This window comes from Phalangium opilio, unplaced genomic scaffold (assembly GCF_054372755.1).
Source record: "Phalangium opilio isolate 3A_F unplaced genomic scaffold, DU_Popi_V2 ptg000025l_1, whole genome shotgun sequence".
NCBI lineage: Eukaryota > Metazoa > Arthropoda > Arachnida > Opiliones > Phalangiidae > Phalangium > Phalangium opilio.
The window spans coordinates 4,608,753-4,891,247 of record NW_028324156.1 but is presented as its reverse complement, the minus strand read 5'-3'; the positions used below and the strand labels follow the sequence as shown (position 1 = coordinate 4,891,247).

The 282,495-nt window shown below is 37.9% G+C and overlaps 18 protein-coding genes, 11 long non-coding RNA genes and 1 pseudogene across 52 annotated transcripts in view; 17 read left to right on the top strand and 13 right to left on the bottom strand.

Annotated features, from left to right (window-relative positions):
• LOC149691935 (nephrin-like) overlaps window positions 1-92,420 on the top strand; it is a 127,643-nt gene extending 35,223 nt beyond the window's left edge. For 2 of the 3 annotated variants that reach the window (XM_089869413.1, XM_089869411.1), the window contains 21 exons: window positions 17,282-17,626; window positions 42,332-42,453; window positions 54,241-54,298; window positions 55,870-56,022; window positions 60,682-60,855; window positions 61,472-61,762; window positions 63,536-63,747; window positions 67,165-67,252; window positions 69,952-70,088; window positions 70,839-70,992; window positions 71,871-71,929; window positions 72,300-72,543; window positions 73,065-73,376; window positions 75,032-75,457; window positions 80,331-80,516; window positions 81,004-81,246; window positions 81,988-82,212; window positions 82,550-82,698; window positions 91,680-91,803; window positions 91,870-91,956; window positions 92,024-92,420. In XM_089869413.1, coding sequence (XP_089725539.1) covers window positions 17,422-17,626; window positions 42,332-42,453; window positions 54,241-54,298; window positions 55,870-56,022; window positions 60,682-60,855; window positions 61,472-61,762; window positions 63,536-63,747; window positions 67,165-67,252; window positions 69,952-70,088; window positions 70,839-70,992; window positions 71,871-71,929; window positions 72,300-72,543; window positions 73,065-73,376; window positions 75,032-75,457; window positions 80,331-80,516; window positions 81,004-81,246; window positions 81,988-82,212; window positions 82,550-82,698; window positions 91,680-91,803; window positions 91,870-91,956; window positions 92,024-92,064 — 3,690 coding nt within the window. In that variant the 5' untranslated portion in view covers window positions 17,282-17,421 and the 3' untranslated portion in view covers window positions 92,065-92,420. The remainder of the gene's footprint in view (window positions 1-17,281; window positions 17,627-42,331; window positions 42,454-54,240; window positions 54,299-55,869; window positions 56,023-60,681; window positions 60,856-61,471; window positions 61,763-63,535; window positions 63,748-67,164; window positions 67,253-69,951; window positions 70,089-70,838; window positions 70,993-71,870; window positions 71,930-72,299; window positions 72,544-73,064; window positions 73,377-75,031; window positions 75,458-80,330; window positions 80,517-81,003; window positions 81,247-81,987; window positions 82,213-82,549; window positions 82,699-91,679; window positions 91,804-91,869; window positions 91,957-92,023) is intronic. The other variant, XM_089869412.1, reaches the window with a different exon arrangement.
• On the bottom strand, window positions 73,370-74,483 carry LOC149691936 (uncharacterized). Its single transcript, XR_016383545.1, has 3 exons — window positions 74,279-74,483; window positions 73,951-74,157; window positions 73,370-73,847 (listed from the first exon to the last, which is right to left on the bottom strand). It is a non-coding gene; the product is annotated as an uncharacterized LOC149691936 (long non-coding RNA).
• A 7-nt stretch (window positions 92,421-92,427) lies between the features above and the next one.
• LOC149691934 (A disintegrin and metalloproteinase with thrombospondin motifs adt-2-like) lies at window positions 92,428-96,395 on the bottom strand. Its single transcript, XM_089869414.1, has 15 exons — window positions 95,820-96,395; window positions 95,667-95,742; window positions 95,243-95,583; window positions 94,988-95,153; window positions 94,683-94,894; window positions 94,534-94,617; window positions 94,279-94,456; window positions 94,077-94,218; window positions 93,882-94,013; window positions 93,665-93,821; window positions 93,503-93,598; window positions 93,288-93,442; window positions 93,163-93,229; window positions 92,977-93,088; window positions 92,428-92,914 (listed from the first exon to the last, which is right to left on the bottom strand). The coding sequence occupies exons 1-15, from the start codon at window positions 95,886-95,888 to the stop codon at window positions 92,526-92,528; spliced, it is 2,376 nt and encodes a 791-aa protein (XP_089725540.1). The 5' UTR covers window positions 95,889-96,395; the 3' UTR covers window positions 92,428-92,525.
• A 1,528-nt stretch (window positions 96,396-97,923) lies between these two features.
• On the bottom strand, window positions 97,924-99,425 carry Alg14 (ALG14, UDP-N-acetylglucosaminyltransferase subunit). Its single transcript, XM_089869415.1, has 5 exons — window positions 98,926-99,425; window positions 98,707-98,849; window positions 98,488-98,634; window positions 98,359-98,418; window positions 97,924-98,286 (listed from the first exon to the last, which is right to left on the bottom strand). The coding sequence occupies exons 1-5, from the start codon at window positions 99,086-99,088 to the stop codon at window positions 98,116-98,118; spliced, it is 684 nt and encodes a 227-aa protein (XP_089725541.1). The 5' UTR covers window positions 99,089-99,425; the 3' UTR covers window positions 97,924-98,115.
• A 102-nt stretch (window positions 99,426-99,527) lies between these two features.
• LOC149691932 (uncharacterized) lies at window positions 99,528-104,772 on the top strand. The gene is made up of 3 exons (XR_016383544.1): window positions 99,528-99,613; window positions 101,253-101,334; window positions 104,642-104,772. It is a non-coding gene; the product is annotated as an uncharacterized LOC149691932 (long non-coding RNA).
• A 1,677-nt stretch (window positions 104,773-106,449) lies between these two features.
• Window positions 106,450-114,950, bottom strand: LOC149691931 (uncharacterized). 4 transcript variants are annotated; one of them, XM_089869407.1, is made up of 5 exons: window positions 114,839-114,950; window positions 113,014-114,610; window positions 112,731-112,930; window positions 109,037-109,910; window positions 106,450-108,969 (listed from the first exon to the last, which is right to left on the bottom strand). In XM_089869407.1, the coding sequence occupies exons 4-5, from the start codon at window positions 109,118-109,120 to the stop codon at window positions 108,670-108,672; spliced, it is 384 nt and encodes a 127-aa protein (XP_089725533.1). In that variant the 5' UTR covers window positions 109,121-109,910; window positions 112,731-112,930; window positions 113,014-114,610; window positions 114,839-114,950; the 3' UTR covers window positions 106,450-108,669. The 4 variants fall into 3 exon arrangements, with proteins under 4 accessions (XP_089725533.1, XP_089725534.1, XP_089725535.1 ...); XM_089869408.1 differs by having other exon boundaries at window positions 113,014-114,855; XM_089869410.1 differs by lacking the exon at window positions 109,037-109,910 and having other exon boundaries at window positions 106,450-108,096; window positions 113,014-114,855.
• A 62-nt stretch (window positions 114,951-115,012) lies between these two features.
• LOC149691930 (protein Hook homolog 3-like) lies at window positions 115,013-120,593 on the top strand. Of its 3 annotated transcripts, none has more exons than XM_089869403.1 (11): window positions 115,013-115,280; window positions 115,461-115,546; window positions 115,622-115,694; window positions 115,929-116,180; window positions 116,255-116,496; window positions 116,570-116,927; window positions 117,009-117,173; window positions 117,758-118,459; window positions 119,051-119,122; window positions 119,186-119,313; window positions 120,119-120,593. In XM_089869403.1, the coding sequence occupies exons 1-11, from the start codon at window positions 115,239-115,241 to the stop codon at window positions 120,132-120,134; spliced, it is 2,136 nt and encodes a 711-aa protein (XP_089725529.1). In that variant the 5' UTR covers window positions 115,013-115,238; the 3' UTR covers window positions 120,135-120,593. The 3 variants fall into 3 exon arrangements, with proteins under 3 accessions (XP_089725529.1, XP_089725528.1, XP_089725530.1); XM_089869402.1 differs by having other exon boundaries at window positions 119,519-120,593; XM_089869404.1 differs by lacking the exon at window positions 120,119-120,593 and having other exon boundaries at window positions 119,186-119,317.
• On the bottom strand, window positions 120,388-122,095 carry LOC149691929 (uncharacterized). Its single transcript, XM_089869406.1, has 3 exons — window positions 121,372-122,095; window positions 120,854-120,925; window positions 120,388-120,780 (listed from the first exon to the last, which is right to left on the bottom strand). Exons 1-3 carry the CDS (start codon window positions 121,901-121,903, stop codon window positions 120,722-120,724), a joined length of 663 nt encoding a protein of 220 aa, XP_089725532.1. The 5' UTR covers window positions 121,904-122,095; the 3' UTR covers window positions 120,388-120,721.
• A 147-nt stretch (window positions 122,096-122,242) lies between these two features.
• On the top strand, window positions 122,243-133,218 carry LOC149691928 (E3 ubiquitin-protein ligase RNF19A-like). The gene is made up of 10 exons (XM_089869405.1): window positions 122,243-122,401; window positions 126,210-126,540; window positions 126,686-127,098; window positions 127,293-127,454; window positions 127,778-128,125; window positions 128,196-128,358; window positions 128,433-128,547; window positions 128,626-128,781; window positions 129,449-129,734; window positions 130,396-133,218. Exons 2-10 carry the CDS (start codon window positions 126,211-126,213, stop codon window positions 130,523-130,525), a joined length of 2,103 nt encoding a protein of 700 aa, XP_089725531.1. The 5' UTR covers window positions 122,243-122,401; window position 126,210; the 3' UTR covers window positions 130,526-133,218.
• Window positions 133,219-134,792: 1,574 nt separating this feature from the next.
• On the bottom strand, window positions 134,793-139,424 carry LOC149691927 (ATP-dependent RNA helicase DDX54). Its single transcript, XM_089869401.1, has 13 exons — window positions 139,269-139,424; window positions 139,070-139,214; window positions 138,867-138,937; window positions 138,604-138,792; window positions 138,170-138,541; window positions 137,971-138,102; window positions 137,027-137,464; window positions 136,253-136,462; window positions 135,989-136,180; window positions 135,804-135,925; window positions 135,525-135,629; window positions 135,250-135,461; window positions 134,793-135,028 (listed from the first exon to the last, which is right to left on the bottom strand). The coding sequence occupies exons 1-13, from the start codon at window positions 139,302-139,304 to the stop codon at window positions 134,829-134,831; spliced, it is 2,424 nt and encodes an 807-aa protein (XP_089725527.1). The 5' UTR covers window positions 139,305-139,424; the 3' UTR covers window positions 134,793-134,828.
• A 1,461-nt stretch (window positions 139,425-140,885) lies between these two features.
• On the top strand, window positions 140,886-151,357 carry phtf (putative homeodomain transcription factor). Of its 2 annotated transcripts, XM_089869395.1 has the most exons (18): window positions 140,886-141,006; window positions 141,093-141,481; window positions 141,662-141,728; window positions 141,865-141,921; window positions 141,997-142,066; window positions 142,648-142,744; window positions 142,820-142,925; window positions 142,998-143,122; window positions 143,917-144,877; window positions 144,942-145,082; window positions 145,164-145,206; window positions 145,983-146,000; window positions 147,183-147,586; window positions 148,002-148,133; window positions 148,221-148,307; window positions 148,392-148,547; window positions 149,100-149,195; window positions 149,282-151,357. In XM_089869395.1, the coding sequence occupies exons 3-18, from the start codon at window positions 141,687-141,689 to the stop codon at window positions 149,429-149,431; spliced, it is 2,685 nt and encodes an 894-aa protein (XP_089725521.1). In that variant the 5' UTR covers window positions 140,886-141,006; window positions 141,093-141,481; window positions 141,662-141,686; the 3' UTR covers window positions 149,432-151,357. The 2 variants fall into 2 exon arrangements, with proteins under 2 accessions (XP_089725521.1, XP_089725522.1); XM_089869396.1 differs by lacking the exon at window positions 145,983-146,000.
• On the bottom strand, window positions 151,246-153,221 carry LOC149691925 (U5 small nuclear ribonucleoprotein 40 kDa protein-like). The gene is made up of 7 exons (XM_089869398.1): window positions 153,031-153,221; window positions 152,819-152,948; window positions 152,663-152,756; window positions 152,185-152,594; window positions 151,636-151,718; window positions 151,393-151,558; window positions 151,246-151,320 (listed from the first exon to the last, which is right to left on the bottom strand). Exons 1-7 carry the CDS (start codon window positions 153,121-153,123, stop codon window positions 151,271-151,273), a joined length of 1,026 nt encoding a protein of 341 aa, XP_089725524.1. The 5' UTR covers window positions 153,124-153,221; the 3' UTR covers window positions 151,246-151,270.
• Window positions 153,222-153,545: 324 nt separating this feature from the next.
• On the top strand, window positions 153,546-155,376 carry Lipt1 (Lipoyltransferase 1). Its single transcript, XM_089869397.1, has 4 exons — window positions 153,546-154,264; window positions 154,604-154,717; window positions 154,783-154,908; window positions 154,974-155,376. The coding sequence occupies exons 1-4, from the start codon at window positions 153,728-153,730 to the stop codon at window positions 155,355-155,357; spliced, it is 1,161 nt and encodes a 386-aa protein (XP_089725523.1). The 5' UTR covers window positions 153,546-153,727; the 3' UTR covers window positions 155,358-155,376.
• Window positions 155,377-155,518: 142 nt separating this feature from the next.
• Window positions 155,519-156,784, top strand: Adi1 (acireductone dioxygenase 1). Its single transcript, XM_089869400.1, has 4 exons — window positions 155,519-155,910; window positions 156,025-156,141; window positions 156,220-156,399; window positions 156,479-156,784. Exons 1-4 carry the CDS (start codon window positions 155,788-155,790, stop codon window positions 156,593-156,595), a joined length of 537 nt encoding a protein of 178 aa, XP_089725526.1. The 5' UTR covers window positions 155,519-155,787; the 3' UTR covers window positions 156,596-156,784.
• Window positions 156,785-156,921: 137 nt separating this feature from the next.
• LOC149691922 (17-beta-hydroxysteroid dehydrogenase 13-like) lies at window positions 156,922-159,864 on the top strand. Its single transcript, XM_089869399.1, has 6 exons — window positions 156,922-158,312; window positions 158,649-158,888; window positions 158,951-159,057; window positions 159,122-159,253; window positions 159,318-159,443; window positions 159,507-159,864. The coding sequence occupies exons 1-6, from the start codon at window positions 158,064-158,066 to the stop codon at window positions 159,580-159,582; spliced, it is 930 nt and encodes a 309-aa protein (XP_089725525.1). The 5' UTR covers window positions 156,922-158,063; the 3' UTR covers window positions 159,583-159,864.
• A 76-nt stretch (window positions 159,865-159,940) lies between these two features.
• LOC149691921 (uncharacterized) lies at window positions 159,941-163,026 on the top strand. The gene is made up of 7 exons (XM_089869391.1): window positions 159,941-160,016; window positions 160,243-160,467; window positions 160,532-160,652; window positions 160,914-161,348; window positions 161,425-161,518; window positions 161,583-161,678; window positions 161,732-163,026. The coding sequence occupies exons 2-7, from the start codon at window positions 160,245-160,247 to the stop codon at window positions 162,845-162,847; spliced, it is 2,085 nt and encodes a 694-aa protein (XP_089725517.1). The 5' UTR covers window positions 159,941-160,016; window positions 160,243-160,244; the 3' UTR covers window positions 162,848-163,026.
• Window positions 163,027-164,052: 1,026 nt separating this feature from the next.
• Window positions 164,053-186,336, top strand: LOC149691920 (proton myo-inositol cotransporter-like). Of its 4 annotated transcripts, none has more exons than XR_016383540.1 (10): window positions 164,053-164,895; window positions 182,418-182,786; window positions 182,855-182,969; window positions 183,038-183,201; window positions 183,283-183,397; window positions 183,460-183,851; window positions 183,921-184,080; window positions 184,350-184,458; window positions 184,799-184,927; window positions 186,098-186,336. XR_016383540.1 is itself a non-coding variant. In XM_089869392.1 (9 exons), the coding sequence occupies exons 1-9, from the start codon at window positions 164,481-164,483 to the stop codon at window positions 184,871-184,873; spliced, it is 1,914 nt and encodes a 637-aa protein (XP_089725518.1). In that variant the 5' UTR covers window positions 164,055-164,480; the 3' UTR covers window positions 184,874-186,336. The 4 variants fall into 4 exon arrangements, 2 of the variants coding, with proteins under 2 accessions (XP_089725518.1, XP_089725519.1); XR_016383539.1 differs by having other exon boundaries at window positions 164,055-164,895; window positions 184,799-185,889; XM_089869392.1 differs by having other exon boundaries at window positions 164,055-164,895; window positions 184,799-186,336.
• A 167-nt stretch (window positions 186,337-186,503) lies between these two features.
• LOC149691919 (SHC-transforming protein 1 pseudogene) lies at window positions 186,504-190,020 on the bottom strand (annotated as a pseudogene). The gene is made up of 2 exons (XR_016383541.1): window positions 189,861-190,020; window positions 186,504-188,477 (listed from the first exon to the last, which is right to left on the bottom strand). The product of XR_016383541.1 is annotated as an SHC-transforming protein 1 pseudogene (transcript).
• Window positions 190,021-190,458: 438 nt separating this feature from the next.
• LOC149691918 (uncharacterized) lies at window positions 190,459-191,888 on the bottom strand. The gene is made up of 3 exons (XR_016383543.1): window positions 191,374-191,888; window positions 191,124-191,301; window positions 190,459-191,038 (listed from the first exon to the last, which is right to left on the bottom strand). It is a non-coding gene; the product is annotated as an uncharacterized LOC149691918 (long non-coding RNA).
• A 113-nt stretch (window positions 191,889-192,001) lies between these two features.
• Window positions 192,002-196,556, top strand: LOC149691917 (transmembrane protein adipocyte-associated 1-like). The gene is made up of 10 exons (XM_089869394.1): window positions 192,002-192,162; window positions 192,491-192,688; window positions 192,768-192,900; window positions 192,975-193,137; window positions 193,221-193,417; window positions 193,485-193,545; window positions 193,619-193,721; window positions 193,803-193,883; window positions 193,972-194,101; window positions 194,629-196,556. Exons 2-10 carry the CDS (start codon window positions 192,549-192,551, stop codon window positions 194,884-194,886), a joined length of 1,266 nt encoding a protein of 421 aa, XP_089725520.1. The 5' UTR covers window positions 192,002-192,162; window positions 192,491-192,548; the 3' UTR covers window positions 194,887-196,556.
• Window positions 196,557-198,821: 2,265 nt separating this feature from the next.
• Wnk (Wnk kinase) lies at window positions 198,822-252,456 on the top strand. 11 transcript variants are annotated; one of them, XM_089869383.1, is made up of 21 exons: window positions 204,016-204,299; window positions 205,045-205,086; window positions 206,536-206,892; window positions 207,404-208,661; window positions 234,996-235,544; window positions 235,641-235,958; window positions 237,057-237,639; window positions 238,872-238,966; window positions 239,099-239,854; window positions 241,098-241,222; window positions 241,316-241,805; window positions 241,945-242,148; window positions 243,144-243,461; window positions 244,082-244,242; window positions 244,335-244,437; window positions 244,538-245,969; window positions 246,128-246,285; window positions 246,405-246,731; window positions 247,235-248,392; window positions 249,123-249,196; window positions 249,295-252,456. In XM_089869383.1, exons 3-21 carry the CDS (start codon window positions 206,627-206,629, stop codon window positions 250,634-250,636), a joined length of 9,717 nt encoding a protein of 3,238 aa, XP_089725509.1. In that variant the 5' UTR covers window positions 204,016-204,299; window positions 205,045-205,086; window positions 206,536-206,626; the 3' UTR covers window positions 250,637-252,456. The 11 variants fall into 11 exon arrangements, with proteins under 11 accessions (XP_089725515.1, XP_089725510.1, XP_089725512.1 ...); XM_089869389.1 differs by lacking the exons at window positions 204,016-204,299; window positions 205,045-205,086 and adding an exon at window positions 198,822-198,980 and having other exon boundaries at window positions 244,538-245,015; XM_089869384.1 differs by lacking the exons at window positions 204,016-204,299; window positions 205,045-205,086 and adding an exon at window positions 198,823-198,980 and having other exon boundaries at window positions 207,407-208,661.
• Window positions 252,457-252,568: 112 nt separating this feature from the next.
• Window positions 252,569-254,745, top strand: LOC149691915 (uncharacterized). Its single transcript, XR_016383542.1, has 3 exons — window positions 252,569-252,859; window positions 254,433-254,525; window positions 254,653-254,745. It is a non-coding gene; the product is annotated as an uncharacterized LOC149691915 (long non-coding RNA).
• Window positions 254,746-257,062: 2,317 nt separating this feature from the next.
• LOC149691914 (uncharacterized) lies at window positions 257,063-260,180 on the top strand. Its single transcript, XR_016383537.1, has 3 exons — window positions 257,063-258,000; window positions 258,342-258,535; window positions 259,103-260,180. It is a non-coding gene; the product is annotated as an uncharacterized LOC149691914 (long non-coding RNA).
• LOC149691913 (uncharacterized) lies at window positions 258,938-260,546 on the bottom strand. The gene is made up of 2 exons (XR_016383538.1): window positions 260,221-260,546; window positions 258,938-259,290 (listed from the first exon to the last, which is right to left on the bottom strand). It is a non-coding gene; the product is annotated as an uncharacterized LOC149691913 (long non-coding RNA).
• Window positions 260,547-261,579: 1,033 nt separating this feature from the next.
• On the top strand, window positions 261,580-263,304 carry LOC149691912 (uncharacterized). Its single transcript, XR_016383536.1, has 2 exons — window positions 261,580-261,883; window positions 262,953-263,304. It is a non-coding gene; the product is annotated as an uncharacterized LOC149691912 (long non-coding RNA).
• LOC149691911 (uncharacterized) lies at window positions 261,979-264,526 on the bottom strand. Its single transcript, XR_016383535.1, has 3 exons — window positions 264,255-264,526; window positions 263,718-263,911; window positions 261,979-263,140 (listed from the first exon to the last, which is right to left on the bottom strand). It is a non-coding gene; the product is annotated as an uncharacterized LOC149691911 (long non-coding RNA).
• A 468-nt stretch (window positions 264,527-264,994) lies between these two features.
• Window positions 264,995-267,646, top strand: LOC149691910 (uncharacterized). The gene is made up of 3 exons (XR_016383533.1): window positions 264,995-265,250; window positions 265,594-265,787; window positions 266,485-267,646. It is a non-coding gene; the product is annotated as an uncharacterized LOC149691910 (long non-coding RNA).
• On the bottom strand, window positions 266,321-268,045 carry LOC149691909 (uncharacterized). Its single transcript, XR_016383534.1, has 2 exons — window positions 267,742-268,045; window positions 266,321-266,672 (listed from the first exon to the last, which is right to left on the bottom strand). It is a non-coding gene; the product is annotated as an uncharacterized LOC149691909 (long non-coding RNA).
• Window positions 268,046-269,115: 1,070 nt separating this feature from the next.
• Window positions 269,116-273,245, bottom strand: LOC149691908 (uncharacterized). 2 transcript variants are annotated; one of them, XM_089869379.1, is made up of 11 exons: window positions 272,310-273,242; window positions 272,185-272,250; window positions 271,444-271,588; window positions 271,062-271,378; window positions 270,847-270,986; window positions 270,706-270,781; window positions 270,548-270,636; window positions 269,869-269,947; window positions 269,640-269,791; window positions 269,465-269,567; window positions 269,116-269,400 (listed from the first exon to the last, which is right to left on the bottom strand). In XM_089869379.1, the coding sequence occupies exons 1-11, from the start codon at window positions 272,883-272,885 to the stop codon at window positions 269,257-269,259; spliced, it is 1,887 nt and encodes a 628-aa protein (XP_089725505.1). In that variant the 5' UTR covers window positions 272,886-273,242; the 3' UTR covers window positions 269,116-269,256. The 2 variants fall into 2 exon arrangements, 1 of the variants encoding a protein (XP_089725505.1); XR_016383532.1 differs by having other exon boundaries at window positions 269,259-269,400; window positions 269,465-269,572; window positions 272,310-273,245.
• Window positions 273,246-276,125: 2,880 nt separating this feature from the next.
• On the top strand, window positions 276,126-279,612 carry LOC149691907 (uncharacterized). Its single transcript, XR_016383531.1, has 2 exons — window positions 276,126-276,691; window positions 277,695-279,612. It is a non-coding gene; the product is annotated as an uncharacterized LOC149691907 (long non-coding RNA).
• Window positions 279,613-282,495: the final 2,883 nt, after the last annotated feature.

The following is a 282,495-nucleotide window of genomic DNA, read 5'->3' as shown; positions in this document are numbered from 1 at the left end:
CTCTAGGCCTTAGTTTCAAATACGTGTGAAATTACCTACAGCCTACTACACGTATTTGAAACTAAGGCCTAGAGGTCCGTGCACTCGAGCTAAAAAACTAGCGGATATTTTAAATCCTGAGGATCCTGAAGTTTTTTGTCTCTTGACAGCACGTACAAAGCTACGTTTCATAGAGAAATATATTTGTGCGTGCTGACAACCGATGTTGTAACAGAGTATATACAGAATAAGCTGTCGCCCGAGATAGGGAGTTGCCTATCCTGTAGAGTGAAAACAAATTTCCTCACGCGCATTCTTTATCCATGGTAACAACGTGAGGTTGGGCGCGTGCTAGGTTCAACGCGTAGAGAGATAATGATTTGTCTAGCTTTTCCCACAAAATCCGCCTATAGATACACTGAGAAAATGGTTGCGCAATAATTCTTATTAGGTGTATGAATTCCCGATTTTATTGATTGAGATAGAAACCACATCGTTGCCAAGATAACGATTATCCACAAAGGAAATAAAAAAATAATAAATAAGATTAATTAAAATGTAAAGCGTTTTGAGTTTAACAATTAACTCTTAGCTTTAATAATTAATGGAATTTAGCTTATCTTTTGGTTTGGGTTGGTAAAATTTTCAATTAAATTTTGAGGCGACCCACAAAGTATGAGCGGCTGCTGGGAAATCAAAACGGAGCTATTAAAGTAGCCACCCCCCCCCCTCTCCCGCCCATGACGTCACATATAATAATTACGAAGTCCCTAGACGCCCTTCTAGCTTCTTTGTTCATTCCCAACGCGTCTTTTCCAAGTTTCGGGTTTATTAAACAATACAAAGTGAACGTTGGAAAGGCGTGTTTCCTCAATAGGAAACATGGATAATTCTAGCCAAGGCTTAGTGTATACGTAACTCTCATTCGTTCCGTCCAGTGATCTTATAATTCGGGGAAATCCCCATAGACTAATTTGATCCGAGTCACGCGCTATCTAGCTCGTCTCGCGACCTTTCACCCTTATTAATGTTGGCCGAATAATGGCACGTGCCTCGAAGCGAAATGGTCCATTTTAATTCCAGATTAACGGATATATCTTTATCTAGATGGCTACGACTACAAAGCTAATTATTATGTTAAAGCTACTAAGCCTAATTTGCATAATTTTGGGGTTGGGTCCAAGCTCTTCTTGGCCAAAGGGATGCGGGGGAAAAGGCGAAATTAATAACAAAGATGAACTTTTATCTAAACAGCTGCAGATTTTCCACGGAAAATTCTCCGTAATTCAATTCGCGAGATGCGTTATCTTTCCTGAAAATATTTTAACGATAATATTTAAATCGCATTTTAATGTTTATGAATTTTTTAAATCAGCATTTACAATATTTCCTAAGAACTAATATTACCGGAATATTTACCCCTGGAAGTTGTCTAAAAGCCCACGTGTTTCAACATAATTATGAAAACAACTTACAGGGGTTACTGTATATACATGATATTTCCGGTAAGTGGGCCATAAATTAAAGGGTGCATGTGTTCTTTGGGTCACACTGAGTGGAAAGTGCATGTCAAAGACCATGGGGTCTACAATATTTAGTTATAAGGAGATATGGGCTCCCAAACATTGATTGGCCCCATATAACACATGGAAATTGTCACACAAATGTGGAGTAAGACATCAGTCTTCAATATTCTACATTTTAAGAACGATTTTGACCCGTTATCTAGCAGAAGTGTACAATTAAATGAGTATAAGTGTGCGAAAGCTGATAACTCCACATGTGTAATTTATATCCTTGTTGTTTTAGGGGCCTATCAATGTTTGGGAGCCCATATCTCCTTATAACTAAATATTGTAGACCCCAGCATGTTCTTTGCCATGCATTTTACACTTAGTTTAACCCGTTGAACACACACTCTTTAATTTATGGCAGACTTATTAGAAACAATCTGTAAATAAAATCATTTAAAACAATTTCTTAATTATTACTTTCGAATATTCTCTGTTATGATATGTACTGTTGTAATAGGCCTAGGCTTAAAGTCTATTAAAACATTCTCCATGAATATCGTTAAATATCTTTGAAATATTAATTTTTTCTCTTTAGTTTATCTTAATTCATTTATTGCTTAGTAATACATTATGAATATAGTATTATACTTAATTAGGCGAGTAGCAATGCGTGGTTGGTTAAGATAATTTGCATATTAACTGGGCCAAAATTTAGTTGATAGAATCACGTCTGATATCCGCTGCGCTGAACCATTATCTTTTCTCTCTCTCTCTTTCTCTCTCTCGCTCTCTCTCTTACGTAACTCGATTATTTTCCTATATCCTTCTCATCCGCTTTCAAGTTGAAGTTGGCGAGCTTGCATTGATTCTCGAGGTTGGGGTTGGGGTCGAGGGAGACTAATTGCTTTCCCGAAATGAACGCTACCAATTAGCCAGAGGAGATTCTATACTTCTTCTTTTTTTCTCCCAGCTCAAGTTCCTTTTATAATAATCTAGCGCGGCAATTTGCTGTCAAATAATCCATAGTTCAGTTCAATTCTAACCCTAACTTTTGACCCTGTCAATTATTACCATTGAATGGTAATTAAGCTACTATTGATAGCTAATGCATAATTTGATTTCTAGAATGTTCATTTGCTGTAAAATATAATCCATAGCCTAGTTCAGTTCAATTCTAATTTGTGAATTCTTACCATTGAATGGGAATTAAGCTACGACGCAAAGCTGATAGGTAATTTTGAGCAGGGTTCGTATAAACCTGGAAAGCCTGGAGAACCTAGAAATGTAAGGGAAATAAATTGTTAACTAAATTCAGGGATATTTATAATTTTTAGTAAAGTTCCCAGAAATTAGGGAAATTTGTTAGGCTCTTGTAATTTCTCCCTGAAGGGGTTCCCACCACTCCTGCAGTTACTAGGAGGCCTCTCATCTGGGAAATATATGGGAGAACACCGTGAAATGTGAGGGAAGTAGATTTTCCAAAACTTGTATGAGCCCTGTTAAAGATACCTAACGCCTGTATTCTAGCCTGAAAATTTGCTAGAAAATAATCCATTACCTAGTTCAGTTCAATCCAATTCTAATTTGTAAATTTTTCCCATTGAATTGGAATTAAGCTGTTAGTTAATTTGAAGATGCCTAATTTGGTTCTTAGCCAGGCTAGCCTTGAGAATAAAACACACCGTTAACTCCGTCTTACCCCTGGGGGGATACAAACGGGGGAATAAGAAATTGGGAGGTGGGAGTGGATCTCCAGTTTCTTTTAAGCCTACTTTTTCTCACTTGAAATAGTCGCTTTAGGTTTTTAGTGCGGGACAAATTATCGCTGTGATTTACACCCTCTCAGAGAAAGAGAAGAGCCAAATGAAACCGAAACCCCCGCCTCACCCCACACCCCTTTCACTCTCTCTTAGGTCGTTTTAAGTTGTGGGGCTCTGGCCCCTGATAGGTCGTCTTTTCCTCGCATTAACGAACATTTTCGCCCTCAGTCCCCCACACCCCAGGGTTCCCAATAATTAACGCGGCTTTTGATCCACTCTTAGCAAGCGGCTCTTACTTCTAGCTTGAGGCGAATAAAAGAAAAATATGAAGAGGTGATTAAAGATAGTCTTCGAGGTTTTTTTTACGTTTTTCCCCTTCAACGTCGTGATTTGAGACCAGAGGAGGTGAGGGTTAGTGCAAGGGGGGGTTTCTGGAATATATTTGAACAGAGGCCAGCCCGCAGCAAATTAACCATCCGTAGTTTGCAATTACGGGTTAGTGTTAAAATGGTAAAATTGTCATACCAACGTTTCTGGCTATACTATAGAACAGACCTTGCTTTGAGTACAATCATGTCGCTGTAATACTCGTGAAATCAGACCTTGAGTACAAAGTCGCTGTAATACTAGAGAAATTGGACTGAGAGTCTAAGACCTTGGTTTGAGTACAATGAATGTCGCTCTAACACTCGTGAAAGCAAACTAAAGACCTTACTTTGAGTACAGTGTCTCTGTAATAAATGTGAAATCATACCTAAGACCTTACTTTAAGTACAATGTCTCTGTGCTACTCGTGAAATCAGACTTAAGACTACTTTGAGTACAGTTTCTCTGTGATACTCGTGAAATCAGACTTAAGACTTTACTTTGAGTACAGTGTCTCTGTGATACTCGTGAAATCAGACTTAAGACTTTACTTTGAGTACAGTGTCGCTGTAATACTCGTGAAATCAGACCTAAGGCCTATACTTTGAGCACAATGTCGTTGTAATACTCGTGAAATCAGTCTTTTAAGACTTTACTTTGAGTACAGTGTCTCTTTAATACTCGTGAAATCAGACAAAGACCTTTTACTTTGAGTACAATGTCGCTGTAATACTCGTGAAATCAGACAAAGACCTTTTACTTTGAGTACAATGTCGCTGTAATACTCGTGAAATCAGACTAAGGTCTTACTTTGAGTACAATGTCGCTGTAATACTCGTGAAATCAGACTAAGGTCTTACTTTAAGTACAATGTCTCTGTAATACCTTAACTATCGCCCAATAAACATTAGGGATCAGGTTTCCGTCATTTTTCTACGCTTTTGGTCTGACAGCAGCATTTTACTAAAAATTAAGTGTTCCACCCTGTATATTTCAATTTGAAATATCACTTCCTCCCTATTGGCTTTATTAAATTCTATACTAACGTATGGTGCTACTAATCTTTCTGAAACTCTGCTGTTTTCTTTTAAAACTAATTTCCTAACACAAAAAGAAAGAAAAATAAATGCGAAAACGACGCCAGAAACCTGAAATTTATTAAAAATCTCCAAAAAGAAAAAAAATAATAATAATTAGAATTATTTGAAGCGGATAACAATTAGGCGTTTCTCAGTTAATTAAGGCACCTTCCATTCCCGTCTCTGAATAAAATTAAGTTTAATCATTAAGAGGTAGTACATACAACACAATAGCCTGTGTGTGGGAGGGATGAAAAGGTTTGCATTTGCCGTGTCCCGCTTCCGCTAAACTTAATCCCGGCTGAGGAAACTACTTTTTAATTCGGATTTTCTTCGGTGTTTTTCTCGCAGCACTTTAATTACGAATGTAAAAGATTTCCAACAGACTCTTCACGTCTCTTCAATGCAAATTAAGTCGAATCTCTCTTTCCAAGAGCTTGTGTGCGGTGCATTTTTTTTTAATCAAGCTTTCTCCTTCTTTCTCTTTGGGCTGTCTGTTTCCTTACTGCAATGAACCCTTCCTTTATCTTTTCTTTGGCGCAACATCGAAGAAATTAACTCGAATATATACACCTAAAGTAGCTCTTTCATCCTTATTTCTTCGCTTATTTCCAAGGGCAAGGATACTCTCGTGCTAAATTATTTACGAGATTTGGCCAAACGTCACGTGGTTTACATCAACTTAGTCAGGTTATAGAGTAGTGTCGGTAGAGAGGGGAGTAGACTGTGTATCCCTCCCTCTAGGCGCGCTTTTGTAAGAGTGGATACTGTACGCGCCTGGTAGGGGGGATGACACTGAGCTAAGAGATAGAAGGGTATGACGTTTGCATACATAGAACTGACATTACTCTATACTATTTTTTTAAAATTCATGTGATTTGAACACTGTCACGTGGTTTTACATTAACCTTGTCAAATACAAACGCTTCGAGCCATGTGACATTTTAAAATTCGCGAGATTTGACCAAGTGTCACGTGGTTTACTTCAACCTTGTCAGATAGAACAGTGTCACGTGGTTTACACCAACTTTGTCATTTACAAACGCCTCGAGCCATGTGACATTTTTAAATTCGCGAGACTAGACCAATCGTCACGTGGTTTACATCAACCTTGTCTGACAGAAACGCGATAGACTATACGACATTTTTTTAATTCATGAGATTAGATCAAATGTCACGTGTTTTACAGCAACCTCGTCGGGTTATACGTTTTTTAAATTCAAGATGTTTGAACATATGTCACGTGGTTTCCTTTAATTTAGTTACCTTACCAGATACTTACGTACGCGTCGTTCAATCACGAGATTTGATAGAATGTCACGTGTTTTAGCAACATTCAAAAAATGACACGCGCACGTTTAATTAACTTTTCATCTCTCTCTGTGTGTGTCCGACCCCTCTTAAGGAAAGGCCTACTCGAATAGCCTACTTACTGACTTTTTCGCGGCAACGTGTCTAAATCTCTAAGCCTCGTAAAAAGGCCTAATTGCGGGACACCCCTCTCCCAATTGCCGCCGAAAGTTCTGGCGCCAAGTAATATATAGAAGGCAAAAAGGGGAATTCCTTTTTCAAAGCAAAAAGTTCTATCGGCTCGGAATTTTCTCCGAACAACTTTTCTACTTAATTAGAATAATAAAGAGAGAGAGAGAAATTATAGGGAAAAGGTAGAGAAAGGGGGAGGCCTAAGTTAGCTACTACCTTTAATTTATTCTGGAAGGTTCGGCCGACGAAAGAAACTAGTAATATATTCCAACGCAGCGGTTTAGTTCGGGCTAATGTACAGTTCGTATAACGTAGTAGGAAGTACAGAAGGAATTCCCCCAAGTAATCCCCGACGTTCCAGAATTTGCTACATACATTTTTAGAGTCGAATAAATTCAGCAATGAATTTAGTTTAGGTAATTTAATGATTCATAAATTATTCAAGGATATATTTTCCCTCCTTTTCGAGCACATCACGCGCCAAAATTCCCTTAACGCATCAATCGCCAATCATCATACACCCTCTACCACCACTACACTACTCGTCCTCCATCGATATTGGAAATAAATATGTACATTGAGTGCTACCAGGGATAGATTTAATCTTAGAAGTAGGAATGGAGAACGGTTAGTATTTACTTCCGTCCGACTCATAGAATAGTATAGAGCCCCTCCCTCCAACACGTAACGAAACGTTTAAATTACTTTATTGGCTCACTTAAACTACGTTTTGATGACGTTGCTGACAGGGACGGCGAAAAATACGTAATTCCTTTTTACCTCTGTCGCTATGACCCGCCTCTTCTTTCATACCCCTCCGTACCGTGGAAGGGGTCCGGGACTTTGACGCGCGCCCAGATTACTCTGTTCTCCATTCCTACTTCTAAAATTAAATCTATCCCTGGTGCTACTAAAAGTAAAATACCCATGTATATTATGGTATTTTGTCCTATAGTTATTTCCGATATCTATTGGATTGGTTTCGACGGAATCTGCCAGCATATCCGGGGGATTTATCCCGGCAAAGAGGTTTCGCCTCCATCACATCAGTTCCTTGTATAATCCTTTGGGGGACCATCTCTCCCCCCTCCCTTCTCCACCTTCCGTCCTTTTGGCGCCAACTTTATACCAAAATTCGCGTGTGCCTGGCGTGGGAATTGAGCACGTGCTTTCAGAGTTTTCGCGGCTTAAATAAGCGCGGGAAATCGAATGCCGCCCACACCATCACCTAGGATCGCGCGTGATATAGGAATTGCTACATATATATACGTCAATGGCTGGAAAAATCCATCCCAATATCTAATCTAGGCAGATCATGCAGATGGGGGCCCACCCGAAAAAAAGGGATGAAGTTTAATCTGGCGCTATTTCATTTCACGCGGGAAAAAGGCGGGAATAAATAAAAAACCGCATTTTGCATTTTTCCCGCCATTTTCCAAATGTTTAGTTTATTTTTCCATTTCGAGTTAAACTTAAATCAAAAATGTATAAAGGCGAGGCGCTCATGATGTATAGTAGTTTAGAACCTTATACAAAGTGTTCCGAAATGGGTGGTTAGTGGGATGGTTCTATGGAAAATCAATTTTGAGTCTAAAATGTGTAACTTCTATCGCCATTTTTGGCTTTTGTCCAAAGGGCCAGGTTAAGATAAGGAGTGTTTTATGTATGACCCCTTAAATTTTTAATATTAGTAAGAAACTGAAGGGGTCATCCCTAAAACACTCTAATCATAACTTGTAAATGGTGTCCGTTAAAGCAAACTGTCATAAAGTTACATTTTCGACTCAAAATTGATGTCCCACTGTACTTCGATCCTAAAATTACCCTTTTTGGAACACCCTGTGTAATAGTCTATCCTAATTTCCTCGCTGTTATTTACCGGATGCTCAAGATAGCTACTATAGCCTCTGCTGCACCCCTGCAGCATGCAGATCTCAGGCCACACTATTAACTCTAGGAAGGTATATCTGGGGCCCCGCATCCCTCGCTATATGGGCTAATTATCGCACTCCTTTACGACTAATAACTCTGTGACGGATATTGTTGACAGGGCAGAGTAACCGAGGCTTCAAGCCTGGGCTCTTAAAAGGCCACGGACTGTCGGGCTCCCCAAAGTTTGCCCATTTACGACTCGAGTGTGATGAGTTTCGCTATATCTTTCGGAGCTTTTTTTTTCAACTCCCGCTATATAAGCAATAATCGAGGGCATTATAGCGCGAATAGTAAACATTGAGAAACAGTTTACGAGTTTTAAAAGGAGCCTGAAAGCAACGCGAGACTTGTTTATATTAAACTTTAAAATGAATGTTTAAGTGATGCGTGAATTTTGAGTTTATTTTGTTTCGGTTTTTTTCTGCGAGATTAAAACGAGTAGATTGTGAAAAATAGTCTACGCTCTTTTTTGTGAGTAGTGGGCATCCAAGATGGCGGCCAACCAACCTACCCACTAAGTTTCAACACTTGTGCCCCAAGGCAGAATACACGCAGCTAGTGTAGCCCTTATGTCAACGTATCTAAGCGGATTTTGTGAGACGAGGTAGTCTAATCTTCATGACGAATTATGGTGGAATTCATATACGTCAGACGCAACGCAATTTAGTACAGGCGAAGGCAGGGCGTCGTGCGCAAACTTCCCGACTTTTGTGCACAACAACCTGCCTTCGCCTTTACTAAATTGCTTTATGAATTCCACCTTTAAACTTCAATAATAATTTATCTCGCTGTGCTTTGAACCTTGCACGCGCAACCGAACTGGCATTGCTATACCAACCAATGAAATCACAGTTAAAAGGGACGTAAGAATTATGACGCGTTCTCAAGCCCGTCCTACAAAACCCGAGTAGAGAAATTAAAACTGAAGATATGGAACCGCCGCAATGATTCCCAGTAGATGTATGTATTCCCGGCAATATAGCGTAAGAACAACTATAATAGCAGTTTTACACCAGAAATTGTGCAAATATAGTCTGAACACACCCAGGATAATTCTTGTTTTTGTAAACAACATCCGAGTGTTTTTGCTTTGGGTTTTTTTAGGAAGCACTTTACGTATTTTTCTTCTTAATACCATTTTGATTCTCTTGAGTAAAAACTGAGGTATAGTCGAGCCCTACCTTGAAAACGAGTGAACTTCGTTTGAAAGATAACCCTATCTTTTCTCTATAGTTCTGCGCTAAGATTGAATACAAATATAATCCATAGGTCGTCTCGTGCCGATTGAATTCCCCCCTTTCCTCCGACCAGCACACCCAACGCAATCCAACCCAAATCCGAAATATACACGCTAAGCCTAACCTGGGTCTCTCTTTTCTCTTTGGAGATCTCCTATGTCCGCCGTATCATCTCGAATCCGGGGATGATAGGCAAAAGCGTACACGTTTTTCAACCGTAAGGCAAACATTGCTTTCTTCTTGAATCGTGGAAGCCCCATCCCGTCCCAGTGTTGTATAGTACTTCGCATTGCAAACTTAGTACCAAATCCGAAAAGAGAGCTCTAGGCGCCACGACTATACGTGTATGTATATGCCAAGCTCTTGTTTTTCCAGGAGTTTTAATGTTTTTCCACTTTTATCCTCTTATACTGCGTGGGCGCCTTCTGTTAGCGTAGCTTTGGCTACGTTGGTTCAGTTTCTCCTAAATGAAACAGTTCTAGTTTAATCCAAAGATGGAGAGAGAGACCAGACCAAGGCTTAGGAATAAAATAAAAAAAAATACCAACGCGAGAACTACATCAGTATATAGGGGGTCTTGTTTTCATTCTCTCTCTGGTTCGTCCATAACATAAAGTACCCGGATTATGGACTAATCTCCTGGGATTTTGGGCAGACGTTCCCAAAATGGTAGGAACACTGCCCCCGCTAAAAAATAGCGCCTTTAATATACACCCTCGCTGTAGCGTAGCTCATACAACGTCTGTTGACATTAGGGTCGAAGGTTAAAACGGCTTGGGCCACCGTTTAAGCGAACGATAAGCGACCCGAAATATTTCACCATATCAAGCCATAGATATCTAGAAATATAACAGTCGAATTCGTACCTCACTTGAGTAAATTTCGTTTCATAAGATAATAGAGTATTACATTAACTGCTCTGGAGCGCTTGGAATGGTTTTGCATGCTCCATTTTAATTTTTAGATGTAGATCAGCTTGGGCTCGGATTTACGTTTCTAATTAATCCCAAGTACTAACAGCGAATTCCATATGCATTGCTGGGATCGAGTGCTCTGAAACGATATACGTATTCCATTTGTAAATCGAGATCACCTCTCACTCGGATTCACGTCTTCCATTGGTCGCCTGCTCGTCCCGAAATCCGTTGCGGTAATCGGAGTAAAAAGACAGATCAGATCAGTGCGAATGATTTAGCCCTAAATCTGAAGAGACGTTTTGGCGGAAAAAAAACTTAACGTTAATAACAGCAGCTCCGTAAATGACGCAATCAGTATAATTAAACAATCCTGGCCCTCTCAGCATAACTGTTTTTATGACGTAATGGCTCATTAAAACAAATTCCGAGCGCTCTCATAGCAATGAATGAAATACGCATCGAGTGTTTATTTGAGTATTTATTTCTTATATCTATGGGTGGTATCAACTGGGGTTTGTAGTACTTTGTAGGCAACACATGATTGTATTCTTAAGGTGACCCCAGGGAATTCATTGCTGGGGGGGGGAGAGGTGAAGCCCCTTTTCTCTTCTTGTTTTCTAAAAATTTGGAGAGGGATTATGTGGGGGCCCGGGTTTTGGATCTCTTTCACTAACGGACCATAAACGCGTTTTGCTGTTCCGAGCACACAGTGCTTACTGTTCGAGCCTCCAGGCCTTTTAAGTAATCGTAGAAAAACTCATTAGTTTCCTTTGCCAGTTTTCCTTTCGGTGAAAACAATTGGAAAAGCTATTCTAGAAGGGGAGGCAGAAAGGAAGTCTGGGGAAAAATATACCATTGGAAACGGGAGAGTGAAACCCCATTTAAAAGCACCCCCTTCACAGCCCTATCTTGTTTCTCTAAATATTTTCCTTACAAAGACCTCAAATAAAAACCGGTTTTTCTGTAGGTCCTTTCTTAGTTTGTAAATGTTAAAACACCTTCGCTCCTATTTAGGTAAAGGTGAATTTGTTTTTCATAATATTTCGCCTTTCAAGTCTCTACAAATAAAACCGGTTTTTTTATAGGTTCCTTACGGAGTTTATAAATGTAAATACAACTTCGCTAGAGCTTATTTGGGTAAAGGGCCTTTACTTCTGGCGATATTTTACTGAGACCAGAAGAAAACCGGTTTTTTCTACAGATCCTTCCTAGATTGTCCAAAAACTCCTTCACTCTTATTTAGGTAAAGGTCCCTATTTTGTTTCTCAATAGAGTAGTGGCACTCTTTGTTAATTTCTCATAGAGCGTAACGTAGCCAAACGCAGGGAGGTGCCGTTACTCCATAACTTTGCCTTACAAAAACCGGTTTTTCTTCCTCTCTATCTTGTTGCTTCACTTTTCCAAATAATTTACTTCAAACGATAATCTTCAGTTGGAACTTAATATATTAACTTAGATAATAAAGACGGACATTATATGAAAGAATATCGTGGTTTTATTTTTCTTTTTAAGTATAATTTCCGTCTCCACCGACAATCGTAAATTTTTTGGCGGAAGGATACATATATCGTATACCATCAAACCGCATCACCGTTTCAATCAAAGCGTGTTACGCGCAGACAGACATAAAGATCGCTTCTTAGAACTGGGTGTAATCCCTGCTATAAACGCGTCTAGCTTTTTTATGAAAAATCTTACAGCGCTCTCTGTCGCTATTAAAGTCTCGTGCGGCTTAAGCCTTGGTTCAAGAATAATAGAAGAAAAAATTATAATAAAATATACTACGCCGGACTCTAGTTTTCGTTTCATTTATTTTTTATTCAATGATCGTAAAATGTCTACTAAACAAAAAGAAAACATCCTCTTAAAGATATTGAGTGCATGCAGGAATAACAACGCAACCAAACCATAGATTTGCGGCTAAGGAAGCTTAAGATAAAAAATTATTCAATGTAGATCACAAACGACCAAATCGCCTGTACCGGCGACATTCTTGAATCTCCTGGACTGGGTTTCCCTCACTCTCTGAATTTCCCTTATGACATAAAAATTTTCATAGAGAAATCTCCTCGGACGTCATTCAAAGGGAAGAGATGGTCAGAGAGAGAGGGCAGGGATTGTAAGAGGCTGAGCCACACAATAGAATAGATGGAGTGTTATAGTATGGGGAGAGATTTCTCCAAATTTTCCTGTATATACCCACCCGCTTCTATAAAATGATGGAATGAAATCAAAAGCATCATCATCTTTTCTTAAATAGAAGTTCATGTCTTGATGGAGAATACTACCATCCCTTGCCCGTCATATACAGTGTGCTCCAAGAGGGATTACGTGGCGATTTTGAGTCGAAAATGTAACTTCTATGACATTTTGCCCTATACCCCTAATTAAGTTATGATTGGAGTGTTTTACGGATGATCCCTTAAAATTAATGTGAGAAACTTAAAGACAATGGTTTCTAATTAAATTAAGGGATCACCCATAAAATTATAACTTGAAAAACGTTGTCCCGGAAGGCAAAAATGTGTTTTGTCTTTTAGTTACTTCCTTAAATTTAATGGGGTCATCCGTAAAGTACCGCAATCATAACTTGTTTAGGGTGATCCTTAGGGTAAAATGGAGATAGAAGTTTAATTTTGGACTCCCATAGAACCATCCCACTGTACTTCGGAAGTCCTAGTGATCACCCTGTATTTTCCACTTATGTTTAGGTCTTTCTCTTCTAAGTGTGGTCTTCTTATCTGCTATTCTATTTTCACTGGCGATGCGGTTACTTTAGCTAGATGCTGGGGTGTGGAGGGGTAATATGGGTCCCCTATCCTCTTTGGGCTCCATTACTCAAAGCAAACAAGGCGTAACGACGGCTGACTAACTTGGACAAACTCTACCAGCTCTCCCCTTCTTTTACCCTTATAGGGTACGCTTGCTTTTACAACCATTCGAGTTTTTTTTTTTAAAAAAAGGAGAGATTTTTACTTGGAAGACTTTTATAGTGTATTTTTTTTCTTTGAGTTGGATATAAATTGCAAGTAGTACCAGAGCTATCCGATTTTAACCCTTGGTTCTCATTGGTCCCTTGCTTTACGGAAATGATGATTCTCTCTTTCTCACTCTCTCTCTCTCTCTCTCTCTCTCTCTCTCTCTCTCTCTCTCTCTCTCTCTCTCCGCGGAGGGTTTCATCCTTCGAGAAATAAAGTAGTACACTATTTTCCTCTTTCTGCTTGTGGTATATAGTCGATGAGTGGAACCAGCAACCAACCAACCGCTTTTGAAATAAATTTTAAAAAGTGAACTCCTCTCTCTCTCTTTCCTTCCCCACCCAGTTTTCTAGCTCGATAATGGTTTAGTTCCATTTGGCAGCCATGCACGAGGCAATTTCTCCCCCCTTGCCGCTTTTGTTGCTGCTATTGTTAGGTTCTGCGCCATTCGCATCAACCACTATGGATCCTTGCGCTTGTTTAAAAATGGCGCGAAAAAAAGGCGGGAAGTTATGGCGCGTGTATTTACTATTTTCGCGGGAGCGATTTTTTTTTCTTTTTTCTGTTGTTGTTGTAAGAGTGATTGTCTGTTCATGATCTGAGAGAAGAAATCCTCGCTTATTCTTTTTGACATCTTTCTTGGATGCTTTTATAAAATTTAAAGGGACAATGAACTGATATCAGAAATAATTAATATTTTAAATTAAAGAGTAACTGCATTCTTAGGGTCAAACTAAGTGGCGATGCGGGGATAGTCATAACACATGTGGATGAATTAACTTTACTTTACCAGCGTACTCACACCTCTACCCAATTAATAGTACACTTCTGGTAAAGATAAAGGTTCAATAACGTTCTTAGATTGAAGACAATTGAAGTCTGATGTGTCTTACTCCACGTGTGACTATTTCCGTGTTTTTAAGGGCCCAATCAATATATAGGAGCCCATATATCCTTAACATAATGTTGCAGACCCCATGCATGTTTTTTGACACTTTCCACTCAGTTTGACCCTAAAAACACACCCTTTAATTTATCAAAAACAACATGAACATTCCCCTGAAAGTTGTTTTCTCATTGATATCGAAACACTTGGACTTTTAGAGAAGACGACTTTCAGGGGTAAATAATCCGATGATATTGATTCTTATAAAATATTATAATTGTTTATAAAAATTAAATAAAAATCATGTTGCAGACCCAATGTTCTTTGAGATGCACATTCCACTCAGTTTGACCCAAAGAACATGTCACCCTTTACATCAGACTTACCTGAAACACCCTGTATTGTATTTAAAACGACGAGTTGTTTTTTTTTCTTTCAGTTTCCCTTAGCTCGGTATAGGTTAGGCGTTAAAATATTTCTTTTATTTCTTCTCGTATCCAATCTTTCGTTGCATCTTTACAACTTTTTTCCGGTAAGAGCTTAGGATAACCGAGGAAGTAAAAGAAAATATAAAAAGTATGGAAAGAGTGCTCAATCACTTCGGACGTGTGTTCTTCTTCTACACTCTCTTTCTTTTCCCACTTAGCCACCCCCTCCCCCCCTTCCCTCCACTGTCTCTCTATAAAAAAATAAAAACTAGAAGATTCAAACCCCCATCCCCAAAACCCCTTTACACAATACCCCCAGGAAAAATATCAAAACAGAGCATAGGGGAATATAAAAAAAAATTATATATAAAAATAAACCAACATTTCAAGTCCCTATAAAACTTAAAAATCCATAGCGTCCATGTCAAGATGAAATTGTACTTGATCGTAACCCTCAAAGTATATACTTCGTATCCCATTTTATTATTATCTTGGCCTGCCTTTGCGCTTGGTATGACCTCATCCTTGAAAATATGTTGTATTCCATGCCACGAATGACGCTTATTTCGTGTTTTTTAAAGGTTTACCACGTAATCCTCGCTTTTGAAAAGAAAATCATTATTTTTAATGGAACTTGTTATGGACCCTTTTTTATTTTCTTGTAAATCCATTTATACTATAAAAAATGTAGGTCTATACTTTTTACCACAAGCGCGGATTTATCTTGTAGGGTTTTGGCGCCCCTATAGTTATTAGTGTTTAAGCCTTGGCAATCATCAATTTTTCGAAACCTCCTTTATAAAATTACTAGTTAAGCTGTACCCGGTGTTGCAACATGTGTGTGTTTTAAGGGTCTGGAAAATTGGATGAGTTTCCTGTCACTTTATGCTCAAAATACGTCGTAACGTTCGTCTGCTAAGGATAGGAATGAGGCATACGTGACTAATAGCAAAATACTACAATCTGGATGTTTTTGTAACGTAATTTGTAACTTTCAATTTCCGGAAGATGAATACTAATTAGGGGTTATTCATAAAGCTTCAATGTTGCGGGTATATAAACAGGACAATCTTTACTGGAGAAACTCAACCAAAGCACTTTTAATGACACCATTCCCATATAGTGTTATCATAAGTCTATTATGCGGACCTTACATAATAGACTTATGGTGTTATTGATATGAACCACGCAGTTTGCTGAATCAAATTCGGACATTTTGCGAATTGTGACTGTAGATCGTAAACAACAAACAAACCATACACTTTCTGAATAAATAAAATGTAAAGAAAATAAATGTCAACCCCTGTAAGTTGTCGAAACACTTGGACTTTTAGAGAAGGCGACTTTCAGGGGTAAATAATCCGATGATACTGATTCTTAAAAAACATTGTTAGTGTTTATTTCAAAATATTCATTGAAATTATTATCAATCATGATGTTTAGTAAAATTCAGAAATTAACGAATTGTTCCTGTGCATAAATAACAAACAAACAAATATATTTACAAACAACCTACTTTCTAAAAAACATGGCAACCCGTATAAGTTGTTTTCTCGTTGATGTCGAAACACGTGGACTTTTAGAGAAGACTACTTTCAGGGGTAAATAATCATAATATTGATTCTTACGAAATATTAATTCAAATATAAATTAATATTAATCGTGATGTTTGGTCAAATTCTTAAATTATTCAATTGTGAGTGTACATAAAGAACAAAAATCCAAACAAACCGGTTTCCCAAATATATAATATAATTTAATATAATAAAAAAATATAATCGACAATCGGTTTATCTTCTCTTCTTACTTAATACAATCAAACCCACGTTATAGTTCCCACGCGCTGCAATATTTAACCTTTAACCTTTCCATGAATTAGATAAAATTGTAGCCGTAAGGTAAGCGGCAAGGCTTAAACTTATTTTCAAAGTTAACTTTTTTGCGTTCGATACAAAGGCATTATTATTATATAGCTTTGTCACTAATGTATAGAAAAGTGTATTACGTATTCAATGGTTTCGATTAGCCAGAGATAATGTTTATACTCCCTTATTTATATTTTTCTTTGCCAAGGCTTAGCTTCGGGGAATGACGCTACCTGATAATGATAGTTTCGCGTACGTAATTGGGCAACGGTTTTAGTTTCACGCGTGTTAAGATTGATGGTCTGCACGCGCCTGTACCATGAGAAACGTGCCACCTTGAATCTATTTGACCATAACTATGGCTGAAGTTCATAAGATATGTTCCATAAGTTTATCACTGGTTACAAACTGGAGCTTGTCATGAAGTGAGTGAGGTAGGTTATATATTCGAGGTAAAGCGACGCCTGGTGAGGCGCTGTCAAAGGCTTAGTACAGACTAAATAGGACCTAGATGGAAGTCCTGCAAAAGCGAGTGTAGTCAATTCTCGCTTGTCATTCTCGAACTAGCTCTCAGGAAGTCTCTAGCATTACGATGTATAGGAAATGTCATACTTATGGATGGAACATATCTTATAAACTTATGCTGAAATAAATTATCTAGAAGTGTATTGATTTTCACAGAAAAGTCCTAATAGGTGACTGTCGACGCACACGCTTTACTTTTTAAAAATTAACCTTTCCCCTTGTCCACGTGACTGAATAGCAACTAAGGTTAAGATGGTTGTGACCCCAAATGTTAGGAAGATGTATTTTTCTTAATAAGGCAATGTCCTTTGGTTTTCTTTTCCCTGTTTCAGGATTATCGACCACCGTCCATCCAGTCCAAGAAAGTCGAAACGAGGTCGGTGGTAAGGCTCATGGGGGTGCTCCGGAAAGGTCCGATGTCAATTCGGGACCATCGGCCGACGAACAGAGATCGGCGGACAATGTTAACGAAATGGCTAGTTCCTCTTCGCAAGACGAAGTGCAAACCGGGACCGGTACCGCCGTCGAAGGAGAGACAGTCTCCCTTCCTCCTCAACAGTACTTCGTGGTGCGACCGACGGACATTGAGGTCGTCGAAGGTCAGACGGTCATCCTTCAATGTCAGATCGGAAACTTGGCCGGCGCGGTTCAATGGAGTAAACACGGATTTCTATTAGGTAAGCCACATTCTTTATTTACCCTCCCATGATTGATTCTCTCTCTTCTTCTCCTCTTTCGAAATGTTTGACAGACAATGCTATTTAGCTATAGTTCCGTCAACTATTGTTCATTGTGTGTTTTTTCAAACCCAGCTTTCACTAAGGTCAGGCTGAAATCCATCTTTTAGTAAAAAGATACGGAGTAATCTCTTATTGCCAGTTTCACTGTGGGGTCCTTTCCGTGAACGCGGTTTTGTTGCGGGTTAAACATAGAATTAACATGGCCGCCATTTCAGCCTGGATAGTGTCTTACCCTTCTAAATTGACAATCTCATTTTTTGAAAATTTGTCAGAACTCTGGTTTTATCTTAAGAGATACAGGGGAAACCTTTTGTGTGTGTCATAGCCCCACTTCTCTTTCCAAAGATACTAAATACTTGGAGTTACATCAATCAGAGCTCGAATAATTAAGGAAACTAGCGAAAATGACCTCTAAACCCTAGTCATTGACACATCACTTTGAAACATGGGAGATCAGATCTCTGGTTTTATTACAGATACAATGAAATCCATTGAGTATGTCTAGGGTTCTAAATCGGTAAATTACCATCGTAATTTACACGGTAATTTACCAGGGTAACTGTAATTTACGATTTTCCCTAGTAAATTACGAAAACGGTAATTACCCTGGTAATTACCGTGGTAATTTACCGTCGTAAATTACCACGATGGTAATTTACCACCGAATTCTCATGTCTTTCTCTTGGAAAATGGTCTAAAAGCTCCATATTTTGCTCTAGCCGCGCATGCACACTTATTTTTTTTCATGAGACATAGAAATCGAACAGTAAGCGTGGAAAAAATTTGATTAAGGAAATGAAATTTTATTTTCTGGTCTATTCTTGTTGTCGAGTTCCTTTGCGTCAGCTGGAAACCCTGTAGTTGTTAGAATTTTGTAGAGATGGGCCGATACCAATATCTGTATCGGTACCGATATGGGTTTAAATTGGTATCGGCCCATATCTAGAATTTTGTTCTAAAAACGTGAAATAGCAATAATTCACAAAATGGGTAAGAAGAAGAAAGTGGATGTAGCTGTTCAAAAGTATTATGTGAACTGCAAACATAAAAACTCGGTATTTAAATAATGTACGACACTATGCTTTGAAAGGTATAGCTATATTCAAGTGGTATTTTTCAATATTTAGCTTAGAAAGGATCAATATAATTTATTTTAGAATTTTCGTAAATTACCATGAACGGTAATTTACGCGGTAAATTACCGCGTAATTTACCATTTTCCAAAATTACCGTAATTTTCGAACCCTAAGTATGTCATAGCCCTATTTCTTACCTTTCCAATGATAGTAAATACTTGGGGTTACAACAGTCTGAGCTCTAGTAAATCAGCAAATTAGGGAAAATGACCTATAGCCCCTTCCTCATTCTCTTAATATTGACCCACTACTTTGACACATGGGTCGTTATAGGCCTAATTCTGGTTTTATAAGATGTGCAGGGAAATCCCTTGAGTATGTTATAGCCCCTTTTCTTCCCGTTCTACCGATATTAAATATTTGGCATTACAACAATCAGGACTGTAGTAATTATAACAAAAGATTGCAGCAGTTCTCTGCAATCCCAATTTGAATTTGTAGGCTTAAAGGAATTTTTCTGGATTGTGATGTCCTGGTATTTTTAATATAAAAGGCGCTGTTTGAAGATCGAATGAATCACTAAAGGGTTTGAAAGGAACGCGTGTAATTAAAGAGAGGGAACGAATTTCCGGGACAAGAGGCGATTTTTCGATGACAAGAGCTGACAGTGACATTTTAAAATCGTCCCCCTTGTCCCTTCCTTTACCAATCTTGTTTTTTTTTCACCCGGGACCAACCAACTCCTGATCCATCTCTTGTCCCGGGAAGAGAGGTCATTTGGCCTTTGACGCTACAGCTGACGTGCGGGGAAACCAGTTTTAGTTTTAATAACAGATATCCCGGCTACAAATTACTAACTTCCGTTGGCTGGTAGCGTTCAAAGTAATGAATGATTATTTAAGAGAATATTAAGTTCACCAATGGAATTCTGAGGGTTCAAAGCTCTCTTCGATTGGCAACTTTATACGTTTAAAGCCGCATAGGCTTTAATTTAGTCTTTGACTGTATCGATCCAGTCGCGTCTCCTGATTCGTCTTCTCTCTCTTATTATGCTGGCAGTATTATATAAGCTTGTTAATCCTTTTGGTAATCGCCTTCAGATACAAGAACGGCTACAATTATAAGGTTTTCCAATTATTCTATATCGAAATCAGTATCTTCGATTTAATCAAGTAAATCAGAATCTTAGATTTTTGGGAGCTTCCACGCTTCACATTTTTATGAGGAGGCATGAAATTTGTGAGATAGAAATGGACCACTTCGATGTAACTAAAAGGGAAAGACACGGGGGGGGGGGGGTGAAACTTTGCCTTCCATCCCGCTTTTTCGCGCCTGCGCTGTAGGCTTGAGGTATCGCGATAGTGCGCTGAGACGGGATGGGCTCAACCCTCTTGTACGTCCCTTTTCTCATGACTGTTAATTGCTTACCCCTTTTTTGTGTCGAAATGGTCAATGATTAAGAAACTGAAAGGCAATGCCAATTAAATTTAAGGGGTCATTCGTAAAACACGCTAATCATCACTTGTTTAGGGTGGCCCTTAGACAAAAAATGTCTTGATTAGAATCAAGGCCTAAAAAGTATCGATAAGATGAGGTTATCACTTGACTGAAGGATCAGATATTAACTCATATTTTTAATTGAAACTTAAGAAAAAACAATGTTCCGCTCTCTCAGAATAGAAGTTAGTCATTTTCTACTCAAAATTGATTTCCCATACTGTACTTCAGTCCCATAATTACCCTTTTTGTAACACCCTGTATATAGGTTAGTCTTTAGTACCATCTTTATTGGAATAATATCTTAGATAGAGGGACAACCATTTAATTGGTAAAGCGAAGCGTCTCTTAATGATATAAATCATTTAAATAACCTTGACCTGTCTCTCTCTCTCTCCCTCTTCAAATGGGAATATCTCCTAGAACACACACTCTTAGTTTCCGCAAGTATACGCAGCAAGCTCTCAAGGAGCGTGTCCCGAACCGGGAATTTCGAGATAAGAAAATGCAGACGACGCTAGGCTAGGCTAGGCTAGGCTTAGTCTTTGGAATAAGAATGAATGTCATCATCATCATTTGTCCTCAGGACAGAGAGTGTGTCTGTATATATACCATGATGGTAGTTGGGTCTGGTCTGGCCTGGCCTGGTGTGTGTGTATATCTTCTATGAATATTTGAATACGGGTGGCTGACTCCGTATATAGGCAAGTTACAGCGTCTGCATTTTGTAAAAAAAGGCATGCAAAGACAGTAAATGCAGGGCTTTTGCTTTAAGAACAAAAACCTTTGAAGCCATCGTTTCTTCATATGAGTTACTTTTTAATGGAGATTAACATTCTTTGTTAATATTAAGTATAACTGGGTTAACACAGGTCAGGGAAAAAGTTGGAAAGTTAGGGAATTTCAAAATCGGCCAAAAAGTTCAAGGAAAAGTCATGTAATTTCAAAATCGGCCAAAAAGTTCAAGGAAAAGTCATGTAATTTCAAAATCGGCCAAAAAGTTCAAGGAAAAGTCATGTAATTTCAAAATCGGCCAAAAAGTTCAAGGAAAAGTCATGTAATTTCAAAATCGGCCAAAAAGTTCAAGGAAAAGTCCTGGAATTTCAAAATCGGCCAAAAAGTTCAAGGAAAAGTCCTGGAATTTCAAAATCGGCCAAAAAGTTCAAGGAAATGTCAGGGAATTTCAAAATCGGCCAAAAAGTTCAAGGAAATGTCAGGGAATTTCAAAATCGGCCAAAAAGTTCAAGGAAATGTCAGGGAATTTCAAAATGGGCCCAAAGGTTCAGGGAAAAGTCAGGGAATTTGAAGGATTTCAACAAATTTAGGGAATTTGGTTAAAGTGGCTAAAATATCCCCGGTTCAACGATCCACCTGGGTGTCGCTTTAAACGCTGCAGTTTTAGCGAGATCACGTTTTACCACATGCACCAAAATAAGGGAGCTGAGCTGGATCTGCAATGTTTTGCAAGTGTTTACTTATATTTAGAATAATGAAAATTGGGCCTAAAAGCTTTAGGGAAAATCCCTTAAATAGGTCAAGGAATTTGAATTGAAAATTTCGTTACAACAACTAGTGTGTACAATGCGCAATTTATGTCTTATTCATTTGATGCCACTATTACCATTCGAGACGGACAGACAAACACTGCCTAAACCATAGGCATCTACCTCCCTTAGGCATTTATCCTTCGTATTTTTCTTACACAAAAAGATATAGTATAAACAAATACCGCGTAGAGAAAAATTCCTCGTGATTTTTTTCTAAAAAAAGGAAAATAAAAAACTGCTGTGAAAACAATACCGATCCGGGATCTATACCAGGGCATATAGAATACCAGACCAAAAAGAATTTCCGTAATATTCCGTGCAAATATTATATATTAAATTTCAACCTCGTTTTTCCTAAGAGCTCCCTGAATGTGTGCATTGCGGTAATATGGCTAATAGTCATACTTAAATTATGTCGGTTTGATCATTGAAATAACTTTTTGTTTCGGAATTATTACTTAGTAAAGAAAGGAATATCTTTCCTGGCCCTTTATTTTCGATGAAGAGAAAGGTAAAATGGAGTAGAAATATTGCCGGGTATCTTATATGAAAAACACCCAGCGTACCTCGCGAACGAACGTTTCTACCATTGGTAGGGGATCGTTAAGTGCTGCCGCCTAGTGCCATTTAAAAATAGATGTTAGTTCTCACGAAATAGATTCTGTTTGTAAGGCACAGAGGGCATTGTCAACGTTTTCGTACCGTACGACCTAACAAAAACGCCCACCGGGAAGTCTGGGAAATAGTCCGTACTAAGCCTTTGACAGCGCCTTACCAGGCGTCGCTTTACCTCGAATCTATGACCTACCTCATTCACTTCATGACAAGCTCCAGTTTGTAACCAGTGACAAACTTATGGAACACATCTTATGAACCTATGGAGATTTGTTAATCCTAAGGGAAACGAAACGATATTCGAAAGAGGGCGTTAGTGATTTAAGTTTTGGCGCCTTTAATACCAACCCCGTTTTCCCGCCTTTTTTACTGCTGCAGGGTTTAGGGTTATAAACGGTAAAGAGAGCATGCATGCACACGAGAATTAAAAAAGAAAATGAAAATATTTTATAGCTACACCTGTTACTTTTAATTTCGCATCGTTCATTTCATTTTTCGGAAAATTCAGAGAAGGGTTTTAGAGAGAGAAAGGAGGGAAGGTAGTTTGTGGATAATAAAAGTTAAAAGCCTTAACCCTTACCTTTTTTTATTTCAAAGCCTTGATGGCCTGACTGTAAAGATCCTTAAACCTTATATACATTAATGACGTACAGCCTCATTAATGAAATTGCTTGCCAAAACTGCAGAGATGTCTGCCAAGATACATATAGTTTGCCTAAGTAAATAATATAATAATAAGTTACAAGTAGGCCAGTGCAACGCTACCAACGTTTTAAGCGAGGGAAAAAAGGAATTAGGGGCTGTTCACAAATTGAGTTAACGTTACTAAAATTTACTAGGATAGGGGTAATGAAAACGTTATATGTAATAAATCATATTTTAGTACGTGAACCTCATTATAGTGTATAACTTTCCTGCATTGTACTAGGAGGATTTATACCATTTACACAAGGAGGTCAGGCTACTTGAAGGACAAAGTAGTCTATATTTTTGTCCTCAAGTAGCCTGGAATCCTTGCGTTTATGGCATGAATCCTTCTAGTCTGCATAGTTTCACCTATTTTTCAAAGTTATAAAGAAAAATAGTCAGGGTGTTTCTGATAAGTCTGCCATAAATTAAAAGGATGTTCTTTGGACGAACGATTTTGAGTCGAAAATGTAACTTCTATCTCCATTTTGCCGTCCGGGCCATTGTTTTCGAGTTATGATTTTAGTGTTTTATGGATGACCCCTTAATTAAATTAGAAATCATTGTCTTTAATTTTTTTATTAAAATTTAAGGGGTCATCCGTAAAATACTCTTCCAATCTTAACTAAATGTTTTTGAGAATTTAAACTAAGTTGATGTTTTTCCAACTCATTAAGGTGTAAGTTTTTACTACTTAATTAAGGGAGGGTCTTCGATATTATTTTTTGAGTTACGCAATTGGTCCAAAGCCTTTCAATTTAATTTAGCTACTTGGGTAATAATGATAAGAAACTTATGATAGCCTTGCTTGTCAAATAATTCATTTAAAAATTTTGTTTACGATAAACGACCATTATTATCATGTTATATTTTGATGACTAAATTATTATGCCTTCTGGAGAAACATTTTAAGATGTCAAAATTACGCGTTTTGACACCTATAGCAGCGTTAAAGACCTCCTATTCCCGGTTTGGACAGACAGATATTTTAGGCAACCCGGGAATAGATAGCTATAATTATAACGTGTCAAGTTCGCCCTTCCCTTCCAATCCTATCCTAATATTTTAAGGTATCAAAGTGGATACCTTATAGTTGGGAATGTCGTCTGCTATAAGCGTTAACCCTTTTGATTGGCTAAAATATTCATCTAACAAGAGAGTGTTCGGTAATTAAATTTTATAAGTATAACTTTGGGACTCTATTTACAATCCTGTTTATAGCTGTAAATCCGCGTCGTAACGAATTATTAGAGAGCTAGCCAGCTTAGCGGAAGTACTTTTAGCATTGATTGAAGGAGCGAGAGTGGAGAGAGAGTCTTAGTTAGAATTGCAGATTTTTAGTCTAGCTGAATATTCATTCGAAATGATTCAGAAAAGCTATGGAACGACGCAGGCGCAGTTGTGTTACGAATATGAACCTAAATTAGGTCAGAAGTTAACCCTAGCTTCCTTATACTCCGCTGGCGGAACTCCATTAAATTTAATTTTAATTCAAATCTGAGGTAAATTAACATCGAAAACTAACAGTGCACACATAAAATAGATCTGAATTTTTTTTTAGAAATTGCACGCGTATTGGTGTGCAGTACAGTTAAAGGCGGGAAATACCTTGTATTTTTATCAAACAATAGTCAAATTACGTCTGAGAATTTATTTTATTATTTATTAAGGTTTTTAACGCCGTCGTTATGTTTTTGAATGAGCGTAAATCATAGATGATGGTGTTAATGCATTTTGGTGAATTTTGACTTGATTTATTTCTAAAAATAGAAAATTATTAGCTGCTTTACATAATTTATAATTAAGGATTCCTTAATTAAATATTCAGGCGCCACCGCTGACTTCAAAGTATCTTAGAGTGTTTTTAATTCAATATAAAATTTTATGAAAGGAGACTCGACACCAAAGACCTTTCTCTATACAGGGTGTTTCTGATAAATTAAAGGGTATATTCTTAAGGTCAAATTGAGTGGAAAGTGTCAGAGAACATGAATGGCGTCTACCAAACATTTATTGGCCCCTAAAACAAAGAAATTGTCACGTATGTGGAGACATTAGCTTTACATTACCAGGGTACGCACACTTCTGTCTATTTAATAGTAGACACTTTTGCTAGATAAAGGCTCAATAACGTTCTTAAATTGAAGAATATTGAAGGCTGATATGTCCTACTCCACATCTGTGTGGCTATTTCCCTTGTTTTTGGGGTCCAATCAATATTTGGGAGCCCATATCTCCATTACTAAATATTTCAGACCCCAGCATGTTCTTTGACATGCACTTTCCACTCAGTTTGACCCTAAGAACACAACATATTTACAAATTAAATTCTAAATTTCAACTGTATCAATTTTAAAAATGTGGTTTAAACTTTGCTAACTACGTTTTGTGTTAAAGTGTAAGATTAGACGCTATAAGTCTTAGCGTAACTTAGTTTATTTCGAAAGTGAAACTTTAGTACATAGTTTAAATCATAGCTTCCCTGTTCCTCTTTGTACACTACTCCATAGCAATTTTCTTCCGTGCGTATATAGGCATAGGAGATGCATCTTCTCGTTTTGCCCTTAACGGAGGGTTCCAAGTAAGTGACCAACCCTGTAAGAGTATTCCCGCTCTTTTGAACGTCAGCCAAAAACCTGTATTGATCAGTTCTCCCAAATTCTCCATGCACGTAACACGTCAGTAACACTGCGCGCGTGCTCTCTCTGTGCTTTTCTATTATATACCTTCATTGTAGCTAAAACCAAGGCTTATTTATATCTTTTACAACAATTTTTCCCGCCCAAAAGTTTTAATTTACGCTAAATCGTTTTTAAACTTTAATATTTCTACAAAACAAAGCTGACTATAGACCATAAAAAAAAGGTTAAACACTTGAGGTCAAGTTCAGATGTGATCGAAACGAGGAAGCATACCCTGTATGTTCATAATGGGTTGTATAATAAAGAAGCTAACAACTGGCTAGGGGGAAGAGATAGTCTGACGTCATGCAGCCCCTCTCTGGTTGACATTTTTGCGCTTAGAATACTGTTTCCAACCGTTAAGGGGGATGAAACTCCAGTAAGAGATAGAAGGGTGTGACGTTTCAGGGTCAGAACTGTTAGCTCCCTATTAGATGCGTCGCATCACGAGAAGAATTACCGAATCCCCAAATAAATTTTCAAAAACCTTTTGCCCTTCTGTTCGGTTAGGGTTAGCTACTTGAAAAATTTCAAGGTATATGGAGTTGAGTTGGTACAAGAAGTTATATCAGTATCTCAGAGAGAAGGTATAAGATGCCTTTGTATTCGCGCGCCATAGTCCCAGTCCCCCATTCAAAATACAAGGGGGGACGTAAAAGGAGGCGCCGGGCTATTTCGCCTCTCCTCAGTCGAAAATTATGACTGTAATTTTCGTCACTCGCGTCGTCGCGCTGACGTGAGTTTCCAAGAACCAATGAGATGCTGGTTGTAATTTAGAGACGGGGATTGACTCCGGACCTACGTTTGGACTGGAGATAAAGCTGGAAATCTGGCGAATTTATACCTTCTCTCTGAGATACTAGATATAACTTCTTGGTTGGTATAAGAGTATACGCTGTCTGGTGCATGCCGTTGAAGGTGCAAGATCAACGCCACTATTGCTAAGTCTAATAGTATGTCAAGGCAGAAGTTACTCACGCCACGCCAAGAGGAAGAAATTGCATAAACCGAGACCAGCGAGTGGTAGAGAGAGGGAGCTAGGTCTCGCTTGGGTAGATAAGGAAATGCAATAGTGGTTCCGCACCCGTTCTTGCTTTAAACAGGAAGGATGAAAAGGATAGTCTATAGTCAGTCTAGAAGGGAATTCGAGGGAAAAAAGTAGTTCAACTTGGAAGGAATGAAGGCCGACTGTAACGGGCTGCATAATGGATGCGACGGCGTTAAGGCAACTTGATGGGACGTCCGAAATATCCTTCCTCTACCGAAGCCCTTAACCCTAGCTAGCTAGCATAAGATAATATTCCGTAAGTCAACATCAGTCAAGACTCTGAAGTGTAGTCATCAAATTGGACATAGAAGACCGCAACTTGAACCCTTATCGAACAAAACTTAACTTAACCTAACCTAACTTAAAACACCGTAAATGCAATGGGGGGTCTTACCCTATCACATCACCTATTGCAAGGTTGGTGAAGGATGTATTGATAGTGTTGCCAGCCATTTGTGAGTGTGATTCGACCGAAATCTGACCCCTTATTGAACCAAGCTTAACTTAACTCACCATGAATACTGTGGAGGTCTTACCCTATCATATCACCGATTGCAAGGTATGGTATGTATTGATAGTGTTGCCTTGCGGTCATTTGTGAGTGTAATAAAACCGCTATCTAAAACAGTCTGAAGAGCTTGTATTTCTGTTCGATTCAGTTCCAACCTGAGGAGATGCTCTCACAAATTTCTAACTGCCAACCCTGAAACTCAGTTAAAGTTAAGAAATGAAGGAGGAGCATTTCTCTAGCTCCATTAGTGATCACTATTTATAAATGAATAAGATTTGATGTAATTATCAATTTTTCGGAAGAATGGCTAGATCCCCTGTTTCTATTCCTACGTTCTGACTTCTTTGTATATGAAATATTGAGCTTATGGTCATATAGTTATTGTATAGTGTAGTCAAAAGGAAAGGCAGTGTGAGAGAGTTACCCCTAGGGTAAAACGAGGGGAAAAAAGAGTGAATCCAAAGTTGGCCGAGCGTGATCGCTTCAATTGGTTTTTCGTGTTCGTCTCTTCGCCTCCTCTATTCCGAGTTCACTCTTTACTTTTTCTCTTTCTCTCTATTCTCTCTCTCTCTCTCGCTCCCACTTCACTCGGTGGCATCGCTCCGCTCTTTTTTTCTTCTCGGGTTAGTTTAAATGTCGACGCCTTTTCAAGAGAAAAAATGTTTATTTGCAATTTTATAAGTTCCTATCTCGTGGGACAAAAGGAGATTTTTAACAGTTTGATTTTTAGGGACTGAGCTTTCAGATATCGAACGACCAAAAAAATTACGAATTAAACCTAACAGTGCGTTAAATTATAAATAAACCCTTTTTTTTCTCTCAAATTGCTAATGTTCTAAGAGATTGAGTGTCACCACAGCGCCGGCAAAATAACAAGTAAGATGTCCCGACGACATACACACCCATACAGATGAGAACGAGAGAGGGAGAGAGAGTCAGAAAAGGAAATAAATTGGAAGCGGAATTTCGTCGATTTCCGTCACTCAAACTTGTCGGGGAACGCTAAGCCTAACCTTGGTTGTATCATTTTTTCGCCAGACTTTAGGATGGAAGCGTAGCCGGACCAACGTATATGGAATGCGTCATTTCGCGCCTTTTTTTTCTTCTGACTTGATATAAACCTAAATTAAGCGGCAATTCGATAAAGAATCCTTTGATTCTGGTGGCCGCCTTCCGTTAGCTTATTAATTTTTGCGTTGGAAAAGGCGGGAATTTTTTAGCGCGTAATTCTACCTGAAAAGGAGCGTATCGTCCCGGAGGCAGTAAGGCTACGGACGATCAATAGATGTGTCAGAATGTCGGAAAGAATTTAGTGTACTAGCACCTCGACGTAAAAAAGAATTTGGGGGTCCTTCCTTGGCCCTGGCCGAAAGATGTGACTACAACTACACAAATTGGTTGCCATGGAAACCGGGAATGGAAGAAAAAAATTCATCAATTGGCATTCGTAAAAGGAGCAAGCACAAACCCGAAAAGAGAAAAAAAATTGCGCGAGAAAATATAGGCAAATCAAATCAGTCCTGGCGCTAGCCGACTGCAGCCATGATGGCCTCTTCTTCTTCTCCTCTCTTAAACCTAACGTCCCACCGCCATAAACTGGTTCCATCTCTTGAATCAGAAGTGAATTAGCTTCCTCTGTACTCGTAACCTTTCCTTTTATTGGATGGATTGGCCCGTTATTCTTACATGAACCTTACGCGACAACTTATTGACGAAGATGTGTTGGAGAGTTTTTGGCGCCATTTCCGGAGACCGCTATAGGGTTGGTTTTTAGCTATAGAATCTTATGTTTTTCCTATACATACACTATATCGTGAAAGAGGCGAGCTATATACTTGTTGGTTACACACAGCACACTCAGGCCAGGATAAAATGAGAAAGCAAAATGTTCTTTTTACGAGCCTCCATATTAATAATGCAGTAGTTGATGGTTTGGCCTCCGACAAACGTTCAAGGTTTTACGATCGTCATAACACTGCTATAGCATCTGTATTCTGTAAACGGTAAATGTCCCCGTCCTAGGTGAACTTAATGTACTTGTACGAAATGAAAAAGAGAATAGTTGCCCCCTGTTAAATTCATCCATCCGTACATGCATTCTCTGTACTTTTGAAAAGACACTCAACAAACCCGAATTGGTTTTTAATTCCTTATAACTATTTCCACTGTTTTCAATTTAAACTTGGGGGTGTCTTATGAGGACCGTAGCTACTATTCATTTCTTGGAACTTCAATACAGGGTGTTTCTTACAAGTCTGCCATAAATTGAAGGGTGACATGTTCTTTTTGTTGAACTGAGTGGAAAGTGTCACAAAGAGCATGGATGGGGTACTCTACAACATTTACTTACGGAGATATGGGCACCCCTAAACATTGATTGGCCCTTGAAACAAGGAAATAGTCATTCATGTGTAGTAATTAGCATTACTTTACCAGCGTAGGCACACTCCTACGCATTTAATAGTACACTTCTGCTAAAGATGAAGGCCCAATAACATTCTTAGATCGAAGGCTGATATGTCTTGCTTCACATGTGTGACAACTTTCTTGTTTTAGGGGCCAACCAATGTTTGGGTGGCCATATCTTCGTAACTTAATGTCGTATAGACCCTATCTTCTTGGAACAAGACTTGCCACTCATTTTGACAAAAAGAACACATGCACCCTTTAATTATTTCGGCAGACTTATCAGAAACACCCTGTATAACGATGCGACAATAAACAAGATACCTTTTATAGAGAAAGTAATAGAGTCTTCTCAGAGACGCTATTGTCTTCGTAGAGTAAGAAAGGGACATACGCAGTATGTCTCTCTGAAGGATAGGATGAGAAAGAAACGAGCGAGATGTTTAATTAAAATAGTTTCTTAGTAGGCGCCTTGATCCACTCTTGTCATATTGGCTAGCTCCCATAAGATGGACGACCGTCTACATCCTAGTAGCAAAGTCTTTTTCTTTGTCCTTTAGCGTTCTACCATGGGAAAGAAACGATATTAATGATCCATCCCCTGCCAGTACCCTTCATCTTCCATGGTCTTCAAGTCACAATTTGCCCCATATACTGCTAGAGTCTTTCTTTCCATTCCTTTGAAAATATACCTCAATGCATGGCCCCCCCCCTCCCTCCCTTCTTATCCCATTGTTTTGTTACGTGGACCCCCCTGGGGGTGTTCTGCTGCTGCTGGACTCTTCTTTCGTCGCCTTGGTAATTATTATAAAGGAAGGATTTTACTGTTTTACATCACACAACGTTTAATTAAAAAAGAAACCGTATACCATATTGTTCTGTCAAAGTGTTAAGTTTTAAAAAAGAAGCTTAAACAGATATTTGAGTAATTGAACAAAACAGTATCGCCCCCCCCCCCATCCTTTTTGGTTTTATGTTTTAAATTTCTTGGGGGCATCGGAATAATTAAGCCTTATAATTCTCTAGTGTTTGCTGGTCTTGTACTAACAATTTTTAAGAATTTTTATGCCAAAGTTTTATTAAGTTAACCAACTGAATGTAACGCCCAATTTTTGACAATTAAGGATTGAAACAAACTCCTGGGAAAATAATTTGTTTCGGACAATTTTCAAAAATATTTACTTTTGTTTAAAATTTGATATAAATTTTGTTCTAATTAAGTTACGGTAAGACTAGCTGTTTACACCACGTGAAATTTGATGTTCCGTGAAGGATTGGCTTCAAACAGAGTTCTTACGGAACCTGGATAACCTGTGTAAGTCAGGGATTTGCAAAACAGGGATTTATAGTTCCTTCCTAAAACGTCATGGGTTGGTCAGGGATTTCGTTTGGTATATCAAACCATGCATGCTTCGATCAATGCTAAATATGGGCATATGTGGTGAAGTGGACTCTGGTAAACACCTTGAAATGGTCAGGGATATTGGCTAAATTTGTTCAGGGATAAGTTGCAGGAAAAGTCGGGGATTTTCAATATAAAAAGTTTGTTGGAACCCTGTCAAATTAATTAAGTTCCGCTTGAAAATGGATAAAACAACGTAGGCCTACTTGCAATCAAATGAAATAATTCTGACCTAAAGACAAATCCCAATTGGATACCGAAGAAAGTTGCTTCGGGCAGCCTTTTGTGGGATGTAATTCGTCTCTGGTTAAACTTTATGGGAGTTTTTGGAGCATTCTTCAATTACTTAGAAGATAGAAAAATCCATTTTACTTGTCCGGCCCTTAAGTTTATTTTCGACGGAACCGGGCAGGGTGGAAACCCCTGGTAACATTTTTTGATTAAATTCCGAACTGCTGTACAATAATTCTTGTCTCCCAAAGGAAACAAAATTATAGGAAGAAAAAGCTTCGAGCTGTTACCCTCAACCAACCGACCGACCAAGAAATAAAAAAGAGAACTTTCTTGGTCCCTGTATATAGGATAAAGGTTCGTCGTATCTTAACCGATTGCTTGTCGCGTTCGTGGCCTAGCTGCCTGCCAGCTATAGGACAACCCCTCCGTTAAGTTTACCAGCCTCAATGTGTCCATATTGAGGGCCCACTGTCCACCCCGCGTGTTTCTGTCCGTGACGGGGTACTATACCTCCCCTGGCTCGCTATATTGTTCACCCTTTGTACTTGCAATTGATGGTAAGGTAGCTTGTGGTTAAGATAGACCTGTGGTATCGGCAGTATATAATACTTCTCTTCGAGAGAAGTGTACCATAAAGCGGGGAAATTGCAACACGATTCATCCCAACATCAAAACATTTATTATAGCAAGGTTACGTCTAAACCGAATCACATACGCGATAAATAGTTCCCTCAGGCGCTTAACTATATTTTCTAAGGCGCTCTTGTTAATTTTAGTTCCACGTCAAGACAATCAAAGTTTGTGGGTTGATTGCTGAGGATTTAGTACCACCAAACAGTTATAGAATTCACCCCATCTGAAGTTTGCTGAGTAGGAGAGCAAACAAAAAGGTGTATGAGCCTGGGAAGAATCATGTTACATAACAAAAGTACTATTAAGAGGATACAGAGTGTCATCCTTCTTCCATTATCCCCTTCTGGTGGTATGTAGTAGTTTTTTTGTCGTATTCCACCTTAGAGAGTGGTCAATCTTTTTGGTAAAGGGGGTGGAGAAGATATGTGTTTGCTAGCTTGTATTGGCGCGGGTTGAATTGGACTGGACGTCACTTTTTTCGGCGAAGCCGAATTCAGTCATCAAGCCGTCGTTGAAACGTGTCAAGGTTGAAGACATCGTTAGGAAACACCTTCCGCTTGTCGCCCATATAGCTCGGACCAAAAAGAAAGTAAAAGATTTAGGCTTAGCAATTTAAACTTACCCCGGAGCAAATCAACGATCCCCAATTTCTTCCAGTTGATATAATATAAGCATTTTTGCTGAGCTGGGCTAAAATTGTTTAAGATTGGCTAGCCGCGCGTATGCAGCTTTAATTAGAGAATTTTTCTAGTCAAACTCAATTAATGATTATGAAGGCAAAAAAAAATTGCCTTTGTTATATTGTAAAGTAGCCAAGAGCTTTTCTTCTCTTTTGTCGAACGGTAAAAAAGGCTCCTTAAGGCTTAAACTCAATCAATACGGACAAGAGCGTTTGAACGACCGATAAAAAAAAATTTTGAAAGAACAAAAGGATATATTTAAGAAAGAGAAAGTTCGTCTCGATTATGTAGTCCCCAATTAGTAGAGCAAGCTCGTCTTTGTTTCGGTAGAAAAAAAAAGCCAGAGGGCTTAGGTCAAATTCAAATTCGGTTACATTTTTAATTTTGACCTTTTAAAGGTAAAGTTCAGGTAACATAACATTATACCTTAAAAGAACGGCCTTTTTCTAAATATTAAAAAATTATCTCTTATTACAAAATAATTGGTATTATATTAGTCTTTAAAACGAGGACTACTGCGACATCCGCCATTGCCTTAGTTGCGTCTGCTAAACTGAACCTCTTACCCCGACCTCTCTCAGTCCGCAAGAATTCAACCAATCCCGTAGGGGTAAAAGGTTCGATTTAGTAGACGCCACTAAACCAATGACGGATGGCGCAGTAGCCCTCGTTTTAAGACTAATTAAATGCTAATTATTTTGAAATAAACCATTTTTTAATATTTATCTTTTGTATTTAGAAAAAGGCCATTTTTTTAAGGTATAATGTTATGTCACTTGAACTGTTCCTTTAAACTTTTAAAGCTCTATTGAAGGGTTAAATTAAATTCGGCTACGTTTTTAATTTAATCCTGTACTCTATTCAATCTCATGATCATAGAGCTTAGGTACAGCACTTAACGATTTTAATTATAAATACTTGAAAAGATACAACGTGGTGGTTGTTATAGTTTGTATCTGTTGGGTCGATGCTTGCCTTTTCCTATCGTTAGCAATTAGTTTCTAGTAATTAATCGATGGGACGATATCCTTAGAATTAGTCGACTCCTATATCTCTCCTCCTTGTATAATACCGGTGGCGAGTCGACCCGAATTACTCCCTCAGCTATAACTCCCTACTTCGGCCAACCAGATTAATTATAATTTGTCGCGTTTCACGCCATAGATAATTAATAGATTTTCTCCGAAAACCTAGCTGAATTGGACCAGCAGCCATGGCCACCCCCTTCCCTAACACACGCTATCGAGTATCGGAATTGCTGTTATAGGTTTAGCTCAGTCCTAACTATGGCGCGAGCCCCAACATCTCCAACAAGTTTAAAGCGCTCTTCACTTTTGTTTCCACTTGACCCTTACCTTCTAAGACGTCGCGTTTCTGTCTCCCTATTTAAATTATTGAGCATCAATCTATGTATATATACAGGCGACAGGAACAGTTCTCTAGACACCTGCTGTAATTGGCAACGTCAATTCGCTTAGGAATTACGCTTAACCAGACGTACGACGTCTCTTAAGGTACGAACTTCAATCAATCGAGGAAACTCTTCAACCAAGGCTTAACGGTTTAGACCAAGGCTTTGGTATTTAACCCGAAGTGGGATTGTAACGGCGTTTATCGCGAGCGTATACTGTACACCGCCGCGACATTATTGTCAGCTAGTGTTCTTGTAAGTACTTGGATGCCCTTAGTGTATGTCCTTTCCCCATCAGGAGTTAACTTAACCCTCTTGAGATTGCAGCTTCGGAGTAAAAAAAATGAAAGGAGGGGAGAATAATATGAAGAGGTTTCGATGTATAAAAAGAGGTCGAATCGAGGCTTAAGCGCCGTCGTTTTAGCCTCGCCGCCAGATATTGGCAGGCTCCGATCAAATGGATTTGATTTTGCTCCTGGGATTTCTTCATAGGTGGCAGGGGGTTTTGAGGGCCTTTGGGCGTGCGTGTGGGGCTAGAGCCCCAGCTTCTGAGGAAGAGGCTAATAATAGGCGGCTTGACTCTCTTTATAACCAAGCCCCCCCCCCTTTTTTTAATCCCCCGTGGAACCACGGGAAGCTATCGGTTCTTGACTCTGTGTCTATATGGGTGAACATTCAGGGTCTGCAACGGGACCTCGTCCTCGAATAAAGAATGACCCTTCAAAGACTATCCCGCTTCAGCGCATTAACGCCTTCCACCGCTGTTAGGGTAGGGACTCTTTATTAATAACAGGGACAGGACTGTTAAGTAATTACGAATATCACTCCACAATAGAAGACAAGTGAATTTTTGTAGTGAGGGTCTCGAAATGTACGCCCTCTTTCAAACAATAATAGCGTTGTCTCGTGTCTTGATAAGTTTGATTTTTGGTAAGATTCTTGTCCTTGTTGGAATTAGGGTCCCTGACTGATGTAGGTAGAGTAGAGCTTTAGGGAGGGATGTTAAAAGATCTGAGATCCAAACTTCTTCCTCGCTTCATCTCTGTATGTCCCTGACCAGCTCCGTATAATTTATAACCGCCACGCAGTACCGGTACCACCTTGGCGGTGGTGATGTTAAGCCTCTTTTCCCGCCTATATACCTTTCGATAAGATCTTTCTCTCTCACCAGGCCATTGATAGAGGCGAGGAGAGGCATTGTGTGGCTTCTCCTAATGAGGTTTAATGCCGTGCCGGTGGACAACGGACAAACAAAACCTTTTATAGAGTTGCAGGATCCCTGAGCTAAAGTACTTATATAAATAAGGAGAAAATATCTATTTCCATCGGAATTAACCTTTTGCCCTTTCGACACTCGAGCATCAAAAGAAGAAGCTAGGGACGACGGCTGGAAATATTTACTCGTCTTCACGATCCTCTACATAGTCAACTAAAGGCAAACTTAGACTATAGACGTTTTGGGGAAGTTCGTACCACGCCAACTGAAGAATATCTTCAATTCTGAAAATGCAAAACAACTGCTTGGTATATTGTCACGTGATTTCCAATAAAGGATAAGTTTCGCCTGCTTCAGAGTCAAAAATTTTGAAACGTTGCGATTCCAAATCAGACGATGCAAGTTTATTAAACTAATTAGGCTAGGTCTCTATGGGATATTCTCGCGTATGTATACCTCCAATCGATCTTTGCGCAACTTTTAGCGTATTATTCCATATAATTAGCAACTGCATAGCGAGCAAACTCCGGATGAGTTTGTTTGGATTATATTCTTGTTATTTAACAAGTGATTAGGTCACCAAGTAAACACGACAATCCTTTTCCTTTTTTCTTCCTCTCTCTCTCTATTTCTGTCCTTCCTGACAGTATTTTTCCTTTGTCTAAAGATTACAGAGTTCGGAAGTAAAGAGCGAGTTTGGTTTCTGTTCCGGTAGGATTTAGATGTATATAGTTAATTTTATTTAGCGAAAGAGCTAGGCGACTAGCGGTGGTGCATGATGGGTAACTGATGCGGAATTACGGGCCAACAACAACAGGGCCGCGCGTTGAATTTTAAATTCAGTTTACAACTATATAGCCGACGACGTTGAATTTTCGGAAGTTGGTGAATATGAAATAGTCCCTTTTAAATTATTCTATAGTAAACAAGGGAGACGAAAATTTTCCAACTATCCATTGTTTCCTTAAATTAAAGCCTCCCTTATTTGGTTAGATTCCCTATATACGCAATTACCGAGTTGTCATCGCGCCAAAACCAAATTAAATATAAATACTCAAAATACAAAATTTATTATTTATGGAGCAAAACTTTCTTGAAGCAGAATTGAAGAATTTTCGTATTTTCATTTAAATATCATTAAAATTATTTATACAGGGTGTTTCTTATACACACAGTCTGTTCTTAGGATGTCAAAGAACATGGGGGTCTGCAACATTTCGGAGATATGAGCTCCCAAACATTGAATGACCCTTATAACAACGAAGTAGTGTAAGAAGTAACAACATTTTCTAGTCCATACGTTGTCGAACCTTTATCTATAGCAGAAGTGTATCATTAAATGTGTGTTTACGCTAAAGTAAAGCTAATTACTGGACATGCATGGATATATCCTGGTTTTAAGGAGCCATAACCCCGTATACTTTGTTATAATCTCCACTCAGTTTGACCATAAGTTCAGAAATATGTTCCATAGGTTTGTCACTGGTTACTGAGAGCTTGTCATAAAGAGACGTAGGTCATAGAATCTCGTAAAGCGACGCCTGGTGAGGCGCTATCAAAGGCTTAGTATACAGACTAAATAAGAAGATGGACTGCAAAACTATCCGAGTGTAGTTACTCAATTCTTGCTTGTCGTTCTCGAACTAGCTCGAGCTGTGAGTCTCTAGCTCTAGCATTACGAAGTATAGGAAGCGTCATACTTATGGAACATATCTTATAAACTTATGCTTTATCCCATCCCTTTTATATATGGCAGACTTATCAGAAACACCCTAGAGGGTGACCCTTTCCCTTAATTCTTTGACCTTTTTTATAAAATAAATAAGTATAGTCGTTTGTCGTAAATCCATAGGATCATTAGCCCGAAGTTGGGCCGATATATATGGCACGTAAAAAAGCACTCGACCATTTGATTTGCATAATGTTGGTTGTAAGACGAACTAGCCATAGCCTGGCATTCTATGTTAATGTTCTTAACACTATTAATTCTAGAGGCGCCGCCAGACCATAACTATCGATTATACCCTGGCCACCTCGAGGTTTATATATACCTTTTTTTTTATTTGAGAATCCATTTTGAGCTTATAGGGACAATTCTGTGTCCGAGGCGCGTTGACCGCCTTTTTTTTCCTTCTGACCATACACGTTGCCTGTACGGACTAAACACCTCATAAATCTTTATTGACTGGTGACCGTATAGAGGGTACTTGTACTGGGGTTGGTACGTACATTCGCTTCCAGATGCCGCTCGTATGTATATGTGTGTGTGTTTGTGAAAGATGTTGCGGACACTGACTTGTATACGTGGTCATGTTCAGATATAAACGGAAGGCGTTGGTTTATATTTATATTTTTTAATACTGGACGTTGACTGTCGCGCTGGTCTCGTATACAGGGTGTTTCTGATATGTCTGTCATTAAAGGTCAAACTGCCATTAGGGTCAAACAGAGTTGAAAGTGGCGAAGATCATGGGGTTTATAACATTTAGTTAAGGAGAAATGGGGTCAATTACTTTTAGTTAAGGAGAAATGGGGTCAATTACTTTTAGTTAAGGAGAAATGGGGTTTATAACATTTAGTTAAGGAGAAATGGGGTCAATTACTTTTAGTTAAGGAGAAATGGGGTCAATTACTATTAGTTAAGGAGAAATGGGGTCAATTATTATTAGTTAAGGAGAAATGGGGTCAATTATTATTAGTTAAGGAGAAACGGGGTCAATTACTATTAGTTAAGGAGAAATGGGGTCAATTATTATTAGTTAAGGAGAAATGGGGTCAATTACTATTAGTTAAGGAGAAATGGGGTCAATTATTATTAGTTACTGAGGTATGGGGTCTAAAACACCCCTTTTACATAATGGCGGACTTACCCTTCATATCGTACATCGACTTATGACCTTCGTTACTGATTGTAATGTAGTTGTAATAAATGTTTAATCAGATTTAACTATAATTAAACTTAATCTACGCTAATATATCTTTGAGACTGTTGTGTTTGAGTTGGGTATAGTAAACTAATATAGTTCTCCAAGTTCCACGTCCTTTGTTTTGTTTAGCGTCGGTGTCAATAGATTGGACTTTTGTTGTGCTCGGCGGGTATTAATAAATAATTTAACGGCATTTCCTATCGAGCTAATTTAAGAATAGACAAACAGTTGACAAATTAAGAAAGAGCCCGAATTAAGAATGGATGGCACTTTTCAATGCCTTAATGCGTTTTATTTAAAATCGCCGGGGATTCGATAATACTATCTACCTAAGTCTTCTTCGATTAAAATAGATGCCCATGGTTTCCAATCGAAAATTAGACCAGACAACGTATAGAGGGGTAGGATACTTTAATCACTGATCCCGTTGATTAACAATTCGACGCTGCGTGTTTAAATTTATTTTCGGTCCAGTCCTTTCATGGACCAGGAGCCATTTTCAATTGCAAACCGAAATTCTTTAACAATTCTCCTTTCTAAAAGTCGATAAAGAGAACCATGCAAGTCTATCTGATAATATACGTTTCTGTAGTATATATGCAGTATGTGGACGATTGGACAGACGACGTGAAATCGATATTGGATAGAGACACACAGAGAGAATGTGCCTGCGCTGTTTTAATTCCCAACAAGGGTAAAAGGAAAATTAGTAATTAGCAAGGCTATCAATTCCTATTCCGGAATTTATTTTCCAAGTAAAGATATTTTGTTTTATTGACAAGTACAGAGCTATATCTTTAGTGAATTGTCAATTAATCAAAGTGATTCCCTGGTCGCACCCTTAATAATGTTACAATTATTATAGTTGGAGCCGTTACTCTATGGAATCTCAAGTTTGTAATGGTACTTTTAATTTGACTCTATTTGGTCTAGATCAAAAGTTAAAATCATTTAAAGATGAGTGGAATAATAATTTTTATAATTCATTTGATTGCCAAGTGTCTATTTTCATTAGTATAATTATGATACTTGGATAAATTACTCTATCAAATCTCTAGTTTATAATGGTTCTTTTAATTTAACTCTATCGTGTCTACATCAAAAGTTATAACTAATTAAAGTTATTTATTATGATTTTGGAGTAGTTGTGGAAAGCAAACATTCAGGGTGAAACAACCCCATGTTAAACCTATGGCCCCTGTAGAAATGTTTATCACGCCGAACACCAATTTTATGACGGCAACCGCAGCCATTACTGGCGAGATGGCTTGGTCTTCCTTTGTCTCCAGAGAGGCTAAGAGTAAACTACGTTACCTTGGACGCCTAATCTTCATGGAGGAATCCCGGGTCACCAAACAGATTTATAAATACCTGCGGGCAATGGGTCATCGTACTCGATGGGTAAACCGCCTGTCGTTCCTTGACAGAGAATATGGCAGCGGAGCCAGCAGATCGGGAGCTTCATCTCATGGAGAATGGTGCATCATTGTTGATACTTCTGTTAAAGCCCTATCAGAGAAGAAGTGGAGAAGTGAAGTAGCTCGCCACCACAGTCTATCAATCTATGCGGCGAAACTGACTCCATCGGTGGAACCCTTCTATGCCAACGGGATGGCGAGCGATTTGCTTTTCCTAGCACGATCTGGGGCACTCCCCACTGCGGCTAGATTGTCAGAAATTTTCACGGAAGACCCAACTTGTCCGCGATGTGGTGCCGCATGGGAAGATGTGGCGCATATTGTAATGGAGTGTCCCGCGTTCGACCACTTCCGTGTAAATGTTCCCCCAACTATGAGCCCCACCCTGAGGATGAAACTGGGGTTTGAGACAGCAACCCGAAAGGACGCTGTGGCGTCGACCAAACTATTACTCAAAGAGTGGAACACTATGCGCCTGACTTCTCAAGCTAACGCGTGAAGAAAGCCCTGTTATTTATACATTTATTTATACATTTCTTTCTATTTTATTTGAACTTATATAATTTTGTTAAAAAGCTGTACATTATACTACTTGTGAGCAATTACTTGCTCCTCCCTGATTTAAAAGGGATTCACCTATGTGAAAAGTTAATAAATATTCATTCATTCATTCAGGGTGAAGCCACCCACCAGGCGCATGAGAAAATATATTAGAAACTTTATTTAAATTTTTTTCTTGTATGAAATATGGTTTACTTAGGTAAAAAAAAAACGATGGAAGTGGGGTGGGTCAAGTGTCTGTGTCGCTATTAGTTCCGTGATGATATTTTTGGAAATGCCATAAAGGGGAATCGCGGCGCGAATTCTTGTTTTTTTTCCCTGTCTCTCCCTCTCTCTCGATCTCTTGGCGTCGGAACTTTGAATCAATCGATTACCAGGGTGTAAGTGACGTTTTTATCGCCAGATTTTCCGCGATGCCTTTCCTAACGTCACGGATGGAAAACTAAGACTGACATACGACCCAGCCGAGAACTTGGACACTTTCCACTGCCCAATACCAAAATTCCCCCGATAAGGTTCTTATATCTGTACAGGGTGATTTTAAAACAGTGATTAGACCAAAGTGCAGTGAGTTCTTAGTACAAAAGTAACGGATCTGTACAGGGTGTTTCGAAAACCGTTGTATACGATCAAAGTAAAGTGAGTTCTACTTATGAATTTGAGTCGAAAAAGTTCTATGGCATTCTACCTTATGGTCACTGTTTACAAGTTGTTTTGGGGATGATCCCTTAAATTTACGTAATAAAACTTAAATACAATTCTAATTAAGGGGTCATCGTTTAAAAATTATAGCTCTTAAACTGTTACCCTTAAGGCAAAATGCCTTGGAGGAACCAGCTTGACATTGAAGCGAAAAGCCTATACCCCTTACAGAGAGGGCTTGCACCTATGGTTGGCAGTTTAAAACACCCAGCATCCGGACCTACTCCTCAGGTGGCATCTAGTGAACAAAATAGCCAGGTTTTTTTGTTTTTTTTTTTAAATGTTCACACATACGATGTGGCTAAAAAATGTGGTATGCGGTAGATGGCTAAGCAATCTTCGACCCAAGTACACTAGAGAATAGTGGATTGGACCCACTGTACTTCGATTCTACCGTACTCTTTTTGGAACACCCTGGATAGCCCTAAATGTCAACGCAAACCGAATCAATAACTAGTTATAATGTTAGATCCCTCGGTTCAAGACCGTAGATGGGATTTCGAAGCGGGGTTTTTCTTTTGATGATGGCATATAGTATCTTTTTGAAGAGATAGGTAGAGACGAGAGCTTCTGAGAAAAAAGGGTTCTAAGCAACCTCGATAAGTATGGCTCTATAGATTTAAATATCTCGTGGCGCATTGCATGCTGGGAGCTCTGAAGAGTGTACGTAATAATCTAAGTTATTTATGAGGTAGGATTTGCTACCCGCGCTCTTAAACCCGACAATTTCTCACGTCATTATTTATTTAGCTCCTTTGAAAGACTTTATATATCTCTTGTTTTTCGTTTAAATCCCATAGTTCCTGTCTGCAACAAACAAACCAACTAAAATCCTCGGATTTGTTCCATTTTTGAACATTTTTAAAACTTTTTTTTGAAACTTCAGTCCGCCATTTTTAAAGATGGTGGCAAATCGACCCTCAAAACTATTAAGTCCGTCTATGGGACGTAGCGAAACAAACAAAACCATTTAAATCCTTGGATTTGTTCAAATTTTTTTTGTTACTTTTCGGCCCGCCATTTTTAAAGATGGCGGCAAATCGATCCTCAAAAGCCATTAAGCTTTCCCTATATCTTATAGGATATAGGAAACCAGTGTACTAAATATTAGTGAAATCTGTTGAAAGGTGCAATCAACGTTATTCCAGAAAGGTTATTTTTACGTTTTTGGCGGCCATTTTTTAAGATAGCGGCTGATTTTAAAAACCTTTCTTACTGCGTACCTACTACTTAAGAGTAACGTCCCTGCAAATTTTCAGCCTTCTATGTAAAGAGGTTGGACTTAGACTTATACAGATAATAGATTTCTTTGAACTTTGACCTCTGCATTGCTTGGTTATAAGCAAATTGTAAAATAAATTAATGTTTTTTTTCTTTTTTCCACTTACAGGATATGACGTAACGATACCGGGATATCCACGATACAAAATGATGATTGAAGCTGAACAAGGCATTTTTAATTTGGAAATTTCCGATGTCAAAATTGACGATGAATCCGAATTTCAGTGTCAGGTCAGTTTCTCCTATTCCATAATAGATTTAGCCGCTGTTCGGTAGGGGGGATAGGGTTTGAGCCCCTTAATGTTACTGGTGCTGGCAGGAATTTTGAGGAACCGGGGGTTGCAAGGGAGGGGGGCATTATTAATCATTAGTCAACTATTTGATGAATTGCCTTGTATTATCGATTTGAATGGAATCTACTAAACACGTCCCTAAAAGGGTCCGTTGTTTCCCCGCTATTCCAAATTGAATTTTAACACCTTCTAGTTTAAATTCCCTTTACCTTATTGGATCTCTATGGTATAACCCTATTTCTCCATATATTACCTATATATTGATATTACCAATAATTATATATTGAAACATATACGTGGCGCGCGCTTGATGCTAAAATAAATAGCACGAGATGCGTGCACGATCTCTCTCGCACGCGCTGCATTTTGAAATAGTTTTAATTTGAAAACATGGGGCTCGGACACTTGGGTAATTTTGTTTTACTGGATACTAGCTATAATACTAGGTAATGAGAAATTGGTTGACCCCTCTATTCGTTGTAGGTGGTTTCGGGAAATTAATACGAGGAATTAAATATGCTTGCCGTGTAGTTGATTTTATTAAAATATTGGTTTTAAACTATTTGTAGCTGTAAATCCACTTGTGTAATATTGAACCATCAAGTTAAAATTTCAGGGTGTTTCTGGTACGTTTGCTATAGATTAAAGGGTGAGTGGAAAGTGACACAAAGAACATGCACGGGGTCTGCAACATTTAGTTATGAAGATATTTATCTCCCAAACATTGATTGGTCCCTAAAATTGAATCCCCCCCTCCATGAAGAAGTGTATTATTAAATGGTAGAAGTGTGCCTACTGGGGCATGCATTCCATACGATTTCAACCAGTGATCATTTAACCATGGGTCAATATATTTTTTTCGAAATTTGGTACACTATTAGGTCCGATTAAGAACCTAAAGTTTCCAAGTTTTTAGCTTTAAACTTTGAGAACTTTTCGAATAATGCCAATTTTTATTAAATCCACTATTCAAAAAAATATTTCTATCATTTTTGGACCCTTTTACTAAAGGTGCCATAACTTTTGTTCTATTTATTATTTCTTAACACAATTTACCAGCCTTACGAAGGTGAAATCTGCAAGGTTCTATCGCAAAACATTTTCAAATTATTAAAATTAAAAGATAAGATGGTCCCATGTTCTTTGACACTTTAAACTCAGTTTGACCTAAATTTATCAGACTTATCAGAAACAGCTCAGTTTATTTGGCGAAATTTAAAACAGTTTTCATACCTTTTCTCGACCCTTGCCTAATTGATAGAAACTGATGCATTTTATCTATGACCCCCTGCCCATGTTTTCTTAGAGTTAATTGTGACAACCCAAAGTTGGTTTGCTCAATATTATAACAGGGGGGCGTCTATTAAGGTTAATTGAGTAAAAGAGGAGTATCTAAAGCAGCATAATATAATAATTAAAGTACCTTCCGAGCCATCTTCGTATAATTAAGCTCGTACATCTCTCGCTCTTCGTCATTATAGGGTTTGAAGATCTCTCTCTCTCTCTTCCCTCGCGAAATATTAAAGAACTTTTGGAGTGTATGGAAACTTTCCTAAATTCCTTTCTAATTAAACGTGGAGTGCTATGGGAAGGAAAAGGAATTAAGGAAAGGTAGACTGCTTAAACTAAGCCTCGGCGTTGTTTGTGATATTATAACTCGAGTCTTTTCATAATATTTTTCGCTACCAAACTTTTAAGAGTTTCACAATTATTTGAGTGAATATTTCGTTGCTCTCATGTTATGATCTCTCTCTTTCTCAGTCCCTCTCTCTCTCACTCCCTCTCTCTCTCTTTCTCTCTCTCTCTCTCTCTCTCTCTCTCTCTCTCTCTCTTTAACGAGCGCGTTAACTCTTTGAAATTAAATTTGCCGTAAGTAAATTATACCCCAGAATACACCCGGATCTTCAAAAGCCTCGTTTATACTGTGAACTGAAACAGTTTTCAACCGAGGGGCCAGTCACTTTGAGTAATCGGTGTACTCGATTGTACTAAAGGGATTACGCGTAATCCGTAATTGGTGTACTGAGACTCTGAGAGTGATTAGCCCCTCGTTTTCAACCGTTTTATGGAAGGTTGAAAGGTAACATTTTAATGTTAATAATATTAAAGATTTTTTTATGAGGAAATGAAATCTATTATTATTGTTTTCAAAAGTGATGTTGGAAGTTCCTTTACCATAGTGTAAACGCGGCTTAGTAATCTGTTTAAGGTCCGTTCGGACTTGTGTGCAAATTTCGTGTTTTCGGAGACAATAATACACAGGGTGTTCCGAGTATGGTTGGTGATAGAACCGATAGTACAGTATGGGAAAATGACCTTTTTCTCCAAAGCCACCGCTTACAAGTTATGATTAGAATGTTTTAGGGATGACCCTTTACCCTTAATTAAAATTGTGTTTCAGTTTCTTACTTATATTTAAGGGGTCATGCGTAAAACAATCCAATCATAACTTATAAACTGTGACCCTTAGGGCAAAATTGGTCATAGAAGTTACATTTTTGACTCCATCGAGAAGCGATATCTATTTTATTAGGGAGAAGGTATAAGAAACCTAAGTATTCACGCGCCATAGTCCCAGCCCCTCTTTCAAAATACAAGGGGGGACGTAAAAGGAGGCCGGGCTATTTCGCCTCTCCTCTGTCGGAAAATACGTAATTTTCGTTGGTCGCGTCGCTCTGAGTTTTCGAGAACCAATGAGATGCTGATTGTAATCTAGAGGCGGCGGGGATTAACTCCGGACCTACGTTTGGACCGAGGGGGAAGACACCTGAGAACTCAAGTGTACAATATGTCTTGAACTCAATGTACTGTCAAAGGTGAATTGTGAGTTCCGAAGACTTTGAACTCAATGCACTGTCAAAGCTCTTTTGAACTCAGGTGTACACAGAGATCCAGAGCGTCTACCCCCTCGGTTTGGACGGGAGATCAAGCTTGAAATGTGGCGAATTTAAACCTTCTCCCTAGTAAACTTCTTGACTCCATATTGACTTCCCATTGATTGATTATCTACAACCCTTTTTGGAACACTCTGTATATTAAACTACAATTATTACAATATCAATATCAGTATCTATTTTTATATTACTATTATTACAATTACTATTATTACAATTATCATTTCCAATATTTGTGCTCCTTCCCCCCCCCCCCCAATACCCCTAGCAATGGAGAAAGTCGATCATATAGTATTGGGGGCTGGGGTCTTTTTTTACTTAATTCTTAAAATCAAGAGAAAAATGGCTCCATTATCATCCGATCTTCTTAAAATGATAGGAAAAGAAGAAATGGGAAACCTTGGGGGCTGGCTAAAACATTTCTCTTCATCTAATCAATTTAATACTTAGGAAAGAAAAAAATATTTAGTATTCCCCAATAGTTATACAGGGTGTTTCTGAAAGGTCTGTCAAAAATCAAGGGTCGATGCTCTTTTTGGCGATCTTGAGTCGAAAATATAATTTCTGTGACATTTTCAAGTGTCAGTTATGACTGTAGTGTTCTATGGATGACCACCTTAAATTTAATTAATAAACTAAAAGGCAATGATTTCTAATTTAATTATTAAACTGAAAGCTAGGATAGATTTAAGTTTAGAAGTAGGAATGGAGAACAGAGTAATCTGAGCGCGCGTACGTCAAAGTCCCGGACCCCCTTCCGCCGGACCGGGGGGGAGGTATGAAAGAAGAGGCTGGTCATAGCGACAGAGGTAAAAGGGAACTACGTATTATTCACCTTACCAGTCAGCAACGTCATCAAAACGTAATTTAAGTGAGCCAATAAGATAATTTAAACTTTTCGTTACGTGTTGGAGGGAGGGGCTCTAAACTGGGTTATGAGTCGGACTCAAGTAAATACTAACCGTTCTCCATTCCTACTTCTAAAATTAAATCTATACCTGCTGAAAGATTTCTAATTTAATTAAGGGGTCATTCCCAAAATATTCAAATCATAATTCGAAAACAGTGGCACCTTAGTACGAATTGCTATTGAAGTTACATTATTTTTGACTCGAAATCGGTCCCATAATTTCTAACAAACCTTTCAGGAACACCCTGTATATGAAGGATAATCGAATCAAAGGAAAAGTAGGACAAATCTCCTTTTCCCTTGTCCCCCCCCCCTACCCATGGTAGAGGTCAATGCTCCCCTAAGGGATATATATATATAGATATTATGATAAATCGATACTCAATCAATAAGTATTTTGAAAACCACTGCCTCTTAAGTAAATTTGCTATACAAATTGATAATAATATACCCCGTTCCTCGGGGGGCGAATAACATATTTTGTTAATTAAAATTATTTATCCGAATTATTGGATTTTGTGCCGCAAATATGAAATTGTAATTAAAATCAACAAAATTACAATTTTTATCAAAATGTTTATTCCTTATTATACAATATTAACGAGTCCCTTTGAACAATTTTTCATGGAAGCTTGTAAATAATATTTAATTCTTCTTTCTTCGCGGAGAGGCAAGAGCTAAGCTCTATTTGGAGTTCAAACTGAATGCATAATTAATATATTTAAATATAAAAATAAGTTTTTAAGCTTTAGTGTATAATATAAAAATTATTTATTTAATTTTTATGAAACTATACGGTATGGTATTGTACATTACTTAAAAACATATATATATTATATAATACACTTTTCTTGTGTACAGGGTGGAACAGGTCAGATTATTTAAGTTTACTTTTCGGTATTGCTGTATATGGTTACATAATTATGACACGAGCATAGTACAGTGACACAACATAATTGTTATGTTGCGTGATCCGTTCCAACCTGAGGAGGAGTACAAGTGTTTTTCTTTTCATTAAATTTTAAATAATGTTATGAAAAATACTGGTTTTATTTTTCTAAATATATAATTTAAATATTAAATAATTTCTGGAAACTGTATGGTACACTTTTCTTATGTAAAGGATGGAACGGATGAGACTAACACAAGTTTACTTTTAAGTATACAGGGTGTTCCAAAAAGGAGGGGTAACTATAGGACCGAAGTACAGGGGATGGTTCGATGGGAAATCAATTTTAAGTCGTTATGCCCTAATTAGAAAAACAGTTTACTAGATATGAACATTAAAGTGTTTTATGGATGACCCCTTAAATATAAGTAAGAAACTAAAATACGATAATTTCTTATTTTATTAAGGGGGCCGTCAATAAATTACACTTTTCATAACTCTTAAATGGTGGCCTTTGGAAGTGGGCAAAACGTCATAGAAATTACACATTTTCGACTCAAAATTGATTTTCTATAAAACCCATGCACTGTTTCCATAGAACCCATGCACTGCACATCGTTCCTATAATAACCCTTCCTTTTGGAATCACCCTGTAGAAGTAATCGGTATGATAAATGTCAAACCTATAACCGAGGGGTTGGTCACTCAGTGTAATCTGTGTATACGGCTGTACTTTTGACTGTACTAAATTCAATACGCGTAATCTTTAAAACCCCCTGCCCTTGACAGTACTTGAATCTGTCAGTGATTGCCCTTAACAGTGCTAAAATGATTACACGTAATCCGAAATCAGTGTACACGGAATCTGATAGTGATTAGCCCCTCGCCTATAACGCAAGGAGTACAGCGAGATTCGTACGTGATCTGTTCCACCCTGTATTTATAAATGTTTTTGTTTCTGGAAATTTAAACAATGGTAAATTCTTTGTAAGCGTACTGTGTTTTTCTAGAATTTCCATTTGAAAAGGAGTGTCTCTTCCTCTATGGATGCGTATCCATCCATCGTATTCTCCGTTTTAACATGTCCTCACCTATTATAATATGGAAAAGAACTACTGGAAGGATTTCATTATATATATATATTTCTTTTTTCCTCTCCTGTGCCTTAGAAGAATTTTAAATACAATATCAACAAGTAAAGGAAAGAATAGAATTTAATCCCCTTAGGATCGGACCCTTCACATTATTTCCCGCGAGATAGAGAGCGAGAGAGAAGACTGAATCTCATTTCTGGCAAAAGAAATATTACGTCAACACGCCTTAACACGTACACGGGAATATCTTGAGATATTCTCGACTCATTTTAAATTCTGAACATATTGTTGTGCGGTACATCCGCAATTTCTTATTCTTTCCTTCTTTCTTTCTTCTCTTTGCGACGAGGGACTTTTTTTAAGGAATGTGCGATGGGACATGGGACAACAAAAGTAAAACAACAGGATTGTATAATAGAATAGTTAAAAACAGGGATTGTTTCTTTTAAAGGACTAGTTAAAATAGTTTAATGAAAAGAAATACCATATCATACAAAAGTTAAATAACAGGATTTTGTATAGTAGAATAGTTAAAAACAGGTCTAGATAAAAATGAATACCATATCCCTATTCTGTTGTTAACAGGAATACATCGATTACTACTCTTTGGAATCATTAAGACCGCATACTAATATCTGATTTAAGATAAGGGGAAGGGCTTAAAACTTTGTTAAACCGCCTACTTATATTTCCTCACTTTTCATTGGTTATTCACGTATCTTGGACAATCATCGACCCTAGGACTGTACTCGTTCAGACGACGCAAATAGAACTGGTTTACATTAGGGTTCGACGCTCGTGGGTTTGCTAAAGTCTAGGCACAGATCGCTAGCTATGTCAATAACACGTAATTTCCATGTTCAAATACATTATGCGTAACATCAGGTCAGGGGTGGCGGTTTCTAAACTTCCTCCCTTTTAAATTAAAACAGAAAGGCCCAGAAAATTAGAGCCTGTTAAAGATTCCAAGTGGAAGAAATCTATGTATTCATGTGTTTAATTATAGTATATAGTAATAAAACGTTGAGTCTGTAGCCATTAAAGGACATTTGATTCGTCCCCTTTACCTTTTTGTGGCTTATCTCGTTATTCTGTTGGGGGTCTTCCAATTATGGAATCCGTGCCCTAAGGGAGAGAGTGAGAGAGCGCCTTATTTATGGCACGGTGCGGTCCTTCATTCTCTTTCTAACCGTTTTTATTTAGCGACTTGTATAGAATCGAGGAAGGCCAGGGCGTTTGACCATTTATCCCTCTCTCTTTCTCTCTCTCCTCTCACGGGATCTCTTTGATTGTCTCTAATGAGCCACTTCCTTTTTCATTCTTTTATCAAAAGGACTTTAATACACAATCCCTTAGCGCCTCCTTCTCCTCTCCTTAAACGGGAATTTACGATTTACGACTTGACCTTTAAAATTTAAATTCACGTGTGGCGTGGGTGCGTGCGTGAGGGGCTCACGTGTGGCGTGGGTGCGTGCGTGAGGTGTTCACGCGCTGCGTGAGGTGTTTACGCGCTGCGTAAGTGCCTGCATGAGGCGTTTCGTGAATTTTTATTCATCGACTTTGATACAATGCACTTAAAGCTACGGTGCGCAGTCTCCTAATCATACCGAAGTTATTTGTATCCTTTAAGATTTCTCTATTCTTTCAAATAACTTGAACGTAAATTGCGGATAACCACCAGGGGGCGGCGTGTGCGCCGTCCTTCTAATTACGTACATGTACCCTGGTAGGGGATCAGCAGCGGTACTGCATGCTGCACTGTCTTCAGCTGTTTACCCTCTGAACGTCGGCTTTCTTTTGTTTTAAGTATGCAAGGCGCTTCTTGTCAGATGGTTAGACAATGAAGAGGGAGTGGTACGCATCAAGATATGCTGGCTTGGGTTCCCTAACTGTCCGCCTCGGCCTGGTAAGCTTCCTTGGTCGCTGACCCGGCTCCCTGCATGGTGATGTTTTTTCAAACCATTTTGATAATCATATTTTTGGGTGGGAGAAATGGACGTTTCTGAAGAGCGGAAGTGTTTTAAATATTACCTAATCTAGTCTTCTAGGGTGTACTTTACCTCCGGATTCCAGTAAAAAGGAAAAAAAAGTCGACATCTCATAATTCACTATCATTATTATCTTTATTATTATAATCCAGGTTTTACGGGCGTTTTTATAACTCCCTATTAAGTTTTATATATTATGAATTTTGTTAGATTAATTCGTGAATATCTGTGTAGGTTATAATTTCTTTCAGGCGCTTGTGTATATGTTTATACGGTTTTCTTAGCAATATTCTTGGGTGATATGAATCTATTACGGGGTGCTGGAATTACCCCGGTGTATTGTTTTACGTAAATTGAGAAGAGCGTGATTGAAACGCTTTATGGACAAGACACACCCCCGGTTTTTGATATCGGGGGAAAAACTCATAACTTCGAAGTAAATAATTAAGTAAACTCATTAAGTTAAAGGGGAAACGAACTTGGTGCAAATTAAGTCCTTCGCCTTTTCTAATGATGAGTTTCATCAAAGAAAATAGGTTTCATTTACCTGATCTTAGATCGCTCCCGACACAGAGGCCCAAACAGGGTTTCTCTGAAATAAAATACACGTTATTCGTCATACATTATGACTAGTCTAGCTCTCTCTTCCCTCAAGATACGCCTAGAAAATGTCTACGTAATGATTTCTATTAGATGTATATATTACTCTTCGTACTGATATGGCTTTTTGTACGAGCGGATCATGGGTAAATGTAACGTAACGGAAATCCGAGCGCGAGCTAAACTAGATCTGTAAATGAAACTCGAAAACGTAACTAATTAAATAGTCAATTTCGACTCCATGCGCTGTCATAAATTATACTCCTAGGTATAGTAGGCCTATATAAGTATAGATGAAGAAAATGTAACACTCTATTTTATGAACTTCTAGGAAATACATTTTGGGGGGGGGGGTAGGAAAAATGGAGTCGATCCAGCGATTTTTGGACGTGTTAAAAAAGATATCCGCGCTGCTTGCAGGGTGTTCTCTTCCTTTCCTAAACCTAATTAAGCTAAAATTTCCATTTCTGATCCGCCTTGCCCTTAGCACGTTATCTGTATGCGAAAGGAGCCGACCCGCTAAAAAAAAACTAACCATGCAAGCCTTCTAAAGCAGTCAGTCAGTCGTGGGAGCTATAGTGGATCTTCTAGAATACAGAATTCATTAAACCTATTTCCATATAATCTTTCTGACCCGCCTGGTGACCCTAAACGCGACCCCAAAAATAGACCAAACCGTCGAGTCTCCCAATGATTAATCTTAAGGAACGACGTAGCGTCATTTTAAAACTGTCAAAACCTTTGGAGCTGCAACATTTTTTAGGCCTAATTTTGGCGCGTGTCAAGGTGCAAAGTTCGATGTTTGAAACGAGGCTTGGCAACCGTTACTCTTTTGCCTTTCGACAGTGTCAGAATAAGCGTTCGCAATGAGTTCTTCTTTGATGTTTTCGCCAGCTCTATTAATTCGAGTTATAGGCTTAGTTCTACACAGTCATCACTTATCTTAATCTCATCTGGCTCTCATCATTTCGTCTCAAACATAATTTGGTATTAAAGTGCGCTATAACTGTGTTTATGTAGTCCGACTAAAAGGTATTTGAAGGACTGTATCTATAACCTTGTTAAGTACATTTATGTTCAATTAAAAGCTTGGTCAGTCTTAATTGTTGACTTACGAAGGTAAATATAACGTTAAGAGACCATCCTGCACCATTCTTTCGTAAGCCTTGGAAGTTTTCTCCTCCTCAAGTACAGTTAGCGCGTTTTGTAAGCAAATAGGTATTACTACGCAAGTAGTGCACGGCAGGTGTATAGACTTGCCTTCGGTAAACATTTGCAGCGAGAGTACCTGTTATTTTTCAATTAGATGATGCAGTCTGTAATGGGGAATTGTCAGCTGGTTATTAAAGGTAAAAATAGGAGGGGACCAACTTAAGGACGTAGCTATTTCTTCCACCATCTTGGCTTCGTCCCAATACCTACCATGCACTTCACCGAAAGGCTCTTAAGAGAAACGCCTGTTCCCCCACGTCACCCCACCTCCGGCCAAGGCTTATTTCCCTAATGAAAGAATGATGACAAAGGCTTAGGTTTAGTATCGTATTCCCATTTCCCATTGGAGTCAATAATATAGCCATGCTATAGCCACTCTTCCGGAGATTATTTTTTTACACAGAAGGAGAATATCATTGGTATCTTTTTTCTTGTGAAGAAGAGCTCCTAGCTAATATCGGCATGTTAGGCCTAACGGTAAATCCTCTACCTCGCACTATATATAGTGTTTTAGTATCTTGGAATACACCAAAATGGTGGTAAAGAATCTGGTTCTTCAATATTGTTATCCAAGCTTCTTAAAGACTAGGATTCGAATACACGTGAAAGAAAGAACGGCTTTCGATAGTAATATTACAGTAGCTTTCTGTAGTCACTTAAAACCTTGCCTGTATACCTTTCCAGATATACAGGGTGTTTTTGAAAGACCCGACAGAAATTATTAGGGGCATGTTCTTTGGACGAACGATTTCGAGTCGAAAATGTAACTTCTATCACATTTTGACCTAAGGTGGCACCGTTTTCAAGTTATGTTGAGTGTGTTTTACGGATGACCCCTTAATTCAATTAGGATTGTCTTTCAGTTTCTTAATTAAATTTAAGGGGTCATCCGTAAAATACTCCAAACATAACTTGAAAACGGTGACCCGGACGGCAAAATTTCATAGAAGTTACATTTTCACCGTCCAAAGAACATCCCCCTTAATTTCTGACAAAACATTCAGAAAAACCTTCTATACTTCATGGTATGATGTTCAATCTTTTAGACAACAGCACAAGATGCCAAGAGGATATGTAATTGCAAAGGTTGATAGTAGACGGGACTGTCCGGTCCGTCTAGCTATCAATGGTTAAGCCGATTACACTCCCTTTGTGTTGTATCTTTCTGCAGTAATTCCCCAAAGGAGAATGGCTTTTATTAGACATTGGCTAGAATTGGAATCGCATTTTTTTTTCTTGTAAATTTGTTCATTTGTTTTTAGGTAACGTTCTTACCTTCCGCTTTCATCTTTATAAAAATCAAAAAGTTATAGGCTTAAGTAGCAAATAAATAAAGTCGTCTAAAAGTGAGCTAGTTAATACAATTTCCTCGTCATGCATCCTGATGCCGTCCGCTTTTAAAAATAAATTATATCGACTTGCTTTAAAAGGTTTTTTATGATAGCACAAGTTCATAAGATATATGTTCCTTATAAGTTTGTCACTGGTTACAAACTGGAGCTTGTCATGAGGTGATTGAGGTAGGTCATAGATTCGAGGTAAAGCGACGCCTGGTTTTGGCGCTGTCAAAGACTTAGCACGGACTAAATAGGAAGATGAAAGTCCTGAAAACTAACCGATTGTAGTTTCTCAATTCTCTCTTGTCGTTCTCGAACTAGCTCGAGCTGTAAGTCCTCTAGCATTACGAACTTGTATAGGTAGTGTCATACTTATGGAACATATCTTATAAACCTTTGATGATAGTGGTACATGCCAGCTAGGGGTGCTTATATTCCCCCTATTTATTACTTGAAGAAAAAGGACCCGAAATTTTTGGGCCCCATAAAACTAATGGCTTAACCCCCCGAATATTTCTTTTTAAATAAAAATATAATCAAATTTCTTAAAGCGAGGTTTAATGTTTTGAAGTTTTAAGAACTACTTACTAAGCCTACTTCTCATAATAAAAAAAACCCGAGGTACCTTTTATGTTTTGACGTATTAAATTATTTTTATATGACCTTAATTAGTTTTAGATTCGCTTTTCCAGACAAGAGAAAGCTTGAATAATAAAATTTTAGCCCCTCCCCCACATTACCTCTTTAATTTCAATGTTTTCTTAATGCCCAATAAAATAACTGCGTTTTATTTATTTGCAGGTTGGTCCAGCCGAGAATCAATCTCCGATTCGATCTTCCTGTAATTTGACAGTAACTGGTAAGTTAATCCTAATTAATAATTAACTTACTTAATTGGGAAATGCGTAGACATCTCGTTGGTATTATATAGTTTCCAAGGGTGTTTAGCTGAAGAGAAAAACTCGATCTAAAATTTTCTTGATCTTAAATCACTCATTACTGTTATTAAAAATGTTGGAGTTGATTATAATTCTCAACTTTGCGTATTTAATTAACTATTAGCTTTTAATTGACAAAGCCTGGGCGAATACATTAACCCTGGAAGATTACATCCCTGTTAAAGAGATCGATGAATGTTTTAATTGGAACTATGTTTCTATCTACAATATTAAAGAAGATACATGCAATGGTTTCCGAAATGGCTCGTAATGGACACTACGCGTTAGGCTTTCCCGGGAAGCAGTCACTGGGAAGTACCCCTATTGGACGCCTAGTACCACCTGACAGATTCGTCCAATAGGGTACTCCCAGTGAGTGCTTCGCGGAGAAACCAAACTCGTGGTGCCCAGCATTAGGGAAACTTCATTGCTTGAAACTTCGTTAATATTGTAGATAAAAATATGGTTCCAATTGAAATATTCATTATTTTACACGCTCTTTTGATTAAAAAACAATAAAAATTCTAGCCCGGAAGTATCCCTTCAAGCGAGCAAGTCGAATATTTCCTTTCAATTGACATTTCAGTCTCCCTTTTAATATAAATTCCGGGTAAGAGCGGCGCATGCGTGAATGAAGAATATACTCGGAGCTTTTAGAAACAGTGTAATTGTGCATGCTTGCTATATCGTTCAATTATAATTATATAAGGTGAGTGGCTAATTACCGTCATATTCTAACGTTAAATCCCTTAAGGGAATAACGTATGTACATAATGCGCCCCCATAATTTCCGACCCATTATCACTACGATTACCACCAATAGCAATAGGCATGATGCACCCATACATCCTCAAATTAACAGATTTCACACAAAGAGATGGATATAATAACAGATTAGCTTATGTCCGTTCTACGTATGTATTGTTATATACCTTTTAATCTAAATACGATCTCATTTGGGTGTGTTTTTTTTTTAAACGTAAGCCTTGGCTATTAAACTCTATGATTTAAATCTTATTGAAATAGAGGTAGAGGTTGATAATTGTATCGTGTCTCGATCTGATAAAGTTTACCACGAGATGTCCCCCCATTCATTGATAGAAGGTGTCGGGGTCAAAATCTTAAGCCTTTGCTCCGGCCTTTGTTAAACCAAGCGTTTCCAATTCAATGCGTCACCGTTTAGCCAAGTCCTAAATGATATTAATTGGTTTCGGTGTGTTTAGTATTTACCAAACTGAGCTAATAATTGTCTATATATATATATATATTTGTTTTCCCAAAGATTTGACCCCAATTCCGTCTATTTAATTCAAAGTTCAAACACGATATTAGCTCCTTAGTATTGATTGTCCATCAAATAATTCGAATTAGGCTTAAGATTATATAATACGCCAGAATGTATTTACTAATTTAACGGGTACGTGGGTTGTTAATTATTATTGTGTCATATCTAGGTTAATGTATTTCATTAATTTTGCGATGATTATTCTAGTGCCTCCAACCGTCGTCAAAATTAACGGTCAAACTGGACACAATTTAATCGAGATTAAAGAGAGTCAAAAGTTGGAGTTGACTTGCGAAGCTGGGGAGAGTAAACCGCCGACGGCCCTGAAATGGTACAGAAAAACCACGGAACTGATATCGGGTATTTCATTATATTTTTCTTCTATTTGACAAACACTCAAAGGCTTAACGAAAATATCTTCCAACTAAAATAATATATTTATTACTCGCTTCTTCATTCCGTTATTTTCCCGGAAAGTTATATCTGTTTAAATTTTAAATTTCCAATCTGTTGAAGCCTATTTTGTAAGCCTTTGCACCGAATATACCTAAACTTTTTATGAAATGCCTATTTCCATCGATAAATTTTGTAAGGAAGGGGGCGACTTATACGCTCATAGATATACTTTAATATCACACCCAATTTATATTTTATAGGAAAAGATCCTAATCTTATATAGACTATGGTGAAAGTGGCTTTCCCCCTATTCCTTCCCCCCGGCTAAGATGCAAGGAGAGTATAGATTGGTCCCCATCCTCCTCCTTTGAAATTGAGATGACATTCAGGTGCCCAAAACCTATTTTAGACTTTTTGGATAGGGGGGGGGGGAATAAAAATATACATTCAGGAATGTATACGGCTAATAGGAATCATTGTGTAGGTAGCCATTTTTGTCGACGTATCTAGGCGGGCTTAGTGGGAGGAGCTAGACTAATAGTATGTATGACGTATTTTACCTGGCCAATAACCTATCTCGTTGAACGTTAAACCTTGCGTTGCTACCAACCAATGAAATCGCAGTTAGAAAGACGTCATAATTATGGGGCGTTGAAAGTTCTCAAGCCCGGCCCACACAACCCACATTGAAATTAACATGGGGCGCAATGATTCCTATTAGTTTTATGCATTCCTCCTTCACTTTTCCTAACTCAAAATCGTTCTAGATCTTTTCGATAGGTTTTCGAATTTGATCGTGGGAAGGGGGTGGGATAGTTTTTCTCTTTTCGAGTACACGCACGTATGGTACTTGTATATCTATCCCCTCTCTATTAGAAGTTAGTTAATTCGATGTAAGATATTTTATATATTTTATACTAGCATCAAAGGCACCCGACATTACAAATCAGATTTTTTTTTTTTACTTTTTACTTTTCAAGTCGCCATTTTAAAAGATGGCGGCAAATCGAACCCCAAAAGCCATGAAGCCCCGTAATAGGATATTGAGAACCAGTCTGCGAATTATTAGTTAAATCGGTTTTAAAGCGCGAACGTTATTTCGTTAAGTAAATATTTTTTACGTTTCTGGCTACCAAGTTTCAAGATGGCCGCTGATTCAAAATATCTTTCTTAGGGAGTACCTATAATTTAAGAATAACGTCCCTGCAAAATTTCAGCATCCTAGATAAAGAAGTTTGGCCGGTAAAACGTTTTACAGGGGCCATAAGATTAACGTGGGATCGTTTCATCCTGGTGGGTTGCTTCACCCTGAGCACGGATGTGGAGCGTGTGAAACATTTCTACAGGGGCCATAGAATAGATTAATTATTGTAACTCAGTCTCGTGTGGTATTGTAAATAGTTTTGTTATTAGTTTTTTTATTAGTTTTTGCCATTGTAAAGTGCATATTGCACCGTTTCGTTTTTTTTTTCATTTTTTTCCGGACCTGTGAACCCTCCTTTGAGGGTTCCTCCCTGTTTCAAAAGGGATTTTTTTAAAAATTGGGTCAATAATCCATTCATTCATTCATTCATAGGTTTAACATGGGACTGTTTCAGCCTAAATGGTGGCTTACCCAAATGACCCTAACGTTAAACTGAACGAAATATAAATACATTTTATTTTATTAAAATTCAGGCTTCTAGATGTTGGGAATTGGCTTACTTAGCAGAAGTGTACTATTAAATGGGTTGAAGTTTGTGTGCGCTGATACAGTAACGCTAATCAGGCCTCTTTAAACGCACACAACATGTATATTTCACTGTCAATATTCCGTGGCATTTCTTGTTTCCCAACCTATGACCTTTTACTTCGATTTAATGGACTTCTCTTATGAAAAAGGAATTTCTTTTAAGATTTAAGATGGGTTATGGGAGAGAGAGAGGGGAAAGGGTATGTAGTTTTTCTCAATTTCCTGAGCGAGGTGCGTTTTTAAACTTTATAAAAAAAAGTAAATTCAAAATCCAGCTTGTATAACTTCAACTTTTCCGAGATGGGGAGATCGGGGACTTTTTTTCCTTGCCAACGTTTGATAAAAATATATGTGATGATTGACGTTCGTCAGCTTTCTTTCGAAAATTCTTCAAAGACTCCCAATTTCTCAAACAGAATGTATTTTATTGTAATTTAAGCTTGAATAGCTGAATTTGTGTCTTTTTGAGAAATCACGCTGATAGGATCAGAAATATTTTAACAATTTTTTAATAAATCTCGAACTTCGGGAAATAGACCGTTTTCAAAAGCGGAGGGGGGTGAAATATGGTTCCCCTTGCCTACTCTTTCAGGACTTCCCACCCCTTCAAAATGGTCTATAATGGTCTATTTATTCATTAACAACTCATTCAAGATTCCCATATCATTTAAATCGCGTATCACACTAGGTGTCAGTTAGTCTAAACCAATTGGTGTTTAATTTTATCATATATTATTTTTAATTTAGTTTATTTTGAAAGAAATAGTTCCTTAGAGGCGTGATGGGATATTTATGAATCGTGCTATGGTTCTTTTTTTCTGGTATGAGAGATTGAAGAGATGCCAAACTATTTTTTATATATATGAAAAGAGTTTGAAAACAACGTTTCGCTGTTTTTGTTTGTCGATATGAAGGAATTCAGGAGGATTTTTAGAGAACTTTGAAATAGACGAAAAACTTGGGTGATGACGTCCAAACGTGATTTATTGTTCCATTTAGAAAAAGGAAAGAATAGCGGCCATATTTTTCACCCTTTTTGTGAATAAATGCGTTTTGGTTTGTTTGATATTTTTTTCTTTCTACTCAAAAGGGAGCTAGTTGTATAAATTGGGAGAATAACCAAGTTAAGGCCTATTTTTCATTTATGTATGTAATATATTCTTCCATAAGTAAACGAAGTTTCGGAAGAAAAAAGGCAATGAACGAGAGAGATAGAGCAATAGAGAGATTTCGTTTGGGGGAGGAGCTAAGATTCTTGAGGTAATTTACGCGGCCATTTTGGTGGTTTTAATGCAGAAGGAAAGCTGAAACCCATCAATATGGTGCCAAAATATTGTGTGGTAAGGCTTAGGAGGTGTGACGTACTACTCAGCCAACTGAAATCTCTCTATCGGCCATTGTACAGTCTTCTTTCGGCTTGGTTAAGACCGAACATGGATTAGTATGTGGACCCAAAGGCGTTAGATGGCTAACAGTCCACCAAATTTGGTCCGTACATATATAGTCTGCTACTGCGAAATCTCTCGTGACGTCACACACTCATATCTCTTACCTCGGTTTTTGCGACTATATTGGAAGTCATTGACTCAATTAGATTGCCAATATTGACGTCACATCCCTGTAGCTCCTCATCTCTCAGTACCTCTCTATTGTTTCAATCCATGTCTAGCGTCTTTGTTGTTCACATACCGGATGTTAATTTGTCTAATGGTGGAATTCATAAACGTCGAACGCAACGCAATTTAGTACAGGTGAAGGTAAGGCGTCGTGCGCAAAGTCTGCCTTTTGCGTACGACGCGCTGCCTTCACCTGTACTAAATTGCGTTGCGTCCGACGTTTATGAATTCCACTTTTTTTAGTCGTCAAAAACCAGACTCAATTGAAATGGTTATTATATACTCTGTAAAAACTATAGTTCTTAATTTGCATAAAAGTATTATAATAGAATAAAATATAGTATAGGTTAGGGAATTATTTCCTCTCTCTCTCTCTCTCTCTACTCAATCTCGATCTCGTATTATTGAAAAGTTTGAAAATGGAAAGAACATCTAACGTGTGGCTCGAATGCGTGCTGTGGTACTTGCGGGACTTAAGTTGACTTAATTCCATCAATCTATCCATGGGTCTCCAAAGACACGGTCGAAAAGAAATTGCCGTTTTCTTCTCTTTTCTCTTTACACGCGAGGCCAAACTATAGTAGACCCAACCAAGGAAGAGTCAGATAGATAGGGAGGATAAGGATGGAATGGAATGGAGTGGGCATCGCGCGGGGATTACTCCGCGAATCAGTAACCTTTGTCAAATAAAGAGGGGAATACCAATCGATCGATCATTGGCTAACCGGAGATGGATCGTAACCCCGATGAATTTCCTTCCTATTTCAAATGAATATTGTTGACCTTCTGTAAACTTCGTAATTTACCATCCACGTTAATTTAAAGTAATCTTAGAAAGTCTGAAAGAATATTTTCGTGGATTAATTTGAATACATTCGCGAGGTATTTCGTGAGAAGGGGGTTAACTAAGAACAATACACCTTGCACGCGCTACCAACGATTCTTAAGGAAACTTTTTTATTTTTTTCCTTTTTTGTTTGGCGAAGAGATAGGCATAGGGTTATAGTTGTCTCATGGAATTCTGGGTATAGTCAGTCTCTATTTGTGTAAAGAGTGGATTGATTCGGGGATCGAGGGAGATCCGAGGAGCTCTTATAATGATAATAGATCGATGTACTGATAATCAGATTGCGGGCAAAGTTCAGAAATACACCTTATTTGTCTTTAAACTTTTTAGGGGAAAGGAGATTCACGGCACCACTGACCCTTCATGTCGCGTTGAAAACCTTAAGTACATCGAGTTGTAATAGAGTGATGTTTTTCGTTCTCTAACAGAAGCGACGAGGTTAACGGTTTCCCGAGCGACGAAATGCGGACGTTGTAGAATCACCAGTAATACGGTTGTATTGTATCCTAAAGCTACGGACAATGGTACCCTGTATAGTTGCGAAGCCACTCACAAAGCTTGGAAACATCCAATGAAGGCATCCGTTGTTCTGAGCGTTTGGCGTAAGTACATGCCAGTAATCTGACCCCTAACACAGTATTTATGTTGTGTTAGGTTAGGTTTGGTAAGCGTTTTGGTAGGGTTCAATGGGGGTTAGGTTAGGTTTGGTAAGCATTTTGGTAGGGTTCAATGGGGGTTTGGTTAGGTTTGGTAAGCGTTTTGGTTGGGTTCAATGGGGGTTAGGTTTGGTAAGCGTTTTGGTAGGGCTCAATGGGGGTTAGGTTTGGTAAGCGTTTTGGTAGGGTTCAATTGGGGGTTAGGTTTGGTAAGCGTTTTGGTAGGGTTCAATTGGGGGTTAGGTTTGGTAAGCGTTTTGGTAGGGTTCAATGGAGGTTAGGTTCCCGTCTACTAGGGAAATAAGCACCGCTGTTTATTTAATTTCACAAAGAATCTATAATGAAGAATTATATTATTATATAACTTAATACTTTTCGAAATAACTAAAAGGGAAATACAGGGGGGGGCATCTCGCTTTTTGGCGCCTGCGCTGTAGTGATTTTGTATTGTGAAAGTGCGCAGAGACGGATGGCAATGTCCAGATATTGAGGGTTGCCTACCCCGTTTATTTTTACGTCAAAAGGTCTATTGATGGGTCTGGGTTTTTTTTTATGTTTTTAGACAAGCCGTCGTTTCCCGAGATATCTGGCTACAGAGAAGGTGACGTTCTTTACGCGGGTGACTCCTTGACGCTGAGTTGCGTCTGTCGTGGTGGAAATCCACTTCCCGGGGTTGTTTGGTACAAGGACGACGTTCTGGAGGACGACACCTACGTCGTCAGCGGACGGGACGTCGTCAATGTCCTGGCCTTTACCATTACACCCGCCCACAATAACGCCGTCTACACTTGCGAAGCCAAAAGCCATTTTCTACGAGAACCTTATCGGATTAGACTCAAATTGACCGTATTCTGTAAGTCCAAGTTTTTTCGAGATATATACCCCTTTACTCGCTCCAAATATCGAAAAAAGTCGATATCGGAAAAAAAGAAAATAGGTATAAGTATAAAGCGATCGTAATAAGGTCAAGAAATTCTTAGCTTTAGTATATTCTTGAATAAAAACCAGTAATCTTATTGACCTTTTAATACCCATAACCCAATAAAATAAAAGTTCAGTCAAAATTTAGAAAATAAGAACTGAAATTATATTACTTGGAAAATAGTTTCGATATTTAATGGATCTCGAAAGAAAATATTCGCTATCCTTTAATCTTTTATTTTTACTGAAAAGTTTTTTGCCAGTAAATCAGGATAAAATATTTGTAAAATTTTATTTAGAGCAACTCAACCGTTTCTGAATTTTTAAATTCAATTTACTTAATCCTTTGAGCCCGTTGACGGCATTGCGTATTTTCTATGATTGCTCGTGAACTCGCCTAACTTCCACATGCGCGCTACGTTCAAAAGGGTTGCCACATGTCAAGAAAGACCTTGAAAAAACCCAGGGAATTTCTAAATGAGACGGAAAAGTCAGGGAAATTTAAGAATTTTATCAAAGTTAGGGAATTTGGTTAAAAGGTTTCACATTAAATATTAAAGAATGCGAATTAAAAGCAACTGTTTAGTTAAATTTGAACAATGACAATTGAACCTAAAAAGTCCGGGAAAATCGTGAAACTAGGTCAGGGAAAACCTGGAAAAGTCAGGGAATTTTAATCTGAAAATGTCGTGGCAACCCTGTTCAAAATGTCTTTACAACTCGGACATGCAATTTAGTGTTTAATGTATTCATAGGAAATACATGGTCAAGCCGAGTATAGCTTAGCTAACATTAGTATGTTTGTTGACCTCTGTCCTCTCGATGCCCATTTTCTGTTAAGAGAAAAACTGAAATGACTGGATTTTTATTGGAATCTTGGACCCCCTTTTAATCTACTAATAGAAGCGGGGAATAAGGGAACTATAGGATCGCTGATGGCCCTTGCAATATACGTCTGTGTTTCCTTAAGTCGATTTTCCTCAGAAGGAAACTTCTCCTTCCTCCTCTTTCTGTGACTTTATTCGTGATTAAAAGAAAAAGCGGAGGGAGGAAACATTCATTTGTTTGTCTAGCGGGACTGATGGCTCCGGGGATTTTTCTTCAATAGGAATGACATCCATTCCCGAGTAAACTTTAGGGTAAACGCATCTAGAAATTAGTTTCAAAACTTCAACCGTTAACTCCCTTCATCCCAAAGTTTGTTGATTAAATAACGACGAGCTATACTGTATTTTATTGAAGTTAAAGTTTTAAACAGAGTAGACATTAAATATTCAACTCTTTATCTTAAATACATTACAACTTCGAGAGACTGCACTTAAAAATTCGCATACGTTTATAAGATGTTCCTTCCATAAGTTTGACACTACCTACGCTTCGTAATGTTACTGAGAGACTTACAGCTCGAGCCAGTTCTAGCAGAACGACTAGCGAGAATTGAAGTGATACACTCGGTTAGTTAGTTTTGCAGGACTTCCATCTTCCTATTTAGTCTGTATACTAAGCCTTTGACAGCGTCAAAACCAGTCGTCGCTTTACCTCGAATCTATGACCTACATCAATCACTTCATGACAAGCTCCAGTTTGTACCCAGTGACAAACTTATATGGAACATATCTTATGAACTTATGGTATAAGTGAAGATTTTACGGAATTTAAGTTAAGTTCTTGCAATATACAATCTTTCTTTGTTTCTCAACTCAAGATCCGTCGGACACTGTGGCTATCAGCGGTCCAAAATGGGGTTTACTTGGCGAGACGGTCAGCTTGTCGTGTCAGACGAGTCCCAGCAATCCGACATCCCAATTAACTTGGATGGTCAACGGCGTTAAAGTCTACGATCCCGAGACGATGGTTTCGACCACAGGTCAAGGATGGGTCACTAAGTCTAATTTGTCGGTACCTCTCACCAGGCAGGTAATTTTTTATGTTCGTTGAGCATGACACAAAAACAAAGTTCTCCAAAAAAAACTTTCTAAGTCAGTCACTACACAAGGGTTTTATTTTTTTTAGCAAGAAACCTCAAGGCCCCGTGTGAAAGATTAGGCTATTTTTAACTGGAGCTTTTTTTTTATTTTTGGTTTTAATGTATCCACTTTGGCGCGTATTTTTCCCGCCTATGGTACAGGGAGCCCGTATACTAAAGACTTATCTTTACCACCATTTGAAATGCCCTTTACCAAACAAACATATAATTTATCTCTTATATATATATATATGTTTCCTTCCTTTTTCGAACCAACTTTGAACTCTCTCTTCAAAGTTCAAATGTATTTCTTATTTTTTTGCTTCAAACTCAACAAGACGTCGCGCGATGTTCAAAACTAAAATTCGATAATTTCCTTAAGTTCTTCATTCTTACACTTTTTCTTAGTCTATTTTAGACCTACGATATATATAAATTGCAATTCTGCGGTCAATTTGACGATTATCTAAATTTCTTTTTAGTAAACGTATTGATTTTAACTGACCCTTTTATAAAGGTTTTAATATAAAAGAAAAATTCCAGACATGAAATGAGATTTTGTCGCTGAAACATTTTTTCCTATTTTTTTCCTCTCCACGATGCTTTCATTCATCCACTTTGTATTTAGGAGAGTAAAGGGGGGATGTAGCTGAGTACCGGGATTGAGGAGGGGATAGAGCCCCACTCTCTAAATATCCTTTCCCCGGCCTGCAGGCTGCGCTGGCCTGTGTAAAGCCGCACGGCCTTAAATAGAATGTTCTTTCGTTTGTTTTCTGTCCACGAGGGTATGCTACTACGTTCTTGTCGGGGGTTATTCCTCCCGCCGTCACTTTTCTCCCTGGGGTTCTATCGTCCGGGGGGGTTTGATACCCTCTACATGTATGTATGTAGACGTTGAACACCCCCCCCCATCCCTTCTGACGACTCTTGATACATTTCTTCGGTGATGTTGTCCGTTTTTCCATCAGAAGGAGCGGCTATTTGTTCGCTGGTAAAAGTCGAATGAGTACGAACTTGTAGCGTAAGGATTCGTTGTAACGGTTTATACTTGACGTATTAAATGTTTAAGGTTGAACCCGAGTTTGTAAGGGTGGAATGCCTCCTGCGGGGAATCTACTAATACGCTCCACCGGTTCCGGAATTTCTCCCAAAGATTTTTATACCTCTTCTTCTCTCTTATTTTTTTTTTCATCTCTCCATCTTCTAGTCTCTTTTTCCTTCTTTTTTTCTCTTTGCTCCCGCGCTTCTTCAAAGGATTGCGCTAGCTCTTCCTAGTACGCTTCCCGCGTCCTTCCCCTGACTCGTCGGTTTTCCGCTTGGTTTCGTTCGCATTTTACTCTTTATTATTCTTTCGTCAAAAGTACTTTGACTATGGAAACTCTCTCTCTCCCTCTTTTTCTGTGTCCATTTCGAAAGAGGGACTCGGTACTTTAACCTGACAACCGGCCAACCTTGTCCGCCTGCAACGAGATTTGAGAAATGGTAGGATATCTCTCGGTATTGGCGCATGCGTGCGCAGAGTTCTAACGTGGACGACACGAATTAGATGTAAATAAACAGCAATTAATATTTGAATCGGACAAGTTAGACAAGATTTCTCGCGAGCGCCCATTAGCAACAATAACGAGCCATTTCCCCCTTCACCTGACTAACGACTAACTAAGGGTACTCCTAATTTTAAGCCCTTCTCTCCACAGTAACATCATAGATATTAGAAATACATCTTATTCGCGAACATCTATAGCGGGGTTTTAAAGGGTTATCGCTAAAGAAATATTTATTGCGGGTATCTATGAGAGTCAGCAATAATAATGATTAATAATCGTGCTGGAACGGCCCTTCTAATTCTCTCTTGGGATTGTCAAGAGACTAAACTACCAAGTTCTCGTTTTGATTTCTAGAAATTAGGCTTAACGCTTTTGGAAAATGCCGTCCGAGTTCAGGATGTAATAATTTCATTTAATATTGGGAGAAACTGCCTTACTTTGTAGCTATAAATAGAGAGAGAGTGAGTACGTATAGAATTTGCCAGTACTCTTTATATTTAAAGAATTGATTTTCTATATTATTCAAGGTACCTTAGTACCTTTGTTATTCCCACCTACCACTGTCCCCTATGGGGAAATTATGTCAAAGTTATTTACAATTTAGGTAAGCCTTTACTAACTCTGGAAACTTTCGTAACCAATTTTGTGTAAACTTTGCTTCGGAATAATTCTGGAAGGTATAATTTGAATTACGTAGAATCATGAAACACAACGTCTCGTACGTACTGTCTCTTTTAATTAGTTTGATTTAAGTTTGAAGATTTTAATGAGTTTTAAAATAATACATTTCAAATTAAACGTTTGCTTTAAATTTCGAAAAGGATGTTAGGCCTAAACAGTCTTTGTTGAGAAACATGTACACCTGTGTTTGAAAGAGATAAGGATTCCGTAGGTAGATTTTAAAGCAGTTTTCCGTGCTCTTTGTACATTAATTCCGTAGATATTTATTTCAAAAGTAATGGTTTCAGCTCACGTAATGTTAAGATTATGTTTTTTAGGGGAAAATAATCTGATGCGCATTTTATATTCTTTCTTTTAAATATTTTCGTCTATTTAAATATAAGGGTTAAAGAACGAGTGTTTTACCTGCATCGTCTTGTTAAGCCTATTGATTAATTTGTCGTCATCCTTGCGGCTTCTTCCCATTTATCCTTTATTGGTTTGGATTATTTATTTTCAATATTGGTCTAGTCACTTAGCCCTCGATCTTCATCCCTTTTCCCGCAATTTTACCTATTTGGCGTGAGAGACATTATTGGCGCGAGTTATAGGAAAAAGGCGGGAAAAAGATGCGGCTGCGGCTTATAATTACGCAATCTATTTTGGCGCGCAATCACCCCCGCCTTGCAGTCAATTGGCGCCATTATTAACTATAGCGGGCTAAGCTAAGCTATCATTATAAGCTCGGGAAGGGGGATATAAGAATAAGACGAACGCTCTTATTAATTACAGCCTGGTGAATTAGGAACTCACCAAAATAAAGAGTTAGCTAGACGCCTGATAAATATACTTTGTAACAAAAAGGGGTAACTCTTTCCTGTCTATTTTATGTCAGCACCCTTTTCTAAAGCCTAAATAGGCTTAAGATAAATTTTTTGGAATTCTATAAGGTGCCTAATATATCTTAACCTTTAATGAATTAGCATATTTATTTATTCCTAGCTATATAGGCCTATATCTGAATCATTAAAAATTAATGACTTATTTACATAAAGAAAACCAAAAAAAAATCCTACGTATTTTTTTAGCTTCATACAACCTTTACAATTGATTATATTTTTTCAAAGTTGTTTTATCCGTTTTTATTTGTGACGTAAACAGGATTCCGGTACCAGTATTTTCACGTGTCGATCCGAAACTTTACCGATGCACTTGACGGTTATGAGTACTCACGAAATTAGAGTGTATTGTAAGTAATTTTAATTCTTAATTAACTTTAATTGATTTGTCCTTGGTACTGATGGAGTAATGTTTATAGCCTTGGCGCCTCCTCAATCTTTTAGGTTGAATCAAGAAGTGATATCTAGTTTATTAGTGAGAAGGTATAAATTCGCCACACTTCTAGCTTTATTTCCAGTCCAAACGTAGGTCCGGAGTTAATCCCCGCCTCTAAATTACAAGCAGCATCTCATTGGTTCTTGAAAACTCACGTCAGCGCGGCGACGCGAATGACGAAAATTACAGTCATATTTTCCAACTGAGGAGAGGCGAAATAGCCCGGCCTCCTTTTACGTCCCCCCTTGTATTTTGAAAGGGGACTGGGACTATGGCGCGCGAATACTTAGACATCTTATACCTTCTACCTAATAAATTACATATCACTTCTTGGTTGAATAGATTCTTTTAGATGTATTTTAATATTTCTATTTCTGCCATTGAAAGGGTTGGTTATTTCTTTAGTCCATTTATGAAGACATACCTATAGCTAGAGTATACTATAGTATAGCTAGGCTATCATCATCAATTGCCTCTCTGGCCCTGGGTTAAGCCTTGGCTAAAATATATCGAAATACTCAACCCCCCGAATACCCTTCAACGTTTAAAGAAATGGCGTATTATGCGAATTTATTCAATTCCCCGTAGAATATTCTCTTGTATTCTGACGTATTTTTGACAGTGTGGCCGACGGACGTTCTGCCCTATATAGTTATTTACGTTTATTCTTGTTATGGTTTGAATAAATTCACGTAATATCCATACGTAAGTCCTTTGCATGTGAATCCCATCCCAATCCAGTCCTGTCCTGTCTTGGTGTGCGAGTGTGTCTATGTTCAGTATATAGCGTACCACATGATACAGAATATATAAGATTAGGTACTTTTTCAACCGCGAACTAAAGCTACTCTAAAGAAAAAATATATTCTATAAAAGAATTCAGTTTTCATATTTTTCGTCATTTTTCAAACAGTTTTCTACTTTGAATGAAGTTTAGGCGGAAGGGTGGGTGGGAAGTGTAGTAGAAAGGGTGAAAGGTCATCTATAAACGTAACCAAAACGTTCTATTCAGTTTATGCCGCATATTCCTTATCGAAACAGCGCCCTTTTGAGCCTTGTTACTCTGGTTTTCTTACAGATACAATGAATTCCTCTGAGTATGTCATAGCCCTATTACTCCCCTTTCCAACGATATTAAATACTAGGGGTTACAACAATCGGGGCTCGAGTAGTTAATCAAATTAGTAAAATTGACCTCTGACCCTTTTCTTATTATCGTATTTGTGCATGTTACAGTGTTATTTCTCCCCTTTCCAACGATACTAAATACTTGGGGTTACACCAATAAGATCTCGAGTAATTGATCCAATTAGCTAAAATGACCTCTAACCCCTCCTTCGTTCTCTTATTGACGCAACAACTGTGAGACGTAGGACATCAGAACAAGGGTTTTATGAGCGATATACGGGTAAATCCTTTGAGTATGTCCAAGAAGCGATATCTAGTTTACAAGGGAGAATTTATAAATTCGCCACATTTCTAGCTTTATCTCCAGCAGTCCAAACGTAGGTCCGGAGTTAACCCCCGCCTCTAAATTACAACCAGCATCTGATTGGTTCTTGAAAACTCACGTCAGCGCGACGCGAATGACGAAAATTACGTATTTTCCGACTGAGGAGAGGCGAAATAGCCCGGCCTCCTTTTAAGTCCCCCCTTGTATTTTGAAAGGGGGACTGGGACTATGGCGCGCGAATACTTAGGCACCTTATACCTTCTCTCTAGTAAACTAGATATCGCTTCTTGGTATGTCATAGTCCTATTTCTTAGTTTTAAAAATGATACTCAATACTTCGAGTAATCGAGTTACAACAATCTGAAGTTGAGTAATTAAGAAAATTAGCGAAAATGACCCCTAACCCCTCCATATTGACGTGCCACTTTGAATCATGGGACATCGGGCCTCGGGTTTTATTAAAGATACATTAAAATCCTTCGAGTAAGTCATTGCCCTTTTCAACGCTACCTTTAATATATTGGGATACAAAAATAAATTATGAACGTTGAAAAAATTCAATTAACTTAGAAATCTTCGTTGAAGCAAGTACGCACTTGAGATAGAAACCTTTCAGTTGACCTCTGTTACAGCCTGCAGATCCTGGTGAGACTAGAAAAATGAAGTGTCGGCGACGGAATATTTGAAATTGAAGAAAAGGGGTTTTATGGAAAAGCGAGAGAAAAAGAGAACTCTAGATAGTCTTTGAGCGCTTTGGATTTCGACCGAATATTCAAATTGAAATACTGGGTCGTTTAAGGCGAACTTTGGGGGCAAATCAAGCCACTGAAACGCTATAAGATCTCTTCAATCTTTCTTCTCCGAGAGCCGAAAGAGACGAAGAAAAAGAAATAGAGAAATGACACCTCCACGCCTTTGACTACGTTACACTATATGGCTAGTTAACACGGAGTGTCAGTACTCTATAGTAGAAATTCTTTTGAATAAAACTCTCATCATACTTTATTTAATTTTTTTTTTCTTTCTTATTTTTCAAAATGCGTCTTCCTATCATTTCAAGGTTTCTTTTTTCCTTAACGGAAGTTCCGTGCTGATTCCTTTTTTTTGTGTAGCATTTTTCTTAATAATGGACTGGTTTTTTATCATTTTTTATTTTATAGACGCTCCCGGTGTCCCGATCATTACCGGTCGCGGTGTCCGAACGCCCCTAAATGAAGGCGAAACCAGTAATCTTTTATGCACGGTACAACGTGGAAATCCAGCCGCTACCTTAAAGTGGTATAAAGACGATATAGAGGTCAGTATAGATATGTATATATATACAGGGTGTTACAAAAAGGGTGCGGTAGTGTGTGGGCGATTTTGGGTCGAAAATGTAACTTCTAGCAACCAGAAGTATATAATAGTTCTGTTCGAGAGAAGTGTACCACAAATCGGCCGGGGTAATTCTAACATGATTCTTCCCAACATTATTTTACATTTGGAGCTAGGTAATACTAAACCGAATCACATACGCGATAAATAGTTCCCTCATAATTACTCTATTAGTGCTTAACTATTTGCCAAGGCGTCAGCACTTGTGCATGGATTTTTGTCCCACGTCAAGACAATCAAGGTTTGTGGGTTGATTGCTAAGGATTTAGTACCACCAAACAGTTGTAGAATTCACCCTAGCACGGTGCGATGCCCATCTGAACCGAGTTTGATGAGCAGGAGAGCAAACATAAAGGTGTATGAGCCTGGTAAGAATCATGTTACGTAACTAAAGTAATAGAGGATACAGAGTGGTATCCTTCTTCTATTACCCCCTTCTGCTTCTACGAAAGACAATGCTAAATTTATAGAGGGGTTATCCGTAAAACACTCCAATCATAACTCGTAAACGGTGCACGGGCCATTTTGAACTCAAAATTGATTTCCCTTAGAACCAAAACCCACTGTACTTCGGTCTTACCGCTCTTCATTTTTGGAACACCCTAATTATACTCATTAATTTTTAATTGCAAAATCCTAATTAATTACGAGAATGATCCGGATCTTTTTTCAGGTATCCGGTGTCTATTCGGAGAACCGTAACGAAGCGTACAGCGAACTGACCATTTTCGCTGACCGCAAAGAGAACGGGTTGGAATTTCGTTGCGAAGCTTCTAACGTGGCTGCCAAAGAGCCCTTAAAAGCCACAGTGAAATTAAGAGTTAAATGTAAGTAATTAATTACTTTAGGAAGCAACTTATCTTTTGCAATTGAAACGAAATAGCGCGGCGCGCCCTCTTTTCTTTAATTTAATTAAGCGTCTTAAATTAAAGCTTATCTTCCAAGAAGCTTTTCGGATAAAAAACAACAAACTATCTTTATCAGCTTACAAATTAGGCTTAGGTCTTTTCTGATGATCAGTTTCCTTCGATCCTCATTCCCAGTTCGGAATGGGGGAGGATGACTTGAACCTGTCCCCCCCCAATTGCAATGGAGTTGTTGTTAGGGACCCGGCTGTGATAGTTCCATAAGTCTTAAGTTGTAGCATAAGTTTATAAGATATGTTCCGTAAGTCTGAACTACCTATGCTTCGTAATGCTAGCAGAACGACAAGCCATAATTGAGTAACTACGCTCGGTTAGTTTTGCAGTCCATCTTTTTATTTAGTCTGTGCAAAGCCAAAACCAGGCGTCGCTTTATCTCGTATCTATGACCTACTTCAATCACTTCATGACAAGCTCCGGTTTGTAACCAGTGACAAACTTATGGAACACATCTTATGAACCTATGGTTGTAGCTAGACTGCTGCTTGGCGTGATGGGTTGGCTATACCATTTCTGTCCTGCTTGGTGACAGGAAGAGAGATGAAGTGACGCGAATTTAAATAGGATTGTTTAATATATCATTGAACTAGTTGAAAGGTCTAACATGCAGGCGTTTAATTAAGAGATTGAAATTAATACACGAGTTTGTATGGCAGTGTTTCCCCAAACTCTTTATCGTGTTACACAAACACTTTTTAGACTAAGTTCTTCAACGTCAACATTTTACCCCGACATTTTTAAAAATTTTCTAAAGAGTGTCATAATATTTTGCACTTTTGCAGTCGCACCAAGGAATGTTAGCATCGCATCCAGTCCGAAAACTCCACGAGCTGGAGAACAGGTAATTAACGTTTTATTCATTTTATTTAAATTTCTGTCTGGTTACGGAAAGTATATATAATTATGTAAAAAATGTTAAAACATTTTAAGCGAAAATGAACTGCAGTGCCAAATGATCCGCGTTCAAATATTGTCAGAGTTAATGATTCGAATAACTTCTGGGCCTTTTTTTATTCTTGTCGCTGATGACGTTAGACCCAATTATGTAGATAGTCGGAACCAACTAGTATACTACTGATAGTTTTAGAAGTTTGAAATTTTGGCTTGGAAAAGTTAAACTTGCTTTTTTGCCTCATTTAACTGATTGTTAATGACTGTAAGGGGAGGACGGGGTTCTTTGTTAATCGAAGCGTATATTTCCCTTTCTACAGATTTTGATATCGTGTCTGAGTGACAGCGGAAACCCTGGACCGATTTTAAGTTGGCGAAGGAATCAGGAGGAATTGTCCGGAGTGGAAGTATCGGTTTCCGAGAGCTCTTACGGGGGTGTCCGAGCGCAAAGTATCTTGAATCTGACCGTGACAGCCTCGGATGACCGTTCCGTTTTCGAGTGTTTGGCCACTAGTCAAGAACTGGACAAACGAGTCCGCGACACTTACAATCTACGCGTACGACGTAAGTATTTATTTTTCTAATTCCTATACTTTAATCGATTTAAGTCGTTTGGGAAGGGATAAGAGGCACGCGTGACTCCCATAGACCATTTCGGAAATTACATACAGAGGGGTATTCTCCCTCACGCCAAGAAGCAACGCCAGACGGAGCCCGAGTTCAATACACGCGGGAGGCTAGCCAACTCGCTCTGCCTCTAGCGGTGCTTTTTTCGAGAGGGAGAATATCCCAATGGCGAACTAGTCCTTGTATGTTGGTTCCTCTGTAGGTAATTTCCGAAATGGTATATTGTGTTTATGGCGTGATAGTATAGGTAACTTATACTTAGCGTGGCCAAGGTTGCGGTCTTGTATAGCCAACGGTTTCGCTAAGCCTAACGCAAAATATAAATGATATGTCTCCGATGTTTTCATACACTGTCCCCTCGTGTCGCCCACAATTCCTCGAGCGTGACATTGTATGTACATAGAGCCTCTAATTTGATCGCCATCATCATGCCTATTTGTTTTTTGTCTCGTTTCTAGACGCTCCCGTATTTGGCGAAACTTACGTTAGCGTTGAGATGGTGGAAGGGGAATCTCGTCTGATCAATTTGACGGCTAAAGCCAACCCTTCGGACGTCCGTTACAGCTGGACGCGGGCCAACCGCACCCTACCAGGGAGTATAGGCGGCAGTTCCACCTCCGGTTCAGCGCGCCAGTTTCTCAAAGGAGTCTATTACGAAGGGCCGCTATTGAGAATCGGAAAAGTTACCCGGCAGGACGCCGGCGATTATGTTTGTTTGGCTCAAAACAGCGAGGGTTCCGCTCATTGTCTTCTCAAAATTAACGTCCTCGGTAAGAAATCGCCCAATTTCTATCGACCTTATCGGTACAAACTCTTCAGTTAACTCCTACCTACCTTTCGTAATGCTTTAACTCGTTTAGAGTCAAAGCGCGCGCTTGATCCAATATCGCGTTACAATGAAGGGGCCCATACAGACCATTTCGATATTAATTTCGCACGCCTCTTGCACGCGCTAAGGGTTACTACGCATAAAGCCAAGAATGAGGTGGCATTGTAGTTGGGTTAAAAAAGCCTATTTAGTCAGTATGGCGTATGAATCTCTTTGAGTGTATATTTTTTGAAGTGCCTTTTTCCCTTTTTGGACAGTCATTTCTCCTCTTTGATATCTATTTCCCTTTGTATAGAAGATAAAAGCATTTTATAGCTTTTATTCTATTGTTTCCAATGGCATTTAACTTTCGCGCAAACTTTATCCTTTAACAAAAGTTCATCAGTCAGGGAGGCCATCTTATCACCTCCCCCTTGCGGTAAATGAAGCGGGGGAAAAAGAATATTAAGAAAAATAATTAAGAATATGGTTTCAAAGATATTTCAGCTGTGGACTCCCTCGTTCTTTAGACCTACCTAGTATAATTCTTGGCCAATTCCTTCCCGCCAACTTTTTGGAGAAATTTCTAGAATTCCACGTGAGATTCAGCAGAGGCAATATATTTTAGGTCCAGCGGCAGCCAGAAATACTTTTTCTTTTGGCTTCTGTCCGGCCATCCGATTTAAAAGAAAGTTTGGCCTTGGGTGGGTCCCCTTCGATTCCATGATCCGACAGACACTGCTCTACAAAACACGCGACTTAATCAGCAGAAAATGTTGGGGACTGACTCTATTGGAGGGAAAAGTGGGACCAAGGGGGGGGGTGGGGACGTACCGGAGAGGGTATTGTTGCACACCACCCTACCTATATATAATAGAAGAAGAAGAATCGTAAATTCTGGAATTCCGCAAGAAAGCCAACTTGCCAGAAAGAATTTCACGCCATTCTTGACTTCGTCTTTTCTCTTTCCCGATGTCTATCCATTCTCTCCTTTTCTCTCTCTCTCTGTTCGATCACGCTATGCTGCTTTTGTCCAGAAATCACCGACCGGCTGCCCCCCCCCCCGCATTCCTAGAAACCTCCCGCCAATTGACCCTTCTTCCGCCCGCACCTTTACTTGAACATTTTGTTTGTCCGGCGAAAAGTCGCCGCCATCGCCATGCAACGGGAATAAGCGAACGCAAATTCGATTGAATCTGGGGTCTGCACAGTCAAAAATTATTCGTACGCCGCTTAATTCTTTTATGGGGTTCTTGGTACACAGAGACTTGGTATATTATGTGAGAATGTTGACAAAAGCTATATGTAGTCGTTAATAGCTTAATTCTACTCCGCATATTATAATTCTCCCTGGTTAGACTATAGAGTAATGGCAGTACTACGTATGCAAACGTCATGCCCTTATGTCTTTTAGCTCAGTGTCATCCCCCTACTTGGTGCTTACAGTATCCTGTCTTACAAGAGCGCGCCCAGAGGTAGGGGTACACAGTCTACACGCCTCTCTACCGCCACTATAGTCTGTAACACCAAACTGGACAACGCTCCACACACTCTCGCTCTTTGCGATCTGTTACGTTATTTTTGACTGATGATCTGTTTTGTTTTATTACTTTATAGCGGCTCCCCCGAAGCGTGACCCGGTCCTAGTTGACCGCGAGTCCGAACTTCACGCTTCGGTGCGGGAAGGAGGCGGTAGTACCAATCAGGTGCAACAGGATTGTCCCACCGACTCCAATATGGTTTCCAAACTGACCGTTCGATGGAAGAAGAAAGACGTCGAGGGCGAAAATGAAAGTCATACGTCGTTCCAAGAAACAAGAGATTCTCCCATGGTCAATGACGTTCCAGCGGTGGACAGGGTCCTCTCGGATTCCACCTCGGGAGGATCTTCCACCGGAAGCTCGTCTGCCGGCATCAAGTATCCCCGGAAATGCGTCATTATCTTCGGAAACGTCACGGATTACGACTTTGAGTCGTGCGAGTGCGTCGCCGTTCATGATTTTCAACACGAAATGATTAGTTCGGCTTACTTCACTGTTTTATGTAAGTATAACGAGCACTTTTACCGTTTCATTAAGCAGAAATTTCTTAATTGGATGACCTTAATTAGAATATATCGTGACTCTTACCGTTTACAGGGTGTGTTTGCTATAAATTAAAGGGTGTGTTCTTGGGGTCTACAACATACATATGGCCCCCAAACATTGATTGACCCCTAAATCAAGGAAATAGATTACACATATGGAGTAAGACATATCAGCCTTTAATATTCTTCAATCTAAGAACTGTTTTGAACCATTATCAATAGCAGAAGTGTCTACTATTAAATGACTAGAAGTGTGCATACGCTTGTAAACTAAAGCTTATTACTCCGGTGCACATGTGTGACAATAAATTTTTGGGAGCCCATACTCCTTATAACTAAATATTGTAGACGCCATGTTCTTTATGACACTTTCCACTCAGTTTCACCCAAGAACACACACCCTTTAATTTATGGCAGACTTATCAAAACCACCCTGCGTAGCTGCTGTTCCGAATAGAAAATAGGCTTAGTTATATGGAAAATAGTCCTCCATGGCCATGTAGCGACACTGTTTCGAATAGAAAATACACGTTTAAGCAGAAATAGGCCCGTAGGAAATTATTCCACGTTTAGGAGTTTATCTTGGAAACTTGAAACTTGTTCTTTAGAAAGATTTCTCCGATATACAATGTATATGTTCTTCTCTCCCTCCCACAATTTGGGAACACCGAACACTCATCACTTACCCATCCTAGAAGGGCTCTTTTCTTCGTTCCAGTGGCTTTGGTTTTGCTGTACACGCAACCAAGCTTCCCCCCCCCTTACTCTATAGCATCTCGACTAACCTATGATGACCTTCGGGCGATAAAAATCAACGGGATCTATAAAAATTTGGACGCTATTCGAGATTCGCCTCATTAGTTGTTCTTCTCTATTCGATCCCAATGGGAAAATTCCACAGTACCCTACGCCAGTCGCGCTCGAATACCTATAGTCAATCGAATATAAACTAAAATCACTTCTAAGGTTAGTTTATAGAGAAGACTAGAAAATGGGACGACATTTCTTTAGCCGCATCTTGTTTCGAGGCACGTGCATCCAACCCCGCTCGCGCTTTAAGCCAATCGCACACAGATGCGCGCGATTGAAGGGACTTTAGTTCAATTTTCTGTATATATACAGGGTGCTCCGAAGAACGGTTTTGAGTCGAAAATGTAACTTCTATGATATTTTGAAGTAAGTGTAGCCGTTTTAAAGTTATGGTACTAGTGTTTTACGGATGACCACTTAAAATTAAGTATAACATTCAGAGACAACTATTTCTAATTTAATTAAGGGGTCATCCATAAAACAGTCCAATCGTATCTTGTTTACGGTGACCCTGGCCTAGGGCAAAATGTCATAGAAGTTATACTTTCGACTCAAAATTGGTTTCCCATAGAACAACAGTATTTCGGTCCTTTTTAGGAACACCCTGTATAGGATATGTTTAGGCCTAATGATATGGGTATCTATATATATATTGCTTGAAAATATTGGGGCCTTTTAAATTTAATTTCACTTAAATGTGTTCTTTGTTAGATCTTTGGAATTTTAAGTATGTTTATTTCTTTGCGAGCTTTAGTTTGGGACCAAGTTTCAAATGACGAATTGTATTTGGCTTTAGTATTTTTAGTTCTCAATCAAAGTTCTTGAATATTTTATTGGTCCCCGCAGGCTAACTAGTCGTCTAGACCGCTTTTGAGTTTGTTCTTTTTACTTCGAAGTGAGCCGAAGACCTAACCTAGCTACTTATCTGTTTCTAGAATTTGTAGAAAAGATCAAAAATATGATGCAAAACCAAATTTTTAAATTTGATAGAAAACGAAAACCAAAATATCTCTGAACAAGATAAAAATGTTCAATAGGCTTTATATGACATATTTATTCAAATTTATTCATCCCGAGATTCGTTCTAATTATTCTAATTACCTTTTGATGTTCTCGAGGTAATTAGGGAATTTTAATGAGAAGCGAGTTGAAGCGCTCAGCCGACTTCGATTTAGTTTAATCTTAATCGTGTTTATCTGTCGTTTGAACTTATTTTTTTACTGTCAACGTCATTATATTGATTTTAGTTCTACCATAAGTTTATGAGATATGTTCCTACCATAAGTATGACGCTACCCATACTTTGTAATGCTCGAGCTAGTTCTAGCAGAACGACAAGCGAGAATTGAGTAACTACACTCAGTTAGTTTTGCAATCATCTTCTCCTATTTAATCATAAGCCTTTGACAGTTCCTCTTCGGGCGTCGCTTTACCTCGAATCTATGACCTACGTCACTTCATGACAAGCTCCAGTTTGTAACCAGTAACAAACTTATGGAACATAACTTATAAACTTATGATTTAAGTTATACTTTAGCTATTTTAAAATATAATGGCGACACTCTGTGACAATAAAAAGTTAAATAATTTCTTTGCCCAAGTCTTAACTATAGCCTGGGTCTTTTATATTGGCCACTAAGTCACGTTCCTTCTGACAATTTGACATTTTTACACGCTTGGAATACTCCTCGTGTTTCTGCCAAGTGACGAGCACCCTTAGAAAGGCTCTTTTTATCAAAGAGGTGTCATTTAATGTCAATCCTTTCTCGGATTGATTTTTTTAGGGCTCAAGAAACTATAGAAGGCCCACTTCGTTACGCGTCCGAAATTCTATCGTTTTTCCATTTCATTTTTATCTTGTTTTAGGAACGTCCGGTTCTCCAGTTTCCTCTATAATAGCTTGGATACTTCTCGTATTTTCAACTTATACAGGGTGTTTCTGATAAGTCTGCCATAAATTAAAGGGTGATACGTTCTTATGGTCAAGCTTAGTTGAAAGTCTATAAGTACATGGCGGTCTAGTTATAAGGAGATATGGGCTTCCCAAACATTGATTGGCCCCAAAAACATGAAGGAAATAGTCACACTTATGGAGTACGACCCATCAGCTTTAAGTAGTTTGAATCAATCTAAGTATTGAACCTTTATATAGCAGAAGTGCCTACTATTAAATATTATTACGCTATTAATATTACAACGCTGGTAAAGTAAAGGTAATTACTTCACTTGTGTAATCTATTTTCTTAGTTGTTGTTTTAGGGACCAATCAATGTTTGGGAGCCCGTATCTCCTTATAACTAAACGTTGTAGACCCCACTTCTTCTTTGACATGCACTTTCCATTCAGTTTGACCCTCAAAGAACACACGCACCCTTTTGTTTATGGCAGACTTATACTCATAGTTACTTAGGCCGAGTGTCCGACCTCCTTTTCAGTTATTTTCTTTCTCTTTTTTTTATTTTTTGTCTTTGTTGTTCGGATTGCGCTTGAAAGTGGAAAAGTTCAAGTCCCGCAAGCCGATTTATTGATTGATTTCCTACCGTGCATTGCCGTGGATCAATATCAGTTTACTCGGACTATTTCTAGGCCAATATGGTTAAAGCGTGGCGTATTAATCCGCCCTTAACTTTAGCTATAGTCTATAGTTCGTTTGTTTTATAATTGCTCTACCGCAAAAGAATATATATATATAGTTTCGTGTGTGTCCTTTAAAGTCTTGAAGATGCAACCGATTTCTTTGAAGAAGTTGGTTGGGCCAATTTTTGCTTTTAATTCAATTACTTTTTGTGTCGCCTCAAGTTTTTATAACAACAAACTTTTCTTTATCTTTCTTTTTTAATAGGATATCGACTCTGTGTTTAAAAGTTCAATTTCCCGCCAAAAAATGGTAGAGTTATAAAAAGAAAATGGGAAAGGTTTTAAGTTGGTTTTAAGTTACTTAAAACTACACCAAGTTTTTGGAAATTAGGCTTAAGTCGCTCTGCAGATTTTTCTTTTAAATCCATTCCTCGAAATGAGTTATTTTTTAACTTGACTAGGGGATGGGGATTTTGGCCTCCAAGGATTAACTCCGTAATTAGTTTCTCCGGATAATTATATACATTTCTCTAAAATCGTATTAATGTTAATTTGAAATTCTAGACGACTCTCTTGTCCTAACTTGAGAATCTAGCCACACGCGCGCGCTATACTTTTCCATTGAAAGCTTTTACTTCAGCCTCTCTCGATTCTCCTAAGAGGATTAAAGTATAATCCCATTTTCGCGCCCTTTTCCTGAACTCGTGCCAGTCCCTGGAGGACGTGAAAATGAACTGTGTGTGTGTGTGTGTGTGTGTGTGTGTTGTCTGCTATATAGCATACTTAGATACGAAAGCCGCCAAGGCTTAACGAATATTAATAAAAATAAAATTTCCTAAAGTTGTACACGGTAAAACATTAATTTCCAAGTTGGGGAAAATTATTTACTAATTCTTTTGCTGATTTTGTGGAATTGAATTTGGAAATGTTTGTTCCGCAAATGTTAAGTGTAATAGACCTTTTTAGAAGTAATTTTTTAGAAGTAAATTTTTCTTATTTCCGGCCCTGGTAGGGGGTGGACGCGGTATCGTCTGCTTGATATGTGGATCCAAAGACGTTAGAAAGGGCTTCAAATTTACCAGTCCACCAAATTTGGTCCGCATTATTTGAAGTCGTATCTAACGTCTTTGTTGTCCTCATACCCAAGAATATCTCGTCTTAAGAAAACAAAGGTGGTCATCACCACACCACACTCTCTGTCTTTTGAAAAGGATCTATCCCGCTTTAATGATAGTGTCCAACCCCTCGACGTCAACGGTCACCAAGAAGAATCGCTAAAGAATAACTTAAAGTGTCGATTTAAAATTCTAGGAACGGATTTAATGAATCTTTATAATTTCGGAGTTGTTTAGGTCATGAGAATCTTCCCCGCGGCTTAGTTAAATTACAAGCAAATTGAATTAATTCTATAGACCTTTGCGTATACTGTTTTCTTTGTTTTAGATGCCATCGTTCTGCACACGGTTTCGTACGCTCAAGTTTTGAAGGAAAAAGACGAGAGAGCCGTTTTGTGCTGCGTTCTCCTGGACGGAGAACAAGCCAATGTTACTTCCGCTTGGTTGCGTAAAGATCACGATCCTTTACAAACGCCATGGAGGACTTTGGGCCGCGATTTCAACTTCGGCCCAGGTAAACCCTTCCTATTATCTGCGTGTGCTAATGAAATAACAGCTTGCCTACGTCACTCGACCGTCGTCGAGTTAAGTTTGCCTTAACCTTAACCGTAGCCTTAGCCTAAACCTTAGCCTTAGCATAAGCCTTAGCCTTAGCCTTAGCCTAAACCTTAGCCTAAACCTTAGCCTAAACCTTAGCCTTAGCCTAAACCGTAGCTTTAGCCTAAACATTAACCGTAACCTTAGCCCTAACCTTAATCGTAGCCTAAACCTTAACCGTAGCCGTAGTATTAGCCGTAACCTTAGCCTTAGCCAAAATCTAAACCCAATCCTAGCATAATCTAAACCTAATGATTTTCGTTACTTTTCATTTCACCTTATCATAGGCAAAGCGGAACTTTAGGCTGAAACTTGGCAATGCATTTTCAATACAACCCCTGTAGAAATGTTTCACCCGCCATACATCAACTTTTTAAATTTCTTTTTCCTCTATTTCTTCGCAGGTACGATGGGTGTCGATTCGGGGGGTTACGGTAGCGGCTCCCCTTTCGGAGGTGCCGGTGGGGGGACGTACCCCTACGAGAGGTCATGGGCCTCGGATAATGTCACCATCGAAATCGCCGAATCGACCAACTGCGTCTTTATGCTCAAGAACCGATCAGCCACGCCTCGCCAAAATGAAAACGAAGCCAAAAAACCGGCGTGCGCCGTCAATAGCAACTTTCATATGATGCTTTTTAAAAGAGGTATGTTTTTTCTAATATTTTATTTTTATTTTTAATGTTTTCGTATGAAGCTTTTTCGGGGATCCATTAATGGGTTAACAATGCGAATATAAAAAAAATATATATTTTGCATTTAGGTAAAAGTTTTATGCAAAAAACATCAAAAATTAAGCTACTTTTTTGGTGGGGGGGGGGCGAATTTTTTTTTTTTTTTTTTTCTAAACTGAAAGGTGTAGATAATTGAAGGAAGATGATGATTTGTATGTTATGTATCAGAGTCGAAACGCTCGTGTAAATATCCAACCCCTTGGAGTATAATCCGAGCCGAGCGTGGAAGACTTGTAAAAAAGCATGTTAAAAGTATAGTTTCTTGAAAAAATCCCTCTGTATATATCATACCGGCCGAGGCTTAGCTCTACTTCAACCAATGAGACAAAAAAAAATAAAACTTATATAAGGTTATGCTAAGCCTAACTGGCCTTCACCATTTCTCTCTCTCTCCCTCTCCGGTTATTTCGCGACGATATGAAAAGACATTTATCATTTTTTCCTTTTATATATATATATATTGTTTCTGTTCCGGTGGACCCGTTTTATATTTTATATATTCTAAAAATTCAAGTTTGAATTGAGCGAGTTCCCGCCTTTTTTTTTTTTTTTTTTTTGAGTAAAGTTTTAAAAGGTTATATTTTCTTATTTCTTCGCTTTCTACAGAGTTTTCTGTAGTATAATCGTAGTTTAAATAAGCTCGACTTGTTTTAGTTCCCCAAGCGTTCAAATCTCGTCCGACATCGGCGGGGCCCCAGGATGTAGGGACTTCGGGTCCCTCGGCATCGGGAACCCAAAAGGAGAACTGGTTCTCTTCGAGTGGACGTTGGTGGTGGTGGGTGGTGGCGTCGGTAGGCGGCGCCATTCTTATCGTCGCGCTCAATATTATGTGCATAGTTTCAACTGTCAAAAGAAAATCCAGAAATTCCGCTCAATTTAGTAAGTATTTACAGGAATGCATACAGCTAATTGGAATTATTGTGTCCCCGTGTTAATTCTATGCGGGTTTTGTGGGCGGGACTTGAGACTACTTTCCGTCACGCGTCATAATTCGGACGTCTTTCATTGGTTGGTAGCGAGGCGCATCGAGATAGATTATTCGCGAGGTAAAATTCCTCGTACATAATGATTATTCTATAGCTCCTCCCACAAAATCCGCCTAGATACGTTGAGTGAAAATGGATGGAACACAATGATTCCTATTAGCTTATATGTATTCCCTGTATTATTTAATTGGTTTGGCCTTATTAAAGAATTAATTGATTGTCGATTAAAGGGCGTGAAAACGCGGGGACGGAGGAAGCCGATAAAGATGTGGTTTCAAACTCCGTCGGTGCTCAAAGTATCGCGTTAGTCAAAATCAGTAAACCATTCTATTTCTACGTAGAGGAGCATTTAACCGCTTCCAACTTTCCAGACGATGAAGTAAGACGTCTTTCTTTCATTTTTATATTCTTCATAGCGTAACGTACTGTATTTAGGCCAAGGCTTACGGGTTAAGGTTTCTTATGCGGGTCATACCATTGTCTGTCTTATCGTAAAGTACAAACATTTCCTTTCTAACCTAAACAAAAGTAAAACATGTTTATTTATGAAATTTATTAATAATTTATGGGAAGGTTCTTTTGACGATAGTTTTACGGGGTTTGTAGGGATAATATAGTACTCTATGGGCATATCTTTAGTTTCCTATGGGACTTTAAATTTTACTGTAACTGAGAAGGTTTCTTTAGGCGATTTGCGCATTTGTTGTTTGTTTATTGGACGCGTGGGAAGGGCTATGCTATGTGTTGTTTATCGAGTCCCTTATTCGATGATTTTCTCTTTCTCTCTCTCACTGTGCTGATGCTGTAATCACGTTTACACTAAACAGAAAAGAGGGGAAAATATAGAGTTTTCGTTAGGGGCATCATTCACAGCAAACTTTCCCTCTCTTTGTCTGTCTGTCTGTCTGTAAACTGTTATTTTTTTATTTATTTGGTTATAATCAAAAATAGGCTAAGAAGAAAGTTATTAACACTCGCGACGGGACAGACCTATTACTGCTATAGTATAGAGGATATTTTTTGTTACTTTTCGGGAAGCCATTTTAAAATATGACGGGGGACATGACATGTTCAAACAGAAAAGCATGCCATAAAGCCCACCTACAGGATATGGTGTAACTAAATTATATTGTAATCAGTTGAAACGCGCTGTAGTTATAAAGCTTTATAGCGTTGATTATCAGACAGACAAGTCAGTCAGGAATTGTAGATAGATAACTTCGTATTCGGTGGTGTTGGCTATAGTGTGCGGGATTCTTCGTGAAGTAATAAACTGGTGGTGTACGGGTGGTCTTTCCGCTGGCAACCATGCATCGAAGCGCGGTTCCCTTCCTTCTCAAGGAGTCTTTCAACTAATGGCTGTTGACAGGCTAGCCTAGCCACTTCTATCTCCTCTCTATCTCTCCTATTCTTCGAGTTAGAGAGAGAGAGAGTTGAAGGGCAACAGAGATTCGTATATAGTTCCATAAGTTCATAAGATATGTTCCTTCTATAAGTTTGTCACTGGTTACAAACTGGAGCTTGTCATGGAGTGATTGAGGTAGGTCATAGATTCGAGGTAAAGCGAAGACGCCTGTTGAGGAGCTATCAAAGACTTAGAAGCGATAGCTAGTTTATTAGGAAGAAGGTGTAAGTATTCGCGCGCCATAGTCCCAGTCCCCCTTTCAAAATACAAGGGGGGATGTAAAAGGAGGCCGGGTTATTTCGCCTCTCCTCAGTCAGAAAATACGTAATTTTCATCATTGGCGTCGCGCAGACGTGAGTTTTCAAGAACCAATGAGATGCCGGTTGTAATTTAGAGGCGGCGGGGGTTAACTCCGGACCTACGTTTGGACTGGAGATAAAGCTGGAAATGTGGCGAATTTATACCTTCCCCCCTTATAAACTAAATATCACTTCTTGGTACAGACTAAATAGGAAGATGGACTGCAAAACTAACCGAGTGTAGTCAATTCTCGCTTGTCGTTCTCCCTCGAACTAGCTCTCATTAAGTTTCTAGCATTACGAAGTATAGGTAGCGTCATACTTATGGAACATCTCTTATAAACTTATGTAGTTCCTATATATATGAACTAGAGTTTAGCAATAGCCTGACCCGGATGGCCCTATAGCTTACCACCAGCACGCGCCCTATAGCTTTTCCAAGGAAAACGCATCTCTTTTCTTTATATACCAAGAATCCAAGATATTCTTTCCTTCTAGAGAACCGTTCGCTAGATCTCTTTATTCAGTAGAATAAGTAGGGTATAGAATCGGGTTGGTTCCTGGATGCGAGAGTGTGTATGTGTGTGTGCGCGCGCTGTGTAACAATACTCATCCAAAACTCGTTCGTGCAAACTAATATAATTTGTAAAATAGACCTAAACTCCATACTCTCCCTTTTCACTAATATGCAAATGTCACTCCCAGGGATGAATTCAAGAATTAGGTCATATCTTCAACGTACTCTTTTCTATAATTCCCTGTCTCTCCGCCGTTTCTAGACCAATTTAAAAATATATATGAACTATACAGGGTGTTTCTGATAAGTCTGCCATAAATTAAGGGGGATGTTCTTTAGACGAACGATTTTGAATTGAAAATGTTGTAACTTCTATCTCCATTTTGACCTAAGGGCCACTGTTTTCAAGTTAAGATTGGAGTGTTGTACGGATGACCCCTTAAATTTAATGAAAAAACTGAAATAGAATACTAATTCTAGGAGAGCGGTCGCTCTCTTAGATAAGACTTGATACTCCCTCTAATGCTAAAGGAGGGTTCTTTGATTGGCTGTAACTTTTTTCGTATTGTGTTTGCCGCTTTGAAATTTTGCCAGTGAACTAAAATTTGGGCCCTACTTTTGTGGTTAAAATTTCAAAGAGATCCAACTAATAGTTAATTCTATAATGAAAAAAGTTGTTAAGGGTGGTTTTAGAATCCATAAAATTATTAAGACATTTGGTGAAAGATACTATATTGTTCCATAGAGATAACATGGGATTTTTTTGAAAAATGACCTTAATTGCGATCGTGTATAAAGAAAACTATTCATTCGTTACGTTTGGGAACCATCTTAAATGAAAGATAACAGTCCATAGATGTGCCTTTTCTTAGTTTCATTAAGATAAATTAAGTTTAAGTATTGATTTTTATCATTATTAACACATACTTTGACTTACGTTGTTTTGGGTATTGGAATTACGGCGTTTTACCACTGTAAGAGACACGCATTTTAGCCCTAATTTTTTATGTTGGACTTACGGCGTTTTTGTTGTGATGCACTTCGTCAGAGGGATATTATCAAGAAAAACATGGCGTTTGAGCTCTTGTAGGTGCTTTGCCCGGGTTCTTGTGGGTTCTTGTGGGTACTTGTGGGTACTTGTGGGTTCTTGTGGGTACTTGTGGGTTCTTGTGGGTACTTGTGGGTGCTTGTAGGTACTTGTGGGTGCTTGTAGGTACTTGTGGGTACTTGTGGGTGCTTGTAGGTACTTGTGGGTACTTGTGGGTGCTTGTAGGTACTTGTGGGTGCTTGTAGGTACTTGTGGAACATGTGGGTTCTTGTGGGTACATGTGGGTTCTTGTGGGTACATGTGGGTACTTGTAGGTACTTGTGGGTTCTTGAGGGTGCTTGTAGGTACTTGTGGGTTCTTGAGGGTGCTTGTAGGTACTTGTGGGTTCTTGTGGGTGCTTGTAGGTACTTGTGGGTTCTTGTGGGTACTTGTGGGTTCTTGTGGGTGCTTGTAGGTACTTGTGTGTTCTTGTGGGTACTTGTGGGTGCTTGTAGGTACTTGTGGGTGGTTGTAGGTGCTTGTGGATACTTGTAGGTACTTGTGGGTGATTGTAGGTGCTTGTGGATACTTGTAGGTACTTGTGGGTGATTGTAGGTACTTGTGGATACTTGTAGGTACTTGTGGGTGATTGTAGGTACTTGTGGATACTTGTAGGTACTTGTGGGTGATTGTAGGTACTTGTGGATACTTGTAGGTACTTGTGGGTGATTGTAGGTACTTGTGGATACTTGTAGGTACTTGTGGGTGATTGTAGGTACTTGTGGGTACTTGTGGGTACTTGTGGGTACTTGTGGGTGCTTGTAGGTACTTGTGGGTGCTTGTAGGTACTTGTGGGTGCTTGTAGGTACTTGTGGGTTCTTGTAGGTACTTGTGGGTACTTGTATGTACTTGTGGGTGCTTGTGGGTACTTGTTGGTACTTGTGATACTTGTGGGTACTTGTGGGTGCTTGTAGGTACTTGTGGGTACTTGTGGGTACTTGTGAGTTCTTGTAGGCACTTGTAGGTACTTGTGGGTACTTGAAGGTACTTGTAGGTACTTGTGGGTACTTGTGGATACTTGTAGGTACTTGTGGATACTTGTAGGTACTTGTGGGTACTTGTAGGTACTTGTGGGTACTTGTAGGTACTTGTAGGTACTTGTAGGTACTTGTGGGTACTTGTAGGTACTTGTGGGTACTTGTAGGTACTTGTAGGTACTTGTGGGTACTTGTAGATACTTGTGGGTACTTGTGGGTACTTGTAGGTACTTGTGGGTACTTGTAGGTACTTGTGGGTACTTGTGGGTACTTGTAGGTACTTGTGGGTACTTGTGGGTGCTTGTATGTACTTGTGGGTACTTGTAGGTACTTGTGGGTGCTTGTGGGTACTTGTAGGTACTTGTGGGTGCTTGTGGGTGCTTGTAGGTGCTTGTGGGTGCTTGTGGGTACTTGTGGGTGCTTGTGGGTGCTTGTGGGTGCTTGTGGGTACTTGTGGGTGCTTGTGGGTACTTGTGGGTACTTGTAGGTACTTGTGGGTACTTGTGGGTACTTGTAGGTACTTGTAGGTTTTTGTGGGTACTTGTAGGTACTTGTGGGTACTTGTGGGTACTTGTGGGTACTTGTGGGTACTTGTGGATACTTGTGGATACTTGTGGGTACTTGTGGATACTTGTGGATACTTGTGGGTACTTGTGGATACTTGTGGGTACTTGTGGGTACTTGTAGGTACTTGTGGGTACTTGCGGGTACTTGCGGGTACTTGTAGGTACGTGTGGGTACTTGTAGGTACTTGTGGGTACTTGTAGGTACTTGTGGGTACTTGTATGTATTTGTGGGTGCTTGTGGGTACTTGTTGGTACTTGTGGGTACTTGTGATACTTGTGGGTACTTGTGGGTACTTGTGAGTTCTTGTAGGCACTTGTAGGTACTTGTGAGTTCTTGTAGGCACTTGTAGGTACTTGTGGGTACTTGTGGATACTTGTAGGTACTTGTGGGTACTTGTGGATACTTGTAGGTACTTGTGGGTACTTGTAGGTACTTGTAGGTACTTGTGGGTACTTGTGGATACTTGTAGGTACTTGTGGGTACTTGTGGGTACTTGTAGGTACTTGTAGGTACTTGTGGGTACTTGTAGGTACTTGTGGGTACTTGTAGGTACTTGTGGGTACTTGTGGGTACTTGTGGGTACTTGCAGGTACTTGTGGGTACTTGTGGGTGCTTGTAGGTGCTTGTAGGTACTTGTGGGTACTTGTATGTACTTGTGGGTGCTTGTGGGTACTTGTTGGTACTTGTGGGTACTTGTTGGTACTTGTGGGTACTTGTTGGTACTTGTTGGTACTTGTGGGTACTTGTGGGTACTTGTTGGTACTTGTAGGTACTTGTGGGTACTTGTGGGTGCTTGTAGGTACTTGTGGGTGCTTGTGGGTGCTTGTGGGTGCTTGTGGGTACTTGTGGGTACTTGTAGGTACTTGTGGGTACTTGTGGGTACTTTTAGGTACTTGTGGGTACTTTTAGGTACTTGTGGGTACTTGTAGGTACTTGTGGGTACTTGTAGGTACTTGTGGGTACTTGCGGGTACTTGTAGGTACTTGCGGGTACTTGTAGGTACTTGTGGGTACTTGTAGGTACTTGTAGGTACTTGTAGGTACTTGTAGGTACTTGTAGGTACTTGTGGGTACTTGTGGGTACTTGTGGGTACTTGTGGGTACTTGTGGATACTTGTAGGTACTTGTGGGTACTTGTAGGTACTTGTGGGTACTTGTGGGTACTTTTAGGTACTTGTGGGTACTTGTAGGTACTTGTGGGTACTTGTGGGTGCTTGTAGGTGCTTGTAGGTGCTTGTGGATACTTGTAGGTGCTTGTGGGTGCTTGTAGGTACTTGTGGGTACTTGTATGTACTTGTGGGTACTTGTAGGTACTTGTGGGTACTTGTGAGTTCTTGTAGGCACTTGTAGGTACTTGTGAGTTCTTGTAGGCACTTGTAGGTACTTGTGGGTACTTGTGGATACTTGTAGGTACTTGTGGGTACTTGTGGATACTTGTAGGTACTTGTGGGTACTTGTAGGTACTTGTAGGTACTTGTGGGTACTTGTGGATACTTGTAGGTACTTGTGGGTACTTGTGGGTACTTGTAGGTACTTGTAGGTACTTGTGGGTACTTGTAGGTACTTGTGGGTACTTGTAGGTACTTGTGGGTACTTGTGGGTACTTGTGGGTACTTGTGGGTACTTGTAGGTACTTGTGGGTACTTGTGGGTACTTGTGGGTACTTGTGGGTACTTGCGGGTACTTGTGGGTACTTGTGGGTGCTTGTAGGTGCTTGTAGGTACTTGTGGGTACTTGTATGTACTTGTGGGTGCTTGTGGGTACTTGTTGGTACTTGTGGGTACTTGTTGGTACTTGTGGGTACTTGTTGGTACTTGTGGGTACTTGTGGGTACTTGTTGGTACTTGTAGGTACTTGTGGGTACTTGTGGGTGCTTGTAGGTACTTGTGGGTGCTTGTGGGTGCTTGTGGGTGCTTGTGGGTACTTGTGGGTACTTGTAGGTACTTGTGGGTACTTGTGGGTACTTTTAGGTACTTGTGGGTACTTTTAGGTACTTGTGGGTACTTGTAGGTACTTGTGGGTACTTGTAGGTACTTGTGGGTACTTGCGGGTACTTGTAGGTACTTGCGGGTACTTGTAGGTACTTGTGGGTACTTGTAGGTACTTGTAGGTACTTGTAGGTACTTGTGGGTACTTGTGGGTACTTGTGGGTACTTGTGGGTACTTGTGGGTACTTGTGGATACTTGTAGGTACTTGTGGGTACTTGTAGGTACTTGTGGGTACTTGTGGGTACTTTTAGATACTTGTGGGTACTTGTAGGTACTTGTGGGTACTTGTGGGTGCTTGTAGGTGCTTGTAGGTGCTTGTGGATACTTGTAGGTGCTTGTGGGTGCTTGTAGGTACTTGTGGGTACTTGTATGTACTTGTGGGTACTTGTAGGTACTTGTGGGTGCTTGTGGGTGCTTGTAGGTACTTGTGGGTGCATGTGGGTACTTGTGGGTTCTTGTAGGTACATGTGGGTACTTGTGGGTACTTGTAGGTACTTGTGGGTACTTGAGGGTACTTGTAGGTACTTGTGGGTACTTGTAGGTACTTGTGGGTACTTGAGGGTACTTGTAGGTACTTGTGGGTACTTGTAGGTACTTGTGAGGTACTTGTGGGTACTTTTAGGTACTTGTGGGTACTTGTGGGCGCTTGAACTTTTAGGGTAGCCCTGACTATATATTGTTTAAGGTTTTAAGCTTAATATTAAACAGACGTTAGTTTATGCTGCAAAAAGGTTTGAAATTGACAATCTCGGATCGTCTTTATGAAGTTTTAAGGATATCCGAATTTCATATTGGGCTTATGACAATTTTGAGCTAAATGTTAAACGGACATAAATCAGCATTTTTAAAAATTTTGTAAAATTGTCAATTTGGTCCTATTTCTGGAATTTTTAGGGGGGCGCATCGCGTTTCAATAAATGATTGGTAAAAATTGTATTATGTTAATTACAATAAGAATACAAACTTTTATTGATTTACTTTTTTTTTGAAGTATCATTATAACTAAATGTCTGATTGAGCTAAAGTTATGGTCCCCTTTATATATGTTTCTGCTTAGTGCAGATTTTGAAAATGTAATACAGTTTCTTAACATTCTTAATTAAAATGAAGACTGAAGGAACAGATATTAATCAAAAATGTCTTGATTAGAATCAAGACCTAAAAAGTATCGATAAGACTGAGGGTATCACTTGTCTGAAGGATCAGATATTAATTTTTCTTTTTAATTGAAACTTAAATGCATGCTTAAGAAAAAACAACGTTCCATTACCGTTTTCCGTTGAAATAAATTATTTTACTGGTAATCAATTTCAAAAATTTACTTATCTCGGCTTTTCGACCACAATTCCATTCCCCGAAAACATTTTATCATTACATTAATTACTTTTGGGAGATAACGTGTCAAAAAAACCTTGAAAACAATAAAAAGCTGTAATAGCGGTCTGTTTAGCCATGACAACAACCTTTTAAAAGTTACCAGGGAAAATTGATGTAAACTGAAGTTGAAATTTCATCATGTGCGACCTGCGGCCCAGAAACTCTCCCATAGTCCCAGTGTGTGTAGAACATAATTTTTTCGCTGTTATCTGCCAAAATAGATCTTTCTAGGTAGTGCCGCCTCCTCACTTGAATTTTACATGATATATTAAGGTTTGAACGAACAAAATTCTAGATTACTATTTTCACTACCATGTCCCTCTGCTACCTTGAAGCAAACTTTCCTCTCTTTTTGCTGCTCATTACCGGTGCCATTCTCTTGACTTTCTGTTCGTTATAACTACTATGATGTTACTGTCCCTATTGAATTTGGCGCCATTGGTTTTAGAATAATTATAATGTTCCACTGCGAAGAGTGCCGGTCACGAATGGGGATGTAACGTCTTTAGGAACCTTTTAAAACGCAAAACCATACACGTACTCTCCCAAAAGTAATTAATGTAATGATAAAATGTTTTCGGGGAATGGAATTGTGGTCGAAAAGCCGAGATAAGTAAATTTTTGAAATTGATTACCAGTAAAATAATTTATTTCAACGGAAAACGGTAATGGAACGTTGTTTTTTCTTAAGCATGCATTTAAGTTTCAATTAAAAAGAAAAATTAATATCTGATCCTTCAGACAAGTGATACCCTCAGTCTTATCGATACTTTTTAGGTCTTGATTCTAATCAAGACATTTTTGATTAATTTAATAAGGGGTCATCCCTAAAACGCTCTAATCATAACTCGAAAACAGTGGCCTGGGCGTCAAAATGGCGATAGAAGTTACATTTTCGTCTCACAATCACCCAAAGAACACTAACCTTAATTTATGACATCCTGTATAGAAGGGGTGGACCATTTTCGTCTTAAGTAAGCCTAAATTGAAACAGTGAAACGGGTATTAAGTTCTAGGCCTAAAACGAAACAGTCAAGCAAGTATTAGGTGCTAAGCTTTTAGCAATTGGATTATATTTTTAACGTATTTTGCAATTAATTTTAATTGTAATTTTGTGAGACTTATTTGGTTGTCGTAATTTAGTTCTCTTTTTACAAGAAAACGAGTTCTTTGAATTCGCCCGGATCGCCAGTGCCTTGCATCGAGAATATCTCGCATTCCATTTCCACGCAAAATAATCGGCGTCGACTCGACGATCGATTCTCAGGTTTTTAATTACGATAAATAAATTAATTAATTCCTTAATTATTTAATTGGCCATTAATTCTTTTAGGTATAATGAGCGTAGAAAAGGACACGGTCGATTCTGTTAGTCTCGAATCTTTACTAGAATGTCCGCCTCAATTTCGTGGAAGGAATGGTAAGTCTACTTCCACGAACTGTAACGTTCCAAGTTTGTCAAATGACCCTCCATGGTCAATTTTTAGGCGTTTCTTCGAGTTCTAGTTCTTCCAGGAAAGCATCCTGAGGCGCGTGTTTTACTACCAAAACATTGTCTTCTAATTAACAATAACAAACTAACAAAGACTAATAAAAGACTTCCAAAAACAAATAAACAATTGACGCGAAAAAAAACAAACAAACCAAAATAAGAATTTAGAATACCGTTGTTATATTGATAAAAACAAATAATCGTAAATAGATACGAAACTAACAAAAATTAAGAGAATTTTAATTAACTGTAAATAAGTGATTGTATTTCATGAAGGAACGGAACTGAATTGAACTTTGACACCGATATATTTGGAATCACTTCAAACCCGGGAATGAAGATGAAGGCCTTTTGTTATAGCTATAAATAAAAACTGTTTTTAAAATAACAAATTACTAATTTGAAACTAACCTCGAATAGACTTCGGTTTATTTTTTATTAACGTTCTTTTTAAAGTATTACAAAAGTGATTTTTAGGTATTGGAAGACGACTTTAATTAGCGAATTGTGGCGACTGTATCGTCATCTTTGACACTGTCATCATCGTGTTTGGCCAAATCCTCGGGAACTTTGGCGTTCTTAGGAGATTGATCGCGGTCGTATTGGAAGTATTCCCTCAATCCAGACAAGAATTTATCAAGGTCCGGTCGGGCGTTGTTGGAAATGTCCACTTTGGAGGTGGAACCGGATGTAGGTAAGGATCGTCCTTTGGCGGAAATGACGCAATCGTGTTGCTGACAAAAGTAATCCCGTTTGCCGTCAGTGTGACATCGTGTACCGTCAGGGAAGTAAGGATCCATGCCGCGGTCACCAAGTTCTTGTACGGGAGTGTACCAAGTACCACCTTTCGTTTTGCAATAGATTGCGCATGCTTGGAACGGTCGCTCTGAAATAAGAGAGAGACGTGTTCTCAGTATTATGGAAAACAGGTTTTCTAAAATTACTCACTGTCATTATGAGGCACTTGCGTCCCTTCGCCGGTGACGTCATCAATGACGCTTGAGAACTCCTTGCATTTTCTGCTAGCGTATTTATCCGGCGTTTCTCGCGATTTGCATAGCTGCGATCATTGGTCAATTGATAGTATAAGTACTTTGGGAAATACAAGTTTGATAGAGTTTTGAATTGACTTACGGCTTTATCGTCGCAAAGTTTGACGCGAACCGGCTCTCCGTCGCAGTATTTCTTAGTATTTTGGGGCCTAAAATTGTTGAAAACGTTAATATTCCCTCAGTAAAGTAATTGGGAGATTTAATTACTTGGGGCTGTCGCATTTCCTTTTGTCTGCCTGGGCTCCCATGGCGTTTTCCAGACACCCAGAAGTACAGGATCCCGTATCCCAATTACTCCAACCACCCGAAATGACCTTGACCTTTTCGGAACCCCAAGAGACGCATTTTCCTTCTTTGCACCACTGTAAAGTTCCAGTCAGTTTAAGATTTAACAAAGTAACAAACAAATTAAATAGGTTCACCTTTCCATCGTCGCAAAATGTTCCGTCTAAAGCGGGACCCGCAGAATAATGACCCATCCTACCAGGTGCACGACATAGAATCTGTTCGCAAACCAACTGGAAAGAATTGGTTGGATTTACAAGACAATCTTCGAGGGAATTGAACAGTGGCGATGTACTTACGCTGTTGACGGTTTCGTTATACAAAACGGCCTCGTTGTTTCTCAAGAAGATTTTACACTGGTCATAGGCGTCCCACACTTGTCCCGGTTGTTCGTGGAACTTCTTTTGATCGCGTTCTTTGGGTTCCGAACTCGGTTTATCGTACAAGCACGATTTACTGTTGACCAACTCTTAATTAGGACAATTTTCCGGATTGAGCAATAGTTTCAAAACATACTCTAATGATTTCATTAAATCGGCGCTACAAGTTGACCAGCTTGTTTCTCCTTTCGTTCCTCTACTTGGGGACATGACGAATCCATTACTTGGACAAGCGTTAGCTGGGGCTCCATCGTGTAACATACCTAAACTAAAACAAAAATACAGTTTAAAGTTCACGAATGGTCAAGCTGAAGTATTTAGCTATAGTTACTTGTGTCCCATTTCGTGGGCAGCGACGTAAGTTGCCATCATACCCGCGGAGGGATACGGTTTTCCTTGTTCATTAGTGACGCCGAATTCAGCGATGACGCAGGCGTAGTCTTTGTTACAGACACCACCTACAGGCGCCAAACCTTCGGAGGAAGTAAAAGTTAGAGAGCGGTTCCTGAATGAATTTCTTAGTTCATTGTTACCCATGGTGATCTCGTTTTTCTTTCCGTTTTCCATGGCGTAGAAGTTCAAACCGGATACGTAAAGAGCCATATCCCAATGATTAGGGTCATCGTCGGAGGAGGGGTTTTTCATGGACTGGTACTTGCAGAATGAGGTCAATAACTTGTCCCTTTCGCCGTCGTAGTGAGGTAGATCACTCTAAGGATTTGTTGGATAGATTGATTGTTAGTTAAGACCAACCAATCAACTTTGAGCGTGTCTTTGAACAGACGTACCGGTTGTTTCTTGAAGAACTCCAATCTGACCAGGCTTAGTGTTAACTTTTCTTTCAAAGAAGGTTGATAATACAGCGCTTGAATCTACAGCGTAGTTACATTTATTATTAATGCTATTTCAGCTTAAAAGGATTTCGCTTGCTTCTCACTTGATTAATGAATCCCAAAATCATTTCTCTCAACTCATCCTCGCTTCCGGTGAAGGGAACGAAAGATTCGTAAGCTGCTTGATCGACGAAAACGGCCAATTCCAAGTACTTATCTTTCGCGCCTCTCTTAATCAATCTTGAATTTCCTTCAGCCCGTTCCTCGTAGTCTACTGGCACAATGTATTCGTCATCCCAAGCTTGATCCTCTAAATCTGATTCGTTCCCAGAAATAGCAACAAGTTTCATGGAAGAAAGAAAGAGTTGTTAAAAGAATGTTGATTGAAGTGAAACAAGTTTAAACTTACCCTGAAATTCTTGATCAAAACCTTCGAGTACATGCGGTACTCCATCATCTAAATCAAACTGTTGTTCCTCGTTGTCCGATTCTCCGGAACGTTTCAAAATGTTAGCGATACGGTCGGGCAATGGTTTGACACTAACGGCTTTCTTGTCCAACAACAGAATTCCTTTCTGAAACAATTATGCCACCAATAAAAAAGACTCAGACGTAGCAAGGTGCTTAGTGCGAGACTTTCTCACAACCCGGTCCCAAGCATTACCATTCCTCCTCCTCCATTAGAAGTCTGATGATGGCAAGTACTTAGAGCGGCAATAGAGTTTTCTCCTTGTCCCAAATAATGACAATTCCCAAACACGGATCGCTTGGGTTTAACCGGTTCGATTTTATCTCCCTCAGTTCTCCGAAAGATTTTCAAGTTAGGCGAGATTAGGTTCTCATTCTGCTTCAATGAGAAGCTGTACGTTTGACCACGGTACGTCACGTTGTAATCCAAATGGTGCTCCGCTTTATCCGGCTCGTCGGTCTTAGGGGTCGTTTCGTTCTTGGAAGGGTTATCCCGGCGCATTCGCAGATACACAATGTCGTAATCGGGAACTGCCGCTAAATCGTACGCGTGTTACTTTATATAATGGGCGATACCACCAACATGACCATGCACGGATATAAAAAAATAATTTACGTACCATTCTGTCCCGTTTTAGTATCAAAGGTATTTTGAAGCTCTTTTTGAGTCATCAATCTGTGCAGTTTTTTCAGGGGCTGAAATCAAATACAGGTAGATCAATCAGAAATTAACCTTCAAAAATTTAATAAACCCTAAATCTATCGATTGTTACCGAAATTCCAATTTGAAATGAGCCTTGAATAAGGCAGACTCCTACCCATAAGGATACTAAGGTTTTCATAATTAAATTTTGGATATGTTTGTCGTTTCAAGCGTAGCTCTAAACTAAATGAATTCGAGTGGAATCTCTCCTATTTTTAACTCCCAAAGTCAGGGTTGCAAACTTTTGACGGTGACAAGCTATAATTTTCAATCTGCGGGTTAATATTACCACCCGCATATTTCACCACCACTTTCCAAATAGCGGTTAAGGCTATTCACCCGCGAACCTGACCATCGCCTTCGCCTTTTTTTAAGAAGTAATTAAAATAGGACTAATTAAAATCATTCATCTTAAATGAGGGTATGAAATACGCAACGCGTCTGCAATATTAATATTCCCAGAATAAAGGTGTCAAAATTCAAAGAAACTATTTATTGCAAAAAAAATAATTATGTATCAAAGGACATCGGAAGTTTAGTTTCCGAAAAATGAAATTACACATATTTGTTGTTTGTCGTTCTACTTTCGGGTGTTGTTTGTAAACGAACAGTGTCACGCCATAAATATTATCTTCTCTTTGCTTACTGTTATCAAGAAGTGATATCTAGTTTATTAGGGAGAAGGTATAAATTCGCCACATTTCCAGCTTTATCTCCAGTCCAAACGTGGGTCCGGAGTTAATCCCCGCCTCTAAACTACAACCAGAATCTCATTGGATCTTAAAAACTCACGTCAGCGCGACGCGAGTGACGAAAATTACGTATTTTCCGACAGAGGAGAGGCGAAATAGCCCGGTCTCCTTTTACGTCCCCCCTTGTATTTTGAAAGGGGGACTGGGACTATCGCGCGCGTATACTTAGGCATCTTTATACCTTCTCCCTAATAAACTAGATATTACTTCTTGCTGTTATCTAGTATAACTCGAGTTATTTTTGCGTGATACTGTTTCTTTACCAGTGAATGAAAATTATGAAGGGATATGCTCTCATTTTATTCAGATTGCCACTTTGTTTTATCAAAAATTAACTAGTTATTGTTTGCATTCTAACATTCCCCTAAAAATGTTGTCCTTCCTGCCTCACCTCCCCGCTCCTTCGGGGACCCAGGTGGTCCATTAGCTTTGAAACCCGCACCGCAGATGAAACCCGCATTTTGCTGACGCGTCCTTGTCAAAGTCTCGCGTGTGGACTTTACTGGAATAACAGCGAATAGGCGCCCTTCGCATTGAAGTAGACCATAGACAAATGAACAAATTCAGCTTGTCTATGGACTCTCTGGTTAGATATAGACTATTCCATTAATTCCAGAAGAGAAGTAAACACCACAGGGGCGGGGCCACAGTCTTGGGTTATTTCCCTCACGCCAAGAAGCACCGCTAGAGGCAGTGCGAGTCGGCTACCCTCCCGCATTGCCTCATAGATGGCGGCCTCCTACCTGTGTGCAAGGAAGATGGAGATAGGGAAGTTTCGTGTAACGCTATAACTCCGGTCGCCCAAAAATCCCGTTTTCGGCGTGGATCTGCGCACGCGCCGCACATTTCTTGCGCATCGTGCTGAGGATAGGCGGCACTACCGGTTTCCTGCGTAGTTCAAACCATGGATTAACTAACGCTAGGGATTGTTCACTAACCGTGTTTCCCATGTATTTCTATCGCCAACTTCATGTTCCGAATTATTCCTTGATTCCCTTCTTCATTCCCCCAATTTATTGGACCAAAACGGATGTAGATATAGCGCCATCTCTCGGCAAAATAAATCGTTTTTGCTGATTTTAAAGATGGCGGCGCCCAATTTTAGGTGGGAATTTAATTTTGACGTCATATGACACGTGATATTTGGTCCAATTTTCTTGTAACTTCCGGTTAGGGATAGTAGCTCCTGCTAGGGGGTGTTTGGAACATGCATACTTAATCTTTTAGGGGGAACGAACAATCCCTAGCGTTAGTTAATCCATGTTCAAACTAACGCCGAATATAAGTCACGTGACCTGCTACATTTCGTGAAGAGAGATTCCTATACTGACCAAACTTCCCTATCTCCATCTTCCTTGCTGTGTGTTTGTTTCTCTGCATGCAATTAATGAAATGGTTTATTGAGAAAAAACCAGTGGGTAATTAAATAGGAAATCGTTTTTATTTTGACATTATTATTTATAATTTACATTACAGTATGTAATAAAAAATAAATTGTTTATTAACCGAATAATGATAGAAAAAGTCCCGAGATCTATTTTCTTCTAGTAAAGTCATTAAAGCGTTTTTTTTTTTTTTTTGATAATTAATTTAAAAGAGAACTTGTTTGAACAATTAAATTAACAATCCCAGATATTTGGCGTTTGGATATTTTTCTTGTAGAATTGGCCACTGGACTAAAAAATGGTCCGCAAAGTAGTAAAGTATTTTCCCAGAGAGTGACATACTTTCAACTCGACAAAAACTTTCCACATAAACAATAGTAACTTTTTTGATGGCTAGGATCTATAATTAAATCCAAACTAATTATAACGGAAATTTTTAGTTAGTTAATTAAAAATTAGATAGTTTATTAACTGATAGTAAGAGTCCAACAAGGCATAATGGTACACAAGTACCTGGTCCATTGCAAAGCAGCTTTTTTTTTAAAAAAGATTAAATTATTTTTAATTTCATTTAAAATTAATTTGTATTTTTAATCCTTACAAGATCTGGTCTATGTTTGAACATGATAGGAATGGCAGAAAATATTGCCTTTAACGTGCTGAAAATGCTGGAGAAATAAGATTGCTTCACCTCTCGGCTACGGGGAATTTTTTCTATCGTGTATTCTCTACTCGAATCTGTGCAAAACTGTTAATTTAAGGTGTTAATTAATTAACTAAAGATTAATTATTTACGATAATTGAAGGCAGTAGTGTTTACCTCCTCTCTTTCAAACTTTCTTTCTTCCATTCTATGAGCCTTCTCTTCACTTAATACATCGGTTTCAGAAACAACGTAGATTCTAGGTTGATAAGAAGGTGGCAGTGGTTCCGAAAATAGCAGCATTTCGTGGGTATGTCCGCCTGTTATAGTTGTCATTGTCAATTTACGTTTAACAATGGCATTTAAACGTAAAATTAGATTAATTTAATTACTAACCTGATCCCAGGACAAACATAACTTTAACAGTATAACGTCTCTTGTTAGGAATTGGAAGTACTGATTTTCTCGTTTTGTTTATCCGAAGAAACACTACTATAGTTCTAATTACGAGTAGGCTAATTACGCCAAAGAATATTTTGTTAAAATCGTACGAATACATGGTTATAAATTTAATTACTAAATGCTTTATTTGTTTACATCAAAAATCGCGATGTTTAAATCCCACCATCTCCATTTTGGTTTGCGGAGGTTGCGGTAAACTCCAAAGCCATGTGTTTCCGGTGTAAACCGGAAGTGACTCTTTGCTGGAGTCGAGTCCAGGGCTGGAAATAAGACAAGTCCAAAACTAGTTTATTAATTGCTCGGACCAGTTTATTTATTCCAAAACTTAGGGTCACTGGTCCCAAGGACCACTTAACTAATTATCGTTTTTGGAAAAAATAGACGGTGGGACCAGTTTATTAATTCGGGGTTCCTTATAAGAAATCTTCTAGCTCACACATTTTCCACCAATTCTACTACTAAAGCATAGCCCACTCGATCACGCGCAACACGACGCAAGCTGCTCGCGCTATAGAAACCCGTTCAAAACTTCAAAGATTCGATTTACATGTAGCCATATAAGCACAACTTTTGAAGATTATTCAAAGGAACCCAAAATTAACATTAAGTTCTATGGGAGGAGGTAGGTTTTCTGGCCAGATCCTTTGTCCTATACATCCGAATAACCTGAAATTTTAATGAGACGTGTGTTTTGGCTTGTTTTATTATATTTAAAAGGGTCCAAGCTTCTAGAGTGGGTAGCTTTTCTTATAAAAATTATTTTCCAAAGTCAAAATGATGGCTTATGAATATATCTTCGGATCTACTGGTCCCAATGTCCGAAAATTTTAATGAGAGGTGTTTTACAATCTATTCTGTTATACTCAAAAGGATTCAAGGTTTTAGAATGAATAGATTTTTAATAAAAATTAATTTCTAACGTCAAAATTGTAAATTCAGTATTTAATCCACAATATCGTTGGATAAAATGGTCTAAATCTCCTGAAATTTGTTTGAGAGGTGTGCCACAATATATTCTATTCTATTAAAAAGATTCAAGCTTTTAGAGTCGATAGATTTTTTTTAATAAAAGTTAATTTCCAATGTCAAAATTGTAAATTCAGTATTCAATCCACGACATCTTTGGATCTAATTGTCCAAATGTAATGAAACTAATGAGAGGTGTGTTACAATATATTGTATCAGAAGTATATAATACTTCTCTTCGAGAATTTTAAATTATACTTAGTTGTCAAGGAGGGCCAAGAAGAAAAAAGCTTCCTCGCAGCGGTACTCTACTTGTTCGATGACATTCTGAAGCTTCTTGTGTATTTTTTAATGCAATAATTTTTATCAGTATCCAAGAAAGAGAAGGATAGGATATAAAAGCGGTACGAGCATAATAGTAGCTAGGAGTCTTCGACTGCCCGATCTTAGAGCTCAGGTTTCGGCGTCTCCGATGAGAGATTCGTGCACCCGTACCTAGTTACCTTGGTTATGCGCATCACGTCACCACGCAAATCCAATTAAAAAAATAGCGGGTTTTTCATGCTAGCTTAGGACTTTGAAGCAACGCCGCCTATATTACGTGTTGACTGCACTTGTAGTGATATTTTTTTATTTTCATCGGGCGTTAATCTTTAATCCATCTTAAACACTTATCTAGTAGAGTTTTGGTGTATGGAAAGAGTAAAAAACCGTTACCTTTATCTAAGAACCATAATTTACTATTAATAAAAAATAAAATAACGATAAAAAACGGACCCCCTTCCACGGGACGGTGGGGTATGAAAGAAGAGGCGGGTCAGAGTGACAGAGGTAAAAAGGAATTACGTATTATTCGCCTTCCCGGTCAGTAACGTCATCAAAACGTACTTTAAGTGAGCCTATAAGATAATTTAAACTTTTAATTACGTGTTGGAGGGAGGGGCTCTATACTAGGCTATGAGTCGGACAGACTCGGACTGAAGTAAATACTAACCGTTCTCCATTCCTGCTTCTAAAATTAAATCTATCCCTGGTATAGTAATTAAATTAGTAACTTGAAAAATATGCTAAACACAAAGGAAAATATTACATTCGCAATAGAGAATTACTAGATTTGAGAGTTGTATTCACGTCTAATCTAGGTGTAGATTATTAATATCTGAGTATTGAGGAAGGTAAGCTCTTTCAGTTCGTAAAAGGGTCCCAAAAATTAATTTAAAAAATGTATTTCTTTATTTAGTTTGTGAAAAGACGGGCGTAAGTGTTTAATTTTGATCCTTTACACGTTCTTTCAGAAACAATCTAAAGAGATGGGGACCGCGATTTGGACGCTTCTCTTCATCTCCCCCCCCCATCCTCCTGCCGCCATCATAAAAGGTAAGACCATGGACTCGATTTACATATTCTCAACCCTGCATAAGCTTTCAGTAGTAATACTTCTCAAGTAAGAAAAAGTACGTTAAAAGTATTTTTAGTCACATCGTATGACGTACATCTACGGTGAGGCTCTTAGTTTGACCTGCCCTGTTGTTGTCCCCGTCGTGCCAGTATACCCACCTTTGGCTGTATAGAAGTTTTCGTTAGTCGTTGAAGGGAAAGTGAAAGGTAGAGAATTGTGGTGAGGTGATATTTTTCGTTCGTGTACTAATGAGAAAGGGAATTATGATAGTAAGGTTAAGCTATATACTCTCCCTTTAAAATTCTTCTCACCCGTCGTCGCCGTCGACAATACGATTTCACGCTTTCAATACCGCTCCCCTATTTCAACATTCAAAGAAATCGAGGGGAATTTCTAATCTAGGCAAAGAAAATACTGATGGTATTTTTAGAATGGTCTTAAGGCACCGGGATATTACAATTATCAGAAGTGAGATGAGACCAGAAGTACTGAGCTAACCAAATTCTTCACTCGGCGAAAGTGAATATTCTTGATAACACTAGAACGGTTGGCCCTCTAGTAGCGGTTTCTGAATTTTCCCTCCAAAACGTGAGACGCTCGCGGTGGTAGACGGCCAAACTAGATTCAAGGAGCCGCGTCCGTGTTCGGCAGCTTTAGGTTGAGGGGAAGGGGGTAGGAAATGTTTTTGGAACTCGACCAATTTTTTTCTCAGTAGTGTAGGCGCGTGTGAAGCGGCATAAAATCCTCAAATTTGTTCACTAGTGCCAGGATCTACTATCAATGCTAGAGCCCTTCACTTCTAGTCTCATCTCACTTCTGCAATTATTGGGTGTTTTACCGAATTCTCTCTCTTTCAAACGCTTCTGGCCATAAGTTCATGTTAGAAATTTTTAAGATGCGATAAGTATGCTTAGGCATAAGTTGTAAATTAAAAGTTTATGTACGTGTATTAATTGAACGTTAAGTACGTAATCATTTTAGCACTGTTATCGAGGGGATAATCACTAAAACTTTCTGTTATTCTATTAAGGGTTACTTGTGTGTAATCAGTTTAGCATTGTTAAAGCTAAAACATCGTTTTTATAATGGCCCTACGGGTAATCATTTTAACAATGTTAAGGGTAGCGCATCGAGGGGCTACTCACTCAAGTATTCTCTTGGCGTCGCACTATTATAATTGTAACATAAATAAATTTATTGAAGTAAGGATTACTGGTAATCATTTTAGCACAGTTAAAAGTAGCGCATCGAGGGGCTATTCACGTAAATTTTATATACGCCTGTTAAGTACGGTACGATGTGGCTACTATTATGAGCCCAGCCCTTGGCCCATCTTGTTTAACTTTTATTTATTAGAAATTTTGTTTAATCAAATCTTTCGTGTTCAAGCATTATTATTTGCCGGTTCAAGCAAATTAATGAATATTTCTGTTTAGTTCTATCATGGAAGAACTAATTTATTTATCTATATATATAAATAAGTTCTGACTGGCAAACTGACTGATAATCAACGTCCAAACTGCTTGCCCTAGAAGGCTGAAAATTTGCAGGAACGTTACTCATAAGTAGTAGGCGCGTACTAAGAAAGATTTTTCCAATCCGCCGCCATCTTAATAAATGGCGCCCCGAAATGTGAAAAATCTTCTCTATGCAACAAAGTCCGCGCGTTTCAACCGATTTCGCAAATATTTAGTACACTGGTTTCCTTTAACCTACAGACGGGCTGAATGGTCTTTTGGGTTCGATTTGTTGCCATCTTTTTAAATGGCGGCCAGAAATTTAAAAACCCTTCTTTATGGAATAATGTCCGCATGAAAAGGAATAAAAATGTCCCGACGGGCTGACGGGCAACGCCGAGTGCTTTCGCTGACCTAGGGTGCTACAAAAATATTAGTCATCAATAAAATCTACCCATTCTTTATATCATTTTGATGGAACTTCTTATTACACGCGAGCGACGCCGCGGGTAAAAGCTAGTTTATTATAATTACAGATGTTCGGTATTGATTCAAACGTTCCTGGCAATTCCGGCGTTACTCTATTCCTTGCCGCCATATTGGTATTTCTTTCTAAGCTATAAATGTTTATGTTTTGAGGCATACCAAGTACAATATACGAGGGGTCCGACTATACAAAAATAAAGCGTACGGAATTTCGGGATTTCTTCTTGATTTCGCCTAAGATTTCGGAATTTCCTCTTTGATTTCGTAATTTATTGATTACTTCAAAGATTTCGTGAGAAGCGTACGGGATTTCGTGTAAATGTCGGACCCCTCGACAATGTATAATTTAATGGTGAGATTGAAGTAGTTTATAATGTCACCGAGGGGCTAAACACTCGCGCATTCTGGCCTCAGTGTAGAAAAGCGCTACTTGGGAGAGCTAATATTTTTAAATCCCTCCACCGGACTGAAACAATGGTTGGGTAGTTATTTTTGCTTATTAATTGGTCTTAGTTCCGAGGTAGTTATTTAGCACCTCTGGGTTATCTAAACAAATAATTTAATACGAAGTTATAACAAGACGACCCAAGGGCTGGGCTCGTAAGAGTAGCCACATCGTACCGTACTTCGACGCGCGTCTTTTAACAGTGGTAAAACATGGTACCCGTAAAGTAAATCAGAGTGAATAGCCCATCGATACTCTAACAAAACCCTTAATCCTTATTTCAATAAATTTACTTACGTTATAAGTGAATATCCGGGGCCACAAGCTAGTACTTTCTTTTAAAACTCTTTTCGATTTGTGGAGAAATAGACGTGTTTTGGGAACGTTCCCCCTTTCGCTAGCTCGAGATAGAAGCTCTCCTGGATTACAGATTAACAAAGCTTATTTTACAAATACGAAGGTGCATTTTCGTTACTATTAAGGGTTGGTCGCTTTAGAAATTGAAAGCTCAAGGTTTTTACTTCCCTTATTTTTGTATTCAAGGTTGGGTGGGTTTTTATCTTTTTACTATTGTTCACTCGCACTTACATATTTCTTTTATACGCTTAATCTGCGCTTAATCTATACATGGTTAATAATATTTATGCAATTTTAATTTTAACAATTAACTTATTCCATAAAAACGCGCAAATTACTGTCCTAATTTTTCAACACTCAGTGTCTTTACGCGCTTCCTATCTGGACGCAAAAGCGTAATGCTACGTTTTGCCACCAAATACCCTGGTTTTCCATCCTAACAACCTCGTTTTCCACCGTAGGATATTAGCGTGGGAAAACAGTGGAAATTCTAAGCCGATTAAAATTTGTTAATAATAGAAATTTTCTTATTATTTTCAGTACCTGGACTCAACACTCGGAAGTTGCGCGTTTATAAAAATATTCTTATTATTTTCATTATTAATCTTTTTAATAAAATCTAATGTATCAATGAAATATGCTTCAAAATAAAAACTCGCATTAATATTTATAAAATATTATTTGATAAAATTATTTCTATTTATAAGCTTATTAATTATATTATAGTTATGGCGTCAAATAATAAAAATAATAAAAGACTTTAACCAAAGTTATAAAAATGATTACCACATTTTTGAAAAGTATTTTAATTATGTCCGAATGTATCAAATGGAATAGATTTCGAAATAAAATATTGAATTCATATTTATAAGTCTGCCTGATAAATTTATTTTTACTTGTAAGCTTACTAATTATATTTACTATTTTTAGTGACTAAGGAATAGAAACTCGCTTCATACCTCTGAATTAGAGTATGATTAAAGTGCTTGCTCAACATAGTAGAGCCGTCAGTCGAGTATGAATATTTTGAATACAGATTTTATTCGAAGTGCATTGCACTGAAGCGTGTCGTAGTGCTGGTTACATAACTGTGTGTTTGCTTATGTGTGGGGTAGAGAACGGGTTAAAGGTTGCGTCTGGATTACGAGTAATTATCGAGGGGCTACTCACTAAAAACTCGTTAGTGATTTTAAACGGGATAGGGATTTGGGGTTACTTAGGGGCTATGGGTTATTATTATTATTAATATTAACGGATAATTAAGCATTAACACATTTGCCACTAGGGGCGCTGTATACGTAGTTACGTATTTACTGACATCTAAAACATGATAAAATTCTGATAGACATTCGTGTAAGCAATAGATAGTTCATAAATTGCCGCTAGGGGCGCTGTGTACGTAGTTACGTATTTACTGACATCTAAAACATGATAAAATTCTGCTAGACATTCGTGTAAGCAATAGATAGTTCATAAATTGCCGCTAGGGGCGCTGTGTACGTAGTTACGTATTTACTGACATCTAAAACATGATAAAATTCTGATAGACATTCGTGTAAGCAATAGATAGTTCATAAATTGCCGCTAGGGGCGCTGTGTACGTAGTTACGTATTTACTGACATCTAAAGCATGGTAAATTTTTGCTATGACGTCATATCCGGTGACGTGGCCAACGACGTAATATCCGGTGACGTGACCAATGACGTCAAATCAGATGACGTGATCAATGACGTCATATCCGGTGACGTGTCATGACGTCATATCCGGTGACGTGTCATGACGTCATATCCGGTGACGTCAGCTATGACGTCAACGAGGTAATTGACTTGTGACGTCACGACAGATGTTAATGGTAATAGGTAATGATTGTCCATTCAGTTAGCCCTAGCGTTCATTCATTTATACCTAGCGTTCATTCATTTAGGCCTAGCGTTCATTCAAATAGGCCTAGCAGTGTTCAGCTATTTGGATTTCGTGCCCGGGGTATGGCGCACCCGAGTCCGCGCATAGGAGCTTTTAGCGCCCCCCGACGTTGGAAATGTATTTGGTTGCAGGCAAAGGTCAGACGGCTATTTCGTTGCCTGGAAGCCGTCGAGGTCAGACGACTCATTCTTTGCCTGGAACCCGTCGTGGAGGTCGCTTGGAAAAACCTTTGCAGCCCAGCTGATTGTGATCCCGGCTTTTAAGGTCGATTCTTGATAGCTCTGCCATTTCGATGATCGTTTTTGCCGAGGACGCAAGCTGAATTCGACGCTCTTCAACTTACTTGGCCGCCATTGCTTCGCCTCGTGGTGCTTTAACAGTCCGTAAGCGTAAACTTTACAATAATCCAAACTCATCTAGCTCCCCTTAAATTATTTATTTTATTTCAAGTATTTAAATTAATTAGGTTGTGTTAAATGTTAGTGAATTTCATTTATTTATTAAAAATCAAGTACCATAAATAAAATTTTACAACAAGATCTTGGACAAGAGAGAATTCCTTAATAATTAGTTTAAGGGCTATTATTATAATCTATTAAACGGGGTACGTAATTAATTTAGAGATAACGCGACAGATTTTCGGAAATCGGGTCCCGCCGAGAGAATTTTAAAACACGAGGAACCTAAGCCTAAATTAAGCCGTGTCTTATCAAACTCAAGTTATTTTACGGATTCTGTATGTGGGATAATTTTAAAATAAATGGAAGGTTTTCCTAAAATTACTTAAGGGGCTATTATTATAATCTATTAAACGGGGTATGTAATTAATTTAGAGATAACGCGACGGATTTTCGGAAATCCGGTCCCGCCGAGAGAATTTTAAAACACGAGGACCCTAAGCCTAAATTAAGCCGTGTCTTATTAAACTCTAGTTATTTTACGGAAACTGTCTGTGGGAATAGTTTTAAAATAAATGGAAGGTTTTCTTAAAATTAGTTTAGGGGCTATTATTAATTAATTTAGAGCTAAAGCGACAGATTTTCGAAAATCAAGTCCCGTAGAGATAGTTTTAAGACACGTGGACGTTTGCCCTAAGCCCAAGTTCAGCCTTGTCCAATTTCAACTCAGGTTTTTGTTTATGGGTTCTATCTGTGGGAATAGTTTTAAATAAGGGTTTTCCTAAAATTGGCGAAGATATTTTAAATTATTATTCTATTAAAAGGGGCAAGCAATTTAGTTAAAATAAATTTCAGGTTTTCCTAAAATTAATTTAGGGGATATTTTAAATTAATTTCATTATTAAGCTGCGTAATTTAAAATAAATGAATGGCAAGTTTTTCCGAAATTAGTTTAGGGGATGTTTTAAATTATTTTCATTAAGTTACATAATTTAATTTTAAATAAAGGGCCGCTTTTCTTAAAGCTATTTTCTATACAATTTTGGGAATTAGCTAGCGAGAGTATTTATTTAATTCGGGGTGGAATTCATGGTAGACAACTTTCTTTAATTTAGAGTGGCAATTAGTTGGTGTAGTTCTTAGGGGATGTTTTAAATTATTTTCATTAAGTTACACAATTTAATTTTAAATAAAGGGCCGCTTTTCTTAAAGCTATTTTCTATACAATTTTGGGAATTAGCTAGCGAGAGTATTTATTTAATTCGGGGTGGAATTCATGGTAGACAACTTTCTTTAATTTAGGGTGGCAATTAGTTGGTGTAGTTCGTCTCGGTTTATAAATTTGGTAGCCAGTTTTTTAATTAATGACACGCTTTTCTTAAATTATTTAAATCTACGAGATTACTTTGTTAGTAGGCAATAGTTTAATATGTGTTATTAATATGTTTTAATTTATAGATGTGGATGATTTTCTTGGATTTTTCTGTCGCTGGTCATTCCGAGACTTATCCTTCCAGATGACATCCTTTGTTCCGATTGACGCAAGATGCTGTTCTGGACTCGCTATCTATCATTCCTGATGACATGCTTCGTTGGTTTCACGTTACATGATGTCTTCTGGACTTGCTCTTTCTCTTAGCGCTGACTTAAAGATATGGAGGAAATCATCGAAGCTAGAAGACACAAAATACATCTTTTTTACTTGCAATATTTTCATGTAACCACTTAACTTAATTTTTTTGCTTGCAAATTTTATTTGTAACTACTTATTATTTTTTTTCGCGTTCAAACTTTAACTTACACAACTCTTTAATATTTTTTTGGTTCGAAATTTTTGTAAACACTTTGGTTTTTTTGTTTATTACTGAATAAATTTTGCCTTAAACCTCGTTCTTTCTTTTCTTGAATTTTTTACATACTAGACTTGGTTTCAGTTTTTTTTTCTCTGGACTTAGGGGGATATTTTTGACCCTTTTTTTAAGCTTTTTACTTAAAAACAAGTGACAAAATACATTAAAAAAACAATATTTTTACAAAAAAAAATTTTTTTTTGAAAAATTTATTAAAAAAATAAAAAATTTATAAAAAAACAATAAAATAAGCATAAAAAAGGTCAAAAAAACTACCCCAAGTGTTTTTCGACTATTTTTGTTCCTTCCCCAATATCGAAACTTTAGATTTAAACTTAAGCTACCACCCCCAAGGTAAGCCTTGCGAGCCCAATTTAAATTTAACAAGTCCCTGGTTTACTCGGGAATTATTAAATTTAAACTAAAGCCCGCTGTGGAGCCCCCAAAACAAGGAAACTTCGTCCTTAGCATGGGATTTCCAATGAAAGTCCACTCGATGATTGAATTCCTCCACTCGATGATTGAATTCCTCCACTCGATGATTGAATTCCTCCACTCGATGATTGAATTCCTCCACTCGATGATTGAATTCCTCCACTCGATGATTGAATTCCTCCACTCGATGATTGAATTCCTCCACTCGATGATTGAATTCCTCCACTCGATGATTGAATTCCTCCACTCGAGAGAATGTTTCTGCGCAAGAGAAATTCTTATTAATATTTAGAGAAAATGGAACATGCATAATTTCAAATTAAATTACCTTAATATGAAAATCCTCTTGAATATTCTTGCATGATGTAACGTAAAATGTTCGGGCAGAAGACAAATTATTATTATTTGACATAAATAGCACACTCCTAACATTAAACTCAATATCTTAGTATGGGGAAGTAAAATAATACCATAAAAACCTAAGCCTTGATTTAAACCCGCTCAAAATCGTGTTCATTTTTAAAGGACAAAGCGTATAAGCAACCTTCTACCTTAAACATAAATCATAAATTTATTTAGATCCTACAAAACTCCCTCAACGAGTTGCCAAACGCTTTTCCCCTAAAAATATTTATAATTAAAATCATAAAGTAGATGCCTTAATACCGCAAAGGGAATCTCACCCTTAAAATCCTGATTACGCGTTCATTATTCTTAAAAGGGAGGGCTAGGACCAGTTTTCACCTATTCCATATTTCAGCATTTTATTCATGTCCTGGCGAAAAAAAATCCCTAAAAAGAGAAGGACACAAGCTCTTTCCTTCTAAGAATAAATATAATAATAAATAATAAACTAAATACCCCAATAATTGCCTACAATGTAACAGGCTGTCGAAATGGTCTTTTTTGCTAATGAGATTCCCATTAAACGGATAAAATCAAAGTGTAGACCTGAATTGAGAATGGAATTGTCCTGTTAATATTGCTAAAATTACTATTAATAAGATTTAATTACTTCACTGAGAGCCTAAAATATCTAAATTGTTTTCCTAGTGAGATTCAGTTTCAACGGATAAAATCAAAGTGTAGACCCGGAATTGTAATGGGTTCATTGACCTGATTAATATAGGGTGTATTTTGTCAAATAATAATAATTCATTCTAGAATCCAACATAAATTTCTCCTTTGGAAACAGATGATAGCTAAAAAATAAAACCTGTTCAATTCAAACAATCTAATACAAAATTATTATCAAAATAAACTTCTAAATTCTTTCCAAGAAGCCATTTGGATACGGCTAACTTGTAACAAATGTTACGGTGAAAACAAATGGGCTTGACACCCACAGGGCCGGAAACGAGGAAACTTTCATATAGAACATCTGTCCCCTCCTTAGACTAGAAAATTTATAGGACCTTGTCCACTAGTGTGTGCAAAAACTCCGCGTATCTCTAGTAGAACCACAGTTATGAGCCTTCAAAGTTGGGTGTAATTATGGTGGGATGGGGGGGGGCAAATAGGACTATAACATAGTCAAAGGACACCCCCATATATCTAGAAGAACCCGAGTTATGAGCCTTCAAAGTTGGGTGTAATTAAGGTGGAATGGGGGGGGCAAATAGGACTATAACATAGTCAAAGGACACTCCCATATCTCTAGTAGAACCACGGTTATGAGCCTTCAAGTTGAGTGTAATTATGGTTGGATGGGGGGGGCAAATAGGACTATAACATAGCCAAAGGACACTCCCATATCTCTAGTAGAACCACGGTTATGAGCCTTCAAAGTTGAGTGTAATTATGGTTGGATGGGGGCGGGACAAATAGGACTATAACATACTCAAAGGACATCCCCATATCTCTAGTAGAACCACAGTTATGCGACTACAAAGTTGAGTGTAATTAAGCTGGGATGGGGGGGGCAAATAGGACCATAACAAAGTCAAAGGACACTCCCATATCTCTAGTAGAACCACGGTTATGAGCCTTCAAAGTTGAGTGTAATTATGGTTGGATGGGGGCGGGACAAATAGGACTATAACATACTCAAAGGACATCCCCATATCTCTAGTAGAACCACAGTTATGCGACTACAAAGTTGAGTGTAATTAAGCTGGGATGGGGGGGGGGGGCAAATAGGACCATAACATAGTCAAAGGACACTCCCATATCTCTAGTAGAACCACGGTTATGAGCCTTCAAAGTTGAGTGTAATTATGGTTGGATGGGGGCGAGGCAAATAGGACTATAACATACTCAAAGGACATCCCCATATCTCTAGTAGAACCACAGTTATGCGACTACAAAGTTGAGTGTAATTAAGCTGGGATGGGGGGGGGCAAATAGGACCATAACATAGTCAAAGGACACTCCCATATCTCTAGTAGAACCATGGTTATGAGCCTTCAAAGTTGAGTGTAATTATGGTTGGATGGGGGGGGGGGCAAATAGGACTATAACATACTCAAAGGACATCCCCATATCTCTAGTAGAACCACAGTTATGAGCTTTCAAAGTTGGGTGTAATGCTTTTCCTACGGAGGTGGTATGTTTGTGAACCTTTTGCTTAATCACTCGGGCTTCTAATATGGTTGGATGGGGGGGGGGGCAAATAGGACTATAACATAGTCAAAGGACACTCCCATATCTCTAGTAGAACCACGGTTATGAGCCTTCAAGTTGAGTGTAATTATGGTTGGATGGGGGGGGGGGGCAAATAGGACTATAACATAGCCAAAGGACATCCCCATATACCTAGTAGAACCACAGTTATGAGCTTTCAAAGTTGGGTGTAATGCTTTTCCTACGGAGGTGGTATGTTTGTGAACCTTTTGCTTAATTACTCGGGCTTCTAATATGGTTGGATGGGGGGGGCAAATAGGACTATAACATACTCAAAGGGCATCCCCATATCTCTAGTAGAACCACAGTTATGAGCTTTCAAAGTTGGGTGTAATGCTTTTCCTACGGAGGTGGTATGTTTGTGAACCTTTTTCTTAATCACTCGGGCTTCTAATATGGTTGGATGGGGGGGGGCAAATAGGACTATAACATAGTCAGAGGACATCCCCATATCTCTAGTAGAACCACAGTTATGAGCTTTCAAAGTTGGGTGTAATGCTTTTCCTACGGAGGTGGTATGTTTGTGAACCTTTTGCTTAATCACCCGGGCTTCTAATATGGTTGGATGGGGGGGGGCAAATAGGACTATAACATAGTCAGAGGACATCCCCATATCTCTAGTAGAACCACAGTTATGAGCTTTCAAAGTTGGGTGTAATGCTTTTCCTATGGAGGTGGTATGTTTGTGAACCTTTTGCTTAATTACTCGGGCTTCTAATATGGTTGGATGGGGGGGGGGCAAATAGGACTATAACATACTCAAAGGACAAAAACGACTTAACTCCTTTGACTAGAAAATTTATAGGACATTGTCCACTAGAGTGTGCAAAACTAGTATCGCGTGTTCTTGATTAAGCTATCAAAACTTTCGGAAAAATAATTGGTAAAATTGGCCAGTGACCCCCTTGGTTTTTAAAAATAGTATGGGACATTTTAAAATGTTATTGGACATTGTGTCCTGTGCTTATTTCCGGCCCTAGACACCCATATTTACACCAATAGATTTGTTAATTGAAAACATTTTAGAGAACTACAGTTACTTTGAAACCTAACTTCGGCGTTAATACATCTGCCGTTAAAGGTTTTCTACTCGCTTCAGTTAAGGGCAATATACAGCCAATAACCAAAGCAACAAAAGTGCATTAGTTATTTAGAACTATGGAGTTCCAAATAACTACCATTATGTTTGGTAACCAATATATAAAATCAACTAAGGCTATGTTTTCTTCAAACAGACAATGGTCGTAATTAACAATCCTATTTGGCACGGTTAAGATACATTTTCCATTTGTAACGTTTAATTTCCATTTTCCATTTGTAACGTTTAATTTCCATTTGGTTGCGATAAAACTTTGGTATTTAATCTAAATTAGCCCTTAAAATATAAATAAAATATTTACCTGGAAAGATCTCTTATACCACTACTGAAAGAGGCAACAGCTTCCTTGAATCCGTGGTGCCAACGTGGTCTCTCGTAAGCCTTGGTAATAGTAGCACCAGCCAGAGCCCAGTGGTGCCAACAAAAGTGGTCCCTTAAGCCTTGGTCGTAATTAACAAACGTATTTTGGCAGGGTTGACCATAAATTTTCCACTTCCAACGCTTAATTTCCGATCGGTTGCGATAAAACTTTGTTATTTAATCAAAATTAACCCTTAAAATATAAATAAAATCAAAATATTTACCAGCAAAAATCGCACAGAAAATCGCAGCATCTCGTTCCCACGGAAATCGCTCCAAAAGAACCCAGAATGAATAGGCTTATTTTGGTGCAAATATAGACCACTAGATGGCGCTGCTGAAGTTAGGCAGACTTCAAAATATGGCGGGAGCGTGCGTTTCAATTTTATTGTTTCTATTTTCTAATATAATTAATAATTTAGTTAATTATAATTTACTAATGTCTTCAAAACACTTTTCTCCACTTTTAGAAAGTGGTACTGGAGTTTATGGATTCCTGCAGCTGGAAAAACCACCCTGTACACATGTTTGTCTAATAGGTCGAAACCTGAAATCATAGTAATTAAACTAATTCCTATGAAAGTTAATTAATTTTACAGGGGACCCTGTTTTACGTTGATCAAAAGTTCTGAAATGAAATGTGTAATATATTCCAAAATCTTTGTTTGTTTTTGGCCTAATTATTCCTGTTCTTAATTAGAAAATTAGTAAAATAAAAATAGTATGAAGAAAGAAGATGCTATAGGTTTAGCCGCCCCTTAAGGTGTCCTGTAAGAATAATCTGGTTGGAATACACGTCAAAACGCTATCAGAAATTCCACCTAAAATGGTGCAATCGAAGAGATGCGAGTCTTCCCTCCAGTAATGACAATGGTCAATAATACCAGAAGTATATAATACTTCTCTTCGAGAGAAGTGTACCACAAAGCGGGGTAAGTGTAACGTCACTCTTCCCAACATCGGAACATTTAGAGCAAGGTTATTAAGACGAATCACATACGCGATAAATGGTTCCCTCATATTACTCTATTAGCGTTTAAATATTTGGCAAGACGCGCTTGTGCATTTTTGTCCCATGTCAAGACGAGGTTTGTGGGATGATTGCTGGGGATTTGGTGCCAAACAACTATAGAATTCACCTTACGGTGCGATGCCTATTTGTAGTTTGATGAGCGGGAAAGCAAACTAAAAGGGTGAGCCTCTGAAGAATGACGTTACATAACTAAAGCATTAAGAGGTTACAGAGTGTCATCCTTCTCCTATTATCCCCTTCTGATAATACTAAGGTTAGTTTCCCCAAGATGTGCGCTAGCTTCAAACGTTACATCAAAAGCGTTCCTTGGTTTCTTGAAGTAAAACTAATTAATTATGGGCTAGACAATCTGGCTGTATAATCTAATACTTTTTAAAAGGCATGTTTTGGACAAGGAGTATGGGGTTGGGTTTTTTATCTTGGAAAACGGTTATAAGTACCTTATTCGCTTATGTATGTACTGAATTTACAATTTTGATATTGGAAATTAATTTTTATTAAAAAAACTCTATCGACTATAAAAGCTTGAATCCTTTTTAGAATAATAAGACACGTCTAAACACAAGTCTCATTAAAATTTCAGGTCATTTGGATGAATAGGACAAAGGATCTGTCCAAAAACCTACCTCCTCCCATAGAACTTAATGTTAATTTTGGGTTCCTTTGAACTCCCCGCCGATAGTCCAAAAGTCGCATGTTTTGTCCGATTGAATGGGCTTCTATAGCGCGAGCAGCTTGTAAAGTTTTGTAGTTCTTGACTAGGGTCGATACTCATGAACGCTGGATCTCTAAAGAATTTCAGGGAAAAAACTATTGGTTTTAGAGCTTTCAAACTTCGCTCGGTAATTAATATTCCTTCAGTACACCTCGCATTAAAATTTCAAGAAATTTGAGTCCGTATTTTCAATATTAGGGGCAAAATACCTGGTTCCCCCATAGACGGCTAAGTTTTAATTTTTTTTTACAAAAAAACTACTAAATATAATCTTTTGAAACTTTGCACAAAAATCACAAACCTTATTTTACACCTCTCATTAAAATTTCAAGAGATTTGAGCCAGTATTTGCCAAATTAGGGCCAAAAAACTTAGTTCCCCCCATAGCCGACCATGTTAAAAGCTGACGGCTTTGATTTTTGGCTTAAAATGCTTGATACGCGTTTTCGGGCCCATTGGGCGGGCTTCTATAGCGCGAGCAGCCTGCGTCCGCGAGCCGCGTGATCCAGGGGGCTATGCTAGTCTTGATCTCCGACCATCCGACGACAAGCAAATAAAGGGCTTCTACTGCAACTGCAACTTGCGCTCGTTGTCGTTAATTAGTTACTTTTTTTAATTCATGAAATTTTGTATCTAATGGAACGCTGATTAGCTAACTACTAATTAATTAAAGTTGCCGAAGAGGATTTACATTCTTTAAAATGAGCAATATGGAGGGAATCGCTGACAGTCTGATAACTTGGGTAAGCCTTGGCCTGTTTTTTTTTTTTTTTTTTGCAAGGAAGGAAGATTAGAAATTTAATGGTCATTTAATAATAATAATACGTGTATAAGATAATCTACCAGTTCTTTGTGTGAAAAATATGATCTATATAAACTAATTACATATATTGATTAGAAATTTAAATTAAATCCCATATTAGATTAAAACGTTCAAAGTTGAGGCCCCTCACAGCACTGCTAGTGAACTTTCCGATGGTGTAGCGTTGGCGCAGGTGCTCGCTCAAATGTAAAAACACGTTAGATTTAGTACTTGCTTAAATAAATATTCAACTTTTAAAATAATCCTTTTAATAAACGATAGTGCGCCAGATTATTTCAATCCAATATGGCTATCAAAGCTAAAAACAGCGTCACCTGATAATTGGAGGCTCAGGGTTTGTTTAAATTTTTAAATACTTTTTATAGACTAATGGCACCCCATGTTATTTCCCCATAGAGCTTAATACAGTAAAAGCCAGAGGGCTGCCATTACTCTATATACCCTAATAGACTAATGGCACCCCATGTTATTTCCCCATAGAGCTTAATACAGTCGAAGGCATAGGGCTGCCATTACCCTATAGTGACTTTAAAAATGAGAAATAATAATTTTAAACTGTATTATATAGCAAAGCAATCTAAAAAAGGTGCTTAAAGGCATTCTAGATTATAATATGGAGATATTAGGTCAACAAATAATGGATTATCAGATCCCAAATATCAATGAAATTGCTGAGAAGCAAGACTCCAGCCAATTGGCTCGTCTATTGCAACTTATTTTAGGATGTGCTGTAAATTGCGCTAAAAAACAAGTATACATTGAAGCAATTTTGGGTTTAGAAGAAAATGTGCAACAAGTTGTTATGAATGCTATTCAAGAGGTATCGGATGTTTATTTTCTTCCTAAAGTAAAAACTAACTGTACTTAAATATTAAAGTAATTTAAATCTTTTAGCTAATTATGACAGAAGTTCCTACGGCCGTAGCTCCCGATTCTTACTTAGAACTGAACGAACAAGTTAAAAAAACAACCCATGATCTTCAAATAGCTAATGACGCTAGAGAACAAATAACTGCGCGCTGTCACGAACTTGACATGCAAGTTGCGATTCTACAGGAAGAAAAAAACGCTCTAATCCTCGAAAATGAGAAACTTAGTGATAAACTTAATCACATTGAAAGTCTGGAAGATCCGAGGTTTGTTAGAAACTTTAGAAACAAATTTTAATTTCTTAAGATTCTTAATTCACGAGTAAACAAACAAATTTAGCACTGTGGCTGGGAGACGATTCCAACAAATGCAGCATAAACTTAACATTCTTCAAGACGAGGTCTTTAATCTCGAAACTGCTAGAGATGAATATAAAGCGAAGGTTGAGTTGTTGGAAAAAGAGCTAACTGATTTGCAAGGCAAAAATGACGAATTCAGTAAATCAGCGGAGATTGCTAGAGCCCTGAGGGATGAATTAGACGTGTTAAAGCATAAAGCCGATAAAGTTGAACTTTACGAAAACACAATCGAATCGTATAAAAAGAAATTAAGTGACCAAAGTGATCTGAAACGACAAATAAAGAAATTGGAGGAGAAAAATGCGTTTTACGTGGAAAAAAATTTGGAATTAGAAGAAGTAACGTCCTTTAGTATTGTGGCCTATTTTTCGCCTACTAATAAAATTTTATTGACCCTGACTACCTGACTATTATTTTAGGAAATGAAAAAAACTGCCCAATTAAAAACCCAGATGGAATCGTTTAAGAAACAAACTCAAGAATTGAACACAAAATTATTCGAGGAAACTCGAAAAGCAGACAAATGTCAGTTTGAAGCGAAACGATTCTCGGAAAAATTGGATGCACTTCAGAAAGAGAAAGATGTAAATATTAAATAATATTTTTAAAGGGAGGGTGAAGTAGAAAATCAAGTGATTTTTTATTGATTCTTCTACTAATTATAAGACCAGTCTGCATAGTGAAACATTCAGGAAATACCAATTCCGAATGATTTTAAAATTCAAATTAGGTTCAGATTTTAAGGATAATTTTAAACAAGGACTTCCGACCAATCGCGTAACGCCCTGCCTTTTTATTAACAAAATTCTCGTGGCACGTTCCAGGTTGAATGAAATTTATCACGAGATTTGATAAAATTCGCGCGCGACGTGACAATCGTGGCGCAAGACATGGAACGTGCCACGAGAATTTTGTTAATAAAAAGGCAGGGCGTTACGCGATTGGTCGGAGGACCTTCTTTAAAATTATATTTCAAATCTGAACCTAATTTGAAATAATTTTAAAATCATTCGGAGCTGGTATTTCCTGAATGTTTCACTATGCAGACTGGTCTTATAATTGGTAGAAGAATCGATAAAAAATCACTTGATTTTCTACTTCACCCTCCCTTTAAAACACTCCAAATTTAATTTAATTATATTCCCCAACTAATTTTAATTAATCACAGAGATTAATTAGCGAAAGAAACACCATGAGAGAAACAATAGAAGAATTGAAGTGTTTTCAAGTTCAAATAGAAAACGAAGAGATGAGAGAAGGAAATGGAAATAAGAGAACTGAAGGTTCAATCTCGGATGTTGACGTTATCGATGGAGTTAATCCCGAGATCAAAGAAAAATTAATCCGATTAACTCACGAAAATATGAAATTACGTCAAAATACGGCGGATGAACAACAATTAACTTTCCTTCAAGCGCTTTTAGATGATACAAAGTCACGTTTGAGTGAATTGGAAACAGAAAATAGATTGGCCAATCAACGCATTATGGAATTGGAGGGAAATATTCAGGATTTACAGGAAAATCAGGCGGCCAGCAATACCAGCGTCGGAGCTGATTTACGAAAACAAATGGGAATGTTAGCCAGAAAATTGGAAGAAACTGAATTAGAATTGGAACAGAAGAAAACTAACGTGGAAAGGGTTGAAAGTGAAAGTTTGGATAAAGATCAAAAATTGGCCGCTGCTCAAGATTTATTATTAAGGAAAGAAGAAGAAATAAAGGATTTAATAGAAAAGAATGAAAGATATAAGAAATGCGTTGAAAAAGCTAAACACGTCATGAAAAACCTTGACCAAAATGAAAGCCCCGATATAATTGTTCTCAAAAATCAGTTACACGAAAAGGAAAAGTTAATCGCTAACCTAGAGGTGACTTAATTAAATCATTTAGTATTATTTAATCTTATTTTAAAGGGAGGGTGAAGAAGAAAATCAAGTGATTTTTTATCGATTCTTCTACTAATTATAAGACCAGTCTGCGTAGTCAAACATTCAGGAAATACCAACTCCGAATGGTTTTAAAATTCAAATTAGGTTCAGATTTTAAGGATTTTTTAAACAAGGACTGCCGACCAATCGCGTAACGCCCTGCCTTTTTCTTAACAAAATTCTCGTGGCACGTTCCGTGTTGAATGAAATTTATCACGAGATTTAATAAAATTAGGCGCGCGACGTGACAGTCGTTTCGCGAGACACGGAACGTGCCACGAGAATTTGGTTAACAAAAAGGCAGGGCGTTACGCGATTGGTCGGAGGGGCTTATTTAAAATTATCCTTAAAATCTGAACCTAATTTGAATTTTAAAATCATTCGGAGCTGGTATTTCCTAAATGTTTGACTATGCAGACTGGTCTTATATTTAGTAGAAGAATCGATAAAAAATCACTTGATTTTCTACTTCACCCTCCCTTTAAATAATATTTAATCTGTGTTAATTATTAATTTATTAATTTAATTCAGAGAGAATCGCAGAAAGAGGCTGCTATGAGAGAATACGAATCGCAGCTTTTAACCTCGGCATTTTACAACATGGTAAATTAAATTAAATCGTTTAGGAAACATTAATTAGTCCCTCAAATTATTTAATTAATTTAGGGTGCTCAACTTCAAAGAAAAACGGCTGAAGAAAGAATGCGTCAAATATCTCCTCAACCTCAAACATTTCTTTCCAGGCAACGTCAGGCAACTTCTAAACGTTTAAATATACCAAGTGTTGCCACAAGGTAAAAAAAAATAAATTTATTTCTTACACCCACGCTTGCAACATATTCCTCTTGTTGTCTCTAACCTTTAACCGCTATTAACTCTTCTTAACCAAATTAATTAAGTTAAAATTTTGCCATTTGAATGAATTTTAATTATTTATTATTTAATTGACATCATTTACCTTATTTTTCTCTCTCTCGTTTATTTTTTTCCATTTTCCAGCGAGTTCTTTGAATATTAAGACTTAAGAGCAACTATACCAATTCTAATTCCTACGTTACGTTTAAAAAACATTAATTTACCGCATGGCCTTTTAAAAACAAACCCCTTTTTCTTATTAATTAATGTCTGGATTTAATTTAATTCATTTTTATTACCAAAATAATTAATAAGCGAATCCCGCAAACGCAATGTTGCATGATGATTACTGATTAGTTACTAGTTAATTTAATTTTAGAGCAATTTGAACTGTTTTTGCGAGAGCAATTAAATTAAGGACTAAATAAGATATATATTTTTAATGAATTTTACAAATTATATATATAGTTAATTATAATTAATTAATTATTTAACTAATTAGCATGATTTTTTTGGGTTAATTAGCGAATGATATATATTATTAAGTGCCTTTGAAGTTTGAACTTGTTTGAAGTTTTAAAACGTGTATTAAATTTTAAAAAGTTAATGAAGGAAGTTTAATTAATTCTTATTGTCATAAATTTATTAATTTGAATAATTTCGTGTTTAATTTGTAGTAATTATGTTCCCATACCTTTTTAATTAGTTTAATTATGTTATTTAATTATATACAAAACGCGTTAGGCTTTGGAAACGGTGAGGTCTTCAAAAATAACGTAACGAACTAACGATGTTGAAATTGCTAAAGGAAGTGAAAACAAAACAACGTTGATTTGACTTCTTCTTAAGTCGGATTTAAATTAATTAAATATAATTAATAATTATGGTACTTATGTATTAGATTATGAAGATAGATTTAATTGTAATTAAAAATAATTAAAAATATTGTAAATAATGTAAAAAAAGAAAAGAAAGAAATGTTGAAGGGAGAAAGTAACGATAAACAGACACAATTAGTAGAAACAGAGAGTTGTTTTATTCAGTATTATTTGCGTGAACAATGTTAATTTTTCATTTTTTAATCAATTAATTTGATACATTTAACGATTAGGAAGCCCAAAGAGTTATAGTTCATTAGTACTAAATTTATTAATTATAAAAAAACGTGTAGTGGCCTTTAATTATTTTTTAATTGATTAAAAAGAAACTAACAAAGCAATTGCGATTGATAATTAATTTAATTTAATTTTAATTTTAATTTGATGATAACAAATGCTATGTAAAACATCTCACTATAGTTAAACATTTTTGATTGAAAGACAATTTATACTTTTTTTTGGGATAAATTTAAAGACAACGATTACGACAAGGTGTTTGGTCCACGTTTAACCGCATTTGAATTGAATCTGAAATTCAATTGAAGAAGTAGGTTGATCCAATGATTTTAATTAACTTTGAAAAGTTAATTAATTAATTTACCTGAGAGTTGAACGTGACTAGGTAGAATGATGTTCTTCCATTCATCCGAACCATCGCAACAGTCACAAATTCCTGGTGACAAATTTTAACGGTGAATTGTTATTTAAAGGAAAATTACAAATAAATTAAACTTAAAATATTTTAAAAGAATAAATTGTCTGTTATTAAAACATAATTAGTCTTAAAAACAATGAAGGATTATTGCGCCATCCGCCATTGGTTTAGTGGCGTCTGCTAAACTGAACCGCTCCCCCTACCTCTCAGTCTGTGAGAATTAAACCAATCACAGTGGGATAAGAGGTTCGGTTTAGCAGACGCCACTAAATCAATGGCCGATGGCGCAGTAGTCCTTGATTATTTTTAAGACTAATTATTTTGTAATAACAGACAATTTATTCTTTTATAATATTTTTCCTTTTATATTTCAAAAAAATGCCGTTTTTTAAGGAATAATGTTATGTTATCTGTAATTTTCCTTTAAATAAAAATGGTTATTTAAGGAATGAAGTAATATTTACCATCATTTACTCGACTAGATGGAACAGAGACTGGATTTGGCAAAAGTGGATCCTGAAAGGTGCAATAAAACCTTCCATTAGCGCAGGCATTTGTACTTGGCTCATCAGAGGAGTCTTCGCAATCGCAATAATCATCGTTAACTCGATCAAAAGGTATTTCCAAATTTCCTAATACGCAACGAAATACCGTCCTTTGCGAATAAAGCTCTTGGTTTTTGGGTAAAACTCCTAAAGTTCTTTTAACGTAGACTGGTTGTTTCTCGCCTTCATTGGGCGGGCTTTCATTTTCTCGTTTTACGCGATCGGCTTCTTCGTAAGCGGCGCGTCGCCTGGCTATGTCCATGTCAAAGTGATCGTCCGCTTTTTCGTATTCCCTAAAGTTCTTTCTAAAGCCATTGTTTCTTCTAGCTAGTTCTCTACCTAGTTGATTGACCGAGAAAATTTGGTATATCAAAAAGACCACTCCGAATAGAAGCAACACCACGAAAAACTCTTTCCTTCGAAGAAGACGTCTGACGATAAGTTTGCCCATTTTTAAAGAGTTTTTTTGCCATTTGGCTGCCCAAAAATTACTTTACGTTGCAAAAAATCATTCAATAAAATTGATTTTATCTTTAACTACTTAAGATAATATTAAAAATTCATTATTCAACATAGGAGAAACGCGAAACAGCCGGCCGTACGACAAGCGATAGAACGTAATAAGTCATAAGAAAATCAGAAAAGTTCTTACAAAATCTATGTCAGAACTTTAAGAATTCTGCCCTTTCTAAGTTGCAGAATTTAAATTCTTAGCAAAGTAACAGAATTCTGTCTAGCTAGACGCGTCCTTGAGAACCGCCCAGTGTTACGTAGGGGATGACGTTGCTAATTGGCTTGGCAAGTTGGCTGGCTTCATTATTTAGTTTTTTTTTTGTTATCGGACAACCGGGACAAGTACTCGAAGAATGGGACGCAAAATCGGATTGTAAAACTTTCTTAATCATAATTCCTTGTTTATATTTTCAAGAATACTTTGGGAATATTCGAGGTAAGCTAAAACCTTCTTTAAACCCTAATTTTCAGTATGAAAATCGGAAAATTAGCCTAGAATATTATAAAAGTAACAAAAGCTGGTAGATAAACAAAGGCTTAGTTTCAGATTTAGTTTTCTAAGCCTTGGTCAGTAATTGATGCCCTATGCATTTTCCCATACTACATTCCATCCAAATACCAATATTTTAACCTTTTACGTTTGTAATTATGCCCTTTAAATTAAAAAAATATTTATAGATCATAATAATTTTGAGAAATTCTGCTTTTTCTGCCTTCGTTTTGATGAGCAAAGCTATAATTTTTCATTTATTTAAGTTGAATCAGACTAATGTTTAGGCTAATTGCTTCATATGACTTGTGTCCTTCTAACTTTGTTCTTGAAACAATTATACTTGAAGGCTAATTAGATAATTAAGAGGCCCATTCTTAGAAGTTTAAACATTGATAATATATGCGCTTTAATTTTTAGAATTTTGTTTCAAGTATTTATGGGCAAACTTCAAAGTCTTTAGCATTTAGAGAGTTGAAAACACTGCATGTCTAAGTTCAGGGTGTGATAAATAAAATTCCTACGAAACGTTGTTAGTTATTTCAGATCCGTTTTGTTGTAATCCCCTCCAGGTGTTTAAATCTGGTGATCTATGTTGAAATTATTCTTGATTAGAAACTATAAGCCTAATTGGCAGTTCATGTTATCTTCCCATAGAGGAAGAACTGCCACTTTTATAATATTGCTAGCTTCAATTAAGCGCCTTTATTAATCAGTAACCAGAATTAATTTTATTGACTTCATATTAGTAATAAGATTTCTTTTAAATATAATCAATGACACAACACATTGAATGTTATGTTACTTTATATATAGGTTAAGGGGTTACCTAGAATCAATAATATTTATCATTGAGCTTAAAAAAATAAACAATTTTTTTTTTAAAACATTAATAACAATTTCAAAATACAAAATCCGCCAGTCGGGTCGGGGCGTTCCCTGTCCCAAAATTTACTGACACCTTCAAAATATACAAGGGTAAAATTTTGATCTAACAATATTTTTATTATTATTGGTAAATATTGCATTATTATTGCCAACTATAGCCATTAGGGCATGTCAAATGTCCTTAGGCATGTATAGTATTGCATTACTCTTTGTAATTAATTAGTCAAATGTTTAATCAGTTCTTACACCGTGAACTAGATAATCAATGGTGCTTATCAGTCTCTGATTAATAGCCTATTTTTATTGAAAAGGTCTGCGAAAATTCCCAAAACCTTTCGTTTACTAACCCCCCCCCCCACTCCCTCCTCCATCCCCTCAGCCGCGCTAGGATGAATTGACATTCTAGTTATTTTTTATTTCATTTCAAAGCCATTCTACCTAACCTACAGGGAAGATTTATCAGTTTTATTAGTGTTTACAATACTGGTAGAGAGAGAGAGATACTAGGCACACAACTACATTTTATTAAAAGAATTTAGCTAGGCATGAGTGAACTGGAAAATTTCGACAAATATTTCCTCAAACAATCCTTCTCCGCGTATAAGTAAACGCTTTCAGTTAGTTGACTGACTCATACACGCGAAATGAGATTTAATTTAGTAGGGTACTTTCCTTTTCGCGTTAGATGTTTTCAAACTCGAGTTTAAGGTAATGATGTTTTAGTAAATTAAAGGAAAAGTTCAAGTTACATAACATTATACCAAGAAGCGATATCTAGTTTACTAGGGAGAAGGTATAAAAATTTGCCATATTTATAGCTTTATCTCCAGTCCAAACGTAGGTCCGGAGTTAATCGCCGCCTCTAAATTACAACCAGTATCTTATTGATTTTTGAAAACTCACGTCAACGCGACGCGAATGACGAAAATTACGTATTTTCCGACTGAGGAGAGGCGAAATAGCCCGGCCTCCTTTTACATCACCCCCTTGTATTTTGAAAGGGGGACTGGGACTATGGCGCGCGAATACTTAGGCATCTTATACCTTCTCCCTAGTAAACTAGATATCCCTTCTTGATTATACCTTAAAAGGACTGCCATTTTCTAAATATAGTAGGAAAAATATTTAAAAATATATATATGATCTCTTATTACAAAATAATTAGTATTTAATTTATCTTAAAAACGAGGGCTACTGCGCCATCCGCCATTGATTTAGTGGCGTCTGCTATCCCGAACCTATTTTCCCCTTGCCTCTCTCAACCTGTGAAAATTCAACTAATCCCGTAGGGGTTTAGGGATTGGTTTAGCAGACACCACTAAAACAATGGCGGATGGCACAGTAGTCCTTGATTATTTTTAAGACAAATTAAATGCAAATTATTTTGTAATAAGATATCATTTATTTTTTAATATTTTTATATTTAGAAAAAGGCCGTTCTTTTAAGGTTTAATGCTATGGTACCTTATCTTTTCCTTTAAATTCTCTAGCTAGTAGCATAAGTTTATCATGCCTCTAAGTAGAGATATGGCTGCTACTCCTATGGCAATAGTGTTTGTCTGGCTCCCTTTAATGAACCCCTATACTCTCTCCGTATCATTTATCACCTCAACTTCAATACAAAATTGTACTGCCTAGCCTAGCGTTTCTTTTATCCCTTTTAGAATGTTTCAGGACTGAAACCGCCTCTCTCGCTCTCTCTCTCTCTCTCGTCTGAAACCGCCTCACTCTCTCTCTCTCTCTCGTCTGAAACCGCCTCTCTCTCTCTCTCTCTCGTCTGAAACCGCCTCTATCTCACGAGAGAGAGAGGGAATTGGGGTTTGCTTAAGTAAAATTCGTCCCCCCCCCCAATGCCTGCCTATATGAAACGTAAAAATCTCCTTTAGTCCATTGGATGATTTTTTTTCATGTTACCCATTGAAAATCGTTTCGACCGCTTGGTGGCTGCACCGCGACAGAAATTTCAAAATTTTTTCTCTTCGGATCTTAGAGCTATAGAGTGCTGTTAGTTGTGACGTCAGATCCAAGGTTAAACGTCACGAGTCTGCCTTTAGCAATGGGCGGCCATGACAGTTACCGTTTTTTCTTTATGGGAAAACAGCATGGGTGACGTCACACTGACGCTTCTGACAGCACTCTATACGAGTTCTGACGTCACAGTAGCCTGCGGAAGATGCCCAGTTGTAATCTTTATTTGTGTACTTAAAGGCATGATAAACTTATGCTAGTAGCTATATTTTTTGTTAATTTCATGTTTTGTTCAGTTTGTAGTGAGATAGAATCAAAGGTTAAGGGTTTGACAGTAGCCTGCGGAAGATGCCCAGTTGTAATCTTTATTTGTGTACTTAAAGGCATGATAAACTTATGCTAGTAGCTATATTTTTTGTTAATTTCATGTTTTGTTCAGTTTGTAGTGAGATAGAATCAAAGGTTAAGGGTTTGATAATTGTGAGAAATGTTCGTAAAAACAATAAGAGATCTATTATCGTGGGTCAAAGACTTTTTCGCGATTATTTGCCAAAGTCAATCACTTTGCCAACCTCTGTAGATTTTTGTTTATGTTTACTAATTTTCCGTCGAACAATTACAAAGTTAATAGAGGAGTAATATTTCTTTTCTGAAATTTTCGAGTCCTGTATAAAATAACCCCCGAATATTTAGAAGCATTTGGGCTAGTACATCCCCTTTGCGTTGTAACAAAACGTATTGTTTCAAAGTTGGTGTTCTGGTTGCCACCCCCGTGAAAATATGACCTCCTATATGTTTAAACTAAGTCTGAACTCGGTTTTATTACGTTTTAAGCCAATAAAAGTGTAAATTTGGAGTTGTTCGGTCGGGTTTAATTTGTGTGTTGCGGGATCTTCAGGATGAAGAAACAGTGGTCGGGCGAGCAAGAGGACCGAGTGTCCCATCGTTCTTCCTCGATGGCTTCAGCGGCGGCTTTTCACGCTAGAATCACTTCAATGGCCATGTCTGGACCTTCCAGCGTTAGCGGTGTCTCTCGGAAACACGGTTTTTCATTGCGACGCCTTTTCGGAGGCAACGCTTACGGAAGGAGCGGAGTGGCCGGTACCCCCAACAAGAACTCCATCGGTGTCGGCTCTGGAAGTAAAGCCGCGTTAGCCACGCACAGTTTGACAACAGAACCGGATAATCAGTCGGAAAATAGTTACTTGGGCTCAACCACGAATGAAAAAGTAATTGCATTGCTTTTTAGGGTTGATGTACTAGTCGCGCTTTGTTTTTGGGAGGTTTCCTACTGAGATTGTATAGAAAAATCGTTGTTTCGTGGGTAGCGTGTTGTAGGAGTGTCTGAAGAAAATTTTTGCCCCTCTTAATTAGGATGGAGGTGCCGCGGTTGGCGGCGGTAGAGGGCACAGAGAATCTTTCCGAATAGCGTTATCTAGCAATCGCAGTCAACAAAATCAGCAAGCCAATTGCACGAGCCAAACCCTTTCTTCCGATTCGGAATCAAACTCGTCCAGCGCTCGCATTGATATGCCTCATCCCCTGGCGGCGGGGGCCACTGCTCCGTCCGGACTTCCTAATATTTCCAGGGTGGACGGTGGTGGCCGAGTCATTCTTCCTCCCATTCAACACCAACATTCTATCGGTCAATTGGCCACGCTATTAGAATGTCCCTTATGCTTGTTGGAACTTCCACCCGAATGCTTCCCGGGCCTCGCCTCTTGCGAACATCGTGCCTGCTACGACTGCCTCCAGCAGTATCTCAAAATTGAGATCACGGAAAGCAGGTCCGAACAAAACAAAACTCTCAAAAAAATAGAGACAAACTTGAATGATCCATAGTCTGAGTATCTGTTGAAAAACCCTCTTAACAAACACGTGACCTATCCGGGATCATTCGAGTGTCCAAAAATCGGCGTTATCTATCGGGGTTAATGTTCTTTCTGCTTCTTCTTTTTTTCTTCTCGCGATTTTTGTACAGGGTAAATATTTCTTGTCCTCATTGCTCAGAGCCTCTTCATCCGAATGACATTAGAATGGTATTAAACGACGAATTAATGATGGCCAAGTACGAGGAATTCCTCTTACGAAGAGTATTGGTAACTGAACCCGATATTAGGTGGTGTCCAGCTCCCGATTGCGGGTACGTTGTCACTTTGCAAGGCCATGGACCAGGCTGGGAAATAAGGATATTTTTTAAACTAGTCCTTTGGACCAGTGACGCCCTAGTGTCTGAAATCATTTACTGGTCTCCGGACTGGTCCCAGAATTTGCTCTCCAATAGATTTGCAATTAATAAACTGGTCCCGAGGACCATTAACCCCCACTTCTTGAATTAAAAAACTAGTCCAAGCAATTAATAAACTGGTTTTGGACCAGAGGACGTGTGCTATTTCCCAGCCTGCCATGGACCCACTCTCGCGTCTTACGGAACTGTCTTTCCTATTCTCTTTTTTTCTTCTTTAGTTACGCGGTGATAGCTAGCGGTTGCGCGGGTTGCCCAAAATTAAAGTGCGAGCGTCCTGGCTGCGAAACTTATTTTTGTTACCATTGCAAACAAGAATGGCATCCTAACCAAACTTGCGACAACGCTAGAGCCCAAAGAGCTCGTCATTCACCCAATCCACGATCGGCCTCCGTTTCTTTCAGTCAGGACTCCATAGCTCAGAGAGACGACATTAAAATGTGTCCGTGTTGCAAAGCCCTTATCGTCAAGATGGACGATGGCTCTTGCAACCATTTGACTTGCAGCGTTTGCGGCACAGAATTCTGTTGGCTTTGTATGAAAGAAATATCCGATCTTCACTACCTCAGGTAGTGTAATTAGGGATGCGATATTTGCGGGGAAATAGGATATTGAATAGTGTCGTGTATCATTTGGCAGCCCATCCGGTTGCACTTTTTGGGGTAAAAAGCCATGGAGTAGGAAGAAAAAGATTCTATGGCAATTAGGAATGTTAGTCGGAGCTCCCGTAGGTATCGCTTTAATCGCTGGTATCGCGGTACCGGCGATTATAATTGGTGTTCCAGTATGGGTTGGACGAAAGGTACGTTAAGTCTCCTAACCCGTTCCCAATGGTCAATGTACTTAATATAATTATATTCGCGGTGTTACTATCAGCTTTTTGCCAGATATAATAGACAGAATAGTAACAAACACACTAGGAACTTGGTTGTTTCGAGCGGAGTCATGGCTTCAATTTTAGTTTCGCCCATGTTAGCCGCCATTGCAGTTGGTACGGTACAAGTACTAGTACTAGCGTGTTGCTTGACATTCGGGGTAATATTAATACATTACGTACTTATCATCGTAGGAATTGGCGTTCCCATCCTCTTAGCTTACGTTTACGGAGTCGTGCCAATATCTCTCTGTCGTAGCGGAGGTTGCGGCGTGACCACTTCCGCTTCCGGTGTCAGAATAGAATTTGACGAAGAGAATGATATAGGAATTGGAAGTAGTTTAGCCGCCGGTGAGTTTTTAGATAGTTTCTAGCTTCTTTATTTAGGGTGATATGAGGTAAGATGGAGTGGAAATCATGATGGGCGACTTGCGGCATGCGCTGAAACTCTCCCAGTGTACCTCGCGCACGCCCCTATCCTTCGGTAGGCGATTTTTAAGCGCTGCCGCGTTGCGCCGTTGTATTTCTATGAGAACTATAGCTTCTATTTTTAAGACTGAGGGGGCGTCCTTTACAATTCCGTACTGTACGACCCTACGACCCTACCCAAAAGCTGAGGACTTAGGTGCCCTTCCATAGGTGGGGGTACGGAGATAATGTTATGGGTAGGGGAGTTTTCCACTCCATCCCGCTCTTCTTTAAGCTTTATAGAGTGCTGTCAGTTGTGACGTCAGATCCAAGGTTAAACGTCACGAGTCTGCCTTTAGCAATGGGCGGCCATGACAGTTACCGTTTTTTCTTTATGGGAAAACAGCATGGGTGACGTCACACTGGCGCTTCTGACAGAACTCTATAGAGCTATCTCAGTTGTGACGTCACGGGCTTAGCTCTGGTAGTTGTCGGCCATGTCTGGAACCGCTTCCGTTCTATGGCCACGCAAATAGCGTGAATGACGTCGCAATAAGGCTTCTGAGATAGTTCTATTGATGGTAAGTCAGTGACACTCTACGCTTATTAGATGGTGTCAGCGTAGACACGGCCGTCAGCCATCGTGGAGTCAATCCCAGTATTGGAGAAGTTTCCTTTCAAATGTCAACTAGTTTAAGCCTCGGTAGCGGATGTCATTTGGAACGCGTCGGATACGTTAGAGAACGGGAAAGTGATCGAGAGAGCGCGAGTAATACGGCTATCGCGGGTCATAGTTTGACTGGCAGTATCGCCAGCGCTTCTATCGTCGGAGCCTCGTCTTCTTGCGGAAATACAGTTGCCATTTCTAATCCTAACAACCTGAACAGTAACCATAAGTGAGTATTACGCTTCTTTTTTATTTATTTCTAAGCGTAATTGCGGATAGGACATCGTCTGGTCGTGGTTGCTCGCTTGCTCGCTCGCTTGCGCGCGTTATGGATAGGACATCGTCGTGGTTGCTCGCTCGCTTGCGCGCGTTAAGCTTTGTCCACATTGAACTCGCGTTCGCGTGTTCGCGCCTTCGTCTATTCGCATCTTCGCAACAGATCACGAAAAAAATTTGCACTTCTGTTCTGATACACGCAAAAAATTTGCTTTTCCCATTCTGAGAGCCAATAAAGTTTGAGCAATCATTGCGCCATCTGCCCTTCTCCATCGACGTTGTCCAAAGAAAAGAACGAAACTTATCGCCCCTGCCTTCCTCTCGTCTGTGATTGGTGCTTTTCTCGCGAAGGCGCGAAATTCTTGGCCTAGTTGCGAGAAATTTGTATCTTCGCGAGTTGAGGACGCAAAGTAGCGAAAACCCAATGTGGACAGTAACGCGATCTTTCAAACAAGCAAAGCGAAGATGCGAATTCGCAAAATGTGTCAGTCTGGACAGGCCTTTATGGATAGGACATCGTCGTGGTTGCTCGCTCGCTCGCTTGCTTGCGCGCGTTATGATACTTGTAAGATTGGTTGAAATACCCCTTTTTCTAAATAAATAAACAACCAAAGGCTGGAGGTGCAAGCGGATGTGGCGAATTCAAACAAGAGACTAAGTCTAACGAGCGAAACGGCTTCGGCCACTGTCAGTTTAAGCGAACGTTCCGCTAACATCTCGATGGCTGATGAAACCAGTTCGTGAATGCCTTAAACACAATCGCACTCTCGTTCCAAACAAAAACAATGATCTTAATTGAGTCGTAAAAGTGTTAAAGTGAATCCTTTAAATTAATTAATGATTGACTAATTAAAAAAAGAAAAAAAAAGAAAAAACAATTAGCGCGCTACGAAAATAAATAAATAATTAATTTGAGGCGAGGTCCTGAGTGAAACTTTTTCGGGTCAAAAACCAAAACAAAAAATAAATAATTATAAAATTAATTATAGAGAGAGAAAGAAAGTAATTTGATGATGAAATTAATTCCCCCCTCCCACTTTTTACTACGAGAATTTTACAAAATCCTTTACTATGGTAATTAAGAAAATTAAAATAATAAATACGCCGCCGGGGGTCGGAGGTCAAAAACAAAAGTACGGGGATAGGGTTTATATGTATCGTATTTGGGTACATATTTTTCAAATACCGTTTTTAATTAAAATTAAATTCTCCCCTATTAATATCAGTTTTTAAATTAATTATGATTTTTTTTTTTCAAAATTGATTAAATAAATAATAATTTAAAAAAAAATCATTAAAAGACCCTTATAGTACTTAAAAAAAAAAGAAATTAAATACCATCCAAGATGGCTACGGTATTAAATTAATTATCTAATTACAATAAATTAAATCTAATTATTTGGTAATATTCTAAACCGTTACCAAAATAATGATTTCCTATTCAGAATTAATATTAATTAAATTAATTTTAATTGATATTAAAAAAATACGGCGACCATAAGCGCGCTTTAAATATATGCCTTGAACGACAAACAAACTGCATTCATTTTTAAGCTTTGCTCAAAAAAAAAATACAACTGCGCAAAATTTCAAAAACATTTTCTGGACTAAAGAAATATAATCCCAGTGAGATATTAAAAAAAAATTCAGAAATAGGCGAAAAATAGGCTAAAAACGTACGCTATAGTTATAATAAACGTTTTGGTCCCTTCCTTTAATTAAAGGGAAAATTATTATAAACAATGAAAAAACTACGCGACGCGCCACAAACAAAGAAGTAAACAAAAAAAAATAATATTTGCATCGAATTTATTTATCGTGCCAAAAGAAAATATATATCTCTGTTTTTTCAAAGTAAGTAAGTTACCTACGTCAAATAAAAACAAGAAAAACGGATTTGTCTCGCTCGGTTTGGTTGCATCAAGGTAATTATATAAATATTTATATTATAAAAACAAACAAATACATTTAGGGCTACGCTAATTAATTAATTAATTAACGCATTTTATATATATACATAAATAATTAAACAACAAATTAAGAAGACCCCCCCAGTTTTGAATAAACAAAGTCGTATTATAATTAATTACCGACGGTTAACCGCCGCAACGGCCGCCGGGTATGCGGGAAAGTACGTATGTGCCAAGTGGCTTCATTAAAGCCTCTATGCATTGGGATGGATGATTAAAACCTTAACTAAAAAAGTGTTTACATACATACAATTTAACAAGCCCACATTTTGCCTTATATCCCCCTGAACTAAGATGAAACAAAAAAATAAAAATAAGAAGTAAAAAGTAACTTTGGGTGGGGAATCAACGTAAACTCCTCTTTAGGTGTCGAAAAAACAAGGTTTGTTATTAAACGCCGCCGCTACTGCTGCTGCTTATTTCAGTATCGGTATTTATAAAATCAAGGTTAACCCACGTAATGATTAAATAATTATATTTAAATAGAGTTAATAATCCTAATTCCCACGCAAGGGAGGGTGAAGTAGAAAATCAAGTGATTTTTATTTTTTATCGATTCTTCTACTAATTTTAAGACCAGTCTGCTATGTCAAACATTCAGTAAATACCAGCTCCGAATGATTTTAAAATTCAAACTAGGTTCCGATTTTAAGGATAATTTTAAACAAGCCCCTCCGACCAATCGCGTAACGCCCTGCCTTTTTGTTAACAAAATTCTCGTGGCACGTTCCATGTCTCGCGCCACGATTGTCACGTCGCGCGCCTAATTTTATCAAATCTCGTGATAAATTTCATTTGACACTTAACGTACGTGCCACGAGAATTTTGTTAATGAAAAGGCAGGGCGTTACGCGATTGGTCGGAGGTCCTTCTTTAAAATTATCCTTAAAATCTGAACCTAATTTGAATATTAAAATCATTCGGAAGTATTTCCTGAATGTTTGACTATGCAGACTGGTCTTATAATTAGGAGAAGAATCGATAAAAAAATCACTCGTTTTTCTATTTCACCCTCCCTTTAACAAACATAGGCTTTGTTATGAAAGAAACAGCTCCGGTAACTTATAAGTATTTTTTGTGTTTATAAATAAAACCTCTCGTATAATTTTTTTTTTTTTTTGAGAACGATCGCATTGTTTTTATAATGCTTCCTTTTTTCTTTTTTTTTTTGGACGCGTTGTTTTCGATTATCGATAAACATTTTTAATCTTACCTACCCCCCCCCCTTTCCCGGTTTAAACTAATTTAGCGATGAAATTTGTTTTAATTTTCCCCCGCTTATGGACTGAAATATGTAAATATATATAATAACTCTAAATTAAGCTGTGGCGCAGTTTAAGTGTAGTCGATGAAATACAAAACATACAAGTAAAGCAAAAACATTGCTATCAAAAATGTATAAAAAAAAAACACAGATGATTATCTGTATTTTTGACACAGCTACTTGTAATAAAAATTTTCACTGTACTTTTTGTGACTCCCCTTTTTGGGACGTAAGTACATCTGCGGCGGACAATACTAGTATTGTTCGACCATGGAGTGTAGCGCTTGGTGGTAGGATTGAAGCGGTGGTTTCTATCATAAGTTTATAAGATATGTTCCATAAGTATGACACTTACTATAATTCGTAATGCTAGACTTACTGAATACTGAGAGCTAGTTCGACATGCGAGAATTAGCTACACTCGGCCTCTACAAGCGTCGCTTTACGAGAATCTATGACGTTTCACCTACGTAACAAGCTCTCAGTAACCAGTGACAAATTTATGGAACATATCTTATGATCTTATGAACTTATAGGGAGCTAACAACTGGCTAGGGGGAAAAGATAGTCTGACGTCACGCAGCCCCCTCTGGTTGGTATTTTTGCGCGTAGAATACTGTTTCCAACCGTTAGGGGGGATGAAACTCCAGTAAGAGATAAAAGGGTGTGACGTTTCAGGGTCAGAACTGTTAGCTCCCTATGGACGATTTTGAGTCGAAAGTTTAACTTCTATTACATTTTGCCCGGAGGGTCACCGTTTACAAGTTATGATTGAAGTGTTTTATGCATTACCCCTTAAAATTAAGTAAGAAACTGGAAAAGGGGTCATCCGTAAAGCACGCCGTCGTAGAGCACGCCAATCGTAACGTGTAATGGTTGCTTCAAAATGTCCCATAGAGAACCCACTGTACTTCGGCCATACCACAATTTTCTTTTGAACACCCTGTAAATTTTAAGCATTACAAGCGGGTAAAAACCAACCCAGTTGGGGTCCTAGGGGAACTTTTTCGGACGCTATTTTGAAAGAATTTCTTTACAATTTCTAACCAAAAAGACCTTTCATTCTTGTTGAAATATCAGGCTCTCTGGGCCAATTTCCTAGAAACTCTTTTGTTCGAGAAAAGGGAAGAAGCGAGTGATTGACATATTCGCTATCTTATCTTTAAATCTTTACATTCCGAAGGGCTGAACCCTTTACTCAGGTGTGGAGCCATAAATAAAGAGAGGTAAGGTAAATAGCTCCAGTCTCTTTGTTATAGACCGTTCCATAAAATGCATGGAGAGAAACCAACACACAGGCAGGACGCCACCCTCTTAGTTTATTTCCCCTAGTGCTAACCAAGAGACAACGCCAGACTGAGTCGGAGTTTACTACACGGACACGCGGGAAGCTAGCCAACTCTCACTGCTTCTAGCGGTGCTATTTGGCAACAGGGAAATAACCCGAGAACGTGACCTCCCCCACCCCTGTGGTGTTTACTACTTCTCTTCTGGAATAGACCATTTCGATGTAACTAAGAGGGAAAGAGACGGGGGTGAGACTTTGCCTTCCATCTCGCTTTTTGGCGCCTGCGCTGTAGTCTTTTTGTATCATGAGTGTGCAGAAACGGATGGCAATGTATCAACCCCCTTGTATGTCCCGATACTGGAAGTTGCCTACCCCCTTTTATTACGTCGATAAGGTCTATTAAACCCCCTGAATCTATTAAATGGAATGGTCTATAACAAGTTAAGAAGAAAAGATTTGTAAAGGTTGTGAAATAATAACAACACGTAATTTTGAAACGTCAAAGAGACAACAAAAAAAAATATTTTATTTGGTAAATTTTTCTCGTTTTAACATTTTTTTCTTTTTAATTCTTCCGCCTTGAACTTTCTTGCGATGACCTTCTAATCTTTCCCTTCTATTCCTCATTTTCAGAATCTCGTCTTTCGTTTTTAATTCGCGTTTAAAATGTCTTCCCTTTCCAGATTTCGCTCCTGGCTCATCTTTATCACGTTTCTTTCCACCACCTGAAACGAAACGAACATAGTTGTGACGTCAGTCAGTGCCTAGATAAAACGTCATCACGCGCTAAGCTTTGACAGTGGGCAATCATCCATGTTTGGTACCGCTATGGCGGCGGCCTTCTATGAGCAAATAGCATGGGTGACGTCACACAAAGACGACTGAGATAGCTCTATTGTTTCGCGCATGTCCTGGAAATGAAGTAGCTATGTTCGAAACTACTTACGTCGATTATTACCAAGTCTTCCACCGAATTTTCGTCCCTCATCTTCGCTATCTGAAAGATGATCCTGTTGATCGACCTTATTCTTTTCTTTCCATTGATTATAGGCGTTTGATTTATAAGTCGCTGGGATTAAAACGCCGCTTTCCGTGCGTATTTTCTTCCGTTTGTTTTCAAAAGCGGGATCATTAACGAATTTCTTCTTCTTGCGATCCCTAATTAAGTTAATGATAAACATTTAATTGATTCCTTTAATGTTGTCCGAGGTTTTTTAATACCATTTTTTGTTGCCGGAAGATTGCGCGATTTGCGTTGATTCATCACCGTTCAAGTCCAGTATCTCTTTATTGACTTGTTTATTGAAGGATTTTTCAATTTCAAAACTGAAAATTGGTTAAAAATTAAAATTCAGTTAATTACACGTTGAAAGAGGTCAGAGGTCAAACAGAGAACAAACAAACAAACAAACCAAAAATTCAGTTAATTACACGCTGAAAGAGGTCAGAGGTCAAACAGAGAACAAACAAACAAACAAACAAACAAACAGAGAAACACACCTTTTTTCGGAATGATGATCAATTGGTTTATAGTTCAAGTAAAAGTTTTTATCCTTAAACGAGACATCTTGGTTCTGACGTTTCCTTTGAGATTTTGGTGCCATCACGTTCGAGAAGGAATTCTGTTTTTAAAAGTTTAGTTTAGTTTAGTGTTAATCAAAGATATGTTTTATCATGGGACATACTTTAATATCATCTTCGTTATCCATAAGTGGTAGTTTCTTCATAAAAGATTTCCTTAAATCCTCATCTTCGGTTTCATTTTGAAGTTTATGAGTATTTCGGGTTTTTTCAATGGCTTTCCGATGATATTCCTTTTTAACTCTCATGACCAAAGGCGCTTGACTTTTCGCCGTAGCTCCTACCTCGAAAATTGTCTAGAAAAAACGAAACAATATACTTTTTTAGTCCCCGTATCGTTCCTGAATGTTTGTAGTGTATATATATACATTTAGCGGACGATAAGATTTCATGTTCTCCAGGAACTTTGTTCTTTCGTCTTCCAATTGCGCTGTTGCCGTTTTATTTTTAAACATGGGGTGAATCCCCACGGGACTGTTCAAAATTTCCTTCATTCGTTTTGTGGATTCGTTAGACGGAGCTGGTCTGGATTTTAAATATTGTTCGTAACCGTTACTGCAAACTTTAGCCATACTTTTCTACATAAGTAGAAATGATATTAGTCAAAGGGGAAGATTGCGTTCGAAGCGAATTATATTCAGTGGTGTGCGAGTCCCGTTTTTTCGGTTTCGAGCCGAGTCCGAGTATCAAAACTAATTTCTTATCGAGTATCGAGCCGAGTCTCGAAAATGCTTTCGAGTATCGAGTATTTAGATAGTTCAAATTTTGTTTGTTCTTTCGAGTAATTATCGAGTCTCAAATATTGACTTGTCGAGTAGCAATTTTGTAAATTTCTTGAAAATAACGAATATGTTCAATTATCTAATATCTAACTAGTTCAAAAAGATTGTTAGTGATCAATTAAACATTGAACAGGTGATTTTCAAAATAAATGCTCATGAACTCATCGTCTGCTATAGTTGTAAGCCTCGGACTCGAGTATTTGTCCCGAGTATTTAAGATGTTAAAAAGCTACTCGAATCTGTCTCGAGTATCTCAATGTGTTGTTATCGAGTATCGAGTCGAGTACTCGGCTCGATACTCGAACCGAGTACTCGTACTTAACGAGTACTCGCACACCCCTGATTATATTTGATATTTACAAGCTCAATATGATTATTATGCCATAAAGTAAGAGCATCCGATTCTTCGTCTATAATGCTTTGGGGTACGGATCCGATTACGCCGCCATCTTGGGAGTCCGTTTTCGTTTTCGCGGCAATGGCTAATGGCCTTCCCAGAAATAAATGTAAGTCTAAGACGTAAGCGGTTTCATCAGGGGAAACGATGGAAAACGCGGTTCCGTCTCTCCCCGCTCTGGCAACTCTACCAACGCGATGTACGAATAGTTTAGGTTTGGCTGGGAAATTGAAATTTATGACGAAATCTAAATGAGGAATGTCTATTCCTCGGGCAGCTACATCGGTAACTAATAAAACGGTTGTTTTTCTAGCGTGAAATTTAGCGCCTTGGATTTTTCTAGCGGTTTGGTCTAAACTGCTGTAGATATAAGAACAAGGAATTTCGGCTTGTTCTAGGATCTGAAATAAATATATATATTTAATTAAGTTTTAAATTAACTTCAATTGGCCTTATTCCTGATCAACGCCACCGAGGCGTAGCGGCGACTTTTGGAACTATAATAATACGGTAGCCAATTACAGGTGGCGCTGGAGCCGATGGACTCTATTTTGAATCATGTGAATAGCCAAGGCTTAACAAGCGATATGGTTTCAAAAGTATTAAAAGTTGATTTTACCTTTCTTATTCTGTCTAATATTATGAAATAAGACTTTCGGAGTAAGTTTTCATTCGATTTTGGTCTATTTGGAGATTATTAGGTTAATAATAATTATTTAAAACATGTTTTTTGAAGTTGAAGCGGTAATAATCAAAACAGAGAAAATAACAGATCTCCATCAGAGTCCATCGACTCCAGCGCCACCTCTGATTGGCTACCGTATTATTATAGTTCCAAAAGTCGCCGCTACGCCTCGGTGGCGTTGATCAGGAATAAGGCCAATTATAGTTAATTTAATTATTTTACATCTTTAGCGTATTCCACGTGATGTTTTGTAGCGAAAAACACAACCGTAAGCTGGTTTTTCTCAATTACTTGTGTTAGTAAATGTAAAAGTATGGAAAATTTGTCTTCGGATCGACAAAAGAGATAGGCAGTCTATAAAGCAATCAATAATTAGATTAGAGATAATTTATTTTAATTACTTTTATTGCCTTTTTCGTACTTTTAGTTGATTACTAAGCTTTGTTTCAGTGTCTAATCTAATTAAAACTGGATCATTAAGACCGGCTTTAGCAAAATCAACCATTAATCGAGGTAATGTGGCGGAGAACAACAAGGTCTGACGATTTTCGGGTAATCTATGAAGAATTTCCAACAATTGATCTTGAAAACCCATTTCAAAAAGTCTATCGGCTTCGTCAAAAACAATGTATTCCACCGATGATAGTTTTAAATCCATTTCCATCACTATGTGAAGAAATCTACCGGGTGTGGCGATTAATACGTCAGGATTATCGTGAATCGCCGCAAATTGGTCGTCCATTTTGTCTCCACCCAAAACAAGAGCGTAACGGAGTCCAGTAAACTTTCCTAACTGTTAAATTAATTACATCCCGTTTTAGTTACAGTTGCCTAAGTTTTGTCACGCTAACTTACCTCTTTAGCAAATTTCATGGTTTGTTGCGCTAATTCTCTGGTTGGGGATAAAATTAAGGCTCTAGCCCCTGTTTTACTGCATCTGGTTTTGAGGCGTTGAAATAACGGTAGTAAGAAGGCGGCTGTTTTACCGCTACCTGTTCTAGCCATGGCTACTACATCTTTTCCATCCAAAATAACGGGAATTGTCTTTAAAGTATGTAATAATAATAATTTAGCTCCACAAATTTAAATTTCAGTACAAAAAACGAGTATTTAATTACTTTTCTCTGGATAGGTGTAGGTACTTTATAACCTTTTCGTAAAACTCCCTTCAGAATGGCATAAGTGAACCCTGTTTTAAAATTAATTTTATTATCGAACAGCATTTTCAATAGACTAATGGCACCCCATGTTATTTCCCCATAGAGATTAATACAGTCGAAGCCAGAGGGCTGCCATTACCTTATATTTTCATATAACATACCCATGCTTTGAAATCCCCCGGATTTCTTTTTCTTGGATTTATCCCTGAAAAGTTGGCCCAGATTTAACTCTCCCTCATCTTCATCTCCACTTTCTAATTTTTCTTCAACCTTTTTCTCATTTTCAGGTAGTTTAATCTTTTTTACCTATAAAAAAATCATTATAAATATAATACAGGCTTAAAATAATACTAAAATTACCTGTAAATTATTCTTATCTTTATTTTTTCGCTTCATTATTCAAAATATGCGCCACAAAAATGGTAAAGCCAACCAAAATACGCCAGTTGACCCCTTCTACCACGTGCTATTCCGCCCACGTGTACGTTTAAAAAAATAGCAGACAGCAATAAACGTCCAGGGATGCCAGATTGAAAACCTTCAACCCGCCAAAATCAAATTGGAAACAAGCCCAAAAAACCGCCAATCGGTATTTCGAAAAGAAGCCCAAAAACTGCCTAAGATCTAGGCTATCCTAGGAGGATGGATGGAGGATAGCTTGCCAATAGTACAGAAGTCTTACACCCATGCGTGGCAGTGTGAAAAAGTGGGCATACGCTTTAACTGCTGCCTAGCGGACGAAAATCAAATCATATTTCTTGAGTCTCCTACTCCCCCCGCCCCTTCTCTATGACCCTGAGAAAAAAATTTGAATTCTAACCGTCCGTCTGCTTCACTCTTCAGTAAGTTCAGTGTTTGGATGTCTTCTGTTCGTTTCATTTCGATTCATTAAGTTTTAATGATTAAGTAGTATTTAGTTTTAATGATAAGTAGTATTTAGTTTTAATGATAAGTAGTATTTAGTTTTAATGATAAGTAGTATTTAGTTTTAATGATAAGTAGTATTTAGTTTTAATGATAAGTAGTATTTAGTTTTAATGATAAGTAGTATTTAGTTTTAATGATAAGTAGTATTTAGTTTTAATGATAAGTAGTATTTAGTTTTAATGATAAGTAGTATTTAGTTTTAATGATAAGTAGTATTTAGTTTTAATGATAAGTAGTATTTAGTTTTAATGATAAGTAGTATTTAGTTTTAATGATAAGTAGTATTTAGTTTTAATGATAAGTAGTATTTAGTTTTAATGATAAGTAGTATTTAGTTTTAATGATAAGTAGTATTTAGTTTTAATGATAAGTAGTATTTAGTTTTAATGATAAGTAGTATTTAGTTTTAATGATAAGTAGTATTTAGTTTTAATGATAAGTAGTATTTAGTTTTAATGATAAGTAGTATTTAGTTTTAATGATAAGTAGTATTTAGTTTTAATGATAAGTAGTATTTAGTTTTAATGATAAGTAGTATTTAGTTTTAATGATAAGTAGTATTTAGTTTTAATGATAAGTAGTATTTAGTTAAGTATAGTTAAGTGGAAGAATGAAGTATCCGAAGGAAGTCCGAACTAGCAGAAAACGTTTATCCAAAAAAAAAAACAATCCTTGGAAATAACTAACAAAGCGCTCGATAGGTGGTGCCACTATCTTATGCCCACCTTTTTACACTGCCAATCATGGCGCACCCGCTCAGCTCTCTTTTCCCCTCCCGGAACGAGTTCCATCCTCCTAGGGCTATCCAGCCCAAAAACAAGCCAAAATTTTATCGTGAAAACTTGAAATTTGTTTTTCTTTTAGAAATTTCAATGCATAAATTGCATATTCTATACTGACACCATTTTTAAAACCCAAAACAAAATGAAACCATTTTATTTAATCATGAATTGACGAATTATAAGCCGCTCAAAAGGTTTGACAGCACCATTTGTCAGTTTTTTGGGAATTCTAATGATCTTCGCCTATTGGCGGTATATTTAAGTACAGAAAGCCAAAGAAAAATCCCGACAAGCCCAATTTCCAGCCAACAGCCAACCCTTTTATTTCCAGCCAATATTTTTGAGAAGAAGCCCAATTGGCGGGCTTTCCAGCCCAATATGGCAACCCTGTAAACGTCCTATATGAAAATAGAAACTAGCGCCAATAGTAGCTTCCACTATAGTTTCCAATACTCCTTGCTTTTTTATTATTCAGAATGTGCGCCACGAAAATGGTGAAAGCACGAAAATACGCCACTTGACCCCGTCAACCACGTGGTATTAAAGTTCGCGCAGTAGCAGACGGCATCGAATAAAAATCTGAAAATGGAAACCAGTGCGGAAACTAACAATAGCTATAGGCATTAACCTACAATAGCTTCCGATACAGGTATCATTATCAATCATCCTGGCATTTTGGATCGTTGGAAAGTGCGTAGGTTGTTTCAGTCTGTCTGTCGGCGCGGGACTTCTTTGGGTCGGAAGTATTTTCGGGATGTGTAATTAATTAGCAGTGAGAATAATGTTAAATTATTGCAATGATATTAATATATTAGTGTTTTAATTTAATGTATCAATAACCGGGCGACGTGATATTTCGGAAAAGTAAGTGTGTTTTGCGTGTTACAAGTTGTGTTACGCTAAGCCTTGGCTTTGTCAAAAAATCCATGCGATTCACATTCATCATCAATCATCATGCAAATGAATCGAATGATGGGCGCCTTGCAGTCTGGCACCGTCAATGCATGAGTGCAATTGTTTCAGGATTTTGTTCGTTTAATTCAGGTAAAAATTGGAATGCGAATTGGTCATGAGTGTACTCGGCGCTGCATTACATTGGTATCAAAAGAAGGTAAGTGTTATTTTTTTTATATGAAAAATTCTTTTTATCGGAGAGTGGTAGGGGAAACGAAAAAACTTTACTGCCACATTAAAGAATTAATTGTTGGCATGGTTAGGGTTAAATTTAGTCATTAAATAATTTATAGATCGGTGCTTATGATAAACAATTATGGGAAAGGTCCGTTGAACAGCATATTTTAAGAGTGAGTTTCTCTGTTTAATGTTAGCTACGAGTGGTTAAGATAAACCAGAAAATTCCCCGATTTTTTTTTTGTTAGAATGTAGATGAATTGCCCAAAAAATCTGCCAAATTAAAACCAGAACTAATTGACGTTGACCTTGTAAGAGGTCAGTATTCTTCCTTAATTTTTCAACCCCCATTTTCCTCTTTAAAGGGAGGGTGTAGTAGAAAATCAAGTGATTTTTTATCGATTCTTCTACTGATTATAAGACCAGTCTGCATAGTGGAACATTCAGGAAATACCAGCTCCGAATGATTTTAAAATTCAAATTAGGTTCAGATTTTAAGGATAATTTGAAACAAGCCCCTCTGACCAATCGCGTGACGCCCTGCCTTCCTGTTAACAAAGTTCTCGTGGCATGCTCCGTGTCTCGCGCCACGATTGTCACGTCGCGCGCCTAATTTTATCAAATCTCGTGATAAATTTCATTCGACACGGAACGTGCCACGAGAATTTTTTTAATAAAAAGGCAGGGCGTTACGCGATTGGTCGGAGGTCCTTATTTAAAATTATCCTTAAAATCTGAACCTAATTTGAATTTTAAAATCATTCGGAGCTGGTATTTCCTGAATGTTTCACTATGCAGACTGGTCTTATAATTAGTAGAAGAATCGATAAAAATCACTTGATTTTCCACTTCACCCTCCCTTTAACTAGTTAGTATAATATTGCGCGATATCTGTTTAGGTTCTACTTTTCCTAAAGCTAAACCTCAAAAAGGTTGGATAGCCACAACTTCTATTGGGGTGTGGCGTGTTCTTTTATTACCTATTTATTGCTCATGGTAAATTAAACACCTGTTAATTTGACTCGTCATTGAAAATTCTTGTTATACGCAATTAATCTTATCAATAATTAGGTGGAAGAAACAAACTTCCAAACCAGTTTGTTTTGGCATTTTAGTTTTGTATTTTCTACAAATAGGAATATTATTTTTATACTTTTCCGCTAACGATGATTTTCAGGTAATTAAATAAAGGGGGGGTTTATGATCTATCTTGAAGTATGTGTAGATGATCTTTGACCTTTTAAAATAGGATGTGTCAACTTACGAAGTTATGACCCCCGTAGTTATGATGATTGTTTTGGGGGTTGTACATTCTCAAATTGTAGCGACAGTTTCATCAAAAAATAGTCATAAATCAGTTTGCAGATCAAAAAGGTTAATATGAAAAGATAATTTCGGATAACGTAACATTATACCTTAAAAGAACGGCCTCTTTCTGAATATAGAAGGAAAAATATTAAAAAATAAATAAATGATCTCTTATTACAAAATAATTAGCATTTAATTAGTCTTAAAAATAATCAAGGACTAATGCGCCATAGAGTAATTTCTTTCCCATATAGGGTGTTTCCGCCAGAGTAAAAAGGGGGAAGAAATAGGGGGCGAAAACCGGTTTTCAGGGGATGTCAATAGGGCGTCCTAACGTGGCCAGAGCGGGGAGCCGGCAAGGGGAGAGGAAAGGGGGAAGGTAACTTGACGTCACGCGCAAAGACCCTATACGGCAACGTCATAACCCTCCATCTCTTACCTTAGTGATATCCCCCTTCCCTTCCCTTCCGGGGGCAAACAGTATTCTCTAGTACAAAGTTGCCCCTAACGTAGGGGAGACACAGTTCACTCCCCCTCTCAACCGAAATTACTCTATTGCTTTAGTGGTGTCTGCTAAACCGAACCTCTTACTCCTATGGGATTGGTTGAATTCTTACAGGCTGAGAGAGGTAAGGTAGGTTCGGTTTAGCAGACAAGCCACTAAACCAATGGCGGATAGCACAGTAGTAGTCCTCGATTGTTTTTAAGACTAATTAAATACTAATTATTTTGTAATAAGAGTTCATTTATTTATTTTTTAATATTTTTCCTTTTATACTTAATGTATAATGTTATGTCACCTGAACTTTACCTTTAACGTAGTAAACTTACAAAAGTTAACACGGTAACGCTCACTTTAGGAAAAGATTGAAACGTAAATATCGTATCGCGTTTGAAACGAATAAAGAATCTTCAAAATCTTCTCCCGAAACGGCGTCGGAAGAGAAATTAAATCAAAACTCTAAAAATAATGCGACGGAGATAAATACAAACGATAATCTCAATTTACCAATTCGTAAAAACTCTGACGAAGAAAGTGGATTAGATAGTCTCGATTTTGCTCAATCGAATGACGTTGAAACTCAAAACGTTCTCGAAAATCATTTTCACGATGAAAAACAATTAAGCAAATTATTTTCAAAGACTTCTTTATCGGAATGTGAAAATCCCGGTGGCGGTGATAGGACCGCGGAGAATAACTTAAACGTTAGGTTTGTTAATGGGGATGACCAAAAAGATCTAAATGAGGAAAACGTTACTGCTGAAAAACGTCAACCATTCGAAAACCGTGAAAATTCAAACTTAAAAAAGGGAGAATTGGTAAATGGACAGTACGAAAAGATGGATAAAGAAACGGCGGAAGCTAGTTCCGGAGAGGAATATTTCGTAGCTCGTCATAAGAAATCAAATTTATTAGAAGCATCTCAGGATCAATCTCATCATAACACTCCAAATCATCGCAGACGCAATTCGGTTTACGGAAACAAATTACGTTCCAGCGCTGAGAGACAAATATTCCCCCTTTATTGGAGAAGGTTTTCCGATTTTGGGAATAAACCCGAGAGATTACCAGCGAATTTGATGGAAAGAAGCGGTCTAGCTAGTACATTAAGGAGATTATCGGATGGGTGCTCGTTAAATAGAAGGTCCGTTCCTAGAGAGAACCCGTTAACCACCAATTTTGGTGGTGGTGGTGGTGGTGGACCAAACGCGAAACGATTAATGAATCAAGGCGTACCATTGATGACGCCAAATAGAGGGGAACCTCTTTACAGTTCCTGCGAATCTGACGGAGATACCACACCAACTACACCTAATAAAGTACGTTAGGTACACTTAAGCAGCTAGGGGGAAGCGGAACAGTCAATGATATCTTTGTCCGTAGCCCCAAACATCCGACATGGAATGGCCAATCATAACTAACACGGATTGCAATAGTGACAGCACTGATTCGGCCGAAAGTGACCAAGACGATGGTAACGTCTCAACCTACGAAGATCAAACGAACCAAGAAGAGAATCAAGAAGTATGTCAAACACTGAGGAGAAATTTAAAAAAATCATGCCAAATTAAAGTTTCATGGAAACTAATTTTAATTTTTTTCAAGGCCACCGGTCATTTCTTGAGTCCTTACAGTGGATCTGATAAAGGTGAACCATAGCTACTTTTGAATCCCAACCTATAACTTAGTTACTTAGGCCATTAATTAAAGTAGAAAGAACGTAATACATTGATAAAAATTGCCCTCTTTAGTATTTGCAATCTGTTAACTTGCAGAATGGCTTGAATTCTTTTTATTTTTTTCCTGGGTTTATTCTGCTGTAGTTTTTGGGCAATTTTATTTCATTTTTTTTCTCTTGACTTTTGATGGAAGTTACGCTCTGTCCCTTTTCTTCCGGGAGTGCATATAGGGTAATGACAGATCCCGAATTCCCGACTTTTGGCTGTATGGGGAAATAACACGAGGTGCCATTAGTATATTCTGTTCAGGCTTATTCGCACTTATAAGCTACAAATCAGTCTTCACATCGCGTACTTTAAAATTTACGCAGTTTCACCAAGAATTTATGAACGTAACTTAGAAAAAATACCTTTTGCACAGTATCTGTACTTTAGAATAGACCCCTTGGGGTTGGCTTGTACTTTGAATAGATTGGCAATGGATTGTTTCGTTAAACACTAACTATGACACGCACATTTACATATCATATCCCCCCTAATATTTTTCTAAAAAGTAAAAAAACACAACACGAATGCTTCCCAAACCCTCAGAAATTATCCCTCGATTGGTATCTTTCTCATTTATCCCTAATTGACAGACCTGACATTTTTTTTTTATTTGGGAACATTATATTAAAAAAATAAATAACAAAATAGAAAATAGAGATATATTTTTTGTGATTTTTAATTTTTGCCTGTTTTTTAGGGAGGTGTTCAACCAAAGGTAGTTTTTTTATGTTTTTAAAATTTTTATAATTTTAATTTCATTTCCCTTGCCGCCAATTAATTAATTAATTAATTTACTTAACGGGAAGCTAGCTCTCTTTCTCTACCTTTCTATATATGCTTTTCTTTTCATTTAAAACTCCTCTTTTGCTTAGATTGAATTGCAATGGCTTAATTTCAATTTGCATGAATTTTCATTTCCCCATTCTTCGGAAACCAATCTCTCTCCGCATGTCCATCTAAATTTTCCTCTATCGCACTTTGCATGTGTTTTTTTTTCCCATTTTCTTCTCCTTTCAGAACTTAGAACCCAATTGAACAGTTCGCCTTTTTTCTCTATCTTTCGCTCGCACCTATTTGAAACTGATAATATAAATTTGTTTACGATTTTTAGGCATATTTTAATTACATAATTACGACGGGAAAAAGGCATACATATACTATACAATATTGAATTTTGAAAAAAAAAAAAAAAAACCTTTCCTTAACAATATTAGCATAAGTTTATAAGATATGTTCCATCTATAAGTATACTTCGTAATAGAGCTATTTCAGTGGGGGAAAAATTTCGTCTGCTACGAAAATTGGGCCTGCCTTTGAGTGTAGAGGGCGGCCATTTTGTGAGGGTTTCTCTATGGGCAAATAGCATTGGTGACGTAGCCATTACCCCCTCTGAAATAGCTCTATACTAGAGACTTGACTAAGAGCCAAGGTCTGTAAATGCGCAAAAAATTGCACTATTGGACTAAGAGCTAGTTCGAGGACTGCCATCTTCCTATTTAGTCTGTACTAAGCCTTTGACAGCGCCCAGTCACCAGGCGTCTTCGCTTTACCTCTAATCTATGACCTACTTCAATCACTTCATGACAAGTTCCAGTTCGTAACCAGTGACAAACTTATAGATGAACATATCTTATAAACCTATGATATTAGCGTAGTATTTTATTTATTAATTTTAAAAACTATGGTACTTGGATAAGTAATTAATGAACTGTTTGCCGCTAACTGCTAAATCATTTTTGCTTCAAAAAAATAATTTTTTTTTTTTTTTTAATATTTCGTAATATTTTTTCTTCTACGCAATGCGCTTCGAAATATTCTATTCCTTTTTCTGTATTTTTGTTGTGCGTCGATCGTATCTCGTATCCTATTCCTTATTCATTTTCCCCCGAATACAAAGTGAGCTGTACAATCTGGGAACGTAACGAATGCAAGAAAGTGGATTTAACAGTCTTGGACATCAGTTCGGCCATTATTGTTAAAGTCGATTCGTTATCTCATAGTTCGGAGTATTTAATAGTTGGACTTTTATGCGCTCTCATCTTGGCTATGTTGCCCGTTTTATTTCGTTTAAATTGCGTCGTACTGAGAGACGATACTTTACAAGATGTTGCCAGCGAAGTTCTACTGTTTACCATTCCAACACCGGATATGGTTGCAAAATTGGCGCTAAAATTGCAAGAAGCGTTATTGGGATCGTCTTTTAGAAGCAAAATTGTCGTTTGCGGCGCATTATTAGAGAGATACACTCTCAGCGCTATTTATTTCTTTCTGTTGGCCGTTGCTGAGAGAACGTTCAAACAAGTTAGTGTTTTATACGACCAAGAAGTTATATCAGTATCTCAGAGAGAAGGTATAAGATGCCTTTGTATTCGCGCCAGGCCATAGTCCCAGTCCCCCTTTCAAAATACAAGGGGGGGGGGGTAAAAGGAGGCCGGGCTATTTCGCTGCCTCTCCTCAGTCGGAAAATAAGACTGTAATTTTCGTCACTCGCGTCGTCGCGCTGACGTGAGTTTTCAAGAACCAATGAGATGCTGGTTGTGATTTAGAGACGGGGATTAACTCCGGACCTACTATACATTTGGACTGGAGATAAAGCTGCTGGAAATCTGGCGAATTTATACCTTCTCTCTGAGATATTAGATATAACTTCTTGTACGACTCAAAGAGACATAAAGGGAACGCGGCTCAAAGTATATGATTTATTACTTATCATTAGCGGTTTCTTTACGCCAAACATTTTTGTCACTTAACATCGGCTAGACGAGCTCGAAGGTCTGAATTACCTCATTTTCGTTTGAACAAAGTTAGAAATATCAAAACGTGGCTTTCAGTACGATCCTATTTAAAAGTAAGAAGATTCTTTCGTCTCTTTCCCAAAGTTAGACCTTCCAATACCATACCATACCATTTCATTTCATTTCTTATGCGTACGTAGAAACACGGACCCGAACGATCGGTGGATGTTATTGTTTCAACCGCATTCGTGTTAATAGTTTGCCTACTATCATTTCTTTGCGTTCAAGTAGGTTACTACTCCCTTCAATATCTCTCTCTCTGTCCTAAACCATGTTAACGGGTAATTGTTATACATTGACGTGACGTACAGTTACTGAAAGGAAACCAACAATTCGTGGACCGATTATATTGTTGGGAGATTGTCTTTTGGTGTATCGCTTTGGGTTTATTTCTAATGCGATTCATGATACTCGGGTCAAAGATAAATAAGAAATATCGAAATTTATCAGCGTTAACGACGGAACAAGTAATGACGTTGAGGGTTTTGTGCAGTGGTGTGCGAGTCCCGTTTTTTCGCTTTCGAGCCGAGTCCGAGTATCGAAACTAATTTCTTATCGAGTATCGAGCCGAGTCTCAAAAATGCTTTCGAGTATCGAGTATTTAGATAGGTCAAATTTTGGTTCTTTCGAGTAATTATCGAGTCTCAAATATTGACTTGTCAAGTAGCAATTTTGTAAATTTCTTGAAAATAACGAAGATGTTCAATTATCTAATATCTAACTAGTTCAAAAAGATTGTTAGTGATCAATTAAACCTTGAACAGGTGATTTTCAAAATAAATGCTCATGAACTCATCGTCTGCTATAGTTGTAAGCCTCGGATTCGAGTATTTGTCGAGTATTTAAGATGTTAAAAAGCTACTCGAATCTGTCTCGAGTATCTCAATGTGTTGTTATCGACTATCGAGTCGAGTACTCGGCTCGATACTCGAACCGAGTACTCGAACTTAACGAGTACTCGCACACCCCTGGTTTTGTGTTTTTTTGGGGGCTGAAGCTTAAAATATAAATCGTTCTAGATTAATTTATATTTGCACATGGAACAAAAGCCACATAAGAAAGAAGAGTTGATGTTAGCCAATAATGTTCTCAAACTCGCCATAGATTTGTTGAAGGTAAGATTAGAAAAAATGTGATGTGTTTTAGTGTTTGTTTGTTTGTTTGTTTGCCTTGTAAATTTTGCAATAACATTTTAATTTAGGAACTGGAAGGACCCTTTAAAATTTCCGGTTTACGTGCCAATCCTTATCTTTACAACGTAACAAAAGTTGTCGTTCTATCGGCGTTTTCGGCTGTTTTAACTGAACTTTTAGGTTTTAAACTTAAATTGTACAACATTAAGATTAAGTGAGTTCAATCTGCGAGCGTCAATTCGTCCCCCCCCCTTCCTTCATATTTAATTGTTTTCTCATCGCATATATACGTAAATTAGAGTTTATAGATCAAATTAGGCGTCAATTATAATTATAACGAATTTTCCCTCCTCCTAGAACCTGATGGAATAATTATACGAATAATCAGGTATTTTTTAATTTATTCTGTGATATGGGGATTTAGTTTATCGAAGGATCTTCATTTTTGCGTTAATGATGTGCAATTTATAGAATATCGTTTAATTTAGTCTCCCCCACTTCTATCAAATGATCTATTTAGATTTAATTCCTTGTAGGAATGTTTTTTCACTCATTCAAGGCTTGGTAATGAGTCTTGAGCGTAAACGTTACATTACAAATTAAAAGTGCAAAACGGTATGTGAAAAACACCAAATGCAAATAGCGTTTGAAAAACAAAAGTACCGCAGTTTAAAAGTGGATTCTAAAGAATTATTTTGATCAGAAAAAGAAAGGCATATTTTTGATGATACGGAGAGAGAAAGAAAGGTTTTCGAATGTTTTCCAAAAAAGAAATAATTAATAGTTTGAAGAAATTGAAAAAAACCAAATATCGATCGTGTTAAAGAGTTTTAAATTAAATTATGAAAAAAAAAGCTCTCTTAGAGAAAATTAATTGTTTAGATAAAAGCAAGAAGTGATATCTAGTTTATTAGGGAGAAGGTATAAGATGCCTTTGTATTCGCGTTCCATACCATAGTCCCAGTCCCCCTTTCAAAATACAAGGGGGGACGTAAAAGGAGAAGCCGGGCTATTTCGCAGCCTCTCCTCAGTCGGAAAATATGACTGTAATTTTCGTCATTCGCGTCGCCGTTCTGACGTGAGTTTTCAAGAACCAATGAGATGCATGCTGGTTGTAATTCAGAGGCGGGGGGGGGGGGATTAACTCCGGACCTACTATACGTTTGAACCGGAGATAAAGCTGCTGGAAATGTAGCGTATTTATACACCTTCTCCCTAGTAGAATAGATATCACTTCTTGATAAAATTGGGTGTTTGTAGATAATTAATAATTATTATAATAGAGATAAATCTTAATTAACATATCAGGCTTTTTGATGCCCGTTCTGATTGTTAAGAAGTATTTAATTTTTTTAGTTTAGAAACTTTAGAAGATTCTAAGTAAAATCTAAAGATTTAGAAAGCATTTAGAAAAATAATATTTAACTTATAAAAGAAATTAAATTAAAATAGCGGAGGATATTTTTAAGTTCCTTTTTTCGGTGCAATATCAATTATAACTAGCCCAACATTATTATATCAGCAATTACACTACACTACACTATAAGCAATTACGGTAAGAAGCTTTTAAAGTTAGAAAGAAAAAAAAGACCTTAATTGCATTTAAATTAAATATAATAATATACTAATTAACTTATTCTTCATTCATCAAGACTTGTTTGATGATTCATTTATTTTTATTCACTCACTCAAGTTTTAATTCCAATCAATAATTGCTCAAATAATTATAAACTTAATTAAAGCTTAATTAAAATATTTATTTTTTAACCTTCATTTAGGGTTAGGAAGGTTCAATGTATGATTGCCTAGTTAAATAATTATTGCAATTGCCAATTGCCATTTGCCAGTTTCGTTTTTGCGCAAAATTAAAAAGAAATAACGACAAAAACTGCGTTAAAAAACAGATTTTTTTTTATTTATTCAATTTCACCCAAATACAATTGTTTATCGCTTGAACCTGAAAATAATAATTGCAATTGCCAATTGCCAGTTGTGTTTAAGCGCGAAATTAAAAAGAAATAACAGCAAAAACTGCGTTAAAAAACTAATTTTTTTTTTTATTCAATTTCACCCAAATACAATTGTTTATCGCTTGAACCTGATAAAACTGAAAATAAAAGAAGAAAAATTATGAAATTAGCAAAGGTAATTAATGGAATACGCGTTAATTAATATTTACTAATAGGTTCTGTGGGATGAAAATCAACTTCATTAACAGATCCATTATGTCCTGGTAATTTATAAATTATTTTACGCGTTGTTGTATCCCAAATGTAAACGAAACGATCAGCGGAACCAGCAGCAACTCTGCTGCCATTAGGGGACCAACTACATCTTAAAAGATTCTAAAAAAGGTAAATAATAATTATGGTTAGTATTTAATTAATTGCAGTAATTAGCTAAGCTGATTAACTTAAAGTACTTTTTCAAAATTATGTTGATGTCCTTGCATTATTTTAACACAACGTTCTTGAGGAGCGAATGGTCTAACATCCCATATTCTTACTGTTTTAAAAATGTCGTCTATTTAGTATTAACAGAAGGGGATAATAGAAGAAGGATGACACTCTGTATCCTCTTAATGCTTTAGTTATGTAACGTCATTCTTCCCAGGCTCACCCTTTTAGTTTGCTTTTCCGCTCATCAAACTACAAATGGGCATCGCACTGTAAAGTGAATTCTATCGTTGTTTGGCACTAAATCCCCAGCAATCATCCCACAAACCTTGATTGTCTTGACGAGGGACAAAAATGCTCAAGCACGTCTTGCCAAATATTTAAACGCTAATAGAGTAATGATGAGGGAACTATTTATCGTGTATGTGATTCGGTTTAGTAACCTTGCTCTAAATGTTCCGATGTTGGGAAGAGTGACGTTACACTTACCCCGCTTTGTGGTACACTTCTCTCGAGGAGAAGTATTATATACTTCTGGTATTAATTATATTTAGATTAAAGTAATTAATAATTACGCGTGTTATCCATAGAATTTGATAAGACATAGGATCCATCCGGACTCAGGGCCAAACCAGTTACAGTGTCCAAATGTCCAGTCATTTTGTAAAGAACTCCGTTCTTTCTCATATCCCAGACTTTAATGGTGTTATCAATTCCCCCGACTATTATTTGCTCAGCTGTATCGTTAAACGTTATGGCAGTAACTTGGTAAGTTTCTTGGAAGTTCTGAATGGCTCCCCGTTTCCTGGCATCCCATAACTTAATTGTGCAATCATCACTCCCACTACATATTAATTGCGGTCCCCTTCTTGCCACATTGCAACAATTAACGTAGGATGTGTGTCCCCTCATTTTTTTTAGTCTAGCTCCAACTTCTACGTCCCACATACTAACAGTTTTGTCTGTTGAGGCGCTAAATAGGTTGCTGTGGTAGAGAAATAAATAACATTAATGATATATGAGTTTTTCATGTCATTTGATTAACTTAATTACGTTCCATCTGTTGAGAAATGAATGTCTAATACTGCTCCTGTATGCCCAGTTAAAACTGCGTAGTTTTCACACTCCCCATAGGTATTCCAAAAGACTAAAACAGCTTAGTTTAGTGACTAGACTTCAATTAAGTGTCAGGGGATATAATTTTATTACATATTTGACGTTCATATCCAGCTGAAGCAAGCATGGTACCATCTGGGTGAAATTTGCTGCAGTATATTTCTCCCATGTGTCCTGTAAGAAGCATAATAGGTGCTTCGAGGCTGGATGTTCTCGGTGGGCCCTTTAAATTAATTAATATTTAAATAACGGATAATAAACAAGCGTTGCTTCCTAAGCCTTGGTTTGATTTTATGTTTACTTACATTTCGGGTGTCAAATTGAATTAATTCGTTCCTGGGACGTTTAGAAACGGGTACTAAAATACCGTCTTCAGGTTTACGTTTGAAATTTTCCATCGAAATTACGATTAATTAGTAATTAAATTGAATAACCGAAACTCTGTCCACACTCCCTGTATTTGAAAATTTAAGCAGACTACTTATCTTGCTCGACAGGGATGCCAGATTGAAAACCTTCAACCCGCCAAAATCAAATTGGAAACAAGCCCAATAAACCGCCAATCGGTGTTTCGAAAAGAAGCCCAAAAACTGCCTAAGATCTAAACTATCCAGCCCAAAAACAAGCCAAAAATTTATCGTGAAAATTTAAAATTAGTTTTCTTTTAGAAATATTTATGCAAATTCTAAACTGACACCATTTTTAAAACGCAAAACAAAATGAAATCATTTTATTTAATCATGATTTATAAGCCGCTAAAAAGGTTTGACAGCACCATTTGTCAGTTTTTTGGGCATTCTAATGATTTTCCCCTATTGGCGGTATTTTAAGTACAGAAAGCCAAAGAAAAACCCCGACAAGCCCAATTTCCAGCCAACAGCCAACCCTTTTATTTCAAGCCAATATTTTTGAGAAGAAGCCCAATATGGCAACCCTGTTGCTCGAAAGTTCGAAACAGGGCCATACATAAGAATTTTGTTTTAGTAGTCCGACCAATGAGAAATGTTCTCTGTTTTTCGTCTGCTTATAGAAAAGCGCGTGCGAGGTCAAGTAGGGGACACGCACGTGGTTGAAGTGGTCTCTTTTCAGAGTGTTGTTATTTTGTGTTTGATGTTAAAAATCTTTATACGGGTGAAAATGATTAAGAACGGTTCTGTAATTATATCAAAAGCGCGCAGTATTTACTCGAACTTGGCTTTGGAAGATCATTTGTACAACAATCTAAAGTGCACCCAAAATGACATCAGTTTTTTATTAATGTGGCAAAATAAAGCGGCCGTCGTCATTGGTAAGCATCAAAATCCATGGTTAGAATGTAATACGGGTCTTCTTCGAAAGAACAATATAGATTTAGCTCGTCGTAATAGTGGTGGGGGTACTGTTTATCATGATATGGGTAATTTGAACTTGTCATTCTTCACACCGCGAAAAAATTATAATAGAGAGTTAAATTTGAATATGATACGCGAAAGTCTTGCTGCATTCGGCATCAAAATAAACTTATCAGAGAGGCATGACTTACTTTGGAATAATTTTAAGGTAATCATTCTGAAAAGAGTAGTGTCGGTAGAGAGGGGAGTAGACTGTTTATCCCTCCCTCTAGGCGCGCTTTTGTAAGAGGGGATACTGTACGCGCCTGGTAGGGGGGATGACACTGAGCTAGAGCTAGATGTCAGTTCTACGTATGCAAACGTCATACCCTTCTATCTCTTAGCTAAGTGTCATCCTCCCTACCAGGCGCGTACAGTATCCCCTCTTACAAAAGCGCGCCTAGAGGGAGGGATACACAGTCTACTCCCCCCCCCCTCTACCGACACTACTCTATGGTATGACGTTTGCATAGTAGAACTGACATTACTCTATGCATTGATTACCTAGATATCAGGGAGTGCTTCAAAACTAGGGAGGGAAAATGCCTACCATCATTGCACCCTTTTGTTAGACGTAAATCCTCTTTTACTTCGAAATTCTTTACACCAGGATATTAAACTGGTTTGAAATTTGATTATTTTAGTCATAGATTTTGAATATTTTGTTAAAAATAATGACAATGTTAGGAAGTTAAATCCAAAGCAACTCAAAGTGTCAGAACTTCAGTTCAAAATTTAAAGGATATTTGTCCTGACATTGATCCAACTAAAGTTATCAATGAAATATCAAGGGTTTATATGGAAAAATTTAAGGTGATTTGCTGCTCATTATGAAATCAAATCAACTTATTCCCCTAATTGGTTTATTTACATTGAAGGGTTCTGAAAAGATATTCATAGACCCAACAGATGATTTATTTCCCGGTCTATCAGTTGGTGAAAGTGTCTTAAGAAGCTGGGATTGGGTTTATGGTAAAACCCCTAGGTTTATCATAAAAAATAAATTTATTGTTGAAGATCATAAAGATATCGGAACTAAAGAGTTATCTCTAGAAATTACAGTCTTTCATGGCAAAATTGAAAGCGTTAAAATAGAACCATTTGAATATTTATCTGAAAATTTACTTTACAATTCAAGATTTACTTTACATGATGTGAAAAAAGCTACTAACTCTTGGATTAAGTTATCTAGTAATAAATTAGATGTTCAAAGAAAAGCTTTTATAGAGAAATGTATTGTAGAAATGGTTTCGTGTTTTTAGAAAAATAAATTAAAAATTGTTTGTTCATTAAATATCTTTAAAACGCGCCATAAATTCAAAAAAGCGTGACCTTTCAGTAGTCAGTCACGTCCTTATCTCCTGTCTATGGATGACCTTGACAGCACCAAAGAGAATATAGGGGAGGAGTGGAAAGAGGGGAAAATCTTGTTGCTCTTTTCTACCGCGCAGTACCGAGGCATTTCCGTTTGAGACATTTAACGGTATCGTAGGTGGCGCGACTGAGCCGGAAACTCCCTCGTACCACTAGTATAATTTAGGGGCATCAATGTAATTTAGCCTTGTGGAGCGGGGGAGCTTCAACTCCTCCCCTATATTCTCTTTGACAGCGCTTATCGTCGTCTGCGACTGCAGCTATTTACCAGATTGTACTTATTCATTAATTACGAAAGTTATTTAATTATAATTAATAATGGTTCGTGCCTGGTTTATGGATGATTCGTTGGAGGATCAACGTCTGGAACACCATTTAAACCCCCCGGAATACGTTAATCTTGAGGATTTATACGCATTAAGTGGAGTTTTGCATTGGAAGGTATTGTAAACTGTTAAGCCTTGGTCAATAATTTAGCGGAGGGAGGGTGGAAAGTGGAATAGCCAAAATAACCTTGAAAAATACAAATTAGATTTAAAACGCTATAAAATTTAGATTAACGTTGATATTCCGGAAGATGAACTTCTTGTTAAAATTAAGAAAGATCGCGGTTACACTTATGAAGATGTAATTGAAGTCACTAAAGATAAACTTCCAAATTATGAGGAGAAAGTAGGGAATATTTTAATTAAAGCTATATGGTTAATTAATAAACTCAAATTAATAATGAAAGATTACGTATTGAACTAGATTAAGCACTTTTTTGAGGAACATTTGCACTCTGATGAAGAAATTAGGTTAATTTTGGATGGCAGTGGATATTTTGATGTTCGTGATAAAAATGATAAATGGATTAGAGTGGAATGTTCCAAAGGGGATTTAATTGTTTTGCCCGCTGGGATTTATCATCGATTTACATTGGATACTAAGGTAAATTTGTTATACCTTATACTCAAGAACTCAAACAATCTTAATAAACTTGAGAAAATAAATATATATTTATGGTTAGAATTTCATCAAAGCTAAGAGACTTTTTGTGGGGGAACCAATCTGGACTCCTATTAATCGTCCAGCTGATGAGCATCCTGCTAGACAATCTTATTTGCAATCCATTCAGGCTCACTAAAACAATGGTTTTGATTCAGAAACTTCCCAGACCCTGCTTTCAAAAATGGTTACAAAAAATCTTAATGAAGTAATTAAGATAATACATAAATTTTAATAAAATAATTAAAATGATGCATACATTTTAATTAAATATAAAAATTTTTACATTTGTAATTTTTATGGAAATAAAGTTTATATCTTGTTATAAGCTTTGACATTTTCACACCCACATATTCTACTAAAGTGTTTAATATGTTAGTTACGCTTTTGGTGGAGATAAAACAAGATGGTAAGGGTGTTATAACAATTTCACTCTTCAGTGTTAATCATTTTTTGACCTTCTATTCTACTAAAGTGTTTAATATGTTAGTTACGCTTTTGGTGGAGATAAAACAAGATGGTAAGGGTGTTATAACAATTTCATTCTTCAGTGTTAATCATTTACTGACTCCTATTCTACTAAAGTGTTTAATATGTTAGTTACGCTTTTGGTGAAAGTAAAACAAGATGGTAAAGGCGTTAAAACAATTTCACTCTTTAGTGTTATTTTCTAACCTACTAACGTGCTTATTATGTTAGTTACGCTTTAAGTGGAGATAAAACAAGATGGTAAAGGAGTTACAACAATTTCACTCTTTAGTGTTATTTTCCGACCTACTAAAGTGCTTATTATGTTAGTTACGCTTTAAGTGGAGATAAAACAAGATGGTAAAGGAGTTAAAACAATTTCACTCTTTAGTGCTATCATTTTCTGGCCTACTAAAGTGCTTAATATGTTAGTTACGCTTTAAGTGGAGATAAAACAAGATGGTAAAGGAGTTAAAACAATTTCACTCTTTAGTGCTATCATTTTCTGACCTACTAAATTGCTTAATATGTTAGTCATGCTTTAAGTGGAGAAAAAACAAGATGGTAAAGGCGTTATAACAATGTCACTCTTTAATGTTTATCATTTTCTGATAGATTATTTTCTATCCTGGGGCTAATGACTTAGTTTTAAAAATATCATAAACCCCTATAAATACAAAATTAAAGGTATCAAGGTATATCAATTTTTAACTAAACTAGTTTAAGAAAGGGGCGGGAAGCGATCACTTCCGTGTAGTTTCCGCGTTCTTTTCTTTTCTTCGCTGAATGTAATCTTGTTTCCCAAAATATTTCCGTCGCTATCTTTAAAAAGAGGACAAGAGCGAGAAAGGAAACATTCAGGAAATAAAAAGCGAAAGTTGTTTAAAAAAATATAATAAATAAAAAAATCCATCATCGAAGTTAGGTTATATCACAGACACTTCTTTTCTTTAAAACGGTACAAATAGGTCAAATAAAAAACTGGTTTTTTTTTAACCAATTCCCCTACCGCGTTTCTCTAGAGAGAGAGAGAGAGTAAAATACCTTTTCAAGTAAAACTATCTTAAATGTTTATGCAGCTGGACAGAAAATTTAATTACGCAATTAATTTACTATTAAATTAACAGTTTTAACGCGTTATGGAAGGACGAAAGATGAGTTTAGAGAAAGATTCGATTGTCAAAATTTTGACGGAATTATTAATAATAATAGTTAAAGGTTTGTGCGTAATAGCGGCCGATTTATGGGAAAGTTTCGTTTTACCATCAAGGAAGAAAGTTTCCGGTAAAATTGTCTTGATTACCGGAGGAAGTCGCGGTTTAGGGCGAGAAATCGCCATCAGGTTTGGTAAACTCGGGGCTACCGTGGTGCTTTGGAGCACTAATCAGGTATGTCATTGATTGACAACATAAGTTTATAAGATATGTTCCATAAGTATGACACTACCTATACTATGTAATGATAGGACTTATTGAGCGCTAGTTACTAGAGAACGACGACGCGATAATTAAGTAACTACACTCGGTTAGTTTTGCAGTCCATCTTCCTATTAAGTCTATACTAAGCCTTTAACAGCGCCTCAGTAGGCGTTTTTTTACGAGGATCTATGGTGTTTCACCTACGTCACTTCATGACAGGCATAGTGACAAACTTATGGAACATATCTTATGATCTTAATCTGACCAGTTTTGTTAGGTCCGCTTTTAAAGACGCGCCACTTTTAGACGGCCGTAGACTCCGTGGCTAAAGAGATTAAAATGAATGGAGGAAAAGCTTACGCTTACGAATGCGATGTGGCCGATGAAGCGCGGGTCCGTAAAATTGGCCAGCTGGTCATGAAAGAAGTCGGGGAAGTTGATATCCTGATTCAAAATGCCGGAGTCTTCTATCAAAAGCCCCTAACTTATCAGAACAGCAACCAAATCAGGAGGACCATGGAGGTCAATTTGTTGTCGCACTATTGGGTATGTTTCACCACCTTAGTTCAAAAGATTGAATCTGATCAACTGGTCGGTCCTTTTCTTAGACGGTCAAAACGTTTCTACCCAATATGATCAAACGCGGACAAGGACACATTGTTGCCATTTCGTCCATAGCGGGAATGGTTGGCGGGGAAAATACGGCCGCTTATTGGTTTGTTTGTCGTTTAAGGTTTCGGAATAGGAATTGCGCTGTAATTTTATATCATTCCGAATAGCGCGTCAAAATTTGGTGTCATTGGTCTAATGGAATCTCTCGCTGCGGAATTATCCGCTCAAGATGGCATTCATTTAACAACTATTTGTCCTGGGTGTTTCACTTCCGGTTTGTTAAATGAACCATCTTCGAGGTAAGGCTTCCATCGTTTAATTTTCTTTAGTCTCTCATTGTGTTAAGCCTTTGACGCTATTTAGGTTTCCTATTCTGTTCCCTATTTGCACTTTGGAAGAGGTGGCGGACTCTGCCATAGATGGGATTTTACGTAACAAGGCCAGAGTCGTCATTCCGAAAAGAATCGGTTTCTTGGTTGGTCTATCTCAGTGCGTATCTCAAGATCATTTTGAAAAATGAGCTTTAATTATTAAATTCCAAACACTTTTCAGAAGTTTATTACCAAGAAAAGTCGCTCATATGTGGCAAAACTTTTTCCAGTACCTTCCCGAGTGCCAAGAGTGTTAAATTCATGTGCCATAAATCATTTTTATCATTTTCAAACCATAGATTTTTGTGTAAAACTTTTGAAAACAATTTTAATAATATTTTGAATTTCCCGCCAAATATACAAAACTGAACTAGCGCATGATCAAAACGTACGTATACTTTTAGTTGGAATAAATGCTGTGTCAATTTGTCACTCTTTAATTAAATTCCGAGGTAATCGATTTAAATGAACTAACTACTCTCTGCGTAAGCTTTATTTAAGTATAATTAAGACTGATTACCGATATTGATACAACGCTTATTTCCGTCCCTCTAACTGGCAGCCCGGCATCCCATCTTCTAAAAGCGGGAAAGTTAAGTTGTATCTCTATGGTTACGTTACTTGAGTCATTTTTTTACCCTGTTAGGGTTAAGTCTTGAATTTCTAGGTGGTGCGAAGAAAACAATTTCGGGTAAGTACTTTTTAAACTATAACGAAATTATTAAGCTGAAATAGATATCGAGGAATGATAATAACCGTCATTTCGTATCGAGATTATAATTTGTAAGTCTAAAATTAAGGGACCAACGTGACCGAGGCTTAAAGCAAAAATTGAATGTTAAGCCTTGGTGGTCTCTTTTACTGTACGCGCTTGGAAAATTACTGGTTTTAAGCGTATTTTATAAAATATAAATCAGAAATGAATTGGATGGGGGGATTTCGTAATCGTTTGAGTAAGGAAGACAGAAGACGGCAACAAGAATATTTTGCTCGGTTACGTATGGAGAAAAATTTGGCCGAGAGGTCTTCTTCAGAGGGTCCCAACCACAAACCTATTGGTGGTATCCCTAGTATCCCATCTGTCGCTGATATTTACTTCGCGTCTAAGTTAGGAAACTCGGCACTATATCGGGATTCAAACGGTACCCTATAAATCATCACATTTACCGGCGCGATAGGGAATATTAATGATAAAATCGGTATTAGGTGCATCGCTATACGCTTCAACTTCGGTTTTTCCTTACGGATCCCAGCCGATGATGACAAGAAAGGATGTAGTTCCGTTAAATTATGATCCCAAAAGTGTTGGCAAGAAAATACCTCACAGGTAAATTGATATTAACATATTCAGTAGTGGAACGCCGTGTCAACTACCTATAGGGTCTTTGCGCGTGACGTCAAGTTACCTTCCCCCTTTCCTCTCCCCTTGCCGGCTGCCCGCTCTGGCCACGTTAGGACGCCATGTTGACATCCCCTGAAAACCGGTTTTTTTACCCCTTTTTACTCTGGCGGAAACAGTGACCCTATAGAACATAATGTAGTCAAAGACTGGGTGGTGACATTACTCTTATTTTCACTACCAAACTAGAATGATTCCGAGGCCATCTGCGGCTTCAACTTCGGACGATTCACTCCCCGAGCATCTACGTAATTATTGCCAATTAGTGGAAAATAATTTAGCCGCAAATAGGCCACGTGTCAAAGAAAAACCAAATGATTCATATGAAAGTGAACATTTGAAAGCATCTATTTCAAAATCGAATTCAAACACTGAGAATATAGTAAAGCACCAGCCGAAAGAAAAAAAGATAAAATTTCGTGATGAAACCGAGATTGAACCGCCATTCATCACTTTTGAACACGATGAAATACCACGTGATGTCCAGTTTTCGTCTCCATGTCCAACAATATTGGACTTTGAAACGTTTTTCAACTGTGGTGATGATATCCCTTCAACCTCCACTGTCCAAACACAGAAATTCCAATTTGACTTTGGAAGAGGTGATGGACAATTTGAAACGAGGTACATTTGGACGCAAACTAGAATTGATTGCGTGATAAGTTTAGGTAATTAAAATTAATTTTAAATTTAATTATAGAGAGAAAGTAGATGGTCCAACATATAAATTTTTGACTCCCTCTTCAACAGAATCATCAAAGTCAAAATACGATAAATATTGTGCACCTAAATTGGTAATTAAGTTAATTAATTAACTTTTTACATTAATTGAAATTAATTTGTGATTATTTGTTTTAGGTTGAATCAACTCCTCAAGTTTTAAACACTAAAATATTTCAAAGTCCCCAAGGAACTTTGGATGAAGTGTTTTCTTTTTCAGCTCCAGTTCAAAAGGTTAATTAATCATTGTTTAATACATTAATTAAATTAACTTCGAATTATTTTAGAAACCTCCTGAGATAGAAGATGAATATGAGGAAGATTATCAAAAATGGTTGATGGCAAAAATCATGGACGAGTTGCTGTTTGAATGTCCAAAAAGGGTTGACCAAAGCTTTTTTGAGGTAACCAGTGTTGAGATAACCTCAAGGGACACTTCGAAGTCCCCAACGGAAGGAGGTTGGACCTTCCAAGTCCCTCAAGACAACCCAAAGCGGCATAAAGACCAACTGGAAAACCCGGGGTCGCGTCAGGACATACAGGCGAACCCGGGGTCGCGTCACGACCAGCAGAACAACTCGAAGCTACGTCAGGAAAACCCGGGGTCGTGTCACGACCAACGGAACAACCCGAAGCTACATCAGGTCAACCCAGGGTCGCATCACGACAAACAGAACAACCCGGGGTCGCGTCACGACCAACAGAACAACCCGTCGCCGCCGCGTCAGGACCAACAGGACAACCCGAAGCCGCGGCGTCAGGACCAACAAGACAACCCGGGGTCACGTCACGACAAACAGAACAACCCGTCGCCGCGGCGTCAGGACCAACAAGACAACCCGAAGCTACATCAGGACAAACAGGGCAACCTGGGGTCGCGTCAAGACCAACAAAACAACCCGAAGCTACATCAGGACAAACAGGGCAACCTGGGGTCGCGTCACGACCCTCAGAACAACCCGAAGCCGCGGTGTCAGGACCATCAAGACAACCCGGAGTCGCGTCAGGACCAACGGGACACTGCTATGTCCTTCAGGGACAAAGAATTAACCAAAAAATACAAAAATAATGGTTCTTCTGAGGTTTCCAAGGGTATGACACAGTCATCCAGTTATCAATCCACTATCATATCCTTGGGAAGTCTAAATTCATCCTGTGACGAATTTACAAGTACCACTGATGACCAATCATCCCTGAATGTCTCAAATCAGTCTCAACAAGAAGAGCAAGAGGCTTTAGTTGCCAAAAAACCTGTCAAGACAGAGGACGTTGCTGTTCAAACTGAGAAGGACCCTTCCTACGAATCTCCAAAACCCAATTACATTGAAACCGGTGTTCAATACGATGAGCTGGAGATGAGATCATATTTTAATCCCGGTAAGAGGCTTTGGTATTCAGTTTAACGTGGAAAAATGTTTCGACACATAGAAATATAAAGTTTTAAAGTTATTTAATATTAATATTAATGTTTTTAATATTCAAAACACAATAACACCTTTATCTTCATTAGTTACATTCTTACGTATTCCTATTTCTACGTTATTTGACATTATGAATAAAGTATTAAACCATTTACAAACAATCGTGTCAAATTTATTTGTTAAATCAACAGGGTAGCTGAAACTATAGAGCAAATGTTGGAAAGGGACGTAACATTTGATATTAATCTTCTCCGTTAGTTTAGGCTCCATTTTTAGGTAGATTTTATGATTTGTTAAAGGGGGGGAATCAACATCCAAGTCGGGTTGAATTAGAATAACTGGGAAACCTAATATCACCCCCCATATATAAGTCATGGACCAGTTAGGTTCAATTTCCAATTGGAATATTCCAGGTGTTTCTTTTTCGTCTTTTTGAAATTTTACAAAGGTTTCTCGTAAGTACAGTAATGTAGATTGGCAGATTTGTAATTGGGTTTCATCCAATTGTTTATCAAAAGTAAAGTATTGATTTGGGGTTAAATTATCAATGTTTTTGATAAGGGAATCAAATCGGACCACAAATATATCGTCTTTTATTACAAGAATATTTAAATCGTAATTGAAATTCAAAGTATCTTTTGGAAAACCCTCCAGAACTTCTGATAGGAATGTTCTAGCTTCTTTCGGAGTTATTTTACAACTGTCAAACATATAACCAGGCTTTAAATTTAGCGCTATAGCCGTTATATCTACGCGAACTTTACGTTTCCACGTGTTTTTACGATTGCCCATTTGAAATTGCCGGTTTATTACAACTAAAACCAAAGTTTTCCTATGATTGGGCCTAAATGTCAGTTTTGTTTATCTTTTGAACGAGCAGACGACGCTTCCTTAAAATTACTTCAGTTCCGTTCAGTTTAGTTCAACTTTTACCTGACCTCTCCCCTCCCCGGAAATCTATTTCTAGAGGCGGGATTTTAGAGATCGCGTGCTGTGCAGTTACGAATTACGATGAATGTAGTTGTAGATTCACGTAGCAACATTAAAGCGAGAATGAACTCTCAACTTTAAATCGTAGCAGTAATTTTCGCGAGAGATTAGGTTTAAGTCAATGAAACGCGTTTTACAAGTTAGAGGCTTCTACAAAGTTCAAGGCTAATTATCCATTTGTTTTTACTTTAATTAACGGTACCTTTACCTAATTACTTTTAGAAAGTAGAACGCGCGGTGATAATGAACGAAACAATAATTATCATAGATAGGCCTAGGAAGATGTTTTACGCAACAAACAATTTTGATTAAACGGGAGAGAAATATGATTGTAAAAAATGCGGGACACAGCCGGCAAAGGCGCCGACGCAGTTGTAACTTAAGCAATTGCATATCGTCATAGCAATAGATAGATCGACCCCGAGGAACAAAAAGTACACTTTTCATCGACGTTTCGCGTTGCCTCTCTTCATTCTAAGGCCGAACTCCAGTCGGGCGGGAAGTCAGTTAAGTTCTCGCGCCGTTTTTGCCTTACCACGAGAAACTCGGAATCCGAAACCACTAAATTATTATGATCAAGGCGTTAAAATAATTTAATTAAGATAAGTAATTAAATCGAGCAATCATGCACGGTGGCATTATTGACAGTCCAAGCTCCGAACGTCAAAATATCCTACAGTCAACAGGATCGTTAAGTAATGTCAAAACGAAAAGACCATTCTATATCTATGTGGTGACAATTTTGTCAGCCGTTGGTGGTTTCTTGTTTGGTTACGATACTGGTGTCGTCAGCGGAGCTATGATCTTAATTAAGGACACCTTTTCACTGAGTTCCACGTGGCAGGAGTTAATTGTCAGCGCGACAGTTGGTTTGGCCTGGCTATTTTCCTTGCTGACCGGTTACATGGCCGATATATTTGGACGAAAACCAGTTATATTATTGGCCAGTTTCGTCTTCACCGCCGGAGCCATTCTTATGGGAGTAGCCGTGGATAAGTACATGTTACTTGGAGGACGAATCATCGTTGGAGCCGGAATTGGTAAATTACTTTTAATTATTTTATCTATGGTTGAAAGGTCAATCATAGGGCGCGATTTAATTGTTATACGTATTGCGTATAACGAAGCTCGTGAGTTATTTTAGTTAGGTAGGTGTAAGGAATGTTAGTTCTATATTTTTTATCCCGCTTTAGTAAGTCACCAGATAAGAACTTGTTTTGCCAAGTTTTTTGTTTTTTAATTTTCTAAGTTTATTCTTATCATTTAGTTTGAAATCGAATCCTATTTAAGTTTTGGGGGAAGTATTAGTAATGTCTATAAAATTCCGTAAAATCAGAAGTATATAATACTTCTCTTCGAGAGAAGTGTACCACATAGCGAGGTAATTATAACATGATTCTTCCCAACATCATTTTAAATTTATTATAGCAAGGTTAATTACTAAACCGAATCACATACGCGATAAATAGTTCCCTCGTCATTACTATATTAGCGCTTAAATATTTGCCAAGGTGCGCTTGTGCATTGATTTTTGTCCCACGTCAAGACAATTAATCAAGGTTTGTGGGTTGAATCCTGGGAATTTAGTACCACCAAACGGTTATAGAATTCACCCTAGCACGGTGCGATGCCCATCTGAAGTTTGCTGAGCGGGACAGCAAACAAAAAGGGGGTGAGACTGGGAAGAATCATGTTACAGAACTAAAGTATAAAGAGGATACAGAGTGTCATCCTTCTTCTATTATCCCCTTCTGATAAAATGCAGCTCTCGGTTACATTTTCTTTCTTTTTTTTTTTTCGACTTAGTCCACGCTTTAACGATTATTTAATCGGAAAACGCGCGTTTAGCTTATAACATTAATTAAGAACAACCGTCCCAGAACCGAACTTGACTCTACTGTCAAACTACGCTTTAATATAACCCCAATTACGTTAGAAATACATTATCTCCGTATCGCCAACGCTGCAAAGTAACAAAGTATTGAGATCGTGTTCCCACGTCACGCCTTTTTCTTTCCATTCCGAAAAACTGCTTGATTTAAATATGTTTTACGATATTAAGGGGAGGTTATATCTAGAATTATTAAAGATATATTTATTTGTTGTAAAGTTCAAAGGTTATATCGTATACGTCACAATAATATCATGGCTTTAAATCCTGTTGTTGATGTATTAACCTTGTTTCGTTTTTGTAAAACTTAATAATAATAATACCAAAAACAGAAACAACTGGTTTCATTGGGAGCTGATCAAATCAAAAATACTATTTTCATTTCGTTATTTATTGTTAGATTCAATGTCATAAGTTGGGAGTTATTTACGTTAACAACTTTTGGACGCGACCTTGCTCTTAAAACCAAAAAACTGACGTTTTGTGACCTTATTAGTTTGTTTTTGTTCATGATATTCTCGTAATTCATGAAGGAAACTAGGTGGTTTCGAACTTGTAGGTCATTTACCAGTTGTAACAACTCAATGAATAATTATTTATGTAGCCAAATTAATTATTTGACCTATTTTCGATGTTACAGTACTTGTTCTACTTTATTTGTAAACGAAATACCTGAGCTTAATTTTTTTTAATAGATTATTAAATTGTTAAGCCTAATTTAAGCCTAGCAAAGAAGTCTCCGTGTTTTAAAATACAATAAAAAATTCCCTTCTAGAGTTAACGGTTAACGCCCACCTCTGTAATCTTTTATCTTTGAAAACTATCTCTTATCTTGATTTTAAATGGAAAATTTAAAGTACTCAAGTCATCCTCACCGCACGAGAATTTTATCATTTTTATCTTGAAGAAAATTCGCCAAGGCTTATGGAAATGATCTAATTATAATTAAATATAAGCTTAATTATGGAGCTATTGATTTCAGACTAGCCACAAAGTATTAAACTTGAGTGGAAACTTTCTTTCCTTCTTTCATCAGGGTTAGTGTTCTCTTATCAATTTATGTACATGACTAATTCGCTTAGATAAGAAGTAGAAATTCGGAGATCGAGTTCTTTAGTTTACATTGACATTGAAGAGCTATTTCTGGAGCTACCATGAATGGATTCATTAATTTCTTATTAGAGTGGACAGTTTTAATTAAGAAAAAGAAAACCTTACGCTAATTAACTTCGTTAAACTATTAATTAGCGAGGTTTTATGTTGAAGGGTGAACTCGAAAAGGCACTTATAGACTAGGCGTAGACAAAAACAAACAAATTTTGAAACTAAGTACTTAGGTCTCCGGTGTTAGGGATTCATTACCAGGTCAAATATTGACCCATGCAGGAAATGGAGCGTAACCTTTGACCTTTTATATTTGTACGAACGTCTTGTTTCTCTATATGTATACGTCTATATTTTTGACATATCCTATTGGATTTGTTTACGGTTTCCAGTCTCTTCTGACCTATTCTTTGTTAGTTTGTGTTCTGGATCAAGGAATAATAGACATAAGTTCATAAGATATGTTCCTCCATAAGTTTGTCACTGGTTACAAACTGGAGCTTGTCATGAAGTGACGTAGGTCATAGATTCTAGGTAAAGTGACGCCTGGTGAGGGGCAGTCAAAGGCTTTGTACAGACTAATTAGGTAGATGGACTGCAAAACTAACCGAGTGTAGTCAATTCTCAAACTAGCTCTCATCAAGTCTCTAGCATGACGAAGTATAGGTAGTGTCTTACTTATGGAACATATCACTTATAAACTTATGATAATAGACATTATTCCTTAAGGTATGGATGGTTTTAGCCGTGATTTCTTTCGAGACGGCTTCTCCATTTTGATGAAATAAAAGTCTAGACTCCACGCACGGAGAATAAAAATTGAATAGCATTCCGTTGAATCATTCATGAACCTCGGGTTCCGACTAAAAATCTGTTCTTCCCGTAAATCCCAGAATCTGTAACTATAGCCTAATAATGTCCAACTGGGACCACCACCACCACCTTCGTTATCTTAACAGGAGGGCATGTCCCTTACAAATTCAACCAACACCTTTTTCTATCCTTACTTTTTACCTCTAAATTTTATACCCTAGTCCCTAAAATTTTGTGTTTATTACAGTTTTATGTTGTTCTATCACTTTAAACATAAGTTTATAAGATATGTTTCATAAATATGACACTACCTATACTTCGTAATGTAGTGCAAGAGACAGCTCGAGCTAGTTCCGAGAACGATAAGCAAGAATTGAAGTACTACACTCGGTTAGTTTTGCAGTCCATCTTAATATTTAGTCTGTACTAAGCCTTTGACAGGTCCTCACCAGGCGTCTTCGCTTTACCTCGAATCTATGACATACGTCACTTCATGACAAGCTTCAGTTTGTAAGCAGTGACAAACTTATGGAACAAATCTTATAAACCTATGTTTAAATTTAATGTCCTTTCTCTCGAAGCCAGTTTGTTTGAGGTAACTAAGCCTTGCTAGAACCGAAAAATAAGTTAAAAATAACACAAGAAACAATGATTATCTTTATCAAACTGAACATATATGATATTGAATTTGATTATCTGTGATTCATCCTTTCCGCAGAGTAGTTTAACTTACTTTCACGGGGGGGGGGGGGAGGTTTACTGGTCTTTGAGACATCGTAGCTCATGATTACTTAAGACAGCTGTATCTATTCTCAACGTCAACGTCCCCCATTGTCTTTGAGTCGCTAGAAATATACCATATTTTTTCCAATAAGTAAATACGTTTCTCCATTGTAATTTTGGGTATTTCCAAGCGACTCAAGGGCAGTATAGTCCCTTAAAAGAAAGATATACACCGGTCCTTTTTTTCATCGAAGGTGAATTTTCCGAAAAACCTCGGAACAGTACGTACGAAAAATCTGACAACTATATTTGGTTTTATTTCCAACTGGGAAAAGGAATGACACAAAGTAGAGCTAGATTTTTACGTAACCTTGTTTTTTTCAAGTTATATGTTAGCTTGTTAAAGTCGCAAAAGTACGCAGATGTTCTACACTTTCGCGTGTATGCATATTTGTCAGCCTTGAACGTAGGTGTTCAGATTAAAATTGCACATGCGATGAACTTATATTTTAAAACAAAATTAAGCCCTGAACTAACAATTGTTTTTAAAACTTTTAGAAAGATTTTAGTGAAGTTTTTGACAATGATATGATTTTATCTCAAAAGAACGTTTTTGAAATGATTTCGTTTCTTTTACCACGCCAGGCTGTACTTCTACAAAATATAAGCCACGCTAAGCCTATTTTTTGCAACAGCTGTACAAAAATAATATGATAGTTTATAGACACAACATTTCACAAGTAAAGGGTTTGGGATTTTTCCCGTAATACAGACAGCGCTGTTGTGTTAAATAAAGCCGTTTTAAAATCTTTATTGGTTCCCCCACTCCTTAGTTGGAGCATGGATGAAGAATGCGCGTGAGGAAATTTGTTTTCACGCTATAGGATCGGCAACTCCCTATCTCTAACGACAGCTTATTCTGTATATACTCTGTTACAACATCGGTTGTCAGCACGGGCAAACCTAGGTCTCTATGTAACGTTACTTTGTACGTGCTGTCAAGAGACCAAAAAACTTCAGGATCTTCAGGATTTTAATATCCGCGAGTTTTTCGTCTCTTGACAGCACGTACAAAGCTAGGTTACATAGAGACCTAGCTTTGCGCGTGCTGACAACCGATGTTGTAACAGAGTATATACAGAATAAGCTGTCGCTCGAGATAGGGAGTTGCCGATCCTGTAGAGTGAAAACAAATTTCCTCACGCGCATTCTTCATCCATGGTTGGAGGGTAAACATTCGGGCCTAACCATCTAAATTAGGCTTAAGATTTCCCAGTCAGCTAAATCTCTCGACCTTTGATTAATGTTTACTTCCCTACTGAACCAGATTTCTTAATTATACATTAAAAATAGGTCATTAAATAATCTTAACTAAAATAATTTCAAAGTAAATGGCGCCGCGTGGAGATTAGGCTTAAGGTAAACACTTGGATAATTAACCGCGCCAGTCCTTGAATTCTGTTTGAGTTGTACAGAACTATAATTAGAATGCTAATATAAATTAGGCTTAACAATATAGCTAGAGGTATAAGTTCATAAGATATGTTCCATAAGTTTGTCACTGGTTACAAACTATAGCTTGTCATGAAGTGACGTAGGTCATAGATTCGAGATAAAGCGACGCCTGGTGAGGCGCTGTCAAAGGCTTAGTACAGACTAAATAGGAGAAGATGGAAGTCCTGCAAAATTAACCGAATGTAGTCTGCAATTCTCGCTTGTCGTTCTCGAACTAGCTCTCACTTGTAAGTCTCTAGCAATACTGGGTATAGGTAGTGTCATACTTATGGAACATATCTTATAAACTTATGCTAAAGGTGATAGGACTTGCCTTCCTATTGGTCTACAACTAATCCTAGCGTAAAAGGAACCAATGAGGCGAGGGGAATCAATGGCTATACGATAATTAGTGAAATTGCGGATCACGAACTGAGATTTTCTCCCAGACAACGGGGAAGCTGGAATTACAATATTAATACGCGATTTTTAAGGAAGATAATGCAGGTATTAGATCCGCGCTTCAAAGTTTAAATCCCGAGTAATACCTCATCCGTATGACTAGATTCCCCCGTCTCCTTAGGGACCCATTATTAAACTACAAAATTATATATTTGAAGCATTATTCGTATCAGATATAGCGAGTGCTCTCAAAATTATTACGTATTAAATAGACACTTGAACTTTGAAAGCAACAATTCCCTAAGAGTAAAGCGTAGTACAAAGATACCAAATACTTAATTTGAGGTCAGTAAAAATGCCTGGTAGCGTATGATCCATTGTCAAACGATGTGTTTGTTTTCCCTCCTATTACTTTCCTTGTTCAGTCATTCTTGAAAAATTTTCTAAAAATAGCTCCTTGCCCCTTCTCCATTGTTATATCTTTCCCGAAATAAAACTAGTCCAGAAGCGGTAGCCGCTATCAGCTGACTGACTTACGATGTCCGGAAACTTTTATTGAACCACTTTGTATTGATTGTTATTACGTTGTAGGTGCTCGTTGTCCAAGGTAAACAAAACTGACGCTATCAAAACAATCAAGGGAAGGAGGGCTATAATACTTACGTGTTTGTATCGCCCCTTTATTTCTATACAGGGAAATATATTTCAGGCTAATGTCCGACATATCGTCCTTAATTCAAGCTAGGCCTTGGTGTTACACTTATCACGTGGTATCTTTGCGATGTGTTAAGTCTTTTGCTAAATGAAACCTACGTTAACCGCCCACGATGTAATTCTAGCAATTCTCAGGATTTTGTTTGTTCAAAGTAGGCTTACAGAATGATTTGATGTTAGTTTTTATCAGGAAAGTTCAAATGTTGTGGAGTTTCCATTAAAACCTGTTTAAACTACTTCCATAGAAAGTGCCGAGTCATCTTTTAAATTAGGCCTAGGAAAATTCGAATGTTTTTAAAATAGGCCTATCAAAGAATTTATCAATCAAAACTCTCAAGTAGTTTTCAATTAGGCTTAGGAAAATTGGAATGTGTTTTAAAATAGGCCTATCAAAGAATTGATCAATAAAAACTTTCGAGTAGTTTTCAATTAGGCTTGGACAATAATTATTCTCTATCATCGAAAGCTAGGCCTAAATTGGTTGGGGTGAAAACTTTCAGTCTCTCCCTTTTTATCTTGAAAGAAAGTTCAGAGTTGAAAGAAGCAAAGAATGTCCGAAACAAAGGCACCTTTTAGGGTTAGGGACTTTGCAGTATTATTATTTTTTTCCTTTCATCATCCACACTCTACAAACTAGCTAAGCCTAATGCTAGTAGCCTAAAAACCTTGAATGACTTTCGGTTACATTGTCCCAGACATCTTGAGTTTTTAGAAAAAGCGGGAAGTCATTTATTTCCTTTGGGGACTCCTTAAGCCTTGGCTGGTTAAATCAAAGGAAGCGAATTTTAGGCTTAGCAATTTAGTTGGTTGGGATTTGAAGTCTTTGAGAAGCATTTGGGGTGGAGGTCCCACTCGTCAAATTGAAGTGGAATGGGCAGGCTGTCCAATAAACTGGACTCCCAAGAAAGTTTATTTTTAAAGACCTTGGGTTTTATTTCTAGCAAACTTTTATTTCAAAGTTTGTTCTTGGTGACCAAGAGTTACTTATATATATAGAAGTAAATTCTGTCTGCGTTCACACTTTCAAACAATTTTAATTGCCACAAAATCGCTAGTTAACTAGTAGTGTGAACACGATCTTTGAGGGTTGTTTTTTTTATTTTCTCGAATATTGTTGTCTCTCATAACTTATTCGTTATTTCTTTCTTGAAGTTGATGAGAAGAGACTAGAAGACACATATTCCTATAGCTTGTAAAGAATTCTTACAGGGCTGTATTTTTTTCTTATACAATTGGTTGGTTGTCTTGGTTACGACGTGGGAGACTACGTTTTAGGCCTATTTTATTTATCTAATAGAAGCACGGTCGAAACTCAATCTATAAAAAGCCTTTTTCTGAGCGAATTCGATACTTTAACTTATTGAACCAAACACTCCAAGATTCATTTCATTCTCTAGTCTGTGGAACTGCAGAAAACGTGGATGAATTTAATTTAATTTAATCTAATCACTATTTTTTAAACCATTAATTCATATTTTATTAAAAAAATTTATTTGGAAATTTGGTTGAATGCATACATTGGTGTATTGCGGGTGATACCTTTACAGGGGCCCGTAGAAATAGCATTGGTGGGTTTACCCCTAAATGCTGGCTTCCAAATTCATTTCAATCTCTAGTCTGTGGAATTGCAGAAAACGTAGATGAATTTAATTTAATTACTATTTTTTAGATCATTAATTCATCATATTCTATTGAAAATATTTAATTTTTGAAATTCGGTTTTACGCGTACACCGGTGTATTGCGGGTGATACATTTACAGGGGCCCATAGAGTTCAACCATCGTGCCCACGTTTTTGTCTCAAAAATCGGCGTATTCTCCAACACCTCTGTAAGTGTTTAACTGTGACTCTGTCGCGTTTATGATTTTAAAACTATTTCGTCCATAACCATAATTAGTCTGCCATATTCGATAAGTTTAACTAAGGCGGCCCCTAGTTTGTTTTACGCCGTTAAGGGTTAGCGGAGTGTGTTTGTTTTACGGGAAGTGCGGCCTCCACGGTGGGGCTTAATGCACCCGTATACATCACGAGGGTTTAGCTCACGACTCGATTGATTTAATTGCCGTATCATACGATTAATTAACGTACTTAACACCGCCCTCTACCTGGGTATTCGCCGGTACTTTCTTGACTTCATCAGCCGGCCGAGATCGCCTCGCTACCGGCCGCCCGCGTTTTCGGATCCTCGTCCGCCATATTTCTCCCGTGCTCGAGCACGTTGCCCTTGGTTAAGGCCCAAGATACCAGTCCGTGGAAAGTTTCGCTAGCCCCCCCCCTGGTCTCTAAGATAACACAATGGTGAAAGACGAGGCTGCACACCTGCGCGACCAGTTGAAATCGAACTTTGGAAAACTCACTGTAAAGGACTCGTTGAAGCGCGGAGGGGGCGAAACTTACACTCTCTCCCCGAAGCACTCTCAAGTTAACCTGTCGAAAGCCCGGGAAAAACGGGAGTCCAAACGTGCCTCTCAACGAAACCAAACAGGCAATGATGACAGCACTTCGGACGGCGACCTCGCCGATCAGGAGCGCGCTTCCCCCCCGCCTCCGCTACGGGACCTCTCGGCCCCACCTGCCGTGACCCTCGACGCGATCCGGGACCTGCTTCAAACGGAACTGCAAGCCTTTAAAAAATCAAAGGAGGACGATGATAACGCCATCTTGGCCAAGATAAATGAACTAGGGAAAAAACAAACCGCCCTCCAAACGCAAATTGCCTCAACCTTTCAGTCCATTAAAAGTGACATAATGAAGGACGTGCGAGCGGAGCTGGTGTCCACTGCCAACGCCGTAGCCGTCCTACAAAAAGGACAAGCGGCCCAACTCAGCACTGCTCGGGCGACTACTGACAGTGTCTCCGCTATGACACACTCCGTCGCGGATCTCCAGACCAAACTGACGGGGTTCGAAATGGATCTTCACCGCCTGAAGTCTGAGATCGCCTCCACCATCTCGAGCCAGCCTGCGTCAGTCGACACGTCCAAAAATCTTATCGTATTCGGTCTGAAATCATCCGCCATGGACACCCCGGCCACCGCTGGTTCCTGGCTCCGCACACACCTCTCGCTGGCCTCTAAACAACCTGTGCAAATAGAGGCCACATCTCGCTTTGGCAGGCGACCCGAGATAAGCCGACAACCAGTTAAGGTCACTTTTGTCACTGCGGCTGATCGCGATGCCGTCCTTGACGCCACCAAAGAGCCTTGGGCTGCCGTGCCAGACGTCGACGTAGACGGGCGGATTAAGATAGTTGCGGATCGCACTGAACTCCAACGCCTCCGCCTCCAGGTCCGTCGCCTCACTTCACATGTCCCGCGAAACAAGACAACCAAAGCGCCGCCGCCCCTCCCTAGTCGTGAGGACGCTCGCCCCGACGCCCTGCCGGACGCAACGGCCGCCGCAGCTCATACTCCTGCGCCAGCCGCTGGTTCGTCCCCCTCAGGCCCGCCATCGAAGACCAAAAAAAACCGCCGGCGGGGCTCGAACTCTCGGGCCCCACAGTCCCAGTCCTAATCCCGTGCCGTCCAGCGTTCCCCCCTGACATTCGACCACATCCAGTCCCTTCCGCCCCCAGTGTCCCTTCCGCCAAGCGCCGTAAGAAAGTGAAACGTGGTAAAAGGCCTTCTAAACGGGCTCCAGCGAGCCACCGTATGGGGTTTATTAACATGCAGGGCGGTCGCGGTGCTACGAAGTGGCAGGAACTGGCCCATATTATGGATCGGGACCGGATTGATATCATGGCGGTAGCGGAAACGCATTTGCGTGATGGTGAGACTCCCCCGGTATCGGAGGGGCTCCATTGGACTGGCCTCAACAGAATCCAGGGTGATAAACGCGGAGGGGGGATAGGCTTCCTATCGTCCTCCGCTGAGGTTACAGTACTCAAGCGCTGTTGTGAACATCTTTGGGTGACCACGCCCACGACGCCGCCGCTCAACGTCGCGGTGGTCTATGGTAGCTCTGGTAGATCACAGGAGGTCTATCAGAAAAATGCGTCGATCTATTCCTGTCTCGCGTCAGATATCGCGGCTATGGACCCGAACCAAAGACTCTGCGTGGTGGGTGACTTCAATGGTCACATCGTGGAACTACCTCGCGAAGACGCTACTGGGCTTCACTACGAAGAAAACGCTAGCGGAGCGCTCCTAAAGACCTTCGCCGCTGACACGGGTCTGGTCATAGGCAACCTCTCCTCGTTGTGTAGAGGGCGATATACGTGGCAAGGACCAGTATCGCGCACGGCGGTGGACTTTGCGCTCTACTCGCCATCCCTCGCCTCCCTCCTCGTGAGCTTCATCATCGACGAAGATGGTCACCTCAGCATCGGTAGCGACCACAACGCGTTGGTTCTGGAGTGGAGGAACGATCCCAAACCCCCGCCTCCCGTTTTGCCCGACCCCGAGGTTGTCACCCCGGACCGCTATACCTGGGACTTCCAGGATGACAGAGCGATGGTAGCGTTCTCGTCCTACATGGAGACTCGTGCTATCGCCGGCCTCCCCACCTACGATACTTTTACCGCGGCTTTATTCGACGGTATGAACCTACACCTGCGCAGGAAGAAGCTATCGGCCCGACCGCACAAAGGTCACACACCGAAAAGGTGGTGGGATCAGGATGTTAAGGACGCGATCCTAACGCGGAAACAGCGCAACAAAAGCCATAGACTCTCGGTCCGTGCTCATGAGCCGGTCCAGGTGACGCGGAAAAAATGGCTAGCTTACCAGGATGCTCGCCAGTCTACAAAGCGTTTGATCCAAGACAAGATTAGGGAAACACATCGCAGGACTGAAAGAGCAATACTCGCAGCGGGACGTGACAAGGGCCGAAAATTCTGGCGTCACCTCAAGCGGCTCCGTAGTCAGGGCAAACGATTATCTACACAGCTAAAGGGGATAAAAACAAAGCAAGGTGCCATCCTAACGGCCCGCCAGGACATAATCCTCCGCATAGTCGAATATGTCCAGGACCTGGAAGCTGAGCTGCTTGCTCCACCCGGCAGCGGGCCAGGGTCTCAGGGACATACCCCGTCCCCACCTTCGTTCCCGACTCCATCTTCGGACCTCTGTGACGCGTTTGATATTGCGGAACTTCGCCATGTCCTCCTCCAGTTGAAATCTGGTAAGGCCGCGGGCCCCGATGGCGTCTACACCGAACCGCTAAAAGCACTTGGGCCAGCAGCCGCTTTCGCACTTCTCACCATTATCAACTCCATGAGGGCAGAGAACGTAGTCCCTGCGTCCTGGCTGCGCGCCCGAGTCTCTCTCATATTCAAAGGGAAGTCCAAGGACGAGGCCGACCTCGCTTCCTACCGCCCAATCGCTGTGTCATCCATCCTCTACAAGATGTATGCCCTCCTGCTGAAAAACCGGCTAAGCCCTTTCCTTGAAACCGGCCACCTCTTGGAGGAAGCCCAGGGCGGTTTTCGCCCCGACCGTCGCCTTGCCGACAGCCTTTTCGTTGTCACACAGTTAGTAGATCTGGCCCAACGGGCAGGTACTCCGCTCGAAGTCGTCTTTCTCGACATCCAAAAGGCGTACGATAGCGTGGACAGAACGCGTCTGTGGGCGACTCTCGCTACGAAAGGCATTCCGCCCGCGTTTATAGAGGAGATCCGGCGCCTATACACGGGGTCGTCGTATGAGTATACGCTGCATGGCTGCACCACCGCGCCCATTCCCAGTCTCGTTGGCCTTCGTCAGGGCTGCCCCCTCTCGCCTCTTCTGTTCCTGGTATACATTGATCGGTTGGTGGCTAGTCTTATCCATCTCAAATGTGGCGCAACGTTACCGGCTGTGGGGAACGGGGAGGCGATTATCATCTCCTGCGTCCTGTACGCTGATGATATCGTTCTCTTCGCGAACTCCCCCCGCGACATGCAAGCCCTCCTGGACGCCTGCAGTTCCTTTGCCTTGGAGACAGGCCTTCGGTTTAGCCGTGAAAAGTCTAACTCTATGGCTTTCTGTCGACTAGTCCAGCACCCCGGCTACGTTCTTCAAGGCTTCCGGGTCCCAGAGGTGGACGAATACGCTTATCTGGGGGTAGTGCTAACCAATGTCGGCAACTACCTGTCCAAGGCCGCCAACGTGCTCGCACAGAAGTGTAACCGCCTCCGCTGGTCCGTCCGCAACCTTGCGGAAGGGTCCTACAATAAATACTCCGTCGGTCGAACCTTATGGAAATCCGTTGCAGTCCCGGCCCTCACTCATGGAAATGAGGTACTTTGTTACCCCAAATCGGTGGGTGATACCTTGGAGCGTACCCAATCGATGGTTGGCAAAACGGCACTAAACGCGGGTTCGATGGCGGCTTACGCGGCAATCCAAGGGGAAATGGGCTGGAGCTCCATGGAGGCCAGAGAAGCTCGTTCCAAACTCAGGTACCTCGGCCGCCTAAAGTTCCTCCCCCAGGACAGATTGGCCAAACAAGTGTACGAGTCCATTCGTGCTAACGGTCTAGAGACCGCATGGACTTTCCGCGTCGCGGCGTTGGATAGAAAATATGGGGTCGGCACCGCTAGGGGTGAAGCAACATCCTATGCTACCTGGGCCAGCCAAGTCGACGGGGAAACAACCGAGCACGCTGAACGGACGTGGCGCTCCGCAATCTCCGCCAAGCAAAGCCTACGGCACTACGGGGCTAAAGCGCTTCCCTCCGTGGAGGCCTGCTATGATGGCTCTCACGGAGGAGGCCTCCTTTTCCAGGCACGGACGGGGTCCCTGCTTACGGGTGTCCGCCGCGCCGACTTCGGCGATTACCAGCGCACCTGTCGCCTCTGTGGTCTCCAGGACGAAGATGTCTTTCACGTCTTAATGGCGTGTCCAGAGACATGTGCCTCCCCCGCGACTTCCGATTGGCGACATGTCAATCGTGGTAGCCCGTTGGAAGTCGTCCTAGGTCTGGAGGGCTCCGTGTGGGACCACGACGCCGTTCGGGCCATCCTCACGACCTGGTGGACCAAAAATGAAGCCTGGCGACGCGCCCACCCTGACTCGTCCATACCACATTATCTGGACCGATAGGTCTCAAGACTTCCGTCCCCCGCTGCCACCACAAACATTTGCGCATTTTGTTGGACTTATTAACTTCTGCTGCGCTCCCCCAATTGTAGGGAGCCGCCCTGTTTCAAAAGGGCGTACCATTGTACGGCGAACAATTAAACCTGTAAACCTGTAAACCTGGTGGGTTTACCCCTAAATGTTGGCTTCCATATTTAATTCGTTTAAAGTTACGATTTTCGGGAAATAAAGGGGGGCGTGGTTTAGAAACTATATAACATATGTCCCTTAGTATAGAATATTGGTGTTGAGACTAACTCTATCGAAATAAAGCTGGGATTTAAAAGGATTTTCTTTGGATTTTTGAACCCCGAAATCCTTTTAAAAATATATTTTTATCTGCGGCTGTTTTTCTCTTAAGGCCTTTTTTATGACGTAACTACGTCATCGTATAAAATTTTTCTCTTGGGAAAAAACTGCCTACAAACACAACGAGTTTTGTTTTTGCACTTCTTTTTTATAAATATATATATTTTCTTCCATCCTTTCTTGACAACGTCAAAACAGAATATAACGAAATTCAGCTATTTTTGCATGTTTTTCATGTATTTTTTATTAACATCAGCCTTTATTGTATCAAGAAGTGATATCTAGTTTACTAGGGAGAAGGTATAAATTCGCCACATTTCTAGCTTTATCTCCAGTCCAAACGTAGGTCCGGAGTTAATCCCTGCCTCTAAATTACAACCAGCTTCTCATTGGTTCTTGAAAACTCGCGTCAGCGCGACGCGAATGACGAAAATTACGTATTTTCCGACTGAGGAGAGGCGAAATAGCCCGGCCTCCTTTTACGTCCCCCTTGTATTTTGAAAGGGGGGCTGGGACTATACGCGCGAATACTTAGGCATCTTACACCTTCTCCCTAATAAACTAGATATCACTTCTTGATTGTACGTAAGAGCTTGGGGACTATTTATGAATATTTTAAAACTTTGGAATGCGTATTAAATATTTGTATCTTTTTGGGGGGGGGAAACCTCGCTTAAAACTCCCACGCGTAAGAGACATTATTAAGTGTACTGGGTATAGGATATTTTTCAAAACTTTATTTACTGGAGCCCTGATTGTCGTAGATACAAGTATAAATTTATGATGTCTCAAAGCTTGGGTTCGCGATCCCGCTGTGAGAAACATCATTTTCTATTGAAAGCTTAATATCTCGAGTAAATTTTGACGTAGATTCAAGTTTTTAGTATCATTAGATAGATAATAATTTAGTCTATCATACTCTCAAAGGATTTTTTTATAAGTATTTCTGAACAATGGCTATGATGTCCTAAAGTTGGGGTTCGCGATCCCCTTTTAACTAACCTCCTTTTCTATTGAAAGCTTAAAATCTCGAGAACTTTTAGACGTAGATTCAAGTATTTAGTATCACTAGATAGATAATAATTTAGTCTATCATACTCTCAAAGGATTTTCTTATAAGTATTTCTGAACAATAGTTATAATGTCCTGAAGTTGGGGTTCGCGATCTCAATGTATGGAACATCCTTTTCTATTGAAAGCCCAATAATATCTCGAGTACCTTTTGACGTAGATTCAAGTATTTAGTATTATTAGATTGACAATAATTTAGTCTATCATACTCTCACGGGTTATTATTAGAAGTATTTCTAAACAATAGCTATGATGTCCTAAAGTTGGGGTTCGCGATCGCCTTGATGGAAACATCCTTCTCTATTGAAAGCCCAATATCTAGAGTACCATTTGACGTATTTAAGTATTTAGTGTCACTAAATAGAGAATAAGTTACCCAATCACGCGTTCCAAGGATTTCCCCGAAATAATTTCTAAAATTAAGTTACGATGGCTCAAAGTTGGGGCTCGCGATCCACATGAAAAATAAAAGGATATTTTTTCTCAGGGCCAAATGAGTTTATTCCCTTTGGCAATATTCCTCTACACTCAACGCTATAATCGAAGTTCTTAAACCTTTCATCAGTTTTTGCTACGGTCAGCGTTTGAAAGTCTTTTTCTCTTTTTCATCCCTTTATCATCTGAAGTTTCCAAGCAGAAGTTTCCCTTACTTATCTCTATACTTGGAATCTCTCTTCCCTCGAAGGTTCAGCGCAACCAAGGGCTACAGGCGACCTATTTCCCTCTATAGATGGCAGTAATTCCTACTTACAACTCCATTCTATTCCTAGTACAAAGGTTCATAGAGAAAACCAAAAAGTGTACTTCCTTAGTTCCTTCACAGTTCCCAGCAGTCTCGGAAATAGTACACTTCCTCTGGTCATGCAAAAACCAGTTTATTAATTGCTTGGACCAGTTTCTAAATTCGTGAAGTGGGGGTTACTGGTACTTGGGACCAGTTTATTAATTGGTAATCTACACTAACCAATCAGAGAAGAGTTGTTTTTATTTTTAGGTCAAAGGTTTATTGAAATAGACTATATAGCGGTGATGCAAAAGTTAATCCTTGGTACTACTTAAGGGGTCTATTCACTAAGGTTCCTTGTGCTACGGTCGTGAAGGTAACCATACGCAGAGGGGGGGTTGACACTATTCTGAGAGCTAAAGGGTGTTTCTCATATTACACGACTCGATGTAGTATACTTTTTGTTTTCACTCATGTACTTTTGCTAGTACGATAGATTTCAATCCGATAGAATTTTTCCCTTTCTCTCGCGTCATTAAGTCTATTTCCATATTTATAACTACGCACGGAACTACCTCGCTTCCGCTTCCACTTTTTTGCGTAACAAAAAACGCTGACAAAGGAAATAAACTTTTACGACCATTAAGAGAAACATATAGGCCTTTTAAATACAACCGCGTGGTAAATGCGTCACGCGTTTTACACAAGCGGGATGAGATAAAACAACGAACGAAAATTCAGACTGTTCTTCCCGAATGGATCGAACTTCGCACACACACACTTCCGTTCCCAGAAGATGAAAGCTTAAGAACTCGGGTCGGGTCAAAGGTCATGATTGATCTGATTATCTTCCCGAGAAAGGTCAGATACTAACGCGTCTTCGATAAATAACATATCCGTAACTAAATAAACATAATAGAAATTATATACAGCGTACAATTAATTGGATTAATAAAAATTATCTAATCACTTCTTGTATGTACATATTGGGAAGCCAAATACGTTTTCAAATTCAAGCTATGGCTTAATACAGGAAACTAGCTTCCCTTTTTCATGACCAAATAATTTACATAAATGCACTTACGAATTAACAAAACGACCTTTTGGCAAAAATTGTCCAAAGAAGGTTGGTGTTTTGCGTGTAGGAAATTAATTAATTGTCCGTTTTATAGCTTACTCATTATAATATTTCCCAGAAGGACATTCAAGTGAAAATGAAACGCTTTATAATAAATTTTATTTAAGCTACCACAAGTTTATTATAAAAATGGATGTTTCATCCTAACTTTAGAAGCGTTTCATAAAATAACACGCGAACACGCTCTAGTTGCTTTTAAAGAGGAACGAGTGCAACATTAAATAATTATAAATTTCTATACTGGAATTGTAAAGGGTTGGCGCAAGATGTTACCTTCCTGCAGAGCCTAACACTGTTGAAGTCACGGAGCTGCCACTTCCCCATGTTCCTCGGCTGTTAAAAATAGAACCTTTTTAGAAATTAATATAACTTTTGATTTAATTTTTATACTGAAAATGGGTTTTCTTCCTTTTTCAAAAGCAAAGCTTAAAATTTTTATTTTTTATTTCTTTTACTTAGTTCTTGATTAACTTTACTTGGATTGGTTCTAAGAGATGAAACTCTCTTAGGGCATATAGAGTAAAAGAAACTAAAGATGTGAAGTGCGGCTTTTAGTTTCTATGGATCGTAATGGCCGCAATAAGACAAAGAAAGGTAGTATACCTTTGCAGAGACGGGCTTATAACTTGAAATGTAATTAGGAAGTTATACAGCTAAAAGTACTTCGGTCTTCGGGCACTTCTCTCAAAGGATATCCAATCAGAGATATTTATTGATTCGTAGGCGTTTCGTGATAAAAGTAAAATTTACTTAGTGTTACGTACCAGTTGTGTTTTGATTTCAAATTAGCTATACATGGTGTTTCTGATAAGTCTGCCATAAATTAAAGGGTGCGTGTGAAGTGTCAAAGAACATGCATGGGGTCTACAACATTTAGTTACGGATTGATATAGGCTCCCAAACATTGATTGACCCCTAAAACAAGGTTATAGTCATACATGTGGAATATTTAGCAGCGTAGGCACACTTCTACACATTTAATAGTTGACACTTCTGCTAGATAAAGGTTCAATAAGGTTCTTAAATTGAAGACTGATATGTCTTACTCAACATGTGTGACTGTTTTCAACCCAAGAGCACGCAAGAAACACCCTGTACAGGTTCATGAATATCTTTCCAGGTATCGCTTCCACGAGCGTCCCAATGTACATCGGAGAAGTTGCACCGGCTGATATCAGAGGAAGTCTAGTGACACTAAACAATATCTGCATAGCCTGTGGCATGTTCATCGCCAGTCTCGTATGCGGGATCTTTAGCGAGGATCATGTTAACGGCTGGAGATACATGTTGGGTCTAGCTGCCGTCCCTTCTTTCCTACAGTTTTTTGGATTTCTGTTGATGCCCGAATCACCTCGATGGCTGATTAGTAAACTTAAGTACGAACAAGCCATTAAAGTCTTGAGGAGTATACGTGGAGCGACCGCCAACATTGAGATTGAGTTCGAAGCCATCAAGACTAATTGCGTAGAAGTTGAACGCGAACAACAAAGTATGGGCTAAAACTTTAAGTACTTCCGGTTATCATAAAAGGATTTAATTTGATGAATGTAATTGTAGCCGCGACAGGGACAATTCTTTTCCAAGTACTTAAGAATCCTGCTTTACGCCGGGCTTTGGTTTTGGGTTGTTTGTTGCAGATTTTTCAACAGATCTGTGGCATTAATACCGTCATGTTAGTATGATTTTCTTTTCGTAACTAACTTAGTTACAAGGTTGATAGTTCTTCTGGGGGTTTTATAGGTACTACAGCGCTACCATAATCCAAATGGCTGGATTCCATGATCCCTCAAAAGCTATATGGCTGTCCGCAGCCACGTCCGGTGTTAACTTTTTCGTGGGCTTTATTGGAATCTACTTGGTGGAACGTATTGGTAGACGTCCTCTCATCTTGGGTAGTATGGCCGGTAAGTTTCAGTGGAGTGCAGCATTCAGGCCAATATATCAGGTTATGTAACATTATGGTTGGTTAATGACTGTACTTATAGGAGTAATTGCCAGTTTGCTAATTCTCGCCGCGGGATTTCAAGTATCCGATATACACTCTCCCCATATCACATTCCGAGACGATGACGCTCTTGGATCCGCCTGTTACGCTTACGAGTAAGATACGTACGACCTCGATGGTCAGACCAAACATGTACTTACCTGACGTTATTATCTAGTAATTGCGCCAGTTGCGTAACCAATACGAAATGCGGTTATTGCTTCCTCGATACTGAGAATGAGCCCTACAACGGGACATGTTCTATGGTTAATACGGATGATATTGAGAAGGCGCTTTCGGGTCCCTGCAATGCTACCACTTTAGTGGCACCATTGACTTTCGCTCAATGGTGTCCGACCAATTTCGGCTGGCTTATCCTGTTGGGGTTGGTTTTGTACCTATTCTTCTTCTCACCTGGAATGGGACCAATGCCATGGACAATCAATGCCGAAATTTATCCACTGTGGGCCCGAAGCACTTGTTTCGCCGTTTCAACTTCTTTCAATTGGCTTTTTAACCTATTGGTAGCCATGACCTTCTTAACCCTAACCGAAAACATCACCAAATACGGTAAGTTTTCTTTACCATGAACGAACCGAGGCCTTAACAATTAATGACGTATCTTTCCCATCAACTCAGGAACATTCTACCTGTACACCGTCTTAGCTACCGTCGGCTGGATCACCTTCTATTGCATGGTACCAGAAACCAAGGGCAAATCTTTGGAGGAAGTTGAATCCCTGTTCGCTAACTCGTGGTGGAGGGACAGGACAACGACGGATCAAAATAAAGTCATACAGTATGTCCATATTAAGGGAATTAATCGTGCCACGACGGTCGATGATGACTCGGGGGAAGACAGTTGACCCTTTTGACCTTCTTAAGGTTCCCAAATTTTATTGGGAAGGGGGCGGGGGTGGGCGAAGCGTCACCTATATATTATTATTATTATTATTATTATTGTTGTCAACAAGCAAAATTTAATTTTATTTTTAATTAATTGAAGGATCTCTAAATGGTTTAGTTCCTCCCCGTTTTTAATTGGTTATTTTTTTGTTGTTCCTCAAGGCCTTTAGGTGATAGTGCGAAAGAGGAACTCTCTGTACCAATTGCAAATACCGTTCAGGGTCCTCCACCCGCTTACGGAGCCATTAATGATTCAGATAAACGCAACCAGGTTTAGCGCAACGCTTTTCTTTTCTTTTCTTTTCTTGCAACTCACTTTTTCTTTTTCTTTTTCTCTCTTTCTCTCTCTTTAATTTTAATTTTAAATTTAATTTAATTTAATTACGTTATTTATAATTTATATATAGGTATATATATATTTTTTTCCCTAATTTTTTTATATTAAAAGTTTATTTTTCAAATTATTTTTATTTGCGATTTTTAATTTTTAATTTTAATATTTTTTGCATGAAACGAGGTTTTGGGTTTTTGGGCTTTCTAGGTTTCATAGCCTTCTTTATTTAATTTCTTTCGCTAATTGCTTTTTTTTCTTTTCTATCTTAATTAAATAGCAAATTAAAAATATTAAGCTTCTTAATGATCGCAATGCTAACACGATAATCATTTGCGAAAACACCAAACTCTGAAATTAAAACTTATAACCAAAGAGTTTTATATATTTTTTTAATTTAGGATCGAACGTAAGACAATTTTATTATTTTGTATTATTTTTTTGGGGTGAAAATTATTTAAATTAACATGGAAAGTAAATTAAAACTAATTGGTAATCTTATTTAACTTAAATAAATAATGGTTATCGTAAAAGAGCCCGCCTGCCCGCTTAGGTAGCGTCTCTGATGCCGTTTTCCATTGTCTACTAGCAATCTGCTACCATGAAGCAATATTAAAGGAGACATAAATGTAATTAAGGCATTTTTAAGGAAACTTTTGTTCACACTCCAATAAAATAACTCCATGGAAAACGGCATAAGCATTGAAAATGTACGCAAGTCAAGTGAAGAAATTATAGCAGACGACTTTGTGAATTGTTGGTTTCCGGCTTTTCGCCAAGTCGTAGCAAGTCACGTGAACAAACTACTGCCACGGATGTGTATTGTAGAAGGAGTAGAGACTAGGCCTTTCAAAGAAGGCGTCCGTTTTCTTCTTTCCCGGCTTAATTCTTTGAATATTTTCCATATTATAATTAATATAAATAGAAATAATAGTAAAAATCAAAATTTAAATAAGATTTGCAAACCGTTGAGAAACTCCCGTCACCCAGACTCTGATACACAAAAGACCGAGGCTTAACCCTCCTGAACGTTCGTAGCTCGCGGCCATCTTTATTGTTTACATTGGCTCGCCTAGGTTTGGAGGGAGGGTCAAAATTCATACCCCCTTTTTATGGACAAATAAGGTCTAGCTTTTTTTAGTAGAGGGGAAGCTACGAGTCTCTACTCCTTCTACAATACAGCTCCGTGCTACTGCAGACGACTTTGTGAATGGCTGGTTTCCGGCTTTTCGCCAAGTCGTAGCGTTTGTTGTTTAGTAATCGTTACGGAAAAGGATTAGTTTTTAATCGTGTTGCATCAATAATTAATTGCGGATTAAATTGAACTAAAATGTGCTCAGTGAGATGCTACCTACGTGGGAAAATAATAAGGTAAATAGGCTTAAATTTTATTATAATATATGCGGTATTTACTGCGATTTTAAACGAGAGTACGAATTGACCAAGGGTTAAAGATTAAATCGGTTGGGCCTTTGGGAGATAAAACTATAAATAATTTTAAAGCTTTCCATGTTAAAATAATGTGGTGAAGGGCGAAGACAATTATAATCTCTGATAAATCTTCTACTTTTTATTTCAGAAAGATTAATTTTAACCATACACGTTCGGCTTAGCAGCTATTCCCCATTCCCCCTTTCCATACACTAAAAACCCTTGTTTTAATTTTACCAAGTGCCAAATTAAGTTTGTTTAAATTAAATTAAACCTTGGCTTATTCAAATTGGCTCCCTAACCCTCCCTACGGCGTAAATAAATTAAAATAATTAATGTATAACAAATCATAACACATAAATGTTAAATAAAACTGTACTAACTGTATTTGTTGTAAACACTAAATCCTTTGTCCAAAATAATGATGCCACTGAATGTACGCCATATTTAATTAACGCCGCTGAGTGTAAACTGTAAAGCCACTAATATTGAGAAAATAACATTAATTTTTCCATAACACGTTAGTTTTTTATTCATTTATGAAACATGAAAAATTCATCAAAATTCATGGTTTTATTTAAAAAATTCATCTAATAATTACAAATTACCTTCCATATACTTTTAGTATTTTAAATTACAAAAATATTTCGTCAATTGTTTTTCAATTATATCATAATTATATAGTACTGACAGTCCCCACCTTTGACTGTATTACGTTCTATAGGGAAATAACATGGGGTGCTATTAGTCTATACAAATGCAAGTAAATGCTTGGCACGCGATTCTAAATATAGGATTAATATTAATTGGCAGTGCAAGGGCGAAATAAATTACTTTAATTAAAGTTAATAGTGTTTAAAAATAATCATTTATTGAGATTCAAAGGCAAAAAAAAAATAATAGTTTCAAAGGGTTCCATTAGTAACAAATTTATTAACTGGACGTTTTAAAATCAAGGCACTTTCGGCTGATATAATTGGCAATCCATTATCGCAATGGTAATTGATCAAATGACTGACGCTTTCGAAAGTTCTATCCTTTGTTCTGACCACTCCTTCGGGGTCAACCAATAACAGGTGTTTTCTAACGCCATTTTGCATTCCGGTTAAAACGTACTGTCCAGGAGAGCCCAGAGATTCGCGTACTAAAAAATCGCCATCTTTTTTAACCAAAGCCTCGCTATCTTTTCGGCTAATGGTGCTGTGAAACCATTCCTCTTGGTTTAACGGAGTTTTAATCGAAGTACTCGAGTTTTGCGTCAATTTCGGAGTGGCCCCCGTTGAGTTAAATTTCTTGGAAGGCGGTGGCGGTAGGCTGGCAAATTGTTGAAACGGGACGCTCTTGTTTCCTCCCACAGTACTTGTATTTGAAGACGCGATTGCTTGAGTAAATGGTTGCATATCAAATGGATCTTTCGTCGTCGTCGTTGTATCTGGTTTCTTTTGTCGTTGTCCGTTTAACACTGAATCATTTGCGTAGTTATGCTCCGCCTCTTCTATTAAGGCTTTGGCCACGGCGCCCTGGGAATGGTTATTACCATGATGAGGTCCTCCCAGTAATTCCGTTGATAAGTCAATGAGGTTCCCAACAGGGACCTCTTTCTGTATTGTCGTTTCCTGTTGTCTAGTTTGATTCTTCTTTCGTTCCCTATTTTCTCGAGAATGACTTAAACTAGAAAATCCAGCTGGTAAAGGTGGTACCGGTGGTGGCGTATCAGGGGGTGCTTTCCCTGGTAAATCATTGTAATATTCAGGGTCGTTTCGTTTAAATCCATTCGAGGGCTTTGCTACTGTACTTCGACTTTTAGGCAATGTTCCTGTTGTGTTTTGAGTTTGAACGCCAGATAAGGAAGATTGGGTTAAAGGAACAGCAGATCCATGTAAAAATTCTTTGAACCGTAATTCAAATGCTTGTCCAATGGTGGTTATTACGTCTTGGGCTAAACCACCTCCACATTCCAGTATAAAACAAGCTCGACCATACCGACGATCTTTTGCAACGTATGCCACAAAATCTAAAGTATCAGCGTCGCCTCCTGATGCGAATGAAATGTTAGGCATCTCGTGTTTCGCGATAACTTCCCCCGATTCCAGGATAACCAGGTTTAAAAATCCGCTGGTGATGGTTAAAGTGATGTTAGAACCGGCGTGATCCATGTTGGGTGTTGTGGCCAACATTCTCAACACTCTTTTATCAACTTTTCGACGTTTGTCTGTTGTTTTAAGTCCAGCAACTTCGCATACTCTATTGATGCTCTCTTTAGCCACCATTGATCGCGTTTCGAAGTCTAGGCTTTTCATGGAAGTATTGACTTCGAGGCAACCAATGTAACGGACACCGTAGGCCATGCCACGGTCCATTATTAGATCATCTGGGTGGAGCCAACCTCTAGGAGGTTTGTGGATGAAACTACCAGTTTCTGCTAAGTTGTGATTGCCACTAGAACTGCCCAGTAATTGGGAGGTGGTCATTTCTGATTGTTGTTGCGAAGGGTCAGAGTTGTTATGACGTGGCATTTTAGTTTAAAGCTAGAATTATGAAGAAATTTCCCGCAAAAATTTCATTAAGAGGGTTAAAGGTTAAAAAATAACTAACTTTAAAGGAAAGGGGGGGGCTCCGTTGGTGACCCTTTAAGATGGATTTTCTACTACACAGTGGCTAAGCTTGGTAAAGGCTAGTTAAAGGGTCTCTAAAGAAGTCGGCGGACCGTTGGAATTTTTTTTTTTTGAAAACGTCGTTATTGACGTCACAATTCCGGGGGGGGGGTGAGCAAAACGAAAGTCTTTCCTTCTAGCAAACGCAGCGGGGGTCTCGCACTCTCGCGGGTCAGAACTGGGAAACGCCCAAGCAGAGCGGCACTCAACCAATCACAAGAGAGGGGAGGATGGGTCGGGTCAGATTTTTTTTTTAAAAATTCAATGGTCCGCCGAACTCTTTACAGTCCCTTTAAGACAAAGGCAGGGACTCATCAGACCTAATGCACTAGGTCTGATTGGTTCCTGCCTTTGGCAAGAAAAATTCGTGCCCAGAAGGTTTGCCAGGGTGATAATGGAGCCGCCTGTTGCTTTAAAGACATTTTCAGACGATACCACTTTTTGACCCATTTAGATGAGTCAACTTGAGTGAAGTAAACTACTTAGGACTTGTGAACAGAAGTTCAATTGCAAGTTGAACCACCAAATTTAACATTTATCACTGACTAGTTTTTGCTGACTCAATTTTTTGACCCATCTGATAGTTCAGTCAAAAGTTGTAGCGTCTGAATAGGCATTTAGACTTTTTGGTAGCTTTCTAAGTGTTTTGGGAGGAGTGGCTAAAAGTGGGCCTCTTTTTAGGGTAGAGATAGTAGAGATAAAGTAAAAAATAAAATAAAAATATTGTTCAAAGAGGCGACGATAAACCAGCTAATTAGCAATAATTGGGAAAAGTAACTATATTTTAAGGTAAAAACATACCCAATTTAGTAATATTTTGGAAAAGGGGGAAATTTATTCATTAGATAAACCTTGATAATAACAAAAACAGGCGCACATTTAGCCGCTCACGTTTTGCGAAGTTTATACTAGTTTTGGGCAACTTCAAAATTGTTCTATATAATAATATTATAATAACATAAAAGAAATTTTCTTATAATTTTAACACCTCAGCTATAAAACTAACTTTATTATACCAAAAAAAATGTAATAATGACTAACAGAAACACCGGATAAACAAAATATTAATATTTTAGATCAAAAATAGACCTAAACCAACTTTTCAAAAAGTTGTCAAAAGTTTTAAAAGTTCGCGAAAACTACAAACTTTACTTACAAACTGGCCAAGGCTTAGCGCGAATATAATGAACTCAAGTTTACTAGTTCATCAGTAACCCTCAGGCTTTAAAGTTAATAACAAAGACGTAAGTCGCTTACCTCTATAAATTAAATATAATCCGAGTTTGAATGAGTCAAGATTGCGTAATCCAAGCTTAGCTGACAGGTCTATTATGGTATCGCGTATGGCCAGATTTGGCCTACAACTACTCAGCATGACGCGCCTACACAGTGTAGGGGACCCCCTTTTTCCCGCGATTACAAAATATCAAACAAACAAAACCGGAAGTTTTTCCTTTGACGTCATCGAAATTCCAACCATTCCCCGCCACCATTTCCTGCCCCCACTCGGCAAGGATGCTAGACATATAAACCCCTGGAGTAGTTGTTAATAATTTGGTATATTTCCTGTATAAACTTAAACAACTCCCGTGTACATTGTATTTACCATCCATGGATTAAAAATATAAGCATCTTTTAGTGACAGGATAAACGGGTTTTTCTCTACATAAAAACGTAATATAACGTGTTTCACCTTTCAGTATTGTTTGACCCTATTCCTATTTTTCCGCGGGGCGAATTACACACGTAATTTTCATACCAAGAAACTGGATTACATGGAATTTAATTTAAGGCATTATCTCTTTAGGCAAAATTCGCTTGAAAACACATGATAGTTTAATTTTGACGTGGGGTTTGTTTAAATTAATTCATTTTGTTTTTGGAGGTTTTTGATCTAGTTTTTGACGTTTTGTTGTTAAAATTCATTGAAGCGAGACGTGTTTTTAGCAAGTTTTATTTTATTATCGGTGCATAAAATATATATTCTTGTATTTATTTTTTGACATGAATCTATTCTATTGTACTAAGAGAACAAACTCTAAAAACTTCTATTACAATATTCCTATTGCAATATTTTGGACGGAGTTTTATTGATAGAGAGCGCCTTACACTATTCATGGAAACATTTACACAATTAACAATTTATGGCATTTAGTTTTATAGAATTTCACGGATATGGAGTATTTGAATTTAACCCACGTTTAACTATATTACTATAAAATTACTGACAGCTGTTTACATCAAACACGCTACATTACTAAAGTTTGCTAAGGGCGTATCAAGTTTCAAACACTATTATTTGTATTGTTCCATTAGCTATTGGAGGAAGTACGTTGCCATGGTGATGCAGGGACAACATAGGTTACCATAGAAACTTGATTTTACGAAAATTCAATAATGGATTTATTAAATAATTAAGATCTAAATTATTAATCCTAAAAATATAATTTAATAAAATTAGATAAAAATATTAATTAACAAAATTACACTCTTGCAATTATAGAATTTACACAAACTTACTTTAAAATTTGATAAAATAATGTGCTGTAGTTGGTGCCTGACTTCTTATGAATTAGTTACTATTTTCTACTCATGAGTGACCCATGACTCATGACTGGCTCGACAAGAGCCAGCCAGGAGACATCCGTTATGGTTCACATCCCGAAAATATCTGCTGACTGTTAGAACGCAAAGAAACCTTGGCAAGCAAAGTTTAATAACTTACCTTAGGTTACGTCACATGATATTTTTTAATAACTTTGTGTCCTACCTGACAACCGGTAGATTGTTTACTTAAAGAGTCGCGCGGTAACCAAGGGTGGAGTCAACTACCGTGCTGGTGGTTGCATTATCCAATCTCTGTTCCGATACTCCCTCCTGATTGGAGGGAATTTCGCTAATTTGATTTTGATTAAAATTATGAGGGAAACTACAATAACGTTTATGCCAAAGTAATTTGATCCGATACTCAGCCCGAATTCTTTCTCGCATGAAACTTTGCCTCTGGGCGCTCATGAATCTATCGCTCATGTCGTTTACCAGGTGGCCAGAAACCCAAATGAATAGATAATTTCCTATTTCGCCTTTCTTGGGGGTCATCTTTAGTTTGTTGTTTTGGTCACTATGGAAACGCGCCCCATTTTCGCGCCTTTTCAAGCGTGAAATGACTCAAATGAGGGCCAGTAAAAATATTTCCAGGAAAAGGTTTTTAATGCTAGTCAACGCTAGTTTAATTTGGTTCCTAGTTAGTTTTATCGTTATTTCGATAAATAATAAGTGTTGAAATATATATAGGAAAAGTTTTGTGCTTCCCGCCATTTTTTGAATTTTATTGAAACTATAAAATAAGCTCAGTTCAGATCAGTTCATAAAGTTCTCCTTTGACCTTCCACCTTCCACTATTACTCATCCTGTCATTTTCCCACTTTTATCCATCACGGGCGACGGAAAAGTTTTGATTTTAAATCGTACTTTGTGCAGTTATTAATAATTAAACCGGTATATTTTGTTTTAATAATGAGTATTTAATTTCGTTAAGGTTATATAAAAGAATGAAAAGGTAAATCCATGAAATTGATTAATAGTATTTCAATATGTTAGGCTTAAGGGGATTGTTTTAGTTAAGCCTTTGTCATCTCTAAAAGGGGAAAATCATGTTTTGGTAAACAAGTTACCCAATTTTTCAGTTAAAATATTTGTCAATCTGATAGTTGTTAACTAGTTTTGAGTGGAAAATTTATATAGAACTGATAAATTCGTGTACCAACCAAGTCCAACTCGAATGTTGTTAGTTTTGAGGGGCAAAGCATATTGATATATATATCTATTTACTACTAGAAGAACATAGAAGTAAATAAAAATTCTTCTATTTCTTCCTTAAAATTTAGGCTATGCACTAGTTCAATTGTCGATCTTGGTTTAAGTAACCTATAGAGAACTTTAACGATGTTTCCGGACGACAATACATTAGCTTATTCATTAGAGCAATCAAGATTAGGTATTAAAAATGAAAATGTCACACCCTCTGACATTGTCGAAGAATCTGTTTGCAAATGGATTCTGTATGAAGAGATACTAACCTCTCGGTAATTATGACACTATTTTCAAATACAAAACTTAGAAAGGTTTATCCCTAATCTTAAAACATTTTCTTAAAACCAAAAGGGTTCGATATTGGGACATTGGTATTATGGTCCCTAATATATTATTCCTGTTTTTCTTAATAATACGATTTAATCGAGCCAGATTAAAATTACGGGCAACAAGTAGCCCTATTTTCTCTACATTTTATGCCCTGGTAATATTTATTTTAAACTTAAAAGAAAATTAACGGGGAATTGTAAGTTTAAAGGGTCTCTATTAAAATTATAGGTAGTCGTTAACGCTGTTATTAGTGTTATAAGATGTGTAGTATCAATGACAGTTAATGCAGCTGTACCTGCCGGTAGTCTTACTGACAAAGTTCTTTGGGTTGCTGTAAGATTTTTCTTACTCTCAACTGAACTGAGTGTCCTCATTTTTGGACTTGCATTTGGTAAAGAACTAAAAACGCAGATTTTTTAACTCGGTAAATGATTGAAATTATACTGAGGAAGGATTTACTTCTGATATATTTAGGCCATCTAGACAGTGGAACGAGTATCAGAAGAGTTCTTTTGGTAACATCTATGATAGCTTTAGCTTATTCCTGCACTCAAGGTGCATTGGAAATAGTTTCTCCAGATGGAACCTTTATGGTTGTTAGCAAAAATTATTACATTTTTGGGCACGGAGGAATGCTTTTTTGGTTTGTCAGTTCCATCATTTATTCTGTGGTAAGTTATAAGAACACACCCTAAATTAAATGGGTCAAATTATTCAAATTGTCACTGTATAATTCAGATTTATTGGGCCATTTTTGTCCTTCCTTGGACACCAATAAGAGAAAGACTGGCTCTACCATGTAATATAATTCAAATTAACTAATTTTAATCATAATGAATGTTAAACATTTGTATATTATTATTATATCTTAGCTAAACGCTCGTTTTACTGGTATGCCCTATTTTTGGCAACACTTAATATGACACAAGCTGTTGGTAGCGGATTACTTTACTATAGAGAGGATTGTGGCCTTTGGTTGGTTAAGTTCATTTATTTAAAGTGTTTTACTTTTAAGTAAATGAACTTCTAGAGAAGTCTAATTAATATTTATTATAGTGTGGTTGATGTCACAACTTATATTTACTTCACAATCTTTACTCCATTGGTCTACAGAACGTTTTTGGCAGATTTTTTCAGGTATGGATGTCTTGGAAAGGGTTTTTTTTTTTATAGATTACTGAGCCTCAGTGCTAAAGACGTGACGTGTTCCTTGTTTGTCTTTTAGTGTGGCTCAACCGAGTATAATGTTTTCATATAAGGCCCAAGTTGATGATGTAGTTGAAGACGATAATGTTAGTCTTCCCCATCAACTATCATGTTCTTCTCTGAAGACCGATTCAGACTATATCTATCAGGTTACCCCATTTCTCTAATAATCTTAGATTAAACAGGGTTCGTACACGACCTGGATAACCTGGAATAGTCAGGGAAATTGAAAATGGGCCTACAAAGTGAGGGAAATGTCAGGGAAAAATATATTGGTGGGAAATTGATAGTCTGGATAACAGTATAAGGGTGACCAAAAAAGTGTTGTCTGAGACTTGAGCAGAACCCCAAATTCGCGGAGCTCTCTTCGCTCGCTCCGGTTATTTATGATTTACTTATGGTTAAATTAAACGAATTAATTGGCTTATCTTTATAACAATGACAACTCGTGCAAAAATGATTCGAGTGAATTTAGATTGGTTTTCATATATTTACGCCTTGTAAGTTATTGCATATGGTCAGGGAAATTTGTGGGATTTAGTCAGGGAAAACCTGGGAAAGTCAGGGAATTTCATTCCAAACATTTTGTACGAACCCTGTTAAATTAAACTTAATTAATTAACATCTTCTCTCACATTCTCTTTCTTTGTTTCTTTCTTTCATAAATAATCTTCAGAACAACTATGTTTATGACAGCACTCAATTTGACGCTTCAAATGTCAATCCACTCTATGTTCATTCCCTCCAATCTCCTGATAGTTTAACAGGAGGTAGCGGGGGTTTTGGTGGGGGGAATAACACTGGGGGGGAAGGTGGTTCTATTGATAGTGCCGGTAGCATTAATTCTAGTCCCCCTAAAAATAATGCTGCTGCTCTAACTGGGTTTGGGGGATACCAACGTAAATACCCCAAAATAAACAGTAATACACCTTAATTTTGTTGAATTAAAATTAAAATTAAAATGGGGAGAGAGAGAAGTTTGAAAATTTGAAAATAGCCAAGAAAACAAAATAAATATGAACTATATTGATAAGTAACGGAGGGTTTTTTTGTAAATAAATTGTAAGAAATTGTATAAATAATTATAATAATATAGAAATTAATTAATATGAATTCAATTAACATTGATTTTTAGCAGCGAAGTAGCTAGGTTATTGTAGTATTACATTAATTGGCCTTATTCCTGATCAACGCCACCGAGGCGTAGCGGCGACTTTTGGAACTATAATAATACGGTAGCCAATTACAGGTGGCGCTGGAGTCGATGGACTCTGATGGAGATCTGTTATTTTCTCTATTTTGAATCATGTGAATAGCCAAGGCTTAACAAGCGATATGGTTTCAAAAGTATTAAAAGTTGATTTTACCTTTCTTATTCTGTCTAATATTATGAAATAAGACTTTCGGAGTAAGTTTCCATTTGATTTTGGTCTATTTGGAGATTATTCGGTTAATAATAATTAGTTAAAACATGTTTTTTGAAGTTGAAGCGGTAATAATCAAAACATAGAAAATAACAGATCTCCATCAGAGTACGTCAACTCCAGCGCCACCTGTAATTGGCTACCGTATTATTATAGTTCCAAAAGTCGCCGCTACACCTCGGTGGCGTTGATCAGGAATAAGGCCAATTAATTAGTAAATTCGAAATTAATTCGATAATGTCCAGACAATTAAATTAAATTAACCAAGTATATAAATATATATTGTATTTTAAATGTAGGGAAAGAATAGATAGATGATATTAGCGTTAAGTCCGGTTAAGGAATAGAGAGAGGGAGGTTTTTAACAAAAGTAGACAATATATCGTAGACCAAATTAGGCAGGCGATATTTATTTTGTTAATTAATTAATTAATTTTGTGTTGCAATCAATGTACGTCTTGTTTTTTTTTTTAATAATTTTTTTGTGATATTAATTTTAAGTTCTGTCTTTATAAAATACTCTTAAAGAAATACTTTGAATGAATCATTTAAAAGTGTCGTGTAAAAATAGTTTACTAAATAGTAAATAGCCATTTATGTATATTTTTGCTTGGCTTTACTTTCGTTGATTGGCTTCTAAGTAAAATAAGTACAAACATAATCGCTATCATATATATATATAACAAAATAACATAGTTTTTATATTAATATTAACTAATGAATAATTAATGAAATGACGCATTAATTAAACAATTAATTAATTAATCATTCCAGGATTGAAGTAGGTGAGTTTAATAATGAATGGTTTAGAAAAAAAAAACAAAAAACATTGCTTAAATGTTACCCCATTAGAATAATTATTGAACCTTCATTAATATTAATTTTAATTTTAGTACACTAATTAATTACTTATTATTAGGTCTCCACTCCCACCTCAAAATATTTTTACACACATACACACCATTTAGAACGATTTCTATAAATTTTCCACCAAATTTAATCTAAAACTAACAGGCATCTAAGCAGATCACACACAAATAGGTTTTATTATAAAAATATAATGTATATAAATATATTTAAAAAAGTAGACTCCTACGATTCATATTTCGCGAAAATAAATTATGATGATTTTTGTGTATATCGTAAAAAAAAAGAATAAAATTGAAATAACCTCTAGAAATTTCCGATATTTTATGACTGTCATCAGTTTTGCGCCTTCAAATATCGCGCGCTAAATATTCCCGCCAAAAACTGGCGCGCTGAAAGCCTATCTCAATGGCTGAAAGTTCCCGCCAAAAACTGGCGCGCTGAACAGGTTTACAGGTTTACAGGTTTAATTGTTCGCCGTACAATGGTACGCCCTTTTGAAACAGGGCGGCTCCCTACAATTGGGGGAGCGCAGCAGAAGTTAAAAAGTCCAACAAAATGCGCAAATGTTTGTGGTGGCAGCGGGGGACGGAAGTCTTGAGACCTATCGGTCCAGATAATGTGGTATGGACGAGTCAGGGTGGGCGCGTCGCCAGGCTTCATTTTTGGTCCACCAGGTCGTGAGGATGGTCCGAACGGCGTCGTGGTCCCACACGGAGCCCTCCAGACCGAGGACAACTTCCAACGGGCTACCACGATTGACATGTCGCCAATCGGAAGTCGCGGGGGAGGCACATGTCTCTGGACACTCCATTAAGACGTGAAAGACATCTTCGTCCTGGAGACCACAGAGGCGACAGGTGCGCTGGTAATCGCCGAAGTCGGCGCGGCGGACACCCGTAAGCAGGGACCCCGTCCGTGCCTGGAAAAGGAGGCCTCCTCCGTGAGAGCCATCATAGCAGGCCTCCACGGAGGGAAGCGCTTTAGCCCCGTAGTGCCGCAGGCTTTGCTTGGCGGAGATTGCGGAGCGCCACGTCCGTTCAGCGTGCTCGGTTGTTTCCCCGTCGACTTGGCTGGCCCAGGTAGTTCTCATTTATAACAAAATATTTTGAGTTCAAACTTCAATGTGATATTTAATTTTGTTATAAATATATACAAAGGTTTCTAATCAACATAAAATCATTCACAAGTTACTCCTACACCGTAACCTTCACGTAGGTCCCTTTTTTCCATTTTGCAAAAAAGGGTCGAGTTTAGGGGATTAAATTATGGCAGACTTCCTGGCCGGAAAGCCCGGAATAACGTTGCACGAAGGTAGGGGTAGGGTAGATGTTGAATAAAAAAGGTCCTCTGCTGAGCTCTGGCTTGTGGCGCCTCAAGGTCGTTTGACGATGAAGGTCGTATTAACAAGAACAAAACTTGTTTCTCGTTATCTTGATGACGTAGGCGAAGTAATTAGTGAGCAAAGGGTTTCGAATTTTCCATCCTTGATATCTTTACTATATTTCATTAAGAAATTATCCAGCCATAGCTCCTTTAAAGGATCTTAAAATATTTGTAGAATAGACAAATTCGTTTATTACAAGCAGGGAAAACAACACACAGGGGCGTGGCCGCCATTGGGGTATTCTCCATCTCGCCAAGAAGCAACGCCAGACGGAGCCCGGGTTCACTACACGTGGGAATCCAACCAACTGGCGCTACCTCTGGCGGAGCTTCTTGGCGAGAGGGAGGATACCCCAATGGCGGCCTCGCCCCTGTGTGTTGGTTTCTCTGTTTGTCATGAAACGAATTTATTGTGGTAACCATGAAGAGGGTTATGGGGGTCAAAAGGTTAAGGGGTGGTACCCCATGGCTTCTGTATTTGGGTTTAACACAAATTGTAGGCAATTTTTGAATTCAATTGAAATGTCCAGAACTATACTGTTTCCCCACAATGCAACACCTGACCTGTCAAGTTAAATCTTTTTTCCCGTGAGGGGCCCGTCACTCACTTGCATGTCCTATACCAAAGGAATATAATGTGTAAGACGTTATCTTGAAAAACAAGAAAAAGGAAAAGAAAACCCTACCCTCCAATTACGGGTAACCTGAAATCATGGAAAAATTCGGTAGGGATTAGCCCCTTGACCTTTCTTTAACCCTTTCAACACACGTGTGGGGTGGTTTGTGTTTTTAAAAGGGTTTGTCCGTCCGTCAATCACGATTCTCCACGGACCCTCCTTATATACTAAAGAAACCCTTTGTCAATACCAATAACTTTCCAAGTACGAAACCCAACCAAGTTTCTATAGAATCCCAGAACGAAAGGATGAGACAAGTTCATGGTTAGGATTATAATACGTTCACACCCCTACCAATTCCTCCCCACAGTTGGTTTCTAATTTTAGGCAATGGGAACTTGAGGATGATTTTATCTAGACTTTGAAACCAAAATTTCGTACGCGGCAGCGCGAAGGGAAAGTTTTTTTTTTCTCTCTCTACCGTTTATCATAACAATAATTGTTTTTTTGCAATACTATTTTTAGAATTTTAGTGTCTGTAAGATAAAGATCGTGGTTTTGAAGAAGTGGTTCGCGTACTGAATAGTCAGCACTGTATTTTGTGCCTTCGATTTGTGTTTCGGATCTTTTCTCCAGTTCAAATAGTCTTCGTTATATTTCGCTGAAAAACGGTTGACTATACGGTACAACCAAAAGTTAATAAACTTTTGGTACAACGCAACAAATCTCGAAAGGTTAGTAATATATTTCGTATTTTCTATGATAATTTTCTCTTTTTTGTGTTTGTGTATGTGTGTTTTTGGTTGTATTTACAAACCGGAATAAGCTAGAAGTTTCAGTTTTCTCTTACCTTTATTGAAAACTACTTTATCTTAACATAAGATATCGGTGCGCAACTTGAGTGTATAGTATTTAAAATTCTTAGAAAGCGATTTGAACCGCTTCGGTTCCAGATTAGAGGCGTCTTTCGTTACAAGTAAAGACGCTAAACTTTGCAAAAAAATATTATTTTACCTTTTGCAATCTTCAATATTAATTCGCAATCTAAGAAGGGTATATTGATATCATATATAAAATATTGAGCGAAAAAAATGGAAAGAAAAAAGCAATACTTTCCAAGGTTTTAAATATAATTAAATTTCTTAGAATGGCAATGCTTGAAAAAAAAAAATATTAAATCATTTACGATTCGCGGAAAAATCACGTGAGGGAAGAAATTTGACTGGCAGCGTTAAATTAATTAATTAAAACTATTGGAATCAGATCAGGTTCTCGTACTAAGGAAACCTTGAAACAATTTAATTAAGTTATCAAAGATACACACCGTTAGGTAAGCAGAATAAAGTATACTACATATTAAGAGTATACAGGGTGTTGCAAAAACGATGGTAGGAACCGAAGTACATTGGGATGGTGCTATTGGAAATAAATTTTGAGTCTATGACATTTCCCACCGTTTACAAGCTATGATTAGAGTTTTTTATGAATGACCCCTTAATTAAATTAGCTTTACCTTTCGGTTTCTTACTTAAATTTAAGGGGCCATCCGTAAAACCGTTACATTTTCGAACCAAAATTGATTTCCCATAGCTCGGTGTCTTCATCCTACTGGGCGCGTACAGTTCTGACCCTGAAACGTCACACCCTTCTATCTCTTACTGGAGTTTCATCCCCCCTAACGGTTGAAACAGTATTCCACGCGCAAAAATGCCAACCAGAGAGGGGCTGCGTGACGTCAGACTATCTCTTCCCCCTAGAAAGTTGTTAGCTCCCCATATCCCCTCTTACAAGAGCGCTCCCAGAGGCAAGGATATACAGTCTCTACCCCTCTCTACCATAGAACCATTCCACTGTATTTCGGTTTTACCACCTTTTATAGAACACCCTGTATAATGAAACAAGGCTATTAAAATCCTTTCAACTTCCGATGATCACATTTCGAAATTAGTTTAGTAAGATGTAGGTATAGCTTCTAAAATATCACGTTTGGCAGCAGCATCCTCGAGAAAGGGTTGTTTAAATTTACTCTTTTGCCAATTTTCTCTCCTTAATTCGAAGAACGCCTGACTCTAGCAAGGTTGGTTGGCACGTTACCTATCTGATGTCCCCCGCAGTTTTTTCTAGCTTAAAATAAATCTTGGCTGTAGTATAATCGGTTTAATTCTCTCCTTACGGATGGATAAACAAACTCGAGTACCCTTGAAATAAAAAGTGTACCAACACCGAAGAAACAAAGTCAAGATTGCCTGCCCTGCCTTCCATTAAAGAAATGCAATTCAGGAAGTTAGATTGTTTTGGAACGGTTCCCCCTTACGCTCTCAAAATTGCTTTCGATGCTGATGACTTTTAAGTACGTTGATTAGAAGTAGACATTTGGGAGAGTAATGGATGCTAGTAATAAAGTGCCCTGGATCCCCTAAATTTGAGATACAATATCTCTTATTCGAAATGAACAGACGCAAGTCCCGTGGAGTTACAGGATTAAGTAGATTTCTTCTACTTGGAATTGTTAAGAGGCCATAGACTCTATCTGAATGAAGGTAAGGGGAAGGGCTTAAAACTTTATTAAAACGGCCGCTCCTCCTTCCTAGCGTATCATTGGCTATTCACTTATATCGGAAACCTTCGACCCAAGGCCTACTCGTTCAGAACAAGCGAAGATTCGTATCTGGAGCCAGGAGTTCATAATAACCCCCCGAAGGAGGGTTATTATGAACTCCTGCTGGAGCGAATAGGTCGCGAGAGTCGCGCGCACTGTATCAATGTCACGTGGTTTCAAAGTTCATGCTGCTTTATGCATGACTTCAAGGGTAACGGGTTCTACAATTAACTCCTCCCCTTTAGTTCAAACAGAAAGGCCCAGAAAATGGTCTGTTAAACCAAAGAGGGTAGAAAGAGGGGGAGTTGAAGTTAGCGGCTTTGACCAGGCATTTTGAGTGTTCTCGCTTTTCTCTTTTATTTATTTGTTATATTTTCCTTCTAATATCCGGTTCACCGTATTTCAACCAATAAGAGGGCACTGAAAGATGCGCGCGCACACCGGAAGCTTAGAGGTAAACTATGAAAGCGAGAACACTCCAGCCAAGCCTTCTACTCCCCCTCTTTCTACCCTCTTTGGTTAAACATTCCAAGTTCAAGAAATCTATCCACCCCTGCTATTCAAAATGGGGGCGGGGATGCTCAGTGTCGCTCGCTTCATATAGGGCAAAGACAGAACATTGATGGGTATGAGGACAACAAAGACAATAGATAAGGCTTCAAAGTTACCAGTCCACCAAAGGGATTTTGTTTGATAAGTCTGATTAAGTCGTATCTAACGTCTTTGTTGTCCAGAAAACCAGGTGTGGACTTTAATCCCCGACTTTTGAAAAAGGGTCTAATGGCGCCATAATTCTACGCATTTATATTTAATTCTTTTGGGGAAAGTAGTTCATTAAAAAAAAGTGTATACTTTAATTGCGTGATTCATTCCCTCCCTGTCGAGTTTTGGTTTCATTTTTTTTTTCTTTTGAAAGCCCCGAATGTTAATGAAAGAGGTACCATTTGGGGATGTACGAGGATGATTTGGTGTCAAAGTTTATTATACTTTGAGGAAACCTTGTAGTTCCTTATTGGTCATCATTTCAAAAATCTCCTAGACGATATATTTAATTGGCCCCTTTAGTCTATGAGCTTTTTCTCTCTCCTCTCCCATTCTCTTTTTTTGTTAATCCAGACATAATAACAATAAATATGATATATAAAAAAAATGAGAACTCACAACCTAAATTTGTTTTTATGTTATGTCTCGATCTTAAAAATCATTTCCCCGTTTCAATAATTTTTACTGATTTTTTTCTTCTTCTTCCAAAGTGGGGCCATCCCGTATTTTTTTATGTTCAATAATTATTTATATCTCATAGTCATTAAGATATTGTTAATTAGTATTCAAGACTGATAAATATACTTCTAATATCTAAGATTATGGAGCTACATGTCTTGCAGGTGTTGTATATTTTAGCGGTTTGGAGTGTAACTAGTGGAATATAATTATTTTCGGGCCGTTCAGGGTTAAGGGTCAAACGTTTCTTTATGATATAAGCTTAGGGAAGCTCGCAGACTGTCAGTCTGCTTTTATAAAATTTTACCCACAAAGCACTGCGCCAAATTCTATCTTTTCTTGGTTAGAACAGTTTCATAATCTAGGTCGTAAAGTTCTGACCTTAAAAAAAATCATCCTTCACCCCGATATTTTGGTTTCTTAACTTCAGTCTTATGTTTAATGTTAATGACGCAGTAGCTAAGCCTAACCCTTGAATTTCCTAATCCTAATTTAACTAATTAACAAATTAATTTCAATCCCTGAATGTATTGCAGTTTATGCACGTGCTGACAATCCTTAATTTTACCATTTTCGAATATTTCCTGTCCCAAAACTCAGGGCATTTTAGGAGTAAATGCGCTTTCTCTATAATGAATATCAACATTAAATATTCAAAATACCCTCTTAAATTGAATCTATCCCGGCATTCCCGGGTACAAAATGGACTCGTCCAATCAAAATCTCTCCCATGTAGGCGCCTCTGATTATTTTTACGGAAATGCGTCGTCTGCTTTTAAGCCTAATATCAAACGTCGGGGTTTTTCTCTGTGCGGATGTTCGCGTTTCCGATGTGAGGAAATTTTTAAATGTTTTCTTAGAGAAATTTTACGAAAATTCGCTGAATCTTTGTTGAATATTTAGCCGGATCATTTCGTCCTAAAGTACTTGTGGTTTTTAATTGTTTTTCGTGATAATTAAGTCGCAGCGAGTACGTGTGTTTCGCGTTGCTTTGTGTTGTGTGTCATCTTCTCTGAAGTTTCTTAAGCCTTGGCTACTTTATTATGGAACAAGGAATATCTCTAAAGGTAACAAAACACGATTCGTTTATCGTTGGCAACTTAATTTTAGGGTATTTTGAACTTGTTTTCGCGTTTCCCCGAGCGTTTAAAAGGGTATGGCGTAATGTGTGTTTATTATTTAGGCTTAGCGCTTTTGCGATCCGACTAAAACAAACCGAGGCTTATAATACTTTTTTTTTACAAAGGAAGGGGAATGGAATGGGGGGTTGGGGCCCCACAGTCTAGGAGGGCATTTTTCTACGTCACATATGTCACGTATGACTATGCTATTTTGTAAACAAGAGAATTCCAAAGGTTTACGGCCTCTGAAAATTAAACAAAAACTAGTTGAGCTTCGTAATTTATTTATGATGTTGCATCTCGGTAGTTTTGTAAAAAGGAAATTCTATTTTAAAATCGTACTAAACTTCCTTTATTATAGAGGAAATTTATGCAAATTTTCCGACTGTACTGGTTTATAAAAACCTTGAAAATATTTTTAAAATTCTAAAATTTAAAAATTAACGAGAGATGAGAATATCTAAAGAATTCTTTAGCGCTAAAATGAATATATATAAAAAACATTAACCAAAGAATAATAGCTGTCTGAGATATCTAGACTCCTAGAGTGTAACGACCCACGCTGCGTATCTCCTTTGATTCCAGACTGAAAAAAAGAAATAGCTTTGCTAAGCCTTTTCTAAAACTCAAATTTAGATTAAGGAATAATCTTTCACCTGGATCTGTTTGTGAAAATAACACTATCCCTTAAAAAAATTAGAAATAAAAGTCGTGATGGCATCCCTTTAAAAATGTGTTTGGCGCCCTTTCTCTCCCGCCCCTTGTCAGTGGCGGCGGCCTTCCTCTGACGCATGCGCTAAGCGTAGCTAGTAAAATATATGGGCGAAGGGCGGGAAAGCATCCCCGAGACGGGGGTGAAGTTCGGCGCCGTCCTACGAAGCTCGTACCACGGCACGATAAAACTAGTCAGTTTCGGGCAGACGAATTTTAGCCGTAGAAGGGACTAAGCGGGTTTCCCTTTGAAGTGTGTGTATGTGTGTGTTTCGTCGGTGGGCCTATTTTTGCGCGGATTCTACGGAGTTTTTTGCGCGTAAATTTCTCTCTATAAATCCAAGGATAAGATAAAAAGTTTCAGCCATTCATATAATTGTCTCCGAATATGGAAACCCATGGTAAGAATTTATTAGCCAAGTCTTAACGTTTAAATCCAAGTATTGCAACCAGGTTTTATTTTGACCCAAGTGATTTAAAAAAAATCCTTCCTAAAACGTTTGTGCCAAATTTTTGCGTTGAAATGAACGATTTTAGGGTTTTTTTTTCAATTAAAAGATACTATTTAAGTTTCCTTATTTTGGTGACAAAGTTTTTTTAGTGTCAAGTTCTGACGATTTTTTCTTCAGATTTAATTTCGAAAACCCTTTGGGCCAAAATCAATTAAATACGGAGATTAAATCTGATTTGTAAATTATTTTTACCCAATTTCTTTGCGATATTTCAAGTATTTTAATTTTTAAAGAAAAATAACATCCTTGAAAGCTGGTTTTTGCGTAAAACACGTAAAACACGAACACCCCCTTTTTAAAAAATAACCAAGGCTTAACACTGTACGGACGCCTTGATTTTTAGGGTTAAAAACTTAATTTTTACACGATTTCGCAATGAATTAGGTTTAAAGAAAGCTATTTAACATAGACTTTAACATCGTTAATGCAAATTACGTTCGTTGTCGAAACTTTTAAACTGTTTCTAAGTTCAAAGTTGTATCCAAAAAAAAAAAGGTGTAATCGGAAAAACACTTTCTAGATAAATTTCTCTTGAACTTTGTGTCGACGTGATTAGCCCGATTAATTTGATTAAACAGCTAGTTTAAGATCCACTCGAACGCTTTTTTTTAAATTTCCTACCTGTTATTTATAGATATTATTAAAACAACTGAGGTTTAAGATTAAGAAGTCTCAGGTAAACCATTTTTATGGTTGTTGCGCTAGAATTGCAGTTGGCAATATTGTATTACTTCGTATAAGTGGCTTTCTATATTGTTTTTGGGCTGAAAATAGCGTCTATGTAGCGTAGCGTAAAAGTATTTATTTATTTATTTACTATAAAAGATTACAGTCTCAGTTTGATTAATCCCGGGCAATTTCTCCCCCTTATAAGTGTGCTTTTTCCATAAATAAAAAGTGTTTCTTTCAAGGCTGCTACTCTATCGATTTATATATGTATTTTATAAATCGAGATTGTACGTGCCAGAGTTTGGACGTGTAAACGTCAAGCTCTGTGCTTTTTTTATTACGTTCCATTATTGCGAAACGATTGCTTTCAAATTTCCCGTAGTTTCTAAATAGAGAAACACTTTTTATTCATGTCCTGACCCTTATGAAAAGGTCAAATACTTATTTGACCCCTTGGACTGACGGGAGAAAGAGAAATAAATAAAAGTTCGGTGTAAATTTTTTTTTTCTTCTTTAAACCGGTGATTATATTTTTCAAATTAAATTTGTGGTGGTTGTTGTTATTTAAAGGGAGGGTGAAGTGGAAAATCAAGTGGTTTTTTTTATCGATTCTTCCACTAATTATAAGACCAGTCTGCATAGTGAAACATTCAGGAAATAGTTCCCTCGGAATGATTTTAAAATTCAAATTAGGTTCTGATTTTAAGGATAATTTTAAATAAGGACCTCCGACCAATTGCGTAACGCCCTGCAGTCCTGTTAACAAAATTCCAGTTGCACGCACTATATCTCACACCATGAATGTGTGCACATCGCGCGCAAATTTTATCAAATATCGCGGATAAATTTCATTTGACATGGAGCGTGCCACGAGAATTTTGTTAACAAGAAGGCAGTGCGATACGCGATTGGTCAGAGGTCCTTATTTCAAATTATAGAGCAGTGTCGGTAGAGAGGGGAGTAGACTGTTTATCCCTCCCTCTAGGCGCGCTTTTGTAAGAGGGGATACTGTACGCGCCTGGTAGGGGGATGACACTGAGCTAGAGCTAGATGTCAGTTCTACGTATGCAAACGTCATACCCTTCTATCTCTTAGCTAAATGTCATCCCCCTACCAGGCGCGTACAGTATCCCCTCTTACAAAAGCGCGCCTAGAGGGAGGGATACACCGTCTACTCCCCCCTCTACCGACACTACTCTATGGTATGACGTTTGCATAGTAGAACTGACATTACTCTATACATAAAAATCTCAACCTATTTTGAATTTTAAAATCATTCGGAGGTATTTCCGTGTTTGTTTCTTTATGCCGACTGGTCTTATAATATGTAGAAGAATCGATAAAAAAAAAATCACTTGATTTTCCACTTCACCATCCCTTTAAAGCTTATAGTGGCTTTAATTGTAATTATATTTAATTTAAAATATATTTAACGAGGGCTTTTATTTGCTTGTAGAGTTGTTGTATCCCGGCGCTTTTTTTGATTGGAGGACGGGGTTGTATTTGTCAGGGTACTCGAGCGTGCCCTGACTTCTCGTGGACTTGACATGTTGAGGAGTCGTTCCCGAGACGTGCAGCCCGATAATGGGGATTCCCAGCAGCAAACCGGTGGACATCTTCATCATCAGCAGCAGTTAAAGTCGGCCCTTGGCTACTTAGTCGACGGATCGTCAAATATTCTTAAACGGACCTCTTCCAATAATTTCCAACATTCGTCGTCGTCGTCTTGCGATTCTCATTCGTCAAATCATTTCGCCAATAAACAAAGCCTCGTCAAAAATAGATTCGCCCAAAGATATCACACGCATTGCGGGTAATTATACTTATAAATTTTTTTATCTTTATACTTTCTGTGATTTCCCAACTTTCCCCCCCCCCCCCAAATCTGAAGTCAAAATCTCTTTGGTACTACTATTTTTATGGCTCCGTCTCGGTGATATCTTGGTTTGGTACTTGTGTCACGAGTGTGGGGGGTTTTTTTTTTCCACGTGATACTAAACTAGTTTTCGCCAAGCGACCATTGATTAGGAATGAGTGACTCTCTTTCTATACGTCTACTCTTTACTCCGACTCGCGATTACTGATAAATAGATAAAGAAAATACTTCTCAAATAGTTCAGGATCTAAAGTCAGTGCGCGTTCTCTTCTTACAACTAAAAGTCAGACGAGATAATTTGACAGTTCGAGAGAAACTTAACCCTTTTTGGCTCCCAGTCAGTCTCTTAGTCGAGGTCTTAAGCGTTGGTCTATTTAACACGCTAAGCCTTGTCCCTCCAGCAGTTTCTTAAGCCTTTTCCCTTGATTTCTTGTGAATATTTCTTTAGTAGAAACGAGCGTATTACTACTAGCGTTACGACGGCCGATGGGTCAGGATCGAGTGTGGCTACGTCACCAGTCATTACCCCTTCTCAACAGAGCCCAAGCGCTCCCGCGACCAATAAGTCTTCATCACCGTCTCCGCGTCAAAGCCAAAAACGCCAACAGCAAAACAATAATAATAGGCGCGCGTTTTCTTCGTTGGCTGGCGAAGGGACATTCCGACCCATTTCTCCCAAAGATAATACTACTAAAAACCAATCAACGTTCCTTAATAATTACAAGAACAACAATAACAACTACACGGTGTCAACGAAAACCGTCGAAAACCATCGACCATGTCATCATGGTGTCGTCGGAGTCAAGGGCGTCTCGAGATTGGTGGCCCCTGTTTCCCAGAACGGAGTTCCAATCGGTGGTGTCCCATTGGCTAATCGACCCCGAGTGGCTAGCGATTCCTCGCGACAACGTCGCCAGATACGTAGCGGAAGTACTCCGCCCCCTAGCGTCAGAGACGGGAAAGTTTTACTTCTTCAAGGCGTTCGCAGGCAGAACTCCGATTCGCAGTCCCAACAAGCTCTCTGTTGTCCCCAGGAACACTTAAACGCTCTTAAAAAAACTAGTCATCTAAGAGGTTACAATCACAATAAAGGAGTTGGTGGTGGTGGTGTTAGCAGCGTATCCGGTACTGGTACCATGGCGGCCGGACCCGCCTCGAAGATACCGTCGGTACAATCTCACCGACCTCCCAGTCGGGATGGTCTTCCTAACGGAGGCGCCAATCAAAATCGACCTCCGCCAGGCAATCTTAGCGACGAGGATGACGTTAACGCGTCATCTTCACCTACCCCGACCCCGACCCAAGAAGGAGGACAAGGAAGAGTCTGTGATAGTAGTGAAAAACATCGTGAATCCGATGACCATCCCGAGGACACTCACGTGAACGAAAGGACGTTACGGTTATATAAACAGGAGTCCGAAGAGGCTAAGGCCAACGAGGACAGTAACCCTTCGGGACAGGGTGCTGGCGGTAATAACGGTAGTGGTGGTGGTGCCGGTGCCGATGGCGGTGGTAACGGTGGTAAGGATAATAACGCGACGACGGACGTAGTGCTCGAAGAAGATGAAGGTGTTAAAGCCAGGGATACGTCGCCTGATGGACGATTTTTAAAATTCGAAGAAGAAATTGGACGTGGTTCCTTTAAAACTGTCTATAAAGGATTGGATACCTCAACTGGAGTTGCAGTCGCCTGGTGCGAATTGCAGGTAGGACAAAAACCTTTTTACTTTTCTTTATACATTTTTGGGGTGCTACTGTTCGCAACAAGAAATTTCTTGCTTGGTAGAGAGGTACATGGGGGTCAACAATCTGTACAGGACTTTACGCCTGCCTGCCTGTGTAAAGGGGACATTTAACTTATCAAATACTTGTCGAGAGGAATGTCTCTCTCTCTCTCACTCACTTTATCACCCCAAGTTTTATCTCTTCTTGTAAAAGGGTTATTTGCCCTTATTGACTAATGACAGACACAGTCCTTTGACTCTTTTAAAATCTATCCAAAGATAACGTAGACTGCTGCGTAGTTTTTATTAGGTTTTTTGAAGTAAGCCAGGATTTTTCATAATTCAAACTCGTTCAAAGGGTTTAGAGAAATTTTCCCCAACCCCGTTTGTTAACATAAACCGGCAATAATTTACGATCTCGAACTGAATCGAACTGCTAAACTACAAGATTTTTAGTTGTAGTTGTAGATACGGGTTGAATTACATTCACAAATGACTCCCAATACAGTACTTGTACGCCCGCTATCTATTCATAGTTTTCAGAATATGAGGATTTTACCGTTTACACAAGGAGGCCAGACCTCGCAGTGGAGTCAAAAAGCCTCCTTGTGTAACACCTGCGCTCCTGAAGCCTGGCCTCCTTGGCCCGGGTAATTGGTACGAATCCTCCTAGTAGGAAAACTATGTATAGGTCGCCCCTTCCAGTGTACGAGTACAATAGTCGCACTTTTTTTAAAGTGCTTTCTAGTAAAGTTCTATAATTTATAAATTGGATATTAGAGTATTAAATTAATTTGCTTTTAAAGTTAATTTACTAATATATTTATTAGTCGGGTAAAAATGTAAGTTAGACTTTTCGTCGCCTGGTGGGATTATGTAATTAACGCGTTTAAACTTTAAACTTATTTATTATCCCAAACCAGTTTTGCGCTCTGACTAAGAAACCATGAGAGAGAGAGAAAGAAAAAAATAAAATCAAAATCTCTCCTTTCTTGTCAAAAAATTGGGATCTTGGAAAAATGGTTTTCCTTTTAGCCTCATTTTCTCTCTTACAAGTCTTTATCTTACCTTAACTAGAAATATATCAATTTGAAGTACATGTTCTCGACTCAAATGTACAGGGTGTTACAAAAAGGAGGGTGGTGGGAACCGAAGTACAGTGGATTTAATAGAGTAATGTCAGCGCTACGTATTTCAACGTCACTCCATAGCGTAATCTCGGTAGAGAGGGGAAAAACCAGTTTATCCCTCCCTTTAGGCGCGCTTTTGTAAGAAGGAATACTGAGCGCGCTTGTTAGAGGGGATGACACGTAGCTTGGAGATAGAAGGGAGTGACGTTGGTGTACGTAGCGCCGATACTACTCTCCATGCTCCGTGTCATCCCCCCTAACAAGCACGCTCAGTATCCCCTCTTACAAAAGCGCGCCTAAAGGGAGGGATAAACTGGTTTTTCCCCTCTCTACCGAGATTACTCTATACACGATTTTGTACTAAGTACCATCTTAGGATTAAAGTGTTTTACGGATGACCCCCCTTAAATTTAACTAAGAAACTGAAATACATTGCTATTTTAATTAAGGGGGTCATCCCTAAAAGCAGAACACTGAGTCAGATTCGCCCGGAGTCGTAGTGTTTTACGGATGGCCCCTTAAATTTAACTAAGAAACTGAAATACAGTGCTATTTTAATTAAGGGGGTCATCTCTAAAATACTTTGACTATAAATCACGCGGAGATTTAAAGTGTTTTACGGATGACCCCTTAAGCTTAACTAAGAAACTGAATTACAATGCTGAGTTAATTAAGGGGTCATCCTTAAAATACTTTGACTCGGTCCAGTACCGCAATTTACGTAACACCCTGCTTGTTCACTGAGAACAAAATATAGTTAGAAAATAGATTAACTCGAAGTACTAATTGACAAGCGTTTTTGTAAAGTTTCTCGGTATAAAAACACGCACCTAAAACGCAATTATTCAACCTTCAATCTTTATTATTCAATTGATTTCCCTAATTATCAATTTAAGTAGAATTACTTTTATGTAATAACTGGAAATTTTTAAATTCTGGTCTTGACTAACTAGTTTTAATTTAAATAATCCCTTTCCAAGGATTTAAATAATTTATTGAGTGTATAGAAAATTTCACTTCATTGCGAAATGTTTATCTTTTTCAAATATTTGAAAGATTTCATTTAAGATTTTGGGGATATTTGGGTTGGGTGTTGAAGATAAATTTACCTTTTTATCTTTGACGAAGAATTTCTTAGCCAATGTTTTATCTAAAGTTAATATTTTTGGGTTTAATGAGCTTTATTTTTAGTTTCCAAATTTATTAAAAATATATAAACTTATATTTATTTAAAAAAAGTCGATAAAACCTTAATGCAGGGAGCAAAGCGGTCCTATAAATCCTATATGTTTGAACCTGTCCTATATTATCCTATCATTTCTTGAAAGGTCCTATAATATCCTATATATTTGACTTTGTTGAAGTTTTTGTATAGTTAAGCATCAAATTCATCAAAATTTAGCTCTTTAATTGAGATCACATTTGAATAGACACCGAAATGGCGGAGTTCAGGATTTTTAATATATTTTTTTTTAATTAAGTTCCTCTTTTCAAAGTAAAGTCCAATTTAATTATTTGAGATTTTTCTACATAGTTTAAGCCAAAATAATATTACATGATATAATATAATTTTATTCGTATATTTTCCTATAAAAATGAATTATTTCTCCTATAAAAATGAATTATTTCTCCTATAAAAATGAATTATTTCTCCTATAAAAATGAATTATTTCTCCTATAAAAATGAATTATTTCTCCTATAAAAATGAATTATTTCTCCTATAAAAATGAATTATTTCTCCTATAAAAATGAATTATTTCTCCTATAAAAATGAATTATTTCTCCTATAAAAATGAATTATTTCTCCTATAAAAATGAATTATTTCTCCTATAAAAATGAATTATTTCTCCTATAAAATCCTATAATTCCAAGGAAAAAAATTCCTATTTTTGACTGGGCTCGCTGTTAGTGGTTACCCCCTTGTATTTATTGATATGAAAAATGATTGTCCGGGAAAAACAAAACCATTATGTTTAGGGGAAAAAATAAATATACAAGCTGTCATTAGTTTAGTAGTCCTTAGAAGCGGGACAGACGCACTATGGTATGAGCGGGAAAAAATGTATAGATATAACGTGAAATTATCAAAATTGCTTGGTTGTTTTGGGTTCTATAGGTAAACTTTTACTTGACCTCTATCTCTCTACTCTCCCCTATGTTTTTACCGGTAACGTATCCCCCTTGGAAGGAAATTTCGGAGAAATATAGACACTAGATCAATTAATCAAATGGTGCCGACATTGGCCCACCACCCCACGTGGTATATACCCCCCTTCACCTCACCTACCTTTAGGGCAAAAGATGAGAGGGAAAACTCCCAAATTGCCAAAAAAAAATGGTTCCTGGTATAATTAACCGTGGGAAAAAATGGATATTCACTATTTTTTTCTTCCCTTATAATATTATTCATCTTCTTTTGTGTGTGTGTTCTATTTTAGGGCTTTTTTAAAGACATAGGCGGGTTTTTTCTTCTTTCTTCAAAGGGGCCTCCATTTTATTTTCGGTCTAAATGAAAGTGAATGCCTAAATAGGTTTTGTAATTAAATTGTCACTCATTTTCCAGTTTTTGTTTGCGGTTCCGTTTCTGTTTTTATCTAAGTTCCCATATAGTGGAAAAACAATTTGGGTATTTTTTTCCTTCTGAGTAATTTTAGATCTAATTATATTTAGAATTAAGTTAGATTTAAGTTAAATTTTCTTTGTCGAAGTTAAGTTGGATTTAAGTTAAATTTTCTTTGTCGAAGTTAAGTTGGATTTAAGTTATATTTTCTTCATCCAACTGAAATGAGATTTGAATTTTCCACATTGGAATTAAGTTACATTTAAATTATCATTATCGAAATCTAGTTAAATTTAACTTTTCTACGTCGAAATCAAATTCGATTTAATTTAACTTTTCTACGTCGAAATCAAATTCGATTTAATTTAACTTCTCTACGTCGAAATCAAATTCGATTTAATTTAACTTTTCTACGTCGAAATCAAATTCGATTTAAATTAACTTTTCTTCGTTCAAATCAAATTCGTTTTAAATTAACTTTTCTTCGTTCAAATCAAATTAGATTTAAATTAACTTTTCTTTTTTCAAATCAAATTAGATTTAAATTTTCTTTGTCAAAATCAAATACGATTTAATATTTTTCATTGCAATTAAGTTAGATCTAAATTTTGTACATATGACTCAATTTAGGTTTAATTTCACGATAATGGATTGGGTCTAAATTAACATACTTGTAAAAACCCCCAAATTAATTATATATTTTCTCGTTCGTAACGAAGTTGCGACGTTGTCACGCAATCCTGGGTTTTCTTACTACCAAACTACGCCACCCACGCATGCGTACTCGAAACTATTTTATTTTTTAAGGAAAAGTTGATACATAATATAGTACAGTATTCGTATGAAGCGGCCGTCTTAGCGTTAAGAAATTTGGCAGCAAAGATCGTACAGGAAGAAAAGAGAATTCAAAGGTGCATTGCATTTCTCCTCTCTCGAAAAAATGTCAATCTCCAACTTCCCTTCATCTCTCTTTAACCAATTAGGCTTCGGTTTTACCTTTGTTTAAATTTAAGGCTGCGTGTTAAATACATCTGGTGGGATGACGTAGATACTTCGAAACAAACAGGGGGAAACCCTTCAAAAGGGATTGTTTAGAATTTAGAAAGATAATTCTAGTAGTTGTTATCAGTTTGAAGTACTCAAACTTAGTTCAATTAACTTTAACCCCTTCTTTTTAAAACATAGGCTTGAATTTAACCCCTTCTTTTTAAAACGTAGGCTTGAATTTAACCCCTTCTTTTAAAACGTAGGCTTGAATTTAACCCCTTCTTTTAAAACGTAGGCTTGAATTTAACCCCTTCTTTTAAAACGTAGGCTTAAATTTAACCCCTTCTATTTAAAGGTTCGATTGACTTTAACCCTTTTTGAAAAATAGGTTAATCTTTAACCCCTTCTTTTAATTTAAAAATAGGCTTAACTCCCTTTTTTGTTTAACATCCTGCTGTTGTTTTTAAGTTTAGGTTAACAGGATATCCTCAATTTGTTATTTAAAATATATACGTTGAAAATACATTGAAAGGTTTATAAACCATACCTATATTTGGACAATAATTTAAAATTAATTAAAATTCCTAGAAAGTTTTATTTATTAAAATAAATTTGGACCCGAGGATTGTATTACATACAATCTTACTCATTTTACAAATGTTTAAAGTTCAGAATCAATCCGGGATTGGATTTCAAACCATTGAACTTAAATAATTTTAAATATAATATCGGATTGTATATGTAGCCCGAGCCTTTTAAAGACCTTTAATAAGAAAAATATGTCCCGCTCTCTAATTACACGTAAGGCGAATTAGGAATTTAGTCATTTTTAAATCCTTTTAAATTTGTTTTTATACAAAAATGGCCGCTACATCCGTTTAATAAGATATATATTATGCTAATTTTTCTCTTGATTTTATTTAAAAAAAAAAAAGAATATAGGTACTAGTTTCTTAGATATAAAAACCTCGCCCAAATTTTGAAGAAATGAAATTTATTACAGTGTATTATATTCTATCCTATAATTATAGATTAAACCCTAAAACATTGTTTTTAATTAATTTTAAAATTATTGTCCTAGTTCATGGAATATTATATTTAATTTTGGCCCAATTATTTTAAAATACTTAAATTGTTTATGGTAATTTGTGAGTGACTTTATTATCCCTTTGAATAATATGAGACTATACTATTTTCAATACTAAAGGGGTACCTAAATATTCGAAATTCCGTGTTATGAATTTAATAATGACTAACTCACGCAAATAGATATTTTTCTAACCCCTTTAGTCAAAACTCCCCCCCCCCCTTTTCTCAGGCTCATTGCTGTGTTGTCAGCCCCTTTGTGAGCCAAGGCAGTCAAATACTGATTCGAATTGAACTCCTAGCCTTTATTTCTGCAGATTCTTGGCTAACAAACGGACTGGCAACGCATATAACTTAATGGAACCGATCTAATAGATATTATCTCGACTTAAACTTTAGTATCCCTTTGAATCAAAAGATTAATCTATTTTAAATTCTTAACTCTTTGGGGCTTGCCCGTACGAAATGTCTCAAGGACTTGCATTTTCTTGAACATCTGAGTTTAGCATTAGTTATATATATATATATATATATAAATATAGAACCATAAGTTTATGAGGTATATGTTCCATAAGTATGACACTGTCTATACTTCGCAATGCTAGAGACTTACAGCTCGAGCTAGTTCGAGAACGACAAGCGAGAATTGACTACACTCGGTTTTGCAGTCAATTGTATTATTTAGTCTGTACTAAGCCTTTGACAGTGCCTCACAGGCGTGGCTTTACGAGAATCTATGACCTACTTCACTTCATGACAAGCTCTCAGTAACCAGAGAATTTGACGTTTCACCAAGAAGTGATATCTAGCTTACTAAATTCGCCACATTTCTAGCTTTATCTCTAGTCCAAACGTAGGTCCGGAGTTAATCCCCGCCTCTAAATTACAACCAGCATCTCACTGGTTCTTGAAAATTCCAATGACGAAAATTAGTTAGGTATTTTCCGACTGAGGAGAGGCGAAATAGCCCGTCCTCCTTTTACGTCTCCCTTGTATTTTGAAAGGGGGACTATGGCGCGCTAATGCTTAAGCATCTTATATCTTCTCCCTAGTAAACTAGATATCCCTTCTTGGTAGTACATACAAAGCTCTTACTGACCAGCAGCAAACTTATGTTCACATATCTTACGAACTTATGATAGGACCAACTTCAGTATCCCTTTGAATTCCAGTAGAGCCTGTAAGGCGTCGTAAGACGTATTATTATGACGTGAATTCGACCCAGAAACGAGAAAAGTACAAGAGCTGGATGGATGGATAGATAGATTACAATAAGAACTAAGAGCCCCCAACTTTACTTCTTTTTGCCGGAAAGACGATCTTGCTAAACTAAATTTAGACTCGCTATCCTCCTTCTCCCTTCTCTCCCCCCCCCCCTTTCGAGCTGCCGCCAGACTCGACTCGAGTTCCAGGGGGCTTTTTAATCATCGATAAACGAAGCGAGGTAAAGGGGCTCTTCCTCGTCTCGTCTGGCTTTCCTATATATTCCACTAGCATTCTCGGCCCAAAAATAGATCCTAATTTTTCTTCACTCGTGCAGACATTCGGGTAACCACAGGGTTCGTACCAAACCTGGATAAGTCAGAAATTGGGGGATTTAAAGTTTTTTACCTAAAAAGGCAGGGATTTTGTTTGGCATGTGCTTTTGAGTAATGCTAAATATAGGCCAGGTGTGATGAAGTGGGCTCTGGGGGTAAAATTCTTAAAATGGTCAAGGGTATTGGCAAAAATTGGTTAGGGATTAAAAGTTCTTAACCTAAAAATTAGGGATGAGTCAGGGATTTCGCTTGGTATATCGAACCATGCTTTGAGCAGGCTCAGGTGATAAAGTGGGCTCTGAGGGTAAACTCCTTAACATGGTTAGGGATTTTGGCAAAATTTGGTCTGGGATAAGCTGCATCATAAGTTTATGATGGCATTATAAACTTATGGCTGCATGAATAGTTAGGGATTTTCAATATTGTAACAATTCGTGCGAACCTTGGAGGAGAAAATACATCGAAGTGATGAGCCCTAACTGTAGTATTTGAGCAACTAAAGCCATGATTGTGGCTTCTTAATTTGCCCCTCAAGACTAGAGTCCACACGTTTGACCACTGAGAAGGAGCACAATGGTTATACATTTGTATACCTCGTGTATACAATCTTTTTAGTTGTCCAAATTGAGTTCGGTCAGAAATAGAACTTTGTAAATAATGGCAGTAAGTGATCCTACCTTCGTCTGACCTTTAAGTGAGCTTTAATTATGTCCACGCACGGACAAGGAGTCCAAGTGTATGTAGTAGTAGGGTTTGGTAAATATTTGCTGCTGGCGTGCAATTCTTTTTAGTTGTCCAGCTTGGGTTAGTTTTAAATATAGAGTGCTGTCAGTTGTGACGTCAGATCCAAGGTTAAACGTCACGAGTCTGCCTTTAGCAATGGGCGGCCATGACAGTTACCGTTTTTTCTTTATGGGAAAACAGCATGGGTGACGTCACACCGGCGCTTCTGACAGCACTCTATAGCCTTTGTGTTCATTAAGTGTCACATGATCTAAGTGACCTTCAATTATGACCACGGACAACGGGCAAATTTTATTAGGATATGTTAAACATTTATAGCTGGTGTACAATTATTGTGTTTTTTGAGTTTGTCAAGTTGAGTTGTTTCATAATTAGTTGTAAATAGATCCGATGTTCATTAAGCACCTGACCTCTAATTGACCTTTAACTATGACCATGTACAGGGAATCAGAGTCTAATATTGATACGTTAAACATTTGTAACTGGTGCACAATTTTTTAATAGTTGTTCCACTTAAGTTATCGCGGTTAATTCAATTGTAATTAGGTAAAGCCGCTGATCATAGGGCGTCTCAAATTAGGCGTAACTAAAGTTTTAAGTCGACGTCGAGCTCGAAAGGATAGCTAAGCTGACTTGGGATTTTTTTAGTTTTATGAAATATTTTGCGACGCTGTTCATTCTTAAACAAAGTTCAATCGTCTATGCATAATAGAAAATAGAAGAAAAGCCTTTTGAGTTTAAATTGGCTCTGTTTCAGAATCCTAATTTTTTTTCTTTTCGCTGACGTCAGAGACACATTTGGGGGGAGGGGAGGAAGAGAATCTATTCCAAATTAGATTAATGCAGTCTTAATTAAGTTGCTAATTTTACCAAATTCGCAATAACGTGTTTCTAGGAGTACCTATTAATCTTATAACCGCGACAGCTTGTTTTTAATTAAATGTGGGAATATATAGGTGTCAGTAACCAGAGAATTTGACGTTTCACCAAGAAGTGATATCTAGCTTACTAAATTCGCCACATTTCTAGCTTTATCTCTAGTCCAAACGTAGGTCCGGAGTTAATCCCCGCCTCTAAATTACAACCAGCATCTCACTGGTTCTTGAAAACTCCAATGACGAAAATTAGTTAGGTATTTTCCGACTGAGGAGAGGCGAAATAGCCCGTCCTCCTTTTACGTCTCCCTTGTATTTTGAAAGGGGGACTATGGCGCGCTAATGCTTAAGCATCTTATATCTTCTCCCTAGTAAACTAGATATCCCTTCTTGGTAGTACATACAAAGCTCTTACTGACAGTTTCCATATACGGTTTTAATTATGATTCTTTCGCGTTTATTTACTTTTAGTTTGTTGTTTATGTGGGTTGTATTAAAGACATTAATTTCAAAATTAACCTATGCAGGTCAAAATTGGTGTTTTGGTCAAAACACCGATAAAGCCCTATTCAGACTATGGAGTAAAAATCTTTTACGTTCCTCCCTATGGTCGCTTCATTAATTTCGTTTCGGTCGAGTTGGTACGCTAAATTCCCTGTTCAGACGTTAGAGCAGACGACTTAAAACGAGTCACATGTATTATATGGCCAAAGAGGAGAGAGAAAGAGGTAGATAGAAACGCGCTTTATAAAATCCGCCGAAAAATGGGAAAATAGGGGGTAGTAAAAACAATTTTCGGTACGTTTAGTTTTAGGACGCACATCTTTTGCGCATGGGGGATTGACCTCCTCGCTTTATCTCTGTCATCCCCTACGTCAACTGTGCGCGAGAAAGCAGCGCTCAGGCGCCACGGTGTACCGTAGATTTACCCCCCTTTTCACCACGCATGGATCACGGCTGCCTATACTGATTCTCTTTCTCTCCTCTTTGATATGGCGATTTTCATAATAACGTCTGCTAACACGTAGCTCACTCGTTCACGCGTCAGTAAAGCATGATTGAGGGAGCTATGGAGTAAGAAAAGGCGCTAACGAAAGTGGTGACATCTCGACACTGAAAATTATCAAACTAAACTCGCGTATTTTTTACGTAGTCGTTGTCACGTGTCTTAATTAAGCGTGAAAAGCAACTTCACCGACGTGAACTTAAAGAGTCTGAATGGGTATTAGCTCGTACCTTTATTCCCAAGTTATTAGTCATATATAGCTGCTCGCTGGAACCAATATTTTTGTTAGATAGATTCTGACAGGCGCCGGGTTGTCGGGGTGTAGGTGTATTTATAACAGGAGTTTCCGTAAATTCAGGCTGCGATAATAAAACATAACATCATATCCGACAGACGTCGTTTGCAAAGCCGGCCGGCCGGTGCGCTTTTTTCTCTCTCAATATTCATTTTGTTATATGACAAAACTCATTTATTGCAAATATTCTTTAATACACTTACGTTAATGTCAAAGTAATACAGTCCCAAGGTTAATCATACGTAATACCTTTGGAACGAATATGTAAACTCAGCCTCTCTCTCTAAAGCTTCATTTTCCTGTTTGAGTATTTGCTCTCTTGCCCTGGTTTTCGTAATCCCAGGTATTTGGTATGGCATTGAAAAGGGAAGGATTATTAAGAAGATTATGACGGTTAAAGGATTTTCCTGGATATGTTATAAAACCATACTTATGACGCTCTAAAGTCACGTGTAGCGTCAATATAGGAATAGAAATTATTATTTAATGCTAATTTTGTTAATTATGGAGATCTGATTGTCGTAACCCCAAATATTTAGTGAATTGATCGTTGGAAGTTGGAACGGTTCAAAGTGGTACGTCTATACATTGTGTTTCTGATAACCCTACCCAGAAGTGAGATGAGACTAGAAGTGAAGGGTCAAACTTAGGTCGAAAGGTCATGGAAGTTACATTTTGACTCAAATTTGCCTAAAGAACATGCCCCTTTATGGCATACTTATCAGAAACAACTTTGTTTAATAATGTGGATGGGGTTAGAGGTCAATTTTGTTAATTTACTTAATTACTCTGCAGCCGTGATTAGTGTAACGCAAAGTATTTAGAATTTTTTAAAGGATGAAAATGGGACTGTGACACACCTTATATTATTTACCTGCGTGTCTTTTATTAAAACCAGAGTTCTGACGTAGGAAATGAGCCCCAAGGGGTTAGGGGTCAATTTTGCTAATTTGTTTAATTACTCCAGATCTAATTATCATAACCACAAAATTTAAATACCGCTAAAAAGGGAAGAAGTTGAACTATAACATACTCAAAAGGATTTACCCTTATCTATATGCCAACACCCCAAATTCTTTTGTTGCAAATGTCGAATGACACCAGAGTTCTGACGTAGGAAATGACCCCCATGAGGTTAGAGGTCAATTTTGCTAATTTGTTTAATTACTCCGGATCTTATTATTATATAACCACAAAATTTAAATACCGCTAAAAAGGGAAGAAGTTGAACTATAACATACTCAAAAGGATTTACCCTTATCTATATGCTAACACCCCAATTTTTTGTTTGGGTTGCAAAAGTCGATTGACACCAATCGATGTTAATTTCTTGGAGACCACGTACCTCGTTTTCGGTGTAAAGTAACCAACCAACCCTCTTTCCAATTCTGCTAAATAGATATATCCTTCAACTTATAAAAATTTCACCCTCGAGTTAGAGCCTGTACTTTCTCCTTCGTAGAAAAAATTCCCACCCCATCTCAAGAAGAACCTTCTTTGAAAAGGGAGAGATAATTCTATAAGAGAGAATCGCACCGCTTTTTTTTCCCAAAGTCTCAATAGGATTGCCCAAGGAATTTTCTCGCCCTTCTAAACAACCCCTTATTTCTTGAAATGTCTGGTCTGTAGAAAGCGGAAGAAGACAGGGACTTCCTCCTTTCCACCCAGGAAAGAAGGTAGATTAAAAAGTTGAAGGAATTCGTGGGAGCCTCGCTCTCTCTCTCTCCGTCTCTCTCTCTTTCTCTGAGACCGGCTGCCTCCCCTGTTTTTTGCAAGGACACGAAAAACAAGTACAAGTATTTACGTTGAGAAAAACGAGCCGCCACGACGAGTACCAATGTTTATACAGGGTGTTACAACAAGGGTAATTATAGGACCATGCCGAAGTACAGTGGGTCTATGGGAAATTTATAATTTTTCAGTCGAGATTGGAACTTAAGGCCTTGAGTTGAGTAAACTAGTTGGGTCGTGTGAACAGAAGTTGGACCAGTTGAATGACCAAATTAAAAATTGATCACTGACCAATTTTGCTGACTCAACGTTTTAACTTTTAACCCACAGAATTAGTTGAGTCAAAAGTTGCAGTCTGAAAAGGCCTTTAATATGTAGGAGATTTTGCCCTAAACATTTGATTAGAGGGTAGAGGGTTTTACGGTTTAAAATTAAATTAGCACTCTTTCAGTTTCTGATTTAAGTTTAAGGGGTCGTCCCTAAATTACTCCAATCATAAATTGTAAACAGTGTACCTTACGGCAACATGTCATAGAACTTACTACATTTTTGACTCTAAATTTATTTCCCATAGAAGTACCTACCACTTTACTTAGGTCCTATAATTAACCCTTTCTTTAACACCCTGTATTATACGTACGCATTTTACCAGGGTCAGTTCTTAGAACCCCAGACAGAGATGACACGTACATACGGCACGTTGTTTATATAAATGTTAAATATTCACGCTAAATTGCTATACGGAAAGATTTGGTGTAATTTTAAATAATTTTCCGGCGTTTAAATATTTCTTTATCCCCACGTATTTGTTATTTTGCATAAATTATCATAAATTTTAAATTAATGTTTTTTTTTTGCAAGTATTTTCCGTGGGTTTGAAAATTTTAACGGTGAAATGACACCTGTCCGTTATCAGTTTAAACTGTATACGGAAAATTAAGTATTAGTGCTACTTTACTAATAAATAAATAATGAAATAATATCATAAGTTTATAAGATATGCTCCATAAGTATGACACTTCCTATACAAGTTCGTAATGCTAGAGACTTACAGCTCGAGCTAGTTGGAGGACAACAAGCGAGAATTGACTACACTCGGTTAGTTTTGCAGGACTTCCATCTTCTCCTATTTAGTCTATTCTAAGCCTTTGACAGTGCCTCACCAGGCGTCCCTTTACCTCGAATCTATAACCTACCTCACTTCATTCATGACAAGCTCTGGGTAACCAGTGACAAACTTATGGAACATTATCTTACGAACTTATGATAATACTGAATGAAAGGGGTGTTGTTTTGTTTACTATAGTAAATAAGTAATAAAAAGTTGAATGATAGCCAAATAAGTCCGTCCATGCAAAACCGGGTAATGTTTTTGGAGTGTAGAGCGAGCTTGAAGAATTAAACGACCCTGGCCCAAATTGTACCGTAGATTCGGCGTACCAAGAGTAAAGTTTTCTTTTTTAAATCAATGAAATTCTGAAGCCGTCGGGCCAAGGCAGAAAGTGAATAGACATTTAGCGAAAAGTCAGTTGCCAGTTCCCATTAACAGATGTTAATTCTTCTTTAGGAAGGTTTTGATTGGAGAGCAGCTAAGGTTAGTGAGAAACTTTTTACGGCCATATTGGTGGGATGAGTGCGGAAGGAAAGCTGAAATCCACCAATATGGCTGCCAGAACCACTGGTAAGACTTGGGACGATGTCTCTTACGGACCATTTAGGAAATTACATATAGAGAAACCAACCAAACCAACGCACTGGGACGAGGTTGCCATGGGGTATCCTCCCTGGCGCCCTGAAGCACCGCTAGAGTCAGTGCGAGTTGGTAAGCCTCTGGTCTGGTGTGCAGTGAACTCTGACTCAGTCTGGCGTCTCCTCTTGACGTGAGGGAGAATACCCAAATGGCGGTCTGGTCCCTGTGGGCTGGTTTCTCAGTATGTAATTTCCGAAATAGTCTATTATTTAGCCAACTGGAAGTTCTCTATTAAGCCTAGGTCATTAGATAGTTTTACTTCAGTTTATTGTCGCAAATCCCACGTCAAAGTCTGTAGGTTTGTCCGAGGGGCTAACCACTGTCAGATTCCCTTACACTGTACAAGGGTAGGCCTTTAGTACAGTGAAAGGTACAGCCGTATATACCCATTACACTGACTGAGTGACACACCCCTCGAGTTTGTCTAAATGGACTCAGTTCCTGTGGCAAGGGCGGCGGACGACGGAATGCGTAATGGTTTTTACTTCTACCCGTCCCGTTAAGTAGTTACTGTTAGTCACACGACACTAATGGCTGGTTGCTTCTGTACTTAATTGTTTAACGGGTCATTTTTTCCGTTAATTTGAAAGGAAACCTATTTCCTACCCTCCCTAATTGCTTCGCCCATGAACTATAACACTTAAAATGATGCCCTTGAGGAGCCTGAATGTGGATCATGTTTCAAATTAAGAAAGCTATGGGACTATATGAGCAATCATCGAAATAAGGATTTTTTTCCTCTAAATAACTGGTCCTCCAAACTTGGAAGGAACCTCTGGTGGGCGTCTTGAATAATGAAACTAGTTCCAAGGACCAATTCCCCTTATCCTATGTATTTAAGTTGGTATTTTTAAAGTAGTTCTAGGGACCAGTGAAGCAAAGGGGTTTGAATTCAAAAAAGTGGTCCAAGGAATGAATAAGCTGGTTTTGAACTTGTAGACTTGTTGTCTGTTTGATAAGACGAAACACGGATTGGTATGTTGATATCCATAGACATTAGATAAATAGGGCTTCAAAGTTACCAGTCTTACACTAAATTTGGTCCTTATTGCTTGAAGTCGTATTTGGTCGTATCTAACGTATTTGTTCATCACATACCGGATGTTACGTTTTAAGGAAACAAGGTGCTCAAACACCAGACGCTACACACAACCCCCGACTTTTGAAAAGGATAGATCTCTATTCAATAGACCATTTCGAAATTACATACTTTAACTTAGAAACCATCACACAAGTGCGAGATAGCCATAGGGAGAGGGCAAACCCATTCTTGCCACGTCATAGGCTTATATCTCTTACCTCGATTCCATCCCCCTAACGGGGGAATTTCAGTATCGCGCCTACAAACGCTCCCCTAAGTAGAGGTATAAAATGACGTCGGATGTTCTTTCCCTACCTGACAAACGCCCTCTCCCTATAGAGACCTTTCAGATTGGATAGTAAGTAGTACGTCACACCCTCCCAAATCTTACCGCTGGCCTGATAGCCATATTGGGGGTGGTCTCAGCTTCATTCCTGCTTTAAACCCACCAATATGGCAGCGTAAATTATGCTCCTCCTCCAACTGAAAGCTCTCTATTGGGGTATGCTCCCTCTTGCTAATAAGCACCGCTAGGGGCAGTGCGAGTTGGGTAGCCTCTCGCCTGTAGTGAACTTGGGCTCCATCTGGCGTTGCTTCTTGGCGCCAGGGAGAATACCCCAATGGCGGCCTCGCCCCTTTGAGCTGGCTTCTCTGTATTGAATTTCCGTAATGGTCTATGTTACTTTTCTACAAAATATAAATTTTTCTTACGTGATATTCGATACCGTGTAAAATATTTGATCGTAAATTTTTGCGTAAGGTGTGATAAATGATATACTGAATTTTATTAACAAAATGGTTTTGACGCTTCAAGGATATCAACGCGCGAGTTCGAATACCAACCGTGTCGGAACCTTTTACAATCAAAAATATATCTATCTATGTCTTAACCCTTAAATATCTTATTTAATTTTTAAAACAAATACCGTGATATCCGTAGTATGTATAAGACAACTGACTACGCAGACGCTTTAGAAATGGCACGCCATGAAAACCTTGGCCCCCTTTTTATTTGGTTTTAAGGTTTTAAAGCCGCTAAAAACTAGGGCCCCAATATTTGCTTAAGAACATTGAAGCTGTCTTTCTAAAAGCTCCCAATTTCTTTTTTTTCTATACCAGTTTTTTTAGATAATTGACGAGGTGTTCTGAGGATAATTAAATTTTAATTAAACTTAAAATTGTTTCGTTTGAATATATCTGTAGTATTTCTTAAAGGAATAGTTAATTTTCGAATTCGTGCACCCTTTTTTTCCTCTCTTGAAAGTCGAATCCCAATTTTTAATAATTGAGGTGTTCTGAGGAGTATTCAAATTTTAATTAAACTTAATTGAATTGAGTTTGTCTCAGATGAATATGGGTGCAGTATTTTGTCCAAGGCAATTCTTAATTTTCCGAATTCCTACACCTTTTTTATCTCTAAAGTCTTAATCCCAATTTTTAATAATTGAGGTATTCTGAGGAATAATTAAATTTAAATTAAACCTAATTGAAATGAGTTTAGGCTTCAGTTTAATATATCGGTAGTATTTTGTCCAAGGCAATCCTTAATTTCCGAATTCACACACCTTTTTTTTCTTTCTCGAAAGTAGAAACTTGGGTGGATTGGTTTACGTAGCCTTAAAAAATTTATCCTAAATTTAAAAAAAAAAAATTCTTCGTGTTTTTAATCTTTACTTTCCCGGAGAATTCTTTAACACTGGCAAGTCAGGGAAATACCTCTCTTGGTACCTTTTAGCTTGGTGTTGAATTTTTGGTTCGATGACCTTATGCCTTGCCTTGGTGGGTTATATCTCTTTCTTAGAAAAGAAGGGAACATTCTAAAAGTCACCACAGACTTCTCTTCCGAAACTTAATGTTAATGGGCCACGAGTGAATTCTAGCTACACGAATTTGTGTGACTCATTTTCAAAGATAAATGGGTTTTCAACCCCCAACCGCTATGCTAAGTTCTCCTTTTCACAATGAATCACAGGATACTCGGGAGAATTATTAACTCTTTCTATGTATGCCTAGACTATAAGTTCGTAAGATATGTTCCTCCATAAGTTTGTTACTGGTTACAAACTGGAGCTTGTCATGAAGTGATTGAGGTCATAGATTCTCGTAAAGAGCGGCCTGGTGAGGTACGGACTAAATAGGAAGATTTCTCGCTTGTCGTTCTGCTAGAACTAGCTCGAGCTGTAAGTCTCTAGCATTACGAAGTATAGGAAGTGGCATACTTATGGAAGGAACATATCTTATAAACTTATGCTAGACGTAGGAACAATTTTTTAGAAGGAAAAAAGAAGTGTCAGTTAATTTTTATTAACTTGGCTCTCTCTGCCGGAAATTGCCGTAACGTAGTCATATTTCTGGTGAATATTGTAGGCCAAAAATAGACCTAATATCATGGTAGAATTTTACTCGCAAGTTCGGTACGTTACACAACTAACCTGGTATCAATGTCAGTTATATTTATATCAAGGAATTTGCTATTTTTGTACAAACAGATTCTTCCATCTGTACTCTCTCGTTACCTCAAAAGTTCATAAGTTATGTTCCATAAGTGTGACACTACCTATACTTCGTAATGCTAGAGACTTACAGCTCGGTAATACACTCTGTTAGTTTTACAGGACTACATCTTCCTATTTAGTCTATATTGTCTTTGACAGCGCCTCACCAGGCGTCGCTTTACCTCGAATCTATGACCTACCTCACTCACTTCATGACAAGCTCCAGTTTATAATCAGTGACAAACTTATGGAACATATCTTATGAACTTATGCGTTACACGTTTCTATACAGCCCCGGAAAATATAAGTTGTTCTTTTGGTTTTGTTTTACATCCCAGGCAGCTGTTGCTAGATTAATCTGGAAGTTTTTAAATTTATTGTACAAATCATTCTAAGAAATATCTCTTAAAAAAATCTAGGCTCTGAATTTCCTCTTATTACGTAATTAGAGGGGCTATTCACTCTTCCTGTAAATGCGAGGGTTATGCTTTATTATTTTGAAGGATAGGGCTTTAAAAGATTACGTCTAATCCTTGAATTAGTACAGGTACAACGATTACAGCTAGGCCCATCGAACTTGATAATTTAATTTTTTTATCGGTACAGATTTCTTAGAAACACATTTCCACGTCAAAAACAAGTTCCGTTTTATCTTAAAATTTTTTCAAGTTATTTTTTTATTTATTCTTTTTATAAACAAAACCCTTAAAGAATCTTTAGTTATCGTTTATACGTGGGCTTATGGCACTTTATGTTAATTTTCCCTATAGTTTTTATTAACCTAAAGCGCCGAGTCTGCCATTAACGCGCGTGGATGGTTATCAATGTAGCGCGAAACGTTTTTTGAAATTTAATTCGTTTTGGAATTTCAACAATGTCCGTTTTAATTTTTAGCCATATCGTAGTATACGATAGGCTCTTAGTTTGACCCGAGCCGTCCGTCCGTAGTAGTAGTAGTAGTAGTAGTAGTGGCCGGGGTTGTCGCTTCGTTATCGTCAGATTTTAGCTTAAAAGGAACTTTATATTACCACAACCCACCCATAGGGGTTACTGGGCTCGGTTAGAGATTTAATTTTAATTAAAATTTTTTCAGGTCAGACCCGGGATTCGAACCCGGGCCGCTGGTGTAGTAGACAAACATTCTACCCACTCAACCATAGAGACTTGACAGAAACCTCGAGTTTTTTATTATTTATTCTTATCTCTAAAATGTCGGGGTGATGTGGGGTGGGGTACCTCTTAATCTGTGGGGTCGGAAACTTTTGAATTTTTATCTGTGGGGTCGGATACTTATGAATTTGTATGTTTGGGGTTTTTATATTTATTTTTTTTTATGTATGTGCTAATTAAATAGATAACGATTTTCCCCGTTTCCTACCTCGCTCCTCATGTGTTTCGTTCTCGTTCGGTAGCTATCGTCATCTATGTTATGTTTGACTGGAACGTTTTGGCGGTTAATTCAAATGTGGGTTTAGATAGAGCTAACATAGTGTTAAATGAGCGTTATGCGTTTGATCATTTTAGCATTGCTAAAGGTAATTCGAGGGGATAATCACTAAAATGCGTAATCACTATAACTAAACTTTCTCTTTCAAAAGTTTCTGGGCATAAGTCCTTGTTAGAAATTTATAAGATGCGATAAGTGTGCATCGGCATAAGTCTATGTTGTAAACTCATCGAGGGGATTATCACTAAAAACTATCTGTTCTTCGATTCGCCGGAATATTAGAATTACAGCATAAGTAAATTTATACGGTCATAATTTAATCACTGTTTAGAGTAGGGAATCGAGGGGCTATTCACTCTGATTTTATGCACGGTAAATCATTTAAGCATTGAAAAAGATAGCGCTATTCACTCATTAGGGTAAGGTATAGAGGGGTTATCCACTCGTTAGGGTAGGGTATAGAGGGGCTATTCACTCGTACGATATGGCTACTATTACGAGCCCTTGGGCCGTCTTGTTTATATTCAAATGTGTATATGAACAGGGTGTTTCGCTTAAGTCTGCCATAAATTAAGGAGATGTTCTTTGGGTGCACGATTTTGAGTCGAAAATGTAACTTCTATCGCCATTTTACCCTAAAGGCCACTGTTTACAATTTAAGATTAGATGGTGTATTTTATGGATGGCCCCTTAAATTTAATTAAACTGATTTAGGCAGTGATTTCTAATTTAATTAAGGGGTCATCCCTAAAACACTATTAAAATCATAACTCTAAAACAGTGTCCCTTAGGGGAAACAAAATGGAGCTAGAAGTTACATTTTCGACTCGAAATCGTTCGTGCACCCAAAGAACATCCCCCTTAATTTATGGCAGACCTATCATAAACACCCTGTATACGTACATATTATAGCTTCTGTAAAATGAAACAGGTTTGTGTTATGTGTTTAATACTAGCAGAGTCAAGAACCTATTTATTGCTGAGAGTTGAGTTGGTTTGGTTATATATTTGCAAACATTCCAAACTTGTTTGATAAAAACATTTTTTTTTTCAATGACGTTTTCTCCCTTTTCAAGTAAATAAACTGTGACCACCCATTGTAATATAAATTATACGAAACGGCGGTGTTACCTTGAATTAAGTACTTATCCCTGTATGTTAATTTTTAATTACCGTCGTCCTTAAATTGGCATTGAACTAATTACTCAATAGCGTGTAAAAAATATGCGTAGGCGGTACAAAAAAATATGTGTGTAGAGTTTTTCTAGACAGACAAACAGACAAATTGTGTTAGACTTGTTTTTAAGTTTTGTTACGAAACTTTTGATAAAGGTATTTTTTTCGATTTTTTTTTTTTTTAATTTTTCTTTTACCAATGAGGAGGGTTGTCTGATATTGAAGTAGGCTTAAGCATTATTAGTATTATCAAACGAAATTAACCTCGGAGAGGTTTTTACCTCTCCGAGTGACGTATGTCACGGAGAGGTTCTAAATTCGACGTGTCTGTCTGTCTGTCTGTCTGTCTGTCTGTCTGTCTGTCTGTCTGTCTGTCTGTCTGTCCGTTGTTATACCCACGTGACCGCGTTCGCAGTTTGCAGATCGGAGCAAACGTGTATTCAATTTCCAGACCGCATTTACAGTCCCGGAAATTGTATTCCACTTACAGGCTATAACTCCATTGTCTGTCTAACAACTGTTCATTTGTCCACCCCACATGGACACCAGTCTGAACTTTCTAGCTTCTAAACACCACCATCTTCTAGTCTTTCGCCCATTCCACATGGACACCAGTCTGTACACCTGGCTTCTAACACCACTATCTTCTGGTCTTTGTTTTTGTCCATCCCACATGGACACCAGTCTGTACACCTGGTTTCTAACACAACCATCTTCTGGTCTTTGTTTTTGTCCATCCCACATGGACACCAGTCTGTACACCTGGCTTCTAACACCACCAACATCCTTAAGGTTAAGACATACGCGGCGATCGGCTAGGGTTACGAGAAACGTCTAGCCTTCCAATGGAGGGGTCTTCCTCCAAGGTTCACGCAATTGCGATGTTCTTATCTACAGCCGCGATTCGAATCCCTTATATACTACCTATTTGAGTAAGTCGAAGCAACCGGCGTATGCTTCATTTCAAACGCCAATATTAGTCAAGTCTCTCTAGAATGTTTAATTGTTCTATATCAAAACGATGTAACGTTCAATAAGGCAAACAACTGACGAAGAAAATATTTAATATTAATTATATTTATTTTAATATTTAAGATAATCTTGTTTCTCATCTCAAAATTAATACGGAAAGAGTTAAAAAGCAGCTTATTTTTTTGTCTGTGTGTGTCCGTCCGTTGTTACACTAGTGCGTCGCGTTAGCAGTTAGCCTTGTGTTGATGTGTTAAGAAATCATACAGAACCTTAATATTCCCTTTTTACATAATATAAAGTGAATATGTGGAAGTATTTTTCGTAATTATGATGCATTTAGTAGTTTTGTAGCTTTAAAGCTCTGTTTCATTTTGATATTCCAAAGATTTTTTTTAATATTGTTATTTGAAATGGCTGTTTATATATTACTTAAGCTATACGACATCTGTATATAGAATAATCCTTGGTTTAGTGACTTCATGAAGAAACCTAAGACCTAGACTCCGGCGGGTAAAACAAGTATTATCCGCAATAGGCTTAGTGAAACAAAGTGTAAATTATTGAGGCCTGAAGTGAAGTAAACTTTTGGCTTTGATTTTCGTGTCTGAAATGAAGAGACATTAACGGTTCAGAGTGAGCCGAAAGTTAAATACACTCTTAAATAATCAGGTAAAGATTTTATAATAGAAGAAAAGATCATGGTGGCAATTAGATTAGTAAAAGGGCTAGTGGTAAACGAGTAGCTACAGACTTTTTATTCTCTTTACGGTGCGCTATGACTATTAGTGCGTCTGGGTATAATTTAGCTTTGGTGTTATTTAACGTTAACATTCGTGTTGGCAAACTAAGAATATTGTTGAGGTGAGACGAGACGATTGTGTTTACACTGAAAACCAGTTGTGAATGTAGCTACCAGAATATAGGGTAAACAGCTGAAGCGTAGACTTCATTTCCTGTTCTTTTCCCCATTGACTGATTTCCATGTGTCCAAGATTTATCCTTATTGGATGTAAAATGTCGTCTACTTTACTGTTTGCTATGTTTGGAATACTACTTCAATATTTCGTAAATTTTTACTTCAAAAAAGTGAAATAACTCCATATCTGGGTAAATAAGTTTGTAGTAGTAGACCTCTTGACTCGGAGAGGTAATATTTTGGTTTTCCCAACTTGTTATTATTGTGTTTAAGGTGACACAGGTGAATAAACGAGGTACCAGCCTCCAGGGTCATGTACTGCTCTATTTGTTATTACAGTGAAAATATTATTTGGACCAATTTTTGGCCATGGCAGGGAGACCAGACAAAAAATAGGAAAAATATGAATTTTTTTCCCCAGGAATTATAGGATTTTATAGGAGAAAAAATGTGTTTTTATAGGAAAATATAGGAATTAAAATGGTCACATATGTAATACTATCTTGGCTTAAACTATGTAGAAAAATCTGAAAACATAATAAATTGGATTTTAATGTGAAAAGAGGAACTTAATTAAGATATAATATCAAGAACCGATAATTAGTTTATTAGGGAGAAGATATAAATTCGCCACATTTCCAGCTTTATCTCCAGTCCAAACGTAGGTCCGGAGTTAATCCCCGCCTCTAAATTACAACCAGCATCTAATTGGTTCTTGAAAACTCACGTCAGCGCGACGCGAATGACGAAAATTTACATATTTTCCGATTGAGGAGAGGCGAAAAAGCCCGGCCTCCATTTACGTCCCCCCTTGTATTTTGAAAGGGGGAATGGGACTATGGCGTGCGAATACTTAGGTACCTTAACCTCTCCCTAGTAAACTAGATATCGCTTCTTGATAATATATAAAAAATCCAGAGCAAACTCCCCAATTTCGTTGTCTAGTCTAATGTGATCTCGATAAAAGATCTTAATTTTGATGAATTTGATGCTGAACTATACGAAAACTTTGACAATGTCAAAATAGATAGGATATTTAAAATGATAGGATAATATAGGACAGGCTCAAAAATATAGGATTTAATATTAATTATAAGACTCCCGGGTTTCCTGCTATGTTTTCACAGGACATATCGACTAATATATAATTTGTCCATATTCTAAATTTTCTTATTTATGCAAATTTTATCTATGTCAAAGTAATGTATTATCCCCTTTTCTTTTGTCGTCGGGAAATAATAGTAGGTTAGTATTTCGTGAAAGACATTTATTGTTTTGTCATGGCGCCTTGAAAAATAGGTCTGGTGAATTTTACGTACTATATAGATCGGGAGTTTTTTATTTTTGGGTGAGGGGGGGGGAATGGTCATCCTTGACCCATTTGGCACGGAATTTAATATAACCACGCACAGTGATGTAGATAAAATCGGACCCTTGGAAGACCCGAGGGAAAAGTCACCCTGCCTTATATTTTGAATGATTGGTTGGGTCATTATTCATTTTGAAAATATATGAAAATCGTTTTTTTTTTTTTTTTAATTCTGATCTAGGGGTAGGTCAGTTTTTCTCGTAGTTTGTGAAGTTGCGATGCATCTTTTTATCTGATTATAGATTTTGTTTGTGGCGGAAGTGTTGCCAGTCATTTATGTGAGTGTAATTCAACCGCTATCTACAATAGACTGAAAAGCTTTATTCAGTTTCAAAGCTGAGATGCTACTACTAATTACGTAACCCTGACTTAATGTTAAGAATGAGGGTGGGGGAGAAATTTCTGTAGCCCCCATCACTTTTTTTTGTGGAGATTTTGGGTTTCACAGAACTTTCCGAAATTTTAATTCATTCTTTACGACTGAAGTGTTTGGGTGAAAAAAATTTGATTTTATATAGTCTGCGTTAAACAAGGTTACTAGAGTAGTCTCCTCGAGACAGTGAGATTATTTGTACTCTAATTATGACTTACAACTACACGGTTTCATGCCTATGAACGCTATTTACGACACTGGCGTATAAGTGGAAAATTTAAAACATTCAAAGTGACCTGCCCCTCGGTTGGTACAGCCTTTAAGGCACCTCATCCGTCGTTTTGTCAGTGTGATATTTTTGGTAATTGTCCAAAAAAACCAAAAAAATAATCGATTTTGGTTGTCCCGAACTACCTTCCCTTTTAACTTAAAACTTAACCTCTTGTTTAGCGAGAGATAAAATATATTAACAATTCATGTATAAAATCATAAGTATATAAGATATGTTCCATAAGTATGACACTATATATATACTTCGTAATGCTAGAGGCTTACAGCTCGAGCTAGTTCTAGCAGAACGACAAGCGAGAATTGAAGTCCTGCACTCGGTTAGTTTTGCGGGACTTCCATCTTCCTATTTAGTCTGTACTAAGCCTTTGACAGCGCCTCACCAGTCACCAGGAGTCGCTTTACCAGAATCTATGACCTACCTCAATCATTTCTTGACAAGCTCCAGTTTGTAACCAGTGGCAAACTTATTGAACTTATCTTATGAAATAAATTAAACAATTCATATATAAAGTCATAAGTTTATGAGGTATGTTCCACAAGTATGACGCTACCTATACTTTGTAATGTAAGAGACTTACAGCTCGAGCTAGTTCTAGCAGAACGACAAGCGAGAATTGAAGTCCTACACTCGGACTCGGTTAGTTTTTGCTGGACTTTCATCTTCATATTTAGTCTGTACTAAGCCTTTGATAGCACCTCACCAGGCGTACGTCGCTTTACCTCGAATCTATGACCTACGTTACTCACTTCATGACAAGCTCTTAGTAACCAGTGGCAAACTTATGGAAAGAACATATCTTATGAAGTTAACGATAAAATTATTTAATAATGACGGATTTAATGTTTGAAACGGATTATCCTTGAACCCTGCTGGCGTTTATCTGCTAAGGTCAATGAGGAATTAGTCGACAGAATGCCTGCCGCCTTGAAATTAAATCTTATCAAAGAAAAATATCTTTTAAAATGACGCCTCGAGAAACACTGGCGCAACTTGAGACAAACTAATTTAGGTTTTTATCTTAGCCTGCAGTCGACCACCATCACCAATTTACATGTAATTTAATATATATAAATAAATTACAGTTCGTATCTCTCAAGCAGCGCGGCGATACATTGTTCACCCCCGCCAGAGTAATTTGTCAAAAAGATTTAAATTAAATTAAATTCAAGTGGTTTAAGGTTGTTTTTAAATTGCGGTCGAGATTGCAATAGCGATTGCGATTATTGGCTCAGCTCCAGCTTCTCTTCGCCAAAAGAATTTTCTATTATTATTATTTTTTATTAAAAGAGTGTATATATGTAAATTATATAAGAGTTTAAAGTGAGAGTGACGTCACGTGAGTTGAGTACTTGAGATATGGCCAAGAAGCGATATCTAGTTTACTAGGCAGAAGGTGTAAGATGCCTAAGTAATTCGCGCGCCATAGTCCCAGTCCCCCTTTCAAAATACAAGGGGGACGTAAAAGGAGGCCGGGCTATTTCGCTGCCTCTCCTCAGTCGGAAAATACAAGTAATTTTCCTCATTCGCGTCACGCCAAAGAGAGTATAGGGGAGCAGTTGAAGCTCCCCCGCTCCACAAGGCTAAATTACAATGTTGCCCCTAAATTATACTAGTGGTACGAGGGAGTTTCCGGCTCAGTCGCGCCACCTACGATACCATTTAATGTCTCAAACGGAAATGCCTCGGTACTGCGCATTGAAGACGCGCGGTAGAAAAGAGCAACAAGATTTTCCCCTCTTTCCACTCCTCCCCTATACTCTCTTTGGTCGCGCTGACGTAGTTTTCAAGAACCAATGAGATGCTGGTTGTAATTCAAAGACGGGGATTAACTCCGGACCTACGTTTGGACAGGAGATAAAGCTAGTTCTAATGTGGGGCGAATTTATACCTTCTCCCTAGTAAACTAGATATCGCTTCTTGATATGGCGTTATCCCAATTTTCTAAAAGTTCTAAATAGAATGGCTTAAAATATTCTCTCACTTTCTCTCTCTCTCTGATCGATTTTCAAAAGACTAAACCTTTCTGCTGAGAGATTTATGGTTCTACAGCTACTTGGTTGCCAGCAGCTTACATTTACCTCTGTATACTGGTTTGGCCAATCATTTTTACGCCCCTAGATTTACACCCACATTTTTATGTCAAAGGTTTAATATATTCTATTTATATATATATCTCTGAAACCCATTGCCTGGCGCGCAATTCTTTATTGGTATTGTACTGCTGGTACCACGTGTTTTTAATGGCACGTGTTCCACAAATGAAAACAAACATCTGGTGGCACACGCGCGGGATATCCACGTGTTTTACTGGAAGTTGAAATTGGCGGGGAAATTAGCACACGAGTTTCTTTACCACATGCTTTTAGCAACTTTTAGCAACTTTTAAATTGGCGGGGAAAATTAGCGCGCGATTTCCATGTGTTAGTGGGAGTTGAAATTTCATACATAATGTGTATAATTAAAAGGATTGTTTTTAATTATTTAATTGCAGGAAAGATTAAATAAAAGTGAAAGGCAAAGATTTCGCGAAGAAGCGGAGATGTTGAAAGGTCTCCAACACCCCAACATTGTCCGTTTCTACGATTACTGGGAGGTCAATACACCAAAACGAAAATACTTAGTTTTGATTACGGAGCTTATGACTTCCGGAACGTTAAAAACTTATCTTCGGAGATTTAAGAAAATCAACCTGAAGGTTTTAAAGTCGTGGTGTCGACAAATTCTCAAAGGATTGTATTTCTTGCATTCTCGATCGCCACCCATAATCCATCGCGATTTAAAGTGTGACAATATTTTCATCACGGGGACAACCGGTTCCGTTAAAATCGGCGATTTGGGTTTGGCTACCCTGAAGAATCGATCATTCGCTAAGAGTGTCATCGGAACACCCGAGTTCATGGCCCCTGAAATGTACGAAGAACATTACGACGAATCCGTCGATGTTTACGCTTTTGGCATGTGCATGTTGGAGATGGCCACCTCGGAGTACCCTTACTCGGAATGTAGCGGACCCGCTCAAATTTATAAAAAAGTGACCAGCGTAAGTCTTAAGTCTTTAACTTCGGATAAAATTGCCACCTTCATTTTCAATTTGAAATAATCACCAAGCTTTTGTCTATGGAATATCTTACCTTAGGGTGTTCCTCCGCAAAGTTTTGACAAAGTTGAAACGTCAGAGTTGAAAGAAATTATCGGTTTATGCATACGTCTGATGAAAGAAGAGAGACCAACGATCAAGGACCTCTTGCAGTTGGACTTCTTTCAAGAGGACATGGGTATTAAGGTTGACTTTGTCAATAAAGAGGATAGTATCGCTAGTTCCAAATCAAAGGTCGAAATGAGATTGAGAGTCCTTGACCCCAAGAAAAGAAAGGATAAACATAAAGAAAACGAAGCCATTCAATTCGAATTTCACATCGAAAATGATAATCCCGACGAAGTGGCTCATGCCATGGTAAGGATATTTTCATCTTTTATGAAATTATTTATTTTTATTATCAAGCGTGACCTATTTAGGCATTTTTAACTGATACTTTTTAAGTACTCGCGTAATTATCTGAAGTGCTATTCCCCCGGAGTTATAATAGTTATTTAGTACTATCAGAAGGGGAAATAGAAGAAGGATGACACTCTGTATCCTCTTAATACTTTAGTTGTGTAACGTGATTCTTCCCAGGCTCGTGCACTTTTTTCTTTGCTCTCCGGCTTAACAAACTTCAGATGGGTATCGCTCCGTGCAATTCTATAACTGTTCAACCACAAACCTTGATTGTCTTGACGTGGTACAAAAATCCACAAGCGCATCATGGCAAATAGTTAAGCGCTAATAGAGTAATGATGAGAGAACTATTTATCGCGTATGTGATTCGGTTTAGAAACCTTGCTCCAAATGTTAAGGGATGTTGGGATGAAGAATCATGTTACAATTACCCAGCTTTGTGGTGGTACACTTCTCTCGAAGAGAAGTATTATATACTTCTGATACTATCGATCATTGTAATAAGGATTTAACTCGCGTTAAGTGGTCTGAGAAAAACTGGTTATTATTTTTAAATTTCGCCGGCTTAATGGCGTCGCGCTAAACTTTAATTTATGCCCGACCTTGAAATTGTTTGTTAAACGATTTTAGTAAAGTCTTAAGCTAAGTTAAGAAGTCAGCTGCCCTCAGCCCCTTTCTCTCAACAAAATAAGAGTAATAATATACTTGGGCCCTTGAGAGAAATTCGACCAAAAACCTTTCCTTTCCTTTCCTGTCCTGGATAGACAACAAAGACGAACCTCTCGCGTCAAAACGAGTATCAAACGCTCCCAGCCATTAATTTTTAGTATGAAAATAATATAAGTCGTTGTTTTAATAACTACTTACGATATCTTCCAATCCATGACGTCATTGAAGACATCTGGTAGGAGGGAGATTACGCTCGGAGTCATATGATGTTTAATTTCAGTTTTATTCTCTCCCCCCCCTCGTTCGCTAAAACTTAGTTTAATTTAACATCGTTAACTTCGTTCATTTAACTTTATTATTTGGCTTATGTTCAAAATAACACAGGGTCGTACGGGAATTATCTTGGAAGATGATGTTAGAATTGTCGCGATGTTGATTCGTAATCAAATTGCAACGTTGACTCGCGAAAGGGCTCATCATAATCAACAGCAAGCCCAGCAACAAGCGGCGCAAGCTCAGCAACAATTGCAGCAAGCCCAACAACAACAACAACAACAGCAGCAGCAGCAATTGCAAGCTCAACAACAACAACAAGCCCAGCAATTACAACAAGCTCAAACGCCTCAACCTCCCCAAGTTCAGCAATCGCAAAATCAAAATCAACAGCAATTGCCGGCGCAACAGGTTGTTCAAACTAACGACGCCACGACGCAGCAACAGCAAACGGATAATTCCGCCATGCAAAATGATTTTGATCAGCAATTGCAATTACAGCAACAGATACAAATGCAACAACAGCAGTTGCATCAACAACATATACACATTCAACAACAACAGCAAATTCAACAGCAACAACAACAAATCCATCAGCAGCAACAGCAAATTCAACAACAAAAATTGCAACAGCAACAATTGCAGAATCAGTTACAACAACAACAAATGACTAACAGTGTCAATTCTGAACATGGTAAGTCATTGAAACTTTTTTTCTTTGGTTAATTCTTTGCATTAAAACCGCGCGCGTACTTGAAGTGTTATACAATGAAGTACTGGTAGATTACAGACAGGTGTTTACGCGAACGTGTCTATGGTCTAGCGTCCTATTATCTTATCTTAAAAAAAAAAAGATAATAACGTGATTTGTTTGTTCGAAGGTCGTTAACCATCAATTTATTTGTTACCTGCGTCCTATTTAGATTTAAGTTGTTAATTATGGGTGTATAAACTATTAACTATTACGGGTCTTCCCCGTTGAACCTAATACCGCTGTACCTGTATATTTCGAAGTCTCCAATATTTGATATTTTATTACAAAAACATGTCCGGAAAAGTTAGGCTTAACTATAGTTGACAGGTGCGTTTACTTTGGAAAAAGACGCGTGATTGCCTTTTAGAAAAACACAATAGATTTATCCTTGAAAGTTCAAGGTGAGTTTCAACGTGATCTCATGGTAGGTATTTTTTTCTTAATATTGGTAAAGATAAAATATTTGCATTGTACGCTCACTCGACTCCCTTTTTTCAAGGTTTTTATACTACATTGTGTAGGCCTACTTGTAGACGCATCAAAGTCGCTTAATTGCATTCAAATTAAAATAAAATTCGGGACTCCTAATATATGTTACTTATGCTAATATTAAAATAAAATAAGAAACTAGTTTCTAAGAAAAAGGGGGAAGAAGGGATGGATGAAAGTACCACGTGACCTCCCTTTATATTTCATAATATCGGTCGGAACTATTAGTAACAACGTATTGCGTTTTTAACCTGCCGCGGGAAATCAATGTAGGTGTTTCATTTCTTGTATAATGAGTTAAAATTAAGTAAACCGCCGGGAATGTTTTTTTTTTTTTTTTTTGTGAAGCCTGTATTGTCATTCATTTTACGACCTCAATAATATTTATAATATTTTTTTCCTTCTCGTTTTTGCTTGGTGGTAGTCGGAAAAGTACATAAACTTATTGTAACACTCGGTAATGATGGAATAATTCTACTCATCAGATGTTAGGAAAGTTTTGTGGTTTATTTTATCGATATGGGAACGTAGTTGTTTTGCTCCTATAGATAGGATCAAAACATGTGTATGTGTCGCGTACTTTTCCGTTCAATGAAGTTAATATCTTGTGTTTAGATCGATGAATTTGATATAAAAACTAAATTATAGTTAATTATCGGGGATTTTATTATTTTTCTGAACAGCTATCGGTAGCGATACATCGCCCGAAAATACTTATCAAGGTCCACCTCCAGATATGATGGCCTATACGTCCCAACAAGTTTATTACGTTCCAAAGGTATAGTAGTTGTTGATGATTGATTCTTTCACCCGCTTTTAGGCTTCTTTCTGGCTTATTGTGACACTGTCTTATGTCTAAGTACTTGTAACATATGTCTCTCGAACCACGCGGTTCAATTCTCACGTTTAGAATTTTCAACAACAAACGCCTCAAAGCAATATGAGCGCCGCTGTAACCGCCACCGCGACTGGCGCAGGCGCTTTAGCGACTAACTTTCATAATCAAAACAACGCTGTGGTTTACCATCAAACTATGCCACTTACCGAAGCGCAATTGCAATTGCAACAATCGCAGCAGCAGCAACAGCAGTTGGTTCTTAACAATGCGCCGACTCAACAACACCAACACGAGGTTGTTGTACCGATGCCTCAACAACAGGGTGCGTGTTCGCAAGTTGGTTACATTCAAAGTTCCATGGGACCCGTACCGATCGCCGCGGCAACTCCCGTGGGCGCGTGTATTCAGGAACAGTTTCATCAAATGCCAATACCACCGGCTAGCCATGTGGTACAACAACAAATCCCGACGAATCCTAATATCGCTCCCACCAACCTTCCAGTCTTACCAACATCCGCGCATCAACCGCATCCGCAACTTGTACAACCTTCGCAAATGCAATCGGTTATTCAAAGTGTTCAACAACAACCACAACCCTGCGTTATGAATCACGGGCAGTTGCTGCAACAACAGCAACATTTGGTTGGTCAAATTCCAAGTCAGATCGCCAACCAAATTCCTCAACAGAATGTTGTTATCGCGTCGGAGACATTACCACCAACGCAAACTGTTGTTCAAACTACAAATCAACCTCAACCGTGTCCTCAAGTTGTTACGCCTGTTCAACTCTCGCAACAACAAACACCACCTACAATGTCAACAACCCAGGTAGGGGGCTGTCAAAATGTTGAACACTTCCAAACCTCAACCTCAACCCTGGCACCCGGTTTTTACCAATCAAAAGTCTATAAGATTAACGACATTGAAAAGTCGAGAAAATGTAACTCTCCCTTGAATACGCCCGAATTAGTTGTCACTTATTTCGACGGTAATAATTTTTGGACAAGGGAGTGTACCAGCTCGGAAAATTTAACCGCGGACTACTTTTATACGCCCGTTACTTACGGAGTTAATCCTAGCAATCAAAAAAGCAGGTTCCCCGTAAGAAAAATATCCCTTAACTTACCACAGGGTAAGTTTTTAAACTTGGACGTTACCGAGTTTCCAATCTCGGCTATTTCGTGCCCAAGTACGCCCTTAGCCAGTAGATGTCCCACTCCGTGTGGTAGCGTTGTAAATTTAGCTAAGATAGCTCAGGAACAAGTAGACGATAGCTTGGGAGCTGATGAAAGCGCGGGGGCTAGATTAAAGTCAAAGTGGCAGTCTTTATCCATATTGGGCGAGGAAGAAGTTTCGATTGATGATGGTTCATCATCGAATGTACGTATCCCTTCCCCGGCACCCTTGGCCCTTTCGGCTCAACCTTGGTGTCAACCTTCTTTCAATTTGGATGAATGTAAGAACGGAGGCAACGCCTCGGTCGCTCCTGGTATGTCCGCCTCTGTCTCGACGTCTTATCTAGACCAGGTACCAGTTAGACCAGGAGATTGTTGCCGTATGTTCTATCAACGACAAACCAGTCTTCCTAATAATTCTACTTCTTCGACTACTTCGTCTACTACCGTAACACCCTCACCCGTCTATCTTCGTCTACCTTTTGCCTACTCTATGTCTACTTCTTCTAAGAACCAGGTACCGATTTCCTAATGAATCTACTGAAAGATAAAGGGTGGTGTTTTGCGGTGAGGTGGTACAAAGAACTTTGGTGTCTGGTTTTTTTGATGGTGGTGGTGGTATATTTTGGGATGTACTCGAGGTTTCCGGTTGGATTTGATGGATTCACTTAAACATTATCTTATATTAACACTAAAACTGGCTTTTCTTTGTCTTTTAACTCTAACTCTAACGTAACCACTCCCCCGTTTTCGTTGAGTAGTGACGTTTTTAAAGTTGCAAATTAACGTTTTTGCCCCGAAATTAATTTTTGTCTATAGACTAGCGCGTTTGTTTTTGCATTTTTCGAGATAAATTTCTTTGGCAATTGTTTCAATGCGATTTTGCCGTATTTTAGGAGGTACAACAGCAAACCGAAGAAGCTATCGCGTATGTGGACCAATCAAATTTCTCCAAAACAGCTCCGGCAACCATGCAAATTCAGTACACCACTGAGGACTTGAGGCAGACAGATAGTGAAAGGTATTTAAACTTAATATTCCTTTTTTATGTCTAAGTAGTTCCAAGAAATAAGTCGGAAGGTAACGAAGGTATGTCTTGCCACTTTCTTCGCAGTACTCTGTCGTTAAACATGGATTCCTCCAGTGAACAAAGTGAATTACCTCCCGAATACCATCGCGAACGAAGTAGCAGTACGCACGGTGCAATTGGTCGCTCTGAGAAAAAGAAAGTAGGCGGTAAACGGCGTAAAACTCAGGATAGGACACCAAAGTTGACAGTTTTGAGCGTGGAAGGCGGGACAGTCGTTGAGTGCCAGTTGGAATCGACTAAAGGGAAGATGGTCACTTTCAAATTTGATATCAGTGACTCGATTCCGGAGGAAATCGCCAGTAATTTAGTGACCAACAACTTGTTAATCGAACAACACATGGAGGTCTTCATAGAATTCATCCAAGACATTGTCCAACAATTGAAGGAATTTCCCGATAAACTTCCGGTTGTTCAGTATCCTGTTGAGGCGGTTCAAGCTACAGCGACACCGACGGGGCCATTGGCCAGTCCAACACTTCAACGTCGACAAGGTGTGGAAGGCGGAGACGCCAAGGTAAGCTTGTCCATAAGAAATACTTAACTAAACTTACTTCTAAACTAACATCTTTCAAGCTTTTAAAGTCGCTATAATTTTCTTCTTCCTGTCTTTCCAATTACCTTCCTAAACAAACAACGCGTCCGCGTACCATAAGATTTTGAATTCTGCCGGTTCCGAAGCTTTGCCTTCGAAACCAGTCGAAAATGATCTTGGTTCATCATCACCCACTCATCGAACCGTTTCATTTTCTTCTTCAACCACCCCACAAATTTCCGGGAAAGGGTCCGGTCCAATTGGGGTCGTGACCCCAATGGTAGCTCCACCCACGCACCTTCCCCCGACGGCCGTACAGGCGCAGGTGACCATATCCATTTGCTTATAGATTTTCATTTCGTTCTTAAATTATTGCACCCGTCTTTGTTTACATTTTAAATGAATAATTATAAATACTTCCGAAGATAACGTTATTATGGTGGGTAGTTAGATATTATTTTTGGTACTTGGGCGTAGTGCGTTTAAATTCTTGCTTGATGACCTTTTTTCGTTTGATTGGTGTGTGGTATTCTCTTTCCTGATTGGTTGGCTCTCCCCTGTGAATGGTTTTGATTGGTTTTTCTGTCCCTGGTGACACCGTTAGAGGTTAAGAATGACTCAAGGCAAAAGTCGGAAGAAGGTGTCGGGTCGCTGGTCGCAGCGCCTTTACGCCTTGACTCATATTGTTTGTTGTTGTGATCTCCCTCACATGCTCTTTCCTGGACGCTTCTTGCAGGTAAACACCACTGTCTTAGAAAAACATTCTGCCCTGTTTCCCCCCCCCCCCTTCCCTCCCTACATGATTTCGGTTGAACTTTTCAGTTGTTATTTTGAATGAAGATGTTTTTGACCCATCCCTTGTCCTTCCTGGAATGATTAAATATCTACAAAATAAATTCCTCGGATCCTACCTTCGTTTTAAGTACTTATAAAACAGTCCGGGCACTAAATTTGTATTTTCACCAATGACATTGATTTATTTGTTCCTGATTGTATTTTTTTTTTTTTTTCATGTCCTTAAATCCGTGCACCATTCTTATTTCTCTCCATTTCTTTTCACATTTATTTGTTTCATTGGCTGAACCCGTTCAAGTAGTTTCATATTTTTAGTCATAGTGAGAGAGCTTAACTTAACTTAACCATTCATTTGATTTCTCAATTCACGATTTGATTTCGATTTCTTCACTTGCAAGTTTGTTTTTATTTTTCCGAGTTTTTGTTCAAAACGTTCCCCCCCGAAATTGTTTAACAAAATATAACTGAAAAGGACGTAAAACTTTTGTCCATTTTCTTCCTATCATCATTTCTTCGTAAAAAAAGAAGGCTGTCCAATCAGGGGCCTCGAAATTTCTCGTAAACCCTGTGGATGAAACGTCATTAAGAAGGCAATCATTACCGACCACATCATCATCATCATCATCAACTTCTTTTTTGACAACCGATACAACTTCTTCTTTACCAACTGCAACCAACGTAGAGAAGCAATTGGACAACGCGTTAGATCAGCAACAACAACACGATTCAACCAGCGTTTTCCATCAAGTGTCTGGTTTACCTCTCAACCAGTGTTGCAATTTTAACACAACCGCCGAGGTTGGGGGAGGTAATGACGGTCAACCCACGGATGACGTTTCCAATGTGAGTGGTAAACGAAAGGATTACACCGCGATTAGTATCCCACCAACCCCAACTTCCGGTCTTGTCACTGGTACCGTATTTTCAACCGAACAAACACCGTCGGACACTGTTAACGTGATTGTAAATCCACTATGCGAGGATGCGTCTTCAATGCACCATCTTAAGAATGTTACCCCTTTAGTAGTTCAATCGGGAAACGCGCAAAATCGTGTCGCAACCGTAGTTCGCAATCCTTTATCACCTACTTTGATGACTTTCACAAAAAATGCTTTCGGCGGTGGTACTATCACTTCCGTTAACTTGGCTACTTCCGCGGCTACGCACGTCTCTATGCTTTCGCGAAAAACACCACACGATTTCACTTCTAGTAACTATGTAAGTCTATCTAACGTTAAACACGCTTTTCCGCGTAAGTCTACGCATGCCGAGAATGTTGCATCGCATATTAATTCATTTAATCGTAATTACACTAAAATTATTAACGCTCTTATAATTTTCATCCCAACGTTTTATGGAAATGATTTGATTGACTTGGTTAATTATAATTTTATGTTTTATAATGTTAAAAGTCATTCGTAATTAAATCTCGCGAAGTCATTATTGAGTTGTTTTAATTTCAGAACGACACTCGACCGGGGAGTAAATTGCCAAGTCAGGGACCGACACCGCCGATACAGTATAACTCCACCAATCATTCTCCGGATAATACGGTTGTTAGTGGAAGTACAGTTAACGCGCAACCCGCCGTTGAAGGACAGTTGAAAACTGGAATGGATATGAAGTAAGAATTTCCTCGTAATTCCGTAACGAAACCTTTTTAGGTTTTTTCCAGGAGTTACATGGTTTTTTCTTTCTCGCGGTTTCTTTTATCAGTGGGCGACCAATTGTTCCTGATTTAAGTAGTTTGCAACAGAAATTGGCCGAACTGACGGCACCCGCTACCATTCATAATACAACAGCTGATTCAAATGCGTCGGTAAGTCTTTCCTTTACCCGCATATTCTTGTATTTCCAAATGCGTTCAACTTGCTGGAAAGGTTCGAATTCGTACAATCTTTGACCTACTAATTTCTTAGACGCACGCTGTTGGCAACCTTGAAGAATCTACGCCAGTTGCCGCTAATGCCGCCGCCCCACTCCAAGAAACTAGCGTCCTAACTAATCAGAAGACGTCCCCGTCATCTCCTCAGAAACACGTCCAGGTTTCAACTCCGCCAGTTGTTCTCTCCACTTCCGTTATCGGTACGACGGTTGTCAACCCTCCTCAATCTCAAATCCAAGCCATGGTGACGGTCGTTCCTCAACAACAACAAACTCAACCGATGGTTGCCGTTGTCACTAGCCAGCCTCCTGGACAGCAGCCTATGATGGCCACGCAGACTTCAATTCCCTCTGTTCCTAGTGTTCCTCAGACGTCGAATGCTGGAGTGGCGGCGACCAAGTCAACTGTGGCTACGAACCTGGAAGACTTGAAACACGAACTTCAAAAACTGCATGGCCCTGGGGTGGCTACTTCTTCCTCTTCTTTGAGCCTGAAAGCTCACATCGAGCAAGGTCTGCAGGCCATTTTCTCTCACACTGTTCCCGCTGTTGCCGCTACTGTCACAACCCCGGCACATCCCATACCCCAAGCTCACGCTTTGCCAATTACTACGCTTCCGCAAACCCCAACTTCTCAACCCGTCGATCAACCCGAGAATCCTTTCATCTTTCAAGTACCCTCGACACCCGCTGGACTTCCAACTACCACTCCCGTCTTATCAGAGACTATACCGCCAACACTGGACTGCCAACATTCTCAGAGTATTCCACCTATCAGTGGTACCTCAGTTCCTCAACATATCTCCCAAGAAACCTTACCGTGTTCTAATTCGCAACCGGGACTTCCCACCGTTGCCATTTTACCATCGTCAAGCTCTCTACAAACAATTTTACCAGTGTCCTCGGCTCCCTTACCAATTCTTCCAGTTACTATGGCCGTCTTACCACCTACATCCCAGGAAGTCATCAGCGGCGTAACACCAGTTCTGGTACAAGATACAGTTGCAGCGTCAACACCAAAACCAGCTCCAAATACCAAATTGGTGTCCGTGGCTACGATGGTCCCGAGTCCAGTATCGGTACCACCATCACCTGTTGAGAAAATTGTCCAAATACCTTTACCAGTTGTTATCACGAGTACAGCGACGCCGCAGCCCAATGAACTTGAAGCGAAAACAATTTTGAGTGCACCTTTGAGGATAGATGTACCAAATACGGGTTACGTTACCATACCCAATGGACCAGTAACCCCATTGACGGTTTTGCCAGCAGTTAGCGCTACTGTCCTAATGCCTCAACCTGTCGCAATTCCCGCTTCCGCTTTAAAGCCAGTTTGCGCGACAGGCGACATTGCTTCCTCCTCCTCCTTGCCTGTAACTGTCGCTTGCTCTTCAGTTTCAAATTCTACCCCAGAAAAGACGGTGGCCATTGCCAGTCACGAACCAGCTCGTATCGACCACGATGAAGGTATTTTTAAGTCGCTTTCGTGCTATTTTTGGTTTTGAAATAAATGTCTAGCGTAGATTAGTTGCCAAATTTTGACTGTTCCCCACGTTAGGGTGACGGACTTCACTAGTAAGCAAACATAAGTACTTACTTGAGAACCTTTTTCCTTTTTTAATTAGGATCTAGACTAAGGACAGCTAGCGCGCCTCCCCAGTCATTTAGGCCGACATCAACAGCTCAGACTGTTCCTCAACAGCAACATCAACATCAACAACCTATTCAGCAACAACCCGTTCCTCAACCGGTTGTGTCCAATAAGAAAATTTCACGTTTTCAGGTAAGGATTCATTTTTATTATAGCTATAGCTAGAGAATAGACCAAGTACGTCACAGATTCGTCATTGGACCGCCATGTCATAGATAATCAAAGTAAAGGTATGGTATGTCTCTTATCAGGTAACTTTAGTGAAAGAAGATATCTTGAAGAAGGATCCTGAGGAAGAACTGTCAATTCCAAATGAGAAACAGAACCAAAGTGGTAAGAATCAGCCATCGCAGAATGTACCCGCTTCTCCTCCGAGTCGGACGCACCATTCTCCGATTAAAAGTCACCATCCGCATCCACATCCTCCTCCCGTCTCTACGACCAACAAGGGAAGGTTTCAAGTGACTACCATTAAGGAAGATAGTTTCATGGCATCCATACCCGAAGTTCCTGTACCCGATCAACAAAAAGGACACGCCGCTGTTGGAGTCCAGTGTGATCCACCACCTACTAATGAGGTACTGTTCTTTTTACTGTTCTCATGGATCAATTTAATAAACCTAAACGTTAAGTTACGTTGATATAAGTACAAGGTTAAGAACTTCAACTGATTTACTTGCAAAATAATACTACAACTGTTGGGTTTTTGCAAATTCCATATAGTAGTAAGGCGTAGTTAAGTCCATTACTTAAAGTTAAGTTAAGTTAGTTTGTTAACATTTAATTATAGGAAAATTAGTTTAAAAATTTCTTGGTAGAAAACAATTTTACTATTTGTTTTAGCATGAGCCTGTTCTGAGTATTTATTCTATGTTTTCTTTTACTTCAATTATTTGCGTTGCGGCCTTACATAATTAGTTTTAATTAATGTCTTAATTAATTAATTAACAAGCATCATTTTAATGTATTTTAACTAACATTAACTCGCGTGACTGAGGCAAAGTTCGGCGGTTTTATTTTTGGCTCAAGTTTTTTTTTCAACTCTCTTCGTTTGTTTTTATTTCTTGATTGGGATGAATAGAGTAATGAAAGGGTTGGCTCGCCTTGCAACAATACCTACCCAAATTATTCGCCGTTGCATCACTGTCACCAAGTTGGCGGCGGCGGCGGCGGCGGCGGCGGAAGTAACAAGCGCATTTTCAACAACTCTCCCTCAACCCAAAAGTTAACCCATTCAAATTACGAGGCTCCAAACGAAAGTGTCCTACTTCCCGATAGCGCCTATTCGACCTATTCTAAAACTCATTCGGTTTCTTCGAGTCTCGAACATTTATGCGACTCACCGCCACCGCCTTTTTACGGAGGAGGTGCTGGTCTTGGTAATAATTCGGAATACGGTTTAGGAAGTTACGCGACTTTTCACGGAGGTTCACCAAGAAGGTCGCCTTACTTTGGCGGGGAAAGTCCCGGTAACGATGGACACTTGATGAAAGCGATTATAAATATGGCTTCCCAACATATGAGAGGTGCCTTACCCTTACAACATAGCGCGTCCAATCACGATTTAAACGGGAATAAAGTTAACAACAATAACTTGCCGCCGCCACATTTATTGATGGCACCAAACGGCGGTACATTTAGTCCAACTCAACAACATTTGAATCAACCTAATTACAACGTGTCTCAACAACCGTATAATGTCTATAACACGATTGCCCATGGAAATCCGGCCTATTTTCTGCAAGGTAACTCGCCCGCGGCTTACCAAGGAGCTGCCAACGCTTTTGACGCGTATTTGCAATCTATCACCAATCCCGTGACGATCAGAGTCAAGTTAAAGGACGTGGATACGCAAACGGATGAGGTCAGTGTCCGTAATGTCGCGGTCAACACTCCACCGGTGCAAATACCGCTTCATAAAACTAAGAGCGAAGGGTCACTATCCCGACCGAAGACGCTATCATTTGGGGATAAAGAGTGGCGCCTTTCTCAACCCGCAACCCCAGAATGCCCACCGCCGACTGATTTAATTGGTTCTTCTTATTCTTCTCACGCACCCTTTGCGCAAAGCCGCTCTGTATCTTTCGATTACACCGCGCAGCAGGGCAAAAACATGATCAATAAGAGTCCAAGCATGACGGACGTTAATTACTCTAATCTTAGCAATTCCCGTGGTGGGAATAGCAAAAGCATGACGCTGATAGAATACGGTCGCAGTATCTCTTTGGGCCAGTTTTTGGTAAGCCACACGCGCGCTAAGTACAACCCGCTGGCTTGCCTTAATACCTTCCGAGTACATTCGTTTTCCAGTACTTGTCCCGCTGACTCAACATTTTTCTCCAAGATTTTTGACCGCCAATTGTAGAAAATTTCCTCGCAGGGTTTCTTTCGCTTATGGTGGCTTAAAGTTGTTACTTGTTTATAACGAGCGACTTTTCTCTAATTACCACGAATAAGTCTTGACATCTTCGTGTCTCTCTTACACATAAGCTTTTGTAGAAATAGAGCCCTAGATCTTTGTAGTTGAAATAATAGTTTGGCTTCTTTTTTGGTGTTTTCTTACTAACCCTAATTCGCGATTAGTTATTAGCGTGTGATAGTTTAATTGACTAATAAATTCCTACGAATACCTGTTGAATAATTGGTTTATGAAAGAGTACAATTAGCCTTATTCCTGATCAGCGCCACCTACCCATAGCGGCGACTTTGAGAACTACTGTAATCGGCAAGCCAATCAGATGTCGCTAAAATCTGGTGACGTCACTGACTGGCACTCTCGGGTCTTACCAAAAATGACGTCACCAGATTTTAGCGACATCTGATTGGCTTGCCGCTTACAGTAGTTCTCAAAGTCACCGCTATGGGTAGATGGCGCTGATCAGGAATAAGGCTAATTAGAAATTATATTCGTTGTATATAAATTCGTTATTACGAAGATGTTAATTTGTTTTTGACGCCTAATATTTTAGAACGCATTGGCTTCGGATGATCGGGACCCCGAATTGGATACTAATGACGAGTTTTTGAAACAGATACTTGCCAGGTGCGTCTCGCGTTTTGTCTTTTTGGGGAATTGTATTTATTTATTTCTTTTTTATCTTAACTAACCTTTCGAGCGGTTTCTGCGATTTTCTTTCAAAGGCAACATCAAGAAAAGGAAGAGCTAGAACGCCGACATCAAAACGAAATCGAAGCTTACAAAATGCAATTGCGTCAACAGCAACAGAATGACGTCATGTCAAACTCGTGGTCGAATAGTTACGACGAAGGTCTTGGTGGCGGTGGTGGTAGTAATTCCATCAGGGGACAATCGTTGTACAACAATTTCTCTCCTCAACATCAGTCTCACCAACCTTTGCATTCCCACCAAGAATCGACAACTTTTGTTCAACAACCGAGATCGTCGGATTATCAAAACTTTGGAGGCGGAGGAAATTCCAACTTGATGTATAACACAAACAACCATCAGAATCACCAGAACACTATCCCGCCATTTTTTCCTCTGTCCCATTCTCAATCGGTGCCCGTTTTGCCAAACAACATTCCAACTAGTTGTCCCTATTCATCGCCCAACAGTTCTTACTGTACCCCCGTCGGTTCTCCAAGTAGCGCGACAAACTGTCTCTCACCGGGATTTTCGCCCGTACATCAACAGTTTAACTTTCAACAACAGCAACAACAACCTTCTCACGTCTTCCCATCTCAAAGTGGTGTTCCTCCACAGAGAACCGTCTCGTCTCACTGCCTATCAGACCATTACTCAAATTACGGAAACCCGCGTAATTCCCCTTCAAACTTTTTGTTACAACAACAAACTTCGCCGCCTCCTCCTCCTATTCTGCCCATGACGCAATCGCTTTCCCAGCAAGATATGAACCACCATCAAATGAAACATATTTATGGTGGTGAGACGCAAAACAACTCGACGTTAAATAATCCGATTGCGGTTAGAAGTCGGACTGTGTCCGATTTAATACAGTTGACCGATTTGGCTCATTTGGGTAACAAAGTCAAGTTCGGGAACCCTGGTTCTCCGTCGGGAGGAGGAACTAGCGTATCGTCGACACCGTTACCGCAACAAAGCGAGCAGAAGTTAACCCTAAATCAAATGAAACAACGTCAAATTGATTCCTCAGCGTTTACTCCCTTTAACAATTACGTTCCTGTCTCACCAGGATCAGGGGCGTCGCCCCAAGGCTCTAGGCGAGTTGGTACGCCCCCCGTTTATCCTAATAGCCCACATTCGCCCCATCCGCACGTATTACAAGATCGTATACACGGTAGAGTGTATACTTCGAGTCCTTCGGTTGTACCTAGTCCCGTTGCAACCCCAATCTGGATGGATCCTAATGTTACCGCCTTTAATTACCAACAATATTCAAACGCAAGTACGCCTTGTAGTCTCGGAGGACATAATCATAGCGCTTTGCATCAGCACCAACAATGCCCTTCGTGCGCTATTCATAGTAACGCTAAGAAATAAATTTTCACGAAGAACGCTAACGCTACTTCGGCCAAATTTATATTCGACGCTGATATTAATATGCAAATAAGGGTTTATTTAGAAAGAAAAAAAAACACTTAAATGTTTGTTTAATGTTGATTCTTCGTTTAATTAGTTATTGTTTAATTGCCTTTCTTTAATTAAGCCTAAATTAACATTAATACCCGTGCCTTCGAAAAGAACGTTCTCTACGTTGTTTAACTCTACTACAACTACAAGTATTTCCGCAAATATTTATTTTTTGGTAATTGCACTTAAAAAACCTAACAATTAATTCGCCTTTTATATATATTCGAATAAACTATAATTAAATTTAATTATAGTTAAAATATTAAATCGAAAATAAATTTAAAACGCTATCCCCAAAAAAAAACAAAAAAAAAACAATTATGTTTAAGGATTTCTAGGTCTTCCTGTTTAAAATTAAAATACTCTTACAACGTATTTGTATTTAATTAGGATTAAAATTAAATACAGTATTAAATATATATTAACGTATAAACGACATATTAGCGCCAACTTAGGAAGAAGAATTATAAAGGAGACAGTTTAATTAAGTTCATTCATGGGCGAAATTAATAAATTCATTTTGAGTCTAGCGTTTGAGAACGTAAATATTTGTTATTTCGTGTCAGTAATTTAAACAAATATTTGCGTCAACTTGTTTATTTTACTAAAAACAAACAAAAAAACTTGCTTAAATTTAGGATTATTAACCAAGTTTTTGAAATATTAATCGGAAAAACAACAATGCGTATTTGAGACGGAATTAATTTTTCCCAAAAAGTTCTCAAGGTGCTGATTTTATTTTGAAAAAGGTAAAGTTCGTTTTTTTGGTGATTTCACCAAAACATTATGGTGATAGGAAACTATCACCACTTTTCACTGTAGTGTAAATTAAGTTTTTTTTATAATTAATTAAAAACTTTCAAGTGAGGATGACAAAAAAAAAAAAAAAAAAATAGAAAAAAAGTTAACGTATCTTTAAAATATTTAGTTTTTTTTTTTTTTTTTTTTTTTTTAAAAAAATGAATTTTTAATATTTTGAGGGTGGCTTAATTAGGGCGAGGGGGATCTTATTAGCGCTTTTATTAATTAATAGTTAATAATTAGGCTTAAATTAATTTTCGTTCGAGTTAATTTTTTTTTTTTGCAGTTAAAATTTTTTTCGTCAATGTTTAGACTTTAGAGGCAGCTAGATTTTTAATACGTTAAAAAATTAGAAAATTCCGAAAGTGGTTGGTGGTGTGGTGCCGTTTTGTTCGTATTAATTAATTTGTTCAGTTAATTAATTTTAAATAATAATTAGGGTATATATAGTTAATTAAAACTTAAGTGTTTAATAAGTTAAGGAAAGGAGAAATAAGTTTTATTTTTCTTTTAAGATAGACTATTTAGTTTTGTTTTCACGAACAACAATACGTCTGAGGCGATTAAACAAATGAATTCGATGAGATGAAAAGCCCTCCCCTCCCCTAAAAAATCTTGCGTTGTCCTTCAAATTCGAAATACAATACAAAAGAAAAGCAAAAAGAAAATATAAAAAACAAACAAATGGACTTTTTTTGTAAAAAGAAAAGAAAAAAAAACAAGAGTGTGTGATACAAAAAAAATATTACGTCATCTTTCGTAGTCAGAATGTTCCTTTTTTAATATTAAAAGAAAAAAAAATATGAAGTTAAAAAGACGTGTATATAGGAAGAAAAAATGGATTTTTTTTTGTTTCATAATAATTAGAAGCTCTGAGAAATGAACGAAAGTTGGTTGCTCAAAATAATAAAGAAAATATTGCTTCTTCATTTTCATTGATTTTTATTAGCCACATCGTATGATGAACATCTACGATGTGGGTCTTAGTTTGACCTGGCCTGTTGGTGGTGGTGGTGGTGGTGGCGTCGTGAAGGAGAACTGCCTTAAAGGGAGCCATCGGAGGGTTTGCATTTCCCTCCCGCGGATTTCCGAGCCCTCTTCTAGCTACGAGGGGAGTGAATAGAAAGTATCCCCCCATGGCCACCTAGAACCAGGCTTCTCCCACAGAAAACTGAAACGAAGTTGGACGTGCAGATTCAGCGCCACAAAAGTGCAGCGTCGAAATTTGAAACAAATAGGCAGACTGGCTAGCATACCCTCCGGTGGCTCCCTTTAAACAGTATAAAATTTTTCGATCGTCATTGAAGGGAGAGTGAATGGGAGAGAATTGTGGTGAGGTGATATTTTTCGTTCGTGTATTTTAAAAGGAAGGAAATTATGATAGTTAGGTTAAGCCATATACCCTCCCTTAAAAATTCCTCTCACCCGTCGACAATAAGAGTTTGACAGCTCCCCTATTTTAACATTCAAAGAAATCGAGGGAAATTTTGAAAGCAATAGCAAGTATTTACTGACGTTCTTTTTAGAATGGTTTTAAGGCACCGGGATATTACAATTATTGAGTGTTTTAACGAATTCTTTCTCTTTCAAACGCTTCTGACCATAAGTTCATGTTAGAAATTTATAAGAAGCGATAAGTGTGCATCGGCGTAAGTCTATGTTGTAAACTCATCGAGGGGATAATCACTAAAACTGTCTGTTCTTCGATTCGCCGGAATATTACAATTACGGTATAAGTAAATTAATACGGGCAGAAGTTGATGACTTCTTATCCTGGGAAGTATTGGACACTAAGGCATTATATTGTATCCATCGCTGCAAGTCAAAATTGCCTATGGCAATCGTAAAAGAGGGTCGAAAGTTTCCTCCCCACTACGAAAACTATCTAATCTACTGAAAAAAATCCCACGCCGAGAGGCTGTGGCACTCAAACTGTGGGGCGGGTTAAAAACGTCTTCAGCGCCAATCGTTGAAAAACCGTCTGGCTAGAACTCTATGAAAATCCATTACAATCCGTGGGCCTAGGACCCCACACTAGTTTGACCGGAATTTCTAGCAGTCTATTAAAACAGCTGTTCTTGTCACCGTTTCTGATTCGTTACCTCAAACCACGGGACACACCTTAAAGTTTCGTTTCTTGCCCGCTGCTGGCGCGCAAATCAGCCTGCCAACTCAAAATGAGGGAAATGCCGTAGGTGGCGCGGTGATCGGACCTAATAAGAAGTTGGCTCACAGAGATGGTTCCGGATTTGGTTAGAGTCCAATACTTCACAGGATAAGAAGTCATCAACTTCTGATACGGGTAATAATTCTATCACCGTTTAGGGTAGGGCATCGAGGGGCTATTCACTCTGATTTTATGCACGGTAAATTAAATTTAAGCATTGTAAAAGATAGCGCTATTCACTCATTAGGGTAAGGTACAGAGGGGTTATCCACTCATTAGGGTAGGGTATAGAGGGGCTATTCACTCGTACGATGTGGCTACTATCACGAGCCCTTGGGTCGCCTTGTTTATACTGCGTCCAGCTTGATTGCTGGGAAGTTTTCAGTGTAGGTGGACGTTTGTTTCAGCCACATCTCACGTACATACGATGGATTATTAGTTTGTACTTGTCTGTAGAAGATGTACAACGAGTTTTCGTCGTAATCATCTTTCACAATTTCACTCGAGGTTGTGAATTAGCGTATGCTACGAAGTTATCTATGGAGGTTTTATGTAAATGCTAGTGTACTATTAATTCCTAAATAAAATTTCAAGATAGCTATAAGGCCTATTTTTAACCTATTTCCTCCCAGGCTTGAGATATTAATTTTCACGAGAGTGATAAGGGTTAAGCTGGTCGATAAGTTACCGCTTGCTTCATAACTAAAGAAAACTTGACCACCTTGTTTTTTTTGTTAGCACGAGGGGAATTCACGAGACTGGTCGCCTTCTCTGATTGCCGACGGGAAATTCAAATTAACATGAAATTAACATCAAATTCTATGGGCGATGGTAGGTTTTTTGGCATTATCATCTGTCCTATTGATCTATACGTCCTAAAATTGTAATTAATTATTAAAATTATGAATATGTAAAGCAGTATATCAATAAAAGAATTATTTTTCTCTTATTTATACAGGGTGTTTCTGGAAAGTCTGGCACAAATTAACAGGCATGTTCCTTGGGTCAATAGGAGTCCGAAAGGTCCTATGACGTTTTGGGGTAAAGCGCTCCGTTGCGACGTTATGGGCTCTCAAAAGTAGGCCGAAAAACAAGGAGATTTTGCAGAATTATAGCACTACTATTGTGGTTTTGACCCAATTGTTTTCTATTATTGAGCATAAGGCAATGATCGAAATAAGTTCAAACCTAGTGGAAGACCGTGAACGTGTTAAACGGGCAAAAGCGTTAATCCCTTTCTTTTTATTAATGATTGTAATTAAAGGTAAGGAAAGTAGCTCAGATATCGGCTACTTTTTTTTCAGATGTACTGGTAACTGACCAGTCTTCTATTCTTTATTTCAATTAGACACATTACTTTTACAATAATTCGAATGAACCCCATTACATTTACAATAAATCGAATGAACCCCATTACATTTACAATAATTCGAATGAACCCCATTACATTTACAATAATTCGAATGAACCCCATTACATTTACAATAATTCGAATGAACCCCATTACATTTACAATAATTCGAATGAACCCCTTAAATTTTACAATAATTCGAATGAACCCCTTAAATTTTACAATAATTCGAATGAACCCCTTAAATTTTACAATAATTCGAAGCGAACCCATAACATTTACAATAATTCGAATTGAACCCATTACATTTACAATAATTCGAATGAACCCCATTACGTTTACAATAATTCGAATCGAACCCCATTACTTTTACAATAATTCGAATGAAACCCAATTACGTTGTTCTACAAAAATTGTTCAAAATGGGCACCATCAACGTTTAAGCAAACTTGCGCGCTTCGTTTGAAAGATTCACGAACACGTTCGAAAATTTCTGGCGTGTTACGGATGCTATCACATCCATCAATTATCCTTTGTCGTAAGTCTTCGACATCGCGAACTTCACTTCGGTATACCATGTCCTTGAGATGGTCCCAAAGAAAAAAATCGCATGGGTTGAGATCGGAAGATCTTGATGACCACGAAACAGTTCCGCCTCGACCTATCCACCTCCGGGGAAATGCGACATCAAGATATTTAAGCCGTTAACTTCTGACGTTGAAAACAACCCCAATGTTTAGACCAACACAGCATAATTTGTTTTTAACGTTAGAAGTTGTAGGTTTTTTACAGACGGCCTAAATGTGTGTGCCTTAACGTGCTTCATGGCGTACGTGCACATTTAGAAGCTTATCTGGAACTAATCATGGTCTACTTCACGAATGCAGAGTACTCAGATATGCATCTTATTTATGGACTGGATCGGGGAAATGCGGTGGAAGCTCGGCGCTTTCCTCAACGACAAGTTCTTAATCGACAAACATTTACGGCAGTTGACAGACGCTTGAGAGAAACCGGGAAACTTCAACAGTCGGGACCTGAACCTCATGCGGCGATTGTTCCCGAGGATGTAGAGGACACCGTTTTGACAATTTTCGAAGATGATCCAACAACCAGTACCAGGAACGTCGGGCGGCAATTGGGCGATAACCATGTACTCGTCTGGAAAATCCTTCGAGGACATCATTTCCACCCATACCATTTGCGAAAGGTACAAGCTTTAAACGAAGCTGATTATCCGAGACGGGTCGATTTCTGCCAGTGGATAGGTCGAGGCAGAACTGTTGGGTGGCCAGCAAGATCTCCCGATCTCAACCCATGCGATTTTTTTCCTTCGGGCCATCTCAAGGACTTGGTATACCGAAGTGAAGTTCGCGATGTCGAAGACTCACGACAAATTATAATTGATGGATGTGATAGCATTCGTAACATGCCAGAAATCTTCGAACGTGTTCGTGAATCTTTCAAACGACGCGCGCAAGTTTGCTTAAACGTTGATGATGCCCATTTTCAACAATTTTTGTAGAACAATGTAATTGGGTTTCATTCGAATTATTTTAAAAGTAAAGGGGTTCGATTCGAATTATTCTAAAAGTAAAGGGGTTCGATTCGAATTATTGTAAAAGTAATGGGGTTCATTCGAATTATTGTAAAAGTAATGGGGTTCATTCGAATTATTGTAAAAGTAATGTGTCTAATTGAAATAAAGAATAAAAGACTGGTCAGTTACCAGTACATCTGAACAAACAAGTAACCGATATCTGAGCTACTTTCCTTACCTTTTATTACAATCATTAATAAAAAGAAAGGGATTAACGCTTTTGCCCGTTTAACACGTTCACGGTCTTCCACTAGGTTTGAACTTATTTCGATCATTGCCTTATGCTCAATAATAGAAAACAATTGGGTCAAAACCACAATAGTAGTGCTATAATTCTGCAAAATCTCCTTGTTTTTCGGCCTACTTTTGAGAGCCCATAACGTCGCAACGGAGCGCTTTACCCCAAAACGTCATAGGACCTTTCGGACTCCTATTGACCCAAGGAACATGAATTTTCATTTTTGCCAGACTTTCCAGAAACACCCTGTATATTCAGGGAAGTGCAATAGACCAATACGGATATTACATGCAGGGAAACAAACTTCCAGGGGCACGCCTCTATAGTGGATAATTTCAATCATGTCAGGAGACAACCGCTAGAGGCATGACCGAGTTGGATAGCCTCTCAGATGCAGTGATCTTGGGCTGCCTCTAGTGTTCTCTTGTGGCGACAGGGAAATTATACACTATGTAGGCGTACCCCTTGAAGTTTGTTTCTTTGTAGGTAATATTCGTATTGGTCTATTCGAGCACCTAGTTCGTTTTTAACACTTTAATCAGCAATTGTTTTTTATTCAAGATAAGTGTGATAACGGACGTTATTAGGCCTATTTTTAACCTATTTCTTTCCCATGCTGACTGCTGGGGAATAATACTAATTTACTACGATAATTTGACGTAATTACTCAAATATATTTTACAAGAAATATCCAAGCGATTGAGATATTAAACCTAATTTTTTATTTAGATTTTTTTTCACACGTCATGGATAGTAGACGTGTTTATTTTTTAGACATTTTCGCTGCCTAGATTGGCCTACTGCGCACGCGCTCCCACACCTTTTCTCGTCGTCTTCTTTTAACGCATTGAGGGTGTAAAACTGTAAATCTTGCGGGAGAGAACTTTGTTCTGGAGTAACTGACTGAAATTTCTTTCTTTGATTGACATCATGGAGTCAAGATCGTTTCCAGATCACCTCTTGGAAATCAGGCCTTTCGCCGACGATCGCCATTTTTCTTTTCGCCGTCAAGGAATAAACCCAGAATCTAGAGCTCTTTCTCGCCATTGAATGTTCTTTTGGAATCAATTTATCAAGGCCATATTGGAATGAACAAACTTCTTAATGCGCAGCAAATGTAAGCCTTTTAATAATAATTAGTTTATTGTTTTAATAAATTCAGTAGTTTTAATGAAACAGGCAGTTAATTATTATTATTTACATAAATTCAGTCTATTAAATAATAATTTTAAATTTAAATAAACCACGACCACGAGGTTAAGACATTTGAACAAGGCTTAAGAAATTTAGCTTAGATTACTAAAAAAAATTCTTAGCAATATATCGCCAGAATTTCGCTAAGTATTTAAATGTATGGGATTATTTCGGTAAATTATTATTTTGTTAGGCTTAAAGTAGCATTTATTTTAAAATTAGGCATTGCATTAATATTTGTTATTAATTTATTTTAATTTTTAGACGCGAATGATTTTCTTGGATCTGTTGCTGGTCATTCAGAGACGTTTTCAAGTAGACTTGGAAGTTCATCCGATGTTAAGGACCCTCATTCCAGATGACATCTTTCTTGGATTTTCGAAACACGAGGCCTTCAAACTGATTGGACCGCGAAGTTTTTCCGCTAATGAACTTCATTTTATTCTTAAATTTAATCGGTAACTAGCCTACTCCTTTTAATTTTACGCGGTCAAATTTTAATTTATGGAACACTTTAAATATTTTATTGTAGAAAATTTTTGTAAACACCTCAATTGTTTTTTCTCAATAAAGAATTTTTACCTTGCCTCACGTTATTTGTTTTCTTGAAATAGTTTGGATAAGAGGGATGGCTTGAATTTTTTAGGGTCTGGACTTAGGGTAGTATTTTTGGGACCCTTTTTTAGGCTTTTTTTACTTTTTAAAACGATTTAAGCCTATTTTTGCCGTTTTAAAACAATTTTGTTCACATAAGCTAAAAGAAGCTTAAAAGAGGGTCCTCAAAAAATAGGCTATCTGTTTAGAGCTAAAAAATTCAAAACTTCCCTCTTAATCAAATAATTTCTAAGAAAACAAAAAGAGTGGTTTAAGGCAAAATTTATTGAACAAAAAGTAAAAAAATTAGGTCTTTACAAAAATTTTCAACAAAAAATAATATAAAGTGTGATGTAAATTACAGTTTGAACGCGTAAAAAGAAACTAAGTAGTTGCAAGTATAATTCTAATAAAAATTTGAATTTTTCTAGATTCGGTTATGTTCATCGCCAGTAATTGTAGAGAATGGTTGCAAGGCCACGTCTGGTTGAAAACATCTTGTATCGCAAATCCAAGGAAGATGTCAACTGGAATGAGGGTCTCTAACAAAGGTTGAAGTCATCTGCTAGGAAAAGTCTCCGAATGACCAGCGACAGAACATCCAAGAACATCTTCGCGTCTAAAAATGAAAATATATTAATAGCAAATATTAATAAGAATTAGAGGGGTCCTAACAAGAAAATTATTTTTATCTATGGTTTTGTTTCCGTAAATTATTGAAGAAAAACTTTGTAAAATATTCCCAAAAACAAAATTTAAAAATCACTAAATATTAAGCTAAATCAGAATTAAAGGGCTACTTTAATGTCCTAGCAAAATAATAATTTAAGATTATAATAATTTAAGATAAAAACTACGTAAAATATTCCAGTAAATATAAATTAAAAATCTCAAGCCTTAACTTCGCGTTCGTGGCTCATTTTAAAAATTATCAAATTGACTTAATTTACATAATTAATGATAATTTATCAACAGTTAACCCTAATTAATTTAAACCATTTAATTTATTATTAAATAGACCGTTGTTCATTATCTAAAATAATTAAATTGTGCCACGAACGAAATTTTAGAATCTCAAATCTATAATTTACGCGTAATAATTCAAAAATACCCTAATTAATTTGAATTAAAATGACGGCATAAAGTAAAAGCTTAGAGATTAGTGCCAGGCCCGGATAAATTTTTATAAAAGGTTTAGCCTAGCCTAGTGCAACCTAATCTGGCCCCGTTAAACCATGCGTTACTCATTTTAGGTAATATAGTTTCGCGTCGTTAAATGAGACCTAATTTGCGAACAGTCGAGGTTTATTATTTAAAATAAATAAGGAATTTAATTTCCCCTAATATGAGCCCAAGCAGGTGTTCTAAATTAAGCCTTGTCTAACTGGCCTCGCGTCTGGAAATTTTTTCATATTGTAGTTAATTATCAATAAATAAACGTAATTAACTAACAATTAACTCTACCTAAATAATTTAAACTCTAGGATTAAATAAAATAATAAAATGCTAGCTGGATGGCTTTGGATTATTGAAAGACTTTCACACATACCGTACTAGGCTTAACCTTTCGCGTTGATTTCAACGTTCTAATGGACATTCAATGGCGGAGAGCTTAGAGTCACGTCCCAACATCGGCGTAAAACGTGGCTTTCCATCCAATATTGCCTTCAAATGTCAGCAAGACGAGGAGCTGATCAAGGAACGATGTTGACTGGAAGCCAGTGCAGAGAGAAAAGAGAACTGGACAAATGGCGTCCGAGTTTTATAGTAAATTCCGTCGTTGGGGGCGCTTCGAAGTGTCACGTGGGCGCTAATTCAAATAAGAGAACACAACGTTAGGCCTATATAATACTATAGACAGCGCCCCTAGCGGAAAATTTCTTTATGTATTAGATGTCAGTAAATACGTAACTACGTATACAGCGCCCCTAGCGGCAATTTATGAACTATACTTTGCTTACACGAATGTCTAGCAGAATTTTATCATGTTTAGATGTCAGTAAATACGTAACTACGTATACAGCGCCCCTAGCGGCAATTTATGAACTATATTTTGCTTACACGAGTGTCAAGCAGAATTTTACCATGTTTTAGATGTCAGTAAATACGTAACTACGTATCTAGCGCCCCTAGCGGCAATGGGATAAAGGAGGGCTTCTCGTATTACGCGGTGCGAGAAAGTTTCAACGAAGCGTACTTTTTGTTTTTATGTCTATATACTTTTGTTTATACTTTATAAGTGTACAATGGAATAAATAAAATTAAATAATTGTTCGTCAATTTAATGAATATGATTTCTTATTGCTTTTTTGTCAATAAAGTTACAGGCATATGTATGATTTTAAAAGGGGTCGAGGGGCTATTCACTAATGAAAATTTTCATTCATTGGTGATTTTTATTGATGCTTTAAAAAAGGATAGGGATTCATTGGTGATTTAAAATGTATGGGGATTAATGGTTGCGTCTGGATTACGTGTAATCATCGAGGGGCTACTCACTAAAAACTCGCTAGCGATTTTGAACGGGATAATTAAGCATTGACACATTTGCCACTAGGGGTGCTGTATACGTAGTTACGTATTTACTGACATCTAAAACATGATAAAATTCTATAAGACATTCGTGTAAGCAATAGATTGTTCATACATTGCCGCTAGGGGCGATGTATACGTAGTTACGTATTTACTGACATCTAAAACATGATAAAATTCTGCTAGACACTCGTGTAAGCAAAATATAGTTCATAAATTGCCGCTAGGGGCGCTGTATACGTAGTTACGTATTTACTGACATCTTAAACATGATAAAATTCTGCTAGACATTCGTGTAAGCAAAGTATAGTTCATAAATTGCCGCTAGGGGCGCTGTATACGTAGTTACGTATTTACTGACATCTAATACACAAAAAAATTTATATAGGCCTAACGGAGTGTTCTCTTATTTGAATTAGCGCCCACGTGACACTTCGAAGCGCCCCCAACGACGGAATTCACTATAAAACTCGGACGCCACTTGTCCAGTTCTCTTTTCTCTCTGCGCCGGCGACCAGTCAACATCGCTCCTTGATCAGCTCCTCGTCATGCTGACATTCGAAGGCAATATTGGATGGAAAGCCACGTTTTACACCGATGTTGTGGCGTGACTCTAAGCTCTCCGCCATTGAATGTTCATTAGAACGTTGACATCAACGCGAAAGGTTAAGCCTAGTACGGTATGTGTGAAAGTCTTTCAATAATCCAAAGCCATCCAGCTAGCATTTTATTATTTGTTTAAATCCTAGAGTTTAAATTATTTAAGTAGAGTTAATTGTTAGTTAATTACGTTTATTTATTGATAATTAACTACAATATGAAAAAATTTCCAGACGCGAGGTCAGTTAGACAAGGCTTAATTTAGAACACCTTCTTGGGCTCATATTAGGGGAAATTAAATTCCTTATTTATTTTAAATAATAAACCTCGACTGTTCGCAAATTAGGTCTCATTTAACGACGCGAAACTATATTACCTAAAATGAGTAACGCATGGTTTAACGGGGCCAGATTAGGTTGCACTAGGCTAGGCTAAACCTTTTATAAAAATTTATCCGGGCCTGGCACTAATCTCTAAGCTTTTACTTTATGCCGTCATTTTAATTTAAATTAATTAGGGTATTTTTGAATTATTACGCGTAAATTATAGATTTGAGATTCTAAAATTTCGTTCGTGGCACAATATAATTATTTTAGATAATGAACAACGGTCTATTTAATAATAAATTAAATAGTTTAAATTAATTAGGGTTAACTGTTGATAAATTATCATTAATTATGCAAATTAAGTCAATTTGATAATTTTAAAATGAGCCACGAACGCGAAGTTAAGGCTTGAGATTTTTAATTTATATTTACTGGAATATTTTACGTAGTTTTTATCTTAAATTATTTTAATCTATGGTATTGTTTCCGTGAGTTATTACTTACTATTTTGTTAGGACCTTAAGTACCCGTTTAATTCTGATATGGAAATTGCTTAATATTTAGTCTAATTCTTAAATTCTATTTATGGGAATATTTACTTGGTTTTTTTTTCTTGAATTATTATTTTGCTAGGACATTAAAGTAGCCCTTTAATTCTGATTTAGCTTAATATTTAGTGATTTTTAAATTTTGTTTTTGGGAATATTTTACAAAGTTTTTCTTCAATAATTTACGGAAACAAAACCATAGATTAAAATAATTTTCTTGTTAGGACCCCTCTAATTCTTATTAATATTTGCTATTAATATATTTTCATTTTTAGACGCGAAGATGTTCATGGATGTTCTGTCGCTGGTCATTCGGAGACTTTTCCTAGCAGATGACTTCAACCTTTGTTAGAGACCCTCATTCCAGTTGACATCTTCCTTGGATTTGCGATACAAGATGTTTTCAACCAGATGTGGCCTTGCAACCATTCTCTACAATTACTGGCGATGAACATAACCGAATCTAGAAAAATTCTAATTTTTATTAGAATTATACTTGCAACTACTTAGTTTCTTTTTACGCGTTCAAACTTTAATTTACATCACACTTTATATTATTTTTTGTTGAAAATTTTTGTAAAGACCTAATTTTTTTACTTTTTGTTCAATAAATTTTGCCTTAAACCACTTTTTTTGTTTTCTTAGAAATTATTTGATTAAGAGGGAAGGTTTGAATTTTTTAGCTCTAAACAGATAGCCTATTTTTTGGGGACCCTCTTTTAAGCTTCTTTTAGCTTATGTGAACAAAATTGTTTTAAAACGAAAAAAATAAGCAAAAATAGGCTTAAATCGTTTTAAAAAGTAAAAAAGCCTAAAAAAGGGTCCCAAAAATACTACCCTAAGTCCAGACCCTAAAAAATTCAAGCCATCCCTCTTATCCAAACTATTTCAAGAAAACAAATAACGTGAGGCAAGGTAAAAATTTTTTATTGAGAAAAAAACAATTGAGGTGTTTACAAAAATTTTCAACAAAAAAATATTTAAAGTGTTCCATAAATTAAAATTTGACCGCGTAAAATTAAAAGGTGTAGGCTAGTTACCGATTAAATTTAAGAATAAAATTAAGTCCATTAGCGGAAATATTTCACGGTCCAATCAGTTTGAAAGCCTCGTGTTTCGAAAATCCAAGAAAGATGTCATCTGGAATGAGGGTCCTTAACATCGGGTGAACTTCCAAGTCTACTTGAAAACGTCTCTGCATGACCAGCAACAGATCCAAGAAAATCATTCGGGTCTAAAAAATAAAATAAATTAATAACAAATATTAAGGCAATGCCTAATTTTAAAATAAATGCTACTTTAAACCTAACAAAATAATAATTTACCGAAATAATCCCATATATTTAAATAATTAGCGAAATTCTGGCGATATATTGCTAAGAAATTTTTATTAAAAATCTTTGCTTAATTTCTTAAGCCTTGTTCAAATGTCTTAACTTCGTGGTCGTGGTTTCTTTAATTTTAATTCAAAATTATTATTTAATAGACTGAATTTACGTAAATAATAATAATTAACTGCCTGTTTCATTAAAACTACTTAATTTATTAAAACAATAAGCTATTTAAAAAAGGCTTACATTTACTGCGCATTAACAAGTTTGTTCATTCCAACATGGCCTCTCTAAATCGATTCCAAAAGAACATTCAATGGCGGAAAAGAGCTCTAGATTCTGGATTTATTCCTTGACGGCGAAAAGAAAAATGGCTGATCGTCGGCGAAAGTCCTGATTTCCAAGAGCTGAGCAGGAAACGATCTTGACTCCACGATGCCAATCGAAGAAAGAAATTTCGGCCGGTTACTCAAGAACAAACTTCACTCCCGCAAGGTTTACGTCCTCAAGACGTTAAAAGCAGACGACACTAATTAAGGTAATACCGTTTTTCCGTTGGTCTATTCCATGGAGTAATTTTCTTGGAGCGAAAATAAAGGTTTCCTTAAAATTCCATAAAATTTGCCTGTTTTCTGCAATATTGGCAGACGGAAGGAAACAGACAAATTTTATGGAATTTTAGGGAAACTTTTATTTTCGCTCCAATGAAATTACTCCATGGAAAAGGACATTGGAAGGTATAGAGCAATATTGTAGGAGACACCAAATTTTATGGAATTTTAGGGAATCTTTCATTTTCGCTCCGTAAAAATTACTCCATGGAAAACGACAATGGAAGGTATGGAGCAATTTTGTAGGAGACACCAAATTTTATGGAATTTTAAGGAAACCTTTATTTTCGCTCCAAGAAAATTACTCCATGGAATAGACCAACGGAAAAACGGTATTACCTTAATTAGTGTCGTCTGCTTTTAACGTCTTGAGGACGTAAACCTTGCGGGAGTGAAGTTTGTTCTTGAGTAACCGGCCGAAATTTCTTTCTTCGATTGGCATCGTGGAGTCAAGATCGTTTCCTGCTCAGCTCTTGGAAATCAGGACTTTCGCCGACGATCAGCCATTTTTCTTTTCGCCGTCAAGGAATAAATCCAGAATCTAGAGCTCTTTTCCGCCATTGAATGTTCTTTTGGAATCGATTTAGAGAGGCCATGTTGGAATGAACAAACTTGTTAATGCGCAGTAAATGTAAGCCTTTTTTAAATAGCTTATTGTTTTAATAAATTAAGTAGTTTTAATGAAACAGGCAGTTAATTATTATTATTTACGTAAATTCAGTCTATTAAATAATAATTTTGAATTAAAATTAAAGAAACCACGACCACGAAGTTAAGACATTTGAACAAGGCTTAAGAAATTAAGCAAAGATTTTTAATAAAAATTTCTTAGCAATATATCGCCAGAATTTCGCTAATTATTTAAATATATGGGATTATTTCGGTAAATTATTATTTTGTTAGGTTTAAAGTAGCATTTATTTTAAAATTAGGCATTGCCTTAATATTTGTTATTAATTTATTTTATTTTTTAGACCCGAATGATTTTCTTGGATCTGTTGCTGGTCATGCAGAGACGTTTTCAAGTAGACTTGGAAGTTCACCCGATGTTAAGGACCCTCATTCCAGATGACATCTTTCTTGGATTTTCGAAACACGAGGCTTTCAAACTGATTGGACCGTGAAATATTTCCGCTAATGGACTTAATTTTATTCTTAAATTTAATCGGTAACTAGCCTACACCTTTTAATTTTACGCGGTCAAATTTTAATTTATGGAACACTTTAAATATTTTTTTGTTGAAAATTTTTGTAAACACCTCAATTGTTTTTTTCTCAATAAAAAATTTTTACCTTGCCTCACGTTATTTGTTTTCTTGAAATAGTTTGGATAAGAGGGATGGCTTGAATTTTTTAGGGTCTGGACTTAGGGTAGTATTTTTGGGACCCTTTTTTAGGCTTTTTTTACTTTTTAAAACGATTTAAGCCTATTTTTGCTTATTTTTCCGTTTTAAAACAATTTTGTTCACATAAGCTAAAAGAAGCTTAAAAGAGGGTCCCCTGGGACCCTTTTTTAGGCTTTTTTTACTTTTTAAAACGATTTAAGCCTATTTTTGCTTATTTTTCCGTTTTAAAACAATTTTGTTCACATAAGCTAAAAGAAGCTTAAAAGAGGGTCCCCAAAAAATAGGCTATCTGTTTAGAGCTAAAAAATTCAAACCTTCCCTCTTAATCAAATAATTTCTAAGAAAACAAAAAAAGTGGTTTAAGGCAAAATTTATTGAACAAAAAGTAAAAAAATTAGGTCTTTACAAAAATTTTCAACAAAAAATAATATAAAGTGTGATGTAAATTAAAGTTTGAACGCGTAAAAAGAAACTAAGTAGTTGCAAGTATAATTCTAATAAAAATTAGAATTTTTCTAGATTCGGTTATGTTCATCGCCAGTAATTGTAGAGAATGGTTGCAAGGCCACATCTGGTTGAAAACATCTTGTATCGCAAATCCAAGGAAGATGTCAACTGGAATGAGGGTCTCTAACAAAGGTTGAAGTCATCTGCTAGGAAAAGTCTCCGAATGACCAGCGACAGAACATCCATGAACATCTTCGCGTCTAAAAATGAAAATATATTAATAGCAAATATTAATAAGAATTAGAGGGGTCCTAACAAGAAAATTATTTTAATCTATGGTTTTGTTTCCGTAAATTATTGAAGAAAAACTTTGTAAAATATTCCCAAAAACAAAATTTAAAAATCACTAAATATTAAGCTAAATCAGAATTAAAGGGCTACTTTAATGTCCTAGCAAAATAATAATTCAAGAAAAAAAAACCAAGTAAATATTCCCATAAATAGAATTTAAGAATTAGACTAAATATTAAGCAATTTCCATATCAGAATTAAACGGGTACTTAAGGTCCTAACAAAATAGTAAGTAATAACTCACGGAAACAATACCATAGATTAAAATAATTTAAGATAAAAACTACGTAAAATATTCCAGTAAATATAAATTAAAAATCTCAAGCCTTAACTTCGCGTTCGTGGCTCATTTTAAAATTATCAAATTGACTTAATTTGCATAATTAATGATAATTTATCAACAGTTAACCCTAATTAATTTAAACTATTTAATTTATTATTAAATAGACCGTTGTTCATTATCTAAAATAATTATATTGTGCCACGAACGAAATTTTAGAATCTCAAATCTATAATTTACGCGTAATAATTCAAAAATACCCTAATTAATTTAAATTAAAATGACGGCATAAAGTAAAAGCTTAGAGATTAGTGCCAGGCCCGGATAAATTTTTATAAAAGGTTTAGCCTAGCCTAGTGCAACCTAATCTGGCCCCGTTAAACCATGCGTTACTCATTTTAGGTAATATAGTTTCGCGTCGTTAAATGAGACCTAATTTGCGAACAGTCGAGGTTTATTATTTAAAATAAATAAGGAATTTAATTTCCCCTAATATGAGCCCAAGAAGGTGTTCTAAATTAAGCCTTGTCTAACTGACCTCGCGTCTGGAAATTTTTTCATATTGTAGTTAATTATCAATAAATAAACGTAATTAACTAACAATTAACTCTACTTAAATAATTTAAACTCTAGGATTTAAACAAATAATAAAATGCTAGCTGGATGGCTTTGGATTATTGAAAGACTTTCACACATACCGTACTAGGCTTAACCTTTCGCGTTGATGTCAACGTTCTAATGAACATTCAATGGCGGAGAGCTTAGAGTCACGCCACAACATCGGTGTAAAACGTGGCTTTCCATCCAATATTGCCTTCGAATGTCAGCATGACGAGGAGCTGATCAAGGAGCGATGTTGACTGGTCGCCGGCGCAGAGAGAAAAGAGAACTGGACAAGTGGCGTCCGAGTTTTATAGTGAATTCCGTCGTTGGGGGCGCTTCGAAGTGTCACGTGGGCGCTAATTCAAATAAGAGAACACTCCGTTAGGCCTATATAAATTTTTTTGTGTATTAGATGTCAGTAAATACGTAACTACGTATACAGCGCCCCTAGCGGCAATTTATGAACTATACTTTGCTTACACGAGTGTCTAGCAGAATTTTATCATGTTTTAGATGTCAGTAAATACGTAACTACGTATACAGCACCCCTAGTGGCAAATGTGTCAATGCTTAATTATCCGTTAATAACTAGTAAAATAATATTAACCCGTAACCCCTACCTAATCCCGTTCAAAATCGCTAAGCGAGTTTTTAGTGAGTAGCCCCTCGATGATTACTCGTAATCCAGACGCAACCATTAATCCCCATACATTTTAAATCACCAATGAATCCCTATCCTTTCTTAAAGCATCAATAAAAATCACCAATGAAAGAATATTTTCATTAGTGAATAGCCCCTCGACCCCTTTTAAAATCATACATATGCCTGTAACTTTGTTGACAAGAAAAGCAATAAGAAATGAGATTCATTAAATTGACGAACAATTATTCAATTTTATTTATTCCATTGTACACTTATAAAGTATAAACAAAAGTATATAGACATAAAAACAAAAAGTACGCTTTGTTGAAACTTTCTCGCACCGCGTAATACGAGAAGCCCTCCTTTGTCCCATTGCCGCTAGGGGCGCTGTATACGTAGTTACGTATTTACTGACATCTAAACCATGATAAAATCCTGCTAGACATTCGTGTAAGCAATACATAGTTCATAAATTGCCGCTAGGGGCGCTGTATACGTAGTTACGTATTTACTGACATCTAATACGTGAAGAAATTAGTCGCTAGGGGAGCTGTCTTTAATATTTTATAGGCCTAATGGTGTGTTTTGAATTACGCCCACGTGATACTTGGAAGCGCCCCCAACGACGGAATTTACTATAAAACTCGGACGCCACGTGTCGGCGACAGCAGCTCGTGTCTTTGAACGCGTAATCGAGTTGGTATGGTAAAACGCACCAATAAAAACAGAACATTAAAACACAACCATATAACGCAACTTTAACACTTAAGATTAAAGCGCAACAATTAAAAATTTTAAAATTAAAATCTATTAAAAACGCAAAGACTTTAGATTAAAAAATCCACTTTTATTGAAAATGTGTACATTGGTGTAACGAGTAGCTGCTTAAAAACAAAATTGGTCTGAAATGATTACCAGTGACGTATCTGACAATTAATCAATCATAGTATCAAAACAACAAATCTATCTAGCACACGCTAAAATCCCATAATTTAACAGTCTGATCATAGGAACCGGAAACAATCACGCTATCGTTAAACTGGACGCAAGTCACGCCATCTTCGTGATTTCGTAGTGTCACCAATCTTTGACCAGTGTCCAAGCTCCAAACCTTCAAAGAACAAAAATGATAAAACGTGGTAGAAAAGAAAAGGTTTCGAGTTTATTAAAATTACTTTTAACGTTTTATCATCTCCTCCACTAACAATTCTCCAATGATCAGCTTGTAAGCAACGTACAACGCCAGTATGACCTTCGGATTTCATCCAATCAAGGGTACTATACTTAAAAAAACATATATTTCAGATTTTACAAACTTTAAAAACGTAAAAAAAAACGTTTGACAACTACCTAAGACAAGCTCCAGTTTGAATACTCCAGAATTTTATCGTTCTATCCAAAGATCCGCTAATTATTTTAGAGTTATCAAATTGCAAACACGTCACGGCGTCATTGTGCCCAAAAAGAGTCAACAAACACTCGCCATCAGTCAATTTCCAAATCTAATCAATATAATTCAATTCAATTAGCGTAAATTAAATTTATTAAATAATAATAAGATCACACGCAGCTATAATACCTTAATCGTTTTATCACCGGAACCTGATACAATTTTAGAACTATCAAACTGAAGGCACAAAACCGCACCTTCGTGACCCCTGGTGATTAAAATATAATCTATAATTAATTAATTATCTCTAAATTTAAATTTTACATTAAGTTTCCCAGAAATTAATAAGTAATAAGCTAAATATTTGAATTAATAAAAGATTATCGTGTATTTCTGGGAAAAACCACAGCCAGCCAGCCCCCCTGGTGATTAAAATATAATCTATAATTAATTAATTATCTCTAAATTTAAATTTTACATTAAGTTTCCCAGAAATTAATAAGTAATAAGCTAAATATTTGAATTAAAAGATTATCGTGTATTTCTGGGAAAAACCACAGCCAGCCAGCCAGCCCCCCTGGTGATTAAAATATAATCTATAATTAATTATCTCTAAATTTAAATTTTACATTAAGTTTCCCAGAAATTATTAAGTAATAAGCTAAATATTTAAATTAAAAGATTATCGTGTATTTCTGGGAAAAACCACAGCCAGCCAGCCAGCCAGCCAGCCATTAAGGTCTGCCAAATACTTTTGTGTCATAAAACTGGCAAAAAAGTAAAAAAACTAAAACCGATTGAAAATATCACGCAAAATGCTACCTAAGCCCGTCATTATTGCAACTTCATGTAAAATAACATTAAATACCTTAGTGTCATTCGACAGACGCCAGTTTTTATGTCCCAGACTTTCAGTGTATAATCATAAGAACCACTAACTACTTTGTCATCATCAACCTGCAAGAATTAGAATAAATTATGATAAAAACATAAAATTATAATTAAAAGGTTTAGTTAAGTGTTTACCTGAAGGCATCTTACGGTTTCCGTATGTCCAACCATGGTACCCTTACAAGCTATACTTGACCATTTTTGTTGCGTACTATATAAAAAAAAAATATTTACGAGTTCTGAAATTTAAAGTAATTAAATTAAACTATAACTTACCTTAAATCCCAAACTTTAATTGTGCAATCGCTAGAACCGCTAATTAGTCTATTGCCTTCTAAATGAAGGCATCGTACAGTTCCGGAATGTCCAACCAGAGTCATAACTAACCAAGGTGAATTAGTTCTTATATTCCAAACCTAAAAAGAAAAGCGTTACAAAACTTACAATATCTTAAAACTAAAATAAAGATATTACCTCAAAACACTTCATACCTTAATAGTTTTATCAGAGGATCCACTCACTATCCTAGTATCATCAAATTGGACGCAAAAAACACCTTGTATATGTCCGTGAAAAGTTCGAACGTGACAATTTCCTTTAATCCAATTACGTCTCAAACGATATCTTTCGGAGAAAGCGCGTTTCCAATCGACTCCTCCTTGAGATAAGCGGTAAGTTATCATTTGTTTTTGTTCGGCGGAACGAGAGAGCCGCCATTCAGGCGATTTGCAAAATTTATGCCACAAGAAAGGATCACTAGCCATTTCTCGCCAAGCTCGACAAACCAATATACACCTACAGAGACTCGCTAAATAGTGAAATTAAATTAGTAACGTTAATGAAGAGATATAGTTGCCTTTAATTAAAACATACCAGGATCAAGATAAGAGAAAATGCGAGTAGCAATTGGCTCCGGTAAAGAGGATATCGGATCTTCGCAATTAACGGGACAATGTTGATGCATAATGGGAGCCATAACGACTGATAGCAAGTGATTTTGCGTAGCGCTGCATTGATTCTAATAAGAGAGTGACAAATTTCATTATGACGCGCGTAAAACTAGTATAACCATGGATGAAGAATGCGCGTGAGGAAATTTGTTTTCACTCTACAGGATAGGCAGCTCCCTATCTCGAACGACAGAATATTCTGTATATACTCTGTTACAACGTCGGCTGTCAGCACGCGCAAAGCTATTTCTCTATGTAACGTAGCTTTGTACGTGCTGTCAAGAGACAAAAAACTTCAGGATCTTCAGGATTTAAAATATCCGCGAGTTTTTTAGCTCGAGTGCACGGACCTCTAGACCTTAGTTTCAAATGCGTGTAGTAGACTGTATGCAATTTCACACGTATTTGAAACTAAGGCCTAGAGGTCCGTGCACTCGAGCTAAAAAACTCGCGGATATTTTAAATCCTGAAGATCCTGAAGTTTTTTGTCTCTTGACAGCACGTACAAAGCTACGTTACATAGAGAAATAGCTTTGCGCGTGCTGACAACCGACGTTGTAACAGAGTGTATACAGAATATTCTGTCGTTCGAGATAGGGAGTTGCCAATCCTATAGCGTGAAAACAAATTTCCTCGCGCGCATCCTTCATCCATAATTAATTACCAAGAGAGTCTTAAGCACAAAATTTTTCTGTTGATCAGAAAATTCGGAAAACCATTTTTTCATAATCTAAATAGACAATTTTGATCTAATAAAAAGCTCTACACGCTTGTAAGTTGACTACTTACATCAAGTTTTCCTTTAAATTCCGCCGCTGTCATTTTATACTTTCCAGGAACATGTTTCTCAAAATGATTAGTAATTGCCAATGTTGGACAGGATCTTCTATAGTTATCATTATCGTAGCTATCACAGGCTCTATGTTCGGTATAATCTCTTTCGGAATTTTCAACAAAATTCCCATTGAGTGACTTGGGGCTTGGTTTATAGCATCTAGGTAAACTATAACATTTTCGAGGAAATTGAGTCTGTTCCCCAATGGATGGATGTTTTCCGCAACGATTTAGGCTTCCGATTCGATAAACGGTGTGTTGTGGACAAGTTAAAAGCATAATCTGGCCGCTGGACATTTTAGGTAATAAATAAAGATACTGGGCTCTTTGATCCATTCCGTTTTTGGCGCTCGAAGAATGGACGTTTTTCGACGCGCACTCGTTCAAATTATCTATCGGTAGACTAACCGCTTCTTCCAGCTTATCCCAGTTTCGTTCCAAGGTATGATCACAGTTAGTACATTGAGTTTCCGTTTCATTATCCAAGTCATTTCCATTAGATTTGGAATCCGCGCTCGCGTTGGCACTCATTTCGTAAAATTCTTACGATTGTTACATTAGTTTTATTAATGGCAAAACATTCGCTGTCATTAAAATTAAATTACGCGACGAAAAAATCGAATAATCAATGCTTAAAAGGTTAATAACACCTTGTCGGTGTGACAGTAACAGCAGTAACCGTCTTGTCAAAGCCAAGGCTTAGCATATTTCTAGCTTGTAATTTCACTTATGTTCGTATTAGCTTAGTTTAAAACTGATTTAAAAAGAGTATACGTTTCCGAAGTTATAAAATACTATAATAATAATTTTAAATTATTAATTACAAAAAACCTACATAAGAACAACAACGAACCGTCAAACCGTCACACCACTTCTCATCGTAGGGTATCCCCATACTTTTAGATCGGTTCAGTTCAGTTTCTCTCTTAGGATTACATAGCTTACCTTCTCACGTCGGAGTCACGCACACTCGAAGAACGAATCGACTTGTAATTTTGAACTCTATCAACGCTGAAATTACAGAACATCATTCACATGATTATCAGCATAAAAATAACACATAAACAGTCAACAAATATGCAAAAATAATATTATTATAACAACAGAAGTTTATCTGTAGGCTTACAGAAAAAGGTCAGGTAACAACATTAAACATTAAAAGAACGGGCTTTTTCTAAATATAAAAGGAAATATATTAAAATAAATAAATTATATCTTATTACAAAATACTTAGCATTTAATTAATCTTAAAAACGAGGGCTAATGCGCCGCCATTGGTTTAGTAGCGTCTGCTATTCCGAACCCCATACCACTATGGGATTGATTGAATTCTCACAGGCTGAAAGTTACGGGTAAGGGTATCGGTTTAGCAGACGCCACTAAAGCAATGGCGGCGCAGTAGTCCTCGTTTTAAAGACTAATTAAATCCTAATTACTTTGTAATATGAGATAATTTATATTATTTACTATTTTAAAGTTATGCTACCTGAACTTTTCCTTCAATTAAAATTTTGGAACATTACGTTAATAATACCATAAGTCTATTATGTAAGGTTCCCACATTATAGACTTATGATAATATTTATTTAAATTATAGTTAGGATCAAAATACGATGGGAGAAAAAGAGTTTTCGACACATTAATTTAAAAATTGTTTAATTATGAGACCGTAAATATAACATATTTTTGAAAATAAAAAACCAATCGAAGGGCATTGGTCCCTACCGTCGGGACTATTTCAGGTAACAATAGAAGCCGCGGAGGGGATCCCACAGAAAAGTGAAGTTTCTTCCCACGATTTTGAAAGGTATTTGAACAATATGGGAATCTCCGTTGCCCGGGCTAACCACCATTTTTTCGGTCATACATATTCGAAACGATTCTTCTACCCATTCTATTGTCGCGATAGAAACAAGATTGTCAAGACAACAATAAAGCCACATCGATACCACAGCTCGCCCAGTTTCCAAGCTATCATGAAACCCTTAAATGATCTGAAGTAGTAAATCCAACCATAGACGCTCAAATCAAGTGAGATAATGATTGATAGCTTAACGTCTTTACTATTGAACGATATTTTAGTTGGATAGATTAGATTATCTTTAGTATCACAGGTCTCAAGAACACCATGCTATGGGACGCTAAGCCTAAAAACCTGCTATTGTTTCGTTTAAAATTACCGGTCTTATCTAAACAGGGATGGCTCGCTACTTCATCATATAGGAGTGCAAGAAAAAAGCCTTGACGCCTCGAAAGAATGATAGCCCTACAAGTCTATCAACTCCAACACAACGCTATAATTTAAAAGTTCCCCATTTCATACCAGTGTACCTAAAAGATTTCCTAAGATTTCTTATCGAGGTCTAGAAGAAAAATTCATAAAAGTCCTGCTTCAGCTATAGGAGATTCTCAAAGACCGACCACCTCGATCCGTTTGAGTTGCACAAAAAAAATTATGGTACCGCTTATGATGGTATAGCGTTATTTCAATCCCGTTCTTTGGGATTTTTAAACGGGACACCTTTTTTGGGACCTTCGTAAAACCGTGGGACTTGGCAAGCAAGAGGACGTTGAACGCGAATAATCTCATGACAGGTTACTGGTATTCGAAGATTAACGATTTCTTAACGAAAATTAATAATGCATATTGGCTTGGTAATATCTTAAATAAAACCGCCTGAAAAACAGTCAACCTTTGCTAACTGCATCTTGTGATTAAAAAGTTTTCAATTAGGCCTCCTAACTTTCCTTCTGATCAACAAACAACTAGGCATCCTCCTCTCTCTTGGTAAACAAAATAGAATGTGAAAAAATTTGTTAACCCTCAAAATTTCTTACTGATTTTCAATTGTCCCTGGCAAGTACTTTCACTATAACATTGGGAACATTCCGAGGCATAACGACAATAGGGGGAAGATACGGGTACCGGCGGTAAACAACTTTCACCCAGACAAAAAGAGGAACTAGAGGAGGAAATATTTCTAGTTCCCTCTATATATCCTAAATCAAACAGGTTCCAATATTTTTGGGGGTGAAAACGCTCGGGCATTTTGTCAACAACAACAATGGTGCAAAATGCCCGAATAACTTTCATCTCCGGGAACATATCTTTTATTCTTTCACCGCCATTATCATGTTAAAGCCCTGAAAGGGCCACAGACTCATAGGTAACCCGTGGTACGGGACGGGAGACTGAACTCCAAGAGAAAAATACACAAAAACAAGGAACGCGAGACAGTTTAAGAACTTCTCTAACTGAGAAAAATTCAAAGGCTTTCATAAGATATGTTCCATAAGTTTGTCACTGGTTACAAACTGGAGCTTTTCTTGAAGTGACGTAGGTCATAGATTCCTTTAAAGCGACGCCTAGTGAGGCGCTGTCAAAGGCTTAGTACAGACTAAATAGGAAGATGATTGTGAAACCGAGTGTAGTCAATTCTCGCTTCGCTCTAGAACTAGCTCTCATTAAGTCTCTAGCATTACGAAGCATAGGTAGTGTCATACTTATGAAATATATATAAACTTATGAATATATATGTATATTTTTTGCCGTTTCCCCAGTGTTGCCAGACGGTTGGTGAGTAGAGAGAAAAACTAGCGTATCAATTGTAACTAGTCACTACACATTGGTCACTACTAACTTGGTTCACAGTTAACTTGAGCGTCTCTTTAGCAAACACTATCTTTTACACTGTCTATGACATTGATACACTTGAATCCTAATCAACCCTTGATCATGGCATGGTTTTGTATCCAAAAAGCCTCAAACTGTCCTAACATACAAGGTTTAGAAAATCCATGTCTTAGCCCAATAAACCCAAGAACTATTCCTGTTTAAAAGATTTAAAAGACCCTTCAAGGTCATGTTTTTGTTTGGTTTTCGTCTCTCTCAGTTAGAGACGGAAGAGGAGGGAATAACACGTTTTTGGCAGTGATGTAGAGAGATGGGAACCGTGAACACAAAACACCTAGACCTAGAGAAGCCAGGGGAATGAACCTTGAATAGGGAGGCCAGGATGTTACCTTACCCCCATCAGGTATATAAACCGAATTTCAGGAGAGACCTACAGTTAGTTACCAAAGGATTGACCAAAGAGGAAGGAACCGAGGCAAGGGTTTCCGATTCCTCTCGTTCTTCGGACGAAAATGTAGATACTGGCGAAAATTTAGGCGAAAGACTGCGTTCCCTAGTCGCGAACGGTGTTAGGGGTGCTGCTGACCATGGTTCGTTTCCGACTTTGAAGTACGCTTCGTCGCTTGATTACACGAATACGGGTATTTTTGCTAATCGAAGAGAGACCTAATTGATCATTGGTGCTTTCGGAAAGAGTACAAAAGTAAGTTTCATTTGGTAATTTGAAAAATGAAGCCTTAAGGTGCCATTTTTCTGAGATTTCAATCAAAATATAACTTAGAAGACAATATTTAATTTTGTGGTTTTATTACACCTCCTTAATGGACGGGTATTTTCTATAGTTATATTAAAACACTTTCACAAAACCTGACATTTTGAAACCGTTTGCAACAGATTTGTTGGTTGTAAAATTTGCCTGTTAACTTTCGTCAGGAAATGCAGTTATTATTATTCTTAAAAATAGATTCCATCTTTTGAAAATGTTTGAAAATGGTTTCAAAGTGTCAAGCGTGAACGTTACTTTCAAAATTGTTCGGTTGACAATACCAAACGCAAATAGAAATGACACTGGGGTGGTTGAAAGAATTCCGTAGTACCCAGTACAATGTTCAATAAGCACAAAAAATCTCGCTTTCTTCTCTAGTTTCTTTGGTCGACCATGTTTTGTGACAGGCTACGTTACCTCAATAGCGAATTAAAGTCATTGTTATTGTTACTTAATCAACATTTGTTTTAACTTCGTATAGTTAGAAACATAACAGACCAATCAGAGCAGTACCTTAAAATAGATAATGTTGCCAGTCATTTGCTAGTGTCATTCAACCGCTATCTACAACAGACCGAAACGATTGTAGAATTCTGTTCGATTCAGTGATTATTCAGTTCCAAACCTGCATGCAGGTGATTCTCTAATAACAAATTGTTGGCAACCCTGAATGTTAAGGAACATTGAAGGAAATTTCACTAAGTCCCTTTAGTGCACACTATCTAATACGTTACCTTGTTTAATTTGTCTTTGGTAACATATCTTATAAATTTATGGTAATATGAAATTTACAAAACACTAAAAGAGAGTCTCATAAATAAAAAATAAATATATATTTCTCGATTTATTTGTCAAGCGTGAAGCATACTATACCCATATTTAAATTACGCAAATAATTCGATACCATAAACGATTCACTTTTCCGTCTTCCAAAACGCAGGTATATATTTTTTTGTCTAGATTTGGCCAAGCTCGACCGTTGAACCCTGGTATTGCGCTGGGTCCACTTTAGTCTCGGCTTCGGGCTTCGCACCTTCGGAGCAGAAGATGAAAAAGAGAAGACGAAAAAGAAAAAAAATTGGCAGGAGAAAAGACTTCGGAAGAAAGAATAGCGAAATAGCCAAAGAAGAAGACTGAATATGAATAGTTAGGCCCGAGTTTAGGCCTAACTTTGCATCGTTTTTAATCCGGATCAGATCAATCAGGCTTATAATAGGCTATAGGTGGTACACTCCACCCCACTGTACCGTTCCGTCCCTACTTTAAATCTCTATGGTTATACTTTTCATAAGTGAACTAAAACTAGTATAAGTTGCTAAGTTTCAAAAGGTTTTGTTGTCTGGGTCAGGGCCGGATTAAGCAACTTTGCACCCGGGAGCCCAGATAGTGTGCGCCCCATTAAGTCGGAAAAAAACGAAACAGCAAATGTTGCTAAGGGGTAATAGTTCAACGCAATGCGCCCCCAAAAAGCCTTGCCCCCGAGGGCCAGTGCTCCCTCGCCCCCCCCCCTTTAATCCGGCCCTGGTCTGGGTAGGCATATCCTTGCGGCTACGATACAAACTCGAACTTTATCTACGCATTGAAAGTGTTAATAGACCTTTTGGGTGTAAGCAACCCTCCCTCGGTATAGAGAGATACATTGCCACCTGTCTCTGCGCACTCTCATGATACAAAAAGGCCAGAGCGCAGGCGCCAACAGGCGAAGGGGAAGGCAAAGTTTTACCCACGTGTCTTTCCCTCGTCTTAGTTACATCGAAATGGTTTATTTACTTAGGAATGATCAAGGAGTATTTTTGGGTTCTCTCCTCTTGATGTAGCTGTAGCCTGTAGCTCCGTCCCAATATATACGTAGAAATGTAATAGTGAATTAGGCCTAAAGTCTCGCGCTGTATATGGAATGAATAGCGTATATTATTTGGGGGGCTCCTTAAGAAAATTTGGCGCGTTTTCTTTCCTCGCGCTCTTTTCCTAACAGTAAGGAGCTAGGAGAATAAAAAGAAGAAGAAAAAAAATACTTTCTCCAAAAAGATTCCTGCCCAAAATCTAAAACGTTTTTTCCCACGGACTGGCTGACCGTATGACGTAATGAAGCAGATGTTAGGCTAGATCCTCTCTCTCCCCTTCTTTCTTGAACCGAAATCTCATCTCAAGCTTGGTCGGGTCGGTTCGGTTGGTAAAAAAACTATCCTATAGAGAGAGAAAGAGGGATGTTCTTGCATGCTCCTTCTCTAAAAGATGAGGGTTAACATTACGTAAGCATGACTACCTAAGGATCGGACACTTGTCCTTCATTTATTTTTTATATTAGGTTAGCACTATGAAATTTTGGCGTAAAAATTGTCTTATTTTCTTTTACAAATGTCCCACCTCTTAAGTAACCTTACTGTAGGAATTTTATAATCATTTCATTTTGAGATTGCGGTACTGTTGAGCGAATATACTGATATGTCTAAGAGAAGGCGTAGTAGCTTTGATTGTACTGTATTTTCATAATGAAATTAGGCGTTAAATATTTTTTAGAGACCGTTTGGTTTTGTCCGGGAAAAAGACGCATCACATTTAGAGATTTATGGAGATAAACATAAATAGTATTATATAATTATTAGGTGTTTAAATGTTTACTTGTATTTTACGTAATTTGTTTGTTTTGTTTATTTGTTTGTTTGTGAGATAATGTTATTTTCCGGGTAGTTTTGTATTGTCTTTTGGTGGTTTATTTTTTATCGTTTAGTATTGTTTGATTGTAAACTTAAATTGAGTGTGTATTTTTGTAATGATGATATACAAGATGTATTGCAAAAGAAAAAAAAATGATATAGTTTCTGTGATAAAAGAAACCCATTAAAATTGTGATTTATCTCGTTGCATTTTATTGGACTTAAAATTAATCTAATTTTTACTAATTACAAATTTTATCACAGTATTAAGGATGTATGGGTTACGCTTTGTCGAAGCTCCTAAGACCGTAGGGCAATACTAACCTAACTTAATCTAACCAGTCAACTAAATCCTGAATAACTTTAAAACTCAAGGGCACTCAAGTTTGGCGCGAAATAAAAAATCTCCCGCGCTTCTCAATATTAATTTTAAAATTAAGCTTAACGCCTACAACTTCACGTGAAATCAAACTAGGCTTAAACACGCACGTGCATAGAAGTTTTCGTCAAATTTTATCTAAACTAAATCAAAGTGCTTCAAGATTATCGGGGTTCTTAAACTCTATTAACCAATTTAGCTGTAATTTTCAACATCCGTTTGAAATCCAAAAACATTTAGGTCTAACTTATGGCGTTACGTAATCTATATCTATATCTTCCCATCGACCATAAGGTAGGATATATCTCCAGTTTTTTATCGACCTTAGTACCGTATGTTACCGTTATTAAAGCAACGGGAGAATTTTGATGAAAATTTCATAGACCTATTTATAAATACAAAAGTGGAAAGCGGGAAAACCGGGGTATGATTCCCTACTTTGGGCGCCAACAGGGTGCTATACAGAGATGACGGAAACTAGGTCAGTGGTTCCAAGACAGCTGAGGAAGCTCCGGAACTCTGGGATAACCATCCCTGTTTAAATCTTCCTCGGCTAAACTTTTTTGAAATTTCCTCTCTCTCTCTCTCTTTTTCGCTTTTTAGAAAAATTCAAAAATCTGTCAAAAAAAGGAGAGACCACCTATTTTAATTGTTATTTTCACCCCAACCAGAACTTATTGTGTTCAAATTTTTTTTCGCTAAGCCTTCGCGTTGAAAGGTTTAAGGGTTTTATTCAAGAGTTTTTTTCTCTTTTCAATAATACGGGGTTTTTCGAGTGGATAACCTGGATACTTTAATTTTTAAACGGATACATTTTAACCGTAGCTAACTTAGGGGTTTTCTATGAGAGCTTTTTCCAACTGAATTGATTCAATTCTATATTTTAACGATTTCATTAGTTTAAAATGGTCGATAATTACCGTTAACTTGTTTAAAATTGGCGATAATTACCGTTAATTATTTTAAAATGGTGAAAAATTACTGTTAAGTATAATAAAATGGTCCTTATATACCGATAATTCATTATAAATGGTTGATAATAACCTTTAATTCTTTTAAATGGTTGATAGCTATCATTAATTAATTTAAATGGTTAATAACATCGTTAATCAACAACTTGGAAAAATTTCTAAGGAAGATGTTCAATTCGTAATTCAAAAATTTAAAAATATGTATTAGAGGAGGGGAGTTTTTCAACAAAAACACTGTTATTGTCTGTTTTTTTTGTAATTTTTTCTTTCTTAAACGTTTCCGTTTGTCGAACACCAAACCTCTGATTTCGTCTGATTTTCATATCCGCAAGAGTCTACTTAATATCCCACAAGAATATTGAACCTTCACCCTTACGATAATATATACAGTCCCTGATAAAGACTTGGGGAAATAATTCTAAATTCAATATTCATTTTAAAAATGAATAAATTCGTGATATCCGTTGCTTAATTAAAGTTTATGTTGTTCGAAAAACGATTAGGAATAGTTACAACCTTAAAATGGGTTACGTTTCATACTTAAAAACTAGCTTTAAAGTCGGTTTTCTAAGACTGTTACGGCAGCCACGCGTTTTCATCGAAAAAAAATTGATGGGAAGTTTGGAAGTGTTCATTCAAATTATTTATAGAAAAATAAATTATAGGTTTTTCTGAAAAACCGTCATTAAATGTTTTTACACTACTATTTTTGAAAGAAAAAAAATTGCTGCAATTCTAGAAGGTGGAAATTTGAAAAATTAAACCATCTGTTCCATGACGCACCCTACACCAACGTGTTCGGTTGTCTTCAAGTGATAATTACCGATAGTATCGCGGGAGCTAATGGTTTTCTTTCAAAACTCCTCACGACTGAGCTGTTAAGGCATCTTTCGTGGTGGACAATTTAGGTGTTAGCATCGTTGAAATTGACACCTCTCTTTCTCAAATGAAGGAATATTTTGCGTATTCATGATGCAGCGAATGGAGAAAGGTAAGATTTTTATTATTATTTTTATTATTCCGTTCATAAAACAGATTTAATTTAAAGTAACTCACGTTCCAAAAATTAAAAGTTGTTGGGTAGACCGATGTACTTACAGTAGATTCTATCATAAGCTTATAAGACACGTTCCATAAGTATGACACTAGGTATGCTTCGTAATGCTAGAGCCTTACTGAGAGCTAGTTCGAGAACGACAAGCGAGAATTGAGTAACTACACTCGGATAGATTTGCAGGACTTCCATCGGCCTCTTTAGTCTGTAGTAAGCCTTTGACAGCGCCTCACCAGGCGTCGCTTTATGAGAATCTATGACGTTTCATCTACGTCACTTCATGACAAGCTCCAGTTTGTAACCAGTGAAAAACTTGTGGAACATATCTTATGAACTTATGGTAATATGTAGTGTGCACTAAAGGGGCTAGAGAAATTCCCTCCCCTTTTCTTAACTTTAACTGCGCATGCGCTAATTCAGGATTGCCAATAATTTGTTATTAGAGCATCTCCTGCATGCAGGTTTGTAACTGAATCGCCCATAGAACCTTCTGTACTTTGGTAATCGCCTAATCGGTGCTAATACCCTTTTTGGAACACCCTGTATATGCTATGATATATCCAATAAATCAAGGAAATGTAACGTTTAAATTGAGGTATTTAAAGTAAGTCATGGAAATGTAACGTTTAGATTGAGGTATTTAAAGTAAGTCATGGAAATTTAATGTTTAGATTGAGGTA

Coding starts and splice junctions, on each gene's coding strand:
- LOC149691934 (XM_089869414.1), bottom strand. CDS start 95,888: ATGAAAACCTTAGTATCCTTATGGGTAGGAGTCTGCCTTATTCAAGGC. Junction 94,895..94,987: donor TTTTGATCAAGAATTTCAGG/GTAAGTTTAAAC, acceptor GGAACGAATCAG/ATTTAGAGGATCAAGCTTGG. Junction 93,230..93,287: donor AGGAAATGCGACAGCCCCAA/GTAATTAAATCT, acceptor CAACAATTTTAG/GCCCCAAAATACTAAGAAAT.
- Alg14 (XM_089869415.1), bottom strand. CDS start 99,088: ATGTATTCGTACGATTTTAACAAAATATTCTTTGGCGTAATTAGCCTA. Junction 98,419..98,487: donor TCAAACATAGACCAGATCTT/GTAAGGATTAAA, acceptor TTAAAAAAAAAG/CTGCTTTGCAATGGACCAGG. Junction 98,287..98,358: donor TTGTTGGACTCTTACTATCA/GTTAATAAACTA, acceptor ATTTAATTATAG/ATCCTAGCCATCAAAAAAGT.
- LOC149691931 (XM_089869407.1), bottom strand. CDS start 109,120: ATGTCAAATAATAATAATTTGTCTTCTGCCCGAACATTTTACGTTACA. Junction 108,970..109,036: donor AAGAGGATTTTCATATTAAG/GTAATTTAATTT, acceptor TCTCTTGCGCAG/AAACATTCTCTCGAGTGGAG.
- LOC149691930 (XM_089869402.1), top strand. CDS start 115,239: ATGAGCAATATGGAGGGAATCGCTGACAGTCTGATAACTTGG. Junction 116,181..116,254: donor TTATGAATGCTATTCAAGAG/GTATCGGATGTT, acceptor TAAATCTTTTAG/CTAATTATGACAGAAGTTCC. Junction 117,174..117,757: donor CACTTCAGAAAGAGAAAGAT/GTAAATATTAAA, acceptor AATTAATCACAG/AGATTAATTAGCGAAAGAAA.
- LOC149691929 (XM_089869406.1), bottom strand. CDS start 121,903: ATGGGCAAACTTATCGTCAGACGTCTTCTTCGAAGGAAAGAGTTTTTC. Junction 120,926..121,371: donor ATCTAGTCGAGTAAATGATG/GTAAATATTACT, acceptor ATTTGTCACCAG/GAATTTGTGACTGTTGCGAT. Junction 120,781..120,853: donor TAGTCACGTTCAACTCTCAG/GTAAATTAATTA, acceptor ATTGAATTTCAG/ATTCAATTCAAATGCGGTTA.
- LOC149691928 (XM_089869405.1), top strand. CDS start 126,211: ATGAAGAAACAGTGGTCGGGCGAGCAAGAGGACCGAGTGTCCCATCGT. Junction 127,455..127,777: donor TGTCCAGCTCCCGATTGCGG/GTACGTTGTCAC, acceptor TTTCTTCTTTAG/TTACGCGGTGATAGCTAGCG. Junction 128,548..128,625: donor GTTAGCCGCCATTGCAGTTG/GTACGGTACAAG, acceptor TTATCATCGTAG/GAATTGGCGTTCCCATCCTC.
- LOC149691927 (XM_089869401.1), bottom strand. CDS start 139,304: ATGAAGCGAAAAAATAAAGATAAGAATAATTTACAG. Junction 137,465..137,970: donor ACGTGGAATACGCTAAAGAT/GTAAAATAATTA, acceptor TATTTATTTCAG/ATCCTAGAACAAGCCGAAAT. Junction 135,029..135,249: donor AAGACTTGGTAATAATCGAC/GTAAGTAGTTTC, acceptor GTTTCGTTTCAG/GTGGTGGAAAGAAACGTGAT.
- phtf (XM_089869395.1), top strand. CDS start 141,687: ATGAGTGTACTCGGCGCTGCATTACATTGGTATCAAAAGAAG. Junction 145,083..145,163: donor ACCAAGAAGAGAATCAAGAA/GTATGTCAAACA, acceptor ATTTTTTTCAAG/GCCACCGGTCATTTCTTGAG. Junction 148,308..148,391: donor TATCATTTCTTTGCGTTCAA/GTAGGTTACTAC, acceptor CGTGACGTACAG/TTACTGAAAGGAAACCAACA.
- LOC149691925 (XM_089869398.1), bottom strand. CDS start 153,123: ATGGAAAATTTCAAACGTAAACCTGAAGACGGTATTTTAGTACCCGTT. Junction 152,595..152,662: donor CATTTCTCAACAGATGGAAC/GTAATTAAGTTA, acceptor TCTCTACCACAG/CAACCTATTTAGCGCCTCAA. Junction 151,559..151,635: donor ATCAACATAATTTTGAAAAA/GTACTTTAAGTT, acceptor TACCTTTTTTAG/AATCTTTTAAGATGTAGTTG.
- Lipt1 (XM_089869397.1), top strand. CDS start 153,728: ATGTTCTCTGTTTTTCGTCTGCTTATAGAAAAGCGCGTGCGAGGTCAA. Junction 154,718..154,782: donor TACACCAGGATATTAAACTG/GTTTGAAATTTG, acceptor TGACAATGTTAG/GAAGTTAAATCCAAAGCAAC. Junction 154,909..154,973: donor TTTATATGGAAAAATTTAAG/GTGATTTGCTGC, acceptor TTTACATTGAAG/GGTTCTGAAAAGATATTCAT.
- Adi1 (XM_089869400.1), top strand. CDS start 155,788: ATGGTTCGTGCCTGGTTTATGGATGATTCGTTGGAGGATCAACGTCTG. Junction 156,142..156,219: donor TTCCAAATTATGAGGAGAAA/GTAGGGAATATT, acceptor GTATTGAACTAG/ATTAAGCACTTTTTTGAGGA. Junction 156,400..156,478: donor GATTTACATTGGATACTAAG/GTAAATTTGTTA, acceptor ATTTATGGTTAG/AATTTCATCAAAGCTAAGAG.
- LOC149691922 (XM_089869399.1), top strand. CDS start 158,064: ATGGAAGGACGAAAGATGAGTTTAGAGAAAGATTCGATTGTCAAAATT. Junction 158,889..158,950: donor ATTTGTTGTCGCACTATTGG/GTATGTTTCACC, acceptor TCCTTTTCTTAG/ACGGTCAAAACGTTTCTACC. Junction 159,254..159,317: donor TTAAATGAACCATCTTCGAG/GTAAGGCTTCCA, acceptor GACGCTATTTAG/GTTTCCTATTCTGTTCCCTA.
- LOC149691921 (XM_089869391.1), top strand. CDS start 160,245: ATGAATTGGATGGGGGGATTTCGTAATCGTTTGAGTAAGGAAGACAGA. Junction 161,349..161,424: donor GATGGACAATTTGAAACGAG/GTACATTTGGAC, acceptor ATTTAATTATAG/AGAGAAAGTAGATGGTCCAA. Junction 161,519..161,582: donor AATATTGTGCACCTAAATTG/GTAATTAAGTTA, acceptor TATTTGTTTTAG/GTTGAATCAACTCCTCAAGT.
- LOC149691920 (XM_089869392.1), top strand. CDS start 164,481: ATGCACGGTGGCATTATTGACAGTCCAAGCTCCGAACGTCAAAATATC. Junction 182,970..183,037: donor TGTGGCATTAATACCGTCAT/GTTAGTATGATT, acceptor GGGGTTTTATAG/GTACTACAGCGCTACCATAA. Junction 183,398..183,459: donor TCCGCCTGTTACGCTTACGA/GTAAGATACGTA, acceptor GTTATTATCTAG/TAATTGCGCCAGTTGCGTAA.
- LOC149691917 (XM_089869394.1), top strand. CDS start 192,549: ATGTTTCCGGACGACAATACATTAGCTTATTCATTAGAGCAATCAAGA. Junction 193,418..193,484: donor GTTCCATCATTTATTCTGTG/GTAAGTTATAAG, acceptor TGTATAATTCAG/ATTTATTGGGCCATTTTTGT. Junction 193,884..193,971: donor TTTTTGGCAGATTTTTTCAG/GTATGGATGTCT, acceptor TTTGTCTTTTAG/TGTGGCTCAACCGAGTATAA.
- Wnk (XM_089869380.1), top strand. CDS start 206,627: ATGTTGAGGAGTCGTTCCCGAGACGTGCAGCCCGATAATGGGGATTCC. Junction 237,640..238,871: donor CAGTGTCAATTCTGAACATG/GTAAGTCATTGA, acceptor TTTTCTGAACAG/CTATCGGTAGCGATACATCG. Junction 246,286..246,404: donor AGAAAATTTCACGTTTTCAG/GTAAGGATTCAT, acceptor GTCTCTTATCAG/GTAACTTTAGTGAAAGAAGA.
- LOC149691908 (XM_089869379.1), bottom strand. CDS start 272,885: ATGAGTGCCAACGCGAGCGCGGATTCCAAATCTAATGGAAATGACTTG. Junction 272,251..272,309: donor AATTTAAAGGAAAACTTGAT/GTAAGTAGTCAA, acceptor TTGTCTATTTAG/ATTATGAAAAAATGGTTTTC. Junction 271,379..271,443: donor TTTCTCTTATCTTGATCCTG/GTATGTTTTAAT, acceptor TTCACTATTTAG/CGAGTCTCTGTAGGTGTATA.